Source organism: Rhinoraja longicauda, chromosome 10, assembly GCF_053455715.1.
Source record: "Rhinoraja longicauda isolate Sanriku21f chromosome 10, sRhiLon1.1, whole genome shotgun sequence".
Classification (NCBI taxonomy): domain Eukaryota; kingdom Metazoa; phylum Chordata; class Chondrichthyes; order Rajiformes; family Arhynchobatidae; genus Rhinoraja; species Rhinoraja longicauda.
The window spans coordinates 43,480,912-43,739,022 of record NC_135962.1 but is presented as its reverse complement, the minus strand read 5'-3'; the positions used below and the strand labels follow the sequence as shown (position 1 = coordinate 43,739,022).

Below are 258,111 nucleotides of genomic sequence, written 5' to 3'. Positions count from 1 at the left end.
GTGACATTTAGGTTCTTTATGATTTGAAGAAGGAATAAGGTTATTTGCTGCTTGCCAAACAGCAATTTTTGATAAACAGTGTTAATCTTTTGTTCTGATTTATGAAATGCAATTGTTCTTCAAATTATTATTGCTGTGGAGTCACCAAATTGTAAAAAATATTTTTTTATTGCTCTTGGGGGGTGAGGTATTAGAATCTGGGTTGATATGCATCTGTTGACTGAGAAATCAGTGCAAGTACAAAACTAAAAGTTGGATGGGGACTGGATTGTGACAATGGTGTACAGACATTCAATTATTGTATAAAGCTAGCACACAGCCAGATCAGACTGAATCAAGAACATAAACCAATGAAGTTAGTAAATAATACAAGTTGTGTTTTTCTTTCTTTCTGGTGTCTATTAACGTTCGAACAAGATCAGGTAACTTGCTGGAGCAGTAAAAGTGAAGGACTCAGTTTATACTTTGTGATGTTACAGAGCTCCAAAAGCTCAATAGGCATTGAATTCAAAATGTCTAAAAAGATTCCTGAGAAGGGTACTGCCTGCCAGTCCATTTCATTACACTCCAGCACAAATGGATTTATTGTGGCAGCAGAGACTTTAAAATAAAGCCAAGTAGCAAAAGCAATCCAATTTATTTATTTACAACTCACCTGAAAGTCAGGCAAAACAATTGTCAGTTTGCTAATTATCCAAGGCAGCAAACTTATTTAAAGCATGTTTACAATACAATGTGAATTGACAGAAAAGCCAGGTATATTTCTGAAATTTAGGAACCTTGATTTACATGCATAGCCTTAAATTATTCAAAGAAGGATATCAACTGACACCTTATGATGAATTTTATGTTGATTAAAAAAAAAACCATAATCAGCTAAAACCGGGCATTAAACAAAAGAATAACTGGAAGTGTGTCAGTCAGTAATAGGTTAATGTCATCCTCGGTCTTCAAAGGAAAGGGTAGATTAGCAATAGAGGTATGTTGCAGAATCTGTGCATTTTAATGTGCTAGTCGGTCATATGTATCCTCCCATTCCTAACCATTGTTGTCAATCAACTATTCTCAAAAGGATTGAAATCCATCCAGAAGGAGGCAGCTCAGTGTCTTTTTAGTACCTCACAAAAGCCTTCAGGCGTATTGCTAACTCCTCAATAGCTCCCACCCAATGATATCCCCCTCCTTGTCTTCCCAGCAACAATACTTTGGGTATTCAGTCAACTATGCTCCATCTCATCCCACCGCATATTCTTCTTTGACAGCTCACACAACACACTCAGACAGGGTAGACTATTGTTGAAGCCATTGGGTGGGTATAGTGATTGCTAAGTTATAATGATACATTTAAATAGCACCTGGGTCTGGCGACTTGTTATGATGCAAGAAGCAAACAGTGTTTGAGTTTTATGAAACTTCTGATCTTAGCTTACAAAAAAAATAAAAATTTAGCTTTGTTGTTTTGCCATTGTTGCTGTTGATCAATAGTTTTCTCTGTCCAGTGAAGATAATACTTTGTCGATTGATTTGCAATCTTAATGAGATATTTAAACCCCTCACTGAGGGGTTAATGCCTTGATAGTGTTATCTAAGACAACAGTAATTTCCATGCTCTACATATAATAATTTAGAAGCTTGATTGTTAAATGTTTTAAATTATTTTGTAAGGTTTATTATTACAATACATTTGGACTATCGGGATATTTTAATATAAAAAGTTTAAGTCACAGTACAAATTAAAATAACAATAATCACACCCATACAATGACACTCAATGTTTCCAAATACACAGGACAAGATGTTAGAAATCCAAAGTGCCAAATGCCAACTTGCTCCCGGTGGTGATGGGAGGCTTATGCACTCACCTATGCTCCTCCGATGTTAAGAAAGGCTTGGCAGACACATCATTGGGGTTATCAAGTGGGCACCTACTTTCATCAACGTTTCGCTGATTGGACTCACGACGTCTCCAGTAGGCTCAGCAGTGCATTCTGGCGTCCCAGAACCACCCCCCTCTGCATCTGCCTAGCCGGCTTATTTGGGAGACCAGATGGGGTCTTTCCTCTTCAGCCAGAGCCACTGGCTACTCCGCTCTGCCACCTGTGATGTTTCCTTGATAGCCTGGCGTTGGGCTTGTCCGTTGATCCCCAGGTCCTTCATCAGTCTTATGGTAGATATTGCCACAAATCCTCGACATCCAATTTCTACCGGGCAGATCTTTGTTCTCCAGCCCCGCTGTTCTGCCTCCGCTGCAAGCTCTGTTTATCGCAGATTCTTTCTTTCGAAGGCTTCCTGCACAGCATCCTCCCAAGGGACTGTGAGCTCCACAAAATACACCATGCGCTGAGAGTTCGACCAGAGGACAAGATCAGGCCTCAATTTGGTGATGGCTATCTCTGATGGAACTGTAAGCCGTTGGTCCACATCCACCAGCATCTGCCAGTCCTGAGCTGCCACCAGCTGTCCAAACCTTGTCCTTGGCGGAATTTTCCATTGTCTTTGTTACCCCTCCCGAACAAAGGCAATTGGCATAACTGGGTTGGTTGTTCTGGGCGGCAGGGCATTGTTGGTTGTTCTCCTGCTTTCCAGAGTCGCTGCCAGACATTTGAGCACTTGATTATGTCTCCAGGTGGACCGTCCTTGGGAGAGGCTTACTTTACACCCAGTGAGGATGTGCTTAAGCATGGCTGGTGTTGAACACAGGGGGCATGATGGATCTTCGCCCAGCCATTGGTTGAGATTTTTTGGGCTAGGAAGGACATCATAGGTTGCCCGAATGAGGAAACTTATCCTGCTCGCCTCCATCTCCCACATGTCCTTCCACCTGATCTTCCGCTTTTCCACACTCTCCCATCTCATCCACTGGCCCTGTTTAGTTTGCGACACAGCCTTGGCACACCTACTCGACTCCACCTGTCGGCGGACTTCGGCCGTGACCAACTTCCAGCGCTCCAGTGAGGATGCTTTGTTCCAGCAAGGTCGCTTTCCGCCAAGCCCCAAGCCACTTCTTCCGTGTTGTACTTACCCAATCATGTCGCCTTGGTGGAGAGCAGATTTTGCCTGCTGTGTCGCATTCTTAGCCGTCCACTTCTTTCCTGTTGCCAGGGTTGGGGCAGCAGCTCGGATGACAGTGTCCCTCGATTCTGCCAGGGTCATCTCTAGTCTGACTTTAGTGCACTTGAACTCCTCTGCGAGGCTAGAGAGAAGCAGCTGGAGTGGCCCCTGACCGTACAAGCCTACGCTGCACAGGCATCGAGGAACACCTAACCACTTTCTCACAAAAGAGCTGATTGTTCTTTCCAGCTTCTCGACTCTTGTGAGGGTGATGTCATACATGGTTAGTGGCCACATAAGGCGAGGTAGTAACCCAAACTGCAGGCACCAGATTTTCAGCTTTCCAGGCAACATGGATCGGTCGATGTTCGCTAGACCTTTGATGATTTCTTGCCTAAGCTCGTTTGCCTCACCAGTGTCCTTCAGTTTAGAGTCATACCATCTTCCCAGACTTGTAATTGGCTTCTCTGACACAGTTGGGATTGGTTCTTGATCAATGAAATACCTTTGATCTGTCAGTTTGCCTTGGATTATAGAAATGCTTCTTGATTTGGATGGCTTAAATTTAATTCTAATCCCAGTTGTGTTCTCTTGAAGCTTCCCTAAAAGGCGCCTGGTGCAAGGTGCTGTTGTTGTTATGATTGTCATGTCATCCATGTAGGCCCTGATGGGTGGTAGACGGACCCCAGACTTCAGTCGCTCGCCTCCCACCACCCACTTGGAGGCCCTTATGATGACTTCCATAGCCATTGTAAAAATCAATGGGGAGATGGTACACCCTGCCATTATGCCAATCTCCATGCAGTGCCATGTGGTGGTAAAGTCTGGTGTGGTGAAACAGCTGCAGATCTTGAAAATAAGCCTTGACAAGGCTTGCAATAGTCTCTGGTATCCTGAAGAAGTCAAAGGATGCCCACAGGTAACTGTGAGGGACAGTTCCGAACGCATTGGCAAGGTCAAGGAAAATGACATGCAGATCTCTCTTCTCTTTTCTTGCAGTCTGGATTTGGTGCCAAATCATGCTGGTATGTCCGAGAACCCTGGGATGCCTGCTTTCTCATTATTGACAATTTAGGTTTTAAAGAAATAAGTTGTCTGGAGTCTAATTAATGTGGAAGGCGTGTGAATGCATGTGTCCTTTTCCAATATCAATACAGTATTGTCACTTTGCAGCTGAATTTGTTCAAAAGACTCTTTTCGTCTGTGGCTTGGCCCCATAGCAGTACATGTCGCGGGGCTGGAATCTGGAAGTGTCTGAGCAAATTCTGCTACCACCTTCGTCTACTGTACAAGTGATGGCTCCCACTTATTGTCGCTGGACGGATGATGACAGTGATGGAACATTTGAAACATAGAAACATAGATGATGGACACGAACGAAGAACTCTGTGTCTTGCAATGTTAAAGGAAATGGTTATTGAATCGAGACATTAAATCAGGTTCTCTCCACACCAAGTGTTTCCAGGATTGTTTTGATTTTATTTTGGCAAGTGTGTACGCTGTGGACTTTGGCATCATTCATTTATATGCTCTGGATTATATTTTTTGAACATGACAAGGTCAGCAGCCATTTAGATTTAGGGCTTTTAAATGATATTGGGAATTGACAGTGTAGATGGAGAATAATTCTTTCTGTAGGAAGGAAAATCCTGAAGAAGTGAAGATCAGTTGAGAGCATATTTAAACAAGAATATTAGTTTAGTTCAGTTCGTTATTGTCACGTGTACCGAGGTACAGTGAAAAGCTTTTTGTTGCGTGCTATCCAGACAAAGAAGATTATACAAGATTGCAATCAAGTTGTCCGCAGTGTACAGATAAAGGATTAAAGGGTTCAACATTTAGTTTTTAGAGATGCAGCATGTAAACAGGCCCTTTGGCTCACCGAGTCCATGCCGACCAGCGATCCCCGTAAACCTGCTCTATCCTATACACACTAGTGACAATTTATAATGATACCAAGCCAATTAACCTACAAACCTGTATGTCTTTGGAGTGAGGGAGGAAGCCGGAGAGAACCCACGCAGGTCATGGGGAGAATGTACAAACTCCATATAGGCAGGCACTAGAAGTCAGGATCAAATCTTGGTCTCTGGCGCTGTAAGGCAGACCGTTACGCACCATGCGGCCCTGTGCCATATAAAGTCTGATAAATTCCGATTAAGGATAGTTCAAACAACATCTATATATTGAAACTCTCATTTGTTTGTTTGTTTGCTCCTGAACTACAGCCAAAATGGTACACGATAGTGTGACAATTCTAGGCCCACGTTACTCACCATGGTCTCTTTGGTGCTAATGAAAGGTTTCATTGAAATCGGTGCTATATTTTTAAAGTTATTCACATTTTAAAGTTTAAATCTATCTCCTAGGGCGGGAGGGGGGAGGGAGAGAGGGAGGGGATGGAGGGAGGATAAGGGGGATTGAGGGGGATGGAGTGGGGGGAGGTGAAGGGGGGAGGGGAAGGGGGGAGGGAGGGGTGTGGGGAGGGTGGAGGGAGGGGTGTGGGGAGGGCGGAGGGAGGGGGGGAGGAGAGGGTGCTGCACCAATGCAGGAGTGGTTTGGACCCAAACTTGGTCTAGTTTTTATTAACTTTCTTCACAGCTGTTGTCTGACCCAGCTCAGAATTTTCCAGCATTTTCTGTTTTAGTACTCATCCACATAAAGGGAGACACAAGATATATTGGTAATTTTTCCCTTGGACAAGGCTGGTAAAGTGCTGCATTAACAATGATTTAAACAGTATGACTGATTTTATGTTACTGAGTCCTGACAATTTTCCATTTGGTGCTAATGTGAAAATTATGCCAATAAGTAAAGAATGAGAAAAATCATGCACATTTAGAAACCCACACATATTGAAAGGGAATATTAGTGACAGGCCCACGTTCAATAAGATGAGCACCTCCATGTAGAAATGAGAATGTGTGTGTGTGTGTGTGTGTGTGTGTGTGTGTGTGTGTGTGTCTATATGTGTATATAATGTACAAAATATATGTGTAATATATATAATATATATATATATATATATATATATATATATACATCTGTTTATCCACTTTGGAGGTAGAAAACAGGAAAGCAGGTGATTATTATTTGCAGGGCAGTAGTGTAAGAAAGGGAAGGGATGTGAGACCTGAGTCTCCTATGCAGTGTACAGGGTGAGCCACTCCTTCCATTAGAAATGGAGGGGTGCAGCTATCTTACAAGATGATGGGATAAAATGGACAATAGGAATAGAAGTAGAAGTAGAAGTAGTCAATTCAGCTCTTTGACTATGTTCCACGATTCCAAATGATGGTGGCAGATCATTTAAACCCAGGACTCTGTTATGGATTTCTTCCCATTTCCCTTGGTGTCTTTAGTAACAAGAGCTATTTCTAACTCTTTCTTGAATGTCTAAAATATTTTGGTTGTAACTGTCTCCTGTCTCTTTTAAAGAGGTTATTATTTAATTAGAGGAAAATTAAAGAGGTTCATCATTCTTGATGTGAAGAAGTACTCCTCATAGTTAAGCTGTGACCTCTAATTCTGGACTTCCCAAATCTTGTGAATGTCCAATCTATCCAGCCCAGTCAGGATTTCAAAAGTTTCAATGAGGTCCCATCTCGTTCTTCTAAACTCTGGTGAATGTAAGCCTAATCATCCTGATTTCTCTTGATGTGTCACCTCTGCCATGCCAAGAATCAGTCCAATGAACCCTTGCTGCTCTTCCTCCATGACAGGAACATTCTTCCTTGGATAAGAAGACTAGAGTTACACACAATACTCACGGTGTGGTTCCACAAACCCCCTGCATAATTGCATTAAGCTGGTAGAGCTGCTATCTCACAGTGCCAGAGACCCGGGTTCGATCCTGATCTTGGGTACTGTCTGTACGGAGTTTGCACATTCTCCCGGTGAGTTTCCTTTGGGTCCTCCCAAAGACGTGCCGGTTTGTAGGTTAATTAGCCACAGTAAATTGCACCAAATGTGTAGGCAGCGAATGCAAAGGTGGGATAACATAGAACTAGAGTGAACAGATGATCAATGGTCAGTGTAAGCTCGGTGGGCAGAAGGGCCTGTTTTCTTGCTGTACCTCTCAATCAATCAATTCAATCCCTGCTCCTGTATTCAAAACCTCTCATTACAAAGGTCAACCTATCATTTGTCTTCTTAACTGTGTACTGCACTTTCACACTTACTTTTATCGACTGCCACAAAGAGACTCAGGTTTCACATCCCTTCCCTATCTTACACTACTGCCCTAAAAATAATTATCTACTTTCCTGTTTTTTTACCTCCAAAGTGGATATTCCCTCATTTATTCACATTATACAGCATCTTCCAAGCATTTACCCATTCTCGTAACCTGTCCATCGCACAATGGTGCCTTTTACACTCCCACGTTGTTTTATCTTGCATGCAAACTGCATTTAATTCACGTATTTAAATAAATAGTGTTTATGGTGATGAACTGAGGCAGAGGGACTGAACTCTGGTTGATGCTTGCCACATGGAAGAGGTCCTTTGTTGTACACTTTGATTCCCAGTCTGCCAACCTGTGGCCTAACCGCAATAGTATATTATCGGCTATTTTACAGTTGATTCTCGTGTGGAACCTGGCCAAAAGCCTTCGAAAATGGTTCGACTCTGTTAATTGATCCTCAAAATAATTCCCGTAAATTTGTCAAGCATGGTTTCCCTTTCATATATCCCTTTCATACATCCATGTGACCAATCCTGTCATCTGTTTTTTCCAAATTCTTTAAAAACAAACGAACATTTTTGCCACCAATGATGCCTGCCTAACTGGCCTTTAATTGCAGTGAATTGTGGATACACCACAGTCCATCTTGCCAACTAGCGATCCCGAGACTCTATCTACCCTTCAGGCTGCCTCAAGAAAGCAGTCAACATGATCAAGGACCACTCACCGCTAGGTTATTCCCTCTTCTCCCCTCTCCTGTCAGGCAAACAATACAAAAGCCTGAAACCATGTGCCACTAGCTTCAAGATCGGCTTCTTCCCTGCTGTTATCAGACGCTATGGTCAGGTAACTATATATTTCTACTTTTTAAAGTTCTCTCTATTCAAAAACACTCCCTGTCGTTCACTGTTTATGTCCTGCCCTGGTTTAACATCCCTAATTTGATCACTTTGTAGCGACCATAGAGAATGGTCCAGGTCGTCGAACCCTTGGATTGGCCAGCGAGGTCACGTGGGAACGCGACCATGGGGATTGGTCCAGGGAGCGACATCGCTGATTGGCCAGCGATGTCATGTGCGCGTTTGGCGCCCGTTTTAGTCAGTTCGGCGAAGTCTTCAAGGAAGACAGTAAGTTTGTATTGGTTGTCCTGTACCTTGTTGTTTAACTCTGTATTCGTGTATTGCGGCTGCAATAAACTTCGTCTACGACCAACAAGTTTCGGACTCGCCATATTGGTGACCCCGACGTGATCTGGACGATCACCGACTGAGCAGGAACCCGACGCCTCGTTGACGATGACCGAGCAGGGCACACCGGAGTCAAGCGCGGCGGGCGTCCATCTTCCGTTATTTTGGACGTACGCACCGCAAGCTTGGTTTATCCACGCCGAGGCTCAATTCCATATAAAGAAGGTGTCGGACGAATCCACAAAGTACTTCTACCTCGTCAGCGCTCTATCGCCGGACACAACCAAGCGCGTGATGCGGTTCATCGTAAATTCACCTGCGGAAGACAAGTACGAGGCCATGAAGAAGGTATTACTGCGAACCTTCGGGTTTAATAAGCATGGTGGTGCGGCAAAACTTCTGCACCTACCGGATCTTGGAGACCAACTGCCTTCCGTCCTCATGGCCGAAATGATGATGCTAGCCGGTGAGCATACGGATTGCCCGATGTTTGAACAGGCATTCCGCGAGAAACTTCCCGAGGATGTCCGACTGCTGCTCACGGATTGTTCTTTTAAGGACCCCGAAGCATATGCAGCGAAAGCGGACGCGCTCATAGCGGCAAAAAACAAGGCAAGTGGTTCAATCAACAAAGTCTCGACATCGGTGACCACGCCACAGCGACGGCAAGATGGCGCCACGTCTCCCGCCAATTCTTCGAAAGCCCGCCAAAAAGATCCGCACAAGCGCGGCTGGTGCTATTATCACCTACGATGGGGTAACGAATCCCGCAACTGTCGTTTGCCTTGTACCTTCGCGGGAAATGCCTCGGCCAATCGTACATAGGGGCAGTTACGATTGGCCAGAACCGGCGCCTCTATGTCCATGATCGATTCACGGACACAGAATTTTTGGTAGACACGGGAGCCATCGTCAGCATAGTGCCGCCGACCGACCTCGAAACCAGATCGGGTAAGACAGGTCCCACCCTCATCGCGGTTAATGGCAGCCCAATTCGCACTTTCGGTACACGGAAGATGTCCCTTGTGTTAGGCCTCCGCACGTACGAATGGCCATTCATCATAGCCGACGTCAAACAAGCGATCCTGGGCGCAGATTTTCTCTGGACTTTTTCACTGGTTCCTGATGTCCGCGGTAACGACCTCCGACCCTCTGCCGAAGATGAGCACGTCGCTCCGACAATCGCCTCCTCGCCCAGCCCTACTGTCCAGGCCGTCGTCGCGGCCCCCGACTCGTATGCTGCGATTCTGGCAGAGTTCCCAGAGCTGCTCATCCAACGTTTTGACGCACCTTCGGCTAAGCACGGTGTGGTCCATCACATCCGCACCGAAGGCCCTCCCGTTTTCGCTCGGGCCAGGAGACTACCGCCAGACAAACTGGTGGTGGCAAGGGCGGAGTTCAGGAAGATGGAGGAAATGGGAATTGTCCGTCAGTCTGACAGCCCGTGGGCCTCGCCGTTACACATGGTCTCCAAGGCATCTGGGGGGTGGAGGCCATGTGGCGATTATCGGCGTCTCAATGCTGTCACCACGGCTGATCGCTACCCCATACCGCACCTACAGGACTTTTCATCTGGGCTGGAAGGAGCGGTGGTGTTTTCCAAAATCGATTTGGTGCGAGGATACCATCAGATTCCGGTGCGACCGGAGGACATACAGAAAACTGCAACTATTACTCCGTTCGGGTTGTTTGAATGGTTGCGTATGCCTTTCGGTTTAAAGAACGCGGCACAGGCTTTCCAGCGACTGATGGACCGCGTGGGCCGGGGTTTACCCTTTTTGTTTATTTATTTGGACGACATCCTGGTCGCCAGCCCCTCAGTGCAGGAACACCAGGTCCATTTGCGGACCGTGTTCCAGCGGCTCCAAGACCACGGGCTCATTATCCAACCCTCCAAATGTCAATTCGGCCTGCCTGCTCTCGATTTTCTAGGGCACAGAATTACTCCTGCCGGCGCCGCCCCTTTGCCCGAGAAGGTAGAGGCTACCCGGGCTTTTCCCAGGCCCACCACAGTAAAAGGGCTGCAGGAGTTCGTAGGCATGGTTAATTTCTACCATAGATTTGTTCCGGCAGCTGCGCGAGTCCTGCGCCCGCTTTTCCAATGCCTTGCGGGGAATCCGGTAGAGTTGTTGTGGTCCCCGACTGCAGAGTCGGCTTTTACAGCAGCTAAGGCAGCCTTGGCAGACGCCACCATGTTGGTCCATCCGAGCCCCTCCGCCCCCACGGCCCTGACGGTTGACGCCTCTGACGTGGCGGTGGGCGGGGTTCTGGAGCAGCAGGTCGGTGGCCGTTGGCAGCCTTTAGCGTTTTTCAGCCGGCAACTAAATTCGGCCGAGATGAAATATAGCGCGTTTGACCGAGAGCTTCTAGCTCTCTATTTAGCTGTCCGTCATTTCAGGTACTTCCTCGAGGGCCGCCCATTTGTGGCATTTACGGACCACAAGCCATTAACATTTGCTTTTTTGAAATTGTCTGACCCATGGTCGGCCCGCCAGCAGCTATCGACTGCTATCTCCGAATTTACCACAGATGTCCGTCATGTCGCGGGTAAGCTTAATGCCGTTGCTGACGCCCTGTCTAGACCTGCTTTTCCCCCTATTTCGGCGGTGGACTGCGAAGTGGATCCCCAGGAGCTCGCGGAGGCACAGCTCCTAGCGGATACCGTTTCGGCTTACCGGTCCACCACTTCGGGATTGAAGTTGGCCCAGGTAGCTTGTGGGTCGGAGGGCACGAAAGTCTGGTGCGATGTTTCTCTTCCTCGTCCCAGGCCGGTAGTACCGCCCTCCCTTCAGCGCCGGGTTTTCGATGCCATTCATGGGCTGGCGCACCCGTCCATCCGCTCCACCTCTGCCTTGGTAGCAGCGAGGTTTGTCTGGCATGGCCTGCGGAAACAGGTAGCGGGGTGGGCACGTTCCTGCGTGCCCTGTCAGATCGCTAAAGTCCAGCGCCACGTCCAGCCCCCCGTACAGGATTTCGAGGTCCCGGCTTTTTGTTTTTTCCACATCCACGTGGATTTGGTCGGGCCTTTGCCTTCCTCCCGGGGCTACACCCACCTCCTCACGGTGGTGGATCGGTTCACCCGGTGGCCAGAGGCTTTCCCATTGTTTGATATCTCGTCAGCGTCTTGTGCTAGGACTTTGGCCCTTCATTGGGTAGCTCGTTTCGGGGTCCCGGCAGTTATTACAACTGACAGAGGGCCACAGTTCACTTCGTCCCTCTGGGCCGCGCTGGCGGAACTGTACGGGTCCAAGTTACAACCCACAACTGCATATCACCCCCAGGCAAATGGACTCGTAGAGAGGTTCCACCGCCAACTTAAGGCGTCCCTCAGTGCAAGGCTTGAAGGCCCGGACTGGGTAGACCAACTCCCTTGGGTTCTTTTAGGCATCCGGACTGCTCCTAAGCCAGATCTCGGTGCGTCGTCCGCAGAGCTAGTATATGGCTCGACACTTCGAGTACCCGGAGATCTGTTTCCGGACCCTTCAGACCTGCTCCCTACAGTCCCATCAGCATTAGCATCTCTCCGGGAACGGGTGGGCTCCCTGGCTCCAGTTCCGACTTCACGTCGTGGGTGTCCCATGGTACATGAACCGTCTTCCCTGAAGGACTGTGAGTTTGTTTTTCTGCGTAAAGATGCCCATCGCGCCCCGTTGCAGAGGGTCTATCAAGGGCCGTTCCGGGTTTTACGTAAGGGGACGGCTACTTTCACCTTGGACATGGGCGGCAAGAGTGAACTCGTCTCGGTGTCCCGGCTCAAACCGGCCCATTTGGACCCGGATCAACCAGTCCTGGTCGGTCAAACCCCTAGGAGAGGCCGACCTCCGTTAGTTCCGCCCAGTCCGGAAACCCCCGTTCCGGCAGTTCCTCCAGGACCCCCCGTTCCGGCAGTTCCTCCAGGACCCCCCGTTTCGGCAGTTCCTCCAGGACCCCCCGTGCCGGTAGTTCCTCCAGAACCTCTCGTTCCGGCCGTTCCACCAAGTCCGGAACCTCCGGCTCCTGTGGTTCCGGCTGTCCCTCTCCGTACTCGTTATGGTCGCGAAATCCGGCTCCCTGCTAGGTTCCGCACCTCGGGTTCTGGGGGGGGTCATGTAGCAACCATAGAGAATGGTCCAGGTCGTCGAACCCTCGGATTGGCCAGCGAGGTCACGTGGGAACGCGACCATGGGGATTGGTCCAGGGAGCGACATCGCTGATTGGCCAGCGATGTCATGTGCGCGTTTGGCGCCCGTTTTAGTCAGTTCGGCGAAGTCTTCAAGGAAGACAGTAAGTTTGTATTGGTTGTCCTTTACCTTGTTGTTTAACTCTGTATTCGTGTATTGCGGCTGCAATAAACTTCGTCTACAACCAACAAGTTTCGGACTCGCCATAACTTCACACTTGCCTGAGTTAAATTCCAACTTCCAGTCCAATGCTACTTTCCCAGTTCATCTTGATGGTGTTGTAGCCTTCTTCCATTGTCCACTCTATGACCGATTTCAGTGTTATTTGTAAATTTATTATGCCACCTACATTCTCATCCAGACAATGAATGTATATGACAAGCAACAGAGGACCCAGCACTGATCATTTTGGCACATCACAGGTTACAAGACTCTGATCTGCAAAAAAAAACAATCCTCCATTTCCACCGCCCAATTCCTTCCACTGTTCATTTTGCGTCCGATTTGCTAACCTGCCCTGAATCCCTTGTGTTTTAATTTTCTGGACAGCCTACCATGTGGAACTGTGTCAAAGGTCTCGCTAACATAAACGCAGACAACGTCTACCTCTCTGCTCCAATCAATCCTCTTGGTCACCTCATCAAAAAACTCAACTAAATTAGTGATACACGATTTCCCACATACAAAGCTATGCTAACTATCCCTTTCCAAATGCAAATAAATCCTGTCCCTCAGAATCCCTTCCAACAAATTTCACGCCACTGATGCAAGGCTCACCAACAAGTAGTTTCCTTGGTTATTCTGCTGTCCTTATATAAAGACATGGCATAGTGGCAGCACAGTGGTGTAGCAGTAGAGCTGCTGTCTTACAGCACAAGAGACCCAGGTTCGATCCTGACTATGGGTGCTGTCTGTACGGAGTTTATACTTTCTCCCTGTGACCACATCGGTTTTCTCTGGGTGCACCAGTTTCCTCCCACACTCCAAAGACATACAAGTTTGTAGGTTAATTGGCTTCAGTAAATTGTAAACTGTCCCTAGTGTGTAGGATAGTGATAGTGTATGGATGATCACTGGTCAGCCTGGATTCGGTGGGCTGAAGGGCCTGTTTCCACACTGTACCTTTAAAGTCTAAAGGCATTTGCTACCCTTCAGTCTCCCAATACCTCACCTGTGGCTAAAGAAGGCTCAAATATCTACCAAGGCCCCAGCAATCTCATCTCTTGATTCCCATAATGTTCCACGATACAATTGACCAGGTTCCAAAGTATTTATCCACATTTATGCATTTCAGACCTCTAGCGTGTCCTTTTCCATAATGTTGATATGCTCCAGGATATCACTGATACCAGGATACCCCTGAGCTCACCAGCTTCCATGTTCTTCTCCATAGTATTGTCCAAATACAGATGTGAAATATTCCTTAAAATCCTTGCCCATTTCTTGTGGCTCCACACCTATTTTCTCAGCTATCCATTTTCTCCTAATATTCTGATAGAATCTTTTAGAATTCTCCTTTGTCTTTTTTTAGCAGGGATATCTCATGACCCCTTTATTCCCTCTAATTTCCTTCTTAACTGTACTCCGAGATCTCTATACCTCTCGGGGGCCCTGTTTGGTCCTAGCTACTTATCCCTAACACTGTCTTCTTTTTTCCTGAGTTGACTCTTAATATCCCTCGTCAAACAAGTTTCCCTAATGTTGCCCCCTTTGTCCTTCACTCGAACAGGAACATGAAGGCCCTGAACTCTTCCAATCTCACTTTCGAATGCCACCCACTTTCCAGTCATCCCATTACACGAAAACAGCCTTTCCCATGCAAGCTTTGCATGTTCATAAGTTAATATGTTATAGGAGCAGAATTAGGCCATTTGGCTCATCGTCTAGTCCACCATTCAATCATGGTTGATCTATTTTTCCCTCTCAACCTCATTCCCATGTTCCTATCTGATGCCATTAAAATTAGTTTTTCCCCAATTTAGAACTTTGAGATGAGTAGCAGTGCTATCTTTATCTATCTATCTTGAAACTAATAGAATTATGGTGGCCATTCCCAGTGCTTCCCTCTTGACCCATCAGCTACTTGCCCACTCTCATTGCCTCAGGAGACAGTGGGCATTTTTTTTGGAGAAGTGGATACAACTTTGTGCCCTAACTGGCCAATTTCTCATGCTGAAACCTGACTGTTTGTAATCTCTGTGTCCTATCAGGCTCCGAGCTGAGCCCCCACCTCTCAAGCATCGGCTTTCTAAGCCCATCTACTGTTGAAAACACCATCCATGCCTTTGTCAAGTGTAGTCCTGACTCTTACAATGCTCTCCTAGTCTGCCTCCCACTCACCCAGCTCTGTAAAGTTCAACTCATTCATAACTCTCTTGCTTTCACTTACCATTAATCAAGTGCCCACACACTCGTCACTATTGTTCTCGCTAACCTACATTAGTTCTCATTCACCCAGTGGCTCGAATTTAAATTTCCAATGCTCACATTTAAATCATCCCATAACCATCTGTCTCCCTGTCAGTGCCACATTCTTCAATCCCACAAATTGCTCAAATTATACGATATCAACTCTTCTATTTCCTTCATCCTTTACACTCCTGATGGCTATCGAGCCTTTTCGGCACCAGGTATTTCAACTTTGTCCAGTTTCCCTTTCCCACCCCTCCCTCCCTCACCTAGTTCCACTGCCAAACATTCTCTTTCCCATCTGGTCCCACTCACCACTCTTCTCTTGCAATGCTGTATACTGGCAATTTTCCCCCTCAGCCCTGATGCAGGGTCTTGTCCTGAAAAGTTGACTCTTGCTGAGTTCTTCCACCATTCTGTTTTTTGTTAAACTTACTCCCCCTCCCCCTCCCCCTCCCCCTCCCCCCCTCCCCCTCCCCCCCTCTCCCTCCCCCTCTCTCCCTCCCCCTCTCTCCCTCCCCCTCTCTCCCTCCCCCTCCCCCTCTCTCTCTCCCCCTCTCCCCCTCTACCCCCCTCTCTCTCCCCCTCTCTCTCCCCCTCTCTCTCCCCCTCTCCCTCCCCCTCTCCCTCCCCCTCTCCCAAGTGTGTCTGGCCCACCCTTGGATCAACTTTTTTGCGCCTCAGCCCTGCCCCCTAATGTCTCACTTGGCTGGAGACTTATCTTGTGCAATTATACTTCTGTGAAATAGTCTGCGCATGCTTTTCACTGGGTTAAAGGTGTTAAAGAAATTGCTTTAGTTGTTGGCGAAATTAGTGGTAATTTAATCCGTCATGTGCTTTCCAGAGAATTCGTATCTGATCCTTTCCACAGATATAATTACAACCACAACCCCGCAGTGACTAGTGCTGGGATTACTCCCAGTCTGAGACTGATACAGCCGAGAGACGACACTGCTCTAACGAATTACAACGTGGGAGGGACAGTGGCCACAGCGAATATTTTGGTCCCTGGTTGGAGGGAGTAAACAAACACAAGTTAAGGGTCACCTATTCCTTTTCTCCAGAAATGCTGCCTGACCCGCTGAGTTACTCCAGCATTTTGTGCCTATTTCGGTGTAAACCAGCAAATCAAATTAGTTCGTTTTCTCCCTAGTGTAACACCCAGCCAGTCCAGTTCTTGCAAGAAGTAACTGCAGATGCTGGTTTACACAAAAGGACACAGAGTGCTGGAGTAACTCAGTGGGCCAGGCAGCATCCTTGGAGAACATGGATAGGTGACGTTTCGGGTTGCGACTCTTCCCGGAACGTCACCTGTCCATGTTCTCCGGAGATGCTGCCTGACCCTGCGATGTTACCCCAGCACTTTGCGTCCTTCTGCTCAGATGTTGCATCGTTAATGTCCAGACCTCCCAAGAGATGCAGAGTGGGAGCTGCCCACCATGCAGAGACTAGCTGCTGCGTGACAAGAGTTGTCATCGACTACGAAACGCACTGTAAAGTTTTGAAAGAGACGAGCCTTTACAATGCCAAGTCCTTGTCAATGGCAATTGCACTGGTTTCTGGAACGAACGCCTGGTGCTGTCCGGGCGGTCCTTGTGCAGACCTGCGTTGGGTTGGGTTGGTGCTGGGTTGGGTTGGTGCTGGGTTGGTTCTGGGTTGGTTCTGGGTTGGGTTGGTGCTGGGTTGGGTTGGTGCTGGGTTGGGTTGGTGCTGGGTTGGGTTGGTGCTGGGTTGGGTTGGTGCTGGGTTGGGTTGGTGCTGGGTTGGGTTGGTGCTGGGTTGGGTTGGTGCTGGGTTGGTGTTGGTGCTGGGTTGGTGCTGGGTTGGGTTGGTGCTGGGTTGGGTTGGTGCTGGGTTGGGTTGGTGCTGGGTTGGGTTGGTGCTGGGTTGGGTTGGTGCTGGGTTGGGTTGGTGCTGGGTTGGGTTGGTTCTGGGTTGGGTTGGTGCTGAGTTGGGTGGGGGGGGGGGGAAGGGTGTTGAAGGTTCTCGGCGTTTGGGGTGGGTAAGTGGAGCTGGTGACATGTCCCAGGAGCTGTTCCCACCGCCTGTCCCCCTACCTCTGTAAGCGGTGTGGCAGCGTCGGGAGCGCAGTGCGCAGCTGCGACGCCGGGCAGTGAGCTACCCAGTGCCAGCGATGTACCAACAGCGACAGCAGCCGCATCCCCAGCCCCAGCCTGGGCGCGACTATGTGTCCACTCCCACCAAAAACTGACCATCTGCCCGGAGTCGCTGGAAGCACTCGCCGTCTAGCAACATCTTCCAAAAACTCTGCAAACCCAGGATGCCCGGTGGAAAAAGAGGGCTGGTGGCACCGCAGAACACTTTTTTGGAAAACATTGTCCGGCGATCTAACGGTAAGCAGGCATCTCGCAGCGATGCGCTAGAACACTTTGTAGGATTAAATATTGATCGGTAGGACTCGAGGCTTTATTTACTCTGTAACTATCACCGCTTTTAACTCCTTTGCATTATCGGACTTTTCATTAGCGGATTTCATTTGCACATTACATCCCAATAGATCTTTCGGGATGGATGTAGCAAGACCTTTTTTATAAAACTGGATCTTATTGATGTCGAGGTACTTCCTTTCGGACCTGTCTTAATTGACATCTCACAGACACGATTGTTTCATTAAAAACTCAACGTAAAAAACCAAGCCGGATTGGACCGCTAAACGCGAAGAAATATTTAATTCTGGGCGACACTAAATTATTAGAGCTTCAGAAAAGCGATGTAAAACTTATGGCTAAGATGTATGCGAACACGAAATCTGTATCCCCTACGTGTTGAAGACTGCTATTTGTTTTAATTGAACCATTGAACAAGTCTTGCGTAGAACTGCGAACGTCGGTGTAAAACCAAAGGGGTGAAACACTTGACAGTCCGTTTGTGGAATGCATGGAGTAGAAAAAAAACCCCATCCACCATCACATAGTGGTACTTGTTTTGGGGAAACTCTGCTTGCGTTTGTTATTTTGGCACCGCTCCAATGCCGGGGCGGATGACAGAAAACTCTGAGCAAAGATTTGAGAGAAGTAGGGGATTTGTTTTTTTACGGGACAGTTCTGAGTTTCATTGTCAATCCAGTTCTAGTCTCTGAAAACTGACGCGAGAGACCTTCAAAAGGCCGGATAAATTAAAGGACCTGATTAGTGAAAACCGCGCAGTAGCGATGGAGGCGTGGTTGCTGGTGTCTGTGGTGGCAACTCTGGCAGTTACTAATGATATATAAATGTGTCCGTGCAAGACACGCCGTTTTCCCCCTTTCCCGTGATCTTTTTACAAATCTTACTCAGTTCCGAACGATTTATATCCAAGATAAGGGAATCCACACAACCCACTGGATTCAAGCATGGATTACAAATGAAGGGTTACACATTCACTCAGATGCATCCACATATTCACGCTAATGTAACTTGAAAGCTTTACAATTTATACAATTTAAGATCTGGCGCCAGAGATTGTAGCTGTCAGTGTTTGCTACATTTGAAAGGGTGGGATTTGAGGGCGGGAGGGGAGCGGTGGCTTCGTTTGGGCTGCTTTGCTTATATAAGTTATCTCCGTTTGGAGTAACTCAGCGGGACAGGCAGCATCTCTGGAGAGAATGAATGGGTAACGCTTCGGGTCGAGACCCTTAGTCTGAAATCACCCATTCCTTCTCTCCAGAGATGCTGCCTGTCCCGCCGAGTTACTCCAGCATTCTGTGTTCGGTTTAAACCAGCATCTGCAGTTCTTTCCTACACTTATCTCCGTTTGGTACAGCTAGTGATTACGAGCATCCGACCATGTTACCACGTAGCCGGTCTATATAAATGATGTTGTGGCTCGTTGGAATTTCAACTTCCCATTCGATAATTGGTAAATCTGATCAAAATCTGGACTGTTCACAACAGGAGCTATCAACTCGAGTGGTATTTTTCTTGCCGTTACGGGTCGCTGTTACTCCTCACGTTGTGGCACCTTACTACCACCTCAATCCCTCCATGAGACCCAGACCATTTTATCTCCCCCACACCCCTTCACGCTCACATGCACCCTGGTGCTTCTGGAGAACATCGGCCGCGACTAACCTTTTCTTTGAGATGGTCATTTACATTTAAATGATATTAATAATCGGCGGCAGAGTTCATCTCTTAAAAGAAACACGCAGGATGTTAGGTGACAGCTGTGGAAGGTGAAGCGAAGTGCATCGTCCTTCATCGGAACTCAAGTGGCCCCAGTTTCGACCTGAAACGTTAACTCTGCTTCTCTTACCACAGATGTTTCCTGACCTGCTGAGTGTTTCCATGATTCTAGATTTCCAGCACTTGTAGTTTTTCGTCTGCTAATGCTTCTTGTTGATCTTAAAGTGATAACATTTTCGGATTATAAACGTCTTTTTAATTAGCCCAAACATCCTTGATGAACTAAGAAGAGAACGTTTGCAGGGATCTTTTGTAAAACTTTTGCAGTCAATTGAGGTCTGAAAAAAGGTCTCGGCCCAAAACGTCAACATATTCCTTTTCTCCAGAGATGCTGACTCTGACCCAATGAGTTACTCCCGATTTTTGTGTCTATCTGGGGCTGTAATAAAACTCTCTGCGAAACGACTCGCTGAGAAGCAGAATTTAGCATTGAGCATTTTCTTCGGCTTCTCGAAAATGAATGACATTCTATTCCATTCAAAACCTACGCGATGGATAACGCGAATTTCGGTGCATTGAAAGAGGCAGTCCAGCAAAACACCCAGCGACAAAATAGAAACAATCACACAGTATAATTGATCATATTTATAACATTAGAAATTATCAGATATTGGATGCATTTTAGAACTTTGGTAATGACTAGATAGATTGGTCGGTAGTATTGGTGATTCGAGGTCGCTGCGATATATTTCTAATGCCTCTCAACACTGCAGTTTACAAGTAACACCCTGAAATCAGATGTACTTTAATTACCAATAGAATTTCACGGCCGTGCAAACTGTTTCTGAGGGTATTATGATGAAACGCTTCTCCAGACTGAAACCTGACGATTTGTGTGCAGCCCAAAACTCAAAGTGCTGGAGCAACTGAGAGGTTCAGGCAACATCTCCCGAGGACATGGATAGGCGACGTTTCGGGTCAGGGCTTTGGTCAGACGGATGGCCACAGAAGGGGAGCAGCGAGAGAGGGCCTCACAGAACTCCTGTCTGGGAGAGGTGAACTTTTTCAAAGTGGGCATACATTTAGGAGATCAGTAAAATGGTGACATCAGGAACTGCAGATTGCAGCGTTTGTTGAAACTGGTGGGCAGATTGACAAGGTGTTTTTGTTTAAATTAAAGCAGGGATCCCGGGATTTGTAACCAGGACAAAGAGCACAAGAACAAGGAAGTTATGATGAAGATAGACACAAAATGCTGGAGTAACTCAGCGAGACAGGCAGCATCTCAGTAATGGGTGATGTTTTGGGACGAGACCCTTCTTCAGTTATGTTCAGTTCAGTTCTTCAGTTAACCCTTATTGTGTAGTTGTGTGTTCAGTTCTGGGCACCATACTTAAAGAAAGGTGTAAAGGATTCAGAAATGGTTCAAAAATACGTAACTGATTCTAGACAGAGTCTGCAGGCTGTGGTTGTTCACTGTGGAACAGAGATTAAAAGAAAATCTGATAAAGGAGTTTGAGATTGTGAAGGATGTAGGCAGCGAAGATAATGTTCTCTGGTTAATGGATTAAAACCTGGGGGAAATGGATTGAAGGTGATTGATAAACAACCAAAAACTAACATGAGGAAAAATGTTTTGCTGCAGCTAGTATTTCGGGCATGGAAAGCACTGTTCAGACAGCAATAAAAGTAGATTAAAGTGTAGGAGTGAATAGGGACCCAGATAAGTATCTGAAAGAAAATAGTTTTCAGAGTTACAAGGTGAGGGCAAGTGAATGGGATGGGTTTCATTGCACTTATGAGCTGGTGCAGACACGATAGGCCAAATGGCCACCCTTTTGCATGGGTGATGATCCCATAACTGCTGCTATCTGCAAATAATCTTTTTTTCAGGTCATAGAGTTATACAGCATGGAAGCAGGACCACACTGACCAACACGTTCCATCTACACTAGTCCCACCTGCCTGTGTTTGGCTCATATCCCTCTAAACCTGTCCTATCAATGTACCTGTCAAAATGTTTCTTAAATATTGCAATAGTACCAGCCTCAACAGCCTGTTCTGCACACCCACCACCCTTTGTGTGAAAAAGTTACCCCTCCGGTTCCTATTAAATCTTTCCCCCCTCACCTTAAACCTATGTCCTCTGATTCTCAATTCCCCTACACTGTGCAAGAGATTCTCTGCGTCTGCCTGATCTGTTCCTCTCATGATTTTGTACATCAAAATATTTTAAAATGTACATTTCAATGACAATATTTACACTGGACAAAGAGGTTAGGCTAATTTGTCAATATTAATAATAAATTAACAGAAAATGTTGGAAATATGCAGTATCTCAGGCAGCATCTGTGGAAAAAGAAACAGAGCAAATATTTTTGGAATAAAAGAAGTATTTGACCTGAAAACTTTTCTGATTTCATTTCAGATTTCTAGCATCTGCAGTTTTATTTGATTTTAATTTGCAATAAATTTACCTTTTGTTTATCCAGTTGCATTCACATGGGGCCCATTTGGTGAGTCAGGGTACAAGAAAGCCAGGGAGGTGGAGTGCCGAGAGATCGAAATGGAAGATGCGGTGAAGAATTTAAGCACAAAGAAAACAGTCTTAAACTTGAAGGTATCACAAAATGCTGGAGTAACTCAGCAGGTCAGGCAGCATCTAGGAGAGAGGGAAGGAATGGGTAACGTTTCGACCCGAAACGTCATCCATTCCTTCTCTCCTGAGATGCTGCCTGACCTGCTGAGTTACTCCAGCATTTTGTGAATAAATACCTTCGATTTGTACCTGCATCTGCAGTTATTTTCTTATTCTAGGAGAGAGAGAATGGGTGACATTTTGGGTCGAGACCCTTCTTCAGACAGAAGGGTCTCGACCCGAAACGTCACCCATTCCCTCTCTCCTTGATGCTGCCTGACCTGCTGAGTTACTCCAGCATTTTGTGAATAAATACCTTCGATTTGTACCAGCATCTGCAGTTATTTTTCTACGCAGTCTTAAACTTGAAGTGTTGAGGAACCAATCTAGGACAGCAAGTCCTCTGAAATAACTGGGAGGGACTTGATTTTTTGATCGGAGTATGGAGGGCAGCACAGTGGCACAGCAGTGGAGTTGCTGCCTCAGAGCACCAGTGTTATGCTTTGAGACCGCTGGGCGCTTGTATCTACTGACAATGGCTTCCTTCATTGCAAGTGACATTGCAGTGACTATCACTGTTCCATTTTTAGGAACTGTTCGACAGTTGGGCATCGATCGAGTTGCTGCCTTACAGCGCCAGAGACACAGGTTTGATCCTGACAACGGGTGCTGTCTGTAGGGACTTTGCACGTTCTCCCTATGACCGTGTGGGTTTTCTCTGGGTGCTCCGGTTTCATTCTACATTCCAAAGGTTTGTAAGTTAATTGGCTTTGGTGAAAATTGTAAATGAATCCTATTGTGTAGGATCGTGCGAGTGTACAGGGTGATCGCTGGTCGGCGCGGACTCGGTTGGCCAAAGGGCCTGCTTCTGCCCTGTTTCTCTAAAGTAAAGTAAAGTCTAAAGCAGAGTTTTGATGGAACTTGAGTTGGAAGGTGGATAATGAGAGGTTAGTGGCTTAGCAGAAAAGTTCTGGAGTAATTGGCAAGGGATGAAATTGCTCTGCACCAGTAGTTCAATATGGATTTGTAATAAGTTGAAATCCCTTTTGCCTCTTCTTGGTGGAACAAAATAACTGTAGTGTGAAAGGTACCGTTGATTTTTCCATGAGCTTGTTTCATCCCAGTGGCATGGACCAATTTCCCCATTTGAAGACCAAATAGAACAAAATGAATGGAGTTTTTGAGCAGCAGATAGAGTGAGTCAAGGCTGAATTTATAAAGCTGAATGCTGCAATGGAAAATATGTGGCCGCATGCTCAGCTGAGGACCGATAAAACATTAGGTTAGTAACATAAATACAAAATACCCTGCAGATGCTGAAATCTAAAATAAATAACGAAATGCTGGAAACATTCAGAAGATCACAGAATACGTAGAAAGAGAAGTAGTGTTAATGTTTTTGGTTCAAGACCCTTCATCAGATAATAACTCTTGCTTCACCTTATCAGACATCTTCTCTTTATCTTATTCATCCCACATCCTCTCTGCAATTTTAACTGAATTGTTTTCTCTTTCTTCCATCTCTGTTTATCTTTCCACCTATGCTGCCCAAACAGCTGAGTGTTTCCAGAGCTATCTGTTTGTTTATTTTATATTTAGTCGTGAATATTCTGGTTTTGCTGGAGGTATTGATCAAAGCTCGACACAAGGGGAGGATCTGCGGAACTGAGACTCATGTTTGTGGCTTCATTCTGCCTGGTGTTTCGAAGGAGGATATTCAGCTTCAAAAGGAATGCATGTCAGGGAAGTGTGAGATAGCACTCAAGCAGAGGAATAGACTGTGAGAAATGAAGTTAAATAGATGTGATAGACTATGCAGGAACCTACCGTGTCTACCACAGGCATCTGTGAAGGATATTGTTGAAGAAGAGTGGTGAAAGATGGATTCTTGGAATAATATAATGGCATAACAATGGAAAATGAAATAATTGGTAGAAATACTCTTATTATTAGGCATAGACACAAAGTTCTGGAGTAACTCAGTGGGTCAGGTAGCATCCCTGGAGAAAAGGAATAGGTAACGTTTTGTGTCCAGATCCTTCCGCAGACTGTGTTTATTTTGTGAGGTCATTTTCTGAGGTATTTAATGAGCAATCTGCATCTGTCTTCACTAAAGAAGGAGACAGTGTTAGTAAGGTAGTGAAAGGAAGAAACTATAAAGAAATTGGACAGGACGGGCATTTTGCGTCTATCTTCAGTGTAAACCAGCATCTGCAGTTCCTTAGAACACTTATTATTAGGCAGTTATGTGGTATTAAGCAAAGGCCGTCACATGGAAATGCATACTGAAAATGTGACTTGAGAAGAAGGTTGTATCAAAGAGTTAAAACCCACGGCAACATTTACAACAATCAGAAGGGACAATGCAGCATGTTCACAGCTGTGGAACAAATAACTGCCATGTAGAATGCAGCAGCCCGGTGAGGCTCTCATGAAATTATATCCTGACACAAATAAACATCTTTAGGAGAGGAAGTCTGAAAATGGGTATTAAAATTGTATTCACATATCCAAAGAAGAAATTAAAAATTTGAGGATAATGCTCAACTTGCTCTGGAGACACAAGGAGAAAGACATTAGATGAGCTGTCTACTGTTCCCATCATGTTCCAATGCTGATGCACATTTGGTGGTTAGACTGTTTCTGCCCAATTTGCATCCTCACCAAAACTGTTCATGAAAGAAGATATTTATATCCTTTCATAAACTTAAATTTTTTTGGAAGGAAATGTTCCGGCAGTGAAATTTGAATGTGTGGCTATGGTGTACAGTAAAGTTTCTCTGTATTCTGCATGCCATTGTTTTGATTCTTGGTTGATATCTGTTAATGCTAACAGACTATTGTGAGTTACCGCAACCTAAAATACAGTACATAAATGTCAATTTACTGGAGGCTCAAATTATCTCTATTCAGTTTAAATCATGTATAATTGATCAGTGAACATTGAAGAAAACACTAGTTCAACCAATTAGTAACGATTTTGTTAATAAAAAGAAGCTAAAATATCATTTTCTGTGCTGAATAATCTTCAATTTCCTGGTCTGTGTTATCTCAGCTGAACAAGGTTTAAATACTGCTACGAAGAACAGACTTCATTAACCTAATTTTAAAAGCAAATTTCTTTTGAGCACGGCATTTTTTTCTGCAGCTTTAAGTAAAATGAATCACAAAGGTGCAAAAACATTACATTCTCCTTTTCAAGTGATTTATATCAGATAAACCAACAATGTGACTTAAAAAGCAACATGTCTTCATTGGTTTTGTCCCTGTAGAAATGCACTAACAGCTGACTGTTTTCTTATGTTGAATCCAATATGGAATATTATTCCCAGATAGCAACTGACTACAGTGCAGATTTGAAGATAATTGGACTTATTGATTTGTATGCAACTGACACCTTGCAGGTACCTCGGAGAATTACTCCGTAACGGTGGCGCAGCGGTAGAGTTGCTGCCTTACAGCGAATGCGGCGCCGGAGACTCGGGTTCGATCCTGACTACGGGCGCCGTCTGTACGGAGTTTGTACGTTCTCCCCGTGACCTGCGTGGGTTTTCTCCGAGATCTTCGGTTTCCTCCCACACTCCAAAGACGTACAGGTATGTAGGTTAATTGGCTGGGTAAAATGTAAAAATTGTCCCAAGTGTGTGTAGGATAGTGTTAATGTGCGGGGATCGCTTGGCGGCGCGGACTCGGTGGGCCGAAGGGCCTGTCTCCGCGCTGTATCTCTAAATCTAAAAAAAATCTAAATCTAAAAAATGACTCAGTTTGCAATGTTCAACTATATCTGGAAGGCTGTGGATGCATCGATTGTGCAACCAGCTATCTTCTCAAGACACAAGCCAAAAGTGGTCCTGACCCATTCCTGGCTTTCTAACTTCTTTGGCACTGTGCCTGGAGCATCTGCGAGAAGGGTTTCAACCCCGAAACGTCACCTATTCCTTTTTTCCAGAGATGCTGTTTGACCCGCTGAGTTACTCCTGCTTTCTGTGTCTATCTTTGGTTCCTTCCTATACATTTCATCTGCTCACTTGTGTTGTTTTGATACAATTCCATTGATATTATTCTAAATGGTTCAGAAGCTGATGAGTAATATTCTGAATAACTTGCATCTGCAGGATCTTTTTGGAGTAGCGTGGCAAAAGAAAATGTGCCTGAAGTTGGTCTTGCCCATAAAATTACATCCAGGCCCCCAATAAACCACAATGAAGTCGATTGGATTTTTGAAAGAGAATGGAATGGTTCTTGAAGGAAAGGAACTGAAAGGGAAGCTGGATATTACTGGGATAGCTTTATTAGCAGTTGGTGTGGACCTAACATTTGTAGGTCCTCATGAAACTAATATTAGATGGAAAATTTGAGAATAAGGTCTCTAATGGACATCCTTTCAAAGGGGTTGAATACCTATTAATCCACGAAACAGTTTAGATGTTTTAAAAAGTTATTTTTAGTAATTTAAGTCTGTTTTACTTACAGGTCACTGATTTAAAATGTTTATTTATGTAACAAACATAGTTCAAGCAATGTTAATCACACTTTACCAAGTAACGACTCAAATATATATAAATAAATACTTTAAAAACAGCATGTGAAACATAACGTATAAAATGAATGCCTAAATGCATTGGTAAATACATGTAGGGCTGGATGAGATACAAGTAAGTTTGAACAGGAAGTCCTGAGGAGAAATCTCCCAACTTTACCAAACCAGTGCAATTTTAGGATACAGTTTGTATTGGAACCAACACAAACGGCTTGAACGATTGAATGGTGGAGTAGACTTGATGGGCCGAATGGCCTAATTCTGCTCCTAGAATTTATGAATTTATGAAACTCTACTCCATGGTGAAGTGCCTTTCAGAATCAGTTAAACTACTTCAACTCAACGGGCAAATGCCCTTGAGGTTCCCAGATGTGGTCTTTGGGATGTTGACTGCCAGTTGAATGGCAAGGCCCAGCACAACTCAATGGTCTTCCGAGTGACAAGTCTGCTCCCAAACAGGCTGTAAGAGGTTAAGTCCCACCTCCAGTTGTTTGAGCTATCAAGGAAATTAAACTTTTGTATATGCTTGTGAAGTGAAACAATTAAAAAGTGTTAAAAATTAAAAATACTACTAACATTAGTTTTAGTTTTTAGTTGTAGAGATACTGTGTGGAAACAAATCTTTCGGCCCACTGAGTCTGTGCCACCCAGTGATCACCCGTACACTAGTTCTATCCTACACACTAGGGACAATTTACAGAAGCCAATTAACCTATAAACCTGTACATCTTTGGAATATGTGCGGAAGCCAGAGCACTTGGAGAAAACCCATGCGGTCACAGGTAGAATGTAAAACTCCATACAGACTGCACCAACAGACAGGATGTTGTAAGGCAGCAACTCCAAGGTAAAATAAATTGTATAAATAAGAGCAGAATAAAATCATTAAAATAATTTATTAAATACATTACTTCTCTTTCTTGCTGATTTTATTCAGTGAATTTACTGGTCCTCAACGAGACTTGTCAGTCAATGGGAAATCAGCAGATGCTTGCACTCCTAGGGAGGTACCATGAGAAGTCCAACAGTGGATTGAAGTTGAGTCTAGCCTTCCATCAGTTTGGGACCTGCGTTCCTTCAGAAGTTCATTTTTAATCAGATAATCAGAGACAATGGCCATTTCTCAAAATTGCAGTCATAAAAGTGTGGTACATATGAGAATTAAACACTCTTCACTCTTAGGTTAGATTATTATTGTTTCACGTGCTGAGGCAGAGTGAAAAGCTTTGTTTTGCATGTGAGCCAATCAAATCAGATAACACTATACATAAATACAATCAAGCCAAATTCAAATAAAATAGACAGAGTGAAGGGAAAGAAACAAAGTGCAGACTTTAGTTTAGAGAAACAATGCAGAATCAGGCTCTTTGGCCCACTGAGTCCGTGCCCAACAGCGATCTCCGCACACTAACACTATCCACACTAGAGACCATTTACAATGATACCAAGCCAATTAGACTACAAACTTGTACTTCTTTGGAGTGTGGGAGGAAACTGGAGATCCCGGAGAAGACCCATGCAGGTCACGGGGAGAACGTACAAACTCCATACAGACAAGTACCTGTAGTCAGGATCGAACCCAGGTCTCTGGCTCTGTAAGGCAGCAACTCTACCACTGCGCCACCATGCCACCCTTATAGTTTTTGGTTATGGACTGATCAGAATATTGTTATGCAGGTAATGATTGCAGCAGAACTAGCAAATAATTGTTTTCAGTTTGAGTCAAACCTGCATAACAGGTTTGGGAAAGAATGGCTTCATCCCTGTTTTTTGTTAACCACACCCATTATGTTAAATTTCCTGCAACAAGCCATTACGATGGGATTTGCCAAACCACAGACTGGGCAAAGAGACAGTTTTGACGTGTACAGGCAATATTTTGGTTGTTTAGAAAAATGAAGCTGTTTTGCTGCATAAATGCTGCAAAAAAAACAAAATACTGACCTATTTTGTTGTGATGAATACTGATCTAGGTAAGTACCCCCAAACCTACAGATGTTGTCCTTCACTTCCTGACACATCCTCATCAGCAGTCACACCATCCACCAGTCCAACCCACTGCAGCGCCTTCTAAACATTTAATGGTTCCTCTTAGAGTTTAAATTTAGTGACATCTTCAATCGTGAATCCTATGATTTTTCAAATCTCACAATGGTTAAATATTTAAATGTTCTACATCTCTTCTCTCACCTTTGAAACAAGGACTTCTAACAGAAAGTTGGAGGACCTTTGAGAGTTTTCTTGATTAATGTATTCCCTGCTCAGTGAGAATGGAAGTGCGGGTGAATCTACTTTTGTGGAATGATCAGGGTGAGAGAGAGCACGTCATAAACAGTGGCCGCAATGACATTAAGAGTAGTGATGGAAAAGAACAAGGAACAATTTAATACTCACAGCACAACCAGACAAGGGCTCATTTCAGGAGATTGGGTAAGAGTCTGGTTCAGAACCAAAGATTGCCAGGGAGATTTCCAGATCCCATGGTGAAGGCTTGATGCAGGAAATTCAACATAATGGGTGTGGTCAACAAAAATAGAGATGAAATCATCCTTTCCCAAAATGAAAAGTCTTCAGAAAGCAGTTTGCATGGAGGTGGGGGAGGCTGTAGAAATGTACTAAAAGCAAGACCCGTGAATGTCGAAAGGCAGGCGGCTTGAATTGGAGCAGGGACAACATGTCTGAGATTGATATTTTGTTCATTGTTCATTAAAGTATTGAGATGAATACAAAAAATGAATTGAAAAAAAGAAATGAGGAAGACAAAGAAAATATATGAAGATCGATTGAAGAGCAAACATAAGATCTCCTTTTGGAAGCAGAGATCATGACTGAGGTATTTAATGAGCACTCGGCATCTGTCTTCACTAAAGAAGAGGACAGTGTTAATGAGGTAGTTAAAGGAAGAATTTGTAGAGAAATTGGACAGGACAGAAATAGATAAATGGGAGATGTTAGCATGCTCTTAAATAGAAAAGGTCACCTTGTCTGGATGGGGTACAACCTGGGTTACTAAGTGAAGTAAAGGTGGAAACGACAAAGATTCAGGCATCAACCGTCCTGTACTGCTGAGAACACAAAGTGTGTCGGAAGGAACTGCAGATGCTTGTTTAAACCGAAGATAGACACAAAAAGCTAGAGTAACTCAGTGGGACAGGCAGCATCTCTGGGGAGAAGGAATGGGTGACGTTTTGGGTCGAGACCCTTCTTTGTTGGAGTAACTTAGTGGGTCAGGCAGCATCACTGGAGGACATGGACAGGTGACATTTCGGGTCAGAATTCTTCTTCAGTCTCCTCAGATATAAGCATAATGCCATTGAACGGCAGAAATAACCATGTTAAAAACTCTATTCCAAACAGCAACAGTGTACGGGCGATCGCTGGACGGTACAGAGGGCCTGTTTCCATGCTGTATCTTGAAACTAAAAATCGAAAAATCTGCCACTAAATCACATCAAATAGAATCATGTAAAGAATTTCTGACTCAGATGGAGCTGATTGAGATCATTTTGTCTGCACTGGTTGAAAATGAGCTACCCAGCCTAATTCCACCACCCTGTGACTTGCTCATAGCCCAAAAGATCTTAGCTCAAGTGTACATCATATTTTAAAAAAATGTGATAAGAATTTTTACTCAACTACCCCCTTAGGCAGTTAATTTCAGAACCTGCTTTCTGTGAATGCAACTTTCTTCATCTCCATTCTAATCCCGGTTGTCTGAATCTATGCAACTTAGTTTTTGAGCCCTCTGCTAAAGGAAATTACTTCTTTCTATTTCCTTCATCCTCTTCCCTCATAATGTAATACTTTTCAATTGTGTCTTCCTTGTGTTCTAAAGAAAATAACCCCAGGTTATCCATCCTTTACTCATGGCTAAAATTTACTGGTTCTATCAACAGCTTTATAAAACATCCCAGCATCTTCTAAAATTGTAATTTCACCTTTCCCGTAATGTGGTGACCAGAATAGCATACTCAAGCTGTGGTCTAGCTTGGGTTGTATTCAGTCCAGGCATGATCTTCCTTCTGTTATATTTTGTGGTTCACTTCATAAAGGCACCTGGATTTGAGTGTAGCAGGCATAATCTCAGTGTTCAGGTGGTATAAGCCTTTGAATTGTGTTAAACAATGTGACCTTATGACCATAATTTAGATCTAACCTGCTGCCTTTAAAGACCTGTTAGTATGTATCCCTAAGATCCCTCTTTTGGTCTATAATATCCTCCCATGTACTGTATATTCCCTTGCCTTGTTGCTCCTCCCGAATGCATTACCTCACACTTCGAAATGAATTCTGTTTGGAACTAATGGGACCACACCAAGAATGATGGGTGTATGGAACGAGCTGCCAGAGGAGGCAGTTGAGGCAGAGACTATTGCAATGTTTAAGAAATGATTAGACAGGTACATGGATAGGATCGTTTTGGAGGGATATGGGCCAAATGCAGGCAGGTGGGACTCGTGTAGATGAGACATGTTGGTCGGTGTGGGCAAGTTGGGCCGAAGGGTCCATTTCCACTAGAGTCATGGTGTATGACTTTATGACCAAAAGCTTGACCAAAGGGAGGATATTAAGGATCATCAAAGGTGGACAATGAGGTGGAGAGGTTCAAAGGAGCAATTTCATATCTTAGAGACAAAGATGACAGGAATAAACTTGGCAAGTATGGGTGAGCATTCAAATACAATTTGCAGATTTAGAGATATTAATCTGCCACAAAATGAATTGATATTTGGAAAAAAATTTAACCATTAAATGAAAACCAGCGTGGATCAGATTGAAGCAAACTATGTTTTGTCAACCTGAATGATTTGTCTCATGAAGTACTTCAAAAGGTAGGTGCAGATAGTGTGCTTAATGATGAGAATATGAACACGTGTTTGACCACATAAACCACAAAGACATGAGCAACATTGAAGCTGTTGCAATTAAAGGAACAATTGTTGCATGGGTGGGAAATTGAGTAAGAGGTAATAGGCAGAAAGTTGTAGACCAGAAGAAAGTGTGAGGAGAGTCTGAGGGCAGAGAAGAATTTGTGTGTGGGCAGACAGAGAGGAGTGGCTCCTCTAATAGTTAGGTGTTGGTCAAGGGGTGTGAGGTCTGGGTCAGGAATTGGAGCTGGGACAGGGCGAGGAGGTCAAGTCAAGTCAATTTTATTTGTATAGCACATTTAAAAACAACCCACGTTGACCAAAGTGCTGTACATCTGAATGAAAAAAAATGAAACATACAGTAGCACGCAAACAGTTCACAGCGCCTCCTCAATGAGCCTCAAACGCTAGGGAGTAGAAATAGGTTTTGAGCCTGGACTTAAAGGAGTCGATGGAGGGGGCAGTTCTGATGGGGAGAGGGATGCTGTTCCACAGTCTAGGAGCTGCAACCGCAAAAGCGCGGTCACCCCTGAGCTTAAGCCATCACCGCGGGATAGTGATTAGCCCCAAGTCGGCCGACCTGAGGGACCTGGAGTTAGAGAGGGGGGTTAGAAGATTTTTGATGTAGGGGGGGGAATGTCCATTTAGGGCTTTATACGTGAATAGGAGGAGCTTGAAGTTGATTCTGTACCGTACAGGGAGCCAGTGGAGAGAGGCCAGAATCGGGGTGATGTGGTCCCTTTTACGGGTACCCGTCAGGAGTCTCGCTGCGGCGTTTTGGACCAGTTGCAGGCGGGACAGGGAAGATTGGCTGATCCCAGTGTATAGGGAGTTGCAGTAGTCTAGTCGGGAGGAAATGAAAGCGTGAATGATTTTTTCTGTGTCGTCGAATTGGAGGAAAGGTTTGATTTTAGCTATGGTTCGAAGTTGGAAGAAGCTGGCTTTTACCACAGCGTTGACTTGCTTATCAAATTTTAATGCAGAGTCAAATATCATGCCGAGGTTTTTGACATGTGGTTTGACTAGGCAGGATAGACTTCCAAGACTGCCTGTTATCGATTTGATGGAGTCGGGGGGGCCGAATAGGATGACCTCAGACTTGCTCTCATTTAATTGGAGGAAGTTCTGTGCCATCCAACATTTTATGTCCTCAAGGCAGTGTAAGAGGCTGTTTAAATTTGACTGGTTGTTGGGTTTCAGGGGGAGGTAAAGCTGAGTGTCATCGGCATAGCAGTGGAAAGAAATGCCGTGCCTTTGAATGATTTGGCCAAGGGGGAGCATGTATAGAGAGAAGAGAATGGGGCCTAGGATGGAGCCTTGTGGAACTCCGCAGGAGAGGCTAGCTGGAGCAGAGGAATAACTGCCTATGTTGATGGCGAAACTCCTATCTTTGAGGTACGAAGCGAACCAGCTCAGGGCAGTTCCATCAATGCCAACCGCGTACCGGAGGTGGGGGGGAGTGGATCAGGAACTGGGGATTGGATCTGGATGGGGAGGGGAGTGGGTCTGGAGAGACAAGGGAGTAGATCTGGAAGGAGAAGAGAGCGTGTCAGGAGCTGAGCAAATCAGAAAAGAGAGTGGAGTTGAGTTTAGTTTAGTTTGGAGATACAGCGCGGAAACAGGCTATAAGGACTACCGAGTCCACACCGACCAGCGATTCCCGCACGTTAACACTATCCTACACACATTAGGGACAATTTACACTTATACCAAGCTAATTAACCTCCAAACCTGTACGTCTTTGGAGTGTGGGAGGAAACCCAAGATCTCGGAGAAAATTTATGTGATCACAGGGAGAACGTACAAACTTCATACAGACAGGACCCGTAGTTGGGATCGTATCAGGGTCTCTGGCACTGCTAGTGCTGGAAGGCAGCAACTCTACCGCTGCGCCACCGTGCCGCCCTAATTTCAGCATTATGTCTGCACATTCCACCAGCCTGTTACATGAGTCAGGTGACAGTGAGGACAGGCTCAGGAGGGAGAGGGGAGTGGGTCAGGTGGTGGAAGAGCATGGGCTATGAATGAGATAGGAATGGATCAAAACGTAAAGGGGAGTGGGTCAGGGGTCAGGGAGGACTAGGTCAGGAATAAGAGAAGAATGGAGGATGGATAATTTTTGACTGGGGAAAACGTTTGGTTATGAATCCCATTGTTGGGAACACAAGGATCTGAATTTAATTGTGCATGGCATAATCTCAAACTTTACAGGTGACACAGGGTTTGGAAATGTATTAAATAATTTCCAGCGTGCAGCGTAGGTTCACTAGGTTAATTCCTGGAATGGCGGGACTGTCGTATGTTGAATGGCTGGAGCGATTGGGCTTGTATACACTGGAATTTAGAAGGATGAGGGGGGATCTTATTGAAACATATAAGATAATTAGGGGATTGGACACATTAGAGGCAGGAAACATGTTCCCAATGTTGGGGGAGTCCAGAACAAGGGGCCACAGTTTAAGAATAAGGGGTAGGCCATTTAGAACGGAGATGAGGAAGAACTTTTTCAGTCAGAGAGTGGTGAAGGTGTGGAATTCTCTGCCTCAGAAGGCAGTGGAGGCCAGTTCGTTGGATGCTTTCAAGAGAGAGCTGGATAGAGCTCTTAAGGATAGCGGAGTGAGGGGGTATGGGGAGAAGGCAGGAACGGGGTACTGATTGAGAGTGATCAGCCATGATCGCATTGAATGGCGGTGCTGGCTCGAAGGGCTGAATGGCCTACTCCTGCACCTATTGTCTATTGTCTATTGTCTATAATGTGTGGATATAAAATGGCTTGGGTAGGACGTAGCAGGCTGGTGTAATGTGCAGACGTAATGCTGAAATTTAACAGGAAGAAGCATGAAAAGAAAAAAACGAGAACATCATAACTGAACTAGTATAGTTTTAAAGAATTTGCAGGAATAGAGAGACATAGAGATGGACAAAGATAAGTCTATGATAGTGCCAAGACAAGTTGAAGAAGCTTCTAAAAGAACTATCAACTGGCTTTATTAATAGGAAAATAAAATTCAAAAGGGAAGATACATAACACCCTTATAAAACACTCATTAGTTGCACCCAAAAGACAGAGTCAACCTAGCCAGTATCTTTTAGGAGAGCTGTTAAGGCTTAAGGGAGAGTGCAGATGAAAGATTTCAATTATATGATGAGGCTGCATAAACCAAACACTGGTAAGAGAACTAAAGGTTATGTGCTGGTAAAAATAATTATGTAGCAAGAATTTATAATCTGAATCTGTTGCCTAAAAGGGTTTTAGAAGTTTTTCAATAATGACTTTCAAAGGGGAATTAGATAATTTGTTTCAATACCTTGCAGAAAATAATGTATATGTTTGGGGAAAGTGCAGAGAACTGAGATGAATTGGAAATTGCTTTCAAAAGCCAGCACGGTCATGATGGGTCATCTGGCCTCTTTCCATGCTATATCATTTTGTGATATTTAAAATAAAACTAGACCAAGTGGACCCATTTGGCCCAAACCTCTCCTGCATTGGTGCAGCACCCTCTTCTCTCCCCTCCCCCTCCTCTTCCCCCTCCCCCTCCTCCCTCCCTCCACTCCCCTCCTCCCCCTCCTCTCCCCTCCCCTCCCTCCTCTCCCCTCCCTCCCCCTCCCTCCCCCCTCCGCCCCTCCCTCCCTCCTCCCCTACCCTCCCCCTCTCCCATTCCCCTCCCCCTCACTCCATCCCCCTCAACCCCCCTTATCCTCCCTCCCCCTCCCTGCCTAGAAGATAGATTTAAACTTTAAAATGGGAATAACTTAAAAAACAGCGATTTCATTGAAACTTCTTCCATTAGCACCAAAGGGACGATGGTGAGTAAGGTGGGCCTAAAATTGTCGTGCTATTGTGTACCATTTTGGCTGTAGTTCAGGAACAAACAAACAAACAAACGAGACTTTTAGTATATAGATTTAGAATAGCAATAGCTGCCAGCAAGTCACTGGTATAATTCCCTTTCCGGCTGAATTTTCATATCTGCAATTGCGTTGCTGGTATTTCTTCCCCTGGTTGATTCTGAATGCACAAATGGAATCCATCCATACTTTAGGCTTTATCTTTTCAAGTTTGATTAACCAATCTTAACTGTCACAGATGTCACAGATCCCGAGCAGACTGGTCACCAAACTTTCTGACCTTGGATTTTCCCAAACCATCTGCCAATGGATCAAGGACTTCCTGACCAACCGCCCCCAGACCGTCAAAATAGGCCCTCACCTCTCCTCCACCATTACACTGAGCACCGGCTCACCACAGGGCTGTGTGTTGAGCCCCATCCTTTACTCCCTCTACACTCACGACTGCGCCCCCACCCATCCCGCCAACACCATCATCAAGTTCGCGGATGACACGACTGTGGTTGGACTCATCTCAGGAGGAGATGAGACAGCCTATAGGGATGAAATCCAAAGGCTGGCAGCATGGTGTTCAGTGAACAATCTTGTCCTGAACTCCTCCAAAACAAAGAAACTTATAATTGACTTCAGGAAAACCAGTGTAGAATACGACCCACTCTACATCAATGGGGTCTGTGTGGAAAGGGTACCCGCTTTCAGGTTCCTGGGTACGCACATCGCAGAGGATCTTACCTGGTCTACCAACACCATCATCACAGTAAAGAAGGCACAGCAGAGACTCCACTTCCTGAGGATCCTCAGGAAAACCAACCTGCAGGAGAAGCTCATGATGTTCTTCTATCGCTGCTCCATCGAGAGTGTGCTGGCATACTGTATAACCACATGGTATTCCAGCTGCTCAGAAAAGGACAGGAAGGCCCTTCAGAGGGTCATCACGACGGCCCAGAAGATCATCGGCTGCTCACTGCCCTCCCTGGAGCACCTGTTCAGCCTACGCTGCCTCAGTAGAGCAGGCAAAATAATAAAAGATCCATCCCACCCCGGCCAACGTCTGTTTGTTCATCTGCCCTCTGGTCGACGTTTCAGGCCGATCAAATCCCGAACAAACAGACTTAAGAACAGTTTTTACCCCAGGGCCATACGAGAACTGAACACTACCTTTTGCACTAGGCAACACTGTTAAAAAAAATCTTTTGTACTTAATATAATTGTATTTATTTGTTTTTGCATTTATTGCATATATGTTTTTACGCACCGTCAGGATTGGCTATTTTTTAATTTCGTTGTACTCGTTGCAATGACAATAAATGAATATTATTATTATTATATTATATTATTACTATTAAAAATCAATCTTCCTTTCTTGTCACATTTTAGTCACCACAGTAAATACAGAAAACAAAATAACTAATCAGTAGTTCTGCTACTTTACCAATTACAGTTTTGTTAGGCTACTTTAAACATTGTATCACACCATTTAAGAAACATTTGGACGGGTACATTGACGGGATAGGTTTAGAAGAATATGGGCCAAATGTGGGCAGGTGGGACTACTGTAGATGGAGCATGTTGGTTGGCATGGGCAAGTTGGACCGAAGGGCCTGTTTCCACACTATGATTCTAATATGTTCCATGATCTTTCTGTGTTCATGATGGAATTTTTATCCGAGGAAGAATTATCAACAGTAATGTCTTTGGAATGGATAAGAACTGAGCAACCTTGGCCCAAACATGGAAAGGAAGAATTTGTAGAGAACACTGGTAGAGAATACTCTCTGAGGGGATGGACACAAAATGCTGGAGTAACTCAGCATCTCTAATACTGCCTGATCCGCTGGGTTACTCCTGCATTTTGTGCCTATCTTCAATGTAAACCAGCATCTGCAGTTCCTTCTTCCACTCTCTGAGGGTATGCAGTTGAGAAATAAGAACAATTTACTACTGAGTAAAAGATAAAAGTAAGATTGGGCAGGGATGAGATGAAAGGGCCATTTCACTTTACAATGGATCTCTGCATGTGACGATTTGACAGAGGATGCTAACAGAAGACAGTAGCTTGGGACAGGCGGACGTGTGCACAGAAATAGATGCATTAAACTACGTCTGCGCATGTGTTTAATTAGAGCAAATTATTTAATTAGGGTGGCAGAGTGGCGCAGTGGTTGAGTTGCTGCCTTACTGTGCCAGAGACTCGGGTTCGATCCTGACTACGGGTGTTGTCTGTGTGGTGTTTGTACGTTCTCCCCGTGACCTATGTGGGTTTTCTCCGGGCACTCCGATTTCCTTTCACACTCCAAAGACATTCAGGTTTGTCGGGTGATAGGCATGGTAAAATTGTAACTTGTCCTTAGTGTGTGTAGGGTAGTGTTAGTGTATGGGGTGAGATCGCTGGTCGGTGTGGGCTCGGTGGACAGAAGGGCTTGTTTCTGTGCTGTATCTCTAAACTGAACTTACAGGACACGGGCATTTCTGGAAAGGCCAATTTGTATCACATGCCCTTATTTACCCTTCAGGAGGTGGGTGGTGAGCTGTGTGGGATGTATTTTTCAACCATGCAATAATACATTTGCCATAAATATATGACACTTATTGCATCAAATTGTATTGTAAAAGCTTGTAATTTTTGGAAACTTTTTTAATGAGAGAGAAGCAATCCATACATATAGCAGATGCAAGTCTCAAGCTAGAGAGTTATAGAGAGACACTACAGAAATGGGCCTTTCAGCTCACTGAGTCCACAGCGACCAACCAGCACCCATTTTTACATTTCATTCTCTCCACACTTGGATCAACTCCTTTCAGGTTCTACTGCTCCTCGACGTATTATCAGAAATTTTACATTAGCCAACAAACAGAAATTATACAAGATTTCAAATGATGAAACACAGTGCAGCAAATTAAATTGCCTTCGCTCTGTAATAATGTCTGAAATTTTGTCAGTTCAATTATTCAAAATAAAATGAAGGTGGAACGTCTATATAAAGCTTATTAATTTTAATCATATACTAGACCAAGTGGACCCGTTGTGCCCAAACCTGTGTTGGTGCAGCACCCTCTCCTCCCCCACTCCCCCCTCCTCTTCCTTTTCCCCCTCCCTCCCTCCTTCCTCCCCCCACCCTCCTCCCCACCCCCTCCCTCCTCCCCTCCCTCCCCTTCCCCTCCCCCTCCCCCTACCCCCTTCCCTTCCCACCTTCCCCTCCCCCACTCCATCCCCCCAACCCTCTGATCCTCCTCCCCCTCTCTCCCTCCCTCCCTCCCTCCCTCCCTCCCTCCCCCCTCCCTCCCTCCCTCCATCCTTCCCTCCCCCCTTCCATCCTTCCCTCCCCCTAGGAGATAGATTTAAACTTTAAAATGTGAATAACTAAATATTTAACACCGATTTCAATGTAGTTCAGGAACAAACAAACAAACAAATGAGAGTTTTAGTATATAAGATGCCATTTCATTTAAAAAATGACAATGTCCTAGGGTGAATCAACAGGTCAGGCAGCATCACTGGATAGGTGATGCTTTGGGTCGGGACCCTTCTTCAGAGAGGTTTCCAGACCTGCTGAGTTTCTCCAGCACTTTGTGTTTTTTTTTGTAAGCCAGCATCTGCAGTTCCTTGTGTCTTCATAAGAAAGTGACATTGTCAGTTATTGATACGTGACTTTATTCTACCAGTTGAAAGAATGTTCATGAAAGAAAATTGAATAAGTGTATATGAATTCATTTGAGGCTTTTCATGAGTTCACAAGTTCATAAGTGGGAGGAGCAAAATTAGGCCATTCAGCCCATGAAGTCTACTCCGTAGGCCCATAATGTCTATTGTCTATTGTCTGCCATTCAATCATGGCTGATCTATCCCTCCATTCTAACCCCATTCTCCTGCCTTCTCCCCATAACCCCTGACACCCATATTAATCAAGAATCTATCTCTGCCTTAATAATATCAGTTGACTTGGCCACCACAGCCTTCAGTGGTTTTTGACAGAAATTGAAATTTTATTTTAAAATATAATTATTCCAATCTGATTGGTTGATGAACTTTAATTGAAATCAACTAAATAAAAGAGGAAATAATGCCTCAGATATTGGATCTCAGCTGTGCATTACCCGGATCTCTGATTTCAGTTTTGGCCAAATGGACTACAAGAAATATTTAGTAGCTTTCAACAGGATGCAGCACTGATTTAGAAATTGAGAGGACAGTTTTTATAAATCTGGATTAGTTTCTTTGGAGTTTAGAAGGTTAAAAAGTATTTAGAATGTGACATAGGTTTCACCATATGGAAACCGATTATTCACCAAATTATCTAATTTGCTGGATAAAATAATTTGAGAAATCTTGAAATCAGAGTATGGCCATTTAAGGAGTGTATTTTAAGTATATTTTCACCCAAGACTTACCAGAAATTTAACACATGCTCCCCAGGTGGCTAAGGATATTGGATCAATTAAAAAAATCATTCTCCTTGATCACAGACATCCCCATTTGTTCTCTCAATTCCTTCACCTTCTCTGCAACTTAAAACGAGCTTATTTTATAATTTCCTCCTATTCCCCCCCTAAGATTATTAATGTTAACTTCAAGCTTTTCCATTGTTGCTGCCTGGTTTACAAAATATTTGTTTTTCACCAAAGTATTTTTACAAAGTATTTGTTTGTATTTGTTTTTTTCTTCAGAAATGCTGCTTGACCCGCTGAGTTACTCAAGCACTGTTTGTCTATCTAAAGTATTTGCTATTATTTTAGATTGTCTGGTTTAAGTATCTTCAATTTTTGTTTGCTTTTTGATTCAGAGTGACATTGATAATGATTTTTTATTAATATTCTTCATTTTTCTGGAGTTTATTCCCTTCGTTTCTAATTATTGGATTGAAGGAATTGCTGATGAATTCAGCAATCATTGCCTATTTCCAGCTGTCATAAGAAAGAGATGAATAGTTTGTTAGAGAACTGCAGAAGCCAGTTACAAGTCATCCACATCAGTTTGGGCTTGACATCTCATTTAAGCCAGACCAGAAAACAAGAGCAGATTACTTCCCTGAGGGTCTTTAATGGACTTCTTGTGTCTCCAACAGCTTCATCGTCAGACACTAATAGGCATCAGTAAATGTTGTTGTTCGTCACTCTTCGGAATTTTATGAAACATTCTTGTTAAATACCCCAATGTTTTCCAAGTTGAACAATTACAAATTGTGTTCTGGTTTAAATACATGTACTGAAATTTCTAATTCAATTAACTCAGATCACTGTAGCTAAAAGTGGGATGCCGTAATATGTGAGGTTACATTTAAATTGCATGGTCTTTTAAATACAGGATTTGCAGTCTGGCTTTGAGTACTGATCTGTTGAAGCAGACCAAGAATCCTTCGTCCTGCAGTTCGCCTTGCGTCAGTGCTTGCGATGCAGTCTAAATGCTGGATTCCCAATAAAAAAAGCATTCTTGTATACTTTTATTTAATCCGTAAAACCCTTAATATTGTAATCCATTCAATAATGCATGAATGATTCCTTTGATTTTCGTGCTATCACCCGATTGGCAAACTGCTGTTTATAAGCAGCAGTTAATGTATTTTTATTATTTAATATGACAAAAGATCATCACATGGGAAAAAAAAAATTTTTTTTACTGTTTGGTCTATATAATACAATAGCTTTATTTTAAAAAAATAGGTTATGAATAAAAATCTCCCGAGTGCAATATCTACTTTATGCTGGGGTTTTTTTTGCAGCCGGAAGAAAGTGAGTGTGTGAAGGAAGCATTGAACAGGACATTTCTATTTATATTAGCTCATGCATGCAGAATTCTTGAAGAATCTCATGCATCTTTGATTAGAGATCCAAGCCAGTTATACTATTTAAAAACAATGACATTGAAGTTTTTTATTTGCATTGCGATAAAAATCAATGCGATGCAGTCTTAATGCTGGATTCCCAATAAGTACTCAGGTGCCAGTGCAAAATCTCAGGTGCCAGAGCAAAATCTAATGTGCACGTCTTTACAGAGAAGTGAAGCAATCTCAGCAAACGTCCTCAACTCTCTCTGCTTTTGCAAATTTCTTGTGCCAAATATAAAGCCACACAAGTACCTAGTGAGGCAGTCCAGTCATGTTTTCGAGTCAGTGTACAGAGATTGTTTAAGTAAGAGGTATATATTTACAGTAATTTTTAGTACAGTATTTATATTTCAGTAATGGATTGTTGGGCACATGTTCCAATTCCTCCAGAATTTCTATGTATATATATAACATTGTAATTCTTCCCTGAAGAATACTAATGAATCAGCTGGGATTTTTCAATATCTTCGTGGCTGCTTTTTTATTTCCACAAATTGAAAAATGTATTCAAACTTCCCCGGTATACAGCGCTGAGTCCAGGAGTGGAATGGAAAGCATTGTATGGAAGATGGGATGATGAGTCAAAATGTGAAGAGAAGCACACCGTGTGTACTCTGTGCAACCATTTGCAAAAGATTGATATGTTGTGCAAATAACATACGAGTAAATAAATACACGATAGTAATTAACTATAACAATTAACTGTATAAATTTATTTTATAAAAGCCAAATATTGGACTTTAGACACCGCGACAGAGCTCTCTCATTTGGATGCTGCTTTAAGTGGCTGACAGGCCAGGAGAGGCCCATCCTCAGCATCATTGGTAATAGCTGGGTACATTTAACTGATATTGGTTTGGCCACTTGAACCTTGTCAGCCTACTCCCTGTAAAAACCCAGGCATTGTAGCCAGAGGAGAGAAGGAAGAGAGACAAAGTGTGATGCTTCCCTGCTAGATGTGTTTTGCTGTTGCAGGTTTAAGGAAGACTGAGCCACTGGGACAAACCCAAAACCACCATCATCAGTGTGTGGTCAAGACTAGATTGCCGGGAAGAAACCCGGGTCACCCTGCGCCTCACTGAGGTTAAGACTGAGCGGCTGGGGCAAGCCTAAGATGCCAGAACCTCTTCCTGCCCACAGACGGAGGCAAAGACAGGCTGCCTGGATAATCCAGGGACTCTCAGCATCGCCTCTTAAATCCCAAAGCTGAGCTGCCAGGAACCTGAGACTGCCCCGCCTCATCCTTCAAGACCGGGACCAAGCTGCTGGGACAAGCCCGAGATGGCTGGTGTCATCACGTGCACTCTGATGGTGAGGGACAGTGCCCCCTTGTGGCCCTGGACTTTTTTACCACAAAATAAAATAAATCATGCAAGTTCACCCTACCACCAGTGTCGGTGTGGCCACTGCTGAACCCAGCATCACTGCCGTGACAATACCCAAAACACGTTTCATTTCTGCAGCTTTCCATGTCACTTTTGTGATAAGACGGCGTACAAATAAGAAGGGTCTTGAGCCGAAATGTCACCCATTCCTTCTCTAGAGATGCTGCCAGTCCCGCTGAGATATTCCAGCATTTTGTGTCTATCTTCAAAGAAAACAAGAGATCCAAATACGTAACAAATGGCTATAGTGAAATATTTCTGCTCCGCATTCCTCCCTGATCTGGTCACCTGTCACCGCATCCCAACCTCGACCCTCCCTTTCCCCACCTGGCTCCGTCTACCCATCATACAATAATACAATACAATACAATATATCTTTATTGTCATTGTACCCAGGGGTACAACGAGATTGGGAATGCGCCTCCCATACGATGCAATAATTTAAGTAATTAACAGCAACCCAACGAAATGAAACAATTGTAACAGTTTTTAGACAGAGTAAAGTGCAAGTTGATCTATGCGTTGTGGCCATCCGGCTCAGCAGGACCGGTTCATAGCAGCTATGACCCTTGGGATGAAGCTGTTCCTGAGTCTGGAGGTGCGGGCGTAGAAGGCCTTGTATCGTCTGCCCGATGGAAGGAGTTCGAACAGACTGTTGCAGGGGTGTGAAGTCTTTGTGGATGCTGGTGGCTTTTCTGAGGCATCGTGTGTTGTAGATGCCCTCCAAGTCTGGTAGCTGTGTTCCGATGGCCCTCTGAGCTCTATGGACTACCCGCTGTAGAGCTTTCCTTTCTGCCTCCGTGCAGCTGAGGTACCACACAGGGATGCCATGCGTTAGGATGCTCTCTATGGTGCAGCGGTAGAAGGTCGTCAGCAGCTGTTGGGGTAGACCAGACTTTTTCAGTGTTCTTAAGTAGAACAGTCTTTGTTGTGCCTTCTTGACCAGCGCAGCAGTGTTATTGGACCATGTTAGGTCCTCCGAAATGTGAGTGCCCAGAAACTTGAAGCTGGACACTCTCTCCACACTGTCCCCGTTGATAGAGATCGGGGCATATTCCCCGTTATGTGACCTACGGAAGTTGATGATCAGCTCCTTGGTCTTGGTGGTATTTAGGGACAGGTTGTTATCCGAGCACCAGTCCGCCAGGTTCTGCACCTCCGCTCTATAGTTTGTTTCACATTGCCTCCACACCTGTATCCCACCTATCACTTGCCAAACCTCCGCTTTTCCCTTCCCTCTCACCACCACTTACAGGCTCTCTCTCTTCCACACTCTTACTCCTGAGACACTCCCTGACACAAAACATCAATTATTCTATCTCCACAGATGCTGCCTGACCCACTGAGGTTCCCCAGCAGCTTTTTTTTTTCTCTGCAGATCACAGCATCTTTAGTCTCATGTGTCTCATCATGCAATATTGTTAAGTGTTCAGTTATTGAAGGGGAAAAAAAGCAAACATTCTAAATTGCCAATTATCTTTGCTGGAAAATATAAATTCTCCATCGTGCTAATATGCTAATGTAAAAATAAATCAATAAAAACTGTTGTAAGAAATTGGGCAACTGTTTTCGAATGTTAGATTGATCAGAATTATTTAGTACAAAATATAGTTATCAGCAGAGTACTTAGCCCATCAGAATCAAAATTGTACAAAATTCATTGTTATATAATATTAAGGAAGGATATTGTCTGAGATAGTTGGACTTCATTCAATACATTTAATAGTGTACATAGAGAAAAATAATTTTAATTTGCTTAGCACTAATAGTGAGCTCCATAATTAAAAGCTCAATAAAAATTTCACCAAGAAACTAATGGTAAGAATTTTTAGATATTTTGCCAATATCTATCATATTATAATATTATTTCATGCAATATTATATTGTTAGAGATAAATATCTCCTATAAACTCTGAATATATAAAAATGTAGATTGAATTAGTGTTGTACCCATGCTGATGCACAAACATGATTATCAATAAGCAAGGGTGGCACAGTGGCACAACAAGTTGCTGCCTTACAGCGCCAGAGACCCAGGTTCGATCCTGATGACGGATGCTGGCTGAATGGAGTTTATACGTTGTCCCCGTGATCGGGTGGGTTTTCCCCAGATGCTCTGGTTTCCTCACACTCTCCAAAGACGTTGATCAGATTTGATTTTTTAGATTTAGATTTAGAGATACAGCGCGGAAACAGGCCCTTCAGCCCACCGGGTCCGCGTCGCCCAGCGATCCCCGCACATTAACACTATCCTACACACACTAGGGACAATTTTTACATTTGCCCAGCCAATTTAACCAATATACCTGTACGTCTTTGGAGTGTGGGAGGAAACTGAAGATCTCGGTGAAAACCCACGCAGGTCATGGGGAGAACGTACAAACTCCGTACAGATGGCGCCCGTAGTCAGGATCGAACCTGAGTCTCCGGCGCTGCATTCGCTGTAAGGCAGCAACTCTACCGCTGCGCCACCGTGCCACCATTTGGTTAAATAATAAATTGTCCCTTGTGTGTAGGATAGTATTAGTGTATGGGGATTACTGGTCGGCACGGTCTCAGTGAGCTGAAGAGCCTGTTTCTGCACTTTATCGTTAAAGACAAGTCTAAATCAAGTAAAGTTCTGTGCCGCTGCATGAAATTTAGCAATCGTGCTCTTTTTTGAAACTGACATCCTTTGATCTGCTTTTACTCTTTGGGAGAGAAAGGAATAGACTTAAAGTAAACAGCTGATCAAGTTCACACTATGCTCAATTCTCATTATCAACCCATTGCTTTAGCATGACCAGTGTAAAAGTAATCATCCTTTTCAAAAATCGGACAGAAGTAAAACTGTGGTTTTCGTAAATAAACCCAAACGTCACAACTTTTTTCACATAAATCACTGCATTCGTACAGGGAGAGATAATCTAATTAGTAGTTTCATAGGTAGATAGAATCACACAGCTCAGAAACAAGCTTTTTGGCCAATCAAGTCCACACTAACCTTGAAGTACCCATTGACAGTATTCCCATTTTATTCTCACCACATTTCCATCAATTCCTCCTGTGGATTCTACCACTAAGAGCTATTTATAGTAGCTTATTAAACTACTAAACCCCCCACATGGTAGCAACGAGGAACTGCAGATGCTGGTTTACAAAGAAAGGCACAAAGTGCTGGAGTAACTCAGCGGGTCAGGCAGCATTTCTATACTCACCTTCACATGGTGGTGGGTGGAACCCGTAAAACCTGGAGGAAACCGACACGGTCTCAAAGAGAAGATGGAAATTTAGTGCTGGAGGTCAGGATTGAATCGGTTTTGCTGGAGCTGCGGGCAGCAGCAATACTAGCTGCAACATTGTGCCATTTTATGTTTGTGCCGACTATTGCTGTACACAACGCTGGACTTAGTGGCTTCTGAGTGAAAGAGCATTTCATGTTAGGGAAGCTACAACATCTACAGCTCTCTTTGTCCCTTTGTAAAACCACAAATTATATTTAAGAGGGAGACAATTTGAAACTGATTGTTTAAAGAACAAACTCTGTTTGCATTTGATCCTACCAAGTAAGTCACTTATTTTTATTTGGTATTGATTTGAGCCTCTAATCACTTGGCACTATTTACATTGTAAGTATTGAGCCTGATTTTTAATTGCCAGCTTCTCTTTACTATATATAGTATAAGAAAATAATTGCAGATGCTGGTACAAATCAAAGGTATTTATTCGCTAAATGCTGGAGTAACTCAGCAGGTCAGGCAGCATCTCTGGAGAGAAGGAATGGGTGACGTTTCGGGTCGAGACCCTTCTTCAGAATTTAGATATTCCTTTATTTGTCCTACACCGGGGAAATTTACAGTGTTACAGCAGCAAAGTGGATAGCAAGAGATCATTCATTATAAATAAAAGTAAAGACAAGGATAAATTGTCATCAATTTACTGTGTCTTCCTTAACTGTTGGAAAACGAATTGGATTGAAGCCATGTTGTAAACCATACCCACCCATTGGTTGCCCAAGACCCACTTGTGAGTGCAGAAGAATGGCTTGGGTCACAATCTTAATTAAAGTACTTAAATTGAGACCTTATGTTGGGCATGTGTATCAGGTGAACAGGAATTTCTTTCAACTCAATATTGAGAATTTTCTTTCAACCCAGTGATGGAAGGCTGAAGTCACAACATGAATCTTCAAGCAAGTTGGCATATCGCAAGCTACAGGGGTACCAGACAAAGGGAAATGAGACTCTTCCACATCAGCTGATATTACAGTTTGGTTAATCAGTTTAGTTTATTGTCACGTATATCGAGGTACAGTGAAAAACTTTTGTTGCCTCAGAAGTGGAATTCACTGCCTCAGAAGGCAGTGGAGGCCAATTCTCTGAATGCATTCAAGAGAGAGCTCGATAGAGCTCTTAAGGATAGTGGAGTCAGGGGGTATGGGGAAAAGGCAGGAACGGGGTACTGATTGTGAATGATCAGCCATGATCACATTGAATGGTGGTGCTGGCTCGAAGGGCCGAATGGCCTACTCCTATTGTCTACTGTCTATTGTCTATTGTTGCGTGCGATCCAGTCAACGGAAAGACAATACATGATCACAATCGAGCCATTTACGGTGTATAGATACATGACAAGGGAATAACGTTTAATGCAAGGTAAAGCCAGCAAAATCCAATCAAGGATAGTCCGAGGGTCACCAATGATGTAGATAGTAGTTCAGGACTGTTCTCTGGTTGTGGCAAGATGATTCAATTGCCTGGTAACAGCTGGGAAGAAACTATCCCTAAATCTGAAGTAAAAGGTTGTGCATTATAGAGGAGATTCTCACCGTCATTAATTATTGATTTCTGATACCATTTCTGCTCCCTAATTATTGATTTGATCCCACTCCCTGGCAACTGACTGAAAATAAATCAAATATTTTTTAACTATACTATGCCATTTTTAAGACCATTTATTTCTCCCTTAGTAAAATTATCCAACTATTCCCTACTTTACTAATAATCATCCATATCTCTGTTACATCTAGACTTTCACAACATACACTTCATTGGCTCTCATGTTTTATTTTCCATAAGATGAAAGATATTAAAAGCTAAATTACCATATTCTAACACATCCATGTTCCTCCTCACTGTCTGAGCTGCTTATTGAGCATATGGAGAATTCACAAATTTCCAAAATAGTAATTGAGCCCACTCATGAATGTGGTTCCAATTGATCACAAGAGCCATGGAACTGGTATACACATAAACAATCACTTGATGTGTCTCAGAGTTGAAAATCATTCTAATACCTTTGGAACCAGTGTGTGCATGTACAGATACTGTGCCTTTAGTTCAGATATGATATCAGAGCAGAATCTGACCGTGAATCTCTACCTCCTAGCACACCTAGAATTATGTAATGGTATTTAATGAAAAAAAAACTTAATGCATGATTCGGACATAGTATATGCACATATGCATTATATGCACATGAGTGCATTTGGTTCTCTTCCTGTTTCACTGCACACATTATCCATCTTCACCCCAAAGTCAGTGGGTATGCACTGCAATATTAAGCAGTCTACATGTACAAAATTGTAATGTTCAACGGAGACCCATGAACAGTGTGATGCTGGCACATTGAAGCAGATTTTAACCTGAGAGTCACTTTGTCATGAGGTATGGGGGATATTGCTTTGGTCGGCTCACCCTTGCCGAATTGAAGGTATCCATTTTCTCCAGGGCTGGTTCTCCTCCAGTTGGTATTCTCCGAGATTGCTGCCACTGAGTTAGCATCTCCTGCTTCTGTTGTGCTGAGCATTATCCCAAAAACTGAGCTCTCACCTTCTTGTGATCTTTCCCTAATGACCCCAGTTGAACTATTCCTTGATCCCATACTACCTCCACTGACATTGACCTGTTTTCCCTGGTGTGATCCTCTACCATGGCCAAACCCTCTCCCCCCTCTCAATGCCCTTCCTCTCATGATCCACTCTTCCATTGACATTCTCTGCAAGCTTTACAATCCACCAAGCAAAGGGTGTTCCATTTACATTAATTGGAGCCTGGTGCATATGCATAATGACCATGGGGTGATTTTATTAAACACTGTTGTGGACCCTAGCACTTAAATACTTGCCACTTAAATGCACTGTGATACAAATTTTAACTCTTTGTAGCTTAGAAGAGCTGAAGTGAATTTATTGTTGATTTTTGGTGGAATTGCTTAAGATAACTGCTCCATGTCAATACATCACATTGAATCAGATCACCTTCAGCAAAGTAACATGCCATAACATTTGCTGTACCTTTGTCAATAACAGTTCCAGATTGATGTAGAGCAATCACATAAATCTGGAACTGTTATGGATGTCTTCTTACTCTTTCGATATTCTTTCGATATGTTTCTTCTCAATTCTTCATGAAACTGTCTCTTCATTTCTGTGACTGACTGCTTCAATGGTGGCTTGTGCTAATGTGTTCAGTTATTGTTCTGTAAGGCTTCCCTCTACACAGCGTCATTATATTAACATGGGCCTTAATTAATATGGCAATCATTTACATGATTATTCAAAAACATTTTTTAATATATTCCAAAATATCACTCTAATTGCGATCCCTTTTGAATTTAGGCCCCATATCACTAACCCTCTTGCAACAGCATGACAGTCTGTCGTGGTTACTAAGGGAGTGTATTTTTAAGAGACTAAATAATGATGTGTAAATGAATTGCTACTAGCTGGATGTAGGGTTACCATTAAGTCCTGGGGTGGTGTTATTAGATTCAATTGACATCTTGTTGGGAGCTGAATAAGAACCTAAAGGGAAATAATTTGCAAGATTGTGGAAAGAGGTTGTGGACCATCTGGATTGTTCCTACTTGGAGCTGGTACAGACTCGATGGATGAAACGATCTCCTACTGTGCAGGAGCAACTCTGTGATTATGTGATTCTGTAAATTACTATCAGTCATCTGATAAAGTATTTATTGTAGGCAAGCATTAACTGTGCAATATTTGATTATAAAGTTTTCATACTCTCTTGCTCCTTTTACTGCTCCATATCGATACATCACATTGAATCAGATCACCTTCAGCAAAGTAACATGCTATGCTGCACAAACCATGAAATTATAGAAAATGGCTTTTTATTATTATGGCTTCTGGCATGTTTCATACACAGATAAAGCATTTCTTTTCGATTTTGGGTGCTTTATGAAAAAAAATGTAGCTTTTTAAAAAAACACCGAATCTGCCCATAACTAAAACCTGAATATCAAGCAGATTCCCAATCCGGAACAAAATGATCACAGGTACAAGCTATATATTACGGAACAAATATATTAAAAAAAACATCTTCTCTCGTTAGTGGCTGTACAGCTACAAAGATTATAGTATGCATGTACAGGAATGGAAACGTCAGTGATCATTAATGTTCGGTAATCTGTGAAAGTAAAGAGCTTGAAGTAAAACACTGGTTTATCGAGTCTCTCAGGGATACCTAAAAATCATTTCTCATAATGAATTTGCAGTAGTTATCGTTCTTCCTGGGAGAGCACCAATGCTATTTCAGCAAATAACAAGGCCTCACAAAGTATTAAGATGGTACTCTATATTTTATGAATCCAACAAAAAAGTTCTACATGTTACACCAGGCTTGGTTTCCTTTCCTGGTCATCTGCAATGGGTCTGTCTTCACTCGGCCTTCCCACTCAAATAGTCAATATCGTCTTCTAAATTCAAGTGGATAAATCCAGCATGGAGGGTTAAAGACCATTGCCTTCCACTTTAAAATTATTCCCACTATCCACAAGGGGAGAGGGCTACATAGCAGGCACTTGAAGTTGAACAGTGACGGGTCTCTTGGTAGCACAGATGGTAGCAATAATTTTGTTTGGTCATTAATGATTTACTAATTTTTGCTCTGGCAAGCGCTATCTCAAGGGCGCATCTCTTTACAATCCACATTATATCTAATTAAATATAATTCCATGTCATTGCAAATTTCTACAAGCTACCATGCCTGCTACTGGGGTATTAATTTAGAAGATCAGATAGTATACTTTGCATTATATCTACTCTTCTAAATTCCCCCTCTTCTTTGACCAGTTTCATTTGGAATCTCACAATATGAAAAATAATCTTGTAGTTCCGGTTAAAATGTACATCCATTCAACATTGAACATAGATTCCAGATTATAGTGTACAAGTTTTTGTAGCAACGTGGGTTTTACATGAGGGCGAGTAATCTGTCACAAGTATACTTTAGGTCACAGAATGATGCCTGCTGGCATTGACTAGTTGGGTTGAATGGCCTGATTCATTATTCTATGTTGTAAAGCATTTTTATCTTTTGCTGAGATTATTCTCAACATTAAATACAATTTAAAAAAACATACATCATACAATACCAATATTTCAGTGCTCTTGTACTGAAACATGTCGCATGCCAAGAATCATAAAGGGAGGTATGCAGGAAGGAACTGCAGATGCTGGTTTAAACTGAAGATAAACACAAAATGCTGGAGTAACTCAACTGGACAGACATAATCTCTGGAGAGAATGAATGGGTGACATTCCGGGTCGAAACCCTTCTTCAGTCTGAAGAAGGGTCTCGACCTGAAAGGGTCACCCATTCCTTCTCTCCAGAGATGTTGCCTTTCCCGCTGAGTTACTCCAGCATTTTGTGTCTAATAAAGGGAGATATGTGTGGTTAAGTTTACAGAGTAGAAGAAGAAAAATGGCTTCCATCTGAAATGGTAATATGGCCAAAATGTGTAATTTTTGGTTACAACCTATAAATGTCAATATATTGCTGATTCATCCAAAAATAAAACGGAAAGAACTGGTCACATAATGTTATTGCAAGTAAGCTTTGCAATTCTTTAATAGTAATTCTTTGAAAGTTTACTTTTGATGCATTTATTTACTGGGAAGTGAACATCACTGACAAGGCTAACATTTTCATCTGTCTCCAATTGCACAAGAGTTGGGTGCAGAGCCATCTTGGTTAATTGCTGTAGTACTCACAAAAGGTGTTGGTGTGACAGTTCCAGGATTTGTAGTTGATGATATTTTCAGGTCATGATGTGTAATTCAAGAGAAATTTGCTCAGGATAATATTCCTGTGTGCCTGCTGCTCTAATTCTCTAATTTGATGATGGAAGTTATGGGTTTGGGAGGTGCTGTTGGAGTAGAGTGGATGAGTAATTCCAGCTTATGCAGGAATGAAATGCAGATGCTGGTATTCACTGAAGATTGACACAAAATGCTGGAATAACTCAGAGGGTCAGGCAGCATCTCTGGAGAAAAGGAATAGGTGATATTTTGCGCCGAGACCCTTCAGCATATTTTGCTGATGGTACACAATGCACCCACGGTTCACCAATAATGGCAAGAATTAATGTTTTGAGCAGTAGAAGGGTTGGAAAACAATCAAGCTCCTTTGGCATCTATGCTGCCAAGCTTCCTTGAGTAATTTTGAAGTTACACACATCCAGGTAAGTGAAGGATATTCCGTCAGATTCCTGACATGTGGTTTGTTGATAGTGATAGGCTTTGAAGTGTCAGCGGATGAGCTATTTGCTGCTGGATGTCCAGCCTCTAATCTGGCTTGGGGATCACTGTATTTATGTGGTTGGTCCATATGGACTCCTGGTTAATGGCGACCACCAGGATTTAGCAATGGGAATTCCATTAAATTCAAGGATAGACAGATAGTCTCTCTCTTGATGGAGATGGTCATGACTTGGCACTTATGTGGTATAACTGTCAGCACCTATTGTCCTAATGTTGTCTAATTCATGGTGAATAGCGGCATCGAGTGCTTTATTTGCAAGGAGCTGTAAATGGAAGTCAGTGTTGTGCAATCATCAGTAGACATCCTCAGTTCTGGCTTAATGAAGAAAGAAAAGTCATTAGTAAAGCAGTTAAAAATGACTGGGCCTGGCACATTGGCTTGAGACATTTCTGTTTCCTTGTTCTGGGGATGGGATAATGGATCTCCAACAATCACAACCATCTTCATTTGTGTAAGGTCCGATTTAAACAATGGTGCATTTTTTCCGTCATGCCCATTGACTTTAATTTTATCGGTGTTCTTGACGCTATATTCAGTCAAATGCTGTTTCGCTGTCAATATGTTAGAAGGATCTCTGACAAAGGTTCTTCAATCTGAAACAATAATTCAGTTTCTCTTTCCTAACCTGGTTGGAAATACGGCATTTATTCTTGACAGCCAAATCATCATCACCAATAATTGGGGGCCTTTTCTTTCTCTCTTTGCTTTTTGTCTGTGAACCGTTTTCAATCAATCCTCGTAGAATTCAACTGGAATACAAAAGCAGAGATGAAATGCTGAGGCTCTATAAGGCTGCATTTGGAGTACTGTGAGCAAATTTAGGCACCATATCTGAGGATGTGTTGGCTCTGGAGAGGGTCCAGAGGAGGTTTATAAGAATGATTCCAGAAATGAGTGGATTAGCATATGATGAGCATTTGACAGCACTGGAATTGATTGTGGACTTTAGGAGAGCTCCCCCTCCCCTCCCCCCACTCACCATCAACAACACCACAGTCACGTCTGTGGAGTCATTTAAGTTCCTTGGAACCATCATCTCCAGGGACCTTACAGGGAGGCCACCATCAACTCCACAGTCAAAAAGTCCCAATAGAGGATGTACTTCCTGCGGCTGTTGAGAAAACACAATATGCCACAGGAAATGATGGTCCAGTTTTCACCTTCTCCATCATGGTCTGGTTTGGCTCAGCCACCAAGTACGACATCAAGCCACCAAGGCGGAGGCTGCAGCGCATTGTTCGATCAGCTGAGAAGGTTGTTGGCTGCAACCATCCCCCATTGACGAACTGTACACTGCAAGGGCCAGGAAGCGAGCGGGTAAGATCATCTCTGACCCCTCTCACCCTGGCCACAAACTCTTTGAAGCACTTCCCTCTGGAAGGCAACTCCAGACAGTCAAAGCCGCCACAGCCAGACATAAAAACAGCTTTTTTTCCACGAGCAGTGGCTCGGCTCAACAACCAAAAGTCTGTAGCCTCCTTTTGCTCTGGTATTTTATTTCATTCTTCACATGTGAAGAATGATAATGTTAATGTTTTGTTCTTAATTGTTTACTGTATGTCTTACTGTTACTTGCGAGCAAAGCACCAAGGCAAATTCCTTGTATGTATACATACTTGGCTAATAAAATGTATTCAATTCAATTCAATTCAATTCAATTCAATTCAATTCAATACCCGCTGGAGTTTAGAAGGTTGAGGGGGGACCTCATTGAAACTTATAGAATTATGAAAGGCATAGATAGAGTGGATGTGGAAAGGACGTTTCCACTTTTGGGAGAGTCTAGGACCAGAGATCATAGCCTCTGAATTAAAGGGTGCTCTTTTAGAAAGGAGGTGAGGAAGAACTTCTTTCGTCAGAGGGTAGTTAATCTGTGGAACTCATTGCCACAGAAGGCTGTGGAGGCCAAGTCAGTGGATATTTTTAAGGCAGAGATAGACAAATTCTTGATTATAGCGGGTGTCAATGGTTATGGGGAGACGGCAGGAAAATGGGATTAGGAGGCAGAGATCAGCCATAATTGAATGGTGAAGTGGACCCGATTGGTCGAATGGCCTAATTATACTCCTATAACTTGTGAACTTGTGAAGTACGTTACTGCCAAGTCTGTGCTCTAACCTTGTTGACCTTTATTGTACCTAATCTGAAGTCTTCTGAAAATCTTAATACAATGAAACTATGATAATCCGGCCCTCTCAGAATTTTTGTGATGCTGGGACAGGTAGGTTTTCCGAACTCTTGCATATCAGGATGCAAGGATGAGAAGGATGAGAGGAGATCTTATCGAAACGTATAAGATTATTAGGGGGTTGGACACGTTAGAGGCAGGAAACATGTTTCCAATGTTGGGGGAGTCCAGAACCAGGGGCCACAGTTTAAGAATAAGGGGTAGGCCATTTAGAACTGAGATGAGGAAAAACTTTTTCAGTCAGAGAGTTGTGAATCTGTGGAATTCTCTGCCTCAGAAGGCAGTGGAGGCTAATTCTCTGAATGCATTCAAGAGAGAGCTGGATCGAGCTCTTAAGGATAGCGGAGTCAGGGGGTATGGGGAGAAGGCAGGAACGGGGTACTGATTGAGAATGAACAGACATGATCACATTGAATGGCGGTGCTGGCTCGAAGGGCCGAATGGCCTCCTCCTGCACCTATTGTCTATTGTCTATTATCACCAATAATAACCATAATAAACTGATTCTAAAAGACTGATCCTAATTCTGCATCATAACCTGCTGAATCACAATTGTTCCTCACAACTGCACTTATCTAATTTCTTATTGATTGAAATACCTTTATCTCCTTTATCTCTTTGCCTATCCTGCTCGTCTTAAATGTTGATGGTCCTTGCTAACGGTTTCATCACCCCTTAGCCACATAATGGCAGTGAAATTATATTGGACGGAAAGGGTAGGTAAAAAGAATGATATAAAGAACAATTCCAAAGCATGACACAAAATGCTGGAGTAACTCAGCGGAACAGGCAGCGTTACTGGAGAGAAGGAATGGGTGACGACCCAAAACGTTGCCTATTCCTTCTCTTCAGAGATGCTGCCTGTCCCGCTGAGTTACTCCAGCAATTTGTGCCTATCTTCGGTTTAAAGCAGCATCTGCAGTTCCTTCCTACATGTTACAAAGCATGCTTGCCTTTACCTTAATTTAGTAAGTGAGATGCTAAACAAATGAGAATATGATACTGGATCTAATAATAGGAAATAAATCAGAACAGATAAGAAATGTAAACTTCAGGGGTTATTTTGGCAATAGTGATCATAATGTCTTTTTGTTATAAAAGTGAGAAGGGCAAAAGTATGTCAAAGACGAATAAAAAAGTGCATAAAAACTGACTATAAGGGGTTGAAAATAGATCCTGAGAAAATAAAGTAGGCGACTGTATTGGCTGGTAATGATATAGAATAGCAATTGAAATCATCGTATTTAACAGTGTTCAAAAAACAAACAACATTAAATGAGACTATGCCTTTCACTAAACACAGAGGGAAAATTACAAACAGGAAAAAGTAAAATAAGTACAGAATTAGGGAGCAATCTCAGGGTAAGGGGTTAGCCACTTGCAACTGGAAAGAGGTAAAATCTCTTTACAAAGTAGATATTAAGTCGTTGGAACTTTCTGCTCCATAAAGGTGTAGGTGCTTTGACTAATTATGGAGGAGGTTATGGTTGAAGTCTGGGCTATGAAGAGTGTAGGAGGATATGGGCATCAGGTGGCTATGGGGACAAGGTAAAGATAGCTGACATCTGATAGAACAGTGGAGATGCTTGAGGGGCCACAAGGTGTACTTCTGCTTCTGTTCTTGATGCATGGATGGCAGGAAAGACCATTACCGGGCAGGACTCCAAGAAGTTAAGAAGTATGACAACAAGAATTAGAAAGGTAAAGTCCATGTAATTATATCATAAAGGATTTTAACAAATCCGTACATTACAAAGGAATTTGGGTTGGGAATGGGTTACTAAGAAATGAATTAGATAAAATGACAGACAAATTTATGAGACAAATTACTAAGGGGCCATTACGTCAGGAGAAGAGGTTGGAGGTTATGTTACCAAATTTGAAGTTAACAGCTGAGAAATAAAAAATAAAATATAAAATTCGAAGAGGATAAAAGTACTGTCCAGATGGATTGCATCCATGTTGTAAATGATTCTATGGAAGAAATACTGTAATAGAGATTTTACTACTAAATAATTCCATAATAATACTAGTGCCAGCAGACACATCGTTACATAATGTTCTTATTTGAAAAGGGAGATTGAACATGTCTGGTTAACTAATATCGGGTGTAGGAAAAATATTATTAATGGAGAAAATAGTAAAAACAATGAATATTGAAAAAGCAATATTTTGCTTGACCAACATGACGTGGTAGATTTAATTCATTGATATTTTCAAAAGGCCTGCCAAGGGTGGTACGTAATTAATGGACCAGTGTCGGGGGCAAGATGCAAAATGGAGAGTTACCTGGTTTCAGAATGAAATCAGAGAGTGAAGTCATATAGCATGGGAAAAGGCCCTTTGGCTCACCAAATCCACAGTGACCACAGTGACCACAAATCACCTACTCCTACTCCTACACTACTCCTACTCCTACACTACTCCTACATATATTTATATTATTCTTCCCATAGTCTCATAATTCACCCAAGATTCTACCACTTGCCGAGGAATAATTAACTGACCAACCAGCATGTCTTTAGAATGTGGGAGGAAACTGGAGCATTCAGGGGAAACCTCTGTGGTCACAGAAATAGTGTGCAAACTCCATATAGACAGCTCTGGAGGTCGGGATTGAACTCAGGTTGCTGAAAATGTGAGGCAGCAACTCTACTAGTTGTGTCACTGTGTTACCCATTGGAGTAAAATTCAGAGTGGCTGAGGTAGAAAGTGAAATTCCATTTATGGAGTCAACTGTTTTTATTAAGATTTATCGCAATGATTTAGAATCTGAAAACAAGAATAGCATTTCCGAATTTGTGCATGATGTCAAATTGGAAAGGGCTGGTGAGTAGCCGATGCTGAGGAAGGCTGCAACAAGTTAAAAGCTAACTTGAGTTAGCCAAGTGAATCGGTACATAATTAGTAAATGGGTCCCAGCAGAGAGAGGATGACACTTTGACAAGAAATGGTTACAAAGGATGAAAAGGGATCTCAGAGAACAAGTACACAAGTCACTGAAGGATGCAACTTTGGAAACAAAGATGCAAAATAGTAAATCAAGCATTGGGTTTGCTTTTAGAGGAATCAGTTTAAAAAATAGAGAAATTATGCTAATGTATCAAATCCTGATGAGACAATATTTGGAGACTGCATTGAATTTTTGGTGACTTATGGTAAAAAAATAATCTGAAAGTGAACATTACACAAATTGACGTCCAATTTTCTGACATTTCAAAACAGTCCATTAAATAAATTCATCAGCTGTAAAGCCCTTTGGGACATCCTAAGGCTGTTAAACACATTTATTACAATGTGAGTGCATACTACATGAACCACTGTCAGTTTTACTGCTGTTAGTGATTCACAAACAATGGAAAAACAGCTAAAATAGCAACAATGATTCAAAAAAACATTTCATTTTCTTCAGATCAATCTGGTTCATTGTTATTACCAAATGATCTGACGATTAGAGGTTACAAATAAAGCTCATTCTTGAGTTCTTGAGCAGATTGCTGTGAATCAGGACTAGCTCACATACTGTTTCTTTAGGTAGACACAAAATGCACAGCATTTGTAGAAAAAAACAGGCAGCATCTTTGGAGAGAAGGAATGGATGTCGTTTCGGGTCGAAACATCACCCATTCCTTCTCTCCAGAAATGCTGCATTTTGTGTCTACCTTTGATTTAAGCCAGCACCTGCAGTTCTTTCCTACTGTTTTTTTAGATTGGATCTGGGTTTGTAGGCTATATTTTGCTCACTAAAAAAGAGTACCCGATGCAATTGTGTAACAGTAAATTGTTACAGTAACCATATCCATTCTGATGGGCACAAAGTGCTATTCAGACCTTTTCAGTCGGACAAAGGGTCCACACCCGAAACAACACGCATCCTCTTTCTCCAGAGACACTACCTGATCGGCGAGTTACTCAAGCACTTTCTGTCTATCTTCGGGATATACCAGCATCTGCAGTTCTTTTCTACACATATCCATTCTGATGTTGGCTGATTACTGATAATGGGGAAGGTGCACATGAAAAAAAAATACTATGGCTAGTTCAGCAAAATATTTATTGCCACTTTTGCCTCCAGATTACATATCATAATAAATATTTTTTGGACCTTGCTAATTTAACCAGGTTATCAGGACTGACAAAAATCATGGTCAAATTATGCAAACCCAGCGATGCTGCAGAAAATGTAAATATTTTACATATGTTTATGTTAATTATTGAATACTTATATATAAATTTACAATAACTCTTAAATATTGTCATCGAATATACTGAGGAATGGCTGAACACACTGCCCTATTTTAACTGTGATTCTTTGCTTATTTTCATAGAAACAAGCTTTTTACTTGGAAATGCTCAGATTGTAGACTGGCCGGTAGTCTACAATAATGATGGATTTTGCAAGCTGTCAGGATATCATCGGGCTGAAGTAATGCAGAAAAGCAGCACCTGCAGGTAAACCAAACGCTTTATTCTTACTGTGCTGTGATTGCACAGCAATTTTCATTTTCACAGAAAAAGCAGAACTCTGGCAGGATAAATCACCTAAGCCACTAAGGACAGATTTATGGCCCATTTAGGATAACTAGAAGTTGAAGCTTGCCTGCACTATTCCTGTTGGGCTTTCACCTATTGGAATCTAAATTTCACAGTAGTGGCAATGTCACTCTGGAGGATATTAAATGATGTTTCCAGAATTTAGTTTCTTGTGAAGTTGTGATCTCTGAAAGTGTGAGGAACACACACACTATATTACCTGACATAACATATCCGTGACTTGCACTGTTTTTATTTTGTTAAACCATCTTTCCATGAAATGTTGTTGACTCATAAATCATAGACATTTGGCCTCTGAACAAAATGAAATGTTTAGGAGATTAAGGGTAGTTTCAATGTCTTTGAGAATTTATTTAAAGAATATCCAATACATTGGATACATTAGATCAGAGGCACCAGCCATTGTCTTTAGGTAACATAAGAGATGGGTGTAATATTCTGTTTTCTGAGAGGACCATATAGTATAAGACTTGAAACTCGGAGGAATATCTGTTGTAGCATTAATAATAGAGGGGTTCATCGTTAATTCCCTCTTTGGACCTGATCAAGAATCTTTGCCCAATTAATAGACCAGATCACCAGACCTGAAGTTAGCCAGCCACTTACAATAATTTGTGGTTCAAAGAAAATCATGGTGTACGTCACTGCTTTGTTGACGTTTGGTAGAATATTTCTGGAACTCTCTGCCCGAGGGGTTGGTAGAGACTGAGAATCTTCCATATTTAAGTCAAACTCCTGACTGACTTCAACAGTCTGACCCCATGGTGCACTCTGGGTCATTTGGCAGTCACTGGCACACAAGGGAGGACAAATGGCTGGTCCTCTTGTGTGCTGTTGATTCAGTGGGTGAAAGATGCTCCTTGCTCTACCCAAAATTTGTTGGTCTTCCAACACAGCGAGATGCCCTTCAGAAAATGTTGCCAACCGGCCCATTCCAGACGGTGGGAGTACGTGCTGAGGAATGCACTGAAGCTTGGCAAAGCCAATGTCAAGGCTCTGTGGGGGGAGGGGGAGGGTCTAGGGTCCTTTCATTGCTGGACATTGAGGGGCAGAGTCTGGTGGGGACACCCCTCAAATAAGGGAAGTGATATGACCCCAGGAGGCTAGGGTGCTTTGTGTAAAGATAGGTGCTAACACTACTGAGCATGACACTATTTAATGTATAGACACTGCAAATGTAGGAAGAGATTTGGCCCAGTTTTTTGTTTTGTATATATTTTATTCTGAATAAAGTTTACTTTAGGGAAGAAAAAAATTAAAACTGCATCCATTACTTTTGGGAAGGTTTGAACATGTCTTGCCAAACTCACTCCCATTCTCATCACCCAAAATGGTTCCATCATCCCCCAACACCCATCGTCCCTTTTATCGGCCACTCCCAGCCTAACATCCTCAATCCACCTTGCTATCCCTCTCGCCATCTCCCAACTCCCATTCCATTACCCCACCCAGGGCCGTCTTAACGCATGGGCCTGATGGGCACTTGCCCGGGGGCCCACGAGCATAGGGGCCCCATGCTGATCTGTGTATGTTAAGTGACTTGCAATAAATAAATACTACTTTAAAAATGTAGATTCAATAAGTGCTTTTTTCGCAACATTTTCAGTCACTAAGTGCTTCTCACAGCGATCTGTAAGTGCTTTTCGCAACAATGTAGCACCCTAAGTCCATCGCTAAGTGCTTTTCGGTAAGTGCTTTTCGCCGGCACGACAGGGGGCGGGCTGGTAGGGAAAGGGGGTTGGGGGAGAGTAACGGTAGGGGCCCCAGTACACTGCTTTGCCCGGGGACCCATAATGCTGTAAAAACGGCCCTGACCCCACCTTCCTCTTCCCCGAGTCTCAGACTGATCCAATGATCCCATCCTTCTCGAAGGATCCACTCAGTCAGAGGTTTCTTACCATTTAGTAACTGCTGGACTGAGGAGCTGACCCAAGTCCCCAGGAAAATGTTTCTTATATATTTTCATGGAACACAGCGAGCTAGGTTTTTGTTTATCTTGACAGACCCTCCATCATAAAATATAAGAACTAGAATTCTGTTGAATCTGTGCTGAGGCTCTTATAGTACCATTTTTAGTTGCAATGTGCATTTATTGATTTTACTTGTGTGGGCTTCTAAAAATAAAATGACCAATATAAAATTAATGATTGGTAGCAGCATGGCATTTCTGCAGGTGTCGATGTTTTAAAAAGAACAGGTAAAGTAAACTGGATAAAAAGGAAGAAAGCAAAAACTATTTGCAATGAATTGTATTCTTAGTGTAGTGTAATGTAAACTTGGCTTAATTACTGCATTAACATTCATTGCTTCATCTGAAACAATTCAAACATGTAGCAATAATTATGCCCTGGATTTTTTTGTTTCCTGTGTGAGGATGTAAATAGCCTGGGTTTTGCTTTGGGCGAAGCATAGAATTTACTTTCCTCATATGACTCAGTAACTGTGATTAAACAACACTGCTCTAATGATTTCAGAGCAAGATAATGGAGTTACAGACCTACAGGGAATGTGATGAGTTAAAAATATATATTATTGGTCCCTAAATTATGAAGATACTCTAGACGTGTTATTGAGCATGAAATAAGCAAGTGGATTTTGCCCAGTCGTAGAGTTGTATTGCATAGAAACTGGTTCTTCCGTCTGCGCATCTATGCTCATCAACCCTGGCTGTCTATACCAATCCCACTTGTCCTCATTAATGAATTCCACATGGATATAGGCTTTTTTCATACCTGCCCTGACGTCTCTGAAATGTTGTTGCTTTCCCTGCCTCCACCACCTCCTCTCGCAGATCATTCCAGATACCAGCTACTCATTGTGTGAAAAATGTATCCCTCAGATCTCTTTTATACCTCTTCACTCTTACCTTAAACCTACTACGCCTAGTTTTTAGAGGCACCCCTGCCATGAGAAGCAGACTGGCTATCTACCATATCTATGCCTCTCATAATTTTATATATCTCTATCATGTTGTTTCTTAGATTTCTTTGCTCCAGGGAAAACCATGCCCAACTTATTTAATTAATTTTAATAACTCAAGCCCTTCACTCTAACTAACATCCTTGTGAATCCTTTCTGTACCCTCTTTAATTTAACATTTTTCCTTCTCACATCTTTGGTGCAATGCAACAACCAGAATTCCAACCTTTAATCCAAGTGCAGCCAAACAATGATTTGTACAACTGTAGCATGATATCCCAATTCTTCTATTCAGTGTCTCGGCCAATTAAGGTATCCATGCCTTGTGCCACCTCAACACCCCCTGCAATGCCAATTTCAGGGAATTATGTGCATTTACTCCAAGGTCTCCCTGTTCAATAACACTCGCCAGGTGCCTGCCATTCTCTGTGTATGGCCTGGCCTAGTTTAACTTCCAAAATGCATCACTTTGCACATGTCTGATTTAAATTCTATCTACCATACCCATGCCCCTCTTTTCCAGTTGACCTGTGTCCTATTGTCACCTTAGACGTCCTTCATTACTATCAACTATACTATCAATTTTGTTGTCCTCTGCAAACTTACTAATCATGCTGCCTACATTCTCATTCAATTGTGGAATACTGTGCAATGTGGAATTCATCGCCACAGACGGCTGTGGAGGCCAAGACATTGGGTATTTTTAAAGCGGACTTTGAAAGGTTCTTGTTTAATAAGGGCATCAATTGTTACGGGGAGAAAGCAGGGGAATGAAAAATTGAGAGGGAAAAATAGATCAGCTATGATGAAATGGCCGAGTAGATTCGATGGGCCTAATGGCCTAATTTTGCTCCAATGTCTTATTAGCTTATGGGCATTCAAATCATTAATATATATGACAAATAACGAAGGACCCAACACTGATTCCTGTTGTATGCTGTTGGTCACAGCCCTCAAATCTGCAAAAGATGGGTGGTGGGAATGGTGGGAACATTTTGGGTGGTGGGTATGGGAGTGAGTTTGGCAAGTCCTGTTCAAACCAAAAATAATGGATGCAATTTTTTTTTTCCTAAAAGTAAACTTTATTCAGCATAAAATATATACAAAACAAAAATTGTGCCAAATCTCTTCCTACATTTGCAGCGTCTATACATTAAATAGTGTCATACTCAGTAGTGTTCACACCTATCTTTACACAAAGCACCCTAGCCTCCTGGGGTCATATCACTTCCCTTTTTTGAAGGGTGTCCCCACCAGACTTTACCCCTCAATGTCCAGCAGTGGAAGGACCCTAGACTGTAGTCCTCCCCCCACAGAGCCTTGACATTGGCTTTGCCAAGCTTCAGTGCATTCCTCAGCACGTACTCCCACCGTCTGGAATGGGCTGTTTGGCAACATTTCCTATAGGGCATCTCGCTGTGTTGGGAGACCAACAGGTTTCGGGTAGACCAAGGAGCGTCCTTCACCCACTGAATCAACTGCACACAAGAGGACCAGTCACTAACCACCCACTGCCTCCGACCACCAACCCAGTTTGTGTATCCAATTTGATAGCCCATCCTGGATCCTACGTGTTCTAACCTTACAGACCAATGTGCCTTGCGGGACCTTGCCACAGGGCTTGCGGAAGTCCATCGAGACAATGTCCATTACCCTACCATCGTTAATCATCTTAATCATATCTTCAAATAAAACACCATTAGTACGGGTGTCAGGGTTTATAGGCAGAAGGCAGGAGAATGGGGTTGAGAGGGAAAAATAGATCAGCCATGATTGAATTGCGGAGTAGACTTGATGGGCCGAATGGTCTAATTCTGCTCCTGTAACTTATGAATTTATGAACAATCTTATTTGTGACACAAGATTTCCCATGCACAAAGCCAGAATATTAAACGGAAGAAATATGTAGGAAGGAAATGCAGATAAATGTTTACACCAAAGATAGACACAAAAAGCAGAAGTAACTCAGTTGTCAGGCCACATCTCTGGAGAAAAGGATAGGGTGACGTTTCGGGTTGAGACCCTTTTTCAGACTGAAGAAGGGTCCCGACCTGAAATGTCACCTGTTCTTTTTATCTGGAGATGCTGCCTGACCAGCTGAGTTACTCCAGCGTTTTGTGTCTATAAATGGAAGAAATGCTTGTCTACATCGTCTATATCTTTTATGAGATTTCTAGCATTTCATTATCCTTGCAACCATTACTTCAACAACCTTTGAATTTCAACATGTGAATTGAAATCTTGGACATGATTCATCTGATGAATTGGCTCCATCCCAGGAGCAGGCTGCCAAAGCTGGAAGTCCATCACAGTAGACTTCTACAGTACAAAGAATAAGCACAATGCTTCTCACAGTACTACCCTCAGGTTGCAACTAGAATAGGCATGGAACATTGAAGAAAGAAGTGCACATTTAGACAGAGGGGAAGCATTGGATCAGTAAAAAGTAAATTGGATTTGTCACCTCTGGGATTTGGTTGTATTAAAGGGAATTGGACACACACTGTGATCTATTATTTGGGGTTAGAATCATGAGAAAAAAAGCTCATTTACCTTGGCTAATTTATTCACGACTACTGGCATGATCTTGCAGGGCAAAGGTCTTATATATTTTTTGCACATGGAACATGGGGAATACTTGTAAGGGCAGCATTTATTGTCTGGCATCATCAATTTTGGTGTCAGCTGTAAATTTACTAGTTATGCTACCCACTTTCTCATCCAAAACATTAAGAAATATTACAGATTGGACCAAGTGGACCCGTTGGGCTCAAACCTCTCCATTGGTGCAGCACCCTCTCCCCCCCCTCCCCCTCCCTCCTCCCCTCTCCCTTCCCACCCTCCCCTCCCCTCTCCCTTCCCCCCTCTCCCCTTCCCCTCCCCCCTTCCCCTCCCCCCACTCCATCCCCCTCAACCCCCCTTCCTCCATCCCTCCCTCCCTCCCTCCCCCCTCCCTCCCTCCTTAGGAGATAGATTAAGTTTAAAATGTGAATAACTTAAAAAATATAACACCGATTTCAATGAAATCTTCCAATAGCACCAAAGGGACGACGGTGAGTAAGGTGGGCCTAAAATTGTCACAATATCGTGTACCGTTTTGGCTGTAGTTCAGGAACAAACAAACAAACAAACAAACGAGTTTTAGTGCATAGATAACAGAGGACCCAGCACTGATCCCTATGGCACACTGGTGGTCATAGACCTCCATCGACAAAACAACCCTCCACAACCACCCATCTTCTTCTTGCGTATGGTGTGCACAGCTAAAGTTGTAGGTCAAGGGTAGACATCCAGGGACAGGGCAGCATCAGTTGCTGGGTGGATGGCCTTGATGCCACCAAGGAAAAGCCTCAGTGAGCAGTCATTCACGATGTGTGGGAGGGATGGTCTGGTCTGGATATCCGCAGTTGTAAGCAGGGCTGTCTGTCATCCCCCACTTGTGCAGGTGATGGGCTGTTCTTGCATGAAGGGTGCAGATCCTGTTCAGGGTTAGCCATTACTTACGATGGAGGTCAAATCCCAGTGGTTTCACTGTGGGGTCTGTGATGACCTCTCCGTTGTTGGTGTTGGCATCTCTACAGGCTCTGCGCCACTCAGTCTTGGGGTCAAAGTTTTCCAGGGATTTGGCTGAAGACCAGAAGGGTTTGCGGGACTTCAGGCACATGTTGGGCAGATTGTTCAAGTCAGCATGGATGGGAAGGTCAGGGTTAGTCATTCGGCCCTTCGAGCCAACACCGTCATTCAATATGATCATGGCTGATCTTCCAAAATCAGTAGCCCGTTCCTGCTTTTTCCCCATATCCCATGATTCCGTTAGCCCTAAGAGCTATATTTAACTCCCTCTCAAAAACATCCAGTGAATTGGCCTCCACTGCCTTCTGTGGCAGAGAATTCTACAAATTCACAACTCTCTGGGTGAAAAGGTTTTCCTCATCTCAGTCCTAAATGTCCTACCCCTTATTCTTAAATTGTGACCCCTGGTTCTGGACTCCCCCAACATCGGGAACATTTTTCCTGCATCTAGTCTTTTGTTTTATGACTGTTGGCAGACCAATTTCCCTCCTGGGATAAATAATGTTCTCCCGTATCATATTGTATCATATCGTAAGGTTCACTCCTTGATTTGCAGACATAGTAAAGCTGTTGGTGAGAAGATAGACCTGTGATGGGATCTTTAATCATCTTTGCCTGGTGGAACTAACATGAAGGGGACAGTTAAATGTCGCATCCACTTACATTCCCCTTCCCACTCACCACCATCTTAACCTATTGAGGCACCATGTGGAAGTTGACGGAATTCTAATAAATTTGCACTTGGAACAAAAATGCTGGCATTAGTTTTTAGTGATCATCTGTTCAGATGCACATGGATTAATGAATGAACACATCACTGTATTCTCTGCCTTGTAGAGTTGTAGTATCGCACAAAATGTATGGAAGACATTCGGCCCATCTTGATTGAACTCCATTTTGAAATCATTAGTTCACCCAGCTCCTTTCCTGTCATACTACAGTTTTTTTCTGTTACATAGAAACATCGAAACATAGGTGCAGGAGTAGCCCTTCGAGCCAGCACCGCCATTCAATATGATCATGGCTGATCATCAAAAATCAGTACGCCATTCATGTTTTTCCCCATATCCTTTGATTCCTTTAGCCCTAAATCTAACTCTTGAAAACATCCAATGAATTGGCCCCCACTGCCTTTTGCGGCAGAGAATTCCACAGATTCACAACTCTCTGGGTGGAGGTTTTTCCTCATCTCAGTCCTAAATGGCCTACCCCTTACCCCTTATGTTTGTACAGACTAAATGCTCGAAGGATTCTCCTTACAGAGGGGGAATCCAGAACCAGGGATTGCACGGGGTAAACAGTTTCGGACTGAGATGAGGGGACCTTACTTCAACTAAAGAATGTGAAACTGTGAAAGTTGAGGCCAAATTACTAAATATATTCAAATAGTTAGAAATATTTCTCATTGCTAAAGGTATCAAGAGTTAGAGGGATGAAGCAGGAAGTGGATGCAAAATTTGGATGATCAACCATGATTATATTGAATGACAGAGCAGGCTTGAAGGATCAGTGACCTATTCTATCCAAACATCAATATGTCTATGGATGTGAAGAGGCACCATCCAGCAAATCCCAGCTACTGTATATATAGAAGATGCTAAGCGCACGCATCATTGAACAGCATCTTTGGAGTGAAGGTGACAGGATAAATGTTTTAATTATAAAAGCCCTTGCAGGATGATTTTTCATTGTTCAGAATTTTCAATTTTATTTCATCATTCCAATATCTGGGATACTTTACTCAATATCACCAGAAAACCATATTGACCTGCAGAATTGCTCAGGGTATAAATTAATTTCCTGCAATAACTAAGCAGGTTATGTTGCATTTCACAGAGCCATATAGCCTGTAAGCAGGCCCTTCAGCCCAGCTTGTCCATGCCGCACAAGCAAACCCATCTTCCCTTGTTCCATTTGCTTGTATTTGGCCCGCATACCTCTAAACCTTTCCTGTCCAAGTGCCCTTTAAAAGCTGTTATAGTATCTGGCTCAACGACCTCCTTTGGCAGCTTATTCCATATACTCACCACCTTTCAAGTGAAAAAATTGCCCCTCAGGTTCATATTACATCTCGTGCCTCTCACTTTAAACCTGTGTCCATTGATTTTTGATTACCCTACCTTGGGCAAACGATTTGCAGTCACCCTGTTTATTCACTTCTATGAGATCACCCCTCCTTTGCTCCAAGGAATAAAGTCCTGCTCACTCTCCCCCTTGTAACTCAGCCCCTCAACTCTGGCAACGTCCTCGTGAATCTTCTCTGCACTCTTTCCAGCTTAATGGCATCCTTCTTGTATAGGGGTGACCCAAGCTGAACACAGTATTACAAATGAGGCTTCACCAACATCGTGGACAACTGCCCGTGGCCTTAGGCTCGGGCCGCGTCGATGCCGACATCGGGAGCTCCGGCAGCGGCAGCGTGTTCGCCCGCCCCGGATCGCGGGGCTTGGGTCGGCCCGCCGCGGATATTTCACCGTCCGGCGCGGCCTGAAATAGGCCACGGAATTTTCTCTGCTCGGCGGGGGCTTCAATGTCAGGAGCCCCGACCGCCCCGACTTGCAGCGGGGCTTGGGTCGGCCCGTTGCGGACATTTCACCGTCCGGCGCAGCCTGGAACATGGCAACGACAACAGCCTGACCGCAGGAGAAGACGGCAGGGGAAGAGAAAAAGACATTCTGGCCTTCCATCACAGTGAGGAGGGGACTGGAGGAGACTCACTGTGATGGATGTTTCTTTTTGGGGGGTTTTGTGTTGGTTGGGGTTGTGTAATTTGCTTATTTTATTGCTCTTATTGTTGGACTGTGGGTGACGAAATTTCGTCCAAAAAACTTGTTTTTTGGATGACAAATAAAGATATCTTGAATCTTGAATCTTGAACTTCAATACTCAATATTTTGACAGATATTGCGCATTCTGCAAATACACCAGAGGACAATGTTTTACCCAAAATATGAAGTAATTTATACATTCAATGAGTGGAAGGTCTTTTTATATAAAGAAAGCTTCCAGAATTCATCTGAAGAGCAGGACATTTTATCATAGTCAGTGAATTAACATAGCACATACTGTATTATTGAGCTCAGAAAATAGAAACTGTGGATGCGTATGATCTCAGATCACCACCAGTCAGAAGAACAGACATTTAAGTCGGTGATTTCAAAACTACAATCAAATGTATATATCCAGAGGCAGATTTGGTTGAAGTTATGCTGATAAAATAGGTAGACTTAGTGATGGCATAGACTCTCAGATTGATTTCCAAGAATAAGGTAGTAAAAGCCAAGACGAAAACAACAAACCAAACTCACAGCATCCCTCAATGCCATGCCATTTTATCACAACGAAGGAAGAGGGTTGTGGTCGCATGAAAACATTGCTCCGCTCCAAGTTGGGCACCATCCCCACTTGGAAATCTAGTGCCATTTCTTTATTGTCTAAGTCCTTCAACTTCCTATCCTGCAGAAACCTTTTTCCGGAAAGGAAGGTTGAAGAAGGTAGTCACCACCACCTTCTCAATGGCAATTAGGGATGGGTGACGACTGCTGGTCTTGCCTATTACAACCACATCCTAAAGGGGATTACATTTTCAAATATAAGACAGTCAGAGATTAGTAACCTGCTATTTCTTAACTAGCATGGAGGGTGTTCAGTATGTGCAGTGGGTGGCACAGAGGTGTAGAGGTAGAGCTACTGCCTTACAGTGCCAGCGACCCAGGTTTGATCCTGATTAAGGGTGCTTATCTGTACGGTGTTTGTACCTTCTCCCCTTGACCTGCGTGGGTTTTCTCCAAGATCTTCGGTTTCCTCCTACACTCCAAAGAGGTGCAGGTGTGTAGATTAATTGGCTTGGTATAAATGTAAAAAAAGTAAAAATTGTCCCAATGTGTGTAGGGTAGTATTAATGTTCATGGATTGCTGATTGGTGTGGACTTGGAGGGCCAAAGGGCCTGTTTCCGTGGTGTATTTCTCAACTAAACTAAACCAAACTAAACTAAAATATACTTATATGCGTTGATACAAATTGTATTATAACCATGAATAAAATTGTGCAAGGCTAGTTTTAAAAAAAATTGAATAATATTACTTGCAATTCAGAAAGAACCTCGATCTGCAAGTTCCTTTCCACATGATACACTATCCTGACTCAGACATATAATATTTATTCACAAAATGCTGGAGTAACTCAGCAGGTCAGGCACTCAAGAAGGGTCTCGACCGGGAAACGTCACCCATTCCTTCTCTCCTGAGATGCTGCCTAACCTGTTGAGTTACTCCAGCATTTTGTGAATAAATACCTTCGATTTGTACCAGCATCTGCAGTTATTTTCTTACAGACATATAGTATTGTTCCTTCATCATCACCTGGTCTAACTATTAGAACCTCCTACCCGACAGCACTGCGGGAATATCTTCATCACATACACTGCAATGATTCAGTGCCTGACTACTTTTTCAAGACCAATTAAAAATAGGCAATAATTGATGCCCCTTCCCACATTCCACAAACAAATAAACAAATAGAGTAAAGGTCTCTACTTACCAAAGATGACACAAATGCTGGTGTAACTCAGCGAGACAGGTAGCATCTCTGGAGCGAAGGAATGGGTGACGTTTCGGGTCGAGACCCTTCTTCAGACGAAAAAGGGTCTCGACCCAAAACGTCACCCATTCCTTCTCTCCAGAGATGCAGCTTGTCTCGCTGAGTTACTCCAGCATTTTGTGTCTATCTTTGGTTTAAACCAGCATCTGCAGTTCCTTCCTGCACATCCCTACTTACCAACAATGCTGAAACCTTAAGTAATATACTAGACTAAGTGGACCCGCTGGGCCCAAACCTCTCCTGCATTGGCGCAGTACACTCTTCTCTCCCCCTCCCCTCTCCCTCCTCCCTCCTTCTCCCCCTCCCTCCCTCCCCCTCTCCGCCCCCTGCCCCCTCCTTCCCCTCCCCCCATTCCGTCCCCCTCATTCCACCCCCCTTAGTCCACCCCCCTTATTCCACCCCCCTTATTCCACCCCCCTTATTCCACCTGCCTTAACCCTCCTTATCCTCCCTCCTCCCCCCCTCCCCATCCCCTTCCCTCCCCCTCCCCCTCTCCTCCTCTGCCCCTGCTTCCCCCTTCCCTACACTCCCCCCTCCCTCCCCCTCCCCCTCCCCTCTCCTCCCCTGCCCCCTCCTTCCCCCTCCCCTACCCCTCTCCCTCCCTCCCCTTCTCCCCCCTCCCCCCAACCCCCCTTATCCCTCCTCCCCCCTCCCTCCCCCTCCCTCCACCCCCTCCCTCCCTCCCTCCCCCCTCCCCAGGAGATAGATTTAAACTGTAAAATGTGAATAACTTTAAAAATATAACACCAATTTCAATGAAACTTCTTCCATTTGCACCAAAGGGACGACGGTGAGTAAGGTGGGCCTAAAACTGTTGTGCTATCGTGGACCGTTTTGGCTGTAGTTCAGGAACAAACAAACAAATGACGAGAGTTTTAGTATATAGATGTAAAACTAATTACATTCACAGAGGTAATGCCAACGTTATATTGAACATTATTTCCTTTGTGAAACTGGTAGATTACATCTAGAGCTGATGTCTTATTTTCATATTGGTTTAGTAAGACCTTATGATAATGGGTAATAAATTAAAATGAGTTAATCAGGTTTATTCTTCACCAGCATTTCTTTCACTTCCATTTCCTACGAAAGGATTGTTAGTAGGAAAATGTACAAATATTTACTCAGAAATGACAGCATGATTGATGAGTATAATACATTAATGCAGTTTTAATATGTTTTCAGCTAGTAAAACCTGTGCATTGAAATTATGAAGCTATTGTATTTGTCATTAACATTAAAAGTTTAAATACCAGACAAAATGTTCTTGATGGTCAATAGCAATTTCATGGTTTCAAAACCTGAATACTAATGTTATGTATGAATGCTTATCAGTTCAATCAATCACTAGAAATAAGAAAATGTAATTACAAATTATTAAAGTAGGTAATTTTCTATATTATAGAAGCTTTTTTATAATTGCACAGGATATTGGAAGATAGATATATTTTATGTTTGCAGTAGCATTGAACATTTTTTTTTTCTCTTTTGTCAAATGGAGTGGTGCTCTTTTCATATCTTGAATCTGATTATGATTTTCATTGTTTTCTTGATTGCTGCCCACTTAGGTTTTATAGCTTCAAGTCATTAATTCTGATTTATGCGGTTAATGATTTTGCTCGGTCTCTTGGACTATGCATTGCACCTATTTCTTTATAACTTTATGATCCAATTATTGGATTTGCATAAACCCAGAAACATTCTAAAGCACCTTTCTATTGATGAATAATACAGATTTTGCTTGAGTTGTCTGAAGTGTTATTGTACTGAATGATCGTAATTGCAGGCTTATGTTGCTAATGGTCTGTATAATGCAATCAATCGGCATTTTTATCTGCATGAGCATAAGCTGTTTTCTTTATCATATTTTGTAAATATGTTATCTAATGCCAAATTGAAAGGAAATGAGGTGTGAAATCCCATATAAATTGTTCCACTCATTGGCAGAATTAAAATATGAAACATTAAGTAAATGCCATTTAATTCAGTAACAGCTTGTCACATCCAATGTTTATTCTCTCCCTGCACTCATTATGCCAAGATATTTGTCTTCTGCAAATGACACCTGTAAATGGAGAGTCAGTTACATTTTATCTCTATTGCCACAATAGAGATTGGTACTGCATGCCCAGATGGATGCTAAACACGTAAAATGATGCTGCCTGAAACCAGATAATGCTGGAAAGACTGGTAGCATATGTAGAAAGAGAAATACAATTAAATGATACATATTGAAAATCCCTCATCAGAAGTTTATTTCAGATATCCGACATCTGCATTTTTAAAAATATTTGTTTTGTTCTGCCACATTGTCTCTTATTAGTACTAAAGCTAGAATAATGAATATTGTGTCATTTACATTCCTACATCTTTTTTTTTCTGAACACTCCAAGTAAATTTTGCTATGTTGTACACACTAAATGCACAATTTATATTGTTTGAATCTTGTTTCTAAAATTCAGTTCTCTTGAAATCAATACACTGAAAATTTATTGTCACTTAACAGAAAACAAAACATGTTTGATTTTTGTTCCTATGTGAAACAATAGGAAAAATACAGATGTTATATGTAAATACAAAATGCATTTAGTTTGATATTTCCTTTGATGTCAATGAATATTTTCCCCTTTTTCACCCAAATTAGGCAAATGTAAGAGCCTGCCTTTATTTAATCAGGGACTGTCGTCTATGCAATCTGGAACTTAATTTTATGAGTAGGTCCTTGTTCACCCCAAAACTATCTATCGTGGCTTCAAAAAAACTTGACTCCATAATGTTAACATGTTCCCAACAATGATGACTGACAACTTGCCTTTATTTATCTGAAGAAGGGTCCCGACCTGAAACGGCAGCTATCCATTTTCTCCAGAGATGTTGTCTGACCTGCTGAGTCACTCCAGCATTTTGTGTCTATCTTTGGTATAAACCAGCATCTGCGATTCCTTTTTATTACAACTTGCCTTTATTGCTGTGCATCAGCCATTCAAGAACTGCTTGTTCAATACTGTAATTGGCAACTAATCAGCTGCCAGCCTGCTCTTCTGTCTTCTGGAGAGACTATAATCGAATGAAGGAAATGCAGGCATAGAAGCACTGCTTTGTAAAATTCATTGGGAACAGGCATTTCTAGTTTCTTCAAGGCTTTATGGTGTTCGTTGTTGTGGCACTACTGCTCAATGCAGCCAAAATTTTGCTACGCTTTAGACTTTAGAGATACAGCATGGAAAAGGGCACTTTAGCCCACCGAGTCTGCGCCGACCAGCGATCATCCTGTGCACTAGCACTATCCTACACACTCGGAACAATTTACAATTTTACCGACGCCAATTAACCTACAAACTTGTACATCAATGGAGTGGTAAAGATGCTTCAGACGCATTACAGCACATTACATAAAACATAGCACAGCACAGGAACAGGCCCTTAAGCTCCCAATATCTATGCCGAACATGAAGATGATGTCACGTTAAACTAATCACCTCAGCCTGCACATGATCCAGATCCCCCCATTCCCTGCATACCCACTTGTTTACCTAAAAGCCTCCTAAATTCCACTATTATATTTGCGTCCACCACCACTATTGGCAATGCATTCTAAGCACCCACCACTTTCTGTGTAAAAACTTGCCCCATACATCTCCTTTAAGCTTTGCCCCTCTCAACTTAAAGCTATGTCCTCTATTCTGTGAACATTTCCACACTGGGGAAAAAGGTTCTGACTCTACCATATCTATGTATCTCATAAGTTTATATAGTGTGTCTCACTTCTTCTAATTGGTAATACTCTCTAATCCTGGCAGCATTTTGCTAAACCTGTTCTGCACCCTCTCCAAAGGCTCCACATCCTTCTTGTAATGGGGCGACCAGAACTGCACACAATACTCCAAATGCAGCCTAACCAATGTCCTATAAAGCTACAACTCTTATGCTCAATTGTTCACCGCTTTTGAATGTGTATTTAAGGTACTGAAGATCTTTTTATAATCTATTAGAAACAAACACATTTATTGTCTCAACAGTGAAATAGAAATTCAGCTGTTCCCAACACTAAACATTAATTTGCTTTAATGGTTTCAATCTAGCATAGATCTAATTAAGAAGAGCATGATGGCAAGGGAAGAAAGAGCAGTTGATTTTCTAATATCATGATTGATTTTTCTTTTTTGTACTGCCCAGTTTCATGTATGGTGACCTAACGGATGAGAAGACCGTAGACAAGGTCAGACAGACATTTGACAACTATGAATCAAATTGCTTTGAAGTTCTTCTGTATCAAAAAAACAGTAAGTAATGATAATAAATCCAATAGGTTCTGATTTTCTTGGAATACATTTTAAATGATAAGATTGAAAGAACTCATAAAGTTATAGCATTAGTTATTGATTCAAATCGTTTTCTAATATGTGAGTTCTTAAATGCTACTGTTGGTACAAGGATCCCTTATATGATGGAGAGTGCAACCATCAATGAATGAGGAAGGCAACTCCATTTCATCAGTGTCTTCAGCACCATTTTCAATGAATACTTACTACTTAAACCTTAGAGTTATTGAGTGATACAGTGTGGAATCAGGCCCTTTGGCCCAACTTGCCCATACCGGCCAACATGTCCCAGCAACACTAGTCTCATCTGCCCGCATTTGGCCCATATCCCTCCAAACCTGTCTAAATCACGTAATCCTTATCTAGTCAATGCCCACTTAAGTCCCTTGCAGATCTATTCTGCCATTCAAGGTTGCTTCTACTCACCTAGTTTTCCTGAAATTTAGATTTGTGAAAGAATCTCAAAGATAGCAAACACTACTCGAGTATAGAGTTTAATCATGTACTGTTGCTCAATCCAAGGATTAGACTCTACAAAAAGGGTTCAGTGATAATCTGAAAGAGATTCCAAAGTCCTAATCATTATGCATTTATAGACAGCATATTTTGACTTTCCAACTGGCAATTTCCAAGCAATATGTGGAATGATACATTTTAATTGGGTTGCATGAATTTAGTAGCGATAATAACTGTTTTGGTTTAGTCTGTTCAATTACTTTTTATGTGGACTACAGAGGGCGAATTAAACTCCTGAGCACACGTTTTTTTGCATAAGATGAGTGAACTTAAAAGTTCACCATGAAGTCCAGAGAGTTCAAATATCTTTGTACAGCACATTACCCTGTTGCATTAGTGCAAGAGTGGTCACCTTCCACCTGAGGCATAAAGAACAGACATGCTGCTGCAGTTATGCCTTATCTTTGGTCTTGTATGAATTAATATGTGTTCTTCAGTAGTATGATCTATCCTTTTCCCCATTCAAAAATGATCATATATGACATGTTAATTGCTGATTGACTTTTTTGATGTTTCTGCAATACTATACGTTACTAGTGCTGGTTGTTATTGGTAAGAAAAGACTTTAGACCAAAGTTTGACAAATAGTGAATGATAATCAGCAGAAAGCAGTTTGTCTTACATGTAAATGAGAGCCATTCTGTTCTACCACAGCATAAATAGGGGAAAGGCTAGGGGGAAGAGAAAGCATAATAGGCTGCTGAGAGATGTACGAGGAGGAGGAGGAAGGGGCGGAGGTGGGAAGCCAGAGGCTGTACTGATGGTTGAATTCTGGGGTATAAAATGAACAATACTGTGGTGTCTTCGAGTTCTTTTTATACTCTACTTTGGAATGTTACATGATTTGTAGTCTAGGGGCATCAAGAAAAACATATTTTTATTGTGGTATTTGACATTCAAGCATGATATGTACAGTGTTGTAATAAAATTTCTTAATGTGGCAGTGACCCCCAACTGCCCTGAAGAAACAATTGGACTCAACAGCTAATATACATGCACCACAAACATATAGCATAAAAAGACCACTAATTTTGGATCCCTATCTACCGTTCTCTATTCCTTCCTGGAAGTGTGCCTATTGTCATGTTGGCATCTTAGTGTCTGGGGCATCAACTTTAAACAATCTTCATGTATCTTGTTCATGTAAATCAGGATCCCAGTGCCGGAACCAGAAAGCTAAAGCAAATTCTAGTTAGAGTCATAGAATCACACAGCACGGGCCCTATGACCCAACTGACCCATGCTGACCAAGATGCCCATTCTGTGATCGTCTCACCTGCCTGTATCACCTACCTGGCCTGAATCCCTCTAACCCTTTCCAACCATGTACCTGTCCAAAAGTCTTTTAAATGCTGTTATGGTACCTGCCTCAACTAATTCCTCTGGCAGTCATATACCCACCACCATCAGTGTGAAAAAGTTACCCCTCAGGTTCTTATTAAATCTTTCACCTCTCACCTTAAACCTATGTCCTCTAGTTTAGTTTAGTTTCCTTTTAGTTTAGTTTAGAAACTGGCCCTTTGGTCCATCAAGTCCGCATCGACTAGCGATCCCTGTACACTAACACCATCCTGCACACCAGGGACAATTTACAATTTTCACCGAAGTCAATTAACCCTGCAAATCTGTACATCTTTGGAGTGTGGGAGTAAATCGGAACACACGGATAAAACCCATGTGGTCATGGGGAGAATGTACAAACCATACAAAGAGCAACCATAGTCAGGATCGATCCCAAGTTACTGGCGCTGTAAAGCCGCAACTCTACTACTGCGCCAGCGTGCCACCTTTATTGATATCCCCTAATCTGGGTAAAAGACACTGTGTATCCACTATCAATTCCCCTCATGATTTTATACTCCGATATAAGATCCCTCCTTCTGCTGCCTTCTGCGCTCCAAGGAATCAAGTCTTAGTCCGCCCAGCCTCTCTTTATAGCTCAGGCCCTCATGTCTTGGCAAAGTCCTTATAAATCTTCTGTACACACTTTACAGCTTACTGACATCTTTCCTATAGAAGGGTGACCAAAACAATGCTCCAATGCACCTCACCAGGTATGGTGCAAAAATGTACAAAAATCTTTAAAAATGGAAGTATCTTGCTTTTGTGAAACTCCACCCTGAGGTATCCGAGACGGGGTGAAAATGACTGAACGCGCACAGGATCACAAGAGACAACTCAAAGGACCTCTATTCGTCCTTGGAGCCAGTTAAAATCATCCATTTAAGTGCATTAAAGTGCCTTGAGCAGCTCACGGCAGGGGCTTACATTTCTCAGTTTAGAGCTACAGATCGAAACCAATCACTACCACCAACCATGCATCTCCGCCCTGCACATGGGCAACTTGAAGTCTGTCAGGTCTCCTTAAGCCAGGATGTCCAATTGGCAGCGGCATGGAGGATTTATTCTAAGAAGGCCTGAGAAGAAGGAGGAAACGATTGATTATCTGACCAACTGCTTGATTTGAGAATGTTCTATTTATTCCGACAAGCACTTTAAATTAAAAGCAACCTGATTATTGCCGTCGATAGTTTCGAGAAGGTTGGAAGGTTAATATCTTTTGTCGTTCCATTTATGATCATAAATCTCCATTCATCCTATTCTGGTTCGATGCTGCCATCTGTTCTTCAGCTACTGAGCCCGGGTCAATGAATTATTTCTCAGCTGTAGAATGGTAGTTGAACCCTCTGTAGAGTTTAATGAGCTAAAGGGTGGATGGGTGGATGGGTGGCGGGGACCAGATCAGTGTTTTAATGGAAAGTGAAAAGTTAGATAAAGTTAGAAATTTTGAGCTTGATTCAGAGTATATTGGTAGGAAGGAGCTGCAGAGGCTGGTTTAAACGGAAGATAGACACAAAATGCTGGAGTAACTCAGCTGGACAGGCGACATCTCTGGATAGAAGGAATGGGTGACGTTTCCGGTCGATCTGAAGAAGGGTCTTGACCCGAAATGTCACACATTCCTTCTCTCCAGAGATGCTGCCTGTCCCGCTGAGTTAATCCAGCATTTTGTGTCTATCGTCAGTGTACATTGGGTTTTTCCGAGTAACAGGCACTGAATTTCTGTGAGCATATTCAAGTCCCATCAGGGTTTCATCAGGAGGAGTAAAGCACACACTGTAAAGCTAGCTGGGCTCATCTAGAAATCTGGCACGGGACCAAGAGTTGATAGGAACTTTCCAATTCATCCTGGCGCTGATATGATTGAAATTAAGTATGCAGCTTTCCAACAACGTGTTTGTCACCTCTTTCTAGCAGTGGTGGGTGGTTTAGTTTGGTTCAGTTTAGAGCTACAGAGCCGAAACAGGCCCTTCGTCCCATCGAGTCTGCGCCCCGCACACCTACACACTAGGATCAATTTACAATTTTATTGAAGCCAATTAACCTACAAACCTTTACGTCTCTGGAATGTGTGAGGAAACCAAAGCAGCCGGAGAAAACTCACGCGGTCACGGAGGGAACGTACAAACTCCATACAAACAGCATCCGTAGTCTGGATCGAACCCAGGTCTCTGGCGCTGTAAGGCAGCAGCTCTCCCGCTGTGCCACCGTACGCACCACTTGCAATCTCAACATGGTGGTAGAGATGCCGTCAATGGAACCTCTCCCTGACTTCATGCACACTGATGCAATAATGGCAGGTGTTCAGGGGCACAGTTTCGCTCTCCTGCTTTGAGGAAAGGCTATTTTTGGGTCCTTATTTTCCATACAGCAATTTTTCCCACTCATCCTGGACTGGCCTTCAATAAACTGGAAGCAGATTACTTGAAAGTAAATGTGGCAGTAACTGTAGTAACTCTGTTCAAAAGTGCAGTGTGACTGCTGAGTTCTGAGCAGAGGATCAGATACCAATTGCCACATCTCCATGAAAGAAAATCGTCTTGTCTGTCAGTAGTAAAGAGAGGAACATAAACATCAAAATGAGATGCCAAATCATCCGAAATAAAATAAACTGGGTCATTTCTTTCCATCCCCCTATAAATATAAATTCTGCACCACTGCCATCAAAGGCAAACTTGCAAAGAACCTGTACTCTATGAAAAGCTGACTTTGGAAAGGCTAAAATGTGTTTTTCAGCTCCAGCAATAACTTCACTTTGGTCACTGCACTGTCATCTCATGTTCCCTAGGTTTTATTCTTGAGTGTCTATCTGCACACAGTGCTGAATTGCCATTGTCTATGGCAGATGGTCAGCTTGCATAAGCAAAGTGATTTGGTTCTGGTTTTCTAGTCTCACAACCACCTCCGTGGTATCAGACTGCCTGACAGCAAGTTGTAGATGAGCAACAACTTTCTCCAATGTACTGCTGGGCAACCTGAATCCATTGATTCCAGCTCTCTTTACAAACTCTGCTTCCTAACTACTAATTCCAATCCTTAACTGCAGTGCCCCTTCCTGGTCACTCACTTGCACTGAAGTAGAATGCACGACATGTAGACACCAGGAACTGCAGATGTTGGTTTACTAAAAAAAAGACACAAAGTGCTAGAGTAGCTTAGCGAGTCAGGCAACATCTCTTGAGAACATGGATAGGCAACATTTCAGGTCAGGACCCTTCTCGTTATCCTACAATATGTTAAACATCAAAACCAACATTCTGTCCTTTGCCAATAATGCCCATTCCATTGCAGCAATGTTTCCCAAGATTCTTTCCTCCACACCATTTTTGTCTCCTAAACTGTAATTTTGTTTCTCATGGAGTTGACTATTAAAATGTCCATTTCTCCTTTGGCATCTTTGGCATTTGCCAACTCTCATCTATCCATAGTGCAGTCACAGCTTTCCTATTCTACACCCATCACGATATATTCCCCAACCTTACTTAATAATTGGTTTTGAACACTTGATTATGCATCTTAATGATATTTTTCTCTTCAGAGTTTGTCTTTTTATTGGTCCTTGAAATTTCAACACATATTTTCTCCACAAACTTCTTCAGCTAATTCCCCTAACACTCTCTGACTTTAGCAATGTATAATATCGGGGTACTGTACAGACTCACCATCACTTTAATGTAAAGATGTACAGAAACGTCAAGCTGCATTTTATTGTTAAGCTGTCTCCTTTGAGCTGTGTGTTGAACCACCATCGTCTCATTTAAATTATTTTAAAAGAGTGGGTAAACCAGTGAAAGGACAAATGCTTTCAGCCATAAGACAAGGACAATTAACATTCTCTTTAGTGTAGTTTAGTTTTATTATTGTCACATGTGTGTTATCCAGTCAGCAAAAAAAACGATACATGATTACAATCAAGCCATCCACAGAGTACAGATGCAGGATAAAGGGGGGTATAATGTTTAGTGCAAAATAAAGTCCAGTAAAGTCCAATAGGTAATTGGGGAAGCTATTTAGGTCATAGGAGAAGCTGGAGTTAAAAGGAAATGCACAAAACGTAGTTAGTAATGCTTTTGTAGACCAGGCTCTGTGGGTGGCATGGTGGAGCAGCTGTAGAGCTACTGCCTTACAGTGCCAGAGACCCGGGTTCGATCCCGACTACTGGTGCTTGTCTGTACACAGTTTGTACGTTCTCCCCGAGACCTGCGTGGGTTTTCTCCAAGATCTTTGGTTTTCTCCCACACTTCAAAGACGTACAGGTTTGTAGGTTAATTGGCTTGATATAAAGGTAAAATTGTCCCTAGTGTGTGTGTAGGGCAGTGTTAATGTGCGGGGATTGCTGGTCGGTGCGGACTCGGTGGGCCAAAGGGCCTGTTTCCGCGGTGTATCTCAAAACTAAACTAAACTAAAGGAAAATTCTGCTGATGAAACACATAAGAATCTTTTAAGGGTACAACTTGAGGAACAGATTGTACAGCAAGACTGTGACTTGTGGGATTGGGGTTTAAATTTCCTCAGATCCCCTTTTAAATAAGGATATTGCACTTGCCTTTTATTAATTCATTGGTACCACAAAATTATCCATAGAATTTAAAAATATTTGCCCTTGTAGTGAGCACATTCTTGAGTTTCTTTAGGATAGATCTCAAGCTTTGTGCTTAGTGCTTCATTCATTGGCCCTCATTAAGGTTTGTGCAGTTTACTCTCATTATAGTTCACTGTGATGATCTTAATAAAGCAGGTTTGTAATGTTATATTCCCTTGAAACCTGGGAACTGTTTAATTTTCTGCTGCATCCGTATTTTCACTAATCATATCCATCTCTGCAGAAGTCAGTGATATTATAGACACAAAATGCTGCAGCAACTCATTTTGTGTCTAACTTTGGTATAAACCAGCACACACAGTTCCTTTTTGTTATATTTCAGTAATATTACACCTTATTTTCTTTTTCTGCTAATTAAGCTTGACTTTTTTTTCCAATTGTGTCAGTTTTCCTTTGCATTCTTTCAACCTAATTATGCATTTTAATAATACTTTCCTTGTCAGAGTTTTCTTTTTTATTTGTGCTTGTGACACAAACAACTTATGGAGTTTGCATCCCTTTATTTTGTCCCACACAGGATTCCCCATTATCTAGGTGCTATAACTCCAAAGACGTACAGGTATGTAGGTTAATTGACTGGGTAAAAAATGTTTTAAAAAAATTGTCCTTAGTGGGTGTAGGATAGTGTTAATGTACGGGGATCGCTGGGCGGCGCGGACTTGGTGGGCCGAAAAGGCCTGTTTCCGCGCTGTATATATATATGATATGATGATATGATAATTGCTTGCTTTTCTTCTTCTGACTTCCAAATATACAGTCTTTCAGTTGCCCTACCCTATCTAATCCTCTCATGAACATTGTCCTCCAGGTGTATCCACCATAGCGCACACCTATCCTAAGATCAGTACAGTATTAAATAGAATTGGAAATAAGATGCAGCCTAATTTCTAAACCTCTCAATGAAATATTATAACAATAGCATTCCACGATCTTATTGAGGTGTATGAGACAATGAGGGGAGTAGGTAGGGTGAATGCACTGAGTTCTTTACCCAGAGAAGAGGATTCAAGAACCAGAGGATGTAGATTTAAAGTGAGTGGGGAAAGAGTTAATAGGATCCTGAGGGGCAATTTATGACACAGAAGGCGGTGGGTATATGGAATGAGGTGCCAGAGGGGTAATTAATACAGATACCAGAGTCAGAGAGATATACAGCGTGGAATTTGCCCACACCGACCAATGTGCCCCATCTGCACTCCTCCCACCTGCCTGTGGTTTGGCCCATATTCCCACTAAACCTTTCCTATCCATGTACCTGTCTAAATGTTTCTTAAATATTGCGAGAGTACCTGCATCAACTACCTCCTGTGGCAGCTTGTTCCATGCACCTACCATCCTTTGTGTAAAAAAGTTACCTCTCAGGTTCCTATAAAACCTTTCCCCCTTCACTGTAAACCAATGTCCTCTGGTTCTCAATTCCCCTACTCTGGGCAAAAGACTGTTCATTTACTCGATCCACCCCTCTCATGATTTTGTGCACCTCTCTAAGATCACCCCTCATCCTGCGCTCCAAAGAAAAGATTACTAGCCTGCTCAACCTCTTCATATAGCTTAGGTCCTTGGGTCCTGGGAACATCCTTGTTCTATAACATCTTTTAAAAAACATTTGGCCAGGTACATTGATTGGAAAGGTTCAGAGGAATATGGGCCAAAGCCAGGCAGGTGGGACTTGTGTAGTAGATGGGCATCTTGGTTGGTATGGCAAGTTGGGCTGAAGGGCCTGGTTCTGTGCTGTTTGACTTTTTGACACTAACTCATGAGATGCTTCATCTAGAAAAGGATGTTAGTAAACCTCTTCGTCACTGATATGTTCTGATGACTTATAGCCTTTCCTTCACACAGCTTTTCTGCAGTTTTCCTCTATTCATTTGGATGCAGTGTTGTCTGGGAATACTTTGCAATGTGGTTGTTTCCTTGCTAGAATCTTACTGGCACCATTCTTTAAACTACTGATCCAACCTTCTGAAAAGAAAGTATCTCCAAAAACATGTCCATTCTTTCTAAATATACCTCTGTTTTAAGGAAAGAATGAAATCAATAAAGCCTTTATTTCCCAAGATGTCACAGCGGTTTTCTTAGGAAAACTCAAGCCATTGACCCTATCAATAGTCAATAGTCTTTTATTTGTCACATACACATAAATGTGTAGTGAAATGAAAAATTACCCGCAGTTCAACAATAAGACCAATAAGAATAATCAATATCATATCATATCATATCATATCATATATATACAGCTGGAAACAGGCCTTTTCGGCCCTCCAAGTCCGTGCCGCCCAGCGATCCCCGCACATTAACACTATCCTACACCCACTAGGGACAATTTTTACATTTACCCAGCCAATTGACCTACATACCTGTACGTCTTTGGAGTGTGGGAGGAAACCGAAGATCTCGGAGAAAACCCACGCAGGTCACGGGGAGAACGTACAAACTCCTTACAGTGCAGCACCCGTAGTCAGGATCGAACCTGAGTCTCCGGCGCTGCATTAATACAATAACACATACAATCATAAACTAACACCAAACAAAAGAAACAACCATCACAGTGAGTCTCCTCCAGTCACCTCCTCACTGTGATAGAAGGCCAGAATGTCTTTATATTACACACTTTACCAAATGCTCATGTGCAGAGTACTTAGCATCCTGGCCTAACTTCTTATTGCAGTCGATCGGCGATCGCTTCGCTCAACACCTGCGCTCGGTCCGCATTAACAAAACTGATCTCCCGGTGGCCGAGCACTTTAACTCCCCCTCCCATTCCCAGTCTGACCTTTCTGTCATGGGCCTCCTCCAGTGCCATAATGAGGCCCACCGGAAATTGGAGGAACAGCACCTCATATTTCGCCTGGGCAGTTTGCAGCCCGGTGGTATGAACGTCGACTTCTCCAACTTTAGATAGTTCCTCTGTCCCTCCCTTCCCCTCCTCCTTCCCAGATCTCCCTCTATCTTCCTGTCTCCACCTATATCCTTCCTTTGTCCCGCCCCCCTGACATCAGTCTGAAGAAGGGTCTCGACCCGAAACGTCACCCATTCCTTCTCTCCCGAGATGCTGCCCGACCTGCTGAGTTACTCCAGCATTTTGTGAATAAATCGATTTGTACCAGCATCTGCAGTTATTTTCTTATACTTCTTATTGCAGTCAGTGTTTCAGTGCAAGCTAACCTTCAGCCCGACTAGCTGGCTCCCTGTAGTTATTATGCATGAATGTCCAATTGGATGTAACCAAGTCAATACTGCTAGTATGGCAAAGATGACTAGTTCCATGGGTAGCAGCACAATATGTGTCATTTACCTCATGCTGAGATCTAACAGCTTCACAACTGGGACAGACAGCAGCTGAAAACAAATAGAACTGACTGTCCTATGTTTACAATTGTACTGTATATCTGTACTTTCATATACTTAAGCATTGAACCTTCTGTGAAACACCAGTGTGCGTTTAACACTCTGCACCCAGTATGAATTGTTTGTTCACACAGCCAGTTGGCTGCTCAACCTTTGAATCATCACTATAATACAAAAAAAAACCCTCTGCTGTCTGTGCAGCCAGTGTTTGTCAGCTTTCCTTTGCATACTTTCACTTCTTTCTGAGAGAGTTGAAATAGGTACTGGATTTCAAAATTATGGAATGAATACAGCTTCCTTTAAAAACAAGTGATGCAAATCTGAAGCTGTAATAATTCTCCCCAGAAATAGGTTTCTCAGAATTATCACTGATGTCCTTTTTTTTAAGCTTCTCTGGCAATAACAGAAATATTCTCGGCATCGTGAGTTCTACTTACCATTCCAGAATTTGGCCAGAGCTTTACATCTCTTCCAGTCAAGGTTGCAGCTATTTGTTAAAGATATACACAAAGTGCTGGAGTAACTCAGTGGGCCAGGCAACATCTCTGGAGAGAAAGGATGGGTGACGTTTTGGGTCGGGACCCTTCTTCAGACTGAAAGCAAGGGGCGAGGGAGAGGTGAAGAGCTGGAGGCGAGAAAAGACCAGGTCCTATTAGGGTACGCCACAAATGACCTAAGACAGGGTAGGCCCATTGTTGGCTAGGGAAGGTGCAATCTCAAGAGGGAAACAATGTGGAGAACTGTGGAACTGGTAAAAACAGAGGGGAGGGGGGAGGGGGGAGGGGAGGGCGGTGTATGATGAAGTTACTTAAAATGAGAGAATTCAATGTTCATACAGCTGGGTTGTTAGCGACCCAAGCGAAATATGAGGAACTGTTCCTCCAATTTGCGTGTGGCCTCATTCCGTTTGTTCTGCTTGTCATCCAACTAAATGTGTTCTGTGGTGATCCCCCAATCAGTTTTCTGTTACAAGCTAGATTCTGACCTTTCAGCTTTGCTTTCCCTTTAACACTTCTCAGGTCGAAAATTCCCTGTCAAATAACCATGTGAATCCATGTTCGGCTGTGGGTAGGATAACCCTTCATTTGGAAATATTGTCGACAAACTGATCAAGTTGGATGCCTTAGCCACAAAGAGATACCTACTGGGTAACTTATTAGGAGAGACTTTTCACCCTTAGTAAAATTAGAGGCATGATGACACCAATCACAGACTGATACAACATCTACTGAGACAAATTAAAATCAACTGGGACAGCATTCATAAAGAGAGAACTGGTATAAACCGGATGAAAGATGATCAAGTTTAAATTTAACTCACCACTAATGCTGTCTGGCATGCTGAGTTCTTCCAGTATTTTCTGTTTTCATTTCATAATCCTTGAATGCACAATACTTTGCTCATATATCCAATGGACCTGTCTGAAATATTAGGTTCACACTGGACTAAATATATAACCCTTTTATTCTTCTCACAGGGAACACAAGAAATAATTATCCTTTCTTCCTTGCCTAATGTTAATGACAAATTACATATACCAATATTTTGCTCATTTGCTGCCACAAACCCCACACATTTAATATCCTGCAGGAATTTATCAGCCTTTGTTACAGTAACTGCAGTGTAAAACTCAATGTTGTTTACCAAATCAATTTGCCATCAGACAGTTGCGCTGAATTTCCCCACACTGCTTCACAAATAGTAAGTTACGGGAGGACAGACGCTGTGGTGCAAAAGACTAGAATGGATTAAGGTTATGGGTCAAAAATGGAATTTCAAGGAAAGCCAAGAGGGAGATTTTGGATCAGTGGAGGTAATTGTTGGACTAATAGGGTTGTACAGTACAATGTGAAGCACCATCTGCAGCGATCACACCATCAGTTCCTGCAATAAACAAAACCAATTGTTCAGTCAGATCAAACTTGTTTTTGTTGCACATGTGTTGATTTCCTGTTGTTTCATGGCCTTTTTAGCGTATGTGCGTTTTTATTCCCTGTTGGCAGGAACTCCACTTTGGTTCTACATGCAAATTGCACCGATAAGAAATGAATATGACAAGGTGGTTTTATTTTTATGCACTTTCAAAGACATCACCGTATTTAAACAACCCATTGAAGACGAGTCAACAAAAGGTAATATTTCGTTTCCACTGCTAAATTGGTACATTTGCTAAAGGAGAATTCAATGTTGTTTTCATTAAAGCATAGTTTACCTTTTGTACCACTCGATTAAGTGCAGGCTGACTGCTGTGATGGAAGAGAGGTGATGACTGTTACATCAGGAGTTTCTATCATTGCACAGTATGCATCACAGAAAATTAATGCTGCTTCATTCTATGGTTCTCCTGAATATCTAAATATATTATTTGTCTTAAGTTTTATATTGTTGCATTTTCCCTTGGGATCCATTTACTGCCTACCATTATGTTGTTTGCTCTGCTTTTCAGCATGCAATATAACCAACTTACCTTCCTGGCTATTACTTGATATGATATTGCAGCCATGAGGTTACGATGTGCAAAGACCAAATTATTATTTTGCATTGAGATGATCAGACTATCTCCTAAATCGATTCATACATGTTTTCAATGGTGTAGGCAGGGAATGACTATTCCCTTGACAGAAGTAGGTAATAGAAGTAGCACGTACAGACACAATAAATATCACTTGTTTAATCTGGGAAAGAATTGGCTGCTAAAGTCAGCTTTCCAATCATTATTAATCATCTCAGTTTATTTTTCTATTCACTGAAGCCAAGTACTTCCAGTGCCTTATTCTGTTTTGCATAGTCAGGTTTCCTTGCACTGACTTTAGGGGCTTGTCACAGGATCCTTTAACTCCAACCCCTTTCTTGGCCTTTGTCAACCCAGACTCCAAACTTGAACAGTCCCACTCTTTCCCATCTCTTCCTCCAATTCGATCTCACTTCTCTCTCCTTACCCGCCCTCATCTAAAATCCCCAGCACCTGTCCTCCACTTTCCACCTCATCCACGTACCATCATCAGTCCTCCAATATGTCCTTCGGCTCCCAGTCTCCCAACATCCTTCTTGCTTCTGCTTTCTCTTCAGTCCTAGTGCCAGACACGCAGTCCCTACCTTTCTTCCCACTTCCACTGCTTTGATTCAGTCTTTCAACATCCTCCAGCCCACAGCTCACCACATTCCAATCTATCTTCCCTTCCAATCTCCAATCTCACCCCACCTTTTCTTTTCCTTTTCCACCCCTTCTTTTCCCCGTGAATTACCTAAAGGACTTGGGTGCCATAAAGTCACCCTGGCTAGGAACTGCACTTGATGCAAAGCATGTTGCAGTATTTAAATTGCCCCCAATAGTTTCAGCAAACCCTGGGACCGATCTTAATGCTTTGAATGGAGTTTGTCATCATGCAATGCTCCTTTCCTTGATGTTGTGCTGCAATAATGCTTTTATCGTAATTAAAGCTAATCCGAGCTCTACCTTCCCTTTCCATCCCAACTACAATAAGAAAGTGATGTCAACTAATTTAATAAAAAGATGATTGATCAGCAAATCAAAATGTTAACAGTGAAGCTCTGAAGGGATATACATCTGTTTCTCTTGAACATGGCAGATAGATTCTAATTGTTGACGCAGTCTGCCTATCGACCACATTTAGTGAGTAGCCCATACAGAGCAACTGCAGAGTTACAGGTATTTGCTGCAGTGCGGTGTTGTTTTCCAGAGTATTAATCAAATGGTACAGCACTTCATGTTGGCTGTATTCCACATCTTAAAATTAATGGAAGATGGATGAATATTTATCTCTTTGTCAAAACCTAATCCCTTTCACTTGATTTGTTTCTTATACACTACATCCCTTTTGTTTGAGTATAAGGATAGAAAAATGGCAAATTATTAATCTGCTAATTCTTCTGTGGTGCATTCTTGAGTTATTTCTTGACTTTGACTCTGGATTGAAATTGCAATTTTGTTTTTCAAAATTACCAAATTAATAATTGAATTATCAACACTATATAATGTAAATTTGTGGTAGGCTTTTGGCGAGATCACAAATATCTGTAGATCTTAGAAAGATAAAGTGGTAAATGCATTATTCATCCGAGATTTCTGTGCCTGTGGTTGCTGAGAATCATTATCGAAATTTGCTGCCTTGAAATTAATTGCTGATGGGAAGTGCTAAGGGTGCTAGGCTCCAAGTGTAACAAGCACTAAGTTATCACTGACGTTCACAAAAGCAAGTGAGAGCATAGATCTTAGACACAACATCTGCAAGACAAAGGTTTGCTATTGACCTGCCCCCTCCTACAGTAAAGGTTCACTATGAGGCCCTGGAAAACAGCGATCACTTTTCCTATCTCAGTGTAGATCGATATAAATGATGAAATTCATAGTTGCCTTCCATGCACCAGCATGGGCTTTGGTTGATTCATAAAAAGTTGTGTGAAGGTCAAAACCTCATATCAGAGATAAAACTCATGGTCCTCCATTCACAAGGCTGCTGTTGTGCTGCTGCAAGTAAGAATTTCATTGTTCCGTTTCTGAGATATATGACAATAAAACAGTCTTGACGTCTTATGTGTCAGAAGGAACTGCAGATGCTGGTTTAAACCGAAGATAGACGCAAAATGCTGGAGTAACTCAGCGGGACAGGCAGCATCTCTGAAGAGAAGGAATTCCTTCTCTCCAGAGATGCAGCCTGTCCCGCTGAGTTACTCCAACATTTTGTGTCTGTCCTTGACTTGTCTTAACCATTCATCCCTGCCTGCCTAAATGCTGCAGTACTACCGATAGCAGACACCTCAAGGCATTGGAAAGATGCCCCAAATTATTTTTGCAATATCCTCCCACTTTACAAGAAGCAAAACTGAACCAATTTCACTGTCTCTTTCATGCCAACATCCACAGTTTTGAGGCCCTAGTTACACTTCATCAGCTCATTGGGCAGACCAGGTTGTTCTTATACCCAACTGCAGACTCCTGAAATAAATGCTCTATTTCTAAATTCCATCAATGGAAAGGACTATCCAGTCTTTAAAGCAAAAGTCATCAAAACCTTTTTGAAAAATGCAGCAGTCCCCTGTCTCTTGGGAATTCCTTATCTATGATCACTAGAGAAGGTTGCTCAGGATGGTAACGAGAAATTCGAGTCCTTGCTTTTTAAATGCACAGAAGCTCGGTGTAAATCCCTCTTGCCCTCCTACCTCACCTGTGGAAGAGTGTGTGATTCCCACATTGACCTCATCATTTACCGTGGCTCTCACAAAACTGCAGGCCATCCTTGAGCCTGAGGGACTGCCTGAGAAGATGGAGCTACAGTAGTGTAGGTCTACTGTACTGTGCCTCTAAGGTTCATTCCATTGCTACTCCGCGTGTTTAGCACTACCTATTTGGAATGAATTCCTAGGCATGCGTTTGAACCAGTTAATCATAAACTGTTCAATTACCTGTGGAGGCTTGTGCTAGCACAAGAATCTCTTACATAAATCTGACAGTGGAGTATTCCAAGCCCCTTTCAGGCAAAAGTTGACAATGTGAAATCGGAAGTTAAGATGCCAGGATAGAGAATAATGAAATGGCAAGAGTTTCAAAATTGGAAACAAATTGAATACCACCTATCCCAACTTCAGCAAACGTTAGGACTATGATGGTATGATGGATGGGAATTATATAAAGACCAAGCATCTTCCCCTTATTAAACCAGAATTACTTAGCAGGAGAGGCAACATGTTTGAGTTATTGTTGCTGTTAAATCAACTGCAAAATAACTATTGAATGTTTTAAGATCAAAAAAATCATTAAACCAAATTTCAGCAGAAGTGCAAATAAATTGTAACACCTTTTGTATCCACGGATATCGATTAAAAACAATAATTATTTTAAAATATGTAAAGACTGTGAAATATGTAAGTTAAGTATCCAACGTATAATCAAAGTAGCAAACCAACATTTACTAAATAACTTCTGTATTCTCATAACGTTCCAAATTGTTTCACTGCTTCTGCGTTATCTCTGAAGTGTGGCCACAGACACTACCAAAGGCAATTTCCCAAAGGTAGACACAAAATGCTGGAGTAACTCAGCAGGACAGGCAGTATCTCTGGATAGAAGGAATGGGTGATGTTTTGGGTCGCGACCCTTCTTCAGACACAGGGTCACCTTCCTGTCCCGCTGGCGTTACTCCAGCATTTTGTGTCTATCTTCAGTGTAAACCAGCATCTTCAGTTCCTTCCTAGGCAATTTCCCAAAGTCCCTCAAGCAGCACTGATAAATGATTGGTTAAAGTGTTTTGGATGGTACTGTTTAAGTTCATCAAATGTTTCAGTCAGATCTGCAACATCAACTCCTGCAGACTGGCCTTAATTTAAAATTTCACTTAACAATGCAACACTGCCCTGAAATGTCACCGCAAATTATGTGTAGAGCAGGAACTAATGATGTCCTGTGAGTGTAAGCCACAGCCAGGGGACAATTTTAAGCTTCCTGACATGAATGAGAGGATTTCGATCAGAAACTTGGTTGATATACTCCTTGATTTAACTTGCTGCTGGTATCAATAAAATGTAGGTGTAAAATAATCTTTTGTTTGGAACCTGTTACATTACCACCAGGCAGGTAGGATTAAAATTATCTCCTTACTTTATAATCATGGAGTTGTATTCTTAGGAAAAGGGGAGGAATTGTTTTATTTTAAAAGTCTGTATAACTGATTTATGTCTAATCTATAGTAGTCTATACAGTACAAGGTAGTTTTGACATATACCTCTTTAATAATTCCTATGATTTTATGTTGTAAACTTGCTGCAGATTAGGATAAACAGCCAGGCTGTCACGGCATGAAAACACTGATGGCTGAGTGAACATAAACAGTAAATAACTGTGCTCTCAGCCTCTGACTTCTGAGCATCGCAGGTGGATATTTAGAGGTGGAAAAGAGGGTGAAGAACTAATTTCAATTGTAAAGATCCTGACACTTCGGTTACTCGACATATTTCTAATTCCATGGTGCAGAAGGTATTATCCAAGTGACCCTTCAGTTACCCACAATTATTTGACTACAATGATTGATGGAAAGATACAGCATTGAAATAGGCCATTCAGCACACACCAAGTCCACAATGACCAACCATCACCATCCAAGGTATTTATTCACAAAATGCTGGAGTAACTCAGCAGGTCAGGCAGCATCTCGGGAGAGAAGGAATGGGTGACGTTTCTGGTCGAGACCCTTCTTCAGACTGAAGAAGGGTCTCGACCCGAAACGTCACCCATTCCTTCTCTCCCGAGATGCTGCCTGACCTGCTGAGTTACTCCAGCATTTTGTGGATAAATACCTTTGATTTGTACCAGCATCTGCAGTTATTTTCTTATCTTATTTAACCATCACCATCCATGCTAGTTCTGTGTTATCCCATTTTTGCATCCACTCCCTACACCCTAGGGGGCAATTTATAGATGCCAATTAACCAACAAACCTGCACATTCTTGGGATTGGGGGGGGAAACTGAAGTACCCAGAGGAAACCCATGTGGTCACAGGGAGAACATGCAAACTCCACACAGACAGAACCCAAGGTCAAGATCGAACCCGGGTCTCTGGTGCTGTGAAGCAGTAGCTCTCCCAGCTGCACCACTGGGCCACCTTTAACAAGGGATTTTCATAAAACTGTTCTGCAGTATTCAGTGTTGTTCGGGGAGATACTTTCAGATGCAGCAGGATTGGAAGGGTGGAAAGAGGGTGGTAGATTTCCACAACAGTCCTACGAGTCACTGCCACTTGTAAATCCCATCCACCAATTCATCAATCCCTCGCATGACTTGCTGAGCAACTGCTGATGGTAAAGCAGCCAGCCCAAAATGGGCTGCTTTGCCTGTCAAAAGCAAAGGTTTGAGGCCCAGTTGTTAGTTAGCCTCTTGCTTCCAGCTTTGTCAGGCAATCACACCAAATGAACTGCGATTAGTTGCTGGTCCCAAAACAGCTATGAAGATCTACAATTAACTTCTGTTAGAGTTCGAAAATAAGAATGCATTACTTTCTCAATACCCGCTAACATCTTCCATATAACTTGTTGCTATGCAGTACCTTGTAACATTGTTGAAAGCACAGCTTTAGCTGAAATGTGAATGGTGCATGGCAAAGATATTGAAATATAAACATTTTTTGTCTTAACACCCATGCATGGCCTTTATGCAGGATTCTTAGCACAGTATTTCCTTGCTTAACATTGTTTGTAATGGCAGTTTCTATACCATCTCAAAGTCCTACTTCGATAGCCATTACTACTCGGGGATGAAATGTAGTTATATCTTACGCACACGTCGCACCCTGATATGACAAAACGAATCTTCAAACGTCCTTTCTTCATTAATTGGGTTTTATTACAATAGCACAAATCAAAGAGTAATTCATCACTTTCCGTACTTTATCAACTGTTTCTTCTTCAAACAATATATCAGAATTCTTGTAGTTATTACCGTGTGGTTCTTATAAATATAGCTGATACAAGCGTATGGTACGAGCGTGTGGTAAAGAACTGTATGCTCACCATCCTCTGAGTCTAACCTGACCCACAACCTCTGTCGACACGACACAACCTCCTCCCATCTAGACACTCCCCATTACGTATTAAGTCACACCCACAAGCAGGCAAAAAAGACATAAACTAGAAATATTAAAACATAGCCGTAACACAATGACAATAACTAAATGAAGCATAAATGGCTCCTACATTGTTAATGAAAAAAGGATTGTTTTCAGATGTCCTTGTTCTTATCAGCTCAATTTGTGAATCTCATTCTTCAAGCACCTCTAAATGACATCTCCTCTGTGTACAGTGTTACCAGTGTTACTGCATTTGGAATGGTGCAAGTACCCACTGCTGGAAAGCCATTCAGACAATTGGCGATGGTGGTAGTATACAAAATGGCTTGTAGGATGTGGTAGGACAGCGGTTAAAGAACAAGTTGATCCATACAATTAAATTTGCCAATTATTTTAGTTTAGAGCTGCAGCGTAGAAACAGGCCCTTCGGCCCACTGAGGCCGCACCAACCAGCGGTCTATCCTACCCACTAGGGACAATTTATAGAAGCCAATTTACTGGCACTCTTTGGAGGAATGGGAGGAAACCGGAGCACCTGGAGAAAATGCATGTGGTCACAGGGAGAACGTACTAACTCCGTGCAGACAGCACCCGACACTCAGGATCGAACCTGGGTCTCTGGTGCTATAAGGCAGCAACTCAAACACTGCGCCACTGTGCCTTTTTAAGAGAAATAGCACAGGTGTTAAAGTAAAAGTATTTAATAGATACTTAAAAATCATATTTGCTGTGTTTAACCAATATTTAAAATAGTTTTACTAGCAACTGCCAGGTCACATCTACTCGAAGCGATACAGTCATTTTTCTTCAGGCATTACAACCTATTGACTCATGTGTAACAAGTGAAACTGTAAGAGTGGATTATTGGAGTAGGCAATTACTGTGTGATTTCTTTAATGAAAGGGTGGGCAAAATTTGCTCGACTGACCCGTGCGCTGACAAATAGTCGAAGTGCTTTGCAACAGTTGGCTCCAATGAACAAATCTGATGGGGTCCATAAACATTCACGTCTTGCAGAGGTAAGTCTTGAATTCCTATTTTGTTTGAATTGCTTTTTCTTCAGAGCATTGGCCTGGACAGGGAGTTTATAGAGTAAAGAAGCTCAATCCAAAATTTATGACAGGAAAATACTTCATCCTTTAGTAAAAACTAGGGATCAGATGATTAGGTGGGTAAAGATCAGGGAACAAGGGAAGACAGACACAAAAAGCTGGAATAACTCAGCGTGTTAGGCAGCATCTCTGGAGAAAAGAACCAGGTGATATTTCAGGTCGAGACCCTTCTTTAGATTGAATCAGGGGACTGGGATCCATGATCCCTTCATCTTTAACATTAATTTTTGTGGTTTCACAGCAGGTGATGGATGGATCATAGTATGTAATTATGGGATGGGAGATGTTCCTGGTCTCCAGCCATAGTTTTCATGTGTAAAGTTGTTCTTATACTCTGGTGCAATAAATAGAAAAGATTCTGATTCATGAAGATGGAAGGGACGTTTATTTAAATGTGTTGTACTTTTTGAAATGATGAAATGCTGAAATGCTTGGATCATGTACCATGCCTTTCTCTGTCTGTTTCAGGTTCTACAGTTAGGATCTGACATCCTTCCTCAATACAAACAGGAGGCTCCAAAGACTCCACCTCACATCATCCTTCACTATTGCACATTCAAAACTACCTGGGACTGGATCATCCTTATCTTAACCTTCTACACTGCCATCATGGTCCCTTACAATGTGTCCTTCAGAACAAAACAGAATAATATTGCTTGGCTAGTGCTGGACAGTGTGGTGGATGTGATTTTCTTGGTGGATATTGTCTTAAACTTTCACACCACTTTTGTGGGACCTGGAGGGGAAGTTATATCTGATCCTAAACTGATTAGGATGAACTACTTAAAAACTTGGTTTGTCATTGACCTGCTCTCTTGTTTGCCATATGACATCATCAATGCCTTTGAAAATGTGGATGAGGTAGGTTGTCATTTTTGGATTTACTGCAGCAAGCAGAAGTGTTCTGTTTCCCTCATTAGTGTTTAACATTGTGCTGTCGGTGTTGGTTTTGATTTGTGGCAGACCTTTGTGAAATAGTCCTGTTAGGGCTAAATTACAGTATGTTATTGAATCCACTGAGCTTCTACCTCATTCATCTTGTGGAGCGAACGTCCTGGGATTCTGACATGAATGGCACTTTATGAAATTATAGAAACAAGGAACTGCAGATGCTGGTCAATATACAAAAGGGCACAAAATGCTGGAGTAATGCAGCAGGTCAGGCAGCATCTCAGGGAGAACATGGATATGTGACTTTTCGAGCCGAGATCTTCATTCAAACTAATCGTAGGTGGGGGAAAGAAAGCCTTTTGCAGCTTTCTCCTCCCCCACCACTTATAGTCTAGAGAAAGGTCTTGATCCAAATGTCACCTATCCATGTTCTCTTCCCGACCTGCTGAGTTACTCCAGCACTTTGAATCTTTTTATGAAATGATGGCAAGCGGTTCCATAAAATATTTAGATTCCTGTTTGTAAAGCTGAAGAGGGTCTCGACCCAGAAGGTCACCCATTCCTTCTCTCCAGAGATGCTGCCTGTCCTGCTGAGTTACTCCAGCTTTTTGTGTTTAAAACTCAACAGGTTTGCATGTTCAAGTGGCGTAGGTGAAAATGATGCCTTTCTGAACTTTGCACTTGGTTCTAGCCATTCTGGGGTAAACCGTATCTGTACAGGAGGATCCTGGGTAGTTCCCTTTGCCCATCCAAGGAGGATTCTGTTATTTTATTTTCAGCTGTTGTTTTTTTATTTCCATGATCTATAGAAAGAGGTGTAAGGTCACCAAGGATTAATGTGAAACATTTGTAAACTACAGAAGCTGAATCTAGCGAGCGGCATGACCTTAATCTGAGTGATTGACTTTGAGGGAGCAGCTCTGCTGCAGCGCTAATCAAGAATGAGAGGGAATTGTTACCGATAATGGGATGCTGAAATGCATGATAAGAATTTTTTATTTTTTTTCAAAGTAATAAATGGTGCAATGCTTTAGCAGATGCACTCTTCACGTTGAATGGTGTCAGGATTTATGTGATTGAATCACAGTAGTAGGTAAAGGTTAGTGCATTGATGAGAGCTCCCAGCAGCCTGCTGCCACAAGTGATAAGACTCAGACATTGACATGATGGCACTATCCAGCCATTTCTAGAACAACCAAATCTTAAGGGAGATTGTGTTACAATTGCAGTCCTCCGCAGATAGCCATTTCCCACTTTGATATCCACTGATGCACTGTGTGGAAAGGTAGCAATGACTGACACCATCCCAGCTGAGGTTTCACCAAGTTCCTGAAATTTTAATTCGCAATATAATTAATCAAAAAAACCGTGGCAGCATTCAGCTATGAAAACTTAGTTTTCTATGCATTAAAAACTCTCAGGGCACTCGCCTTACAGAATGTGTTTCATCATCTGCATGATCCATGCACAATGAATCCTCATACGGACACACTGGGATTTTTATCACTGTTGCCTCCACAAGAGAGTGAAGTCACTTGACAGTCGGTCCTTCCCATGCCTGCCGGCAATAACACGGTCATGTTCTAAAGTGAACCCAAAGAAATTTCAGCAACGTTTATTCTTTTATGGGGTTGAATGCTGTTGAGAGAAAACTTTCCATGGCTATTCCCACCTTTTATCAGAAGCATTCTGTGTTACCCCCGAGTGATTTTGTTTGGGAAGAGAAAACACCTCTTTGAGGGGGGATCTTATAGAAACTTACAAAATTCTTAAGGGGTTGGACAGGCTAGATGCAGGAAGATTGTTCCCGATGTTGGGGAAGTCCAGAACAAGGGGTCACAGTTTAAGGATAAGGGGGAAGTCTTTTAGGACCGAGATGAGAACGTTTTTTTTCACACAGAGAGTGGTGAATCTGTGGAATTCTCTGCCACAGAAGGTAGTTGAAGCCAGTTCATTGGCTATATGTAAGAGGGAGTTAGATGTGGCCCTTGTGGCTAAAGGGATCAGGGGGTATGGAGAGAAGGCAGGTACGGGATACTGAGTTGGATGATCAGCCATGATCATATTGAATGGCGGTGCAGGCTCGAAGGGCCGAATGGCCTACTCCTGCACCTATTTTCTATGTTTCTATGTTTCTATCTGCTACTCTTAACCAGCAACTGCAGATTATTTTGTAGTTTAAACAAAATTAAATGAATGAGGTAGAATGCGCAGGTTTCCCTTCCCTGATTGGTAAGTGCCTTTACTTCCATTTGCAATTGTCTCCATCATGCTTGTTGCTCCAGGAGTTCTTACCTCCTTTTTCCATGTTCTCTGTTAACATCCCACCCCCCCCCCTTCCTGCCTTTCCACATCTGACTCTGCTATTTGACCCTTGCAAGTGCAAACTTCTTTGCATTTATTCACCAGTGCTATTCTCAGCCACCCATAACCCTTTCACCTTGCACACCAATCACTTGAAGAGGTCAATTCGACTTTTCCCCATTCGCTGCCTTTAGTTTGGCCATCCAACTGCATGTTTTTGCATCCTCTCAGTAAGGGAGAGGTATTACAGTGAAACTCTACTATTGCAGCACCCTTGAGACTTTGGAGGTGCTTGATGGGCAGATTTGCAGGGAATTCGATAATATAATATCCTATCAGGGTATTAATAGGAATAATATCCTATTATAATATCCTATAATAATAGGATATTATTCCTATTAATACTCTGATACAGTTTCTATTTACTTATTTCTTATAGGATCCGGGTACATATCTCTTTCAGGTACTTACAGTACTTATTTCTTATATGTTACAGAGATATGGGTCAAATGCAGGCAGATGGGACTAGTGCAGATGGGACATGTTGGTTGGTGTGGACAAGTTGGGCCAAAGGGCCTGTTACCACACTGTATGACTCTATATCTCTATGACATAATATATAACTATTATATGCTATTATTATAACATTTTCCGTGAGTTTAAAGGAAGCACATGAACTGAGATCCCATGAACTTAAACGAAGCATAACAAAGGAGGTACCAGTGAGTTTAAAGGGAGCATGTGCAATAAGGCCCTGGTGAATTTAGAGGGGATGTGACAAATGAAGGACTGGTGATGTTAAATGAGGTTTGGGAAAACAAAGCCACGGTGAGTTTAAAGTGAGTGTGGGCAAAAGTGCCCCAATGCATTTAAAGGAGCTGGTGAATGTAAAGAGAGTGTGGGAAACAAAGTCCTGGTGTGTTTAAAGGGATTGTGAGAACTATGGCCCCAGTGAGTTTAAAGGGGATGTGTCAAATGAGGCTCTGGTGCCAGATGCCAGATTTTTGAATAATCAGACGGCGGGTTATCAGAACAGAGATGACATCCGGAATCCTGGTTGAGTTTTGTTATGAGATCATACTTGTTAAATGGAAATTAAATTTAGTTTTCAGCTTCACAGCAGAAAATCAACTTTCAATTATCACCTATTATTCTTTCCAGGCATGAGCTGCCATTTGCATTTGCAAATTGTATTTGATTTGCCAATTATATTACAATTTGGACATCTCCGCAGTCACAGTACTCAACATATTTCCTGACCCATGTCAGATAAAAGCTATAAGAAAATAACTGCAGATGCTGGTACAAATCGATTTATTCACAAAATGCTGGAGTAACTCAGCAGGTCAGGCAGCATCTTGGGAGAGAAGGAATGGGTGACGTTTCGGGTCGAGACCCTTCTTCAGACTGATAAAAGCTATGTGTAGAAATAAAATGTCAGATAAAAGCTATGTGTAGAAAGCAACTGCAGGTGCTGATTTATACTGAAGATAGACACAAAGTGCTGGAGTAACTCAATGGGTCAGGTAGCGTCTCTGGAGAAAAAGGATGGATGACGTTTCTGGTCAGGACCCTTCTTCACTAAAGCTTTTCACTGTACCTCGGTACATGTCACAATAAAGTAAACTGAACTACAGACTTTTTCTCCAGAGATGCTGTCTCTCTGGCCTTTGTGCCTATCATATAAAAGCTATCTTGCTGCAGAAGGGTCTGAAGAAGGGTCTCAACCTGAAACATTACCTATTCCTTTTTCCAAAGATACTGCCTGACCCGCTGAGTTACTCTAGCTTTTTATGTCTATCTTTTGTTTAAACCAGCATCTGCACTTCCTTCCTACATGTTACTGCAGATTGAGTTATTTTGGCAAAGCTGATTTTTATTGATTTTTGTATTAAAAATTAATTAGCAGGTATTAGGTTGATGACATTACGATATCTTGTGCTTTCTCAAGATTAAATGTCATATTTAAATTCTGCTTAAGTGAAACTGCAGATTTACAACAGCTGTTTAATTTTTTGAAACCATACATGTTATAAGAATAAATATTGTAGTAAAGTGTGAGGTGTTGCACTTCAGAGGTCAAGAGTAAGAGAAAAGTGTGGAGCTAATGGCAGGACCCTTAACAGCTTTGATATACAGAGAAATCTTGAAGTCCAAGTCCATAGCTCCCTGAAAGCAGCAACAGAAGTAGGCATATGGTAAAGAAGGCATATGGTATGCTTGTTGGAGCATAGAGTAAAGTTGGAGCATAGAGTATGGAGTTGGAGCAGAGAGTAAAAGAGTCAGGAAGTCATGTTGCATCTTTATAAAACGATATTCCGGCCTTATTTTGAAGTATTGTGTGCATTTCTGGTTGCCCCGTTAAATGAAGAACGTAAAGGCTTTGGGGAGGGTTGGAGAGGGCTCGGATGAGCTTTACAAGTATGCTGCCTGATTTAGGGGGTATTAGCTGGGGAGAGTTTGGAAAAATTTAGATTGTTTTCTCTGAAGCATGGGAGGCTGATTGGAGACCTGTTAGAAGTTTATAAATTATTTTGAGGCTTAGGGCAGCTCAATGGTGCAGAGGTAGAGTTGGTGCCTTACAGTGTCAGAGATCGGGTTCAATCCTGACTGTGGGTGCTATCTGTATGAAGTTTGCACGTTCTCCTTGTGTCTGCGTGGGTTTTCTCCGGGTGTTCCGGTTTCTTCCTACACTCCAAAGATGTGCAGGTTTGGCTTCTGTGAATTGTTCCAATAGACAATAAACAATAGACAATAGGTGCAGGAGTAGGCCATTCGCCCCTTCAAGCCAGCACTGCCATTCAATGTGATCATGGCTGATCATTCTCAATCAGTACCCCGTTCCTGCCTTCTCTCCATACCTCCTGACTCCGCTATCCTTAAGAGCTCTATCTAGCTCTCTCTTGAATGCATTCAGAGAATTGGCCTCCACTGCCTTCTGAGGCAGAGAATTCCACAGATTCACAACTCTCTGACTGAAAAGGTTTTTCCTCATCTCCGTTCTATATGGCCTACCCCTTATTCTTAAACTGTGGCCCTTGGTTCTGGACTCCCCCAACATTGGGAACATGTTTCCTGCCTCTAACGTGTCCAACCCCTTAATAATCTTACACGTTTCGATAAGATCCCCTCTCATCCTTCTAAATTCCAGTGTTCCGAATTATCTAGGATAGAACTAGTGTACAGGTGATCGCTGGTCGTCATGAACTCGGTGGGTCGGAGGACTTGTTTCCACTCTGTATCTCTAAACTAAACTAAACTAAACTAAACTAAAATAAAATAAAATAAAATAAACTAAAATTAAATTTAAAATTTAAAAAAAAAAAATAAAATAAAAAAAATAAAAAAAATAAAAAAATAATAAAATAAAATAAAACTAGGGGTAGATAATCAGAGCCTTTGTCCCAGGTTGGACAAATCGCAAAGGGCATAGCCGTATCATTTGAGGTCAGAGGAGAAAGGTTTAAAGGAGATGTGCAGGGCGAGTTTTTACACAGCGAGGTATAGGTATCTGGAACGAGCTGCTAGTGGTGGTGGTTGAAGCAAATATAACAGTGGTGTGATTGTGTGCAGCTGGAAGGATTAGTATAACATGGCATCAAGACATCGTAAGCTGAAATGCCTGTTTCTGTGCTGTACTATTCTATCTTCTCAACGCAGCACTGAAGAAACTTTGCTTCTACTATTCTGCCACTCCCTATTTCTAACGCTGAACAATTTGACAATGAATTTAAAATGTAAATAGACTGTTCAAATGATTTAAATTTGAAATGAATTATTTTTAAGGAGTCTTTCACAATTCAAACAACAATCAATGGTATTTGCATGTTTGATGTTCAAAACTTTGAACCAAATATATTTTTGTTTATATTATTCATTGATGTCAATTATCGGTGATTTCAGAATCTGGACTGAGGTACACTACAAGATACATAGAAAGTAAAATGTGATGTGTACAATAATTGAATCACTTTTATAAGGAACAGATCAACTTGTTACCAATTAGTGCAACAATGAAATTAGGATAATCTTGGCTGTTGATTGAATATTTGCAAATGCAAATGAATTGAAATAAATTGGATAATCTGTATATACATTTTCAAAAAATAGAAAAACAATTTCTTACATTGCTGGAGATTTGCTAAACTGGGATTTGATCAGTCTTCAGAATAAAATCATGTTATCTTTGCTTCATTGTAATTAGATTCAAATATATTCACATTTAATTCTTACGGTTGAATTTAAAAAACCCAACATGCAAAGAAAATCAGACATTTAAAATGCGTTTCGTCCTAGAAAAACGAATTGACTGAGCATGAATCTAATTGTTTAAAGTTATTCCTCATTATTAGAATTTCCAATAGTTTCACCTGCTACAGTCAGGGAGAAATAACAGGCCAAATCTGTGATATCCACCCATCCAGAAATTGGGAAAACAATGGTTAGAAATGGATCAGGTAGCATGAAATGTCAAAAATCATCTGCTCTCATATTTTTTTTCTCATTGAAAAGGACTAATAGTTTTCAGGTTATTTTACAAAACAGCAGTCTATCTCATCAACATTTAATAAAAAATAGTGTGATTTTTCAAAAGAATTTCTTACCTAAATAGTTTAGTTTAGTTTAGAGATACAGCGCGGCATTAGGTACTTGTGCTCACTGAGTCCGCATCGACCAACGATCTCCGCACATTAACACTACCCTACACACACGAGGGACAATGTTACAGTTACACCAAGCCAATTAACCTACAAACCTGTACATCTTTGGAGTGTGGGAGTAAAGCATAGATCCTGGGGAAATTCCACGCAGGTCACGGGGAGAACGTAAAACTCCGTACAGACAAGCACCTGTAGTCAGGATCGAACACGGGTCTCTGGCACTGTAAGGCAATAGCTCTAAGGCTATGCCATCATGCTGCTCAATACTTTTAACTCTAGTTGCTTTTCCCCACTGAATTTATTTGCAAAATATAAAATGTACTTGAGATGTAACATTCAATAATTCAATGCATCAATGATAGATTTCTAACAGGATGAAGTTAGGATTATGAGCCACCATTATTGAATGCCCCTTATCAGCATGATAATTAAATGCTTCAGGGATTTCATCTTACTCAGAAGTCATTTTGCACGTGTGAGCTAAGAGCTTATCAACGCTCAAGGATAGACTTTTATTTCTCATCTCTGAGCCTGCGTTTACCTGAGCTGTTTTTGTGCGGTCAGCATAAGCATAGAACTAGGACATGAATTGCTCGTTCAACATGGTTGAAAATATATATTCTCATAAAATAACTGGACAGCGCAGTTATAATAACCCCTTCAGCCATTTCTCTTCCCTTGGCCAAGGTTTGCTGACTCCCATACACATTGTCAGCTGTAATCAACTAGCAAAGAAGTCTAATGTTTTGTGAATTCTCCACTGTGCTGACATAAATACTGCTGTAGTGAAAAACAGAAAATGCTGGAATCACTCAGTGGGTCAGGCAGCAACTGTGAAAAGAAAAACAGGATTGACATTTTGGGTTGGATAGGCTTGGTGAAAGGCAAAGTCTGACGAAAACAAAATCTGACCTGAAAACTGAACTATTTCTTTTTCCCACAGCTACTGACTGAACTTTTGGGTGTCTGCACTATTTTCTCTTTTTTCATCGATTTCCAGCATCTATGGGTTTAAAAAAAATTCATTTACTGTTCCGGTCCAATGGTACTAGGAAACATCTTGCACTTAGTGCAATATTTAAAAACAATAATTAAAATAATTAGGTTTGAGTATGTGGCACCTCAATCTAGGTGTTTGTGATAACTGGAAAACTATGCTTACATTACTGGTTTGTGCTCTTTCTGAGAAACTGTTTCTTCCCCATTTTCTAATTGTACCTACACTTTTTTCTATCAGAGCATCAGTCTGCTTATAACTATTGCATGCATTCATATCAATATCTGTGCTTCCATCCAATAGCATTTACCTATTAATGTTGCAATCCAGACATAATGATAGGACTGCTAGATACATAATAACTGCATACCTATGTCTCTCATCTCCCTATCCCCTGACTCTCAGTCTGAAGAAGGGTCTCGTCCTGAAACGTCACCTATTCTTTTTTTTCCAGAGATGCTGCCTGAATTACTCCAGCTTTTTGTGTTTATCTTCAGTTTAAAACAGCATTTGCAGTTCCTTTCTACACGTAATAACTGCTTTTGAGCTGAACATTCGTTTGTGTTCAAGATTCCATCTGCTTCCATGGATTCATTTCCGTTACTACACTTTGCTTTGAAATTACTGCTCCGGAATGGCAGAGGGGTGTTGGAAGGGAGGGGGCCATGTGGAAGAGAATGGTTGAGGAACTGAAACCAGCACGTTATTCATTCATTAAATACCTCATTTTACAGGAATGACTTTTGCATCTCAACTCCCTGCAGCAGCTAGGTTTCTGCCCAGAGTTGCCTGAAGTAATTAATAACTGTTGAACCTAAAAGTTGCTTGTCACAAGCAGAGCCAAATTGGAAAAATCACATTGAGTTTTTAGTGATTTCACATATCCTGATATATTTACACCTAATTTACAGTTGAATGAAGGCCATACTTTATTATTGTATGGGATCAGAAGGTTATCTTGGATTTTTATTGGTGTCTGCTGTGTGTGGAATAATATTATGTGGTCCTGTCAAGATTTCAATTAAAAATAGCACCAGTGCATTTGATTCTTAATCTCTTCCCTGTGGTTTGGAATTAAAGGATCCATAACTTCAATAAAGCCGGGTTAAGAAATTTCTAACGATCACTGCACGATGCTCTTCAAATAGAAATGCTGTTGAAATCAAAATTTAAAGTTCAAGATTTCAACCAAAGGTCTGGACATTGGAAGAGTGAAATTAGATGGACAGCACTTACAAAGAAACATCGCAGACATGATGGACAAAGTATGCCGTTACTGCGCTCTATAATTCTCATTCTCTTTGTATCATAGGAGACAGCAACTAACATTATTTTTGGCTTTTGTCTTTAAAAACAACATAGAGTCATGGAGTCGTAGTTATGCAGCATGAAAACAGGCCCTTTAGCCCACCTCATCCATGCCAAACAAGGTGTTTTCCTGAACCCGTTCCATTTACTTTCCAATCCATGAACCTGCCCAAATTTATTTTAAAGGTTCTAATTGTAGCCATCTCTATCACTTCTTCTGGCAGCTTATTTCATATATGGCCTGTCTGGAAAACCATGCCTCCTCAAGTCCATTCGAGATCTTTAAACATCTGGACATGAGGCTAAAGAACTGTGTTTGAATGTTGAAGCGTTGGATTGAGAGATTAAATGCTAGGGTCTGAGGGTAAATGGAAAGGCTGTGACTTGTAAGGCCAAATGCTGTGCTTGAGAGTAAGTACAGAGGCTTTGGCTCGAAATGAGCAGGCAGAGTGGTGGGTGATAGTAAGGAAAGGTGTTGTTTTTGTCAATGTCATTTTTAGTCTAAGTGAAGGTGGGATGGCAGTTTAGGACAGTGCTATGCTCCTCCTGCAGGGTGTTGGAAGTCAGGGAAAGTCCCAGGGGACTACGCCTGTGGGAGTTGTACCCACTGCAGCTCCTGACTGACCGAGTGAGGGAACTGGAGCTGCAGCTGTATGACCCCAGGATTGTCTGGGAGACTGAGAGCATCATAGTTAGGAGTTGCCTTGATTAAGGGGTTTGATCCACAGGGACGGATTGGATAGACTTGGATTGTTTTCTCTGAAATGTCAGAGGTTGAGAGGAGACTTGATAGAAATATATAAAATTATGAGAGGCACAGATAGGGCAGACTATCAGATTCTTTATCCCCAGCTATAAGGTAAGAGGGGGAAAATATAATGGAGATGAGCGGGGCAAGTTTTTTACACAGAGGGTGGTGGGGGGCGTGGAACGCATTGCTAAGGTTGGTGGTGGAGGCAGATACAATAGAGGCATTTAAGAAGCTTTTAGATAGGCACATGGATTTGCAAGGAATGGAGGGATATGGATAACATGCAGGCAGATGAGATCAGATCAGCTCGGCATCATGTTCAGCACAAACATTGTGGGCCAAAGGGCCCGCTCCTGTGTGGTGCTGTTCCATGTTCTATGATAAAGTGGGCTGAAAGGCCATGCTGTACCAATCTTTTTCTCACTCCCTTGTCTACCGGTTTGTGAAGACTGACAAGTTAAAAGGTTTTGTCGTGATAATATTGCAAATGTGCATTTTCTTTTGGTCATGATTGAAATGTGGACCAAATCGAGCCCTTGAAAGTCATGGACAAATTTGTACGCTAAATCAGATGTGGAAGTGACTGTACATAAATAGAAATAGAATTGTTTGTGGAAGTATGAATATATTGCTCCTTAGATTGAATGAGCTTCATTTTAATGCTTACACATCCAGAAAGAATATCTCTGACTTCATAGACATTCTGGCAATTTCTATTGCCTGAGGAACGTTATTTAATGGACATGAGGTTGCTGACGAGAAAAAAATGTCAAAACACAATTAAATTTAATAATGTGGAGAGAGTATTTATAGAGATATTAGTTCAGTTTTGATTAACAATGTTCTAGTAGTAGATGGACACAAGGGAGTAATTCAGCAGGCCAGACAGCATCTCTGGAGAACAAGGTTGGGTGACGTTTTGGGTCGGAACACTTCTTCAGATAGTTCCATCCTACACAATGTTCTAGTAGTATAATATTCTTTCGGTTTCTAGAACCAGATTTTCTTGTGTTTTGATCATGCTGATCAAAATTCTCGTAATGCCCAGACCAGATTATTCCAGGGTAGATGAGGTGAAATAGACTGGGTCAAATTAAAATATTTTGTGGCAAACAGACTGTTTCAAGGTGGTAATATAAATTGCAGTACAGATAATACAAAACAAATGTATTTGTATGCATTCTAGAATTGTATATTTTTAGTTTAGTTAAGTTTAGTTTAGTATAGTTTCAAGATACAGCGCAGAAATAGGCCTTTTGGCCCACAGAGTCCGCACCAACCAGTGATCCCCATACACTAGCACTATTCCATACACTAGGAATAATTTAGAAATATTTACCAAAGCCAATTAACCTACAAACCTGTACGTCTTTGAAGTGTGGGAGGATACCCATGCGGTCATGGGGAGAATGTACAAACTGCCTACAGACAGCACCCGTAGTCAGGATCGAACCTGGGCCTCTGGTGCTGTAAGGCAGCAACTCTACCGCTGCGTCACCATGCCGTATTTCATGGTATTTTCATTTGGCTGATAGAGGAGACAGTTTCATGGTGCTTAAGATGCCAAACAGGAAGTTACAAAATGACATTTCACATAATTTTGAATCGTGAGCTGCAAATTTATTGTAAAAAAGACCAGCTAGATTACTAATATTCTTTAGAGGCAAAACACTCTTCAAACTAAACTCATCCATGTTTGATGTTCCACACATGCGGTTAATTCTTAATGGGCGTGAGGAAGAAGGATTATAATGACTGGCAATCTTATACAAATCCCGAGATTAAATCAATGTCAGTAGAGCAGAGAGAATTATTCCCTTTTCCTGAGTAGATACAAATCTTTGGGCCTTATTTTATCTTAATATGTCAACTGACAGAATGCATTGCAATTGCAGAATGAATACTTTTAATACAAAAGCATCGGTAAAAATACAGATCTAGATCTATTATTTCGTTTTGAGTTTAATAAACTCAATTTAACAGTAATTAAAACAGTTGGAAATGTGTGAAATACTGGGATGAATATTGAATAATAGAACCATATAATTTCACAACATACCTTCATCTCAACATGTGTAGGAAAGAACTACAGATGCTGGTTTAAATCGAAGGTAGACATAAAATGCTGGAGTAACTCAGCGGGACAGGCAGCATCTCTGGAGTGAAGGAATGGGTGACATTTCGGGTCGAGACACTGCTTCAGATGAAAAGGGGTCTCGACCCAAAACACCACCCATTCCTTCTCTCCAGAGATGCTGCCTGTCCCGCTGAGTTACTCCAGCATTTTGTGTCTACCTTCATTTCACCAATTAATCCACCAGAAATCTCACTTCCATGTCCTTTCATTGTGTGATGTTTCCCACTAAACTCGATGTGGTGGGACAGATTTTCCTGTGTTAGATTTGGATAAAAATAATTGCCTGAGCAAAGAATGTTAAGAGAACACAAACTGGAAGAATCCAATATTCTTAATAGATCCGGTTGTAATCATCCAATTGATAGGTGGGGAAAAAGATTGGACAGTCTTTGTTAAAGATGTGGAACTTGCTCAGTTTCATTCTGACTCCACTCAACAACAAGTAAGGTTGAACACCAAATAAAAACAATTCACATTAACAACAATACCATATCATATTTGTATCATAAGCAACATTTGTAATGTCTGTCAGTGGGTCATATTCGCATATTTCATTATTAATGAACAAAGCCACATACTTCTGCTACTTTAGATAAGTATCAAAATGTGGCACATAATGAAGTCATTCAGCCCATCATACTGTGCTGACTCTTTTTAGAGAACTATTCTGAAATAGTCCCTTTGAATGGCCGGCCCCATGGGCTTTCTACATAATCCAGTCAAATGAACATCTCGATCTCTATCTCTATCTCTCTCTTTCTCTTTCTCTGTCTCCATCTCCATATCTCTCTGTCTCTGTCTCTGTCTTTGTCTCTGTCTGTCTCTGTCTGTCTCTGTCTCTGTCTCTGTCTCTGTCTCTGTCTCTGTCTCTGTCTCTGTCTCTGTCTCTGTCTCTGTCTCTGTCTCTGTCTCTGTCTCTGTCTCTGTCTCTGTCTCTGTCTCTGTCTCTGTCTCTGTCTCTGTCTCTGTCTCTGTCTCTGTCTCTGTCTGTCTGTCTCTGTCTCTGTCTCTGTCTCTGTCTCTGTCTCTGTCTCTGTCTCTGTCTCTGTCTCTGTCTGTCTCTCTCTCTCTCTCTCTCTGTCTATATCTCTCTCTATTGCAGTCTCTGTCCCTGTCCCTATCTCTATCTCTCTCTGAGTCTGTCTTTGTCTCTGTCTCTCTATTTCTCTTTTTGGTATCTTTTGTAACCTAACACAAACCCTTCTCTGTTGATTTCAGGGCATTAGCAGCCTGTTCAGTTCCCTGAAGGTTGTGCGTCTTCTGAGACTTGGCAGGGTTGCCAGGAAGCTGGACCATTACCTTGAATATGGCGCGGCAGTGCTGGTTCTTCTGGTCTGCGTCTTTGGTTTGGTGGCTCACTGGCTCGCCTGCATCTGGTACAGTATCGGGGACTACGAAGTCATCGATGAAGTCACCAACCAAATAAAAACAGACAGCTGGCTCTACCAGCTTGGACTAAGTATTGGAACACCCTACCATTTTAACGCCAGTGGCACTGGACAGTGGGAAGGGGGACCCACAAAGGATTCACTGTATATATCCTCCCTTTACTTTACCATGACAAGCCTTACCACCATAGGATTTGGCAACATTGCTCCTACCACGGATGGAGAGAAGATATTTTCTGTGGCCATGATGATGGTTGGCTGTAAGTATACGCAATTTTTTTAAACTGCCATTAAAGATAGGTTACCAAATGATTTTATTTAAATTCTGGTATCCATTAAGATGTTATGTTGTTTTAAATTGACTGGAGCGGTGCTTTTTCGTAAGTCAGACTTCTCTGTGCTTGCTTGGGTTTTAATGTAAGTTGCTCCCAAAGTTGCTGCAGGTACTAATAGCCAAAAACACATTGAGAGCAACATGTCATCAGGGACCTGGGGGGAACAATAGCATAATTCCTTCACCAGCCGGATTTTAGGGCTAAGAAATAACCAGCTAGGATGAATGAGGGACAGATAAATTTAAGTGAAAAATAAAAAGTGGAAATGAAAGAAACATTGGATTAAGAGACAGCGAAGAAATGAACGGAAAGAAAATGTACTTGTCAACAACAATTCACAACCAAAAGTTATAAGGCACCACACACTTAATTGTTCACATTCAAGGTTAAAGATTTATTTTGCAGTCATTATCATTTATCACATAGTTAAAATGTACCAGATGTAAACACTCCGCCTTAACCAACCTGATCTCCCGGTGGCTGAGCATTTCAACTCCCCCTCCCAATCCCAGTCTGACCTTTCTGTCATGGGCCTCCTCCAGTGTCATAGTGAGGCCTACCGCAAATTGGAGGAACAGCACCTCATATTTCGATATGAACATTGACTTCTCTAACTTTAGACAGCTCCTCTGTCCCTCTCTTCCCTTCCCCCTTCCCAGTTCCCCCACAATCTTCCTGTCTCCTTTCTTTGTCCCGCCCCCCCTGACATCAGTCTGAAGAAGGGTCTCGACCCGAACCGTCACCCATTCCTTCTCTCCAGAGATGCTGCCTGACCCGCTGAGTTACTCCAGCACTTTGTGATACCTTCGATTTGTACCAGCATCTCCAGTTATTTTCCTACACGACTTTACATTCTGTGGTGAGTTTAACAGGCAATTAATATGAACATCCAGCAATTTCATTAAAATCATCGGGTGGCTGAAATCAATGTCCTGTTCTTGTGAAGCTTGTGGAGCGACAATATGTGGTATTTTGCAGTTCACAAGTTACCTCTTCCTTGCCACATGGTAGGCTGATTAGTACGCTGCAAAAGGTGTGTGTCACTCACATGTCTTCACTTGAGCAAAAATTGGGTCGTTTTTTATACAAATAAGTTAAATAATGATCTCATTGATATCATCTTCTTCTCTCCACCAGCATTAAAACAAGGAAAGACAGGAAGAGATTAAAAATAAATCGGTTTGGTAAAGTTTGCGGAAGCATGCATCATGGTTAGAAGTAACATTATTAAATCATTAGTGCAACATGTACTTTGTTGTTATGAATGGTTACATGAAAGGTTGTAAGCTGTTTAATATATTACCGTTGTTATTGTAATCCTAAATTCCTAAGTGGTAATTGGTTAACTATATTTGAAAATTGCATTATTTTTCATTTCATGTACTTAAGTTTGAAAACTGCATTGACACATCTCAAGGAGATGGAAGGATACAAACTAAAGTGAGGCTATACCATGCAACCTCTTTAGCTTGTGGTTTGTCAATGTATAAAAGGTTTGCTTTATATACTGTACATTGACTGCAAGTTATCATTCATGCTTGGACACATGGATTAACATTTTATCCTCCGAGCCAATACATTCTGGTTTTCTCCTTTTGCCAGTGCTATCTGACCTGCTTAGCACATCTGAGATTTTCTGTTTTCTATTGATCACTGTGGAAATTTGAGTGGGAAGGTTAAATCTTGGAAATATTTGATTGGAGTATTGGAGGTGAAGATTTATTGGTTACATGCGATTTACCTTGTTATCGGTATCATAAACTACATCATAACATAAATCTAATTTCTGTTCCAATTCCCATCTTCCAAGCTGAAATTTCTCTTGATGTTACTCTCAGAGCTGTTGAATAATTCATTATTTTGTTAGATCTGTGACCCGCCACAGAAGGCTGTGGAGGCCAAATCAATGGATATTTTTAAGGAAGAGATTGACAGCTTCTTGATTAGCAGAGGTATCAGGGATTATGGAGATAAGGCAGAAGAACGGGGATGAGAGGGAAGGATAGATCAGCCGTGATTGAATGGCAGAATAGACTTGATGGGCCGAAAGGCCTTGAAAATGTATGAATTTATAAGAGTGGACCAATTCAGATAGAACATAGGAACAAGCTCACCATGTCTGAGCTGACTATGATGCCAATCAATAATCTTTCTGCAAGTCCTTGGCATCATAAGGTGGCATGGTGACGCAGGGATAGAGCTGCTGCCTTAAAGCGCCAGAGAACCGGGTTCGATCCCGACTAGGGGTGCTTGTCTGTACAGGAGATTGCACATTCTCCCCATGACCTGCGTGTGTTTTCCCCGGGAGCTCCACTTTCCTCCCACACTCCAAAGATGTACAGGTTTTTTAGGTTAATTGGGTTGGTAAAATTGTGAATTGTCCCAAGTGTGTGTAGGATAGTGTTAATGCGTGGGGATCGCTGGTCTGCGCGGACCCGGTGGAACGATGGGCCCTGTTTCTGCGCTGTGTCTCTAAACTAAACTAATCTGTTTTGCTTCAATGTTTGTCCTCCTCACAAAAGTAAAACCTACCCCCTAGTCAGTGCAGAGAATAGTTTTGTACTTGCTCTAGCAGCCATCTACAGTTTTGATTAGGCTGCGTAGAGAATGCTGATAAGTAATGGCCCTGTGGCAGGTACTCCTGCCATCCTCTTGCTTGGATCTTTTGTCATATTTCTGTTATGAGCTGATTATTTTGACTGTCTCAGCTGGTGTTATCAGAATCTATGCTTGCTGTCATATGGAAAGCTAGAGAGCACACCGGCATTGTAGGTAAATGCCAAATTGACCATTTGAATTAATCATTTGTAGTTGCTGCCTGGCTCATGTGGAGTATATCTCATGAAAGCTACATAGATGATAACAGGATGTTCCGAAAAAAGCTTGGTAACAAATGACACAGCTGGTGCATCAATAAAAGCAACAGAAGATAAGGATGTGATAAAGTTATTTCATGCATCCAGCTCCAGAATATCATCTGTAATATTATTTATTTATACCTGTTTTTGAACTGAGCCTCCTCAAGGTGCTGTATGACAATATTTCCTTTGCTGCTTCTGTTGATCTGATAATAACAATTCTGACATGGTAGTTAGTGACTTTTACAGATTTTGATGCAGGCTTGAATCAATTAGAAGAGTTTTTCAAAATGACAAATACCTGAATGGAGTTTAGTTTCCAATTGGCAGTCTGAAATGTCCTTCTATGAGATTGCCAAATATTCATTGCAGTAATAAAGACATTTTGCACCTCCAAATTATTTAATTCAAGGCTCTTTGAGCAGTCATGTAAAGGTCATTATCCAGTTTAATTCTGTATTTAGGATTTAGTTGCATACACCGAGCCACAGAATGATAGATAGACGTTTAAAGCATCGAAGAACAACCTTTGGCTTATTGTGACCACACTGGCTAAAAGCAGACTGTGATTAATCCCACTGCAGGGTAGAGAGGTATGCAGGTTACCACCTTACAAGTGCTAATCCAGGTGAGGGATTCTGGCTCCATCATCAGGCAGTGAGTTCCACACCTTTGCACTTGCTGAGTGAAATCAACTTTTCTCAAATTCTTCAATCTATGACCACGCCCTTGTAGTTACTGAGCTTATTGATAAAGGGCAAAACACAAACTGCTGGAGTACTCAGCAGGTCAGACAGCATCTGGGGAGGAAATGGGCTGGTGACGTTTTGGGTCTGGACCCTTCTTCAAACTGAATAGACAAATGATGTTTCAGTTCAGGATCCTTCTTCAGACTCAATTTTACTGATAATGGAAATAGGTCCTTGCTGTACACCCTGTTTAGAATACAAATAATGTTTTACACTTTTTTCCAAAGGAAACAGTTCCAGTCTAGAACTATTCTATATTATTGGCAATATCCTCATAACTCTCTTCTGCACCATGCCTAATGCTATCATGTCCTTCTTGCAATGTGGTGACCAAAGCTCTACACACTATTTCCAGCTAATGTTTTACATGATTCTTTGATAAGAATATATCAAATATAAGAATATATATAAGAATATATAAAATATAAGAATATAAATATAAGAATATATGGGCACACACCACCCACACGACCTTTAAAGCTTGCTCAACTATTCAACAAGATTGTGGCTAATGTTCCATCAGTACTAATTTCCTGCACTATCCCCTTGTCCCTTGCTCCCCTTAACACCCAGAAAGCTGTTGATCTTGCTTTTGGATGTGGACATTGATTGACTCTTCAAAGTCAGAGATTTCAAAAGAATGAAGACATTTCTCCTCATTTCAATAGTTATCTGGTATGTATCCCTGTGTCTCCTGGTTCCAGACTCCTAAGGTCTGAGAAACATCCTGCATGCATTCAGTTTATCGAGCCCCCAAAGTGTATTGGTTTCAATGAGAGCTCCTCTCGTTCTTCTAAACTCCAAGACAATGTATTCTGAATCTTTCCTCGCACAGCACACCTGCCATTCCTACAACTAGTCTAACGGATCATTTCTGTATGCTATCTACACTCTATTTTTAAAGTAAGGAGACCAAAATTGTACTGTACATAATGAATCACACATGGTCTCACCATGGCCCAAACGATTTTAGATGGAATTCCTTGCTATCAAATCTCTTGTAATAAGGGGATTTTGTGGATATAAAGAGGCCACGAGGAACAACGTACTTGCAAAATATAAAGTGGAAAATTATGAATTTAATCCCTTTAGTGCACAAAACAGAAAAGCAGAGAAAATGTGTAGGAAGGAACTGCAGATGCCGGTTTACACCAAAACTGGAAACTTAGCAGGTCACGGCTTTTCTCCCGAGATGCTGCCTAACTCGCTGAGTTAGAAAAGCAGAGAATTTGGTCTCATAAGGTCGTCTGCATAAAATGTAGATTTGCAATCTCTGCTGTTTTTTTAAAGTTTTCATTTATGTTTCTAGATTTCCTTTGTGATTTCTCCCGGGAGAGGCATTAAGCAGCTATGGAGAGTGAGAAAAGTTACATACCTTTTAAAATATTTATCTTAAAGCAATCTTTTGCCCCAGGCAGATGTGTCCAAGCATTGTCATTAGTATAACAAGCTTTCAGATAAATTTTAGTTTATTGGTTTGGTTTACTTATTAAGGTCATGTATTTCAAGGTATAGTGAACCACTTTGTTTTGCATGCTATTTAGGCAAATCATATCACACATGAGTAAATCATGCAGTGCAGAAGAAGAAAAAAGGGTGCGGAATATAGTGCTACATCTGCACAGAAAGTGCATATGAAGTAGGTGTGCACCTATCCACAGATAGATGGATTGGGCGATCAGGAATACATCCTTAGCAATGAGAGGTCTGTTCAAGAGTCTCTAATAGTGAGGAAGAAGCTGTTCTTCAATCTAGTGATACGTGATTTCAAGCATTTGTATCTTCTGCCTGAGAGGAGAGCGGAGAGACAGAATATGAGTGGTCCTTTGTTATGATAATGGTTTCTTTAAGAAGTGTGAAAAATAGATGGAGTCAATGAGGTGGTGGTGGTGGGGGGGGGGGGCTGATTTGCGTAATGAGCTCGGCTGTATTCACAACTCTCTGCAATTTCTTGTGGTCTTGGGCAGAACAGTTGCCATACCAAACTTTGACGCCACCAGATGGGAAGCTTTCTATGATGAATATGGAGAAATTGGTAAGAGTCATTGGAGACATACAAAATTCCCTTAGTTTTCTAAGGAAATAGAAGCATTTGGTGTGCTTTCTTGACCATAGGTTCAATGTGGCTGGATCAGGATGAATTCTTGGTGATACTTAGACTGTGGACTTTGAAAGTCTTGTCCATTCTCCATTGAGCAACACCCTGGTTCCTGAAATCGATGACGAGCTCCTTCATTTTGCTCACATTAAGGGGGAGATTGTTGGCTTGACATCATGCCATTAATTTCTTGATCTCCTTCATGTACACTGTCATAGTCCTGCATCACCACATTTACCACACTTGAGAAACACTTAATTAGCTCTCGGATGCAACTCGAAAGCGACTCTATATATCCTTCTTAAGTCAACTCTTAATTGCTCTCCAGGATGCCTTTCGGAGAAGAAGGAGAAAAATCAAGGGAATGACCCCTCTCACAATGGGCAATCTGACTTCTGTCAGGACTCTTCCTGCAGGTTTTTCTCTGTTGCATTGGATATTGTCACGGACTATCTTCATGATTGTGTTATCCACAGGACCCGACATGGATATAGTTAATGCAGATTGGCTGCAGAGCATATAGTTGCAGAGATAGGTTTTGCGGATGGATGGGCTTGAGTGTGAGAAATGGCTGACTTGACAGGAAGAGCGTTTTAAAATTCATGGTATCAGAACATTTGCCATAGACTGGAAGGAGGCAGTTGTAGCACCACTGATCAAGAAAGGAACAATTGAATAGTTTGCCTGACTGTAGTAAGAGAAATTCTAGACTCTATTGTTAAGGAAATGGTAAAGGAGGCACTTGGAATATAATAGTAGGATTGGGAAGAATCAACATGGATTTATCGAGGGGAAATCATGTTTGGCAAATAAGGTTAAAAATGTTGAGGTCAAAAGTGGCAGAATAGTCCAAAGGTAGCAGCATATTTGGATTTCCAGATGACTTTTGATAAGTTGCCACACCAGAGATTGATTAAGAAAATTAAGGTGCATGAATTGGGGTTAATATATTTGTATGGATTTGGTGTTAGTGAACAGACAAAAAATTGAGAGTAGGGATCAATGAAACATTATAAAATTGGGATGCTGTGAACAGTGGGGAGCCTCGAGGGGAGTGCCTCAAGGATTGGTACAGTTGCTCAGATATCAAGTAGATATTTCACCACCTGGGGCGTCCAAGGCCAGGCATCAGAGTCTCAAAGTAAGCGGTGCAAAGGTAAGAAGAAACTTCTTCACATAGAGATGAATCTTTGGATTTGACGGTTAGTCATAGAGGTATAGAGTCAATTTATTCACAAAATGCTGGAGTAACTCAGCAGGTCAGGCAGCATCTCGGGAGAGAAGGAATGGGTGACGTTTCGGGTCGAGACCCTTCTTCAGAGGTATAGAGTCATACAGCATGGAAACGGGCCCTTTGGCCGAACTTGCCCAAGATGCCCCATCTACACTAGGTCTACCTGCCCGTGTTTGGCCCAGATCCCTTTAAACCTTTCCTGTACCATTCATGTACCTGTCCAAATGTCTTTTAAACGCCTGCTGCAACCACCTCTTCTGGCAGCACGTTCCATATACCCAGCACCTTTCGTGTGAATAAGTTGCCCCTCAGGTTCCTATTGATTCTTTCTTCTCGCACCATAAACCTTTGTCCTCTAGTTGTTGATTCCCCTAATCTGGGTAAAAGACTACCCTAGACATCTACCCTATCTTTAGTAGTAGAATATGTTCAAGATAATCAGGGTGGCACGATGGAACAGCTTGTAGAACCTCTGCTCTCACAGTGCCTACGACCAAGAATCTTTTCCAGACCTCAAGTGCTGTCTGTGTGGAGTTTGCACATTCACCCCATGGGTTTTCTCCAGATGCTCCAGTTCCCTCTTACATCCCAAAGATGTACGGGTTGGGAGGTTAATTGGCTACTGTAGATTTACCCCACTGTGTAGGGGAGTGGTAGAATCTTGGCAAAACAACAAACTGTAGATGCTGGAATCTTGAGCTAATCGCAAAGTGCTGGTGAAACTCAGCTGGTCAGGAGCTGACCCATTTATCCCACAATCCCGCCCCAGCCACCCTGCTTCTTTTCCCACCTTCGTACATTGATCTCTCATTCCTGAGCCCCTCATTTCCCTCTCATCCCCACACTTTCCCCGTTCCCTGCCACCTTTATCCCTCCCTCTGGCTTTATATTTCACTCCTCTCCTTAACTGATACCCTTTTGTCTCCTTCTCATCTCTAGCCTTTGTCACTTACTCCAGCCATCTGCTACCCCACCCCCCTCACCTGTAACCATCTATCATTTGTCAGGCTTTGTCCTGCCCCCAACTCTCTTTTCTCAGTTATCTCGCACCTACTAAAACCAGTCTGAAGAAGAGTCCCAACTTGAGATGTCACTCAGTAGAGTCTTGCTGTTGGGAATGTGGCAAAAAAAAAAAAAAAGGATTGATGTGGGTTTAATGTAAAATGGGTGATTGATGGTTAGTGCGGACTTGATGATCCAAAAGGTCTGTTTCCACACTGTATCTCTCTACAACTCTATAATAACTGATGGACTTTTTTAGAAATTCAGGAAATCAAGAAATATGGAGCATTATGTGGTCTGCACTGCCATGGCCTCAAGAAAAAGAAAAATAGAAGAATTGATCATTGAGATATTGAAGGTGATTCACTGTGGACAGTTCAAATAAGATTAGAGGGAAGAGGGAATGTATAGCTCACATCTAGAGACCTGGACCAGCGATCCAGTGAGTTTGAAATCAAGGCGCTGACAGCAAGTTCATTATTAGTAATGGTAACTGTGAAAAGCCACATTTGGTTTACTGTGTCCTTCAAGGCAGGAAATCTGCCATCCTTTCCTGCTGCTCATCAATGTGATCGACTGTTAAGTACCTTCTCAGCTCAGGAACTGTAGGATGAACAATAAATACTGATATTTCCATCAACAAATAAATGAAAATACTAAGGAAATACAATTTTTTTTGAGAGAATGGGCTCCGAGAGAAAAAATATTTAGAATTGGATATTCAATATTCTTCTCTTTGCATTTTTAAAGCAAAATCATTTCTATGGATAAATTACCACCAAGAATTGCCTTTTCTCTTTCTGTTGTTTGTCATTTATCAATCGGATTCTGCAATTCCCGCATCACAAAAAGCAAACAAAAGCACATAACAGGACAGACAGGGTTAGTATAGTGTTCAATATATATATTGATCAATGTATATATTGAATATATATATTGAACTGGGAAGTTTTAATTAGAATTGTCAAGAGCATCGACCAGATGACATAAATTAAATTGTTCACCATGGTTAATGCCTCAAGTAGTGTCAGAGAAAAATGGAGGGATTAATAGGAAAGCCATGCAGAACTCTTATCACTCAAAGGGAAATCAGGTTAAGTGAAGTCAAGTCAAATTTATTTGTCACATACACATACACGATGTGCAGTGAAATGAAAGTGGCAATGCCTGCGGGTTGTGCACAAAAAGAATTACAGTTACAGCATATAAATAAAGTTAATAAGTTACTATTAGTGTCGACAAAAATTTAGTCTCTGGGGTTATAAAAGTTGACAGTCCTGATGGCCTGTGGGAAGAAGCTCCGTCTCATCCTCTCCGTTTTCACAGCGTGACAGCGGAGGCGTTTGCCTGATCGTAGCATCTGGAACAGTCCGGTACTGGGGTGGCAGGGGTCCCTCATGATCTTGCTTGCTCTGGATCTGCACCTCCTGATGTATAGGTCCTGCAGGGGGACGAGTGTAGTTCCCATGGTGCGTTCTGCCGAACGCACTACTCTTTGCAGGGCCATCCTGTCCTGGGCAGAGCTGTTCCCAAACCAGACTGTAATGTTGCCGGACAGGATGCTCTCTATAGCCCCAGAGTAGAAGCAATGAAGGATCCTCAGAGACACTCTGAATTTCCTCAGTTGTCTAAGGTGGTAAAGGCGCTGCTTAGCCTTACCCACCAGTGCGGCAATGTGCGTTGCCCACGTCAGATCCTCTGCGATGCGGACTCCCAAGTATTTAAAACTGCTCACCCTATCCACAATAGACCCATTTATCTCCAGTGGCGTGTACGTCCTTGGATGTTTAGCCCTTCTGAAGTCCACAATCAGCTCCTTTGTTTTAGTGACATTCAAGAGGAGGCTATTGTCCTGACACCAGAGTGCCAGATCAGCCACCTCCTCCCGGTAGGCCTTCTCATCGTTTTTGGAGATCCGGCCCACCACCACAGTGTCATCAGCAAACTTGATGATGGAGTTTGAGCTGAACCTGGCCCCACAGTCATGTGTGTACAGGGAGTACAGTAGGGGGCTAAGGACGCAGCCCTGAGGGGATCCTATGTTCAGGGTGAGGGAGCTAGATGTGTGTTCCCCCATCCTGACCACTTGGGGCCTGGCAGTGAGAAGGTCCAGGACCCAGGCACACAGAGGGGTGCTAAGCCCCAGTTCCAGCAGCTTCTCAACCAGTCTGCTGGGGACTATTGTGTTGAATGCTGAACTAAAGTCAATGAACAGCATCCTCACATAGCCCCCCTGGCTGTCCAGATGAGAGAAAGCGGTGTGTAGAACCTGGGAGACCGCATCATCCGTGGACCTGTTCGGACGGTATGTGAACTGTAGTGGGTCCATGTTGCGAGGAAGGAGGGTGCAGATGTGCTTCTTGACTAGCCTCTCAAAGCATTTCATGACAACCGAAGTGAGGGCCACCGGTCGGTAGTCATTTAAACACGCTGGAGAGGCATTCTTTGGCACCGGTACAATGATGGATCTTTTGAAGCATGCAGGGACCACGGACTTTGCCAAGGAGAGGTTGAATATTGTGGTGAGCACTGGAGCAAGCTGAGTAGCACAAGACTTTAGTACTCGCCCAGATATACCATCTGGGCCTCCAGCTTTCCTCGTGTTCACACGCGTCAGAGCCCACCTCACCTCATGCTCGGACACCGAGAATGTGTGCACATCCCCGGCGGTGGATCCCCCTCCAGCCTCGCTAGCCAGCGCCCCTTCGGTGCTGTTTTTAGACGGCGAGCTGGTGGTGTTACCCGTCTCAAACCGTGCATAAAAAGAGTTCAGGTCATCAGCTAAGGAGGAGCTGGCACTTCCGGTTGAGGGGGTGCTGGACCTGTAGCTAGTTATAGTCCGTAGCCCCTGCCAAAGGCGCCTGGTGTCCTGCTGCTCCATCTGTGACTCCATCTTGTCCCGGTACCTCCTTTTTGCATCCTTCACTGCCCTTCGCAGTCGGTAGGACTCTCCCTTGTAGTCGTCCATGTTGCCGGATGCCAGACCGGAGTTGTAAGCAGCGGTGCGAGCATTCAAGGCCACGTGTATAGATGAAGCAAATCACAGGGCAAGGCCATCAGAATGAATAATATAGTTCACTTCAGTTTAGTTTATTGTCACGTGTACCAAGGTACAGTGAAAAGCTTTGTTGCGTGCTAACCAGTCAGAAGAAAGACGAGACATAACATGACATAAAAAGCAACCAGCTATATTTCTGAAAAGGTAAAGAGATTTAGGGATTGGCCTGGAAGAGGGGGAAATAAGCTGAGACTGTTCAGAACTAAATATTCTGCTGGCGTGAAAGCTTTTAACAATTTGTAAAAATATCGACTGTTCATATGAGAAAAGAAATCAAGTTCCCACAAGTTGTTGAACATCTGAAATTCTAAGTTTGATTCTTCCTCTCCAAATGCTCTTTTATCTCCTCCTCGGGTTGTAATCAATAATCCTAATCAGTACAAACTGAAAACCTTCATGTTAAGATTGGAAAACTTTTCGCAATTAATATATCAGGTCTAAACAATATTTTCACAGAAAGATTGTACACTTATTACATATGTACATTGATGTTTTGATTCATTTAATGTATTTGAGCATCAGAGCAAAGGAATACGTTTTTTTCTGTTCCCTAAGTAAATGGAGCTGAACTACTTTACTCTCTCCAACCCTCTCCCACCCAAGTCATACCAGCTTCAAAGTCGTCTTGTTGAGTCTCATTGTCTGTACCTAGCTCACAGCTAACAATGGCCTGTTTCCTTTATCATTGTTGCTTTTTTGCATATCTTTCATTAATTTGTTCTGTATCTCCTTACATCACCGTCTATATCTCTTGTTTCCCTTTCCCCTGATTCTCTGTCGGAAGAAGGGTCTCGACCCGAAACGTCACCTTTTCCTTTTCGCCAGAGATGCTTTCAGACCCGCTGAGTTAGTCTAGCTTTTTATGTCCATCTGAATTACCTTGTTGAACTGCTTTAGGTGAAGCAACTCCCACAATTATATTCGAAGACGTAAACCTGGTGACAATGAAGGTGGAGTGATATATTTCCAAGTTAGGGTGGTGTGTGAATCATAGGAGAAATTGAAGGTGGTTCTCCAACGTACAAGCTGCCCTCACCTTCAGAGCGTTAGAGTTTGCAAGTTAGGAACACAAGCTTCACAAATTAGATACAAGCTTGAGTTTGCAAGTTGCCTTAATAGTAGGGCCAATTACTCTCATTTCACCCAATACAATTCTTTTGTCTACATTTAGACCAACATTGTAATGGGGCTTGAAATGCAACTGAGCGTTGGTGGGGATATTTGTATTAAATATATAGCACTTTCTAGCACTATCATCATCACCTTCCTACATGTTTCTGATATTTGACAGGAGATAGACAGCGTGGTAATTATCCAGATTGGATTTGTTCAGCTTATTGTCATCCCAAAATTTATAGTGAGGTATATTATGTATATATTTGCAGTAATTCAGCCTGACAGTTGACTTTCATAAATTACAGAGTATTGGAAATTTCATGGTGAAGAAATGATATTGGCATTCTAGCTGCAAGAATTATAATTTTGTTATATTTTTTGAAGTTATAGCTAAGCCTAGGCACTGGAATTTATAAAATGGATGCCAAGACATATGAATGGCTGGAGCAGACATTATATATCTATATCTCTATATATATATATATATATATATATATATATATATATATATATATATATATATATATTAATTTATTGTTTATTTATTTATTTATTTATATAGGTATAGATATATGACTTGGATGTAGAAACATAGAAAATAGGTGCAGGAGGAGGCCATTCGGCCCTTTGAGCCATCACCGCCATTCATTGTGATCATGGCTGATTATCCACAATCAGTAACCTATGCCCAACCTCTCCCCATATCCCTTGATTCCACTAGCCCCCAGAGCTCTATCTATCTCTCTCTTAAATTCATCCAGTGATTTGGCCTCCACTGCCCTCTATGTGGCAGCGAATTCCACAAATTCACAACTCTCTGGGCTAAAAAGTTTCTTCTCACCTCAGTTTTAAATGGCCTCCCCTTTATTCTAAGACTGTGGCCCCTGGTTCTGGACTCCCCCAACATTGGGAACATTTTTCCTGCATCTAGCTTGTCGAGTCCCTTTATAATTGTATCTGTCTCCACAAGATCCCCTCTTATCCTTCTAAACTCCAGTGAATACAAGCCTAGTCTTTTCAATCTTTCCTCATATGACACTCTCCCAGGGATCAATCTCGTGAACCTACACTGCACTGCCTCAATTACAAGGATGTCCTTCCTCAAATTAGGAGACCAAAACTGTATACAATACTCCAGATGTGGTCTTACATGGGAAACATTGACTGGTTGGTTAATAAGTTTGCAGATTACACCAAAATTACTGGGGTCATGGATGGTGATGAAGGCTGTCAAAGTATACAGTGGGATATAAACCAGCTGCAGAAATGGATAGAGAAATGGCAGGTGTAGTTTAATATGATCAAGTGTGAGGTGTTGCACTTTGGGAGGACGAATGGTAGGGGGGAATATACAATTAATGACATGGCCCCTAAGAGCATTGATGTACAGAGGGTATCTTGGGGTCCAAGATGATAACTCCCTGAAAGTAGATACACAGGTAGATAAAATGGTAAAGAAGGCTTGCTTGTATTGATCAGGGCATTGAGTTTAAAAGTCAGGAAGTTATGATGCTGCTTTGATAGGAGTTTGCTTAGGCTGCATTTCTAGTATTATAAGAAAATAACTGCAGATGCTGGTACAAATCGATTTATTCACAAAATGCTGGAGTAACTCAGCAGGTCAGGCAGCATCTCGGGAGAGAAGGAATGGGTGACGTTTCGGGTCGAGACCCTTCTTCAGACTGCATTTCTAGTATTATGTGCAGATCCGGTCACTGCATTACGGGAAAGATGTGGAGGCTTTGGAAAGTGTACGGAGGAGGTTTACCAGAATGATTCCTCGACCAGGGATATTAGCTACAGCGAGAGATTGGACAGACTTGAATAGTCTGGAACACCAGAGGTTGCGAGGATACGTGATAGAAGTATATAAAATTATGAAAGGCATAGATAGGGTAGACAGTGAGAAATTTTTTCCCAGGATGGAAAAGTCACATATGAGAGGGCATAGCTTTAAGGTGAGAAAAGCAAAGTTTAAAGGAGATATGCGGGACAGGTTTTTACACAAAGGGTGGTGAGTGCCTGGAACCCACTACCAGGGGTGGTGGTTGAGGCAGATATCATAATGGCATTTAAGAGACTTTTGGATGGACATATGAATATACAGGGAATGGAGGGATACAGATTATGTGCAGGTAGAATAGTGTTGGTCTTATAATAATATAATAATAATCATTTATTTTATATAGCGCCTTATCGTGTGCTCAAAGCGCTTTACAAAGACAATCATAACATAAAAACAAACAGACAAGCTATCCTAACGGAAAAGCGGCGAATAAACAACGCCAGCGTCCTCTCACGTCAGGGTCCGGCAGTAGACAACAAAAAGCACAGGACACACAGATACAATTTTTACACAAACAGCCATCACAGTGATTGCTCTAGGCACACCCTCACTGTGATGGAAGGCAAAGAAAAGTCTTATCTCCTCCTCATTCTTCTCCCGTGGTGCCTTGATGTCATGTTCAGCACAGACATTGTGGGCTAAAGGGCATGTTCCTGTGCTGTACTGTTCTAGGTTCTATTTCTGAGCCTCCAAAGCACTAAACGTTCAACCACATTACCAGGTGTCCCTCAGGCTTCAAGTACTGCAGCAGGTATGCTTTACTCTGGTAGTGCGAGAACTGCTTGCATCGGTAAGTTGGAAAATAACAATGTGGACCATGAATGTTAGCAGGGCCCATCGCATGTGTATCCTTCTGCGATATTCTTCTCCCAGTTTTCAGTGGGCAACCTGGACTGAGGAGGTTTTGCCTTCAAATGGGTTTTCAAACCTAAGTCATGGTTATCTTTATAACTGGGTGTAAAATTTGAATTGTCTACTATTATCTACAACAATAGTCACTGTTTCATATGATGTGATGCTCTTTTTGCTTCCAAGTTTGTTGATCACTCTTTCCTAAATCTAAACAGCAATGTTCAGGAGGAAAATAAGCTCAAAAATAATATAAACTCTTCCTATTGTTTTAGTACCTACCTAAAAACACTCGGTGATTCAAAAATGAACGTCACCACTGCCTTCTCAAGGGCAGCCAAGGTTGGTCATTAAATGCTGCCCATCTTTTTGATATTCACATCCTGAAGAAATTGAATTAAAAAAAATCAGACCAAAGTATATATCTGTATGTATATTGAGACCTTGCATTTTCCTCTCTGCATGTCAGAGAACGTTGCATTGAACAAAGGGATACATTTTGTGTTTTTGTGATCCTAATGCAGACCAGATATGCATACTACACATGTTCTGAACTGCCAGTTGATGTCTACCATAGTGATCACTCTTTCGGCACTTCAAGTACCATAGCTTAACCAGATCACGCTCCCCACCAGAGCTAAACCTGGAAACCACTGTCGCTCTATAGAATGATTCTGTTGGGAAGATAGATCATTTGGCAGAGTATCTAGAATATAATTTGATGTACAACTGTCTGGGTTAAAGCGACTCATTAAAGACTCGGTGATTAGGTTGTTCAAATAAAACATTCTAATCTGGTTTGAGCAGATGGTGCTAATCTGGTGTGGTTGTCCATTGTAAAGGCGTACTCTTTTCCAGTACAATTGGATCATTAATCTTGGTCCAGGCAACATCTGGTGTTTGCATAGTTAACAGAATTCAATCTGTATTTCACGTTCTGAATCCTGCCAATCCACAATGGGCTTCCTCAGTTCCCAAGGCTCAGAGTTACTGTCCCTGCAGATGTGGGGAGTCTTGCCCAGTGGGTTTCACACCTCAGTATCCAATAATGTGGTCTAGATGGTGACAGAGTAATAAGTGATGGATTGTAATAGCCCACCACCTGGAATGCCCTTGAGAGTCTTGGAATCCTGTTAAATGGTGAGATTATGCAGGCTGTAAGAAATGTTAATGATTTTCAGTGTTTAAGTCACAGGAGATTCCAGGACTTCTAAAAACTATTGGAAGCACACACTATATATAAATATATACATTGTCTTTGTGCGTGCATGTGCATGTTTGTGTGCCTTTATTGTTCACTTCACTGCTAATATTTTTTAGAAGTCACGGAATCTCCTATGATTTAAACACTGTACATATATATGTATATATTTTAAATTTATATATACATATAAAATGTAAAGTTGAATAAACTAGCAACACTTAAAGACATCAATAATAAAAACAGCAAAGTAATGCAAAAAGCAAAAGAAAAGTTATTTTCCCCATTGCCTCCGAACCCCGGGCCCTAAAATCTCATTGAAGTCAATGGTGTCTTGGATCCTGCCCCAGGCCTAATCTGGCACAGGTTGCAAGAAGCTCATTTTTCCATATATTGCTGGTAAATTTGGGAAAGACTGGATTCTGCTTATGGACATGAGCGGATGGAATAGGCTCAAAAAACTGCTTGCAAAAGTCAATACCTTCTGGGTTTAGGTATTCACAAAGTCTGTTGCAAGCCACATCATACTAACTGCACTTCCCAGTTTCCCTTTTTCCAACTTCAGCTTCAGCTTTTGGAATAATCATCCAGAAAAATCTAATTTGGAGCATTGAGTTCAGCTTTAGTCACTTCTGTATAGGAAGGATGTTGTTAAGTGGGAAAGAGGGCAGAGAAGATTCACAAGGATGTTGCCAAGCCTGAGAGCCTGAGTTAAAGGGAGGCGCTGGGTAGGCTAGGACTTTATTCCTAAACTGCCCATCTGGTAGGCTGAAGGATGGTTTTATAGAGGTGTGTAAGATCATGAAAGGATTAGATAGGGTGAATGCACAGTCCTTTACCCAGAGTAGGGGAATCGAGAACCAGGCGACATTGGTTTAAGATGAGAGGGGAAAGCTTTGATAGGAACGTGAGGGGCATCTCTTTCACACAGAGGGTAGTGGACATATGGAACAAGCTACCAGAGGAGGTATTTGAGGTAGGTATTATAACAACATTAAAAAGACATTTGGACAGGTGCGTGGATAGGAGAGGTTTGGAGGTATATCGAGCAAACACAAGCAGGTGGAACTAATGTAGTTGGGCCATTTGGCCTGTTTCCATGCTGTATACGTCTAGAGGCAGGAGACATGTTCCCAATGTTGGGGGAGTCCAGAACAAGGGGCCACAGTTTAAGAATAAGGGGTAGGCCATTTAGAACTGAGATGAGGAAAAACTTTTTCAGTCAGAGAGTTGTGAATCTGTGGAATTCTCTGCCTCAGAAGGCAGTGGAGGCCAATTCTCTGAATGCATTCAAGAAAGAGCTGGATAGAGCTCTTAAGGATAGCGGAGTCAGGGGGTATGGGGAGAAGGCAGGAATGGGGTACTGATTGAGAATGATCAGCCATGATCACATTGAATGGCGGTGCTGGCTCAAAGGGCCGAATGGCCTACTCCTGCACCTATTGTCTATTGTCTATTGTCTATTGACTCTAAAATCAGTCTAGATGCTCAGATCATAATAAAAAATAAATACTGCATATGATGGAAATCTGAAATAAAACAGAATGCTGAAAACTCTTAGCAGGCCTGTTTTATAATATATTAGGTATATTTTCTGATGAAAAGCATTAAATCTATTTCTGGCTCCGAGAAAAAATATAATTCATTTCTCTAACTTGTAGCATAATTAGATTTTTCTAGATGATTGTTCCAAAAGCCACATTAAAATAGTTGAATATTGTTTAAAGTAGTGAAAAGATACCTACCTAGGGAATTCTTCAGTCTGAAGAAAGGTCTCGACCCGAAAGGTCACCCATTCCTTCTCTCCAGAGATGCTGCCTGACCCGCTGAGTTACTCCAGCATTTTGTGATACCTTCGATTTGTACCAGCATCTGCAGTTATTTTCCTACATACCTAGGGAATTAAAAATAATTTTCACTTTTCTTCTGCATTCCGTTCTCACCGAATTGGCAAACTACTTAATGTACAATACTTTACAGAATTGGCTACATTTACAAGCGACTGTATAATTCATTTGATATATTAAGTACAAATATAAATCTTAGTGCAATGCATATGAATTAACTTTTGAGTGCTCTAAGTAAAATGATTTATAATATGTCATAGCAAATTAGTACCTGCATTATATTGCCAATAGACAGATTGAAACCAGAAAGTGCACATGCATTTTGAGGGAGAGAGTGTTTTAGACGATTAGCAAGTGCCAGGGGACAGGATAGCTTGAGATTTAATTAAACACCTAAGTCAAGGTAACAGTTAGTATATGCGAATTCCGATGAACTGTGAACTAATCCTTTATTCAGGTCACAAGTTGTGGCTGTGAGGAAGTTGGCAAGGTATCGTGTGTGGAAATAATGAGCTCCTTCAGAAAAGCGGCTGTAAAAAATCAATTATAGTTTTGCCAAATTAACATTAGCTTCAAACTGTAACGGTATTCCACACTTTAAGGTAAAACTTCTTCAGATGTCATTTTACACTTGTTTTAGATGAAGTAATCAATCACCATCAAGGAAACTTTTTTTCTGAAGCAATCCATTCATGATTACAGTGTTGAGTGTTAGGCACAGAAAATTTGGTAAGAACATCAGTAATCGGGATATTTCTGTAATCCCGCCTTTTTTTCTAATGATATCCATGGATGTTAGAAACCTGAAATATATCAAAGAATGTAATTGTAAAGAATTAGTAAGGGCATTTGTAAAGAAAACACCAGAGTTAGCCAGTTCTGATACAACCGGGAATGGCTGGCTACCTAAAATTATTGAATTTACTATGAAACGTTGAAGGTTGTAATGTGCCAAGTTGGGGGAATGAAGTGTTGTCGCTCATACTTACAATAGGCTTCATTGGAACACTGCAAGACATTCTCTGACCAGCTGAATATTTGAAGAATGCCCTTCGTGAGGAATATCCCTGTCGTGAGCACATCTTCCCCAGCCAACAATGGGTCATTATGGACTCCACGCTTCCTGAGGTCATCTGTTGGCGGCCCTGTTTTGTTCTGGCCTTCTCTATCATTCAGTTTAAAGAAGGGTTACGACCCGAAACATCACCTACTCCTTTTCTCCAGAGATGCTGCCTGACCCGCTGAGTTATTCCAGCATTTTGTGTCTACCTTGTAAAGGATTTGGCTCTGTAATCTGAATTAATGTGCATCCAGTAATTAAATAATATTCAGTAGAATCAAGTTTGGCATAAACCAACCCATCCTCTGGGTAATAGAACAGCATGGAAAATCTTGTTTAAAAATCTGTGCTCTCCTATGTCCCCATCCTTATCGTTCTGTAATGTATGATGGATGTCCAGCATCAGTGAAACTCATGGAGCCAATTGCCAAGTTTCAAGCAATCACTCCTGTAGTTGAAGTATCAAAAATCATCAGATAAAGCGAATGACTGAAGGATTCAAGGCGAGAGGAGGAAAATCTTTTCATCCAAAGGGTCATTGGTCTGGAACCCGCTGCCAGAAAGGATGTCCGAGGCAGAACCCCTCATCATATTCAAACGATGCTTGGTTTTGTTTGATCTAGTGTTAACCACCTAATGATTTAGAAACATAGAAAATAGGCGCAGGAGTAGGCCATTCGGCCCTTTGAGCCTGCACCGCCATTCAATATGATCATGGCTGATCATCCAACTCAGTATCCCGTACCTGCCTTCTCTCCATACCCCCTGATCCCTTTAGCCACAAGGGCCACATCTAACTCCCTCTTAAATATAGCCAATGAACTGGCCTCAACTACCTTCTGTGGCAAAGAATTCCACCTCTGTGTGAAGAAATGTTTTCTCATCTCGGTCCTAAAAGACTTCCCCCTTATCCTTAAACTGTGACCCCCTTGTTCTGGACTTCCCCAACATTGGGAACAATCTTCCTGCATCTAGCCTGTCCAACCCCTTAAGAATTTTGTAAGTTTCTATAAGACCCCCCCTCAATCTTCTAAATTATGCATATTTACATATTATCTAACCCCACTCAACTGCGGCAAGCTACTTAATTGCTTGCATGAGAAATGGGAATAATAGGTGTTCTTAAGACTGGTAAATTGTTGGACAAGATGAAAGGAGGATTTGGAAACAAGGATCTGAAAATGCTGTTTTGCTGGAGTAACTGAGCGGGTCAGGCAGCATCTCTGGGGAACATGGATAGGTTTTGGATCAGGACCCTTCTTCAGACTGATTGTGATAGAGGGAGTAGAAAGCTGGAAGAGGGGGTAAGGACATAGCGTGGCAGGTAATAAATAGCTGGATCCAGGGTTGGGGGGGGGGGGGGGAGGGGTTGATAAGCGAATGGTTGGACAAATGCCAGAGATAAAGATACAGTAGGTATGAGACAAAAGGATTGAAGAGGTATGAATTGTGAAGCTAGAGCAAAAACGGGGGGAGGGAGGGGAGAAATAGGTCCAGGTGAAAGGTACAGGGCAGTGGGGGGCTGGGGGAGAAATAAGGGAGGTGGGGGTTGGTAGTTACCTAAAATTGGAAAATTCTATGTTCATACAATTGGATTGTAAACTACCCAAACAGAATATGAGGTGTGGTCCCTCCAGTTTGCGTGTGGCCCCAATCTGGCAAAGAAGACCCAGGACGTAACGGACTGTTCCAGATGCTACGATCAGGCAAACGCCTCCGCTGTCACGCTGTGAAAACGGAGAGGATGAGACGGAGCTTCTTCCCACAGGCCACCAGGACTGTCAACTTTTATAACCCCAGAGACTAAATTTTTGTCGACGCTAATAGTAACTTATTAACTTTATTTATATGCTGTAACTGTAATTCTTTTTGTGCACAACCCGCAGGCATTGCCACTTTCATTTCACTGCACATCGTGTATGTGTATGTGACAAATAAATTTGACTTGATTTGACTTGATTTGACAGAAAAAGTTCAGCCTTGCTCTGGCAAATGAGGTGGTCCAGGACAGGGATGATGGCACAGTGGTAGAGTTGTTGCTTACAGCGCTTGCAGCGCCAGAAACCCAGGATCGATCCCGACGACGGGTGCTGTCTGCACGGAGTTTGTACGTTCTCCCCGTGACCTGCATGGGTTTTCTCCGAGATCGTCGGTTTCCTCCCACACTCCAAAGACGTACAGGTTTGTAGGTTAACCGGCTTGGTATAAGTGTAAATTGTCCCTAGTGTGTGGAGGATAGTGTTAATGTGTGGGAATTGCTGGTCGGTGCGGACTCGGTGGCCGAAGGACTAGTTTCCGCGTGGTATCTTTAAACTAAATGAGGATTGTACAAAAAAAACCCTAAAAGTAATAACCTGCAAATGCGCAGAGACGCATTTAAACCTTGGAGTATCTCTTGCATCTCTTTAATCATATAACGTAGGACTGTCCAGTTATTCAATAAAAGTGGCCATTGAGAGAAGTACCTTAGGACATATCCCTCTGTGTTTGCCCTTTTAAAGGAAATCAACATGCAACAGGTTTAAATGCCTCTCTGCGCATTTGCAAGCTATTACTTTTATTTTTTGGGGGTACAATTTCCAGTTATTATATTGTCACATTAATTCAGCTATTGATGCATGTCAAGCTAAAAATAGCTTTTGAAGGTCTGTGGTTTTGTGAGTGGAAAGGACAATGTTACTCATAAAAGAACAAGGACATAAAGTGGTCCAGTGTCTGAACATCATTCATTATGCCGACTGGCAAATTCTTAATTTTGCCCATTGTCCTTAAAATTCTGATAAATCAGACAACGCAGAAAATAATAAAAGCATCAGCCTTATTTGAAATGTCTGGAACATTAAGTAGAATATTTAGTCCCTCAGATTACATTACTAATATTGGTTATAGTGTTGATTGCAAAAGGCTAATAGTTGTTTTCAGCTTGGTGTCTCTTGAAGCCTAGTGACAGGTAGTTAGCTGTTTTGATTGATTGACTGATTGATAATTTATTATCATGGTGAATTTCTTTGTTTGCTTGCCATTAATGAAGTATGCAAAGAGGCATGTGGGATGCTGACAAAGTTACAAATTAGTCCCCACTGGTCCCATTTTGTTCTCTTGGTGCCACCCCCCCCCCTCCACCCCCCATGCTAGGTCCCCTGTGTTATCTGTGTCACTAGCATTGTTTGTAAAAGTTATTGGAATCTCTAGTAGTTTAGTTTAGTTTAGAGTTACAGCACGGAAACAGGCCCTTTGGCCCACCCAGTCCGCGCCGACCAGCACAAGCCTACACACACACACACTAGGGACAATTTACACTTCTTACCAAGTATACAAACCCAAGCCAATGAACCTACAAACCTGTACGTCTTGGAGTGTGGGAGGAAACCGAAGATCTCGGAGGAAACCCACGCGGTCACGATGAGAACGTACAAACTCCAGTACAGGCGGCACCCGTAGTCGGGATCAAACCTATTGTGGAGCCTTTCAATACAAAGTTCTTGCATCTTGACGAGTTCTAATCTTCACACATTAGACATACACAGAACTCAGATAATACATTAAAGGAATATAAGTGGGTGATCGTCAAACTGTTGTAATTTATGTTAAATGAGTTAATGTCTCTAGTGAAATAATTGAGAAAAGAATTTCAGATGTATGGATACCCTGCAGTGTAACTTCAGGGCCTAGTTAATTCAGCCTACATTTTCTGCTTGCCTTCACTGATTTTTATTTTGTGAATTAATTCACGTTGACAGGTGGAAAATTGCTTAAGGATGCACTCGTCCTATATTTTTCTGCTGGGCTTCCACAGGAAGCTGGAGCAGCCAAAACAAGTAATTTCCATAGTCAGGCCTTATTCTTAGTGTTATCCATGCCATTGCTTGCTAACTTCACCTGTTGAGAAGGCAAGAAAAATGGCCAAGCTGTTGCCATTTAAAGGCATGTTCACTCCTTTTGTCTTTTGAGAATTTCCACAAGACATTCTCCATGATAATTCTCAACACCAGTGCCCTGCAAAGCTGTGTTCTCAGCCCCTTAGTGTGCACAACAAACCTTTCACTGTACCTCAATAAACATGAAAATAATCAATCAACATCACTACCAGTCACTACAGGACTAATTTGCATGCTAGTGTCCTAAACTGGGGACAACGGCATCAGTCAGGAACTCCCGGAAGTTGACTGGAAGTGGGTGTTTGAGGGAAAAAGAGATGTATAGCAAATATGAAGCTTGTAAAGGTGATGTGAGAAGTGTTCAGGGTCAGCATGTCCCTGTTGGTGTGATTCACAAGGATGTTGCCTGCAGTGTCGGGCGTAAGTTAGGGCTTGGGCCTGTTATTCTCGGAGCAAAGGAGGATGTGAGGTGAAATGATGTGTGTAATGTTATGAGAAGCAATATGTTTGCTTCCCTTCCCATTGTCTAAAATGAGAGGACATAGATTTAAGGTGAGGGAGAGGAAGTTTAAAGGAGATCTGAGGGGGATGTTTTTTCACACGAAGAATAGTTGGTATCTTGAATGAGCTGTAGAGTAAGTGGTGGAGGCAGGAATGGTAACAATGTTTAATAAGCTTCAGGACAGATATTTGATTGAGCAAGGTATGGAGGAATATGGAATTAGTGCATCCAAGTGGGAATAGTATAAATAGACATGATGATCAGCATAGATATCGTGGGCTGAAGGATTTTTTCTATGCTGTACAAATCTACGACACATGTGCAGTTGATAACATTTGTTCCTGAGGAGCTAATGTTAATTTGATGTACTATTTGAGGGGTGAACACTAACACAGTCTAAAGAACAACAGAATGCATGAAGCATTCCGGTTACTTGACACAGGTTGCAACGAAATTCAAATACACTTTGTCTCGTCAGAGCAAAAAGTTCATTTAATATCTTTTCACCTTTCTAATCTTCCAATAGATTTCCCACTTGTCCTTTCATCCACTTGATCTGAATATATCAACAGGAATGAATGATTTTCATTTAAATATCTCACATTCTGCAACCGAGCTCTCCAAAGGTGATACCGATTGAGGATTCATTCTGAAAGAACAAAGGGGAAGATCTGGGTTGGGTCAGAGCAATTTCACCTGCGCTTTCCCACTCGAGAACTTTAAGGAGGGTTGCAAGGCTGAAGGAGGTTTCAAAGATCAGGAATGGTGAGAAGGTGAAGAGATGTGGACATCATTGACATGACGATCAGCATAGATATTGTGGGCTGAAGGATTTTTTCTATGCTGCACAAATCTATGACATATGTGCAGTACTAAGTATTTAGTGGTTGGAACCAGTGAAAGGGCAAGAACAAAATAAGCCATCAAGAATAGGAGTGATGTGAAAGGGAAGGTAAAACACAGGGTGTCCCTGTCACCTGTTTGGGAGAAACACCTGTTTGGAATTGAAAGATGGAGATTGGACAAACGTTTGCAAAGTATGTCTTCCGAGGAGATGTATTATATAAGGGATTGGCTGTGCCTGACGAAAGGAGTCTGTTTAAGATGTCAGTTCACGCAGTCAAAAGGAGCCAGCATTTATTTTGAGAGGGCTAGAGTACAAAAACAGGGATGTAATGCTGAGGTTTTGTAAGGCACTGGTCAGACCACATTTGGAGTATTGTGAGGAGTTTTGGGCCTCATATCCGAGGAAAGATGTGTTGGTGTTGGACAGGGTCCAGAGGAGGTTTACGAGAATGATCCCAGGAATGATTGGGTTAACATATGATGAACGTTTGCAGGCACTGGGCCTGTACTCGCTGGAGTTTAGAAGGATGAGGGGGGGACCTCAGTGAAATTTACCAAATAGTGAAAGGCCTGGATCGAGTGAATGTGGAGAGGATGTTTCCTCTAGTGGGAGAGTCTTGGATCAGAGGCCATAGTGTCAGAGTAAAAGGATGTACCTTTAGAACGGAGATGAAAAGGAAATTCTTTAGGCAGAGTTGAATCTGTGGAATTAAATGCCACAGTGCTGTGAAGGCAGTCAATGGGTATTTCTAAGGCATAGATTGGAAGATTCTTGATTAGTAAGTGTGTCAGGGGTTATGGGGAAATGGCAGGAGAATGAGGTTGAGAATGAAAAATAGATCAGCCATGATTGAGTAGTGGAGTAGACGATGGGCCGAATGGCCTAATTCTGCTCCTGAAATGTATGAATGTTTGAACAGATATTCAGTTGCATTGGGATCAAGGAGTCAAATGGGGGCCGTTTTGACATAGATACATAGAAAATAGGTGCAGGAGTAGGCCATTCGGCCCTTCGAGCCAGCACCGCCATTCAATGTGATCATGGCTGATTATCCACAATCAGTACCCTGTTCCTGCCCTCTCCCCATACCCCTTGATACTGTTAACCCTAAGAGCTCTATCTAACTCTCTTTTGAATGCATCCAGTGAATCGGCCTCCACTGCCGCCTGAGGCAGAGAATTCCACAAATTCACAACTCTGTGTGAAAAAGTTTTTCCTCATCTCAGTTCTAAATAGCCTACCCCCTATTCTTAAACAGTGGCGCCTGGTTCTGGACTCCAGTAAACATCGGGAACATCTTTACTGCATCTAGCATGTCCAATCCCTTAATAATTTTATATGTTTCTATAAGATCCCCTCTCATCCTTCTAAATTCCAGTGAATACAAATCCAGTCGCTCCATTCTTCCTGCATATGACAGTCCCGCCATACTGGGAATTAACTTTGTGAACCTACGCTGCACTCCCTCAATAGCAAGAATGTCATTCCTCAAATTAGGTGACCAAAACTGCACACAATACTCCAGGTGTGGTCTCACCAGTGCCCTGTACAACTGCAGAAGGACCTCTTTGCTCCTATACTCAACTCTTCTCGTTATGAAGGCCAACATGCCATTAGCTTTCTTCACTGCCTGTTGTACCTGCATGCTTACTTTCAGTGACTGATGTACTAGGACACCCAGGTCTTGTTGTACTTCCCTTTTCCTAACCTGACACCATTCAGATAATAACCTGCCTTCCCGTTCTTGCCACCAAAGTGGATAACCTCACATTTATCCATATTATACTGCATCTGCCATGCATCAGCCCACTCGCCCAACCTGTCCAAGTCACCCTGCATCCTCATAGCATCCTCTTGACAGTTCACTCTGCCACCCAGCTTTGTGTCATCTACAAATTTGCTAATGTTACTTTTAATTCCTTCATCTAAATCGTTAATGTATATTGTAAATAGCTGCAGTCCCAGCTCCGAGGCTTGCGTTACCCCACTAGTCAGTACCTGCCATTCTGAAAGGGACCCGTTAATCCCTACTCTTTGTTTCCTGTCTGCCAACCAATTTTCTATCCATGTCAATACCTTATCCCCAATACCATGCGCTCTAATTTTGCCCACTAATCTCCTGTGTGGAACCTTATCAAAGGCTTTCTGAAAGTCCAGGTACACGACATCCACTGGCTCTCCCTTGTCCATTTTTCTTGTTACATCCTCAAAAAATTCCAGAAGATTTGTCAAGCATGATTTCCCAATGGTAAACCTATGCAGACTTGGACTGATCCTGTTACTGCTATCCAAATGCGCTGCTATTACACTGTATCTTTTATAATCAACTCCAGCATGTTCCCTACCACTGATGTCAGCTTAACTGGTCTATAATTCCCTACTTTCTCTCTTCCTCCTTTCTTGAAAAGTGGGATAACATTAGTACCCCCCAATCCACAGGAACTGATCCAGAATCTATAGAACATTGGAAAATGATTACCAATGCGTCCATGATTTCTAGAGCCACCTCCTTGAGTATCCTGGGATGCAGACCATCAGGCCCTGTGGATTTATCAGCCTTCAGTCCCATCAGTCTACCCACCACCATTTCCTGACTTATGTGAATTTCATTCAGTTTCTCCATCACCCTAGGTCCTCTGTCCCCTAGTACATCTGGGATAATGTTTGTGTCTTCCTTAGTGAAGCCAGAACCAAAGTACCTGTTCAACTCGTCTGCCATTTTCGTGTTACCCATAATCAATTCACCTCTTTCTGTCTTCAAGGGACCCACATTTGTCTTAACTATTTTTTTCCTCTTCACATGCCTAAAGAAGCTTTTACAATCCTCCTTTATATTCTTGGCAAGCTTACCTTCGTACTTCATCTTTTCTCCCCGCATTGCCTTTTTGATCTGTTGATCTTGAAATGTTTCCCAATCCTCTGGCTTCCCGTTCATCTTTGCTATGTTATACGTCTTCTCTTTTATTTTTATACTGTCCATGACTTCCCTTATCAGCCACGGTCGCCTCTTATTCCCCTTAGAATCTTTCTTCAGAGATGGGATGTGCAGTCAAGTGGCAATAAATGTCAGGTCTAATTGTGCCAATGGAAGTAATATGTCTGAGAACACTGATGTGCGTCTTGCATCTATTTTTAAAACTCTTGCTACATGATATGTGGTATCCTTATGAGGGGGGACTTCGTTAAAACATACAGAATAGTGAAAGGCTTAGATTGAGTGGATGTGGAAAGGATGTTTCCACTTGTGGGAGCGTCTGGGACTAGAGGTCATAGCCTCAGAATTAAAGGACATTCTTTTAGGAAAGAGATGATGAGAAATTTCTTTCGTCGGAGGGTGTTGAACCTATGGAATTCTTTGCCATAGAAGGCTCTGGAGGCCAAGTCAGTGGATGTTTTTAAGGCAGAGATAGATAGATTCTTGTTAAGTACAGGTGTCAGAGGTTATGGAGGAGAAGGCAGGAGAATGGGGTTAGAGAGAAAGATAGATCAGCCATGTTTGAATGGCAGAGTAGACTTGATGGGCCAAATGGCCTAATTCTACTCCTATTCCTTATGACCTTATGACCTTAGTCCTTTCCCATCCGATTGCCATTTCTTAATATTTACATTAGCATTGTGGATTGGGATAGCGCTCGAATAGCATTGTTTTAAAATAAATGATGACAATTTATCTTCTTATAATTTTGCACAACTAAGTCTCCCAATGTGTCATTGGAAGGCAGCAGAATGACCCAAAGGTCTCTATCACTATCCACGGAAGGAATCCTGACCTAAAATTTTTAACTATGTTTTCTATTGTAGTGAAGACCTTGAACAGCATAGCACCACCTCTCCAGAAGTGCTATGCACAGTTCGTTCCATCTTTTCCTGTCATGCTGCCAAATGAATTAAGTAAAAAGGCAAGTTATTTTATTAGTTCTATGATCCCCATGCTGCGTGACACTTAAGGCACTTTCGGGAAGGCTTGCAAGCATCAGCTAATTAGAACAAAATGATTATGTCACCTTTCCACTTTCAAAGAACCTCATCAAATTTCATATTTGTTTTTTTTTATTATCAAAACATCTCGTGCTTGGAGAAGTGAGAGAAAGAGTACAAGCAGAATTAATTATGTAGGAAGGAACTGCAGATGCTGGTTTATGCCGAAGACGGACTCAAAATGGTGGAGTAACTCAGCGGGTCAGGCAGCACCCCTGGAGAAATAGACCAGGCGATGTTTCGGGTTGAAACCCTTCTTCGGACATCATTAAGCACAATTAATTAGATTAATGTGCCCCCTTCATGATGGCCTATTTTAAGCAAAGACAATGCACAGTCTCATGTTATTCAAGTACAAAAGGCCAACATTTCTGGCATCAATTACAGAGCTTAGGAGAAAATACAAAATTAAGGGCGGCACGGTAGCGCAGCGGTAGAGTTGCTGCTTTACAGCGAATGCAGCGCCGGAGACTCAGGTTCGATCCTGACTACGGGTGCTGCACTGTAAGGAGTTTGTACGTTCTCCCCGTGACCTGCGTGAGTTTTCTCCGAGATCTTCGGTTTCCTCCCACACTCCAAAGACGTACAGGTATGTAGGTTAATTGGCTGGGTAAATGTAAAAATTGTCCCTAGTGGGTGTAGGATAGTGTTAATGTGCGGGGATCGCTGGGCGGCACGGACTTGGAGGGCCGAAAAGGCCTGTTTCCAGCTGTATATATATGATATGATATGATATGATCCTTGACACCATTGATATACAGAGGGATCTTGGGGTCCAAGTCCACAACTCCCTGAACCTGCAACACAAATTGATAGTGGTAAAGAAGGCATATGGTATGCTTGCCTTCATTGGTCAGGGCATTGAGTATAAGAGTTAGGAAGTCATGATGCAGCTTTATAGGAGTTTGGTTAGGTTGTATTTGGAGTATTGCGTGCAGTTCTGTTCGACACATTACAGGAAGGATGTGGAGGCTTTTGAAAGGGTATAGAGGAGGTTTACCAGAATGATGCCTGGACTTGGGGATATTAGCTACAGGGTTGGACAAACTTGGATTGTTATGGTGCAACTTGCAAGGTGAATGAATTTCACTAACTGAGTGAATTTACAGGTGTAGGGAGGAACTGCAGATGCTGGTTCACATTGAAGATAGACACAAAATGCAGGAGTAACTCAGCGGGACAGGCAGCATCTCTGGAGAGAAGGAATGGGTGACATTTCGGGTTGAGAGTCTTCTTCAGATTTCTTCAGAATTTGCAGGTGTGCAGCTGGACTTGGAAGGCACTGTTAATTAGCACTCATTCTAGAACATGGAACATAAACAGTACAGCACAGGAACAGCCCCTTAGAGCCACAATGTCCATTAAAATAATCTCCTCTGCCTGCACATGGTTCATATCACTCCATTCCAAGCATATCCATGTCCCGATCCAAAAGTCTCAAATGCCAGTCATATCTGCCTCCACCTGGCACTATACTCTGGCAGTATGTTCCTAGTTTCTACCTCACTCTGTGTTAAAAAAAAACGTGCCCTGCAGATCTCTTTTAAACTTTGCCCCTCTCATTTTAAAGCTCTGTCTTCGAATCTTTGACATTTCCATTCTGGGATAAAGGGTTCTGCAACTCTACCGTATCTGTGGCTCTCATAACTTTATATAGTTCTATCAGGTCTCCCCTCAGCCTCAGAAAACAATTATTGCTCCAGTGAAAACAATCAATTTGTCCAATCTCTCAGACCTAATGCCCAGTTAAGCTGTGATGGTATGTGTGGCAGTATCTATATTGGCTGGCTGACAGGTACTGTATGTGAGGATTCTGCTGTTTGGCAGTAATGGGAAGATATATGCTCTGAAAAGAAAATTACTCTCTCCTGACAATCCTTGGATAAATTGATGGACTATAGTGTGACTCAAGATGCTCTTTTGTTTACTTTTAATCCACAACCATATTCACTGCAGTATGATAATGCAACAGCAATCTAAGCATTCAACATAATTTCCAGGTGCCAGGTAGTTTCTGCCTGTGTTGGATTGGAAGGTGAGATATTTTCCATTTGATGCCGTAACATGTTTCGGCTCATAATTGTGTATGTGGGCTTGATTATGACCATTATTCAGTGTAGATTGGCCTCAGCATCTGACCAAAGCTCTGCGCCAAGTTGGTACACAGGCTTCTTCATGCTTCTTGACATTGGAAGTAGACATTCCATTGGATCAAAGATTTGTTTTGTGCCTCCCCATCTTTTCCTCAGAGTCCTCCATGACTTTTCATTCCCAAGATCTGTTATACTCTTTCCTTTGGTCCTGATTGCAGGTGGCTCAGGTACGATGTTGGAACACGTGCAGATATTGCCTCTAAGATATTACCTATTCGGTAAATTAAGCAAGATGTTACTATTTCATCTCATATGTGTGTATACAATATATTGTGTTGTCATCTTCACTGTCTCCTTGTATTTCCTCCACTAGCCTGCAAGGTTGTAGTTCTTATCATTTGAAAATGCAAATAGCACAAGGGTAAGGTTATGGTGGGGAAAGGTGTGTCAAGTAAGACAAGCAGGTTTATATTGTGCTTAACTGGTAAATAAGAAGAGAGTGAGGGTTGAAAAGCAAGAAAGAATAGAAATAAGTTCATAAGTTGTAGGATTAGGCCATTTGGCCCATCAAGTCTTCTCCACCATTCAATCAAGGCTGGTCTATCTCTCCCTCCTAACCCCATTCTCCTGTCTTCTCCCCATAACCCCTGACATCCTTACTAATCAAAAATCTACCTATCTCTGCCTTAAAAATATCCAATGACTTGGCCTCCACGCCTTATGCGGCAATGAATTCCACAGATTCCCACCCTCTGACTAGAAATTCCTCCTCATCTTCCTAAAGAAACATCCTTTAATTCAGAGGCTATGACATCTGCTCGTAGACTCTCCCACTGGTGGAAGCATCCTTTCCATATCCACTCTATTCAGGCCTTTCAATATTCAATAAGTTTCAATGAGTTCCCCCCTCTTCCTTCACTAATCATCACTAATGGTTTCATCCCCACTGTTATCCATTCTTTCAACAATGCTTGTCCCAATAGTGAGTAACATTGACAGTTTCCATCATGGGAAGTTAGCATGTACATGTGCATGCTCTGGGCCTCTGGGCTCAGATTAGCTCCTGCTCTGACTACAGGCAAGGAAGCAACCCAAGACACAAGGTTAAACAGCAGTGGGAGGAGATAGCTGTGGAGGTCAATGCCAAGAGTCAAACCTTACAATATGGACCAAATGTCTCACCTGAGTGAGCAAAGTCAATGAACAAATCTCCAAAGGTTATTTTTGACCAGCTGCACCACTAGCGTCTACCATGCACAATTCACCCCATCTTATTCTGACTGTAAAGAGAAGAATGAAAACAATAAGAGAAATCCCATCCAGTTGGTGGATGATTGGGGTGGATGTTGGACAAGAAAGGTTAGTTCATCATTGACTGCTGTGTGGTATCTTTATTTGCTGTGACTGGTAGTATGTGACTGGCATACTTTGAGGTGGGACTGTGAAGTCTGCAGCAGTACAGAGTGTATAAGTGCGGGGTATATAAAAGTTAAACTAAGTATCCTGATTGATTGAGATTGGAAGGAGAGTGATGGGATCAGGTGAATTGAACATGGTTGAAGCTAGTGTGTAGCTGGTCACAATTGAAAATGGCCTTTGAAGGTTTTTTTCTTTGGCCTTGGCTTACGCATGTGAGGTTGTTGAATTTCTTCTGGCACTTGGTCCAGATTGTAAGATTGTAACTTTTTGCATTGAGTTCTACAGCTCTACTGGGGCAGCACAGTTGGATCCTGACTAAGGGTGCTATTTGTACGGAGTTTGTATGTTCTCCCTGTCAACAAGTTAATTGGCTTCTGTAAATTGTGCCTAGTGTGCAGGATAGAACTACACATGGGAGATTGTTGGCCGGCGCGGTGTTGGTGTATTGAAGGGCCTGTTTCCACGCTGTAACTCTGAACTAAATTAAACCCAACTATTTCCTCCCATTGTTGTATGTCTGGAGTGCCTCCTGCAGATATAAGGCATCTCACCTCCTTTCCACCTGAACCACAAATCTCTGGTGCACCAACCAAAAGCCATGGAGCTTGATCATCCCAATGCTGTGCCATACGCCACTGTTTTCCACGTGAGATTAACTTGTGGAACAATTGCCAGCACTTTCTACAGCCTCTGTGCAATTTCCCTTTAAAAGATTCATGGTAAGCTGCAGGCAATCCAGATTAGCTTTAACTGGTGACAATCATGCATGATATTGGCCAGCTGTTGACGTGTCCATCTTGTAAACAGTGTGGACTGCATTGTTTGGACATTGAAATCATTATAACAAGCACACAGAATGTAACTAGTGAACTGCTTGAATTGCAAAGAAAGGGCACAGCTGAATCCCAACGTCACGATTCCCACCTCCATTTAGAATAACAATTTTATTCCCTGTTTACTTGCTCGAGTTGCTTAGTTGTGCTGTCCTACATCCCAATTATAGTAAGCCACATATACATAAATTATCAATGTAATGATGCATAGGTGTATGCAATTTCATACCATGTGCTTTTAATGCCATGCTATTAATGAATGAAAATTGGAACATTACCTTGCCTTAAAAGTTATTCCTTGCCTCCCTGTCACTTTGCTACCGAATGCACACTGTCACAGCTGACAGTTTGTCCTCCAGGCATGTAGTAATGGGCTATCATTGTTGATAAATCTGTCTGTTTACCGTGAGAGTCACAATTGGTGGCGCCCACCAGGTGAGCATAATCCAGTGATTGCCTGATAGTATGGAGCGAGTGCTTTAGGGCAAAGATATAACCCTTGTCACTGGTAGAGATTGGGAAGCTGGTGCAGCAAGATGGGGATGAGAGGCACCTAACAAACTGGATTTTTTTTCTTTCCAAATGCTTGAACAATCATAGGAGTATTGATTGTGGCTGAAAGAGGGATAATTAGATGGTCTTGTCTGTTATTGCTATAGTTCCAATAATCTTATTGTGACTGTAAAGATAAGAATGGAAGCAATTTGAGAAATCCCCTCCAGTTTGGTGATGTTGGAGGGACGTTGGAGAAGATTGATGTGAAATGGTGCGGACAGTTTTTTGGAAGACTGTAGTTAAAGGATGGAGGATTAAGTTTCACAGTCACAAAGTACACCATTAGTGACTTAATGTAGAGTTAGTTTGCTACTCTAAAGGGAGGAACAAGCAACTGCAGGGAAAATGAATGAACATTTGAGTTGCCACAGTCCATTCAAGGACATTATAGAAGAAATTGCAGATGGGCAAGTTTGCAAGGATGGGAGATTCAGGTTTTTGTCTTGATGGCAAACTTAAAGGTGAGGTGGACCACGCCCGAAGAGCAAGAACTATTAACAACAACAGATGATATGGAGTCCATGAAAGGGCGTCACTAGTCAAAGGTTATGTGGGAATAGGTTCAGGTGAACAAAAGATTGACGTGCTGAACAGGGTGATGAGTGAGGTAAGAGAGAGGTACAGGTAGAGAACAAGGATTGGTGAGAACGTTAAAAGCTTGCTACAGTGGTCTATGGGAGGGAATGAGGTAATCTGGGGCTTCAGTATGGCAAAACAAAGACCTATCCCTTTCTCTTTGACTGACAGTATCAGTTTATGATTACTCCACTGATCATGTTAAGAATATATATTTAAGATACAGACTTCTTAACTCCAAGGTCTGAGTCTTATAAGATATAGTTCTTTAAAGTCCTCACTGTGATCCAAATTGCTGCCAAAGTATAGGCACTTCCACATCTTTTACTTGAAATCATTAAGCATGTTGCTTTTTCAATTTTGTAATCAATTTCACCCTTTGCTCAGAAACCATTTTACACTGTTATTCATGGCCGTGATATTTTGATAGTCCACCCTGAGGTCTGGAGGAATTGGGTTTAGATTGTTACAATGCAAACTGCCAAACAAGTAGTTCAAGGATCAATATTTATTGCAAAGGCTGAGCAGTCTGTGGCCATTAACGGAGACATGAGTTATTGCTTGGTTGTCACGAATATCATTGAGGGATTACCTTAAGGGATTTACCAAGCCTAACTGAATGAAAGCTGCAATAATGCAAAAGTGACAGAGGATTGCCTCCCTTCTTCCAATCTCATCTCCAGAGAGGGAGTGAGATGGGCACCAGTTAGGCAGCAATGGCATCAATTACGTATGTGATTAGTTTCCGTGTTGGTGACAATTCATTGAACACCTTAAAAGAACAGTAAGGGGTGAGTCTAACTGGCTGCGTTAGCTGGCTCTGAAGTGACCCATCAGTGCTCAGCAATTTAGATGCAACTAGATCTTGGGCTTGTGTGTTCCAGCTGCAAGTGTAGGGCACACTGAATGGCAGTGGTATTCGCTATAATCTTTAGCTCAGAGCTACTTTGGGGAATTGTCATCAGATCCCACAGCAGGTCAGACTGCAACAGGATCTGACATTCCTGCCGATTTAATGGGAAATCCTTGAGTGAGGCAGATATTTGTTTATTTTTAAACAATTAGATTTAAAAAAAATATTTGATCAATTATATTTGTTTTTGATGTCTCAGAATGTCAGAGACACTCAATTACTGATAGTAAAATTTTTAGACGTTTAAAAATCGTTTGATGGAAGCCCTATCTCCATCGTTGTCCCATGTCAAAGGCTCCTTGTTTCAGATCCCTGAAGGTGACAACACAGGTAGATAAATTGGTGAAGAAGGCATAGGGAGTTCTTGTCCTCAATAGCTAGAGCATAGGATATAACAGGAGGGAGGCTTTGCTAAACTTTGTTAAACTAAAGCTAGACTAGCTGGACATTCACTGGACTAGAGCTGGAATACTGTGTACTGTTACTACACTATATAGACAATAGACAATAGGTGCAGGAGTAGGCCATTCAGCCCTTCGAGCCAGCACCACCATTCAATGCGATCATGGCTGATCACTCTCAATCAGTACCCCGTTCCTGCCTTCTCCCCATACCCCCTCACTCCGCTATCTTTAAGAGCTCTATCCAGCTCTCTCTTGAAAGCATCCAACAAACTGGCCTCCACGGCCTTCTGAGGCAGAGAATTCCACACCTTCACCACTCTCTGACTGAAAAAGTTCTTCCTCATCTCCGTTCTAAATGGCCTACCCCTTATTCTTAAACTGTGGCCCCTTGTTCTGGACTCCCCCAACATTGGGAACATGTTTCCTGCCTCTAATGTGTCCAATCCCCTAATTATCTTATATGTTTCAATAAGATCCCCCCTCATCCTTCTAAATTCCAGTGTATACAAGCCCAATCGCTCCAGCCTTTCAACATACGACAGTCCCGCCATTCCGGGAATTAACCTAGTGAACCTACGCTGCACGCCCTCCAGGAGAGGTTGTAGAGGAGATTCACTAGGGATGGGATGGTTCAGTATAGAAAACCTTTCTCCATGGCAGAGGTGTTTTAAATTGAGGTGAAGGAGGTTTAGAGGGGATCTGAGGAAGAATCATTTCACATAGAGGATACTTGCAATCCGGAAAGTACAGCCTGAGAAGATATTGGAGGCAGGTAGTCATAGTGTGATAGAGCCACAAAACAGAGAAACAATACCTTTCACCTAACTCTTCCATGCTGACTCTGATGCCGATCTACTCTAATCCCATTTGCCTGCATTATGTTCATATCAATCTACTCCTTTCCTGTCCAAATGCCTATTAAACGTTCTAATTATATCTGTCTCTACTAACTCATCTGGCAGCTTGTTCTGTATAACCACCACACCTTGTGTGAAAAACTGGCCCCTCAGATAACTTTATATATCTTCTGACTATATCTTCTCCCCTTTCACCTTAGACCTTGGATCCACTCTAGCCACCCCACAATCAAGGAAAAATCTAGACTATCGACCCTATCTATGTCTCACATCATTTTATAAACTTCTATATATTCACCCCTCAGTCTCCCACGTTCTAGAGAGAATAAATCCAACCTCCAGCCTAAATCCAACCTCTCCAATCTGTCCTTGTAAATTGTGCCCCCCATGCCAGGCAAAGGCAACCTCCTGTTGAATTTATGGTAGACACAAAATACTGGAAGAGTTTGAAGAAGGGTCGCATCCTGAAACGCCACCCATTCCTTTTTTCCAGAGACGCTGCCTATCCTGCTGATTTACTCCAGCATTTTATGTCGACCTTCGATTTTAACCAGCATCTGCAGTCCTTTCGTACACCGCCTGTTGAATTTCTTACACACTCTTTCTAATGCTACTTTCCCAACCGTGAATGGGCAGAACATCAGGATGAACACTTGCAACCCTGAGACATAACAGCGCCTGTTCCAGTGCAGAGAGAGAGATTAGTAAATGGTATTTAATACTTTCAATATTTTTACATTTCCACTAAAAAATGAAAGTAAGACCACATTTGTAGAAGTTATTTTTTGGAGAAACACAAGATAATTAATGTTAAAGATGTAATCTTGAATGAACATGCCCTAATTTTCTTCTGGCCAAATTATTGGTGTCCATAATTTAAATTCTGCATCTTCATAATCTACCATTCATTTGAATGCTGAATCTCCTGCCAAAGCCTTGCAGCAGGGAACTGGGTAAGTATTTGATAGAAAAGAATTTGTGTAGGAAAATAACTGCAGATGCTGGTTCAAATCGATGGTATCACAAAATGCTGGAGTAACTCAGCGGGTCAGGCAGCATCTCAGGAGAGAAGGAATGGGTGACGTTTCGGGTCGAGACCCTTCTTCAGACTGAAGAAGCGTCTCGACCCGAAACGTCACCCATTCCTTCTTTCCTGAGATGCTGCCTGACCCGTTGAGTTACTCCAGCATTTTGTGATACCTTCGGAAAGAATTTGTAGTGCTTTTGAAAATGGTGGCATATTGGAACAAACTGGATTGCTTTTGCTTAGAGCTGGTTCAGACTCAAGATGCCAAATGCAGTAATCATTCTGTGTGTTGACTGCAAATCTTTTGAAACAGCAGGGAGTGGTGAACAGTAGTTTCTTGATGTCCATGTTTAAATGTGCAGGTGAAGCACATTGTTATTTGAACTGCAAAGTCTAGGCAAGGCATTTACTCTCTAAAATAAATGTCAATTTATATTTTATTTCCCTTTTAACTGAGGTATATATGTAGTTAATAGCCCCTTTTGCAAGATAGTCACTGACCTATAAGTTGTAATGATAGTATTTTTTTTTATACAGTGTCCTAACAAAATGGAACCTGCACATATCTTTTACACAGTCAATTTAGTGAAAGGTATACTCCCTAGTGGCAAACACTGAGGAACAACAATAACGTTCCACTAATGTTGCTTTATTACTTTTCAACAAGCTAACAAACTCATTTGAATAATGAAACAAGCCTGCAGTGCAGTTTCAGAACTAACAAAATGTGGGCATTTAGTGGATGAGGGATAAATAGCTTTGTCCTCGTATCTGGGACATCATGATACATCTGCACAAGTCATTGTTCTCATCTGTTCTGGTGTTACACACATTCAAAAACCCATCCTCTATTCTTCCCTTTAGAAACATGTTCATAGTTTTAAAGACTCTGACAGGTTTTCCCTCATACTTTTTTCAGAACAATGCATCCCAGCCTATTCACCCGATCAGACCTGCTTCTTCACAGCTCTGGTTACATCTATTTTCTGTGCTTTCAACAATCCCTTACTATCCTCTCTGTACTTCTAATCCTCCAGTTAAAACCATATAAATTACAAAGGTATTTCGTACTCTCCTACTGTCAGAAGATCATTTAATACATGTTGACAGTGCAAATGGAAACATATGTCTTATATAACTGCTATGCCAGAGTCTGCTGATGATTGACATCAATAGCATTATCTATGTATAAATAAGCCAGGCACAGGTCATCTATTTTGATCAAATGATTGATGCTGACAAGTTCATTGGAATATAACTGAAGATATATCAGTGATAAATTGTGGTGCTGGTGGGGCTGGTATGGTGACAAGCAAAAAAAGACAATGGGATATTTATGGCTCATCATCAATCCTCTGACAAATTTGTATTCAAAATGCATATGTCAATTTGAAAAAAATAGTAGATACATACTTTACAAAATATAAAGATATACATTATTTTAAAAACAATGCAGCAGAACATAATTTCAGGACCATCCTTCGATCTGTTGTTAGTTTTGAAGACACAGTGCAGAAACAGGCCCTTCGGCCCACCGAGTCCGCACCGACCAGCGATCCCCGCCCATTAACACTACCCTGCACACACTAGGGACAATTTACACTTACACCAAGCCAATTAACCTACAAACCTGTACGTCTTTGGAGTGTAGGAGGAAACTGAAGATCTCGGAGAAAACCCATGCAGGTCACCAGGATAACGTACAAACTCTGTACAGACAGCACCTGTAGTCAGGATCGAACCCGGGTCTCTGGCACTGCAAGCGATGTAAGGCAGTAACACTACCGCTGTGCCTCCCATTGTGCATTATTGTTCGCTTGCATATATAACCCTCCCTACTAGGTTTATTCAAAATTTCTCCCTTTAGGGCTATCCATTTCTAAACCATGCTAGAGTTTTCTTTATCAGACAAATTTACCTTTATCTGGCATGTTCTTTCTCAACAACCACAGGATAAAGAAACAATATTATTGGTAGAGTTTAATTGGTGCACAGATCAATGTAATACTTTTTTTCTTTCGATTCCACGCTGAATCTCTGAACTTTACAGTGGTTTACCTGTAAATTAAATCATTGATAAGATGTGGATGAATCATTATTAGAGATGCATTCGAGTCGTTTCTACACGAATGGTGAACTTGATAAAACTGATAGCTTGAAAATCAAATCTGGGCAACATTTTAGCTTTGAAATCTACAACAGAATCACTAACATGAAAAAAATTTAAAACATGCATTATTTATCATGCATTAATAAGTAATTATCCAATGATATTGCTGAAGCAGAATAATCTGTGTGAGAATTGTGGAATCAGAAAAAGATTTTCCAATTTGGACAGTTTAACTGTTCATTAGTAATATTTACTCTCAGTGAAATATTGCCTTCTTAAACAAACCCATTAGTCATGAAAAAATTCTTGAAAGGTTTTTACCTGTTTCTAGGACATGCAAGTTTATCTTTCATCATTTATTCATCTACCATCATTAAACCTCGTGAAAGTTATTGACAGTGACTGTAATTTATGCTTGGCTAGTTATGAAAATATTTGGTTCATATTTAATCAGTTTAGTATAGCGCATATGGCGGCACGGTAGCGCAGCGGTAGAGTTGCTGCTTTACAGCGAATGCAGCGCCGGAGACACAGGTTCGATCCTGACTACGGGCGCTGTACTGTAAGGAGTTTGTACGTTCTCCCCGTGACCTGCGTGGGTTTTCTCCGAGATCTTCGGTTTCCTCCCACACTCCAAAGACGTACAGGTATGTAGGTTAATTGGCTGGGTAAATGTAAAAATTGTCCCTAGTGGGTGTAGGATAGTGTTAATGTACGGGGATCACTGGGCGGCACGGACTTGGAGGGCCGAAAAGGCCTGTTTCCGGCTGTAGATATATGATATGATATGATATGATAATATGCAATACACTCCTGTGACGGCAACTCAGCTGCCTATAGTTATTAATACAAATGGGGATCTAAGGTCAATAAACATAATTCTGTAGTGTTAAGAAAATGGACAGTAGAAAATTACAGATTTGCAGCAAGCAGATTTATTACCAATGTTGTCACACATCACATCAGCCATATATATTACTTGCAAAGCTAAACAGCTTGTGCCCGAGGGCACCTTTTTAACAGTTAATTGTTGTAATATTCTGCATAAAGATTTTCTTAGGCATTCATAAGCCTGGTTTGGAAAGATTTGATGCAAGAAACCTTGTGGGTTTCTGGTCTTGAGTACGGTATCATGCAGAGTGTGTTGAGTAATACACAGGAAACATGTGGAGTTCTGAATGGTGTGTGGGGCTCATTTGAGGCTCTTCTCTGACTGCGCACATGTACACACCTGATCAAATTCATGATCAGGTGATGTCACACTTATTCACATATATAACACAACTTATTCTTTTAAAAGAGTTGATTTAATCTTAATAAATGCACTGTTTAACTGACTGGATTTCAGATTCTCTGATCTTTGTGACTGTACTGGTGTTACCTGTGTTGTTCTTGATGGCTCAACTGATGTCGTTGGTGTAGAATCCAGGTCTTGATTCATTGAAGGTGTCTTGGCCCTTTTCAATTGTTTGTGGTGTCAACATTTCTTCAACCATTTTGGGACTCACTTTGGGAGTAAATTCAAACTCACAATCTTCCTCAATATCCTCATAAGCCGTATCCACCATTGAGACCTGGTGGGCCAACTGAGCCCTTCCAAATTCCTCACCAACCATCACATGGTCACTCTCAGTTATCATATATTTCCATGGTATCTCTGATACCTTATTTTTAATTTTCAATCCTCTAGTGGTCTCAGCACACAAACATTTAAACACTTCCAACACCCCTCTACCCCCAATCCCTGTAATTATCTGCTTGTTTCCTTTGTGTACCCAACAGTGGTGAAGTGGATAAAGAATATTATGCGAGGGTCATTCATGGCCTCAGGTGCAATTGCAATTTTAAACAGCTATCGCGAGTCTGAAACTGTTTAGGTGCATTGTGCAAAGTTGAATTTGTAAAGTCTTGTCGGTACCAATAGATATTTAGGCCTGTGAATTCCAGGGTGAATATGCGTGAGGATCTGATCCCTACCATATTTTGAGATAGAAAAGACATGAATGAGATTTTCCAGGACATTATATTGTTGTAAAAATAAATAGTAAAATTGCTTAACATGCAATGCAGCATCAGGGGACTGTCAGAACTTGATATCTCCCAATGATGATGTTATGCTAACCTAATTTTAAACCTAAATTTTTTGAGGCTACCATCAAGAAATGGTCATACTTTGATCACAGTCAGTATTTACAGAAGAAAGATTGGGAACCATTTTCCACAACTCACTGCCTTCTTTGAACTGATGACTAGGTGAGACTGACCACATTGCAGAAGAAGGGAGCAAGTGAAACAACAATGCACTGATCTTTCAAGTGATATCTTTCCATTAATTCTCGCTAGAGAGAAATGAACTCAAACTAAAATCTGGGAAAATGCATTATTTTCTCATTTTAAAAACAAGTACTCTAAGCAATTAATCACTTTGTTTCTTCTGAGATTTTGTCTGAAATTTTGAAATATTTGATAATTACATTGCCAAAATAAAAAGCCACAGCATTTTGACTGTTTACATTTTCACCAATCTTTGATTGATTGAAAGATACATCATGGAAACAGGCCCTTCAGCCCACCATCTATGCCGGCCGTCGATTACCCGTTCATACTAGTTCTATGTGATTCCACTTTAGCATCCATTCCCAAACATTTGGAGCAATTTACGGAGGCCAATTAATTATCAAATCTGCACGTCTTTGGGATGTGGAGGTAAACTGGATCCTCAGAAGAAACCCACATGGTCACAGGGAGAATATGCAAACTTCACACAGACAGAACCCAAGGTCTGGATTGAACATGCATTTCTTGGACCGTGAGGTAGCAACTCTATCAGCTGCATCACTGCAGCTGCACGTTTGTAGTACTCAGAACACAAGAGATAAACACTCCCCAGTGAAAATAATATTTAAATGAATTTATTAAGAAATATTTCATGCCAGAACACTGGATACAACAATGAAATTATTTGTTTTCCTGCGAGCTTAAATCCAAATCAGGCTGATGGGATGAAAGTCTACTGTAATAATGCTTCTGTAGTGGCCTGGCGAGGGGGCTGACCCGAGGAGTGGCCTGATCCGCCACACTTCTATATTTGAGTATTCTCAATGACATTGAAGTTAACCCACTTTGCAAATGTAGAGCAAACCTTCGGATGAATTAGATATGATTGTGTTTTCCAGTCAAGATTCCTCTCAGTTCTCTGCCCCGTGCCATACTTTTAATTAAGTTGAGAGGTTTAGATATTTGATTGTGCAATATGACTGTTTCAGCTCCAAGCAATTGAAAAATGACATCCAGAGTGAGAAGGACTAATGTAATTTTTCTTATTATTTTGGAGATTTGACAAGTAACTTCCAGACTAGTTTGCCTTTGCACAGAATCATGCCAGTTTAAAACAAAAAGATGCAAAGTGCTGGAGTAATTCAGGGGGTCAGCCAACATCTCTGGAGAATGTGGGTAGGTGACGTTTCAGGTCAGAACCCTTCTTCAGACACTGAGAAGGGTTCTGACCTGAAACATCGCCAATCTATGGTCCCCAGAGATGCTGCCTGACCCGTTGGGTTACTCCAGCATTTGGTGTCTTTTTAAAAAAAAACTTGCATGATTCTGTGCAAAGGCGAACCTCTCCTGGCTCCCTGCGTAAATGGTCACTTTTTGTACATTTTGTGTAATTTAAATCTAAGTAGGTGAAACAATACCCACAAATTTCCAAACCAGTCTAGAGCTGGCATTAAATAAACAGCAGTCAGGAAAATGGGACAAAATGGTAGAAAAAGCCCTGGCTGAAAGCCGAGACTGTCACGATAAGTTCAAAGTTGCCCCAATAAAGAAAACCCGTTGCGTAATTGTAGAGTTACACTAATTACATTGCAGTCCATATATTCATTATGTATGAGTGGCATCACCCAAGCAGCAACCTGATAAGAATATTTCAAACTGTTCATTAGGCTGGCGCTATTAATAGATGAGTGCAGTACAAAAGGGAGTCTGGGATGCTAAATCTTCACAAAACACTGGTCAGACCTCGGGTGGACATTTCTACTCAACTGTGAGTACTTTGTGCAGGAAGGAACTGCAGATGCTGATTTACACTGAAGATAGACACAAAATGCTGGAGTGACTCAGCAGGTCAGACAGCATCTCTGGAGAAAAGGAATCGGTGATGTTTTGGGTCGAGACCCTTCTTCAGACTTTCTTCACACCCTTCCAGTCTGAAGAAGGGTCTCTACCCAAAACGTCACCTACTCCTTTTCTCCAGAACCTTCCTACTTCTGCATATAACCCCTCTGACAATAGATGATAATATTATGGTAACATCCTTGTTGCACCTGCGCATTAGTATTATGCTGACCATGCTCTATGATTCCCAAATACACTGCATCCATAAACTCTGCAGCCTCTCAGCTTTTGGATAAAATGCTTCATTTTCATTTTGTCCAACCCAAATAGACAACTTCAGATTTTCCTATATGATATACCACATGATTGATCTTTGCCCACTTATTTAACCAGTCTGTGTTCCTTTGTCACCTATTGTAGTCTTGTTCACCATTTGCTTTCTTAGTTTGCTTATGTCATTAGTAAATTTAGCAACCTATTTTTTTGGGTATCTTAATCCAAATCATTTACCAACATTATAAAATGTTGAGGCCCCTTTACTGATATCTGTAGCATCTGGGAAATTATCTTGATGCAGAGAATAAAATATAAATATGGCAATTCTCCTTAGAGCTGAGAAAGCAAAGAGGAGATTTGATGGAGCTGTTCAAAATCATCAATGGGTTTGAGTGAATGAAACCGTGAAACTGTTCCCAATAGGTGAAGAGTCCACAATCAGTAGCCGCACTTTGAAATGTATTCGAATTGGAATAGGTGGTAACATAAGAATACAATTTTACATAGGAAATGGTTGTGATTTGGAAGGCACTGGCTGAGGAAATGGTGGAACTATAACAATATATTTTTTAATTGATAGATACTGTACTTGAAGAGGTGTAAAGGCAAAGGGGGAGGAATGGTAGACCAGTATTAACTGGAAAGTGCTTCTAGGATTAACACATGATTGATGGGCTGAATAATTTACTTTTTAATTGAATCAATTTATGTGGACCATTGAAAATGTTCCAACATAAATTCAGTGAGTGATCTTGTTCGTCTAAAATATTTAATTAAAGTCAATAGCATCTATTCTAGTCATTTCCTTTCTTGGCATTTTCTAATTTCTCAATACATTTTATGACGGTCAAAGCTGTACTTCCATTTAAAAATCCAGCAGTATGTTCATATCAGCAGTTAGTGTTTAATTTATCTTAACAAAGTTTTTATCATCTCCATGTTTCAGTGAAACGAGCAATTAAAGGTCAAGGATTGGATTCAGTTTCCCAGTTATACATCCCAACTCCGTGGTGCTTCCAGTAAAATAAATGTTGGTTATAGGATATAAAATGATGTTGCAATTATATAGCAGGTTTAGCGATGTGACTGAGAATGGGTTTCTAGGCACGTAGAATTTAAGGCACAATTAATATTTCCATTTCATGGTGCACGGTTAAATATAAAGATCACGTAGTAATGAAAGTACAAAATAATGTGTGAATTAAATTGAAGCAAAGATGACCAATTAAGTCAAAAGAGGATCAAGAGTTTTATTGCCATATATCACAGACAGAACAATAAAATCTTACTTACAGCAACATAACAGAATATGTAAACATAGTACTATGCAAAGAATGTAATAAATAAATAAAAAAGTTTTATTTCTATAATTATTTTTAAGTTTTAAAGACACATAAAAACAAGCAAACTATAATAGTGCAAAAAGGCAAAACCAATGCTCCCATGTATATCGAGTTCAGAGCTTATTTGGAGGTTGTAGTGTTTAATAGCCCAATGCTATTATATTACTGCCACATTAAGATGACAAACAAATCAGATATATGTCGAAATAGCTAAATCAGAAATGGGATGTCTACACCCAAACTCTCCAGAGATGGGCCTAATCTTCCTGTTGCTGATGTAACTGGACGGAAATTGGAAAGATAGGTTGAAATATAGAACTTTTCTTTTTAAGTTAATTCATAAGTAATTAGACTAGTACAAAAGATTTCAGAACTTGGACTGCACCTCACAGTAGATTAGTTTATTGTCATATGAAGAAGACTGCAATGAAATTCCTTGTTCACTTGAAGCTTCCGAGTAAACAGTATACATACAGTAATGTTAAATTCAACAATAAAACATTGACAAGAGCAAAACAGCAGAATAGTACAAGATTAAAGTGAAAATCCATGTATTGCAAAGAGGATTAGTATCACGCAAGGATGCGTTCTCTCTCACTGGAGCAGGGAGATGAATGAATGACCAGGGTGGGACAAGTCTTTAATTATGTTGACTGCTTTTACGAAGCATCGAGAAGTGTAGATGGAGTCAATGGTGGGAAGACTGGTCTGTGTTATGGACTGCGATACATCTACAACTCTCAAGAGTCAAGAGTGTTTAACTGTCATATGTGTTGAAAACGGAACGATTAAATTCTTACTTGCAGCAGCATAAGAGGCCTGTAAATACAGTGCTCATTACACAATAAACAAGAGAAAGAACAATAAATTCAAAAATATATCAGTGCAATAAAAAAAACAAAGTCCCAAGTTCAACTAAGAATTTAGTTGGTGTTAGTAGTGTTCAAGAGCCCGATAATTGTTGGGAAGAAGCTGTTCCTGAACCTGCTGATGTACAGATAGATATATGTGCCTGGGAAATTAAGAAAAAATCTCCCAATTTTGACACAATATTGGATGCAGTTTGCATCTGGATCAATGATTTTGTTCGAGGCCGAAACTCGCAGTGTTCGGGATTCCCAGAAACTTTTCCAAACCAAGTCAGTCTGAGTTAGGCCCAGAAACAAGTGTGAATCAAGGATATCGAGGTCTGAAAAGCTAGATTCAGCTGAATTTGAAATTTGATTCAAGTTCAAGTTCAAACTTGATTCATTTCTAGCCAGAGCTTGTATTATTCTCCTGACTGACTGCTGGAATTCCCTGGCTCCTTACCTTGACAAAATGAAGGTTAAAATAAAGAATGCTCTTGACTGGGAATGCTGTGTCCAGTAATTTACTGACCAATCTACTGAATAATTAGTTCTAAAAGAAAAGCAATGGTGTTCTTAAAGTTGTTGAAGAATGAATGCATAAACGTCTATTCAAAGTGTACAAAACATATGTAGGCGCAAGAATGTCTAAAAAAGGAAATGTATGAAAGACTTTGTTATGTAAGCTATCTTTTATCAGGGGTTTATGGGATCGTGGAAAACACCATATTTCTCTGTAATTGCTAATTGGTGTTCCTTCTCAGAACCATTATGTTTTGCTTAAGCAGAATCTAAAATATGCAATCAAGGTATAAAAAAAAGGACTTAGATTGTTTAATTTCTTGATTTGCAGCTCTTCTTTATGCAACTATTTTTGGAAATGTCACCACGATCTTCCAGCAAATGTACGCCAACACCAACCGCTACCATGAAATGCTAAATAATGTGCGGGATTTTCTCAAGCTTTACCAAGTCCCCAAAGGACTCAGCGAACGCGTTATGGATTATATTGTGTCAACGTGGTCAATGTCTAAAGGGATTGACACGGAGAAGGTACGAGCCTATGAGGTAAAAATTACCAAGACCTCCAGGAATAGCATTTGGTTCATTATTTAAAAAATGCATAGTTAAATTTAACTGTAATTATCAAATCAGCTGTGCAATAAGTAGTGTGATGCACAATGGAAGATGTGTGGAATATAGTGAGAATAAAGTCTATTTTTTGAGTGAATTATGGTCATTTTCCTTTAACATGTTCAATAATTGTTTAATTATAACAGTTTTTAAACAGACATTTCTAACATTTTGTGCATCTTTAAGTAAAAAATGATGTTCTGTAAATTCTTGTTCTATATATGGTTGGAACCAATTCACTTGTGCATGATATATTGTCTTCAGAGGAGTATGTTTATAGTATCCTTCTTATTCTCAACTCCTTGTATTTTAGTGTGAAAATGCTTTCACAACAAGAATTTAAGTAGCATTTGAGATACAAAATGTAAAAAAAACTTATTTTGTTAGTTTTAATATATTTGCTACACTCAGAAGGAAGTGAAAAGATTTGCAGGTTGGAGATTAGATTTCTTTCATGGTAATAAACCTACAAAATCCTGATGCTACACAAAAACCTTTCCACTGTAGCTCAGTCGGTATGAAAAGTGACCAGAACATAATATAATAGAATTTTACACTGAATTTGAAATCAATGTAGTTTGATCTGAAACTATGGTATTAAATTTAAAAGTATGAGAGGCAAATTGAGAATCTGCAATAAAAGGTATGATGGAGACACACAAAAATACAGATACTGGAACATTGAGCAAAAACTGCTGGAGAAACTGAGAGGGCCAGGCAGCATCTATGGAGAGAAGTGGACTGATAACATTTTGAGTCGGGACCATTCTACAAAATGTTGTCAGTCCATTTCCCTGCATGACTGCCTGACCTGCTGGGTTTCACCGAAAGTTTGTTTTTTTAAAAGGTACGGCTGTGGACAGGTAATGACCAGCACTTCTACAAATAGCACATGGTTTGCAAACGATTAGTGAAATATGATTCTTTAAGGCACAAAAGCATAAAATCCTTTAAGGCACAAAACCATAAAAAGAATAATAATCCACCCATGGCTGATAGAATAAATTAAACATACCATTAAATCAATGGAAGAGGCTTAGAAAGTTGTCAGAAATAGCACGAGGCATCAAGTTTGGGAGGATTTTAGGACTCAGCTAAAGAAAGCCAAGGAATTGATGAAGAAACGAAAGAAAATATATGATATGGGAAACAAAAATGGATAGTAAGAACATTACATATATATGGAAAGAAAAAGCCTATGAAAAGCAAAAGTGGGTCTCTTATTGTAGAAACAAGGAACTGCAGATGCTGGTTTACCAAGAAAAAGTACAAAATGGTGGAGTAACTCAGCGGATCAGGCAGCATCCCTGGAGAACATGGATAGGCGACATTTTGGGCCGAGACCCTTCTTCAGACATCACCTATTCATGTTCTCCAGGGATGCTGCCTGATCCACTGAGTTACTCCTTTATGGGTCTCGTAATGTGGGTCTTATTGGCAGAAATGGGAAAGTTTATATAGGAAGGAAATAGGGGAGAAATTAAAGAAATCTTTTGCATCCATCGTCATGAAAAAGGACACAAATAATCTTGCTTGAAATATTGTGCATTTAGCGAGATTGAAGAACTAAAGGAAATAGTATTTGTTTAAACAAATACTAGAGAAATTCCTGAGACTGAAAGCCTATAAATCCCAAGGATCTAATGATCTGTAGCCCAGAGTTCTGTAAATGCAGTTAGTGAATGCTCACCTTCAGTGTTCAATGTTCCAGATTCAGCAGTGATGCCTGCAGATTGGAAGATAGAAAATGTGGCTTTACTATTTAAGACAGGAGGGTGTGAAAAAACAGGGAACAACTGACCTGTTGGCCTGAAAACATTTATGGACAAAAGGCTGGGAATCAATAAGGCAATCCAATTGTCATGTTGCCCATTCACGTAGGCTGTCTATGTCGCCTTGAAGCCTCTTTGCATCCTTCGCCAGACTTACAATCCCACCCTGTGTTGCATCATCAGCAAACTTGGAAATATACAGTTATTGAATTATGAATTAGATCACGAATAACTGGAGCAGAAGCATTAACCTTTGTGGTACTACCAACCTCTGCAGCACTCATTTATTCCTACTGTTTATTTTCTGTCCGTGTATTAATTATGGTACAGTGATATTCACATTACCATACAGCCATACTAAAAAAAAGCAAGAAGGCACACAACTACATAAAAGTTAACATAAACATCCACCACAGCAGATTCCCCACATTCCTCACTCCGATGAAGTTCCATGAGTATGTGACTGGTAGAATGAATTAGGGTTAACCAGTGGATGCTATGTATTTAGAGTTTCAGACTTTTAGTGAAGTTGGGCAACAATATTAGAGCACATGATATTGTGGATAATGTACTGGCATTGACTGAGAATTGGTTAACGGACAGAAAATAAACAATAGGAATAAATGAGTCCTGCAGAGGTTGGTAGTACCACAAAGGTTAATGCTTCTGCTCCAGTTATTCGTGATCTAATTCATAATTCAATAACTGTATATTTCCAAGTTTGCTGATGATGCAACACAGGGTGGGATTGTAAGTCTGGCGAAGGATGCAAAGAGGCTTCAAGGCGACATAGACAGCCTACGTGAATGGGCAACATGACAATTGGATTATAATGCAGAAAAATGTGAAGCTGTTCACTTAGGTGCACACAAACAAAAAACAAGGTGTTATTTTATAGTGATAAATTGGGAAATGTTGATATTGAAGGGGACCTGAGTCCCTTTGAATATCAACACTGATATCATAAATCACTGATATCACAAACAATAATGAAAGCAAGTGTTATGTTGACCTTCATCGTGAGAGGATTTGAGCATAGGAGTAAAGATGTCATACAGGAATTATAAAGTCCTTGACGAGATTGCAACTGGAGAGCATGTATAGCTTTGGTCTTCTTACCTTGAAAAAGAGAACATACTTGGCGTGGAGGGTGTGCAATGAAGATTCATTAGTCTGGTTCCTGGGTTGGCAGGCTTGCAGTATGAGGAGAGATTGAGTAGATTAGGCCAGAATTCCCCAGAGCTTAGAAGAGTGAGAGGTGATCTCAGTAAAACTTAACACAATTCTTACAGGGTTTGACGAGCTGGTTGCACCAAGGGAGTAGACCACTTAGAACTGAAATGGAAAAAAAAAATTTACTCAAAGGGTTTTGAATCTTTATAATTCTCTGCTCTGGAGTGCTGTGGAAGCTTAGTCACTGTTCATTCTGCGCTGAGATCGATAGATTTCTGGATATTGAAGGAATTAGAAAATACGGGGATAGTGCTGGAAAATGGAGCTGGGGTAGAGGATCGGCTGTGATCTCGATGAATGGCTGCTCAGTCTCCACGGTTCGGTTGGTTTTCTCCTGCTATAATTCTTATTATGTTTTACCACCAGGTTCTCTCGAATAAAAGTACCATCTGTGCTTTGCGTTGTACAACCCATTCTGTTGCAATTACTTTGACATAATTGTGATAAATTATCAGAAGATAGATTTATGATAGTTTGTTGACTTCTTGTTGCAAGCAATCTAGGACCATGGTGATGCTAAGAAGATGAGATACTTTATTAGGAGTAAACAATAGGGGAAAGGTAAGTAATGGAAGGACTCCACATATCTTAAAAGGAGGGAGGGGTGTGGTTGTGTTTTCACTACTATTTTATTATGAATTTCACAGCAGTGATGAATTAACATTGATTTTAAAAGTTCCCAAGGTTACATTGAAAATTGAATCTAGACGTGGGAAAATCCAACAGCTCTGTAACATGGATTGTAAATCAAATCCAAATTCCTGTCTAATCATTTTCAGAAAGATTTGATGCTTTGGTTGGCTTTGAGTGGATTGTCCAGGTCCACCACTGATTTTCTGGCAACTGGTAGTCCGGCACCTCCTTTAGTCCGGACAAAATTACAAGAGCGCACTTGAAATTCCCCTGGAAGTCCCCCCAAAAATGGGGTGCCTAGGTCAGGTGAGGAAATCGATTTCCTCCTCATGGGGACTACTGTGCCGATCGGCGGGTGGAATTTGCCCCCTGGAACTCCAGCCTGGCCGCAGCTGGCAGATCTGTTCCCATAGCCGATGTCCACAGACAAATGGCTGGACCAATTTGCCGCCTGTGGGTGGGTCTCTGGAACTCCAGCCCGGCCGGAGCCGGTTGATCCATTCCCATAGTCAACATCCGAGGCCGACTTTGCGGGCTGATATCTTGGCTCCCTGTAGCCTAGGTCAACCCTCCCTGTACCGTTGGAGTCCTCTCAGAGCCCGTGATCTCTGTTGCTCTGGCAAAAACGGATAATCCAGAAAGACGTAGTAAGGAACTGCAGATGCTGGTTTAAACCAAAGATGCTGGAGGAACTCAGCAGGACAAGGAAGAATAAGGGAAATCGTTTCTTTATTGATATTTACTTGTTAGCATTTAAAAGGATTGAAGATACCATAAAGGAGTGAGCAAAATCATATTTAAGAATATTTTCATTGTATTTCTTAAATCAGGGCACATTCAACTGTGGATATATCTTGCCTTCGGAAATATAATGAAAAATAATGTTAAATTTGCGATTTTTAATTTATCAGCCATTTGGAACAGACATCCAATACATTTCTGACTTGTTACTTATGTAAATATTCTCTGCAAGGCAGTTTGATTATTTTGGTTTCCATTTGATTGCCTTGTTTTTTTGGATACAAATTGCTTGAAATGGCACAATGTTGCAATGAATTGTGAATTTTGAGTGCATCTCACTATGTCACTACTAGTTGCACCTCTTTGCAGGCATTTCATGTGTGTGCACAATAATGCTTACAGGCAAATATGAAAAATATATAAATATGATATAATTTGTAAATAAATTGCCACTCTAAAACAGCCAGCAAATGGTTCTTTATATATTTTTTAAGCCATTTTAGAAAAATAGAAACATAGCAAATAGGTGCAGGAGTAGGCCATTCGGCCCTTTGAACCAGCACTGCCATTCGATATGATCATGGCTGATCATCCAAAATCAGTATCCCGTTCCGGCTTTTTCCCCTTATATCCCTTTATATCATATCCCTTGAATAAACTTAGCCCTAAGAGCTAAATCTAACTAATAATTTCTAATAATTTAAAGCAGAATAATCACAAGTGGCTGATTAACAATATGATTAAATCAAATATTTTGTTAGATGCTTAGTTTCAGCTATATTAGTTACATACGGCTGAGCTGCTACTCTTCAATGTATGAAGAACTACAGTATTTCCTAAAGCAATCATTTTTTTGAAAAGTTACTCTTTAAGTGGTTCCAATTGCATGTCTATCAAAATGCAACCGAATTATGCATGACCTCTCCATGTCTGCAAATGAATCAAACTTTGATAAAATAAACTTCACAAAACATCCCAAGTTGTTCCCCAGTTGATATTTCTGCAAATATTGGAATCTCAAGCTACACCAATAGAACTTTGAAGACCTAGATCTGACATAGACTTGATGGTTTGAATTGTCTCTGTCTGCACTATACCTAATTTAGTTTAGTGATCAGCATGGAAACAGGCCCTTTGGTCCACCGAGTTTGCGCCGACCAGCGATCCCCGCACACTAACACTATCCTACACACACTAGGAACAATTTACAATTATACCAAGCCAATTAACCTACAAACCTAAAAAAAAAAGTGTTTGGAGTGTGGGAGGAAATCGGAGAAGACCCAAGGTGAGAACGTACAAACTCTGTACAGACAAGCACCCATAGCCAGGATCGAACCCGGGTCTCTACCACTGCCCTATGATTGTATTGTTTAGAATTTTAGACACGATAAGGATTGAACACAAACTGTTTTTCCCAACAAAAGTAAATTATTAGAGAACAGTGTGGTTTCCAGCTAAAGGTAGTGAGATGAATTGTGCTGAAAGGAGAGTGGAAATATTATAGATCATGTTACTGGATGTCTGACAGCATCTTATTTCTGTAATAAGACCTGAACTTTGTATTATTTCTAATGAAAACACGGAAAACAATCCTCATTTTTAAGCAGCAAATAGGTCAGCAACCTGCCATTCATGTTTGTGTAGTTAAATGCAGGAACTCTGGAAAATGTTATCAAAGGAACTGCACTCTGCTATAGATTGCCATGTTTCAGTCTTCACTGCTTAACATGGAATTACTGTAATGTCATAAACTCAGTGTACTTATTCACCAACTCCACAGTAAAAAGAGTTGAAAGGTAAATTATTCAGGAGTGAATTTTTAATGGCACAACAGTTGAGTTAAATGTTTTTCCTGAACTGAAAAATAAATTCCACGAATGGGGAGTCTTGTTCCATTTTGTTTCTTTCCATTGGCCTCTTTCATTTCCCCCTCCCCCCCCCCCCCCCCCTTAATTTAATCTGTAATTCCCAATCCTCTTTTGAATTTCCAAACACCATTTAAATTTACTGGGGTTTTTTTGGTTCAAGTCACAGTGAAGATTCTTTGATCTGTTAGGTTGATGCAACTTGGATTTTTTTAACTCATTCATAGATAGTCTTAATCATAGTGAAATAGGCAGGAGTATTGAGAAAATCTACAGCTGTGAAAGCTCAGGGAATAGTTGCGTGTGAAGTGAAAGTCAAGTGTAGTTCATTTGGTACTGCAAGCAAAATCAGTGTCAATGCAAAAATATAGTTTACTAATGGGGCACGGGGCACGGGGCGGTAGAGTTGCAGTCTTACAGCTCCAAAGGCCCGTGTTTGATCTGACTGTGGGCGCTGTCTGTACGGAGTTTGCACATTCTCCCTGTGACCTGCGTGGTTTTTCCCCGGGTGCTCCGGTTTCCTTCCACATTCCAAAGAGGTACAGGTTTGTAGCTTAAATAGCTTCGGTAAAGGTTCTCAATTGTACCTAGTGTGTGGGAGAGTGCCAATGTACAAGGGTCACTGGTCAGAGTGGACCTGGTGGGCCGAAGGGCCTGTTTCTGTTCTGTATGTCTAAACTAAACTAAACTAAACTAAGCTAAACTAAACCAATGGAATGAATATAATGGTGTGGAGTGGCTGCAGTGCATACCATCTACAAAATGCACTGTAGTTACTCATTCAGGCTACCCAACAGCATCTATTAAACCCCTGGCCACCATCAAGAAGACCAAGAGCAGCAAGTACAGCAGATCTCCACCATCTGCAAGTTCTCCAAGTCACACAACATCCTGACCTGAAATACAATGCTGGCTCTTCATTGCCACTGCGTCTAAATCCTCAGACACCATAGATAAGCATCATTAGAAGGATTGCAGTGGCACAAGAAGGCAGCTCAGGAATAACCTTCCGAGGAGAATTAGCGATAAGCAATAAATCATGGCTTTGCCAATACCCTCTATCCCAAAAATGAATTAAAAAAGGTTTAAGCTCATGGTTGGAAGTGCAGTGAATCAAGGACATGCGCTGTTTCCATGCCTTTTTCTCCTACCTCAACATATCCCAAAGTGATTTACAGTTAGTGAAGTAATTTTATAAGATAATCACTATTGTAATGTAGGAAACATCTGTTTCATCTGTCGGTGCTGATGTCTACAGACTCCCCACCTTTACCGAATCTGTAAATTGCACTGCACTGGTCTTTTTAATTTGGAGTAGCTTTGATAACTGTTTCTCACGTTATTCATCCATTCACCCTTTTCCATACATAAAGCTCATAAAGCGTTCACTGGAGAGAACCATTGTTGCTGGGCAGTGTGCTTGCAGGCCATATTCTTCCCATTTTGTTCTTCACCATTTCCCCTTGGTATGATAGCCACCCTCCCTTGTTTTCTGCGGCCACTATTTTTCCCAGGAAACAGGAAGTTTTGTCCATTCAACTGGAAGTGACTTTGTTTTTTAAGCCCTGATGACCATTGCTAAACTATCTCTTTGCAGCAAATATTCACGTTTGACAATGAAGGCTAATTCCTTCAGATGTAGATGTAGTTGAAAACCATTTAAGAGAAGTTAACAATTTATTTGTCTCAATCCTCCCTCTTCATCTCTCTCCTCTTATGCGATCTCTGTGAATTCCACAATAATTTGCCTCATCTGATGTGGCTGTCCGTATGATTTGAATACTGTAGTTTACTCTTGTTGGCGTAGGCACTTCATTTATGAGGGATTGTCAGTCGGATTTATTACCGGAACACTAATGCTCATACGTTTTTTACTGGTCCCATATATCCTCCAGGACATATGACATTGTCCTGGATTTTTTATTATCACGTTACAGTTCAGATTCAGAAAAATCTGCAGAAAATTTCATTTTAAAGAATAGTAAGCGCCATTTACTTAATGCTGAGCCCAAAGTCTAGTAAATTAGTAGGGCGAGGATGTTACGAGTAAGAAAATTACTTTTTATTTCCCTTCTAGGATATTCCTAAGCTCTTAATGAAATACTTTAGTAACCGCAGTAAATTTCCCCTGCGGGTAACGTTCAGTTAAAAATACATGTGGCTAAACTACTGAACAAGGGACAAAATCATTTATTGTAATTTGCTTGATTCAGGACCGTGACCTCATGCTGATGTGTGTCTTCGTAAAACACCTGTATTAAACTTAAAGATTGCATTCTGGTCCAGTTAACTATTGATCGCAGATGCACACAGCCTGAAAATCGCACTAATCCTTTCATCGTTTACAGCATGGAAACAGGCCCTTCGGCCCACCGAGTACATACCGATTCACACCAGTTTCGATATATTCCACTTTCTCATCCACTCACTCCACATTAGGGGCAACTTAATTTACAGAGGCAAACTCCATGTGGTCACATGGAAACTCTCTACACAGACTGCATCCGAGATCAGGATCGAACAAAGGATTCTTGCACTGTTAGACACCAGCTTTACCAGCAGCACCACTGTGCCACCCTATTATTTTCTAACCCCTGTAGCAGGTTTTCTTCGACCATTAAGGGGAAAAAAGACACAAACTACTGGAATAACTCAACATGTCAGGTAGCATCTCGGGAGCCTTTTTCAGACTGATTTGTAAACCAGCAGCTGCAGTTCCTTGTTTCTCCATTAAATGTCTGGAACATGGTAAGATTAACAACTAGTCTTAGTATTGGTGACTAAAAAAAAAATCTGATTTATCACATTTCCTACAACAAAGGACGAGGCCATTTCGGCCTATTGAGCCTGTGGTGTCTCATCAGCAATCCTTTTCCCTACTAATTTTCACTATTACTTATTCTCTTAATGTTCTCATCTCCCCACCGATTCTACCGCACACCTACATACTAGGGTCAGTTTACAGTGGCCAACTAACCCACGAACCAGTCTTTGGAATATAGATACAAAATGCTGGAGTAACTTAGCAGGACAAGCAGCATCTCTGGAGAGAAGGAATGGGTGACGTTTTTGGTCGAGACCCTTCTTCAGACTCTGAAGAAGTCTTTCACCCATTCCTTCTCTCCAGAGATGCTGCCTGTCCCGCTGAGTTACTCCAGCATTTTGTGTCTATCTTTGACTTAAACCAGCATCTGCAGTTCCTTCCGACACAACCAGTCTTTGGAATGTGGGAGGATAGCAAAGCCCCTGAGAAAAACCATTGCAGCCATGGGGAGAATATGCAAACTCGGCGCAAACAGCTCCAGAGGTCAGGATTGAGTTTGGGTTGGCTGAGTTGTCAGCAGCTCTGTCACGCTGGCACCCAAATGCCCTTCAGAGGGGGAAATCTGTAAAGTTACCCCATCTGCCCTTTATATAATTCCAAACCTGCTGTACATCCACTCTTCAATGCCTTCAGAAATGACCTGGCTAGCCAATTCATTTGTACTGACTAACCACCAGCTTCTCCACTGAAGAGAGTTATTAAATGTTAGCCTTGCCTGCAAAGCCCAGATCCTGAAAAAGGAATAAGCTAAAATTAAATTGAATTAATCCCCTCGGATTCTTGTAGGCATACCAGTTATTGCTCTTGAATACTTGCTACAGATCCCTTTAGATGCAATTACCCTTAAATGTAGTGCGATGTACAACAGCCCCATGGCTCTGATCTATTGCAGACAACCCAGTGAATGGAGCAGCCTACATCAATAGTTACCTGACTGGATGACTATGCATAGTGGATGCTGCTTGCTCTGCCACCTTTAGCAATATGTCCCCCAAAACAAATGTTAAATCAAAGTATCTAATCATAGAATGACAATAAAACTTGAAAGGATGACATAAATGAAATGTTCTTCCGAGATTCATGCAATTCCAAAAATAATAGTAGTTAATTTATAGTAACAGTGACTTCATTTCTTATGCGTTTTGAGAGCAGGTCCCCTATCGAATGCATATTTATACTTTATTCGTTTCTGCAAAGGTCTGCTGTACTTTCAGTTAATATTTAATAGTCAGAAAAATGTTATAAATAACAGCCCCCTCAGCAAATAGAAAAATGATGCTTTTTCTTTGCACTGTAGCACAAAAATAAGTTGCTGCAGAATACTGCAGGGATTTTCTGGCTGCTGATTGCAGATAGTTTTTACTGCTGATTTGGTAGGTTAAGGTCTGCAACTTCATGAGGTCACATGTATTTAAGCGCTTGGTCTATCATCTGGAGACTGCTGGAGTGACGTTTACAGGGGATTAGGGTAGCTCAGGTAGCAGCTTCTTTATTTTTACTTTTAATAGTAGAATATAAGAAAATAGAAACAAAACTAAACCACTTGGCCCCTCAAGTCTGCCCCCCTATTCAATCTGATCATTGACAGGTACGTGGTTAGGATAGGTTTAGAGAGCTTTGGGCCAAGGGGCAGGCAGGTGGGACTACTGCAGATGGGGACTGTTGGGCAAATTGGGCCGAAGGACCTATTTCCACTTTATATGACTCCATGACTCTATAACTCTATTGCTGATGTGGCTCAGCCTCAACTTCCTGACCATCTGTGCCACATTGAATGAATGAATGAATGAATATAACTTTATTGTCATTCAAAACTATACAGCCGAGTGCATATTTGAATGAAATTCAGTTGCAACTGGCTTCAATGTAACATCAAATAATTAAAATTGATTAAAGAAAAATAAATAAATAAGTAACTCGCACATAAAATAATGGCGGCGGATGATTGTGAATTCAAGAGTCTGATGGCTCGGGGGAAGAAGCTATTGCAGAACCTGGCTGTTCTGCTCCGTGCCTTTGACCAGAGGGCAGCAGGGTGAACAGTCCATGATGGAGATGGGTGGGGTCTTTAATGATATTTTTGGCCTTGGACATCTTCATCTTCATTGCCTCATCTTCCACGGATTTTTCCTCCTCTTTAATTACATTCATTTTCCAGCCTCCATAAAACCATCTGGGGTAGAGAATTAAAAAAATTCACCAGGTCCTAATGTAGGAAATCTCTATGCGCCTCAGATTTAAATGACCACTCCCTTATCTTTTAACTATGCCCACACATTTGAGAGCACGCATCTCAGTGCATGTGACAATATACTAAACTGTAACTGTAACGTCAAGACATGGCCATCTAAAGTAGCTGTCCACTTTACCCCCTAGTGATGTGCATGGCTGGAAACCCTATTGTTCTTGCCACAAACTCCAGGGTCAATAGAGACCTTTGAATTCATCGGGGATGAATAATTGATTTTTTATCAATTGCAGGTTCCGTAGACAGCCGCTCCTGCAATAAAAGTAGATCATTTATATAACTAGTGACTTCATTTCTTATGTGTTTTGAGGGCAGCTCTCTTATCGAATGCACATTTATACTTTATACCACACCTCTCTGCAATTTCTTGCGGTCTTGTATGGAGCTGTTCCCAAACCAGGCTGTGATGCATCCCGATAAAAAGCTTTCCGTGGGCACATCTGTAGAGGTTGGTGAGGATTAAGCGGAAATGCTGAACTCCCTGAGCCTTCTAAAGAAGTTAGTCTGCTTTCTTGGCCATTAGCTTTGTTGAGGCTGGTCCAGGACAAATTGCTAGTGATATTTATTTCTAGGGACTTGAAGCTTTTGACCATCTCTACTTCGGTGCCATCAATGTATAGAGGAGTGTGCGTACCACTTCACTTCCTGAAGTTGGGCAACACTATTGGGCAACCCTGCGTTCCAGCCATGTGAATTATCTCCACCAGCATTGGAACAAAAAAGGCTCTGATTTACACTGCCTTCCATGATGTTAATGAAAATATGCAGTCAGGCATACTGTACAAGTTTAAATTTATTTTTTAATATCTCAACAGGTCCTTGCAATATGTCCCAAAGACATGAGAGCTGACATCTGTGTCCATCTGAACCGAAAGGTGTTTAATGAGCACCCGGCTTTCCGCCTTGCAAGTGATGGGTGTCTCCGAGCTCTGGCTGTGGAGTTCCAGACTATACACTGTGCTCCCGGTGACCTCATCTACCACTCAGGAGAAAGCGTTGATGCCCTCTGCTTTGTCGTCTCCGGATCACTGGAGGTTATTCAGGATGATGAAGTTATCGCTATTCTAGGTACCGCCATAATTGTATATTGGGTCTCTTTTAATGTCATTATGAGAGTTCCGAAAGAATTATGAGAAAGAAAAATCGTCCTTTGTAAAAATGTTCAGACTTGGAATCTGTTGCAAGCTGTGCGAACTGAATGGGCACACCTTTCTGAAGAAGGCAGGACAGCGCAGCGGTAGAGTTGCTGCCTTACAGCGCCAGTGAGCTGGGTTCGATCTTGGCTACGGATGCTGTCTGTATGGAGTTTGCATGTTCTCCCCGTGACCCCGTGGGGTTTCTCTGGATGCTCCGGTTTCCTCCCAAAGTCGCACAGGCTTGTAAGTTAATTGGCTTTGGGAAAATTGTAAATTGTCCCTAATGTGTAGGATAGTGCTGCTGTATGAGGTCATCACTGGTCGGCGCAAACGCGGTGGCCTGAAGGACCTGTTTCCATGCTGTATCTCGACGTTTAAAATGTTGCATAATTTTTTTCTTTTCTGGCTCATCTTTCTCTCAAAACACACTATAGTTTGATAGCCTTTTCTACCACTTGGTGATGGTCTATAGAGCAATCAAAATTAATGCTGATATGTGGGATTGATTTTAGATTTTTTTTTGATTTTGAGATACAGCGCAGAAACAGGCCCTTCGACCCACCGGGTCCGCGCCGTCCAGCGATCCCCGCACACTAACACTATCCTACACCCACTAGGGACAATTTTTACATTTGCCCAGCCAATTAACCTACAAACCTGTACGTCTTTGGAGTGTGGGAGGAAACCGAAGATCTCGGAGAAAACCCACGCAGGTCACGGGGAGACCGTACAAACTCCGTACAGACGGCGCCCGTAGTCGGGATCGAACCTGAGTCTCCCGCGCTGCATTCGCTGTAAGGCAGCAACTCTACCGCTGCGCCACCATGCCGATTGAGTTCATTGCATCTCAAGATCACAATTTGTTATCATTTCCCCCTGTTGCTTGTACATCTGTCATGAACATGACATTCTATGATTGTGTTTTAAGCAAAGAGATTTTATTTTTCCTTTTATACTTATTTATGATGAGATATGAATCATCTATTCGCCATTTTGTGTCATACCTTAATTTAATAGATTACATTAGATTAATTTATTGTCATATACAGCAGAGTGCACTGAAATTCCTTGTTCATATGAAACTCACAGACTAAACAGTATACATGGTTTAGTGACACATGCAACAATAAATACGACAAATGACAAGTAGCAGAATGGTGCAAGATTGTGGTGTAACATTCAATTAGTGCAAGAAAATATTAAAGTACAAATAATGAAATAACAGAATGAGAGGTAGTGTTAAGAGTAAGACTGTGAGGCAGCACCTCTAGGAATGAGACGCACAGGAGGTGAATGTTTCTGAAATTGGACTGCTGTGCAGAACAATTTGTTCTTAAGCCTGGACATCTGAGATTTCAAGCTTCTGCATCTTCTCCCAGAAAGTAGTCGAGAGAAAAGGGAATAATCAGAATAATCTGTTAATCTATTAAATTAAGGTAGGATATGTAATACAGAACAGATGATTCATATCTCATCATAACTAAGAATAAACAGGGCGATAGGTATCCTTGATGATACTATTTATTCACAAAATGCTGGAGTAACTCAGCAGGTCAGGCAGCATCTCGGAAGAGAAGGAATGGGTGACGTTTCGGGTCGAGACCCTTCTCCTTGATGATACTTCCAGGCTTCTTTGTGCAACACCTCCTGTGAAGGACTGGGCTGCGTTCACCCCTCTCTGCAGGTTCAAGTTCACAAGTTATAGGAGTAGAATTAGGCCATTCAGCCCATCGAGTCTACTCTGCCATTCAATCATGGCTGATCGCTGCCTCCTAACCCCATTGTCCTGCCTTCTCCCCATAACCCTTGACACCAGTTCTAATCAAGAATTTGTCTATCTCTGCCTTAAAAATATCCACTGACTTGGCCTCCACAACCCTCTGTGGCAATGAGTTCCACAGATTAACTACTCTATGACTAAAGAAGTTCCTCCTCACCTCCTTTCTAAAAGAGCGCAGAGATGCATCCCATCAGATTACTTTCTAAAGCAGCTCTTTAGAAATTCGAGGCAACCCTCGTTGATATTTCACATCTTATCAGGCACATAATAAATTAAATATGCTGAGGCACTTTCTTGATCAATGCATCAGTGTGAAGGGAACAGGTTAGATTGCTAGTGATATGGATGCCAAGGAACATGAAGACGTAGACCATCTCTACAGCAGCTCCATTGATGTGGACAGAGATGTGTTCATCACCTTGCTTCCTTAGGTCAACAACCAAATCGTTTGTCTTGCTGACATTAAGGGCTAGGTTATTGTCCTGGGTTATGATCATTAGGGTTTTGATCTCTCTGGTATTGTCTGTGCCCACATGGCCATTGGTGTTCAGAGAATAGCACAAGGTTTGGGGATGCACAACTGAAGGGCATCAGTGTTGAGGTTCAGGATGGAGAAAATGTTGTGACCAATTCTAACCAAAGGAGGTCTGATGGTGGAGACGTCCAGACACCAACTGCAAATGGAGGCCCCAAGGCCGAGGTCCAGAAGTTTAGGTATGAGCCTAACTAAGCCTAAAATGCTCGCTGACACATTGCTAGGAAAGATCGTCCATTTTGGATCATAAAAGCATTTTAAGCATGCAGTCCAGTTATTATCATCATTTTAATATTTAACCCCTTCATTAAAATAAGCCTACTTACTATTTTTTACCAAATAGTAAAAAAATGAACTAAAGTCATATCTGTTAGATATGTTAGAAGAATGAGAGGGGATCTTATCGAAACATATAAGATTATTAAGGGGTTGGACACTTTATAGGCAGGAAACATGTTCCCAATGTTGGAGGAGTCCAGAACCAGGGGCCACAGTTTAAGAATAAGGGGTAGGCCATTTAGAACGGAGATGAGGAAAAACCTTTTCAGTCAGAGAGTTGTAAATCTGTGGAATTCACTGCCACAGAAGGCAGTGGAGGCCAAGTCTCTGAATGCATTCAAGAGAGAGCTAGATAGAGCTCTTAAGGATAGCGGAGTCAGGGGATATGGGGAGAAGACAGGAACGGGGTACTGATTGAGAATGATCAGCCATGATCACATTGGTGGTGCTGGCTTGAAGGGCCGAATGGCCTACTCCTGCACCTATTGTCTATTGTCTATTGTTAAATGATGCAGATATTATTACCAATCAAGCATGGGGGATGTAAAGCTAACAAATAAAGTAAGAAATTATTTATATCAAGTAGTTTCTTCAGATTTTCTAACACAAATGGGTTTATTTGAAATATTTTGTATCAATAATGATTGAATGATTAATAATCATATGGAATCCTGAATTGATTCTGATGAGTCTCTTTAACAATTGGCCTTCAGTGGTTTACAATTTACACTCCATTGTACACACTCACACAGTAATTAAAAGGTAGACGTACCAAAACAAATCAGATGCTTAGAAGTTGTGCATGATCAGGCATCCTATTTATTGCACATCAGCCAATGTTTACTCTTTAGTGGATAAATATAATCTGGTATGAATTATGCTAAGCAATCTCTTTCAGTAATTAGCACACTTATCATACCTTCATTTGGACAATTGACTGTCCAGTTTTATCTGTAATTAAACAACTATTCGGGTTACAAGCGAGTGGATTCATTTTCTCTTCGGGCATTCACATGTATGCCATATCAACAAATGCACATGTTGGGCCAAACTGTACTGGTGAAATGTTGGACATTATGTAGACATTTAAAAAGAATGTAACTGTTTTTTGACAGCACAGACTTTCAAGGGCCTCAGGCTGCATCATTAAGAGGGCTGGTTTCTAATCAAAATTTCTTCTGCTTGACCTTTGGAAAACCATGGCCTTATAGTTATTGGATGTGGCATGGCTGCAAAAGGTTAGAGTGGGCATGTTCCACATGTTCTTGACTTCTTTCTTAGTTCCTCAGGACTGCCCTGCATCATGTTGACTCCCATTGCTCTGCCACCAACTGCTCATTAAAAGATTTGGAATCCATCATGTGATGGATCCACATCCACCATGAAATAGTCTCTGATGGCAGCTTCACTCTTTAAAATAAGAAAGCATGAATTCTGATTTTTTTTTTCTCTCTGTATTTCTTCCAAATGTTTTGCAGGAAAAGGGGATGTATTTGGGGATATCTTCTGGAAAGAAACCACCTTGGCTCATGCCTGTGCGAATGTTCGGGCCCTGACATATTGTGACCTGCACATCATCCACCGGGAAGCCTTATTGAAAGTCCTGGAGTTCTACACGCCATTTGCAAATTCTTTTTCACGAAACCTCATATTGACCTGCAATCTAAGGAAGCGAGTAAGTTGCCTTTTCAATATTTCCCAGTCCTCGGGTGACATTTTGATGTTGATCTTGTAATGTATTACTCTTCTGACTACAGTTACATCTGATCTCAAAATTTGTGACACAAAGCAAACCTCAATGTTTAAATTGTGGTCAGTATTCATGTGACATATATTTTGTGGGGTTTGTTGCAAATCGAGAATCTCCTAATGTTTTAATTGACTTCTGGATGTCGGAGTGACTAGTTTAAAGCTTCATGTCTCCTGAAGTCATAAACAGCACAATCCCAGGTGGCTTGCAAGGATTGTGGCAGCTCATAGGCCTAGTGCCATGTGGCAGTCCAAGCATGTGGGTATGTCTGGCATCAGAAGTAAGGTGAGTATGTTTGCATGCTAGAACAGCATGGGATCATTGAGGGTCAATTTAGTGATTGCCTGACTCACACAGTCAGAGAATTTAATATTCGTTCACTATTTGAGAAGTATTTTCAGACTCTGCTCATTCCCTCACCACTTCTCCCATCCTCGCCACTTCCCATTTCCTTTGCCATAATGGGATTGGATTTTTGCATAGAGTTAGGAGGAAGTGGTGTTCACTGTGCAGTCAGGAAACACAAAAGAGTATTTTTCGTCATCCTCTGACAAATTTAATAATGGAAGCTGATGCACAGTTGTTGCCTCTTTATCCTGCAATGTCCAGATTGTGAGATAGGAGAGACTTTAGACTTTAGAGATACAGCATAGAAACAAGCCCTTTAGCCCACCGAATCTGCTCCAACTAATGATCCCTGTACACTAGCACGATCCTACACACTTGGGACAATTTCACTATTTTATCAAAGTCAATTAACCTACAAATTTGTACATCTTTGGAGTGTGGGAGGAAACCGGAGCGCCCGGATAAAACCCATGCGATCGCAGGAGATTGTACAGACTCCGAGAGTTGGGAAGAGATCTGAGTAACTGTGATGGAGGAAGTCAATAGGGTTGAGAGAAACAACAGCAGCTGATTAGAGTTATTTTGGGGTGAGATTGGAAGAGTTGGAGGTTGACCCAAGGCCTTGTAGGAGAGGAGGGAACTATTAGTCGTGTGTCCCATTGCTGTTTGTGTCAATTCGGGGGGAAAACAGATCCTGTAAATAAAAATGAGACTGGGCAGTGCAGTCTATGCCTCGTCTGCCCCAAGGCCAGGAATACTTGGCCAGTTAACTGTAACTTTAAAATGATGATTAAGTAAGAGGCATGCAACTTCATTCTAATAATTTATATCCTGGACATGGACTAGTTGCTCCCTGTCCTGCCTGATGATGGATTGGAGGTGATTCAGGTTTCAAGATCAAGATTCAGGCTTCTAACACTTTAACCTGTATTCAAGAGAGAGTTAGATATAGCTCTTAGGGTTAATGGAATCAAGGGATATGGGGAGAAAGCAGGAACTGATTTTGGATGATCAGCCACGATCATATTGAATGGTGGTGCTGGCTCGAAGGGCCGAATGGCCTACTCCTGCACCTAATTTCTATGTTTCTATGTTTCTAACCTCCCACCTGGTCTAAAACTGCCTGCAATCTCCTTATGTTTCCACATAAAACAATCGTTCACAGTGGCAGGGAAATGCTGAGTGAACCTTCACAATGTTGCATGGCTAACCTTTAGCTGTGGCATCGCTCTCTGTATACTAAGTTTTGACGAATTACTTTTCAAGTTCCTATACAATGTGCTTACACACATTTTCTGTGTAGATGAAATACAAATATCTTTCCTTTTAAATAAAAAAAAAAGGTTTAACTAATATTTGAACACCTTAAATGGATTCTTGTTGCCTGATAGAATGGTGTTGGTGCAGAGGATGATGATTTATTTGACACATTTGTATATATGTGACGGTGATAACAAAAGTGATGATGAAGTGATAACAAAATGTGAAGATGGTCAGCAATAAAAGGATGATGATGATAAATTCATTTCCCATTGTTTGGACACATTCAATGTGCAAGGTAAAACTGCTGCGGTGTGACTCTGTTTATATGTGGTAATGATACATGTAATACCTTCCTTGTAGCAGCTATTGCAGGTATCAAATAGTAAATAAGGGGGAAATTGAAATGGCTGTTAATTTAGATGGTGGTTTGGAAATCAGTAAAGGACAATAGTAAAGGATTCCAACCAGGCTCTTGTTTGTTTTCCTATTCTTTCCTGAAAAGTAATCCATGTTGAAAGATGAAATTGATTTATTAAATAATATCATAATTGTGTGTAATTGTGTGTCTTGTGTTCTTTATTGTCTACTGCCGGACCGTGACGTGAGAGGACGCTGGCGCTATTTGTTCGCCGCTTCTTCGTCAGGACAGTTTGTTTGTTTGTTTTTATGTCTTGACTGTTTTGTAAAGCGTCTTTGAGCACTTGGAAAAGCGCTATAAAAAATAAATGTTTATTATTATTATTATTATTATCATCTTATGCATAAAAGAAGAACGTATTATTTATCCAGTAGGTTATTTGCATTTGGTTTCACTGTTTCCAATTGTAAGGTACTGTGGAGCTATGTTTAATTTGGTGGTCTTAATATATTCCTTTATTTGTCCCACACCGGGGAAATTTACAAATGGTTAATTAGGGCAATGCAGATACTACCTGACATGAATTAGTCACAGGATGAGTGTTTCTAACAGTGGCTTCTCTTCCTCCCTCTTTTATTTTCTTCACAGTCGCTCAAGGATCTATCCTTGGGCCTCTGTTCATTCTGAGGTACATGCTGCACTATGGCAACCTCCAAGAGATAGGAAGTCAGCCTCCATATGACCAGAGCTTACACTGAGCTCCAACCCCTTTACTGCCTCTAATTTGCAACACTTCTCCCACATACTGCCTTGGATGTGCTACCATTTACTCCAGCTAAACATCAGAGAGACCAATGTCCATGGTCTTCAACTCATCCAACTAACTCTGTCCTCTTGTTCCTGACTTGAGGGGGAATGCATGATATAACAGGTACAAATTCAAATCTTCCCATCGCAGTTGGAACATTAAAATACTGCTATTTTGAATGAATTCTCAGAGTGCCATTTCTTGAAATAGTAATGAAGAGCATTAAACAACCACATTGTTTTAAACCCAAATAATTCACTAATGTTCTTCAGTGCTTACTTGGTAAGGCCTTTTGGTGATCTACTCAACAATGAGTTTACTTATATTTGCCCATTGGCTCATCAACTCGTTGGGTTCCAGAGCAACTGGTGATGTCTGTTAAATGCTGCCCTTACAGTAATCCCATGAATGGACAATAAAAAAAGTGTAACGCTTTTTATCTAAATTTGTTGCTTTGTGTGCGTCATGTTACTGACTGAGTTAGCACACGAAGTAGCTTGATAGTCAAGGGTAACATATGGTGTTCTACGGTGGAATTTATTTTGGAAACCCTACTAGAAGCTCTATGTCAGTGGAATGTACAGAATATTTTAGTTACAGGAAGTTCCAAGTTCTCCCTCAATGCAGGCACTGCAGAATCATACATCTTTCATGCTGCAAGAAGCCTCTATGCTTGGCATAAAAATTCACTGCTATGAACAATAAATCCTTTAAAGTGTCATTGAACCATAAGTACAGACAAGTTAATGAAAATTAAAACAATCTGTACCTTGCAACAATCAAAACCAAGTCTTGCTGCAATAGGAAAAAGAAGTCTGTGAGCTGGAAATTAACCTTTCACACTACACGTTGTTTTAAAATCGTCCGTGCAGCAACAGAGACTTCCATGCTTCTGGAATCCGTGAATCACCTTGGAAATGTTTGGTGGACTAGAAACCGTGTCTGTGGTCCACTTCAACCAATTATACTCTCCCTGGAGTAACTACTCTCCTCCCACCAAACGATAAGTTTAAATTTACAATATATCTGTCATTGCAGGTTCTCAACATTGAGACTCATTATTTCCTCCCTCACTCCTCATGAGTGCACAGTTCATTAGATTCATTTCCAGGCATGTATGGAACGTACACACCACACACACAGCAACCCACAGACACACACACACTCATGGAGAAACCATCAAACAAACGCACGACAGTCACAAATAAAAGGACAAACACACACACACACACACACACACACACACACACACACACACACACACACACACACACACACACACACACACACACACACACACACACACACACACACATACACATACACACACACACATACTTACAGACACACAGACAAACACACACAAACAAACGGACACAGTCACACACAGTCACATACAGCCAGACACACGCATAGACAGACAAACAGACTGACAGAGGCACACGCGCTCACACACACACACACATGCGCACACACACACACACGCATGCACACGCACACGCACATACACATACACACCTGTATGATTACTAAGTTCTTCTCTCAGCACTAGACCCTCTGCTTGCTCATCCCCTGATTATTCCTTTGTGGTCTGATTTAGCCTAATTTTGAAATGGTGCCAAATCATTGCAGAAAAGCTGCTTTTTTTGAAGGAGCCGTATAAGTAGAGGGAAACCTGGTCATCTTATTTCCACAACTTTTAATGAAATATTGCACTTGCACTGCAGGGATCAAAAGCTTTGCTTGAGCTAGCATTTCGAGACCTAGTGAATCTGGAATATTATGTACATGTCTGGTCTTCGTACATAAGCTAGAATATACTTGCAATAGAGCAAAGTTCATTAAAGCAAATAGAACAAAGTTCATTAAACATGCAAAAAACGGAGAGCAGCTGGAGTAACTCAATATGTCGGGCAATATCCATGAAGGGAAATGACGGAAGAAGGGTCCCGACCCAAAACAGCAGCTATCCATTTTCTCCAGATATGTTGCCTGACCCATTGAGTTACTCAAGCACTTTGTGTCTTTTTTTTTAATGATATTTCTTTTGCCTGGAGTGATTGAATCAGGAGTCATTGTGTCCAAATAAGGGGTTGGCCATTGAGATGAGAAGACATTTTATCCCCCTGAGGGGGGATAATTCACTCTCCAAGATGACTGTGCAGATTGAGTGTATTAAGAGATTCAAAGCACATGGAGTTAATGCTGGAAAGTCATGCTGAGGCAAAGTGGAAAGCTATGATCTTACTGAATGACAAGAGTCGGTATGAGAGACTCCTGCAATAAAAAAAAATGATGATCTGCCACCCTATCCAATTAACAAAATAGTGAGATTTGAGCAGAAAATGTACTGCAAACATGGAACAAAATTTACACCCAGAGTGTTTAGTTTAGTTTACTTTAGAGATACAGTGCGGAAAAGGGCCCTTCGACTGACCAAGTCCGCGTCGACCAGCGACCCCGCACACTAACACTATCCTACACACACACTTGGATTAATTGTACCATTATACCAAGCCAATTAACCTTTAAATCTGTACATCTTTGGAGTGTGGGCGAAAACCGAAGATCCTGGAAAAAACCCATGCATGTATGGGGAGAACGTACAAACAGCACCCATAGTCAGGATCAAACCCAGGTCTCTGGCGCTATAAGGCAGCAACTCTACCGCTGCACCACTGCCACCCCTGAACAAATGGCCCACTAATGCTACAAATTATGAGACATCAGTTGTAGTTGCAGACCATTGACTCCTGACCCACATGCGTTGGCGTGTGTAGATAGGGAAGGCAGAAGATAAAATACAAAATCTGTGATCCATGTGCTATGCATTAGCATTTCCTTTAAAAAAGTGCTACATTAGCCCCAATTTCTTCATTGACTGATTGTCCCAAAGAGATTCAATACAGATCAAGCAAACTGTTTTAAAAAAAGCTAACAGTGGTTGTAGTGAAGGAAGGATAAGTAAATTTTGCATATAAGGCTAAAATAACAGAAGCTGCCGTCGAACAATGACGTAATGTCGTCAAGAAGGAAAATACGACCGCTCTTAAAAAAGATTACCTCACAGTTCACTCCATAATATTAGAGTGTGATTTGCATACCAGATATTCAACATAAAGGTCCCTTTCATGCCTGTGCCAATAATTAGAGTATTATAACTCGTTTCCATATCCTGGATTTAAACAGAAGATGCATTTGTGTGAAAATCTGTTATGTAAATTCCATCCCAGAGACTGCAACTGGAAAATGGGGAAGGGAACTGGGTTTCACAGCGACGCTTCTCGTGCTGAATAACCTTCAGTGTATTTAAAGTAAAGAGCAGCAGATACTTGATGAAACATAGAAACATAGATAGAAACATAGAAAATAGGTGCAGGAGGAGGCCATTCGGCCCTTGAGTCAGCACCGCCATTCATTGTGATCATGGCTGATCGTCCACAATCAATAACCCGTGCCTGCCTTCTCCCCATATCCCTTGATTCCACTAGCCCCTAGAGCTCTATCTAACTCTCTCTTAAATCCATCCAGTGGTTCGGCCTCCACTGCCCTCTGTGGCAGAGAATTCCACAAATTCACAACTCTCTGGGTGAAAACGTTTTTTCTCACCTCAGTTTTAAATGGCCTCCCCTTTATTCTAAGACTGTGGCCCCTGGTTCTGGACTCGCCCAAGATTGGGAACATTTTTCCTGCATCTAGCTTGCCCAGTCCTTTTATAATTTTATATGTTTCTATAAGATCCCCTCTCATCCTTCTAAACTCCAGTGAATACAAGCCTAGTCTTTCCAATCTTTCCTCATATCTCAGTCCCGCCATCCCAGGGATCAATCTCATGAACCTACGCTGCACTGCCTCAATTACAAGGATGTCCTTCCTCAAATTAGGAGACCAAAACTGTACACAATACTCCAGATGTGGTCTTACCAGAGCCCTATACAACTGCAGAAGAACCTCTTTACTCCTATACTGAAATCCTCTTGTTATGAAGGCCAACATTCCATTAGCTTTCTTCACTGCCTGCTGTACCTGCACGCCAACTTTCAGTGACTGGTGTACAAGGACACCCAGGTCTCGCTGCACCTCCCCTTACCTAACCTAACTCAATTGAGATAATAATCTGCCTCCTTATTTATGCCGCCAAAGTGGATAACCTCACATTTATCTATATTATACTGCATCTGCCATGCATCTGCCCACTCACTCAACCAGTCCAGGTCACCCTGCAACCTCCTAACACCCTCTTTACAGTTTACACTGCCACCCAGCTTTGTGTCATCTGCAAACTTGCTAGTGTTGCTTCTAATTCCCTCTTCCAAATCATTAATATATATGGTAAACAGTTGCGGCCCCAACATCGAGCCTTGCGGCACTCCACTCGCCACAGCCTGCCATTACTCCTACTCTTTGCTTCCTGTCTGCCAACCAATTTTCTATCCATGTCAACACCCTACCCCCAATACCATGTGCTCTAATTTTAGTCACCAATCTCCCGTATGGGACCTTATCAAAGGCTTTCTGAAAGTCTAGATACACTACATCCACTGGCTCCCCTTCATCCATTTTACTTGTCATGTCCTCAAAAAATTCCAGAAGATTAGTCAAGCATGATTTCCCTTTCATAAATCCATGCTGACTTGGACTTATCCTTTTACTGCTATCCAAATGCATTGTTATTACCTCTTTAATAATTGACTCCAGCACCTTCCCCACCACTGATGTCAGGCCAACTGGTCTGCAATTCCCTGTTTTCTCTCTCGCTCCTTTCTTGAAAAGTGGGATAACATTAGCTATCCTCCAATCCACAGGAACTGATCCCGAATCTATTGAACATTGGAAAATGATCACCAATGCGTCCACTATTTCTAGAGCCACCTCCCTGAGGACCCTGGGATGCAGACCATCAGGCCCAGGGGATTTATCATCCTTCAGTCCCATTAGTCTACCCACTACTATTTCTCGCCTAATGAAAATTTATTTCAGTTCCTCTACCCCCCTGGATCCTCTGTCCTCCAGTGCATCTGGGAGATTGTTTGTGTCTTCCTTAGTGAAGACAGATCCGAAGTACCTGTTCAACTCTTCTACCATTTCCTTGTTACCCATAATAATTTCACCCGTGTCTGCCTTCAAGGGACCCACATTTGACTTTGCTACTCTTGAAGAATAGGAAAGCACCTTGGCTCCACGAGCCAGCATAAGTCAGCAGTTGTATGAGTGTGGCAGATAAGAATGCAAAGGGAAAAAGTAAGCTTGAAAAATGCAAACAATTTTGAGACATTCCCTGTTGATATGCATGCATACCCAATTGACCAAAAGAGTGTTGTTAATTAGAACCCAAACTGTGGGTCAAATCATAAATAATTGCAGGTTTTTGCAAAGCGTGGAATGCATAGCGCTGGTAAATCAACTCTATCACTTGTAACAGGCACTTTATTTTTACCTTGGCATGCTCAGGAATAGTGGAAAATATGTAGGAAAGCTTTTCAATTTTGCTTTCAAAGTGAATTGGCATTCACCATACCAGCAAACCTTTGTATGACAAGGAGCTGTAATTACTGGTGCTAGTCAGCAATGCTGTCTTCCTTTTTCAAAGATTGGAGGTTTAATTTGGTCTTTGCTGCTCGCAACACCAAGAGTTTGCTTATATTCTTGGCATCAAGGTTCTTATTTTACATGGCTCTGTGCCAAGTCTATTCACGCCAACACTTTAAATGAATGGATTTCTGCTGCAGTTGCTGTCACAGCCTTCATATTCTATTGTTGCAATGGGAAAGGATAATCACACTCTAGGTTGATTAGGTAGGTGATGGATTATTTTTCTGAAGTGCTATAGAACACAGCTTTACTATTTTATTCCAGTTAAGAACTAGTCCGTCGGAGGTTTTTATGCCACACTGCTAAGGGGACAAGGATGCTCTGGTTAATAGCACTCTCTGCCAACACACTGATGTTGTGATGTTGTGTTGTGAACACACAAGCCTCTCTGTAGATGGCAACACAATAAAGATTCCAACAGCAGCAGAAGCCAGGACACTCACAATACCAACCCCAACTGGGAGAGAAACAGATAAAGCTGGGGAGATTTCAAAGTGGATTCAGCAGTTTCCAACATTCAATACTTTCTACTTTTAGCTTGTATTTTAATTGGGTTCAGTACATCTGCCAAAGTCGTCTACATCTCTGTGGGTGTCCTGAATTGTGATGCAAGCACGTGATAGATTGCAGCGGCAAGAAGCTGATCTCTAGACTATACAGCTGCATGACATGGACCTTTCCACTATCACACTCAGCTTGTGAGCTGATGCAGAAAACTGTTGCGGCCTGACACCGTCTTGCTCTTTAAAATCCAGTGCTGGCTTGTCAGATTTGAAAAGCTCAGCAGATAAGAATGGCAGAAATTTGTATGGTGAAAGAATGGGTTCTGCCTTCACAGATTTTATATATCATTTTGTGCCCATTTGTCTTCTCACTGTGTAAAAGCCTTAAAGTCATAGAGTCATACTGCATGGAAACAGACCCTTCAGCCCAGCTACACTAGTCCCATCTTGGGGAGGTGGGGGGGGCAGGAGAAGGCCTGGCAAGTATAGGAGGTTACAGGTGAGGGTTTTTTTGTGATAGGCAGGTGTTTGGACAAAGATCATAGATGAAAAGACAGAAGGTAAGAAGGATTGAAGAGTTGTGAATTGTGAAGCTAGAGGAAGGAATTAAGTTGGAAGTGGAAGGGGGGGGGAGGGAGAAATAGGTTCTAGTTCAGGTGGGGCACAGGGGAGGGAGGGGTGGGAAGAGAAGAGGGGGAAGAAGCAGGGGGGAGGTGGGATTGGTAGTTACATAAACTTGTAGAATTCAATGTTCATACCATTGGGTTGCAGGTTTCCAAGCGGAACATCTGCAATTAATTTGTACAATAAATTTTGTACAAATAGAATTGGAGATTAAAAAAAAGTGTGAGTAACAGATGGGGGATCATTTTCCTTCAGGTCATGATGTAAAGGGAGAGATATCAGATTGCCCACACATTATATGCCTCTGGCCATTAACAGCTGGAAGCAATAAATAGATGTGTAGGGACTCTGATCTCACTTTGGGATTCCAAGGGGTCTTGGGATCCAGGCATACAGCTCCCTGAATGTAGCAACACAAGTAGATAGAGCGATAAAGAAGGCATATAGTATGCTCACCTTTGTCATTTAGGGCATTGTATAAGATTCAGGAAGCCATGTTGCAGCTTTATCGGACTTAAATCAGGCAGCTTTTGGAGTATTGTGTACAATTCTGGTCTTTCCCCTTACCGAAAGGGTGCAGAAGGGGTTGCCGGCATGCTGCCTGGATTAGAAGGTATTAACTGTAAGGAGAGGTTGGACAGACTTGGATTGTCTTCTATGGAACATCTGAGACCTGAAGAAGGAGAGACCTGAAAAAAATCATAACATTACGAGAGCAAACTGATACTGAGAAGAGCGTCTGAGGCAGAGACTGAGACTGATGAAGGGCAGCAGCCTGAGACAGGTTTGGAGACACAACACTGCATCATTAGCTGTAGTGAAAGTAAGGTGGATCCCTGAAATATGTTCCAGGGGTGGTGGGAGAGGAAGATACAATAGTGGTCTTTAATTGATTTTAGATAGGCACATGGATATGTAGGGAATGGAGGTATACAGGTCATGCGCAGGCAGAGGAGATTTGTTTAACTTGGCATTATGTTTGCAATGGACATTGTCGACCGAGAGCACTATTTGTGTGCTATACTGGTCTATGTTGCAATCTTGTCTTATGCTACCCTGGGGTTAGATATTAGACAGTCAAGGTTATCAACAGCCATATTGAACATCTATATCTAAAGGAAAATTTCCTGTGTGATGTTGATGGAGGTTGTAAAATTGTAAGAGGTTGAGAATGTAGATATGCAAATCCCCAGGGACAGCCTTAATGGCAGCGCAAGATTTTCTGAATATCCTGAGAGTTCCTGCGGCAGCAGTAGACTGCCTTACAGCGCCAGAGACCCGAGTTTGATCCTGACTAAGGGTGCTGTCTGTACGGAGTTTGTACGTTCTCCCTGCGACCCGCGTGGGCTTTCTCCGGGTGCTCCGGTTTCCTCCCACACTCCAAAGATGTGCAGGTTTGTTGGTTAATCGGATTAGTAAAATAAGCGAGTTCAGTATGCCGACTGCTCATGCCCAGGTCATAGGTCACTCGCGCTAAACATTCTCGCCGGCTGAGCTGCTGTGTGCATACAGACCTGCGTTTCATCCGTATTTTCCAATTTTGCTTCTTCGAGGTAAGAAAATACTGCTTTCAAAACTATTAATTAGGTATATTTATGGTTAATTTATATAAAGCTCCTATGAAGGATATTAACGAGATGGCACAGTGGTTAAGTTACTGTTTTGATGAATTCGAAGCCATGAGTTCAGATTCCATTATGACAAATGGAAAGTTTTAAACTCAATGAAAGGGCCAGTAGTAAAGACTAGGATCCTGATGGATTACAGAAAAAACTTAGCTGGTTCAGCAGTATCCTTCATGGGAGGAAATCCGCTGACATGAACAAATCTGGCTATTTTGTACCTCCAGACTCAAATGGTGTGACTTACGTAATGAGGCATTTAAAACTTTATTTATTTATTCTAGATCTGGACCTTGATGGCGATTTAGCACCTATCTCAATTGTCTTTGAGAAGATGGCAGAAGGCTGCTTTCTTGAAATATTGCACTCCTTCAGGCGATGGTAATCCATTGCCATTGGGTAGAGAGTGCCAATAATGAAGGGGGAAGGGAAGAAAATTGTAAAATTAGCATTGATAAATCAGGAGACAAGTTTTCAGAATCTACAGCAGAATTCAATGTTGGCAGATTGCTTTTATGCGATCTTGGTTTTATGCGATTCTGGATTTGTGCGGAGTGGAATGGAAGGGCATAACGTGATATCATGTAGTGGATGGTTCTGAAGGATGAATGGAAATCATTTACTTACCTGGCAAGCATCCAGTGCTGGTGCTGTACGGTGAAGGCCGTATTGTCTCGGAACTGTCCAATTTTGGGGGCTCCTGGGGCAGCAAAGTCCACATTCCTCTGCTCTGCTCCAAAAGGTAAGCAACACAAGAAATTATAGCATCCTTTGCGGTCTGATGCAGAAATGATACCAGGGTATGTGGGGTGTGGAGGCTTGCACCTGGAAATACTTGGTTAAAAGCCTGGAATGACATAAAATAACCAGAAAACGAGCATTGTTGCAGCTAACACTCGGAAAATAAATTGACTTTCTGTTGAACGCTGCTGAAAGAAAGACCAGCAACCTGCAAATTGGTTTTCTGGATGTCAACTAACTAATAGTGGCCTAAAGAGATGTCTGGATTTTGGGGAGGGGGTGGGGTGGTGGTGTTGAAGGATGCTTCAGCTGTACCATATTTCAAAAGCAGCACTGTTACTGAAAATGCATTAACAAGGAAACTATTCTGACCTCACACTTCGAATGAAAAGCTTCATCTGTCCAGGGAACATATTAAAAAATTGGCACAAGCTCTGCACAATTTTCTGCTGGGAACACAATGTTAGAAGTTATCACCATGTGCTCAAATACAATCAATAAAACACTTGAATGTTGGGACAGCATAGAAGGACAGTTGATATCAGTGAAGGTGAGGGATAGCTAAACCGTTCAGTTATAACTCCACAGATATGTATGCTGAAAGATAAGCAAACATTTGTAAGTGGATTAAAGTTTTTTAAAAAACAACAATAGAAAGCAGGGATGGATTAAACAACTAGTCAACCTCTTAGAAGGAAATAAACTGTTGGATGATGTGGAATAAAGATAGCCACAAAATGCTAGAGTACCTCAACGGATCAGGCAGCATCCTTGGACAAAATAGATAGGCGATATTTCAGATCGGGACCCTTCTTTACACTCATTGTAGAAGGGGGGGGGGGGAGGGGCAGGCAGTAACTGGAAGCAACCAAAGACCAGACAAATCATGGCAGGCAATCTCAATCTCGGAGGTTCCCTGATAGGTCAATTGTTGGCTAGGGATGATGTTATCCCAAGAGTGCTACGTCGTTGTGAACTGTGGACTGTGGAACTGGTTAACCAACCTTTAGTGGAGGAAGGTGGGGAAAGGGGGGTATAGAGCAAGGGGAGGGGGGCAGGAGATTGTTTATAGAAGTTACCTAAAATTAGAGAATTCAACGTTCACACTGCTGGGCTGTATGCTACTCAAGCGAAATATGAGGTGCTGTTCCTCCAATTTGCATGTGGTCTCACTCAGGCAATGGAGGAGGCCCAGGACAGAAAGGTCACTGTGGGATTGGGCAGGGGACTTAAAATGTTTAGCAACCTGGAGATCCAGTCGGCCTTGGTGGATGGAGCGTAAATGCTTTCAGGGAAACGGTCGCTGAGTCCTTGCTTGGTTTCGCCAATGTACAAGAGCCCACATCGGGAACACTGGGTGCAGTAGATAACTTGGAACGTTGCTTCTGTCAAGCAATAGAAAGGCTTTAAAAGAAAACACAGAAAGTTGAAGTGATGAAATAGAAAACATATGTATTAGTTATGAGTTGCATTTTACTGAGCCTTTGATAAGTCATTTATTCTCTGACGGTTGGATGGTCAATTGACATACTTCGTATTTAAAATGCTGCACCCACTCATCCCACCTTGTGCATTAGAGATGTGTCTGAGGCAACAGCAGTGTGCACTGCAACTTTTGACATTTTATTATAGTTTCCTTCCCACAGATAATTATCCTGGTCAAGAAGCACTGTAGAAGATCAAATAGTAAAGGAGATTTCTTCTGCTTCTTGTAAACCCAACACGACTACTTTCGATTTGTTTTCTTTTTTCATTTTCCTCTCTTCTAAAAAACTTTGAGAAAAAATAGTTTTGGATCCATGTCACCTTCCTTTGTTACCTCACAAATCAGTGTTTTGCCACCTGTTCTTTTAGGTCGAGGTATAGATAGCATGAAAACCTAATCCCGTACTGACTCAATGCCCATGTCTGCTGTTATTTGCTTCTCGTCTTGAAACATTTTTTTTAAAGCATTTCATGTAAATTATGCTATCAGTAATGGATGGAGCAGGAGCAAAGGGTATTTGGTTGAAGTAGTATCCAAGGCAACAATCAATATCAGCAGGATTTCATGGTATTTTTAAATAAAGTTTATGATCTTTTAAAGGAAGAATTTCACGATTAATTGGGAATATCAGATTAACATGTAAGATTTTATATATATATATATATATACGCATTAGAAGATTGAATGGCTTTACATTATTGTTGGAATGAAAACGAAACAAACATATTTAGTTTATAATGAAAAGGATCTGCAGATGCTGGTTTATAATAAAAATAGACACAAAATGCTGGAGTAACTAAGTGGGTCAGAAACTCTGGAGAAAATGGATGGATGAAGGGTTTGGTTCAAGACCCTTCTTCAGATTTAAAAATAAATATTTTGTTTTTATTTTTATTTCAGGTTCATTTATTTTGGTAATGTTTTAATAATTTCCCAGTTCTCTAGGTCAACCAGTTCCTGTTGTAATCTTTGATAACCTTCTTCACTGTCCACTACACCATCATTTACAAATGCACGAATCATGTTAACAATATTTTCATCCATTCATTAACATAGATGACAAACAAGAGTGTACTTACATTATGTGATCACTTTTAGAATTATTTCAATATATGGAATCTATAGGGCATAATGTGCTAGGTGTTGAACGATATTTTGCTGACTACAGAGGTTAGTTGTTCCCAGTGTGATTGTATGAGGAGGAGCAGGGACTCGGCAGAGTAGTCCATGCTATTAGGAAAGCTCTGAGGATCTGAGGGTAGGGGGGAGAGAAGAGTACTCAACAGGCTGCCATGTTATCCCATATTTCCTTGGGCAGCTTACAACCCAGCAAGAGGTATGAATATTGACTTCTCTAACTTTGTAACCCTTGCTTTCCCTCTCTCTCCATCCCTCCCCCATCGTAGTCCGACTAGTTTGACTGTCCTCCTGATTAAATTTTATCTTTGTATGCCTTGTTGTCACCTTCCCCTAGCTAACAATGATCTGGTTAATTGGCTGGGTAAATGTAAAAATTGTCCCTAGTGGGTGTAGGATAGTGTTAATGTACGGGGATCACTGGGCGGCACGGACTTGGAGGGCCGAAAAGGCCTGTTTCCGGCTGTATGTATATGATATGATGATATGATATTCTGCATTATCCTTGAACTTCGTGCCCTTTGATCTTTTGTTTTCACACCTTACCCTTTCAAGTCTCTGTGTCTCCCTCTCCCCTTACTCTAAGTATGAAGAAAGGTCTCGACCTGAAACGTCACCCATTCCTTCTCTCCAGAGATGCTGCGTGTCCCCACTGAGTTACTCCAGCATTTTGTGTTTATCCCAATACATTCAATCAATAATGCCATAGAGTCATAGAGTCAGACAGCACGGAAACAGGCCCTTCGGCCCAGGTTGTTCATGATGATGAAAGATGCCCCATCTATGCTAGTCCCATTTGCTCATGTTTGGTGCTATAAATCTTTCCTGTTCATGTACCAGTCCAAGTGTTTTTTAAATGCTGTGATAGTGCCTGCCTTGGCTACCTCCTCTGGCAGCTCGTTGCATATACCCACCACCCTCTGAGTGAAAAAGTTGCCCCTCAGGATCATATTAATTCTTGCCCCTCTCACTTATCTGAACCTTGAAGAAATGCCACAGACGTCAATTGTGCCTCAGTAAAGGTCTCCTCACTGTCTCTGCCATCTCCTCCAACTGCAGCTGTAACTTCACAGGAGGACAAGGAAGCCTTTGTCACTTGCTGTATGCACCTGTTTCCTGCCTTTGTAATATCCTGCCAATGGTTGTCACGCATAAGAAGTTAGGAACACTCTATTCCAAGAGAGACAAATAGATTTATTTTTCCCTTGCCAGAGACCACCGGCAGAGAGAGCGTGGGACTTTGTGATGACTGAAGACTTCACTTAACTGTGTGCATGTATTTAATTGGGGTTGCTAGTCAATCTTGGAATCTAAAAGGATTCCTTGCCTCATATTCTAGCTGTAACTAACCACAGACAGTAAAGTCCAATTAATCCTGTTGATGCCCAATGAATGATTACTGGGTGTCAAGAGAAATCCACAGTTAATAAGGAAGTTCTGATTTACCATTGAACTATTGGAAGTTCTGATTTGCAATCCCCAAGCTTTCCTAAAGCCAATTAGCCTAGAAACCTTTACTTCTTTGGAGAGTGTGAGGAAACTGCAGCTCCCACGTGGTCCAGGGAGAACGTATAAACTCCATGGAAACAGCACCAGTAGTCAGGATCAAACCCGGGTCTCTGAATACCGCTGTGCCACTGTGCCGCCCCTTCCACTTGGATTTTTCTGAGATTGTTCCTTAGGCTCCTTCACTACTGCAGTTGACTGAATCTGACCAGCAACAGGAGCTCATGACTGAAAACTCTGATTCTTGGAACTGAGCATCTCTGCTTCTGTTAACAGGTAATAAGGAAGTTTTTGATTTCCCATTGAACCATTTTAAGTTCTGATTTGCAATCCTTGCAAGCTACTGAAACACATATGCAATGAAAGCCTTGCTCTCACTCACCATGCAACAAAGCCAACCATTGCTGTGCTGAAATATGACATCTATGACCTGGGCAGCTCAGGAGGAGCTCTGCTGTACCTGATAGAGCAGCTATTGTAACTAATAGTGTTCTACTCCATGTTGCAACCTTGTCACCATGAGGATACAGCCATTGCATCCAGCTGCATGATAGGCAACTGAAGACCAGGAGGAGGTCGAAATGGAGGAAAAGGAAGGGAGTACTTAGTCTAGAAGAACCCACCAGATCACTGTTACATTAGCTCCAGTCTGAATCCTCTAACAGCAACCACTTCATCAGTGATTCCCAACCTATAGCCACGGCCCTTAATTAGGCCAAAAAGGATTGAAAACTGGGGGTCCAAAAGTGTTATTTCATGCTGTAATTTTGTTTTCAATGATTTTTAAAAAAATCTTTAGTTTTCCAATTAATAAGTAGCAAAGCCAAAATAAAATGTTTTGAAAGCTCAAATTATTTTGATAGAATTATCAATTCATTTACTATGCTATCTTAAAATATGGGCTGTAAGTCCAAATTTTTGATCAATTTTCGACTGTGGATGATAAAGTTTGGGGAGCCACAGCACAACAATGTCTTCTTCGCAAAATGCACGAATAAATAACTGATAATAACATTGCAAACCAAGCTTAGAAATGAAGGCATGAGAAATCATTAAATCACCCTTGTACACAAATCAGTGCCTACCTTCCAAGTGCATTTCTCAATCCCAGATAGATAGCTGTTAGATAGCAATAGATGTTTCGGGGCTAGTGGAAGGCTGGACTCGTCGCTGGGAGGATTTCAGATGCTCGGAGTAAATCCTCGACGAACAAACAAGGGTCTAAATTCCACGCTGCAGCTCCCTCCTTGCAACCAGATTGAATGAGACGAAGGGAGAACTAAGGCAAGGTGGTAGCACGTAATAAAAGAGTTAAGTAGACCAATTGAAAGGTGAACGTTAAAGGGACTGTATATGCTGAAATTATGTTGGAATAAAAATTTAAAATGCTGCAATGACCCAGCTGGAAAGAATGTTTTGGGTCTGTACTCCTTCATCAGAATTGGAAGGTCCAGTCGACCGTGCAAGGAGAAAATGAATGGTAAAGTAGATGTCAAGGTGGAATCCCTAGCCTTTCGGGGTTAGAGGTTGCAGATTGACAACCTCAGCCTGTGCTTGCCCTCTGAATTGTTAACTCCACCAACTGGGATGGCCAGAAGCAGACTTTACCAGCTGACTGATAGGCAGGCTGGTGTCGAGTCAGCAATGGGAGGATGAATATTGTCTTCCGAGAGGAGGTAGCAGTTTGTGCTTCACTCGATGGGCGCACTGCCTCAGTAGTCGGAGAACAGCTATGAAATGCTGCAACCACTTTTTGCACATGTAATCTGCAGCCATGAAGGGCATTGGATCACTAAGCCATTGGGTGGTTGGAGCCATAGCATTGATGAAAATGATACCTTAGAAGGAGAATTGTCATCCCTCGACCCAATTGTGGATGAGACATTATATCATGGCAGGCTCTATAACTGTGCACCTCACGTTGACTACCGGCTTTAAACTTGAAATGATGGGCTACAGACTTGAACAAAATCCCTGTCACAAGTTGATACCAACCTCTCTCTTGCTGTTTCAAATTAAATGCTGATTTTTTTTTGAGAAGGTTCCCCAATAACCTAAAGCCTCACTGTGCATATTGAATGGCCTTCCTCTGTCGTCCCACTGGCCTATTCATTCTTCTCTTTCGCATCTGAGTCCACTGAAACAACCTCTTTGCAAACCCATCGTAATCGTTCCTCCTTTCTTTGATCATCACGCACTCATGCCGGGTGCATACTCAGGTCAAGATTTCTAGATTTTCCTGTGAGCAATATTAATGCCAAGACAGTTGAAACTCTCAACCATTTCCACTTCAGCACCATTGATGCTGATTGGGGCGTTTACTCCACCCTGCCTTCTCAAGTTGATGACTAGCTCCTTCATTTTGCTGATGATGACATGATGTCTTAGCGTGATACCAAGCTCCCTATCTCCGACTTGAGGAATTGATGCTCCATGGTATCAACTGTTGTGTCAGAGAAATTCGATAGTACTGTGTGGATATTTACGTATTTACATGGTCCATTCACTACTAAGCACCCTTCCTAACTTCACATGGCAAGTCTGATAGGTAAATGCACAAATGCAGCAATTTCTTGAAACCCGCATGGAGATTGAGATTCAACTTTCTCAAAACTAACACAGGAGTAAAGCAAATCATCCGGCAGTCATGGTGATTCATTACTCAAGTGATAGTTTTCCTTTGCCCAAAATTGTTTGGTCATATCCATACTAACGATATCAATTAAACTCGTCAAATTCTACCTCTTTGGACTTAATAGAAGGAGAATGGTCAGTATTAGTATCTGTGTAAGCTAAAGTGGTCAAGAGATCTATGGTTTTACAGTGGGTTGTGACAAAATGTGTTTGGGAAGCTTCCCATTAGTTTTTTAAAAATAGTGTTGTAAATATATATAAAACTTAAAAGAATATGTTTAATTTCAAAATTGAATTATATTGAGCCATGAAGTCATATGTAAGTCATTGGTTAGGCCACATTTGGAGTGTTGTGTACAGTTCTGGTTGCCCCATTACAGGAAGGATGTGGAGGCTTCGGAGAGATTGCAGAAGAGGTTTACCAAAATGATGCCCAGATTAGGTACTGCATTAGCTATGCTACGAGGCTAGAAAAATGTGGACTTGGTTTTGGTTTGCCCTGAAGCATTGGAGATTGAGTGGAGACCTGATTGTAGTTCATATAATCATGAGAGGTAGACAATCAGAACCTCTTTTTCAGGGAGAAAATGTCAAAGACTAGAGAGGGTCAAAGTTTAAAGGAGAGGAGCGGGCAAGTCTTTTGATACAGAGAGCTGTAAGGTCAGATAGGTAAAGATTAAAGGAGACATGTGGACATTTCTTTCCACAGAAAGTGGTGGGTGCTTGGAATGCACTGCCAGGGGTGGTGGTGGGAGCAGGTATGATTGTGCCATTTAAGAGGCTTTTAGATTGATATGCAAGGAATAGAGGGGTATGGATCACATGCAGGCAGAGGAGATTTAGTTCACTTTTAGTTCTCTTCAGAGGAGGATATCTGTCATCCTTATCTGGTCTGGTCCATATTAGGCAAAGTAATTGACTTCTAATTGCTCAATCTAGGACTGGAGAGTCAGGGCTAGATATTAAACACTGGCATTATTTCTACAGTTTGCACTTCAAGAGGGAATACATAACAGAAAAATAAAGAATGATTTTTTTGCAAGTTTAAAACCCTACTTCTTTCTTGCCCTGACAAAATAAAGGAATAAAATAAATAATTACATTAATAAAATACAATGTCTTTTAGTCTGAAATGTACGGAATGTTCCATTGGCCATTTAGTTACGCTTTAAACCATATGAATTAATAATTTAATGTAATGAATCTAAAGAAAACAGCTCCAATCGTCCTTTAAGTAAATCAGCAGGGGAACAAGTTAATACGTAATATTTAACTTAAAAAGCACCATCTAGCATCTTAAAGTACGAGCAGTAAAAGCTATCCAAGAAGAATGCAGATGAAACCAAATAAAAGATAAATGAGCAGGCCTTACCATGATAGGATCATCATATGCATATCTGGCCAAAAGCAAAATGTATGGGCTTTATCCATTCCTACTCCAAGCAGTTACAGGTTTTTATTAAAATAATGGAAGCTATTAACATCAAAAGCTGCAGAAATGGGGCCAATCAGCATCTTAAAACAGGAAAGACGAGACAAGATGCTGAACGTCAACCCTTTGTTCGTATTTAGATTTGGAATGTGAACCCTCCTGCCGTGAGGATTCAAGAAAGTTATTGAATAAGTTAAGAAAATATTAGAAAAAGTCAAAACATTGCAGATGGTGGAAACCTGAAATAAAACAGAAAATGGAGGAAACATTCAAAATGTTTGATTAATTAAGGTTAATAATTACAGGCTGTAAATGGATCGTTTATGAATGCTGTAAAGAGCTGCACACCATCACTGCATTATAAATTAAACAAAGTGGGGAAAAAAAACTGCAGATACAGAGAATCTGAAACAGTAACAAAAAGCAGTTAAATCGGAAGAAAATTTGATGAGTTGATACTTCAGGTGTAGATTATTTCTCAAAATTGTTTAATATTATAGATGAACACAATTTAAAAAGTAACAGAATACCAAACATGAGATGGAGTCATTTGTAAAACAATTCATGAAATGGCTCAATGCTTTTATAATTCCCCACTTGCTCTGCTACTTAAGTATTCTCTGTCAACTACACAGGTTGTTATTTTCTAATATTCTGCCCCCTATTGCTTGGAGTTGATGAAGATGATTGATGAGGGTAGGGCAGCAGATGGTCTCTACACTGACTTTAGTAAGGCATTTGCTATGAGACCTCATAGTAGGCTGGTCTGAAACATTAGGTCACATGGGATTCACAATGAGTTGAGAAATTATATCCATAACTGGCTTGATCACAGATCATGGAGTTTAGATATACAGTGTGGAAACAGACCCTTCAGCCCAGCGAGTCCACGCCGACCATCGATCACCGGCTCATTCTGTTATTCCACTTTCTCATCCTGCTCAGTAGGGGCAATTTACAGAAGCTAATTAACCTACAAACCTACATGTCTTTGGAATGTGAGAGGAAACCACATGGTCACAGAGAGAACGTACAAACTCCACACAGGCAGGGTCGAACCTGGGTCTCGGGCACTGTGAGGCAGCAGCTCTACTGTGTCACCCCGAGAGCACAATGGTAGAGGTCTGTGAACTGTGTTTGGTAACGGGCGGCACGGACACGATGGGCCGAAAGGCCTCTTTCTGTGCTGTAGGACTCTATGACTCTATGACTATGACTCTAATGGCATTGTGCAAGGATTAATGCTGTGAGCTTTGTTGTTTGTAACATATATCAGTAATTTGGATGAATATACAGGTGATCTGATCAGTGAAATATCTTGGACGTTTTATTACAGAACAAATGACAGATGATGAGGATATTTATGGGCAACGTCGCATGATGTATGCACAAGCAAACATTATGTTGCGCACGTTTGGTGCATGTACAGATGGGGTGAAGATGTCTCTGTTCAGAGCATACTGTACACCACTCTACACTGCACACTTATGGTCAAACTATAAAAAAGCTAGCTTACAGAGTTTTCAGGTAGCTTTTAATGATACCATGAGGATATTACTTAAGAAACCTAGATGGTGTAGTGCAAGTGAAATGCTCGTGGCTGCAGAAGTTAATACCTTACAGCCGTGCTAAGATATTTAATGTTATACATTTATTTGCCGAATTAATGACTCTGAAAATGAGATCATCTTGGCATTATCACTAATAAGGTTTAGTACTACACGCTACCAATCACAGTTGTGGAGACATTGGTATCATTGTCTCGTTGTTGATCACTGATGGCTGATGCTTTAAACCATGCATTGTGCTTGTATGTAATTTATTGTGCTTTTGTTAGTAATTTGTTAGTAACCTGCTGTGCTTTTGTATGTAACTTATTGTGTTTCTGTAAGTTTATTATATGTAATGTCTTGGCTTTCATCTGGACCTTGAGTGTGTAATAAAGTATTGATTGATTGATTGATTGAGTAGGTTTGAAGATGCCATGAACATGGGTGGAGTTTGGGGATAATGAGGAAAGTTGGCAATGGATGCACCAGGATATAGATCAGTTGAAAATTTGGATGGAGAAATCGCAGATGGAATTTAATCTAAAAAGTGTGAGGCTTGGATTTTGGGAGGCCAGATGCAAGACCAAAGTAAATAGGAGAACCTTGAGAAACATTGATGTACAGAAGGATCTTGGGGTACAAGTCCAAAGCTCCCTGAAAGTAGCAATACAAATGAATAAACATTGTAAAGAAGACATATGGCATGCTTGCCTTTATTGAAGGTAGACACAAGATGTTAGAGTAACTCAGCGGGACAGGCAGCATCACTGGAGAGAAGGAATGTGTGATGTTTCGGGTCGAGACCCTTGCTTTTATTGGTCAGGGGATTGAGGATAACAATTGGGAAGTTATGTTGTCGCAATATAAAACCAGTTCCTTGTTTCTACATTCTAAGAAAAAGCTTTGGTTAGGTTACATTCGGAATATTGTGTGCAGTTCTGGGCGCCACACTATTGGAATGATGTGGAGACTTTGGAGAAGGTGCAGTAGAGTTTAACCAGAGTTTTTCTGGGATTGGAGAGTATTAGCTATAGCAGGCTGGAACTCGCGGCTGTTGGAGTCGACGGCCCCATGGCTGGGGCCTGGGTGGATGCAACAGAGGCGTCCAGAGAGGGCCTGACAGTGATAGTGGAGAGGTCGGGGCCGTGGTCGATGATGGCGCCATCGGACAGACGAGGATGGACCATGTGGAAGTGAGGACTCCGCTGCCAGGGAAGGAACCATGGAGGACCCAACATGGGGAGACTACCGTGAGGGAGGGGGAAGTACAATGGAGGACCCAGCATGGGGGACCGTCGTGAGGGAGGGGGGAAGTACAATGGAGGATCTGGCTTGGGGGGACTATGGTGAGGGGGGGGGAACAAATGGGGACCTGGGGCATACCTTAGGTATGCAAACAAATAATTTCACTGTGACTTGTCACATGTGACAATAAAGTATTCATTCATTCATTCATTCATTCATTCATTCATTCATTGGATAGGTGATGTTTCGAGTCAGGATCTTTCTTCATGATCTTCATTTGTTATTCCTTATATGGATATTCCTTGCTATTCATTTATTCTGCAGCAAATGTGCCTGTAATGTTCTGTCAGAGCATTTTGACAGGATGCTAGTTTGGGGGTTGGAATTATCACGCTGTCATGTGGAGAATGAATGTTACAACAGGTTCATTAAACTCTCATGGACTTCATTCATCAAGTGAATGTTGATATCCCGAAGTTTCAATTTGATTCCTTGAATGTGTCATGGAAACCCCATATCCATCAAGTGTGGATTCTGCAATCTGAATCCTTTTGCAGTTAAGAAGAATTGGACAATTCAACACCAGAAAATGACGTTGAAGAAGATGGAAGCCCTCAATACCCAACCTCAATGAGATGCAGACACTGTTATGAAAGAGGTGGTGATACACCACAGTCGCTCGTAAACAATATGGAACGATAGGTGAAAAATTGTCAACAACTCTTTCCACAGAAGAGGCGTACTGCATCTTTGGAAGTGATAAGGCATCACACAATTGCAATGCTCAATGATAATGACAAGGAACACTGTTTGCAATTCATTGCATATTATTTGGGGGAAATACAGTATTTATCAACAAAGAAAGTAGAATATGCCAATGTGACTTCATTGTCTGTGTAGGAAGGAACTGCAGATGCTGGTTTACACCAAAGATAGACACAAAATTCTGGAATGGGCGACGTTTAGGGTCAAGACTGAAGAAGGGTCTCGACCCGAAACATCATCCATTACTTCTATTCAGAGATGTTGCCTGGCCCACTGAGTTACTCCAGCATTTTGTGTATGACTTCATAGTCTTCTTTATTTCTTCCTGAGGTGGCCAAGTGGGATAATCCCTGCAGAAACTGACCTCGGTACATCTTCAGTATTAATCTTCCAATAAGTTCCTGAAGTCTCAGATACTAAAGACAATCTAACACATGAACCTAATCATTGGAGGGTTTTCCTTACACTTCTACTCCTTGTCTTGATTGCTTTTCCTATTCTCATAATCCTATTGTCATTCAAATGATATACATTGTCGGAACAAAAGACGGCTGATAATTGAAAAGGTACTGAGCAAATAAATTAATTGCTTTTCTTAATGGATTTCATTAAAGGACTTGTAAATCACAGTGCACTTGACCACAATACTCACCCAAATGCTATTTTAGCTTTTCTAATATTGAAATTAATTATTAACTGATTAATTTTGATGCACTCCATTTTCTTCACGGTTGAACATTTTGTACCAAGCAACATAGCTTTTGTGGATTACTGTATTTTCTCTATTTAGCCATTAAAGCTTCAATTTACCTTGAGTGTTCTGTGAAAATGTACAAGTTCCTTCAACTTCAGTTTAAAACTAATTTTCTTCGTGATCACAGTTATTGCTGTCCAATGCAACTACCCTAAAGATTACTACAAATAGAAATTCAACCCATCTGTTGATAAGAAGAAATTATCAAGAGATAATTGCCGGGCGGCATGGTGGCGCAATGGTAGAGTTGCTGCCTTACAGCGCTTGCAACGCCAGAGACCCGGGTTCAATCCCGACTATGGGTGCTGTCTGTACGGAGTCTGTACGTTTTCCCCGTGACCGCATGGGTTTTCTCCGAGATCTTCAGTTTCCTCCCACACTCCAAAGCCGTGCAGGTATGTAGGTAAATACAAATATTGTCCCTAGTGTGTGTAGGATAGTGTTAATGTGCGGGGATCGCTGGTCGGCGCGGACCTGGTGTGCCAAAGAGCTTGTTTCCGCGCTGTATCTCTAAACTAAACTAGTTCTCCTTTTTGCAGTATTCAATAATCATTATACTATTGGTAGCTCTCTGAAAATGCAGTTCAGACAATTTCATTGGCTCCTTGCTAAATACTATTCCAATAATTGTGAGGAACACGTGACAATAAACTAAACTAAACAGTTCTCAGGAGCGATCTTTAGCAAATAACTATTTAAAAATAGAATTGGATCTGAACTCCCGATGGATATGAATATCCTTTAATTCTATTATTCTTAGCATCACTGATCAAATATTTGTAGAAATTTCACCAACACTTTTAGTTGACCTGTGAAAATTATCTATATTCCTTGTGATCAAAATTTAATGATCCTGTTCCTGTTATTATCAGCTTCCTGGCACAGTGGGACTTTGTAATGGGCTCAGTTCTGAAGACTTTAAAATTACATTTCTCAGCTGTTCTTTGGTTGCCGGCCTATGCAAGTAAACTATTTTTAGTTAACAAGTTTACAATAGCCAGAAAATGTCCTCTAACTTTCCAGAAAGTTGATAGTCTCTGCAATGTTATACTTCCAGCAAGTCATTACACCCAATTTTGCATTCTGATCCTTCAAACTGCTAACTTTTTAAAATGATTTACCTTTAAGGGACATTGATTTTAAACTGTGTAAGAAGGAACTGCAGATGCTGGTTTTCTTCACGTCTGATGAAGGGTCTCGACCCAAAATGACTCCTATTCCTTTTCTCTCGAGATGATGCCTGACCCGCTGAGTTACTCCACATTTTGTGTCTATCTTTAATTTTTAAACTGTGTGCACCATAATATAATTTAACTGTAGTTTCTATAGCCTTCTCCTTTTAAATGAAGTATATCATTTGAAATCTTGTCATAGGGCATAGAGTCATAAAGTGATAAGGCGTGGAAACAGGCCCTTCAGCCCAACTTTACCACATCAGCCAACATGTCGCACCTACACTAGCCCCACCTGCCCGCGTTTGGCCCATACCCCGCCAAACCTGTCCTAGCTGTTTCTTAAACGTTGGGATAGTATCTCCTCAACTGCCACCTCTGGCAGCTTGTTCCATACATATTGTCATTACAATTTGTCAGAATAAAATGTCCAATTGGTAGTGCGCAGTTACTTTGCTTGCTTTTCTTCTGAGTTAATCTGGTTTGTTTGGGTCAATGCACCACTTTTGACTTGTGATTATTTTGGGGGAAAGTAGTAGATAAACTGTTGTCATCAGATATCTCAGAGCTGGCAATAGTCATCAATGCATCAGGAATGTATCCATTAGATACAGCTGTGGGAGGGGAAGGCAATGAGTTAACTGTTGATTTGCAAAAGGAAACATCTATTATTTGAAATTTTGGAATTCTTGTTCCTCGATGAATAGGTGTGGAACTTTATAAACATCCTTCTTCTCCCAAAGGATTTTTAACACACACACAGACTGAGGGAAGTGGCTTTTTCAGCACCTCCCAAAGCGTCAATGCTAAAAAAGTAAAGTCCGGTTGAATCTTCTGTATCTCTTGGCTACAGTATAGTTGGTCTCATGAACAATGGAAATAGAGGCTATCTGTACATCTCCATCACTAAAGCCAAGTCTCTAATCTATGCGATCATTTAAAAAATATATTTATTTTCCATTAACTCCCACACTGGAGCTTTCACCCGAACTCCTGCCGCTCAATGTGAAGATCGCACGACTTCTAATTAACCTTTTGTTTCTAAGGATTGCAGAAGTAATGTTCAAATATGGAAAAAGGGCTTCATTGGCATTGCAACCAATAGTCCTTTGAAGTTACCGGATTAGCCACTAGTTTTAGGAATTGTCAGGTTACTAGGGTAAAGAAGGGTTTTATCTACGTGGCATGAGGAACCGAATGTTATGCCCTATGTCCTGATACAGCACTTTATTTTTGAAGAATACCCGGTGAGTGCGTGTATGCAAGACTGGTGAGCTGAGTAGCTTCCTTCCCTCTCCATTTATTCACTAATTTAATTATACGCTGATTTTAGCAGAATTTGGGAAAATATAAGTACTTGTGAGAGTTCATGAAAATTGCTGACTATGAGATTTTTAAAAGACTGAGTTGTTTTATTTCTTTACAACAAAGTTATATCTGAATGTGTCTAAAGTGTGAGGTGACCTAGTTCTGACAGTCTCTGCAGGAACAGTGGAAGAACATCCATCATACAGTCTGAAACTGATTCACGAACATATACAGTTTTGCTGTAAACTTCTAATACCTCTCATTGCGATTATAATATCCTTCCATTTTGAGCAGTGTTGTCTTCTTGATGCCAGTGGGATGATATGGATTCACAGCTTGACAACAATTGCTTCTGTGATGTCGGCTGAGAACTTGCCAGATTACAATAAACTTTATAGGTTAAACTATGCATAAACTCGCCTCTTTGAACATTACATAGGAGATATGTTTCTTATTATGGCAGGGATTTTAGCTTTGAAAATCCATAGGAATGAGTCCGTTTTGCTCTTTTGTAGAAATTAGTCACTGTGGAATTTTGTGCGGCCGTGGAGAAGATATATAAAAAATGTCAATTGTCAGTACTCATAATGGATATCAATTTCTTTATAAGAGAATGCAGAAAATAATGCACTATTTGCTTTGATGCATGGTCAATAATTGGAGTATCTTTGATTACAGAATTATGAAATAATGCTAAAGGAGTAAATAACTAAAGCTGATGTGCAAATGGTAAAATAATGAGTTCATCGATTTCTGAAGATCAGTTTTCTAAATTTGAACAGACAATGTAACATTTGAACTTTGTGTTGATTATCCAGTTGTTTCTTATGTACAGGAAATAAATATCTAACTTTGGATTATTTTTAATAACCTTATGATAAACATTTTGAATTTCTACATGGGAAATTTTGAGCTTTGATCAAACTTTTATTGTTATCTGTAATGTTTCTACATCTTCTTTCTTTCATTTGAATATGAGTATTTTTAAAATTCCTCTGTGTCTATCCAAAGCTCAAGCAAAAAAATGAAGCTACTCGTAGTGCTGAATATTGGTAATAAGAATTTATTGCGATTGTGGACTATCCAACAACTATTACCAATGAAGTATATCACAGATGTAAATTAAGAAATTTACATTCAATTTGTGCAAAACAATCTTCTACTAACAACTAAGTGATAATGTGTCTTATAGCAATAATATGTCTTTGGCATTAATGACCAAAGGTTTAAAAATTAGGCAGGGCACCAAAGTAACCTCTGCTTCAACAGTGCCACTTATGTTTGTCACCCAAGTGAAAAAGCAGATAGAAGCAAATTCCCCAAAAAATCAGAACCACTAACAGTAGTACTGAAGTCTCTGTTCTATCATCTGCCAATGAAACCTCCCTTACCTATATCCACCTATCACTTGCCAATTTATGTCCCACTTCCACTTCTCTCCCAGCTTTCACACCGCTACTACAATCAGCCGAAAGATGTGTCCCGATCTGAAACATCACCCATCTATGTTCTCCAGCGATGCTGCTGGACCTGCTGAGTTACTCCAGCACTTTGTGTCCTTCTTAGTCTGGAGTTTTGTACTCGGGTATCTGATGAGAGTCTCAAATCACCAACCTCCTGATTCAGGGCCAAGAATACTATCAAATAAACCATAATTCAACCCAAAGCATTAATCTGCTTGCCTAATTATGCATTTTACCTCCAAACTTCATCAGATTTCATAATTCCACTCACCACACCAACCAGAGGACCCTTTTGAATAAGATTATAAATGTGCATGTTATACACCATGCCCATTTGTACTTGCATTTAGGCAAGCCAATTTCCAAAACATTGAAGAACAGCCTGAAGGAGTAACAGAGCAAGATTAAGTGGGTGGGCACAAGGACTGCAGATGCTGGGTTTACAATAAAAAACAACAATCCCCATTCACAATAAAGTGGTGACAACAGTGTGGTAAATAGTGTACTATGTAGATGTGAGTCATGTGTAGTCTGGTGTTTCTCATGAGCCAGAGGTCAGGACATCACAGAACAAAGTTAAAAATAGTTTTCAGGGATAGGAGGAGTTTAGTTCTGCTGGGAACCAATGGCATGGGCAGGAATAATTTTGAAACAGGATATATTTGTTCACATCCATGGTCAGCTTGTGCGTCATTAAACATTCCCAAGTGCAAAATATGCAATCATGGTAAAATAATAGGATTGAGATTCAACAAACAAATATTTTGTTAATGTATCCCAATGGAAATTTTGATTTTTGGCTGAAACAATAAAATGTGAAAATCAACAACAAAGAAATTCTATAAAATGTCTATTTCTAATTGTCAGAGCTAATGACAAGGTTCATTATGCTGTTACAGTGCTCATATCCAATGAAGTGTACATTTACTCTTTAAGGGAACTGGTAAATATTCCATACATTTTTAATATTTTTAAATGTTGCACTTTTAAGGGGTAGGCCATTTAGAACTGAGATGAGGAAAAACTTTTTCAGTCAGAGAGTTGTGAATCTGTGGAATTCTCTGCCTCAGAAGGCAGTGGAGGCCAATTCTCTGAATGCATTCAAGAGAGAGCTGGATAGAGCTCTTAAGGATAGCGGAGTCAGGGGGTATGGGGAGAAGGCAGGAACGGGGTACTGATTGAGAATGATCAGCCATGATCACATTGAATGGCGGTGCTGGCTCGAAGGGCCGAATGGCCTCCTCCTGCACCTATTGTCTATTGTCTATTGTCTATTGTCTATTTTTCTTCATTTCCATATTTGTGAAAAAAAATGATCATGGCGTAGGCTTTTCGAGATACAGCTGGAAACAGTCCTGCCACCGAGTCCACGTGGATTATTGATCACCCGTACACTAGTTCTATGTTATCTTACTTTCACATCCTACACACTAGGGGCAATTTGCAGAATCCAATTAACCTACAAACCTGCACGTCTTTGGAACGTGAGAGGAAACCAGAGCACCCGGAGAAAACCCACGCGGTCACAGGGAGAATGTACAAACTCCCCGCAGATAGCAGACATAGTCAGGATTAAACCTGGGTCTCTGATACTGTGAGGACGCAGCTCTACCGCTGAGCCACTGTGTCTCTCTAAAAAGCTTTGCAGTTAGCTAGTGGGCAACAGTGGTGCAGCAATTAATGCTGACGATGAACAGTTTCAAACACCTGTTTGCAGACTTTGCTTGTGGATATGTTAAATATATGCTGACTGTCGTCTCCATTCTCCATTCTCCATTCTCCATTCTCATTTAGTGGCTTTTAAATAGGGGGTAGTAAGCTTCTCAGAAGAGTGAACTATGAATTTAACCAGCATGACTCTAGCATGGGGATATATCCACATTCTATAATAATAATAATAATAATAATACATTACATTTATATAGCGCTTTTCATATACTCAAAGACGCTTTACAGGGATTTAGAGAACATAGGGAAGTGAATAAATAGATAAATAAGTAAACGAACAGAGAAAGGAGACAGAGGGTGGGGTGACCTTCAGTGGTTGAAGGCAGTACTGAATAGGTGAGACTTCAGTGATGTTTTGAATGTGGTGAGTGTGGAGGAGTCTCTGACGGTTTGAGGTAGTGAGTTCCATAGGGTGGGAGCAGCGATGGAGAAAGCCCTGTCCCCCCAGGATCTGAGTTTGGTCCGGATGTGGGGGGATAGGAGATTGGCAGCAGCAGAGCGGAGGGTGCAGGGGGGAGTGTGCCTGTGGAGGAGGTCGGTCAGGTAGGATGGGGCCAGGTTATGGAGGGCTTTGTAGGTCATGAGGAGGATTTTGTACTGGATTCTCTGGGGGATGGGGAGCCAGTGGAGCTTGTAAAGGACGGGGGTGATATGGTCACGGATCGGGGTGTGGGTGAGTAGACGGGCAGCGGAGTTTTGAATGTATTGAAGTTTACTGATGATTTTTGAGGGGGAGGTGATGAAGGCGTGGATGAGGGTTTCTGCAGCTGTGGAGGAGAGGCATGGACGGAGACGGGCAATGTTTTTGAGGTGGAAGAAGGCACACTGTGTGACTAGTAAAAAAGATTCAGCGAATGGAAACTTTGCACCACTGATTGCAAAAGATTCAGAGGGCCCTTGATGGACTCAGAATGTTTATAGGGACATAAATATAAGAATAGTACTGTTGGATGTACCCAGAGTCGTCCATCATAGGCTAGATGGGCTGCAAGTCCTCCTATGTCAATAGAAACATGAAGCCTATTTCAAAACCCAAGCGAAGAGATCTTACTGCCAAAAATAATCGTATCTTTAAAAATACTTAGATCTAAAGTGGAGAAATTTCCTTTCAAAGTACATATGATAAGTTGTAAACCTTTACAAGATTTTTCCGTGACGGGAGCCACAAAACTCGCACAGCTAGTTTTCCCTTTCAACCAGTTCCTTCTAAATCACTGCAAGCTAGTGGTCATTATGAGGTGATAGTGATGGGCGAAATGTCATTTACGTTTCCATACACTGTCAGCATTGGATATTTTTAGATATCCTGTAACACAGCTGCAATTTACGGCAGAGTCACAGACAGTATTTCAGTGAGAATGCTTTGCCCATCTGAATTTTATTTTTTATTGGTCACACACTGTGGCCAAAGAATTTTGATAGATCCCTATGCTAGTATCATTAGGGAATGATGAAACTCAGGGTTTATGTTACTGAAAACCTTACTTTCCTATTCATAATCCACTAAGTGAGAATGGAGATTACAGTTATCATATATTAACATAGTTAATGTTAGTAAATACACAATGCTGTCTACAGCACAGCAGCTTCCATATATCAGAGTCATGCATCACAAAAATAGTACCTTCGGCCCATCTAGTCTATGCCAAAAAATTGGCCCCAATCTAAGCTAAACCCATTTGCCTGTGTTTGGCCCTTAACCCTTTGAACCTTAAAAAGACACAGTGCTAAGGATCCCCGGAGAACATGGACAGGTAATGTTTTAGGTCAGGACCCTTACTTCAGAACAGCATGTAAACCACCATCTGGGATGGACATTCTTCTTCCTCTCCCTGTAAACTTTTCCTGTCCATATACCTGTATAAAAGTCTTTTAAATATTGTTTTTGTACCTGGCTCAACCTCTGGATCTGGCAGATCATTCCTTATATGTCTCAACCTCTGTGTGAAAAGGGTGCCCGTCAGGTTCCTATTAAATAGGATGCAGAACATTCTCAGTGGGGTGGGTGAGCAATCAGTGGGTGTTGTGCACATCAGTGCCAACGACATATGAAAAGGGATGAGGGTCCTGCGGAGTGAATATAAGGGGTTAGGAGAGACGTTGAAAGACTAGACCTTGAGGGTGGTATTCCTTGGATTACTCCCATTGCGGAGTGTTGGTGAGTGCAGGGATTGAAGAATAGACCGGACGAATAAATGGCTTGGCCATAGTGCAGAGTTCGGGTTTTTGGATTATTGGAATTTCTTCTGGGGGAAGAGGTGACCTGAACAAGAGGGATGGGTTGCACCTGAACTGGAGGGACCCAATATCCTGGGAGGGAGATTTAGCTGTGCTACTCAGGGGGGCTTAAACTAGATTGATGGTGTGTAGGGTCCCAGAGCAGAAAAAGGCAGATGAGACTTTGGGGGCAAAAACTGTAGTCAAAAAGAGAAAGATGACATGCAGGGGGCAGGGTAAAGAGAAAGGACAGACTGGTGGTTTAAACTGTGTTTATTTCAATATTAGAGGTTAATCAGGTAAGGTGAACAGACTCGAGTGTGGATTGACTTAAGGGACTAGGATATGACAACAGAAGCATGGTTGAGAGAACAGCAGGACTGGCAGCTCATTGTTCCAGGGTATAGACAATAGGCAATAGGCAATAGACAATAGACTATAGACAATAGACAATAGGTGCAGGAGTAGGCCATTCAGCCCTTCGTCATTCACTGTGATCATGGCTGATCATCCACAATCAGTACCCCGTCCCTTGACTCCGCTATCTTTAAGAGCTCTATCTAACTCTCTCTTGAAAGCATCCAGAGAATCAGCCTCCACTGCCTTCTGAGGCAGAGAATTCCACAGATTCACAACCCTCTGGGTGAAAAAGTTTTTCCTCATCTCCGTTCTAAATGGCCTACCCCTTATTCTTAAACTCTGGCCCTGGTTCTGGACTCCCTCAACTCCCCCTGCCTCTAGCAGGAATCTTATTGGGATCAAAGGGGATCTTATTGAAACATATAAGATTATTAAGGGGTTGGACACGTCAGAGGCAGGAAACATGTTCCCAATGTTGGGGGAGTCAGGAACCAGGGGCCACAGTTTAAGAATAAGGGGTAGGCCATTTAGAACGGAGATGAGGTAAAACTTTTTCAGTCAGAGAGTTGTAAATCTGTGGAATTCTCTGCCTCAGAAGGCAGTGGAGGCCAATTCTCTGAATGCTTTCAAAAGAGTGCTAGACAGAGCTCTTAAGGATAGTGGAGTAAGGGGGTATGGGGAGAAGGCAGGAACGGGGTACTGATTGAGAATGATCAGCCATGATCACATTGAATGGTGGTGCTGGCTCGAAGGGCCGAATGGCCTCCTGCACCTATTGTCTATTGTCTATTGTCTAGCGTGTCCATAATAATCTTATATGTTTCAATAAGATCCCCTCTCATCCTTCTAAATTCCAATGTACACAAGCCCAGTCGCTCCATTCTTAGAAACATTTGACAGTCCCGCCATCCCGGGAATTAACCTCATGAACCTAGGCTGCACTCCCTCAATAGCAAGAATATCCTTCCTCAAATTTGGAGTCCAAATTCTAAATTCTATAGATGCTACAGACATAATAAAGCTGCATTAAGGGAGGCAGGGTTGCCTTTTTGATCAGGGTGTGCATAACAACAGTGCTCAGGGATATTCCTAGGGGATCATCCAGTGACACTATATGGGTAGAAGTTCGAAACAGGAAGGGAATGTTCATTTTGATGGGACGGTTTTATAGACCTCCCAATAGTCAGCGTGAATTAGCAGAACAGAAATGTAGAGAGATTGAAGATAACTGTACAAATAATCGGGTCACATTAGTGGTAGATTTCAACTTCCCTAATATTCCCATCGTGTAAAGTGCTTGGATGAGGAGGAATTTGTTACATGTGTCCAAAAAAGCTTCCTTAAACAATATATGGAGGCCCCTACCAGAGAAGGCAATGAGGTGGGGCAAGTGACTGAAGTGTCAGTGGAGTAGCACTTTGGGTCCAGTGAACCATAATTCTATCAGTTTTAAAGTAGTTGTGGAGAAGGATAAGACTAGCCCACGTTAAGGGGCAAAACTGGGGCGAGGCTGATTTTGGAGGCATGAGATCTGAACTTAGGGAGGCCGATTGGGAACGCCTGTTTGCATGTAAGGAGGCGGCTGGCAAGTGGGATATTGTCAACATTGAGATCGCTAGAGTACGGGTGCAGTATGTTCCTGTTGGGGTGAAGGACAAGGCTGCCAAGTTCTGGGGACCCTGGTTGACGAGCAAAGTCGAGCACTGGTCAGGAAAAAGGCAGATGCATTCATCAGATCTAGGCAGTTCGGGATCAAGTGAATCTCTCCACAAGTATAGTAAGTGTAGGAGTACACTTAAGAAAGCAATCAGAAAGGCAAAAAGAAGAAATGAAAGGGTAGCAAGTAAAAGAATAGGTCTCCTTAAAGATCAGCATGACAACAGAACATGTGAATCGTTTTTTGAACAGAGACTGAAATGGGAACGGACAAAAAAAATGATGAAATTGAAGTACATAGCTCTGCTGATGGAATCTGAGTCTTTACCTTGTGATTCCAAGGCTTTGCATTGCCTAAGGGAGTACAATCAATAGAAAGATATAAAAAGGAAGCATAAGAAACAGCATTTTTTCCATCATCTCCCACTACCCCAGTCACCATACTCCTTTCCCCATCTCAGTACGCTCATCTCCCACCCCTCCAATCTCCAGATTCCCCATTTCCCTTCCCCCCCCTCCCCATTGCTTCTCCCCCATATCCCTCCATCCAGCCTTGCCTTTCACTCCTCCCCTTATTTCCTTATATGAAACTCCTTTTTCTCCATTTCACATGTAGGCTTTGTCACTTACTCCACCCTTATGCCAATCAAACCCCTCACATGTACCCACCTATTACTTGTGTAGAAAGGAACTGCAGATGCTGGATTAAACCAAAGATAGACACAAAATGCTGGAGTAACTCAGCGGGACTGGCAGCATCTCTGGAGAGAAGGAATGGGTGACGTTTTGGATTGAGACCCTGCTTCAGACTGATGTCAGGGGAGAGGGAGATACATAGATAAGGAAATATAAGGTGTGAAAACAGGACAAAGTGGATGGAGACAAAGGAAAATGTTGAATAGCTCATTGTTAGCTGGGAGAATGTAACAACAAAGCAAACATAAGAGATAAAATGTAGTTGGAGAAAGACTGGTTGGAGAACTGTGAAGGAGGAGGGATGGTGAGAGAGGGAAAGTCAGGCTTTGCCCCAGTCTCACCTCGTTTCTCCATTGTTCTCCTCCCCCTCCTTCCATCAGTTTGACGAAGGGTCCCAACCTGAAAACTAATCGGTCCATTCGCTCCGCAGATGCTGCCTGATCCACTGAGTACCTCCAGTGCATTTTAATTTACACATAGTTTAAGACAAAAATGAAAATTGAAGTTTTCATTCTCTGTGATATTCAATTAGAGGTTTTGATTAATCCATAAATTAAAGTCATTGATGCTGTGTCCAACACAGAGGTTGAAGGAAGTGGCTGTCAAATCAACAAAAAGAATCAGTCAACATACTGGGCGGCACGGTAGCGCAGCGGTAGAGTTGCTGCTTTACAGCGAATGCAGCGCCGGAGACTCAGGTTCGATCCTGACTACAGGTGCTCCACTGTAAGGAGTTTGTACGTTCTCCCCGTGACCTGCGTGGGTTTTCTCCGAGATCTTCGGTTTCCTCCCACACTCCAAAGACGTACAGGTATGTAGGTTAATTGGCTGGGTAAATGTAAAAATTGTCCCTAGTGGGTATAGGATAGTGTTAATGTACGGGGATCACTGGGCGGCACGGACTTGGAGGGCCGAAAAGGCCTGTTTCCGGCTGTATATATATGATATGATATATGATATGATATACGTTCAGAAGTGATAGGAGCAGAATTAGGCCATTCGGCCCATCGTCTACTCCACCATTCAATTGTGGCTGATCTATCTTTCCCACTCAACCCCATTCTCCTTCTCCCCATAACCCTTGACATTTTGTTCTAATCAAGAATCTGTCAGTCTTTGCCTTAAAAATATCCATTATGGCTTCCTCAGCCTTCTGTAGTAACGAATTCCACAGATTAACCACCTTCTGACTCTGAATTCCTCCTCATCTCCCTTCAAAAGGTACGTCCTTTTATTCTGAGGTTATGGCCTCAGGTCCAAGATTCTCCCACGACTAGACACATCCTCTCCACATCCACTCTATCCAGGCCTTTTACGATTCGGTAGGTTTCAATGAGGTCCCCCCTCATCTTTCTAAACTTCAGCACAAACAAGGCCAGTGCCATCAAATGCTCATCATATGTTAACCCAATCATTCCTGGGACCATTCTCGTAAACCTCCTCTTGACCCTTTCCAACACCAGCACATCCTTCCTCAGATATGAGGCCCAAGCGTGACCAAACAAAGGCTTCACTGCTCATCCCTGAACAACAGTCTCCCTCATTCTGTTAGGATCTAAGTCCAGAGCCTTTCCTCAACCTCACATTGCCCTTCTGAGCTTCTGTATGATGTCCCGTGGGGAACTAATGGAAGGGGAAGAGGAATCAACTGACATGGATTATTGTGAATCTACAGAAATGACTTTGCGGAGGCAGAAGTAGAATCCTGCCGGAGATGCATGAGCTATGTTTGATTAGTTGATAGCAGAATGATTTGAGAAGTGGATAACAGATGGGGGAACAATGGTGTATTGACAGTTTTGAATGCTGAAGACAGGCTGAATAGGATGAAAAGGAATAGCATTCCATTGTGAATGTCACAAAGGACCTTATTTGTATCTTTGGCCAGACTGGTCTAGACATTGTGATTAGGAAAGATTCAACAGGGGAGGGTTGGGAGCGATCCTTTTTTTTTATAAGCATCCCTTTTAATAAGCTACTTTTTAAAAGAAAATATTGTGGACTAGAATTCCTAAAAATCTCACACGGTTTCAGCACATGTGGTTTCTTTCAAACTTCACCATCAATGAAAAGAATTTAAATACTGTTATATTATGCCTCGGGACTTCACTGTGAGAAGAGAAAAAAATACCTGAAAGCAAGAAAGTTATAATGCCACTGACCTTACTGAGCAGAGACAGGGATTTTGCCTGGAGTTCCTGATATTTCAGTAATGGTTTTAGCCGGTTGTGCCTAAATTTAAATTGTAAAAATATCAGCATGTAACAGAAAAGGGGATTGTTTGTTAAGTGGGTCAATGATTAAAGGGACCTGAGAGTGGCAGTAGATTATAAGAGCAAACAAAATGTGAGCCTTGAAAAAGGGAGGATGTAAACAGTAAGAATGTTTTATTGCAGTCGTATCGGACTCTGGTGAGACTGCACTGGAGTGTCAGGTATACTAGGCTAGTTCCAGAGATGATGGGTTCGCCATATGAGGAGAGATTGAGTAGGCTGGGATTGTATTTTGTGCAATTGAGAAGAGATCTCATCTAAATTTGTAACGTTCTTAAAGGGCTTGGCGGGCCTTATGCTGAAAGTTTCTTCTGTCTGAGGAATGTAGGGCCAGGGGGCGCAGTTTAGAATGTGAGACTGAAATGAGACGGCATTTTTCTTCATTCAGAATGTGGCAAATATTTGGAATTCTCCACCATTGTGGGCCGTGAATGCTCTTGATGGCGATTATAATGATTTATTATTCATGTACATTGTGTTTACAGGCCTGCTATGCCGCTACAGCGGAGAATGTACAGTATTGTTCGATTGTCGGTACATATGACAATGAAACAGTCTTAACTCGTGACATGACTCCATCATTGAGTCCATTGAAACTGAGATTGAAAGATTTCTGGATATTAAGGAAATCAAGGGATGAGGTGACACCGCTAAAAAATAGTGTTGAGTTCGAAGATAAGTCCCACGGTCTTGATAAGAGGCAGAGAAGACCTTATGGGCCATGACTTTATTTCATATGTTCTTATTTTATTGAATCATGGTGATTTAAAAAAAAATGCTCAGCTGAATTTTGTCCTTGGTTTTTATAACAAAACTATTGAATTAAGGGCCGCTCTGCCACAAATCAGTTGTCAAAATTCCATATTTCATATTATTTTTTATTTCAGATACAGCGCGGAAACAGGCCTTTTCGGCCCACCAAGTCCGCGCCGCCCAGTGATCCCCGCACATTAACACTATCCTACACACACTAGGGACAATTTTTACATTTACCCAGTCAATTAACCTACATACCTGAACGTCTTTGGAGTGTGGGAGGAAACCGAAGATCTCGGAGTAAACCCACGCAGGTCACGGGGAGAACGTACAAACTCCTTACAGTGCAGCACCCGTAGTCAGGATCGAACATGAGTCTCCGGCGTTGCATTCGCTGTAAAGCAGCAACTCTACCGTTGCGCCACCGTGCCCATGTAATATTTATTCTGTGCATTTCATTGACACTCAAAGCTTTTTGATTGTATTGAAAGATTCAGCTTGGAAACAGGCCCTTTGGCCCACCAAGCTCGTGCTGATCATAGATCACGCGTTCACACTCGTTTTATGTTATCCGCATCCACTTTCTACATGCTCTGGGCAATTTACAGAAGCCAATTAACCTACAAGCCTGGACATCTTTGGGATGTGGGAGGAAACCAGAGCACCCAGAGGAAACCCATGCAGTCACAGACAGCACCTGAGGTCAGGATCAAACCCAGATCTCTGACTTTGCAAAGCAGTGGCTCGACCACTGAGTCACCACTTTTATATATTTATCTATTTTAACTGGAAGTGCAAATAGCTTTCGAAAAGTAAGCTTTCATTGGCAAATTGTGCGATATCATGTGAAATTTATATCTTGACTTAAAAAAACAAACAAATTTACCATTTGATGGCATAGTTTAAGGAATATTTTGCGCTGATGTTGTTTTTAAAAGTGCAACTTCACATTTAATGGTAACAGTTTAATTATCCAGAACTATATTTAAAACCAGGTTCTCAAAGCTCCAGGCCGAGATTTATCCATTTAGCAGGAAACTTTTTTTCTTGTCTGACTTTAATAAGTGGAAGTATCAGTTTGTGCCAACTACCTCTTGCTTGCATCAGTAAAATCACCAATTCAAATAGGTATCCCAAAGTGCCTGGTCCTGAAGGACTTTAAAGAGCATTAGCTGTGAAATACACTTTAACGCAACTTCCAGGACAAATGCTGGAAGTTAACAATATTCAGAGACATTAAAGCCTCCAACAAATGAATCCAAAACAATATTTGGAAGACTCACAGCAAGTTCCTTTTCTTTTATCTGATTTTTGTTGGGTAACTTTAAGTCTTTGAACTCCACGTTAGCACTTTCAACATAATTATTCTGTTCAAATCTGAATTGAAAATTTTAAAATCTTAAAAAACTAATTTCTCTTCCATCTCATAATGTGATATGAAAGTAAATGTTCTTAATACCCATCAAATCATGGAGAGTGATCATATGCTCTACTCCAACATCTACCATAGCTATGCATTAGCCAATATTGCCCAAGGCCATGGCCAAAATGTTTTCCCTTCATCACTCAGGTAGATTAACTGCTCGTTGGCCTGTATCTCTTTGTGAGAACTTGCGGTACGCAATTTAATTTTCAGTATTCAACATTCAGCATTCAATACTATCATCCCCTCCAAACTTGTTCCGAACCTCAGGGAACTGGGTCTCTGCATATCCATTTGCAACTGGATCTCGGCTGCCTCATCAACAGAACACAATCGGTATGAATTGGCAACACAGGAACACCTCAAGACTGTATGCTCAATCCCCTGCTCTATTCACTTTATACCCATGACTGTGTAGTCAGACAAAGTATCTTTAAATTCGTTGACGATAGCATCAGTGTTGATGAATTACTGATAGTGATGTGAGAGTATAGAAGGGAGATCAATCATCTGACTGAATGGTGCCAGAATAGCAACCTTGCTCTCAACATCCATAAAGCCCAAGAGCTGACTGTTGACTTTATAAGGGGAAGGATGAGGATCCACATGCTTGGCTTCATTGATGGGTTGGTGGTGGAGAGAGTCAACAACTTCACGTTCTTGGGCGTGCATACCACTGTAGATCTGTCCTGGACCCAGCACAACGATGCACTCATTAAGAAAGCCTATCAACGCCTCAGGGATTTTGGGGAACAGAGATTGGAGATGAGTCTAAGATCAGATCAACCATGAACTTGCCGAATGAAGGAGCAAATTCAAGAGGGCTCACAGCCTATTCCTGCACCTGCACCTTGTTAATTATGCCTTATATCAGATTGGAACACTGACAAGGTATAATATCTGTTTGACTATCAATGTGATTCTTACATGAAAGAAACTGTTATTAATAAAGGAGTAAATAAATGTCAGTGGCAATTTATCATGCAGTCTCATCCACGAACCGCTTTTTGTTTCTTTGAGTTTTATTGTACCATCAAAGCCTCCTTTACTGAAGCCTCCTTAGTTTTTGCATATCACATTCATATTTCCCCCTGTCTTTTCAGTCATTGAATGATCCAGGAACCATAAATGTTCCAGAAGCGTAATGCAAGACCTTTAATGTTGACGTGTTTCATTTTGCATTCTGGCCTTAGTTCTGATTATTAATATACCGTTGACACTGTTCTATTTAAATATTACAGCAAATCTATTTTTTTCTTCAAAGCAAAGAAACATTCTCCAGTGAAGTGACCCAATAACTGAGAATTTGGCCTGATTTTGTTGACATACTCACAGTTGCCCCGTGCCTGAATATTGCTGGTTTGGATGCAGAGGGCTTGGTGGTCCAGGCCACTTTCTGCACACAGCTAAGAGGCATTGAAAGTTGGCAAGACCTCGAACAATATGGTGGAGAAGCCCGAGGCCAATCTCTGACATTCGGACTCATTTGGAAACTAGTTCAGTTTAGTTTATTATTGTCAGGGGTACAGTGAAAGGTTTATTGTTGTGTGCTACTCAGTCAGCAAAAATGACTACACATGATTACAATCAAGCTGTTCACAGTGTACGATACAGGATCAAGGGTATAATGTTTAATGCAGAATAAAGTCCAATAAAATCTGATTAAAGAAAGTTTGATAGTTCTATTGGAATGAGATCAAGAATAGAAAAGATCTAAATATGCTAAAAATTAAGAGAAAAAATAATATCAACTCAGCACATTAAAAATGCATATTTAGTCAAAAACATTGAACGAAATACACGTAATTATAAAAAGGAATAACAGTGCAAACTTGTGAAAATCATGCATGTCGGGCAGCTTCTGTGGAAGAGAAACAAAGTGAATGTTTTACATTTGAAGAGGTTCTTCTAACCTTAAATATAAACTCCTTTTCTTTTTCCAGATACTGTTTAATCTGCTGTGTGTTTCCAGCACTATGTGTTTTTTGCTTAAATTTTAGATTACCTGCATCTGCAGATTTTTCATTTTCACTATGTGTTCACTGGAACCTAACAATCCCCATTTAAATTAATAGTGGGATAGTGAACTTGTGCTGCATCCAATGTAAATCCCAACAAATTCTAGCTGCTCTGCTAGATTCTATGGGGAGTCACTGGTGGAGACCATTGAGGCATGCGAGGCCAACCTAAACGTGAGTCAATCCAGGACCTTTGCCTTTGTCTATGCCTGTGCAGAAAACTTATACATGCTACCATTTGAGACAGGTGACATATGGAACCGCCAGCGTTTATCGACAAATTTCAGAACATTATCTGTCAGAATGAATTTGGCACAGGTGTCATTAAATGTGCATGGCTCGATTCTTTCTACCAGGGTCTGCACCTAGTGGTCAAATACATGATAATGTTTTAAAATGTTGGCGGATGCCCATGTCAACCATCTTAATGGGAGTGAGAACAAGCCTTCTGCACATACATAGTCAAACACAAAGGTCTTCCCACTGCCTTAGCTTTAGATTGGGATTTTTTAAATACCACAATTAAAATAATAGTTGCCATCATATTAAGAAAATTCTATTTATTTACTTATTTACTTATTTTTCACTACCTGGGGATTACTGGTAAAGTCAGCATGTACTATATTGCTCCTGATGTGTAAGTGCTCATCCATCATTTTAGTCCCAGCTGATGAAAGAGTGCCGATATATTTCCCACAGGATGATGTTTCAGGATTAATATACAAAGTCAAAAAAGAAGAAAGTATGCCCTTCAGCTCAGTGAGACTCAGTCCACCATCAAGCACCCACTTTACACTAAATCTGCACTAATCCCATTTTATTCTTGCCAAATCTCATTGAGCTCACCTACACATCAGTTTGAAGAAGGGTCCGAATCCAAAACGTCACCTATCCATGCTGCCTGACCTGTTACTCCAGCAGTTTGTTTTTATTCAAGATTCCAGTAACTGCAGTTCCTTGTGTGACCATTTTCCACTGCGAGATCTCCTCAAAATATGCCTACTTTGAAGAAGTTCTCCTTCATTTTAAATAAGGGTCCCTATCCAAAACGTCACCTATCCATGTCCTCCAGAGATACGGTCTAAACAACTGTGTTACTCAGCACATTGTTATTACTCAAGATTCCAACATCTGCTGTTTGCGTGTTTAGTTTAGCTTAGTTTAGAGATACAGCGTGTAAACATGCCCTTGGCCCACCAAGTCCACACTGACCAGCAAAATCCTGCACACTTACACGATCCTACACACACTAGGGTCAGCTTTACATTCATACCAAACCAATTAACCTACAAACCTGTACGTCTTTGGAGTGTGGGAGGAAACTGAATATCTCAGAGAAAATACCATGTACACTGTTTTGTACAAACTCCTTACAGACAGCACCCATAGTCAGGATCGAACCAGGTCTCTGGCACAGTAAGGCAGTAACTTGACTGCTAAGCTACCGTGCCACCCTTATGTATCTACACATCAGGAGCACTTTACAGTAGCCAGTCAGGGAAAAGTAAGATACTTAGAGGAAATCCACACTGTCACAGGGAGAAATCCACACAGACAACACCAGAGAGCAGGATTGAACCCAGGTCGCTGGAGCTCTGGGCAGCAGCTTCGTTCTGTTGGCCGAGTTACTGTGCCACACTGTGCTTGGAGATGAACCTGCAGGTAGTGGAGCTGCCCTTGTCCTCTTCAATGTAACATCTTCATATTAAACAGTCCCTTCATCCCATTCTGTTCATGCTGACCAAGATGTCCCATCTAAGCTAGTCCCATTTGCCTGTGTCGGGCCCATCTCCCTCTGAACCTTGATAGACACTATGTGCAGGAGTAATTCAGTGAATCAGGTAGCATCTCTGGAGAAAAATGATGTGTGACGTTTCTGGTCGGGACCCTTCTTCAGACCCCTACTGAAACATCACGCATCCTTTTTCTCCAGAGACGCTGCCTGACCCGTTGAGTTTACTCAGGCACTTTGTGTCTACCTTCAGTATAAACCAGCATCTGCAGTTCCTTTCTATACATTCCCTCTAAACCTTTCCTATCTATGTGTTTGTCCAATTCCTATTCTTCTCTGATTTTCTGGTTAACTTCAACATTAAATCTTTCTGATATCAGGACAATGGCTGCTGATAATTAGCAAAAAATTGAATCTCCTTTATCTTTTAATGCAGCTTTTAAAAATATCCTTGTAGTTAACAAGCTTTACCCACAACATTTATTTTTCAATTAGCAGTAATAATGAAACATTGATCAGAAAGAAATTACTCAAAAAATGAGGGGAGTTTCAAAAAATTAAACATTGACACAGCTTTGTAAGTTCTTAGTGTTTAGGATCAAACGTGCAATTGTAGGCTTTCATTACTTCAGCTTTTTCAAGAACCTATTCAGGCTGAAACAGTAATGACATATAACAAACCATCAACCATTACATGACTTCACAAAGCTAGGACTGTTAGGGTATGAGGGTCAACACACATCTGCAATCAGTTTCTTGGAAAATCACTGCCACGCAGAAGCTTACTGCCACTTTTCTTTGAGTCACCCATACAGCATATGTGTCTGCATCATCTATAATGAAGACTTTTGTTAGTGTTGCATTGAAGAGGATTAAACTTCCCATTAATTTATTTTTTTCTTTCCATTCTCAAATGCTTTTAATTCAGTTTAGACCTTGTACTCTCAAAATAAACAGTTTCTATTCACTGATTTATTCTTTTTTCAATGTTATGGCTATTGCTGGCCAGGCCAGTATTTAGTATCCTTCCCTAAATGCCCTTGAGAAGATGATATTGCATGCAGCAGTTCTTCTGATGAAGGGACTCAGACTCTGCCGTTGGGTAGGGAGTTCCAGGATTAGGACCTGATGATGATAAAAGACCAGTCGGGATGATGTGCAGTTTGGAGGGGAACCTGCAGATGGTGATATTCCCATGTACCTGCTACTCTGGTTTCTTCTTGGTGATAGAGGTCATGAGTTTGGGAGGTGCGGGTCGGAGTAGTGTGAGTGAGTAACTGCCTTGAATTTTGTACTCATGGCAGCCTTTGTGCACCCCATTGAAGGGAACGACTGACTGAGGTGATAATTGCTATACCAGTGAAGGGGGCTGCTTTGTCTTGAATGATGTCAAGCTTTTTGAGAACCCTTGCAACTGAATTCATCAGTCACACAGGGAGTGATGCTCTGACCTACTCTTAATAGATGGTGGAAAGGTTGCCTTGAGGTGGGCTTTTTGCCATAGAGTAGCCAGCATCTGTCTTGATTTTGTAGTTAAAGTATGTATGTGTCTGGTACATTTTGCCATGGTGTTGGCCTGGTTTGCCATTTTATAATCATCCTAAGCAGTATCATTTGTTGAGGAGGCGTGAATATTCACCACTTCTGATCTACGATGGCAGCATGGTCATTGCGGTGACCACTGAAGGTGTTTGGCCTCAGATACAGCCTTGAGATCCTGGACCGGGATGCCCAAGCATCTGAATTATTAGTCTGGTAATTTAAATATGTAAGCAGTTTTGCAATTCATCCCAATGTAGAAAGTATTTTAAAACTTTGCACGAGAATTTTCTGAATCATTCTCTGATAATTTACCATCTCAAAAATTGTCTTTGTTCAACAAACGATGGCGACAGCTTAGTGGGGACAAGAAGTTCAAAAGGTAATGTCGGAGAAATGTTCTTAAATGAGATTGGAATGAATTAATAACTGAGATATTCATTGCTGGATTGAAAATTATTTAAAGTTTCCATAAAACATCACTTCTGGTTAAGATTATCCTGTCTGCAAATAACAAGGTTTTTGTAGATCAGGGTACTAGCCTTAAAGTCAAAAGATAAATGTATGCAATTCATTACACTACAAACGGAATTGCAGAATCCAACTTCCTAGTGTTTATGTACAAAGCATCTATTTATGAGGTTATTCTGTAGTGCTCTCCCATTGCTTCTCACTAATGAGATTCCCTATGATTCCACAAGAACAGCCTGATTTTAATTATCCTTTGATATGTATTCTTCTCATTGCAGTGCACTTTAGATAGTTTGAATGTGAATAAATCGCAGTCCGACTGAATTATGATCTGCATAACACCTCATTCGTAACACATGGGAGCATAGACTGACAGACAGATGAATTCAAAGAGTTCATTGTACTCTGAATCAATTACACTTTGAAAACTTTATGGAAATCATAAATCTTTAGAAAATATAAAAACTGTCTGCAAGCTAAATTTTCTGCACCGATCTTAACAACTGTAACATGAAAACAAATCCGAATTTCACTTGGTTCATTGTTAATTTATTTACCAGCTGAAGACAACTTACCAATTTTAAAATTCTTCTGTTGAAAATGTTTTTACAACAAATTTTAATGTACTGTATTGCCCCTTAGAATCTGCAGTTTGTTCATATAACTGTTATAATAATTTTTCTGAGAAAAATCGTTAGTTTATAAGGAAATCAAACGATTGCAAAATTCACAAACAAAATAAATTCTGTCAATTTTATTAAGATTGGTCACAAAACCACAGTTAGCCCCTTGCATTTTTAATGTTTTAGTTACAATGTGGAAAATACATGGTTTATAATTTTTATCTTTGAGAGCAGAGCAATATTTAAAATTAACACTACCACACATTAATTTGCTACATAATTCAATGTGAATCTGGCTTTAATACAGGAAGACAAAAGGGAAGGTTCAGCAAAATTAACATTCCCTTGCTTTTACCCTGGATTTCTTCAGTTTTGTTCCTGTACAGCTAATTTATCAACCCCAGTCCATTTAACATAAAGGGAGGAAGCAAGGGTGAGGAGAATTGAAAACATTAAAAGGAACCTGCTCAAAACTCAAAGCAAACCCAAACCCAAACCCAACCCCAAACCCAAATGTAGCAAACACTTACAGATTCCCCTCCAAGTTACATTAAACTTTTTAATGGGAATACATTTCCCATGAAACCCAACAGTATTGTTGGCACACCTTCACCAACTGTGGCTTGAGAAAGTAGCTGATCACCTGCTTCTCAAGGCAATTAAGGCTTGGCAATAAAATGCTGCCCTTCCCACCACTGTTTACAACATAAAAAATAATAAATTAAATAAATATAATGCAACAAGGCTAATGTTGAACACAAAATTGGAAAGAGAGACACACAAAGTACTGCAGATGCTGGTTTACAAAAAGATACACAAAGTGCTGGAGTAACTCAGCAGGTCAGGCAGCATCTCTGAAGGACATGGATAGATGACGTTTAGGGTTGGGAAGAGTCTGGACCTGAAACGTCACCTATCCATGTCCTCCAGAGATGCTGCCTGACCCATAAGTTACTCCAGCACTTTATGAAACTGGAAAGGGTTGGTTTTGCAAATAAGGGAATCTTGGTCAATAGACCAATATTATAGCTTGGATTATGGATTATTATGTAGTAAGGAGAGACTTTCAGCATTAATAAATTAGATCATAATCCCTTTTCCTACTTTTACATACAAATAAATCAACTGACGTAGTTGCGTAAAGAGACAGGTTATCAATTAGTCCAATAGTAACTTCCATGCAGGGTGGAACAATGGGGAAAGTAAGTATTGTGCATTCACTACAATGTGGCTGACACAATAATCTGGTTTATGGAAGGGGCAGAGGAACAATTTTGTCATTATTTTTAGGGTCAGAAGATAGCAGGAGACTATTACCCATTCTGTACTCTGGAGGTAAATTCGAGCCATGCTGAATGACTTGTGGAATGGTTGAGATATTTCCCAAGGATGAGAACCAGAAGAGGAGTCAACTATTGTCAGCGGCCCTGACGTTAACAATGTAATTGCAGATTAAGAAATCTCAGCTGTGTGTATCAAATGTGAAGCAGATGGCAGCATAAATTGGCATCGGTATTAATTTAGCTCGAATAGCATTTTTAATAAGGCTTTTAAATGAAAAGCAGATACATACTATTATGAGAGATAATAATTACAGAGCGTGGTACAACACAGTAAATGGATTAGACAGCAGGGATGGATATCAAGCAAGAAGTTGTTGCATCAGGCAGAGGGTTTGACTAATCTTAGGTCAGGGCAAATAAGAAAAGGGAGGTTACACCAGACTTACAGTGATGAAATGAGAAACAAAAAATACAATAGAAGAACTACAGAATGGTTTTAATGAATTTCACAGAAGTAGAAATCGCACATCAATAATCCAGTCCATCACGTTCAATGTGATTATTGTGTACCAGGTGGACATATCAAGCAATAAATAAATTTAAAAAATTGTAATTTGCCGCAAGTAAAATGCATGCTTCATACTTTTCACTTTAGTCCTTAAAGAAGGATGCAACAGCTCCTTACCTTTAGCAGGAGATCCATAGAAACCTTGTAAAAAAAGACTGGGATAACATCTAATTCTGTGTAGATTATTTGTGAAAATTATAGCATATGATTGAGAGAGCAAAAATTCAACTCCATGCTCTTCTAATATCGAGGAGCAAGCGATAGGAATTTTCAATTTATGAATGGTGCTAAACTTTCAAACAAATGGCCATAACATATAGATGAATGAAAATTTAAGGAAGTATATTTCTGTATTATTGAAATGTGGGCATCATTGGCAAGCTCACTGGAAGTAATAAAGTGGCATCATTGCAATTTTTGTCTTGATGATGATTTCAAAATGTTAGATAGGGAATTCCTGGATAGTAACAATGAAAGGGTCAGGAACCAGAGGGCATGGATATAATTGAAATGCAAAAGGTTTGCAGAGTTATTTAGGAAAATAATTTTACCCAAAGCATGGCAGAGGTTTGGAATTCACTGTTTGAAATGATGGTCGGTATAAAAACAATCAGAGCATTTGAAAAGTTTACTTGAAGAGTTGTAACCTTCCTCAGTGTTGCCAACTCCGAGTTGGAGCTGGGGTTAGACAGGGTAGCACTTTCTCAATCTGCATGGATACAGTGGTATCTAGTGTTATAAATTGAAGGAGCCATTAATATGACTTAAAGTACGAATGTTTCCATGAAATTGTTGCCTTTGTCGATCTTGATGGAAGGATATGCAAAAGGACAGGCAGAGTGTACTACTTTTCCTTACATGTTTTTGCTGCCTAGTTGTGAGTAGTCATTCAGCTCGGTGAATGAAGATTTACAGGTAGTAAAGAGGCGAGCCATCAAATGCAGAGTACTCTCACTCTGTTATGCTTCTGTAGTTACTGTGTTAATGAGGTTGATCCAGTTGGGCTTCAAGTCACAGGGTTTGTAGATATCACCAATATTAATCTCTGCGTCAAAGGTCATGTTTGAAACCATCCCTGAACTTTAACTGGAAAATCCAACTGTCCATCCCTCCACACTTTCTACTGATCTTTTAGGCTCCCTCGTGGCTTGTTGACGAATTTTGCATACCATTTGAAACTAGGCTTCTCACTTGATGCCTTGAAAACTTCAATAAGGTTATTATGGAGGTGGAAGGAAGCTGATAACAATTGCCAGTCACGGTTTACTGTTTTTGTCTTTAGGGCATGTTCCTATAAGCTTGCCTAGATTTCCAGGTAAGCTTTGGCACCCTGTACAATTGGGTAAACTGGTGTTCACGATAAAACTCATTTAATTTTATGGACGTAAAAAAAATCCGGGACAAGAAAGCACCATCTTCCATCCTTATCATCATCATCATCATATATATACAGCCGGAAACAGGCCTTTTCGGCCCTCCAAGTCCGTGCCGCCCAGCGATCCCCGTACATTAACACTATCCTACACCCACTAGGGACAATTTTTACATTTACCCAGCCAATTAACCTACATACCTGTACGTCTTTGGAGCTACATACATACCTGTACGTCTTATACCAGCATTGCGACATTGCTTCCTGAAAATGACCAGACTTCGAAACTAACAGATCAGAATCTTGTGACAAATGAAGATTTGTGACAGTAGATCGTCGTTCAGTACTCATAACAAATAGGAATCCGTTGGCGAAGGTAATGGTGCTCAGTAGAAATGCGAGAACTTTATGAACTTCCTCTTAAATGACGGATCACAGCTTTGACCTGAAGGTTGGATGTTTAATCCTGCGGCCTGGTAGTTTTATCGGTTCTCAGGCTCATCGGAGGAGCTCGGGGGTAAGAATTAATCTTTGGTGTTTGATTATGCAGTTTCATAGCTGACTCAGGGAGTAATGCTGCCAGTGCACGATTCACAAAATAGTATGGCAATATCTGGAGAATATGAACTGATACCATGTTTACTGAAAATATGCTGTGATTTTAGCAGTAGTTTTGGTCTTATTTTTTTCTCACAATGCAGAACGATGGCCAGGCCAGTATTGTTATGACATCCCTAAAGCCCCGTGAATAGACAATAGACAATAGACAATAGGTGCAGGAGGAGGCCATTCGGCCCTTCGAGCCAGCACCGCCATTCAATGTGATCATGGCTGATCATTCTCAATCAGTACCCCGTTCCTGCCTTCTCCCCATACCCCCTGACTCCGCTATCCTTAAGAGCTCTATCTAGCTCTCTCTTGAATGCATTCAGAGAATTGGCCTCCACTACCTTCTGAGGCAGAGAATTCCACAGATTCACAACTCTCTGACTGAAAAAGTTTTTCCTCATCTCAGTTCTAAATGGCCTAAATGAACTGAATAGACCTGGATTATTTCAGAGGACAAACACAAGAGAGGGTTTGGAATCAGATTACTAGGTAAACATAACATACTTCAAAGATATTACTCAATCTGATCGGTTTTGTAACAATTCTACAGCTTCATAGATTAATAGTAGCCTCTTATTCCAGATTTATTTAATTCCTTAACATTATGATTAAATTTGAATTCTTAAAACTATGTCACCGTGGTGGGGTTTGAATTTACTAGTCTACAAGGACATGGGAAATGGGAGTCAGAGACTATTTGGCTCTTTGAGATCACTCTAACATCCATTATCACAACTGACTTTAGTACCATTTTCCTGCACAATTCAAAGTGAAGAAACTTCTCCCCCTTAGTTCTAAATGGCCTATCCCTTATTCTAAAACTGTGCCCCATGGTCCATAAGGCCTCAGCTAGGGGGAAACATCCTCCTTGCATCCACTCTTTAAGCCTTTTAAGCGTTGTGTATGTTTAGATGAAACTCCTTTCATTCTTCTAAACTCTAGTGAATGCAGGCCTTTCCTGCTCAATCTCCCCTCCTCTAGCAAACCCATTATCCCTGGTACCGGTGTAGAGCGTCTTCACTACAGATGTCAAAGATTGTTGGGAGAATGCAGGATAATGGGGTTGAGAGTGAAAAATAAATCAGACGTAATGGCAGAGCAGACTCGATGGGCCAAATGGCCTAATTGTGCTCCCACATCATGGTCTTATGGTCAATAAACAAGGGAGAGAAAAAGAAGGGATTCCATGCAAACATGGCAGATGGCATGTAACGTGGAAATCGATGGTGTCTTGCTGTTCTCTCCCTTCTTTCTTGAACATAACACCATAAGACATAGGAGCACAATTAGGCTATTTGGCCCATCGAGTCTGCTCTGCCATTCAATCATGTCAGATTTATTTTTCACTCTCAACCCATTCTCCTGTATTCTCCCAGTAATCTTTGACATCTGTAGTGTTTGTTATTCCATGTAGTGTTTGGGGCATATATCGTTGGAGAATAAGAGCAAAACTGTGCACAGTAGTCAAAGTGAGGGCACACAAAGGTTATATACAATTGTAGTAAGACATCCATACTCCTGCATTTAAATCCTTACGTAATAAATGCCAGCACACATTTTCACTCTGTGTCTCCTTGTTGGCCTTCAGTGACTTGTGTACAAGCACGCACAGGTCCATTTGAACATTAACACTCCCCAGAAGTCCACCATTTAACAGATACCCTGCTTTTCTCTCCTGTGCACCAAAATTCACAACCCATCTTTATTTCCACATTACATGCCATCTGCCATGATTGCACCCACTCCCTTAATTTATTCATATCCCCTTGAAGCCCTTTTACATCCTCCTCCACATTTTTAATCTGACCTACTTTAGTATTATTGGCAAATTGGGAACAATGACATTTATTTCCCTAACCAAATTGGACCCAACTCCACTATTCAGTCTGCCAAACTGAGAGGCCACCCTTTTTATTTTGTCTCTTTGCTTCCTGTCTAGCACTTCATTCACGGTGTGTTAAAACTATTTCCATGTGATCTAACCTGGTTGACCAACTACTTATCAAACACCTGAAACTCTAAATACTTCCCATCCATTGATTCCCACTCCCATCTATTATGCAGGCCTCAACCTCAAAGAACTCCAGCAGATTAACCAAAAACTAATTTCATTTCATGAATCCATGTTGGTTCTGCTCAATTATGTTATTCTGTTCAGGGTACAGTTATTATTTCTATATTATGAATTCCATATTTGAATGAATGAATGAGTGAATACTTTATTGTCACAGTGAAATTCTTTGTTTTTTCATACCTAAGGGTATGCAAAGAGTCGCCACATAAATGGCGCTGACATTTTCCTTACCACTGCCAACAGGCTAACAGTTAATTACTTCCCTGTTTCTCCCCCAATCCTTTCTTATAGGGTAAAAGCATTAATGCTACAATCTGCAGTTGCAATATCAACACAACCTTATACCTTCAGATCCACTGTCCAATAACATCTTCTCTAACATCTTTATAATCTATCGAGTGAAGTTCAAAGAAAACCAATACATTAAACTAGAAGAAAATTTTGATGGAAAGATGATGATAGATAGCCCACTCAAGATGTAATTGAACCTGTCACCTCATCTTTCATCCAGCTCTTGTGAAAGGCACAGAAAATAAGTGATTCCCCTTAAGAATTATCCTGGGCAGTATTTTGATTGCAGTAGTGATGGATGTTGCTCACAAAGAACTCCCGGATAAATATACCTCCAAACTTGAGTTGGCACATGCTTCACAAATAAAGAAGATAACACACTGCCCGTCTAAACAGTGACTTCCTCAACTCAGAACAAGATACAACAAAATGCAGTTGCACGACACTCTCTCTCGGCATTATGTAATTGAATATCGACTCCATACCAGTGTGAGAAATGGGCAGCGACTATTTTCCAGTAAATAGTTTCACTCCAGAAGTGTAACAAGGCACTTCCAAGGATGCTTTACGCTGGCACTCACAACTCAATTTCTGTGCATGGTGCGATGTTGATCTCAGTGCCGTGCTCCTATTGAAGCACTGTGAGGGAACTTGGGCCACATTGTTTGAGAGTGAACAATTAGATTTTACTACTGTGGCTCCCACTGCAATATCAACCAAATAAGTCGACCACTTGTTTTGCATCTTATGGGCATCCCCAACCAAACTCCCCTTACCACCACTCCACCCTTCCCTCTATCATTTGACCATTCCCAATCAAATACCCAGTTCTTATGTTTTAGGCACAGCTATAGTTTATGGTGCATGGCCAACAAACATAGTGGTCCAAATAAGGGAGCTGTGTTTGCCTTTGTGCCCACAGAAGAAGACAAGGACAATGCAATCCCTCTTAGCTGCTGTCTAAATGATTGTTCATGGGCAAAATACTTCAAGTGTCCTTATTTTCCTGAAAGTGGTTCAGTGTACCAGATTGTTGAACTGACGAGCAATAAGATTTAGCCAAGTATTGAAGGAAAGCTAAAGAAGAAGAAGAAGAAGAACGTTCAATGTTGCAAAAAGGGTAGTTTAATCAATTATTCCAATTTGTATCAAAACCTATTGAAATCATTACATCGTCCATTGATTGTCTCTCACTTTTAACATTGCAAAAGCAGAGTGGTAGCCCAGATTCATACGGAGATGTGTCACTAAAGTTTTAAAGTGTAACCATACATTTTTATTACATTGTTAAAGAATATATAGTGTGAAAATATAAAATCAATGAAAGTAAAAACAGTAGGAAATTAGAGGAATGCAAATTATACACTGAAATTTACATTTAAAAAAACAAAACAGAATTAGAATGAAAGGGCCATTCAAAAGAAAAGTTGTTAAACATTATGTCGACCAGGATAGAACCAACAAGGATCCTACATGAAACATGTTTGGACATGACAATGAATGCCAAGCATTTTAGAATAATTAAATAACTAAAGAGACTGCAGATGCTGTAATCTTCAACAAAATCACGGTGCTGGAGGAACTCAGCAGGCTAGGGTCTTGGCCTGAAACATCGTTGTCTGTCTCCCTGCACAAATGCTGCCTGGCCTGCTGAGTTCCTCTAGCGCTTTTTTTTTTTTTTCCTCAAAATCACTGCATCCGCAGTCTCTTGTGACTCCAACTTTTGTTTCAGTCAGTTTGAAGAAGAGTCCTGACCGAAAACGCCATCTGTTCTTTATCTTCTGCATGCTGCCTGACCTGCTGAGTTCCTCCAGCACATTGTTTTTGTTTGCTCAAGTGAAACTTGGTTCTGGCTTCACTTATTATTTTATTCAAATCTTGAAATGTCAGCCTTTGAAATCAGAAATTAAAAAAAGAAAACTCAGGGAACATTCAACAAGCCAGGCAGCACCTTGCAAAGAGAAACAAAGTTGGAGCCTCTTCGCAGATGCTCATTTCAGATGTCCAGAATTGGCATTTCTATAAACTTTCATTATATCAAAAATGAGGATGTTTTATTACTCATTCAGGCCAGAGATTGTTCCGACACAAAAAGCTGCAGTAACTCAGCACGTCAGGCAGCATCTCCGGAGAAAAGGAATAGGTGATGTTTCAGGTCTCGATTGTGTTTCAATTGTGTTTCAATTATAAAGAGTATTAGTGAAACCACATCTAGAATAATATGTACAATATCGATTTCCTTATGTAACGGAGAATGTTAATGCTTTGGAAGTAGCTCAGACAAGGCTTTCTGGACTAATGCCGTGGACGGATGAGTTGTCTTATGAGGTACGGTTGGGAAGGCTATGATTGTATCTGCTGGAGTTTAGATGAGTTTTGGATCCAAAACTGTGGTCATTGTTTAATAATTAAGAAGTCTTCATTGAAAATGGAAGAAGCAAAAATCTTTCTCTCAGAGCATCATAAATCTTTGGATCTCTCTTCCTCAACGCTCAGTAGAAGCAGAGATTTTGAATATTTGTCGGGCAGAGGTGGATAACTTCTTCTGAAGCAAGTGAGTGAGTGAAAGGTTACCATGGGTAGAGAAAAGTGAAGTGGAAAGGTTACAATCAGGTCAGCCATGGTCTTTATTCATGTCAAAACAAGCTTTTAAAAAAATCAAAATTAACTTTATTCAAAGTAAAATATATGTACAAGACAGGAAATGTGCAAAAAACTCTTCCGACTTTCTCGGAGGCCACACATACATTCAATTTGCCGTGACGTAGTACTTTCACAATTTTACTCCTCACCCTCACCCTCACCACTCATGTGGCCCCCTGGGTTGAAATAATTTCCCTTATTTGAGGGGCGTCTCCACCAAAGATACTAGAGGAAGAAGTTAGACCACTCAACCTTAAAAACCGTAGTATGTTATGACACCATTTTAGTAGGCAGAAACTGGCAGAAACATTTAAAAAGAAAAATAACAACAATCTGTGAATTGATAGATGAGATATATACTGCATTTTAATGGTATCATCACACAAACTGTTCCCCCAAAACACTGTTTACACTGAGAGAGGCATAACGAATGGCAGGCTTTGCCTACCAAAATGGCTCCTTTGCGTACTACACTTCAGTATAGGCGATTTCAACGGAGTGGTCCATCTTGTTCCTCTAGTATCTTTGGTCTCCACCACCCCCTGCCCCCCAATGTCCAGCAGTTGAAGGACCCTAGACTGTGGGCCTCCCCCATAGAGTCTTGGCATTGGCTCACTGAGCTTCAGTGCGTTCCTCAGCATGTATTCCTGCAGTCTGGAGTGGGCCAGTCGGCAACATTCCCTGACGTACATCTCACTCTGCTGGGAGGTCAACAAAGTTTGAGTTTCACCGAGTTGAGGGAATAGCCTCCTCCTGCTTCTGATTCATATAATGATCTGCTCAGATTATCTGGAACAAGAAGTTGCAACTCGTTATTTGGGAGAGAATGAGCAGGTTAGGGATTTTTTAAAATCCTCCAGGACAGGTTAACCAGCGAAGTGGGAGATATTGAAGATATTAGAGACGGTTACACTAAATTAGCCTGCTGTGCATAGAGTAATGTGTTGCTTTTTGTTGTTGTAGTAATGATTGATGTTTGAATTAAATTAGCTTAATTAGTTGCAAGGGACTGGTGATTGGTTTACACTACAGTTTCACTTTAATTAGTTTTTTGTAATGAACTGTAGTCCCGACAGACTAACACATTTTTCCTCTGCATTCTAGCAGGAACTAAAAGAACTAAAAAAAATCATAGGCAAAATATATATTTTTAAAAATTGGTTCAAATGTACTGAAACATGCCCGTCTATATTGCAGGAGGGATAAAGGGATCTAATTATTAAAAGAGCAAGGAAGGGATCAGGGGCTTAGAGGAGAGAGGAAGAAATCAAATGGTTAGAGAGGAATGGAATTGAGGATTAGAGAGGAGAGAAGAGGAGAGGAGAGGATGGGAGCAGCATTGGGAGGGTGAAGATGTTATTTATGAATTAGAGCAGTCAGACCGTGGGTTGGCGCAGCAGTAGGGCTGCTGCCTTACAGAGCCAGAGACCCGGGTTCGATCCCGAGTACAGGTGTTGTCGGTATGGAGTTTGTATGTTCTCCCCTAAACCGCGTGGATTTTCTCTGTGATCTTTGATTTCTTCCCACACTCCAATGATGTACAGGTTTGTAAGTTAATTGGCTTGGTATAGATGTAAAAATGTCCCTAGTGTGTGTTAACGTGTGGGGTTTGCTGGTCGATGCGGACCTGATGGGCCGAAGAGCCTGTATCCACGCTGTATGTCTAAACTAAACTAAACTAGACAAGAAGGGATACAGACTTAGAATGGAGAGGAATAAAACCAAAGGATGAGATGGAAAAGGAGGGAACAGGATTAGTGGAGAGAGAACATAATTTAGAAGGGTGAGAAGAGGAGTTTGAAGATTAGATGATGAAGAACAGGAAATAAAGATGAGAGGAAAGAACCAAAGATTAGGGGGAAGAGGGAGGTACAGAAAAAAAATGAAAATGAGAACAGAAATTGAAAATTAGGAGAAAACAGGGGGATTAAAAATCAAGGAGGGGAACTAATTATTAGAAGTCAGCGAAATGAATTAAGCATTGGAGAGATGATTGGAACTGTGGATTAGAGGGGAAAAGAAAACTGAATTAGAAAAATGAAATAAACTGAGGTTTAGGGGAGAGAAATTGAGATTTACCTATGAGAGAGAAATAGGGAAAACTGGATTAGAGGAGAAATATTTGCACGTTTTCTGCTGGGGGTGCCTTAAAGAAACTTGTTTCCATTTGCCAGTCTGGGCGTGACAGTTCTTGGAAAACTGTAATGCAAAGCTTGTCTTGTCAGCATCCATTTTAGGCACATACTCCAGACAACATAACATTGAATTACTCCTTCATTGACCACTGTTTAATCACAGAAGTGAATATGTTTAATAATTATAGTACTTTGGAATGAAAGTTAAGAAATTATCTTTTATTTTGAACTACTGGACGCCACTTTTTGTTTCCTTAAGCATCTTTGTTTTTCTCTTAGATTGATATTAGGTTCATTCAATACTTCACCTCAAATCCAGTGGAGTCATCTACAAAAAAATCGTACAGCAGTTATTAATAAAACCTGATGGTATTCGACTCCAATTTAAAAAAATAATTCTTTAAATCAAAGACTCAAAGAAGGATGACTATTTTAATTTGCAATATCACAAATCAAGTAAAATTAATAAAATTACAAAATCTATGGAGCAGACTCGATGGGTCGAATGGCCTAATTCTTATGTCCTTTGAAAAGTAGAAAACTGAGAGTTAGATATCTGAAACAATAATCCTCAGTGGGTCAGGTGAAGTCTGTGGAGAGTGAGAAGCTGAATTACAATTCATGTGAGAAATGACAGATTTCACCAGAACTCTCCATTTTGTCTGACCCTTTTGTATATTTGCAACATTTTGTCTAAATTACATAAAATAATTATGCTGGTTTATTTTTGAAGTATTAAATAAGATTACCGGCAGCGCTTAATCAAACTGTTTCCTAGTTCAAAAGGAATCAACATCATGAATTAGTTTATTTAATTAACCACTTTCATGTATTTGAATTGGTCAAAATTGTTTCTGAGACAGTAAAGAATTGATGACAGGATATAAATAGATTCTCATTGCTGTCACACATTAACAAAGTTTGGCTTTTCTTGTCAACATACAGTATGTGAAATATGGAAATCGAGCATCTATAAGTTGCAAATAGCTTGCAGTGGCAGTTTTATATATTTGGTGCCATGGTTGTGAAAGTGGCAAATCACATTAATAGGTGAAATTGTAAAGATCCTCTTCATTAACACGCTGACTTCTTATAATCAGGATTTAACATATTAGTTAATGAGTTTATCTGTTTTCATGTTTGCTTAATATTTTTCAAACTTCAGTGTTAAAGCATAGGAGATGACACACATTAAAACACATACGTATATCATCCTAAAGCCTGAAACCTGAAGTCAAAGAATCATAGATAGACACAAAAAGCTGGAATTACTCACCAGGTCAGAAAAGGAATAGGTGAAGTTTCAGGTCGAGACCCTTCTTCAGACTGAGAATCAGGGGAAAGAATCATAACTGTTTGCCAAGGGAATCCTCACTTTTTACCTTGTGATTCAGATAGTTTAAGAAGAATGGAGAACAGGGACGAGATTACATAGAACTTAACAAATTGGTGACAAATAAAGTCTTAACAATGTGGGACTTGTTGGTTTGAACTTCAAGTAGTCCGACACATTGTTCAAGGAGAGGCCACTAATTACTTTAACCTGATCATTTCAAAAATAGAATCATTTAAAGTGAGAGGGAACAGAAGACCACCCCAAATTTAAGGGAAGGAAATAGGAAAAGGTTTTAGTGGGAGTGGGGCTGAGCCTTGTTACAGGGTGATAGGCAAACCCAGCCAATAAACATGGTATGAGGCACAAAGGATTACATTTTGGGCTTCATTATAACTTGATCGATAGGCTACTCAAGTCAACATATGGGTCAGTTAGTAAGGTGGCATCTTCTTTTCGGTTTTGAATGATGTTTTGAATAATGTGCAAGAAAATGAGTGAATGCCCGAGTTATCCACTCACAGAGTCATATCTGGTGTCAGGAACTGTAACAATTGGTTGTACCAAACCCAAAGTGATAACTAACAAGGATGTCAGAAAACACTTTCTTTCTACATGTGTATGAAGGAACTGCAGATGCTGGTTTACAATGAAGATAGACTCAAAATGCTGGAGTAACTCAGTGGGTCAGGCAGCACCTCTGGAGAAAAGACTGAGAGTCAGGGGAGAGAAAAACTAGAGGTATGAAGAGGTACAAAGAACAAATGAATGAAAAAGTTTGAAAAGAACAAATCAAAGCCAGCAACGATGATCAAGGAAAGGTGGAGCCCACAATCGTCCATTGTTGGCTGTGGAAAAGGTGATAACAAGTGGATAAAAAAGAGTGAAACAATGCATGGCGGCAGTGAAACTTGTAGGCCGACGAGGGGAGGGGAGGGACAGAGAGAGAAGGAATGTATGGGTTACTTGAAATTAGGGAAATCAAAATTAATACCACTGGATTGTAAGCTGCCCAAGCAAAATATGAGGTGGTGTTCCACCAATTTTCGTTTGGCCTCACTCTGACAGTGGAGGAGGCCCAGGCCAGAAAGGTCAGTATGGGAATGGGAAGAGGAGTTAAAGTGCTTGTCAGCTGAGAGATCACATATGCCAAGGTGGACTGAGCGAAGGTGTTCATTGAAACGATTGCCCGGTCTGCGCTTGGTCTCACAGATACATAGATGTCCGCACCTAGACCAGTAGATACAGTAGATGAAGTTGGAGGAGGTGCAAGTGAACCTCTGCCTCACCTGAAAAGACTGTTGGGGTCCCTGAATGGAATTGAAAGAGGAACAATAGGGACAACTGTTGCATTGTAGTGGGTCTGGACGCGGCAGGAATCAGGCAAGACGCCAGGTAAGAATTAACAATAACTTTAATGCAGCATCAGAACATCCACTCTCTTCAGTCTCCCGCATGAGTAAACTCTAGCCCCTTCAGGCAAACCCCGTAGCACCAGACCCCTCTACAGCCCTGTCCACTCAGTGCTGAGGGGGATGACCCAGGGAGTGGCCTAATCCCCCCTGTCCACTCAGTGCCGAGGGGAATGACCCAGGGAGTGGCCTAATCCCCCCTGTCCACTCAGTGCCGAGGGGAATGACCCAGGGAGTGGCCTAACCCCCGGGCACCGCCACAGCATCAAATATCAGTTTAGGAAGCTTTAGACCTGGCTGGAAGAAGATGGTAGTCAAAGGCTTATCACAGATGGTTACACAGTTAAAAGAAATATGTGGGCCTTCATGCTCAGTCTGAGTATAGCCTATTGAATTAAGAGAACGACTACCAAACCACAGTTTATAAATCTGGATATGTACAAGAATAGACACCAGTATCAACTGACTGGAATTAACAAATCAGTTAATCAGTGAAGGTCAATTGGTCAAAAATTAAGCAACTGTTGTATAGATAGATAATAAAAGCACTATGAAAAGTGGTAATGTTCAAATGTAGACATATTCTTAAGGTGTAACAGTAAGAGGTTTTGCAATTGGAGCCAAGTTAGGAGTAAAGTAGAAACACAGCATATAAATAAATATAAATATAATTGAAGAGATCTTGCAAACTATAACTGGACGAATGCAAATAGAGGAAGATGAATAGGCATTAGAAAGAAAAAAAAGAACTTGCAGTGTTGCTAGGAAGCCCAATGTAAGGTCAAGATCCAGCATCTCTCCTTCATGTTGCAGCCCTCGTGACTCAGTATTGAATTCAACATTTTCAGATCAGTGACCTTTCCTGTTTGTGACAGAATTGGCCGGTAATGCCTATAACATTAACTCCGGTTTTCTTCTCCCCACAGAGCCTGCTCGATCTGCTGAGTATTTCCAGCATTGTCTTGTATTTCAGAGTTCCAACAACTGCTGTACTCTGCACTTCAGTTCCCAATTCTTTTTTCATTACTCGTGTTACTCATCTTACTCCATTTACGCTCACCCAGATGGATCAGCCATGATTAAAAAGCGTTCATTGCCCTCTCTTCAAAAGTACCAATAACCTTTCTTGGTCTCCACTTATTGCAGTTATATTCCTAGTTCTCCGCACCATTCCATTTCTCTGCAGCCTAAAAGATGCTTATTTTCTTACTTTACCAGATCTGATAAATACTTATCAACCTGAAACAATAATCCGGTTTCTCTCTCTCCACAGATGCTGCCTGACATGTTAATTATCTTTTCTATTTTTATTTCAGATTTCCAGCATCTGTGTTTTTTTTATTTTCAAAACACTGAGTAATCTGAGGTGATTTTTTTCCCACCTATCATGAGACCTCCAGCATTGAGGATTATTTGGGATCTTTTTGCAGTGTGTAACATTCTCTGCAACGAGAAATCCAAAACTACAAAACTGAAGAGTTGCTGCTTTACAGCGAATGCAGCGCCGGAGACTCAGGTTCGATCCTGACTACGGGTGCTGCACTGTAATGAGTTTGTACGTTCTCCCCGTGACCTGCGTGGGTTTTCTCCGAGATCTTCGGTTTCCTCCCACACTCCAAAGACGTACAGGTATGTAGGTTAATTGGCTGGGTAAATGTAAAAATTGTCCCTAGTGGGTGTAGGATAGTGTTAATGTACGGGGATCGCTGGGCGGCACGGACTTGGTGGGCCGAAAAGGCCTGTTTCCGGCTGTATATATATATGATATGATGATGAAATCTGTAATCAGTCAACACATAACTGACTGTCCATTTAAGCCATGTCTGTGTGAACATTAGGCCACTTAATTCAAGTCCACAGAATATTACATAAGTTGCTTCATTTTGTGTGTGTGTCAAAATATCATCATTGCAGGAGAAAAATTGCCTCAGCTGAAATAATAAACTGTGAAAGCAAAGTTCACTAGGTTAATTCCCGGAATGGCGGGACTGTCGTATGCTGAAAGGCTGGAGCGATTGGGCTTGTATACGCTGGAATTTAGAAGGATGAGGGGGGATCTTATTGAAACATATAAGATAATTAGGGGATTGGACACATTAGAGGCAGATAACATGTTCCCAATGTTGGGGGAGTCCAGAACAAGGGGCCACAGTTTAAGAATAAGGGGTAGGCCATTTAGAACGGAGATGAGGAAGAACTTTTTCAGTCAGAGGGTGGTGAAGGTGTGGAATTCTCTGCCTCAGAAGGCAGTGGAGGCCAGTTCGTTGGATGCTTTCAAGAGAGAGCTGGATAGAGCTCTTAAGGATAGCGGAGTGAGGGGGTATGGGGAGAAGGCAGGAACGGGGTACTGATTGAGAGTGATCAGCCATGATCGCATTGAATGGCGGTGCTGGCTCGAAGGGCTGAATGGCCTACTCCTGCACCTATTGTCTATTGTCTATTGTCTAAGATACCTAGGAAGCTTATACAGGTAAATCATTTCATACCAGGAGGACAAATCAACATCCAATAAGACCAAAAATAAAATCCACTTGCTCTATATGGATCCAAGTGTGATTCTCTCCTGACTTACTGAGTTGCTCCAGCACTTTGTGTCTTTTGGTTGAATCAGCAGCTGCAGTTCGTTGTTTCTACGCTGTGATTCAAGTAGATCAGTCTGGACACATAACACGCATGAGCCATGTGCAGGTCCCAATACATCATTGATTTGAAATGCATAGAGCATTGCCAGTGTGTGAGAGGAGGTTTTCATTTAACCCTCAGAATGCTGAATGGATGTGAGGACTTTTGAAATTATTGTTCTCTAAGTTAAATTATATGGCCTGGGCCCTCCACCTAGAATTGCAACCATCCGAATGTTATCTGCTGGGGATCTAGAGGCCCTATAATCTTGGATCAGAGTGTTCTGACTCTAACAGTAAGGCCTAAGTGACAATAGAGCCTCCAGCAATGTTTTAATAGACATAAAGGTTTTAAAGGACATTTGAAATATTAGGAATGTACATAATGGAATAGGAATGGTGGAGCATATTTAATGGGACAAATGGCCTAATTCTATTCCTATGTCTTATGATATTTAAAAAGGATTATTTCACAAAATGCTGGAGTAACTCAGCAGGTCAGGCAGCATCTCAGGAGAGAAGGAATGGGTGACGTTTCGGGTCGAGACCCTGAAGAAGGGTCTCGATCCGAAACGTCACCCCCTCCTGAAATGCTGCCTGACCTGCTGAGTTACTCCAGCATTTTGTGAAATAAATACCTTTGATTTGTACCAGCATCTGCAGTTATTTTCTTATACTATTTAAAAAGGATGAAATCTTTTTTTAAAATATTAAATATTAAATTAAATTAGCTGGAAACACCTAAAAGCATAATTTAAAATACTTTATTTTAAACTGCAATGAATAAAAAAGAGCTCACTTTCCCCCTTTACGTCTGAAGTCATACAAATCAGGTGAAAGAAGTCTCAGATGCTGCAAATTTAACCTGAAGCAAGAACACTGATGTAATTTCCCACTGTAAATGCTGGTGAATTACAGCACGGTGGAGTTCCTCTGAGACCAGTGCTGAAGAATATGGCAGGCTGGACATTCCTGATCAGCCACTAGGTTTTTGACAACGTTTGTGTGGATATCCCAGACTTGCTTCTCTTGAATGAGTTAATTCCAATGGTTAACATAGAACAGAAGAGTACAGCACAAGAACTGGCCCTTTGGCTCACAATGTCTGTGCTGAGCATAATGCCAAGACCACCTCTTAACTACCAGCATATAATCCATACCCCTCCATTCCTTGCATATCTATATGTCTATCCAAAAGTCTGTTAAATGTCACTATTGTATTTGCCACAAGCAAAGCCTCCAGCAGTGCGTTCCAGGCACACCACCCTCTGTGAAAAAAATCTTGCCCCTCTTACCGTCAGAACCGCTGGCATTTACGAACAAGAAATAGGCCAATATTTTCACTACTCCACTTAAATGTTCAGTTATTCTTATTTTAATTTCTTTGATAATTGTTTCAATGTTAGTTCTTTCAGCAGTGTTTGTGGGGAAAAGTGTAGGACTTGTAAGCACATAGAAAGTCTTCACTGTAAACTGGCTACATCCATCAGGTCAAGTAGCAGAGAAACTCTATTCTAGGTTCTTGGCTTTAATTATTCTGTCAAAATTCCCTTAGGATTCACATTGGGATTTGTTATTCAGCAAGTGGTTTGGCACTCTTTTGTGTTCAACATTTAAATGAATACATTTTAAGTTTAGTTTTAGTTTAGTTTACTTTATTGTCACATGTACCGAGGTACAGTGAAAGGTAAGATAATAAATAGAGGTGTTGTGATTAAAAAGTACAAGCACTGAGTAAAATATATAAGGTAAAAACAGACAGCTGGAGGAATTCAGCAGGTCAGGCAGCATTTGTGGAGGGAAATGAACAGATAAAATACAATAGTGATGTTTAAGATACTTTAAGATAGGCACATGGATTTGCAGGGAAAGAAGGAATCTAGATCATAGAAACAGAAAAATAGGTGCAGGAGTAGGCCATTCAGCCCTTCAAGCCAGCACCGCCATTCAATATGATCAAGGCGGATCATCTAAAATCAGCTAAATTTAACTCTCTCTTGAAAACTTCCAGTGAATTGACCTCCACTACCTTCTGTGGCAGAGAGTGCCACAGATTCACAACTCTGAGTGAAAACGTTTTTCCTTATCTTAGTCCTAAGAAAAAGGTTTTCCTCATCTCAGTCGTAAGAAAAGGTTTTTCCTCATCTCAGTCCTCATCATTCGCAGGAGATGAGATCAGTTCAGCTTGTGATCATGTTTGGCACAAACATTGTGGGTCGAAGGACCTGTTACTGTGCTGTACTTTCTAAATTCTATGTTCTACATCAGAAAGAGATGCATTTCTGTCCAATGTGACTGTGCTGGCTGTTTGAACAATGAGCCAAAAAGAATTCCATTAACCTGGGATCTCCCCATAGCCTTTATCTATCACTGACTTAAATATTTAAACAAAGCACACTACATTTGAACAATTTTTGCCATTAACGATCTGTTTCGAGTGGCAGTGAAATTTGTTGCAAAACTATTAATAAAGATTGTTCATGTATTTTAAATAAGTCCAATAATTTTCTTTCAGTTAATAGGTTTTTAAACATTACAAGGCAAAATAATTGCAGAATACAACTCAAAATTTCTGGGAATACCTTTGAAAGGCAGCAAATGGCCAACATTTTGAACGATATAATTCCTCGGAATGGACATTCTGATCAACACATCAGGGTGGAGATTTGACCCCAATCACCAATCATGCAATATCATGTGCACATTGAAATCTGCTTTCAAAATAAGGTTCATCTGAAGTCAAATTTCAGAAACAGAATAAAACAGACTTGATATTTTGTGTTTTCAGTGCCTGCAACCAGAGACACATTTTGAGCTTATTGTGGCTTTTCAATATTTGCTAACCATTTTTTTAAATGTCCAGCCTTAAGTTTGTCAAAAATGGCAATTGATACATGTAAAAGCAAATCTCTTTTATGATTCAACAGTAACAATGGCCCAGTTATCTGTCATATTTGAGCTGCCTTTAATTACAACACAGAAAGTTCTACTCTACTCAAAATCCACAACCATTACAAATATTACTTTATATTGATTGGCTAGTATTTCTTCTATTACTGTATTTGAACTCAGTTGAGTCTTATCGAATCTCTTAAGACTTTGGTAGAAATAAAGCCAGAAGCAAACTAATACTTGCTGCATAATTTTAGCAAACCTTATGATACAAAAATCCTTTATTCCCCTGAAATTTATGCCCTACAGAATGAATTTAATTAAATTAGTCTCTGGATTAAAATCCATCCACTAATAGAAATATATTAATATTGTCTCAGTGCCCACACATATTACAAATCAGAGTTTTCTAAAATGATTTGAACATCAAATTAAATCTTTCTGACAGGATCATTGCTTGGCTACATTATTTCATTACACATTCCAATAAGCGTAGCAACCTCTCCCAAAGGATTTGTAGCTGATTTTTTTGTTTGCCATTTTATTTAAAATAGCAAAGCAAGCATATGTCTTTTCATTGGGTGTGAGCCATTCAAATTATGGGCCCGAAAGAAGGCCCCAACTTGAAACGTCACATGTTCATTTCCCTTTACAGATGCTGTCTGACTCTTTCAGTTCCTCCAGCAGTTTGTTTTTTACTCTCAAATTATGAGTCTTCTGCATCAAAGTCACATCAACTCAACATTCCAACATGGACTAACTGCTATAAACTGGATAAAGGTGGGTGGGAGACATGAGAATGCTTACCGTCTCTTTCTCAAACTTTGAAAACCACAAGGCGGCACAATGGTGCGATGGTAATTGCTGCCTTACAGCACCAGAGACCTGGGTTTGATCCTGACTACTGGTGATGTCAATACAGGGTTCCTTCATTCTCTCTGTGACTGAATGGGTTTTCTCCGGATGCTCCGGTTTCTTCCCATGTTCCTAAGATAAACAGGTATGTAGGTTAATTGGCTTCAGTAAAATTGCAAATTGTCCCTAGTGCTAGAGTATGGCGTTATCGCTGGTCAGCACGGACTCGGTGGGCCAAAGGGCCTATTTCCACACTGGATCTCTGAAGTCTAAAGGTGTGTAACGGAATTAAATTGGCCATTTCTGGATCGCCTTTTATATACACATTACACAGAGTGTGCATGGTTTCTGTAACTTAATAATTATTTGAAGGTTTTTCCCATGCTGAGATATCCTTCTCTTCCACTACCCAGCAACTCTCCTCCACCAAACACAAACACCAGCACACCTTGCAAAATCCATGCAGACTTGGTAATAAGAAAGTGCAGATGAATTCAGAATCCAACATGTGGATAATGCATATTATTAGAGTTCAGAAAATATAGGTTGTACACAATTAGTAGATGTGTTTTTTTCCAACAAGTGGACTAATAAAATGAATGATTTGAAGTCTGTAGTTCTAGTTTATATTTCACGAATATAAATATTTCATATTGGATAGATAGAAAAAGGATATTCGTGAAATGTTTCTGAGGTTTGGTCAATGTATATTTTAAATTGATTTGTACATTATTTTATTAGAAATTACTTATTTAAACTGTTCATTACCAGTTTAATTATATTTCTACTCCAGCTATCCAGAGACAATGCTGCCTCCATTAATTCTTGTTGTTTTGATATTGTCACAGAGAATCATTTATATTCCACTAAGCAAGGACCTCATTGCATAGTTAAATGGTGTTATGCAAATATTCTTTCTGAGTATTAGGATTTAATAATAATGAACCTTGCCATTATTCTTAGCACTAGAAGTTCAGTTGAAAGTCTTCAGAAGCACCAGAGAAATATTTCTAATCGCATCAATGGATTTGAGTTGATGCAACTATAACGAGTCGTTCTTAACGTTGGAGCTCAATTTTCTTGTTAAGGAAAGATTAAGGAGGTGAAAATGAAAGGCAATAAAACTGCAGATGCAGGAAATCTGAATGAAAAAACAGAAACTGTTAAAAATGCTCAGCTGGTCAGTGGAGAGTGAATTAGAGGAGTTGGAGAGAATGGTCACTTCAGAAAACTGAAACCGAAGGGAAGGAGGAGAAACGTGACTGAAGTTGATGAAAATTATGCAGAATGATGTGTTGAACGTGAAGGTGAGGTTGAAGGAGAGTCCAAGGGAGACTGTACCTGGCTGAATAAAAGGAGCCGAAATGCATGAAATAGAGGAGATCTGATTGAGAGCCCTGCCAACTATGGTGGAGGGAAAAACATGATTAAGGAAAGGGGAAGACATTTCAAAAACTCTAGTGTCTCGACAAAAGTCTCGACAAAAAATACTATCGGAACATTTAAGAAACATTTATACAGGTAGATGGATAGGACAGGTTTAGAGGGATATGGACCAAACACAGGCAGGTGGGACCAAGGTAGATGGGGCATGTTGGCCGGTGTGGGCAAGTTGGGCTGAAGGGCCTGGTTCCATGCTCTATGACTCTCTGACTCTATGACTCTAAAAGATTGGACATGATGGAGACAGAGGAACTGGGATTTTGGAATGTAATCCTTTACAGAATGCATGATAGATGAAGTGCAGTCAAATTAATTATGGACATTTTTGGGGTGTAATGAATGTTAGTTGCTAATCTATTCACAGAGATGAAGATAGAAAAGTGAAGAAAGCGAAGGCAGAGTTGGAGGAGAACTATCTCTAAGTGAGAAATGAGTGGAAATTGACAGCAAAGATAGTGACATTTTTGAGTTCTATATGCGTTTTGGAAACAGTAATACAAACATCAATGTATTGGCAAACAAGCTGAGGGAGGGGGTCCTAGTAAGACCAAAACTCGGAATGCTCCATGGCTGAGGAAAGGACCCAATGGTGTGTTGTGAAGTGCTGACAGGGCTAGGCAGGATTGATGTAGAGAAAATAGTCCATGTTAGTCCAGAACAAGTGGAAGAGAAGTGAAAATGAGTGACAGAATCACAGACAGTAGTGAAATAGCAGAATGTCATTGATGTATTCAGGAATCTAGGCATGTTCGAAAGAGAATCAAATGAAAGGATATGAAAGCAAGGTAGGGGAAAGTAATTAAAGTGGGAAGAAGCCTAATTATGCCAAGAACAGCAGCATATATGTGCCAGGACATATGAGCTGTTGCTATGGTGCAATGATGTACACTCAATCTCATTTATTAGGTTACATCAATCTCTCTGTCGTACTCTATCTCTGTCTCTTTCTGTCTCCCTGTTTTCACTCAAAGCTAGAATCATTACACAATGATGGTTTATTTATATCTTCAAAGCTGCTGGATGATTTTTAGCTTGGAATTTTACGTGTAATTTGAAGGGTATAACAGGTCAGTGCACCTGTGGCACTGTTATTGATTTAAAGGCTCACAGATAAAAAGCCTCTAATAAAATGAACGTTTTAAATAGACTGCTTGAGAAAAGAATATTTTAATGCCTTAGATAGGTAAAACGAAATATTTCCAAAGGTAGATTTTGCTCAGGTCCATCAAGCAAACAATGTCTCATTATAGACCCTCGGACTATTTTTAATCGGACTTTACTGGACTTTATCTTCCACTTGCCTTTATCTTGTATCTATACAATGTGAACGGCTTGATTGTAATTATGTATAGTCTTTCCACTGACTGGACAGCACGCAACAAAAAAACCTTTTCACTGTACCTTGTTACACGGGACAATAAACTAGACTAAAGCAAAATAAAACTCAAACTTACAGAAACCTGCTGACCGTTCTAGAAACAGGAAACACGTAACAACTGATACTGAGCAAAAAAAATAAATATTTGGGGTCATGTGGGCGTGAAGACGGGTGATGAAAAATAGGAAGATTAAAGGGTTGCTAAGAGAGGGCAAAACAATAAATGCAGAAACGTTGGACTTGAAGGAGATGGAAATGGAGGGAGGGGTTGTACTGGTGACAATTTTCCAAAATTCCTTTTTTGGAATGGTTTATACAGATTGGAATGGAGCAATTTAAAAGAGAGAAAATGGGGATATATAGACTGGCATTAGGAGAAAGGAAATGCTAAAATCCATGCTAAGAAGTAGCATAAAGGGATATAGAAAGTAAGGATTGGATTTATGAAAGGGAAATCATGTTTGAAAAATCCATTTTTAAAGATGAAGAATAGATAGGGCATGGTAGAACCAATGGGTGTAGTGAATTTGGACTTTCAGAAGACTTTTAATAAGAAGCTACTCAAAATCTTAAAATAAAATTAAAGTAGACATAATGTATAGGCGATGTCTGGATGTTGGATGATGGATTGAAAACAGAGAGTAGGAATGAATGAATTGTTTTCAGTTTGCAAGGTTCTATCTAGAGGAGTGACATTGGGACCAGTGCTAGAGTTCCAGCCCTTTGCAATTTGTATTAATAATTTGGATGAGGGTATCATGTGACTGATGAGATTACATTGGATGGTCATGTGTGTTGTGAGGATAATGCAGATGATCTTGACGGGAATATGGACGTGTAAGATGAATAGCTGAGGATATGATAGATTGAGTATCATGCGGGAAAATATGATGTCGTCCACTTTGGTAGAAAAAAAATAGAAAAGCAAAGTATTAAATAAAGTACAAATGATTAGAAAGATGTTGCTGATATGTGTATTGTACTTGAAAGGCACAGCAAGTTAAGTTTGCCTTCACTGAAAGTGAATTTTAGCAGGAGTAAAGATATTTTATAGGAATGAAGAAGGGTCTGAAGAAGGGTCTCGACCCGAAACGTCACCCATTCCTTCTCTCCCGAGATGCTGCCTGACCTGCTGAGTTACTCCAGCATTTTGTGAATAAATCGATTTGTACCAGCATCTGCAGTTATTTTCTTATACTATTTTATAGGAATGATATGGGTCCCTGGTAAGAGGTAAGAACTCATGTGGTATTTTTACCTATAGATCTGGTCTTCCTTTGTAAGGAAGGGTATACTTCTATTTGCAGGAGTGCAACTAAGCTTTACCAAAGATTGGTTCCTTTGATAAGAAGCTTTGGTTGATGGGGAGAGATTAAGCAGAATTGGCCTGCACACTTGAGTTATGGGAAATGTAAGAATGGGAAATGTAATTTAGAGAAACATAGAACGTTTTTATGAAGCTTGTCAGAGGAGATGTGATTTTGATATGTCCCCTCTCTGGGCTGTTTGGAACCAGAGTTTGCAGTTCCAAAACATGAACTTGATCATTTGAGATAGGCGCGAGAAGACTTTTCCTCACTCTGAGAGTAATAGATATTTGGAACTTTGGAGCCTCACTCACTGAACATATTCAAGAAAGAGGCTAAGAGATTTCTGAATACTTAGGGAGTTGAAGGATGTGGGGTTAGTGCGGGATAGGGCGACTGATGTAAAATCAGTCATTGCCTTAGTGAATGGGGAGCATGAATAAGGGGCTGCATGGCCTATTATTATTTCTATATCATATGACGTTAAGGGTTCAATGTCTGAAAAATGAATCCATCAGGCATCCAATTTTTAGGGGATTTTAACTGAAGTGGTTTGCACCAGCAGTCAAGTTATGCCCATCAGGGAATTAATGAAAACACTTCCAAAAGCAATTCATCATGGTGATCTGATTATCAGACTCACTAGTCACACACTACACGTTTATTCTGAGAAATGAAGCCCGAGAGTGCAACCTACAGCCGTCATTAAACACACACACTACAACTGGGAGTACTTTGTTACCTTTATGTCTTTATTAGGACACACTGCAGATATATGGGGATCTTCAGCGATCACTGCAGGCTGCTCAAACACTTTGCAGAGTTCAAGAGTAGATTTCAGCTGGCAGGAAGCTTTTTTTTTCAAGATTTAGCTCATGCAAAGTGTTTCTCAATGCTGATATTGTTGGCAACAATATATTACTGAAGGCGTCACTAGTAATGATTGGTCACTCACCGAGACAGGGACCTCCGGATGTGAGGAACAGGCATGACCATCTGTGAAGGGTCTATTTCCACAGAGTGTTCAGAGACAGCATATCCTGCCTCTCCGGGGAACACTGCATTGACAGGTTCAGGTTTACTGAGGCTATCATCACTGAGATGTGAGACATTCTGCGGAAAGTCATTTAGCAACAGTAACAAATCTGGACTGCTCTCTTCCTTGCTGCACGAACTTAAAATCATAGTCATACAACACGAAAACGGGCCCTTCAGCTCAACTTGCCCAAGCCGACCAATATGCCCCATCTACGCTAATCCCACCTGTCTGTGTTTGGCCCATATCCCTCTAAACCATTCCTATCCTGAAGTGACCAGAGCAAGTCTCAAAAACATCTTCAATTTGCTGCTCACTACAGCATCATTGAAAGCCATCTGACCATCTGAGTAAACTTTGAGGTGCTTTGTTCTGTATTTTAACATAATTTTGTTTTCCTATTTTAGGTTGCTGATCATTTTGACCAAACAAAAGGAAGTTTTAAGATTTTTTGAAGTTGAATTGTGGCACCGTAATCTATAGACTAACCATATGGTAAATAAATTTCTCAAGCAGATATCCCACTTTCTAAGGATTGACAATGTATTCCATTTGGAGTTATTGAAGTTTTACCACTGAAATGTGAGAGGCAAGAGTTAAGAGTGTTTCATTGGCATGTGTGCTGAGATACAGAACAATTACATTCTTACTTGCAACTGCATAACAGGCCCTGCAAACGCAATAATAATAGACAGCATATAATAAATTCAATAAATTAAATTCAATAAATTAATAACAAAGACTAGGGCTAAAAGCCCATGGTCCTCAGAGTCATGGAGTCATACAGCAGGAAACAAGCCCTTTGGCCCAACCTGTCTATGACGACTATCCTTCTAAAGCTTTCCTATCCAGCTTACCTATTTTTTTTGTTCTTTTCCCAAATTGATTCTCTTTCTGATCTCAGATAGAGTCGTAGAGTCACACAACATGGAAACTGGCCCTTAGGCCCAACTTGCCAATAACAAACAAGGTACCCCATCTATACTAGTCCCATCTGCCTGTGTTTTGCTGAGAGCTCTCTTTTACCTGCATTAAGGAGGCAATTAAACACACCTGAGCATTTACAAACACCCGTGAAGCCATGTCCCAAACATTATGGTGCCCTGAAATGGGGGGACTATGTATAAACACAGCTGTAATTTTTACATGGTGAAAACAAAATGTATAAAAATTGTCTTTATTAAAATCTGACAGTGCACTTTAACCACGTGTGATTTTTTCTATTATAAATCCCAAATTGTGGAGTACAGAAGCAAATAAATATATGATGGGTCTTTGTCCCAAACATTATGGAGGGCACTGTTTCTGCCAGTGATGCCACTTTCACAGAACTATGTACCTGCACTCCTAGATCCCTCTGCACTACAACATACCCCAGAGCCCTGAATATCCGCCCGAGTTAAACTTCCCAAAATGCAGCATCTCACATTTAACTGCATTAAACTCCATTAACCATTATTTTACCCACTTGCCCAACTGATCAAGATCCAGCTGTAAACTTTGATAACTATCTTCTCTATCTACAATACCACCCACACAATGTCATCTGCCAACTTACTAATCACACCTTATACATTCTCATCCAAATTGATGACATAAACCACAAACAGCAATGGGTTGAGCACCAATCATTGAGGCACACCACATCACAGGCCTCCACTTGGAAAAACAACCTTCCACCATCACCCTTTGCTTCCTTCCATGAAGCCAATTTTTTCTCCAATAAGCTAGCTCTCCCTGGCTCCCATGCGATCTAACCTTCCAGAGCAGCCTGCCATGCAGAACCTTGTCAAATGCCTTGCTGAAATCCCTAGAGACACCATCTACAGCTCTGCCCTCATCAACCTATTTGGTTATATCTTCAAAAAACTCATTCACATTCATGAGGCAAGATCTCCCATGTACAAAACCATGCTATCACTAATCAGTCCTGACTATCTAAATGCATGTATATCTGATCCCTCAGAATCTTCGCCAGTAACTTTCCAAATACAGATGTTAGGCTCACTGGCCAATAGTTACCAGGCTTTCTCTTGCAGGCCGTCTTAAATAGAGGCACAACATTTGCCACCCTCCAGTCTTCTGGCACTACCCCCATATTTAATGATAACATATCTCAGCCAGCAAATTCTTCTCTTGAACACATGAACACAGCTCTGCTTTAAACAAATTGCCTACTATAATGGAGGGAGGTGTACATGATCATAGACTTCCCTTGTTACCGGTTTATGGTATAAGAACAGAATAACCACTTGGCACTACTGCTCCGGATGGGACATTGGATACTGCTGGTGCAGCTTATTGTTTTAATGGATGTTGTTCAAGGACCAACCTCTCCAATCACACTGTGCATAGAAACAGATTTCAAATTTAAACTTTCAATTTCATCCCACCCACAAAAAAACAGCCCTGCAGACCAAAGTCTTAAAACCGAATGGCGTACCTCAGCTCCTATGATTTACAAACTTATGAACTTATTGGGTCAGGCACTCTTAGTTGGACAAGCAGAGGCAGGGAAGCAGAGTCTGAAGATGGGTTTCCGTTACGTATCAATGTTTTCCGGGGATGCTGCCTGACCCACTCAGTTGCTCCAATATTTTGTGTCTTTCAAAGGCAGCATCATGCTCTGCTCAAGTGTACAAAACAGCAGTGGTTTAAGATAATAAAAACAAAGTGTTTGAGGAACTCTGCAGGTCCAGCAGAATCCATGCAGGAGGTAGGACAGATGACGTTTCAGGTCGGGACCCTGGCCTGCTGAGTGCTTTCAGCACTTGTGTATTGCTCAAGACTCCAGCATCTGTAGTCTCTTGTATTGCGTAAACTATACCATTATCACTTTATACACCTTAATTCCCAGCTCTGCTCAAATATATTCAAGCTGACCTGATTTACGTAAGAATTTTTTATGCTGAGGAATAGAAATATTAAATTTTCAATACCTCAGGGAAGGCATCTATTTCCACTCTTTGTTTCCATGCGTTGAGGTAAAAAACTGTTTCACCCGACGTGCTGTGCTTTGATTATTAAAACCATGTTTGCGACTTTCATTGAAAATCTCCACATCTGAAAAAGCAGCTTCAAAGCTCGTCAAAATGGCCACAACTTGGTACTTCAGGGGATTTGACAAATGTAATCCATTTTGCAAAAGCAAATGTGGAATAGGGAAGGGGAAACCGAGATTCACTAGATAATTAACAATTGGTTGACAAATGTGAAACCGAGCATTTCTCTCTAATTTAAGGATAAGGTACAATCACTGTAAGAAACACTCCCCATTGTAAAAATTACAATAGAGTTTGGCTTTTATTTTTCTTTCAGCAGAAAATAGCTGAGACAGCTGTTTGTCAGGAATCTGACAGCTTTTGCAAGTGGTGTCATTTGACAACTTTTCTGCCAATGAAGTGTATGTCTTGCAAAGGACTCTCCTGAAGATGACAGGACCGCTTTTATCTCCTCACACCCAGCGTAATCAGGGTGATAGCATCCCAAAAATTGGAACTGGGCCACCCACCATGTCACTCGCTTACTTTACCAGACTCTCGGCAGTTTGGGCAAAGTCTTGAGATGGTTGCCATCTGATTGAGAGGGGATTACCTAACACCGTTAAACTCATGTTGCAGTGTGATGCTTCATACCCCAATTTCAACTGAATAATACAAATATAATTGTACGTAGCAATGAGGGGCCAAACCAATGAAATGTTCACTGAAGGACTGTCTCAAACATGGCCTAGGAAACTTTTGCTTCTCATCCAGAGAAGTGGGACTGACCAGTATGCTTTGAGAGTGTTCAAAATTTCCTAAGGATTTTTTCTTTTCCCACAGCTTTTGATTCTCTGCTGGATCAGTGTAGGGTACAGGACAAGGGCAATCTGAACTGGCCCGAAACATCACCCATTCCTTCTCTCCAGAGATGCTGCCTCTCCTGCTGAGTTCTTCCGGCTTTTTGTGTCTATCTAGGGTACAGACCACTTCTCATACTCACAGAACTGCTGGCACCTACTGGGCACTCACCGGTAAACAAGGCCAAAGGCTTCAAAATGGCTCAGAACAAGCAATGGCTGGAATGGGCACCAGAAACCATCTGTCTGCACCCCACCCATTATTTTCTGGCACCTACAATCACCTCTGATGGAAAATATCATGGAATGTCTTTAAAATGATGACTTTCCCATTGGCAACTCAGAGAACTTATTTAACTTTCATCATTACTTGGGTAGCCAGATTTATTGATATTTCCAACATCTTTTATTTTATTTTAGATTTCCTGCATCACCAGTCAGTTTTTCATTGTCAGGTGAGAAGCTGATCTCTTGTCCAGCAGGTCAAACTATTTCATTTCTGTGGCACAAAAAAACGAGATGCCAAAAAAAATTGTTTTCTACAAAAAGGGGTGGCCTGGTGGTACAGCAGTAGAGTTGCTGCCTTACAGCGCCAGAGACCTGGGTACGATCCGGACTACATGTGCTTGGCTGTACAGAGTTTGTAAGTTCTCCCCATGACCTGCATTTGTTTTCTCCGAGATCTCCGGTTTCTTCCCACATTCCAAAGACGTACAGGTTTGTAGGTTAATTAGCGTGGTATAATTGTAAATTGTCCCTGGTGTGTGTTGATTAGTGTTAATGTGCGGGGATCGCTGGTCGGCACGGACTCGGTGGGCCAAAGGGCCTGTTTCCACGCTGTATCTCTAAATCATGATTTGCTCAGAAATCTAGGGAGTCATTCCAGTGCATTGGTACGGAAAGTGGTGCTTGGTTGGAAGTACTTTCTTTTTGGTGAGATATTAAACTGAGGCTTTCTCTGTTTCCTTGGATGACCATGAAAGATAAATGGTACTACATTAATTCTTTGATTTCTGAAATTAATGTGTTCCTGGAAGTTATTTTGTTAAGTGGAATTTCGTGAATCAGAATGCCTGAGGAAAATGCATAGGGGGGTATTTTGTTGCAGTATTATGGCTATTTGTAGTTCCTATGGATGGAGTACTATTCATTCCAGTGAAAAGTAGGTTCATAATTCTGTGGTATGCATCACAATAAATTCAACAGTATAAAAGAGAAAATCCACAAATTAAACATTTGTAAATTGAAGATAAAGTATTTGTGAAGAATACCAGTAGAGCTTTCTCCAGAGTTCTGTACATTATTCTGTACAATTATTAAGTATCATAATAAAGAAATTAATTGGTCCCAATGGTTTTAAGGCTGGTGAGAACTGCTGTATTCAAGATGATTGCTGCATCACCTAAATTACCGCTGTGCTGACACAAATGTTCTTCGTTACCTGCGAAATACTTTGCAACACCCAGGTGACAATGAAAGGTACAATATATATAAAAATGCAACACTTTTTCTTTTTAAATGCCTAATTGCATTTTCACCGTGTAAAGTTTCTCATGACAAGTGAGAACGGCAGTTGATAATGAAGGCAGGCATCAATGGTTCAGAACACAGAAGACGATTCTGTTAATTGTGCCTGTGTCAGCTCTGTGCTGGACCAATCTCAAACTAACCCCAGTTAAACCCTACATTCTCCCTTGGTTCAAGTCTTGTTCATGGGTTGGTGAAACACTAATGGACTCAATACTTCCTGTATGCCAAAGGTGTGAAGCACTGGAAAGTTAAAAAAATCCAAGGCAGCATTTACCCTTTTCTTATCATTACGCATACACATTGAATGAAAGAGGCAACATAGAATTAAACCATTCACTCTATCTATTCATGCTGGTCAGAAAATTGCCAGTCGACAATTGCCTGAGTCCACCATCTTGGGGTAGATGCTCCAGAGAAAACAACCTAAGTTTGCCCAACCTCTCCTTGAAGCTAATATCCTCTAATCCAGGCAGCACCCTGGCAACATTGTTTTGCATCCTGTCCCAAAGCTTCTACATCTGTGCTGTGATGGAACAACCAGAAACTGCACCCAATACTCCAAAATGCAGCACAACTAAAGTTTTATAAAGTAGCAACATGACTTCCTGTCTCTTATACTTAATACCCTGACCAATGAAGGCAAGCATACCATACACCTTCTTTCTCACTCTACTTGTGTTGTAAATTTCAGGGAGTTATGGACTTGGTCCCTAAGATCCCTAAGATCCCTCTGTACATCAATGTTGTTAAGTGTCTCGCCTTTAACGGAATATTTTCCTCTAACATTTGACCTCCCAAAGTGCAATAACTCACACTTGTAAGAAGGGGAATGGTCCCAGAATAAGCGGGAGGATAATCCCAGCGAGAGGATTTTTAAAATTCAGAGTATTGGAAATGTTCAGAATTATCCGTGTCAGAGTTGGGAGCAATGCTTAATCATTGAGAGCGCAGAGGATTGGGATGCATGCACACCAGCAGAAGCGAGATACGAGATCAGGCAGGAGTGCACAAGTTGTGTACAAGACCCGCCGCTGAAGCCAACCTCGAGGGGCCAGCCGACCTACTCCTTTCTCTTTTCATGTTTTCATGTAGTACATGCCTTAAACACCTTACAAAAATATCATTTCGCTTAGGCAGTTGGCAGAAAACCAGGGCATCGAAGTTCCCTTGTTGTTTTGTGCTGTGAATCACACTGACGAAAGCATTGCTTTGGGGAATGCAGATAATTGAGACAGTGCAACTCCCTGGACTCCAGCCCAGTAGAAACAGCATCTTTAAAAATTGGCAGTCCCTTCGACATACTGTTTGCAAATAGAGGCATCTCCCCTTCACATATAAGACAAAGGCCCAGAATAGACATCTTGTGCCCAGACCAGACTTCTTCTTAAAGTTCTGCCATAATGCTAATGGATATCAAAGTGAATTAACAGTATGCACCAGTAGCTCAATAAGAAAATAAACATACTTAACCTCCCCTCAAAGGAACAGATGGAAGCTTCTTCATTACTTCTGACTTAAATTTAAGTTAGTCAAATAACACTGTGCTCAATAACCCAGCATGCCTGAACGAAAAGGAACATTAAGGTAGGTATTGAATTAAACTAATGTTGAGCCTGGTACAATAAGAACATTTAAAAGACATTTGGGTAGGTAAATTCATTAGAACGAGTTAGAGAAATATGGGTCAAAGAGGACAAACTCAGGGCCCTAATCAGAATTGGGCAATGCTTCAAACCTGGTTTATTTCTGAAACAAAAATCAATAAATTTTCGCAGCAATCAAAAATGAATCATATCCATCCCTTAGGGAGTAGGCAGAGAAATAGAGAATATGCTGCAACGTATGAGTGGATAATTACTCAAAACCTGCTCATTTAATTAAAAACAATAATTAGCATTTCAAATTGAAAAATAATTGGATTGTCGTCATCTAATACCAATATGCCATGGGTTAAATTGTATTTAGCAAGGCATATAATAGAACTAATTGTACTGCAAGTGATACTCATCAGTGACAAGGGTGCATTACAACGGAGGACACGTTAGTTTGTATGACAAATGCTACAGCAGCAACACATGCCTTCTCATTAACTCGGCTCTTGTCTGACCTCATTTCTGCTGGGGGTTTTTTTCCAGCATGCAATTTTGACTATTTTAATTCCACACCTCCAGTATCTTTGTTTACCCTCTGGGTGTGAGGAGCTGGAGATGGGAGGAGGCCATGTAGTGATGGTGTTTATCATGTGAGTAGGTAGGCTGGATGAGTGAATGCTTAAATCTCCCAATTAAACCGGTTAGAACATGGAACATAGAAACGTACAGCACAGGAACAAGCCCTTCAGCCCATAATGATCGTGCCAAACATGAGACCAAGTCAAATTAATCTCATCTGCCTGCACGTGATCATGGATATGAAGGGAATGGGGGGATATGGGTCATTTGCAGGCAGATGAGATTGGTTTATATTGACATCATTTTGGCAAAGACATTATGAGTCGAAGGGTATGTTCCTGTGCTGTACTTTCTATGTTGATTCTATGTACTTTCTATGTTGCTGTATGTTCTATGCAACAGGATCACTGAAATAGTTCCATCTCCACTGAAATTAACTGACTCTATCAACCTCCAAATCAATTCCTGTTTCTTTACTGATTCGCGCACTTGCCATTCAGTCTAGTTGTGCTTTTCAACAGCAACGCTAGGAATGTAAAGAAAATGTCATGGGATCAGTGAAATCTATTCTGTTAAACAAATTTTTTTTTTCCTTTCCCGGCTTAGAATTAAAATCTAGAACCTTTGCTGCATTGGAGAAAATTCAACCTTAAAGGGGTGAATAGAGGTCAAGTGTGGTTCTATTGTTGAACTCTTATTTCTTTATTTCTATGAATCCCAAATATCAACATCAGTTTCTTTTTTTCTTAATTGTCAAATGATGGGAATCAAACCAACTTAGATGCATTTGAGAGTCTAATAAAATCATTTGATGATTTTCTCCGGGAATTCTGACTTATTTATTCTGAAGAAGAGTCCCGACCCGAAACATAACCTATTCATGTCCTCCAGAGATGCTGCCTGGCCCGCTGAATTGCTCCAGCACTTTTGAAAATTTCCGTTCAATTTTATATTTGTGTACAAGCTACTTTCACAGCCTCACTTTGTGAAAGACAATTATCCTAATTTTGATGATTTGAAAATAATTAACGCTTCACAAGTGCAGATTCCTAAAATGTTTTAAGCGATCGACTTTGGATGTGCGATCTCATTTCTTGTTTCTCTGGTTCTTGTTCCAGGTCATTTTTCGAAAGATCATTGATGTGAAGAAAGAGGAAGAAGAGAGGATGCGGCTGAAGAACGAAGTGACACTCAGTATCCCTGTGGACCATCCTGTCAGGAAGCTCTTCCAGAAGTTCAAGCAGCAGAAGGAATTGCGGAATCAGGCTGCGGAGCGCAGCAGCTCAGACAGGTACCACCTCAAAGCGGACAACCACTTATTTCACAACGGTGTCTCTACCACAGGCACGAGTGTGGTCACTGTGTCTCAGATTACACCAATATCATCTTCCCTTTCCTTCGTGAGAAATAATGAGCAAAAGCTGCAGATAGAGCGGGAGTCCGTGGAGCTGAAAACTAAAGGTTTGAACGATGAGATGTGCTCTCAGGTTACAAGCTCCACACAGGCCAAGGCTGGCAATGGGAAGGGATGGTTAAGACTTAAGAATTCCGTCGCCTTCACGGACCCCTTCCCTGGATCCAGGGAGGAGAAGGAACAGAACTGGAACAATGTCATCAAAGCTGAATCCATGGAGATTCTTTCAGAGGAATCAAAAGGTACGGATTCTGAGAACAATGTTATAAAGAATCCTTTGAGGAAAACAGACTCATGTGACAGTGGCATTACGAAGAGTGACCTGCGGTTAGACAAGGCTGGAGAGATTCGCAGCCCAATGGAGCATAGCCCGGTTCAGGCTGATGTGAGGCACCCCTTCTACCCGATCCCTGAGCAGGCTTTGCAGACCACACTGCATGAAGCCAAAATGGAACTGAAAGAAGACATTCAGTTGCTATGCAACAGAATGACTGGCCTTGAGAAACAAGTGACGGAAATTCTTCAAATACTGTCTGAAAAGAATCTGGCAGAAATGCCCCCTGAGAAGTCTCAACACACAAGTCAGGAAATATTACCTGTTTCTAAGCCTCCAGCTCCTTCGTTGGAAGAAGAAGATGTTCAGTCTTAGCTTGGAAATGTTATGAAGATTTAACTTTCACACAAGTTTAACCAAATGCACAAGAAGACTGCTATGACAGTCTGAAGACTTTTGCATGTCCAGCTGGATTCTGGCCTGCCAAAGAAAAGTTGTTAACAGAAATATTGCTTGTAAATTATATAGATAAATGCATGCATATATAAAACTTTGTTTACAATCCTTCACTGCATATCTTGGACCATTCCGTGCAGTGTAGTTACTGTTTTCTTCTTTAGTATTCAGGGCCTATGCAGTCAATGGCTCTTTGAACCATGGCTCTGAAAGACCCCAGGCTTGGCAACTGAAAAAGTTTTATTCTCAGTATTTCTTCCCAGTTCAGGGACAGTTTAATGCATGCTTTGTTTTACAGGGTCATAAGAAAACAGTGCTGTTGATCCATATGTACCATGGCAAGGTTTAGTTTGTAGATGAGAAATTTATAAATCAAACCAAAAATTATTTTATAAAAAAATCAATTTAATCAATTCCTTCCGAGGAGGAAAAAATATAGACAACAAATTCTATTTTAGTGGATGAGAGACAATTGAACCCATTCCGTATGCACTCGCTACACACTATAGAAACTATTCTATTACAATGATAATTTTATATGACCGAAGTTTAGATATATAAAGTTATTTCAGACAGACCATACTTTTTTATTCATAACGAATAAATTCAAGGTCCCAATTGATTTTATTTTATTTTGTCTTGACTCCATTTAGGCATTCTGGAAGATGAGAGATTTCAGCATTAGTAATTTAATTCCGTCAGAATGCAGGATTTAAAATGGCCTGCCGCATTAATTTATATAACGTCTAAGATTGCACTTAAGATCTTTTTCCAAGGTTTACTGATGAGTAAATAAAACTAGTTGAGGATGAGTTATTATACATATGTGAGTATGCAGGTTGAACATAAATTGGAGAGCCAATTAGTGCTTGAAGCTGTCAACAGCATGCGAGAATGCAAAAGAAGAGAGAAATACATTTTACTTCGCTCATTACTTAAGGCTGCATTTCTATTGATATTTGCAAGATTGTCCCAGTAAATTCAGTTTATTAGATTTTTTATATTAGGTTTGGGTTTTTGAAGAAAATCTTTTCTGAAGTTTTGCTTCTACTTTTCATAATTCTTCACATGCTCCATAAGCTGCTGATCACAGAAATCCCTTGTTACTTCCATTTGACTTATCGAGTTATGTTAAATCTCGGAAAACAACTGCTCGAAGGGTTTGCTGCTACAAAAGAAGATCTCAGCATTTACCCAATTCTTAAAAGATGACATCCTTACAATCCAATCATTACACAATTGTTACGCCCCAGGTGAAGGCCATTCAGCTATCAAGATTATGCCAGCAGTTTGTAGAGCAATCCAGTCAATCGCATTGCCTTGTTTTTTCTCCACATTATGGCAAACTATTACTTTCAATCCAATCACCTTTTGTAAGCCACATTTGTATCGGCATCAGCCAGCATTTCACGGATATTGCTGGATTATAACTACTGGACACATTAGAAAGGGTTTTCTGTGCTTCAAGCTTTTGCCAATCTATTTAGATACGTGCCCTTTGCAACTGATCCCTCAGCTAATGACAGAAGCTGTTCTCTATTTCCCCTATTCAAGTGCATTTAATTTTAGTTTTAGAGATACAGCATGGAAACAGGCCATTTAGCCCACCAAGTCCGTCCAGACCATCGATCACCCATTCACACTAGTTCTATTCTATACACGAGGGACAATCTACAGAAGTCAATTAACTGACAAACCTGCACGCCTTTGGAATGAGTAAGGAAACCGGAGCACCCGGAGGAAACCCACGCAGTCAGGTTTATAATAGACGTCAGTCGAGAGTCTATCTCCTGTGATGGAGACAGTGAGATCAAGAAAGGAGAGGAAGGTGTTGGAGATGGTCCAAGTGAATTTGAGTGCAGAATGGAAGTTGGTGGTGAAGTTAATGAAGTCCATGAGTTCTGCATGGGTGCAGGAGGTAGCACCGATGCATTCATCAATGTAATGGAGATAGAGTTCGGAGATAGGGCCAGTGTACACCTGGAACAAGGATTGTTCAACATACGCTACAAAGAGGCAGGCATTGCTGGGGCCCATGCGGGTGCCCATAGCTACTCCTTTGATTTGGAGGAAGTGGGAGGAGTCGAATAAGTTATTAAGAGTGAAGACCAGCTCTGCTAGGCGGAGGAGAGTGTTAGTAGAGGGAAATTGGCTGGTTCTGTGGTTGAGGAAGAAACAGGGGGCTTTAAGGCCTTCCTGGTGGGGGATGGAGGTGTAGAGTGACTGAACGTCCATAGTAAAGACTTCTTACTTGCAGTACACAGCACACAGTAAAAATATATAATCCCATTAAGGTTCTATCTACGATTTCTTTGACATTATATAGAACACAAAATTGGAAGACCAGTTATGTGTATTCAGAGGCATATTAACATCCTGGCTTTGGCATTTGAGAAAAGCAAGAACTAAAGGACAATGTTACAGAAAATTTGCAAGCTTTATTTATTTACTCTTCAAAATACATATTTTATTAGTTAGCATGAAGGCATTGGCAATTTTTAACTGCCTTACCATTGACAGTGGTGAAGGTGTGGAATTCTCTGCCTCAGAAGGCAGTGGAGGCCAGTTCGTTGGATGCTTTCAAGAGAGAGCTGGATAGAGCTCTTAAGGATAGCGGAGTGAGGGGGTATGGGGAGAAGGCAGGAACGGGGTACTGATTGATAGTGATCAGCCATGATCGCATTGAATGGCGGTGCTGGCTCGAAGGGCTGAATGGCCTACTCCTGCACCTATTGTCTATTGTCTATTGTCTATTGTCTATTGACACAGATCAAATTTACATAAGATTGTTTTTGCCTGTAAAACTAACCATTAAGAGACACCATCTTTTTTAAACAAATAGGATTCTGAAGGGATATGACAGATTGATGCTGAGAAGATATTTCTTCTCTGGAAATAGAGAGTATTTGGATGACCCTAATCCTAAAACGGGGATAATCATGGATTTTTGACGGTCTCTACCCAGATAATTGTGAAGGCTGTGAGATTGTGTATATTTGTGGCTGGGACACTTGGAGGGGAATCAAGGGTGATGGGGAAGAGGGAAGAAGATGGAGGCCAAAATCACTTGAAACTTTAATCTTGAGTAGGAAGGACCCGCAGATGGTGGTTTAAATCAAAGATAGGCACAAAATGCTGGAGTAACTCAGTGGAACAGGCAGCATCTCTGGAGATAAGGAATGGGTGACATTTTTCAGTCTTCTTCAGTCTGAGATATTGCCTGTCCCGATGCATTTTGTGTAAACCTTAATCTTATTGAATCGTAGAACATGCTCATGGGGCCTTTCAACTAAACTCTCTTTGCGTCATAGAGAGGCATAGTATCATACAGCATGGGAACAGGCCCTTCAGCCCAACTTGCCCACGCCGACCAACATGCCCCATGTACACTAGCCCCACCTGCCTGAGTTTGGTCCACATCCCTTTAACCCTATTGTATCCATGTACCTATCTAAACGTTTCTTAAACGTTGCGATATCACCTGTCTCAACTACCTCCTCTGACAGCTCATTTCATATACCCACCACCCTTTGTGTTAAAAAAGTTACCCCTCAGGTTTCTATTAAATCTTTCCCCCCTCTTATTTTCTCACATGAAAACAATGTTTTTGAAAATATTATCCTTTTTTTAAAAAAGGGATTACTTATTTAAATTATTGAAAACCTTTGTCCAGAAATGAGGGCAGCAAGGTGGTGCAGCGGTAAAGTTGCTGCCTTACAGCACTTGCAGAGCCAGAGACCCGTGTTCAATCCCGACTATGGGTGCTGTTATAGAAACATAGAAAATAGGTGCAGGAGGAGGCCATTCGGCCCTTCGAGCCAGCACCGCCACTTATTGTGATCCTGGCTGATCATCCACAATCAATAACCCGTGCCTGCCTTCTCCCCATATCCCTTGATTCCACTAGCCCCTAGAGCTCTATCTAACTCTCTCTTAAATGCATCCAGTGATTCGGCCTCCACTGCCCTCTGTGGCAGAGAATTCCACAAATTCACAACTCTCTGGGTGAAAAAGGTTTTTCTCACCTCAGTTTTAAATGGCCTCCCCTTTATTCTAAGACTGTGGCCCCTGGTTCTGGACTCGCCCAACATTGGGAACATTTTTCCTGCATCTAGCTTGCCCAGTCCTTTTATAATCTTATATGTTTCTATAAGATCCCCTCTCATCCTTCTAAACTCCAGTGAATACAAGCCTAGTCTTTTCATTCCTTCCTCATATGACAGTCTCGCCATCCCAGGGATCAATCTCGTGAACCTACGCTGCACTGCCTCAATTACAAGGATGTCCTTCCTCAAATTAGGAGACCAAAACTGTACACAATATTCCAGATGTGGTCTTACCAGGGCCCTATACAGCTGCAATACCTCTTGGTATGGTAGTTTTCTGTACGGAGTTTGCACGTTCTCCCTGTGATCGCGTGGGTTTTCTCCTAGATCTTCGGTTTCCTCCCACACTCTAAAGAGGTACAGGTTTGTAGGTTAATTGGCTTGGTATAAGTGTAAATTGTCCCTAGTGTGTGTAGGATAGTGTTAGTGTGCAGGCATCGCTGGTCAATGTGGACTCGGTTGGCCAAAGGGCTTGTTTCTGCACTGTATCTCTAAAACTAAGACCAAGTTCATATTTGCAGGGTAGTACTAATCATGCTCCATTGTAACAATAGCCTGTGAAATCAAGGGAAACTGAATTTCAGAGGCAGGATTCAGGGCTCATGCATGCTTAATGATATTGACTGTGGTTGAATATGCAGACAAATTATTCCTTATTTTCTCCCTGAAGTCATATTTCTGGATTGAAGGCTACACTGGCACAGATGTACTGAGACAAGTGGCCTCCTTCTGTGCTGTAAATTCCTTTCATTGCAAACCTTGATTTTTATTGAGAATTTGTAATTGGTTTAGAAACCACCATTCTCTGCTAAAGCTCTTAAATTCTCATTAAATTGAATTTCAAAGATGCACAGTCCAGGTTCATTATCTGATCAGAGACGCAGGTTGTCAACTTTATACACGCACAACCTTACCCACAACAGTAGGACACATATTTGTTTCGATCAAAATCCAGATAAATAGGACTGCTTATTCATTGACGAATGTAAACTTCCATTTCATTTATCATTTTACAAAGGCATTGGATAGATTACAAATTATATTGAAAACAACCTATTGATGTCTTTGGCATAAAACTAGGGTCAATCTATTAGCACTGCTTAAAAGTTTGTTGGAAGCAAATGGATTTTAAATATTTGCGATCTCATCTACTGTATCCATTGTCCTTGGTGAGGAATCCTATTTATCGGCGAGACCAAGCACAGACTGGGCGGTCCTTTCACTGAACACCTGCGCTCAGTCCGCCTTGGCCTAGGCAACCTCCCGGTTGGCAAACATTTTAACTCCCCTTCCCATTCCCACATTGGTCTTTCTATCCTGAGCCTCCTCCACTGTCAGAGTGAGACCACACGCAAATTGGAGGAACAACACCTCATATTTTGCTTGGGCAGGTTACAACCCAACGGTATTGATTTCTCTAATTTCAAGTATCCTTGTAAGAGATAGAAATGCTTATCAGAACTTGAGAGCACAGAGTAACTTGAAGTATTTTTACTTATTTGATGAAACAAATATTTTTCCTGGCTGTCCCACCAGATCAGACGACCAGTAGGTCTGTTAACTAAATCAGTAAATGGTGTTGCATGAACGCACTTTTGAACAATTTAAAAAGCTTGGTACAATTGGATTAAGTTGCATATTAAGA

General features: G+C 41.3%; 1 protein-coding gene across 2 annotated transcripts; it reads left to right on the top strand.

Annotated features, from left to right (window-relative positions):
• The first annotated feature begins 17,160 nt into the window (after positions 1–17,160).
• Positions 17,161–254,873, top strand: kcnh5b (potassium voltage-gated channel, subfamily H (eag-related), member 5b). 2 transcript variants are annotated; one of them, XM_078407202.1, is made up of 11 exons: positions 17,161–17,347; positions 58,284–58,407; positions 73,778–73,884; positions 85,735–85,863; positions 93,213–93,328; positions 93,890–94,282; positions 107,689–108,118; positions 154,540–154,739; positions 166,955–167,207; positions 171,348–171,544; positions 251,335–254,873. In XM_078407202.1, the coding sequence occupies exons 1-11, from the start codon at positions 17,275–17,277 to the stop codon at positions 252,277–252,279; spliced, it is 2,967 nt and encodes a 988-aa protein (XP_078263328.1). In that variant the 5' UTR covers positions 17,161–17,274; the 3' UTR covers positions 252,280–254,873. The 2 variants fall into 2 exon arrangements, with proteins under 2 accessions (XP_078263328.1, XP_078263327.1); XM_078407201.1 differs by having other exon boundaries at positions 154,540–154,754.
• The last annotated feature ends 3,238 nt before the right edge of the window (positions 254,874–258,111 follow it).

What these genes read in the sequence shown, in the direction of transcription:
- kcnh5b (XM_078407201.1), top strand. Translation starts at nt 17,275, where the DNA reads ATGCCCGGTGGAAAAAGAGGGCTGGTGGCACCGCAGAACACTTTTTTG. An exon ending in TGAAGACGAGTCAACAAAAG is followed by an intron (nt 85,864 to 93,212) that starts GTAATATTTCGT and finishes CTTTAATGAAAG; the next exon opens with GGTGGGCAAAATTTGCTCGA. An exon ending in CCTGCAATCTAAGGAAGCGA is followed by an intron (nt 171,545 to 251,334) that starts GTAAGTTGCCTT and finishes TTCTTGTTCCAG; the next exon opens with GTCATTTTTCGAAAGATCAT.